The sequence below is a fragment of the Homarus americanus genome, unplaced genomic scaffold (genome assembly GCF_018991925.1).
Source record: "Homarus americanus isolate GMGI-L3 unplaced genomic scaffold, GMGI_Hamer_2.0 scaffold47967, whole genome shotgun sequence".
Classification (NCBI taxonomy): domain Eukaryota; kingdom Metazoa; phylum Arthropoda; class Malacostraca; order Decapoda; family Nephropidae; genus Homarus; species Homarus americanus.
In genome coordinates this window covers 2336158-2566009 of record NW_024731965.1, presented here as the reverse complement: position 1 = coordinate 2566009, position 229852 = coordinate 2336158, and the positions used below count along the sequence as shown (strand labels likewise).

The 229852-nt window shown below is 42.0% G+C and overlaps 8 protein-coding genes and 1 long non-coding RNA gene across 10 annotated transcripts; 6 read left to right on the top strand and 3 right to left on the bottom strand.

Annotated features, from left to right (window-relative positions):
• The first annotated feature begins 28754 nt into the window (after positions 1–28754).
• Positions 28755–43918, top strand: LOC121868134 (transmembrane protein 47-like). Its single transcript, XM_042368439.1, has 6 exons — positions 28755–29006; positions 33182–33365; positions 37424–37573; positions 40645–40707; positions 41905–42061; positions 42305–43918. Exons 1-6 carry the CDS (start codon positions 28953–28955, stop codon positions 42309–42311), a joined length of 615 nt encoding a protein of 204 aa, XP_042224373.1. The 5' UTR covers positions 28755–28952; the 3' UTR covers positions 42312–43918.
• A 5390-nt stretch (positions 43919–49308) lies between these two features.
• LOC121868133 (kinetochore-associated protein 1-like) lies at positions 49309–83983 on the top strand. The gene is made up of 30 exons (XM_042368438.1): positions 49309–49395; positions 51063–51185; positions 51355–51590; positions 52888–53001; positions 53772–53895; positions 55336–55502; positions 56354–56556; positions 57402–57567; positions 59753–59929; positions 60604–60751; positions 61510–61671; positions 62445–62665; positions 63115–63218; positions 64435–64607; positions 64734–64976; positions 65733–65939; positions 66251–66384; positions 66723–66843; positions 67317–67451; positions 67801–68132; positions 69338–69561; positions 71045–72990; positions 74764–74918; positions 76739–76921; positions 77928–78102; positions 78611–78667; positions 79489–79615; positions 80510–80691; positions 81328–81414; positions 82319–83983. Exons 2-30 carry the CDS (start codon positions 51063–51065, stop codon positions 82340–82342), a joined length of 6450 nt encoding a protein of 2149 aa, XP_042224372.1. The 5' UTR covers positions 49309–49395; the 3' UTR covers positions 82343–83983.
• Positions 83984–85226: 1243 nt separating this feature from the next.
• On the bottom strand, positions 85227–94302 carry LOC121868132 (S-methyl-5'-thioadenosine phosphorylase-like). Its single transcript, XM_042368437.1, has 8 exons — positions 94146–94302; positions 93144–93289; positions 92330–92497; positions 91132–91283; positions 89056–89159; positions 86585–86703; positions 86374–86464; positions 85227–85936 (listed from the first exon to the last, which is right to left on the bottom strand). Exons 1-8 carry the CDS (start codon positions 94158–94160, stop codon positions 85901–85903), a joined length of 831 nt encoding a protein of 276 aa, XP_042224371.1. The 5' UTR covers positions 94161–94302; the 3' UTR covers positions 85227–85900.
• A 504-nt stretch (positions 94303–94806) lies between these two features.
• LOC121868131 (tRNA (uracil(54)-C(5))-methyltransferase homolog) lies at positions 94807–109534 on the top strand. Its single transcript, XM_042368436.1, has 11 exons — positions 94807–94922; positions 98365–98563; positions 102556–102642; positions 102945–103091; positions 103521–103691; positions 104646–104887; positions 105565–105682; positions 106269–106365; positions 107174–107316; positions 108692–108770; positions 109202–109534. Exons 1-11 carry the CDS (start codon positions 94855–94857, stop codon positions 109438–109440), a joined length of 1590 nt encoding a protein of 529 aa, XP_042224370.1. The 5' UTR covers positions 94807–94854; the 3' UTR covers positions 109441–109534.
• Positions 109535–113192: 3658 nt separating this feature from the next.
• On the top strand, positions 113193–119074 carry LOC121868130 (prefoldin subunit 3-like). Its single transcript, XM_042368435.1, has 5 exons — positions 113193–113287; positions 113758–113882; positions 114679–114844; positions 116339–116451; positions 117663–119074. The coding sequence occupies exons 1-5, from the start codon at positions 113216–113218 to the stop codon at positions 117805–117807; spliced, it is 621 nt and encodes a 206-aa protein (XP_042224369.1). The 5' UTR covers positions 113193–113215; the 3' UTR covers positions 117808–119074.
• Positions 119075–120556: 1482 nt separating this feature from the next.
• LOC121868128 (gastrula zinc finger protein XlCGF8.2DB-like) lies at positions 120557–129173 on the top strand. 2 transcript variants are annotated; one of them, XM_042368431.1, is made up of 4 exons: positions 120557–120648; positions 124634–124739; positions 124989–125205; positions 126865–129173. In XM_042368431.1, exon 4 carries the CDS (start codon positions 126918–126920, stop codon positions 127614–127616), a length of 699 nt encoding a protein of 232 aa, XP_042224365.1. In that variant the 5' UTR covers positions 120557–120648; positions 124634–124739; positions 124989–125205; positions 126865–126917; the 3' UTR covers positions 127617–129173. The 2 variants fall into 2 exon arrangements, with proteins under 2 accessions (XP_042224365.1, XP_042224367.1); XM_042368433.1 differs by lacking the exon at positions 124989–125205.
• A 107-nt stretch (positions 129174–129280) lies between these two features.
• On the top strand, positions 129281–143866 carry LOC121868129. Its single transcript, XM_042368434.1, has 5 exons — positions 129281–129452; positions 132590–132721; positions 133253–133389; positions 138753–138844; positions 142539–143866. Exons 1-4 carry the CDS (start codon positions 129430–129432, stop codon positions 138800–138802), a joined length of 342 nt encoding a protein of 113 aa, XP_042224368.1. The 5' UTR covers positions 129281–129429; the 3' UTR covers positions 138803–138844; positions 142539–143866.
• Positions 143867–150761: 6895 nt separating this feature from the next.
• On the bottom strand, positions 150762–155364 carry LOC121868127. Its single transcript, XR_006089324.1, has 6 exons — positions 154261–155364; positions 153296–154003; positions 152938–153207; positions 152525–152571; positions 152186–152270; positions 150762–151805 (listed from the first exon to the last, which is right to left on the bottom strand). It is a non-coding gene; the product is annotated as an uncharacterized LOC121868127 (long non-coding RNA).
• A 7867-nt stretch (positions 155365–163231) lies between these two features.
• On the bottom strand, positions 163232–198502 carry LOC121868105 (protein split ends-like). Its single transcript, XM_042368375.1, has 16 exons — positions 197845–198502; positions 197498–197676; positions 193762–193932; positions 192846–193130; positions 191808–191980; positions 189189–189362; positions 184397–188063; positions 176321–184288; positions 174643–175182; positions 173114–173437; positions 171318–171390; positions 170385–170599; positions 169528–169773; positions 168448–168648; positions 167227–167385; positions 163232–165901 (listed from the first exon to the last, which is right to left on the bottom strand). Exons 1-16 carry the CDS (start codon positions 198377–198379, stop codon positions 165773–165775), a joined length of 15039 nt encoding a protein of 5012 aa, XP_042224309.1. The 5' UTR covers positions 198380–198502; the 3' UTR covers positions 163232–165772.
• Between the last annotated feature and the right edge of the window lie 31350 nt (positions 198503–229852).

Here is a 229852-nt window from a genome sequence, read left to right as displayed (position 1 = left end):
ACGTATAGACGTTCAATTACATGTGCGGGTATGGCGTTGTTGTGTTGGCGACAACTACCACATAAACACTGGATCATGCAGCTCGTTAACTCAGGGGTGTGGTTGTTGTGTTGTGACAGCAACCACCGCCTCGTGGCAGCTCATTAACTCAGAACTAATAGTTGTTGTATTTTGTGACAACTCTACTGGATCATACAGCTCGTTAACTCAAGGGTGTGATTTGTTTGTGTTGGCGACAACTTCTACATAAAGCAGGAAATTACATAGGTGGCCTTGGCAGAAATATCCTAAGCCCTGGTGACCAGTATTAGTGTGATCAGCTCTCACTCATTCCCTCCCTTCCCCTCCATCCCTCCCTCCTCCCGTCCCTCTAAAGAGTTTGTGTACAGAGTGGGGGGGAAGGAAGGAAGGAAGGAAGGAAAGGATGGAGAAGAAGAGGATCAAGAGGGAGAGGGATGATCAAGAGGAGAAAAGGGAGGAGAGAGGACCCCAGTGATCACACAGGTGCACCCTTCACAGGCTCTTCATTGGAAATGTAATCACGGATGCTGGCAGTGCTTTAAGAGTTCAGGCTGGCAATCCCAGGCACAACTACCGCCTGACCACCTTTGACCTGCTTTTGACACCTAGGCCTGGCTGACCTGTGACCTGGCACCCCGACCCTGACTGACCTATGGCACCCTGACTCTTTGACCAGCACCCCACCAGCCCACCCCCGACCTGCTGCAACTTCGACCTGCTTTGACCTGGCATCTGACCTGGCACTGACCTGGCACCCTGGCACACACAACACTGACCACAACACTGATCCTGGCACCTGGCACTGACCTGGCACCTCCGACACAACTTTGACCTGCTTGACCACAGCACCCTGGCTGACCACAGTGGCTGAGGGTGGGGAATGGGCGTGGGGTGGTAGAGTGTGACCGTGGTGGTGGAAGTGTGGGCGTGGTGGTCAGTGAGGCGTGGGGGTAGGGCGTGGTGGGAGAAAGGCCAAGAATAAGGTGCAGATTAGCTGATCAACAGTGCTTGTTGGCTGTGTGAGGGCTGTGGGGATTACTCTACCTGAATGCATGTGTGGAGTGACGACAGTCTAGGCATGCTCCTTTCGATCCCAAGCTGGTGAAACTATAAACGATTTTTGCTTGACAGGCTTCCTCGGTCTACTCAGTGGTGGGGACCTGGATGTTAATCGACTTAGAATCATGGTAAATAGTTGCTCAGTGCAGTTGGCGAGTTGTCGATCTTCTCGGACTATTCATACTTTCGTTACAGCTGGCGCTCGTTAACTCAGGCTGCAGTTGTAAACACTGGAATTGGCGGCTCATAACTCAGGGTGTGTGGTTGTTGTGTTTGGCGACAACTTCTGCACTAAACACTGGGTGTACGCTCGATTATCAGGGGTAATAGTTGTTGTGAACGGCGACCACTTCTCTACCTTAAAACACTATAGGTCATGCTCTGATACTCAAATTGTGGTTGTTATGACAACTTCTGATCCTGAACACGTTACTCAAGTGTATAGTTCAACACTAGGTCATGGCCAACTCGTTAACTCAGAATTATTAGTTGTTGTGTTGGTGACAGCTTCTACATATAAACACTGGAATCATGCAACAATTGTGTAGTTGTGTGTTGGCACGACAACTACTATATAAATTCCACTATGAATGAAGCCATCCTCATCTGGTAATACATTATTAGTCAATAATATGAGGAATTTATTTAGTGGTTCCTCCTTCCCTCCTACCTCCCCTTCTCCCTTCCCTCCTTCTACCACTCTCTCTTGAACATCTTCTGAATAATCAAGTTTATTCAAATTTTTAATCACACACACACACACCACTCACCACCAATTACCATACAAGTGACTGTGTGACTGTGTGTAATGATGGTGACTGTATGTGATGACTGTATGCCTGTGGATAAAGATATCGTCTTAGGAGTGACAGTGTGGTAGAATGGTGGTGGGTTCATACCTGGCATTAGAACATCCTTGACATGTGGCTGGCAGTGGCATTCTCTCAGGTGTGACTCCAAGAACCCTCCTCCCAGAATAGGAGTGCTGTGAGAGGCTGGATTGATATCAAAACTAGGGTGACCATCAAGTGTGAGGGTGGCTCCCCCCTGTGTCCTCAGGACCTTTACTACATGGACTGGCAAATGTGGGGTGTGCTTTACTTTACGAACTCTTCAGGTACACTTGTGTCGTCTACTGGACGAAGATTTATACACGAACAGGCCCACACGAGAGGGGCTAATGATCGGAGGATTGTGTGTGCGCTAAGTGGTTTGAGTCACTGGCGATACTACCCCACCACTGTACCTGTATGGTCAGCTCTCCGTCCACTTCGCTCAGGTTACGTTTTTTATTATTGTTGTAGTCCTCAGAGGTGTTCGTCGCTGCGTCAGGAACGACGTAAGTAAGGTGTTGACGTGTAATTGTCGTTCTTTGACTGGTTTGGGTATATTCATTTCATGGTATTATTTCAGATTCCTTGAGTGCGATGATGTGTGTGTGTGTGTGTGTGTGTGTGTGTCTAAGAACACTCAGGGTGGGGAGATTTGGCCAGGCTTCACTTCCGCTGTGATGAGGCAGTGGTTGAGGGTGACAGTGACTGCAGTGTAGATGTGACAGTGATCCGTCTCTTGCTATACCAAATCTCTGTCTGTCTGATCGTCAACACCGTTGTTGAAGTGGAACAGTGACTCTGACTGAAAGTAACCGTAGTGTGACTGATAACAGTAAGAAGTGACAATGAAAGTAACTGCGACACAGGTGGCTTCTCCTTCTTAGGTGTGGCCAACATCAGGTGTATGGTGTGGGAATAATACAGTTGTCAGGTGTGTGGTGTGGTATGAATATAGTGACAGGTGTGTGGCCAGTATCAGGTGATCAACATGGTGTGATGGTGAACAGACAGTTCATAGTTAAGGTGTGGCCAACATGAATTACTGACGCCATTGATGGTGTGGAAACTGGTCTGATATTGTGGTGTGAGTGTGGCCAGTGTAAAAAATTGTAAGTGTTAAGTGCGGCAAGTGACAGATTGGCCAGTGTCTAGTGTAGAGGCCAACATCAGGATTATGACATTGATAAGTGTGAAGACAAGATCAAGTGTGTCCATTAGCACATGTGGTTTCAGGTGTGGTAGTGTTATTTATTTGTACTACTTCACCGGTGTGTGTGTGTGTGTGTGTGTGTGTGTGTGTGTGTGTGTAACTCTAGATATCTGACCAATGTTACGTTTCAGCTGAAGTCACTATGTTAGTACGATGACTGTAAGTACAATAACAACCTTGAGTATAATGATCTAACCTTGATACGGTGATCTAACCCCAGTACGGTGATCTAACCCTTGAGTACGATGATCTAACATGAGTACGTGACTTACCACTTGGTGCGATCATCAACCTTAGTACGATGATCTAATCCTTGAGTACAGTGATCTAACCTTGAGTACGATGACCTAACCCTTGAGTTCGGTGATCTAACCTGGTACGGTGATCTAACCCTTGAGCCATGATGATTTAACCCGTGGTACGATGAGCAGTGATTTTGGTACGATGATCAATCGCTTGAGTGCGATGATCCTTGAGTATGATGATTTAACCCTTGAGTACGATGATCTAACCCTTGAGTGCTTGATCTAACCCCTTGAGTATGATGATTTACTTGAGTACGATGATCCTTGATTGGTACGATGACCTTATTAGTATGATGATTTAACCTTGAGTACGATGATCTAATCACATTACGATAACCCTTAGTGATGATTTAACCCCTTGAGTACGATGATCAACCCCTTGAGTACTGGCAGTCTAACCCCTTGGGTATGATTGTTGGCCTTGAGTACGATGAGTCTGTAGTACGATCATCTGACTTAGTGCGATGATCTAATCCCTTGGTACGGTGATCCTAACCCCTTGAGTATGATGATTTGTAACCCTTAGTGCGATGATCTAACCCTTGAGTACTTGTGATCTTTTAGTATGATGGTTGCTTGAGTACGTGATTTGAACGCTTGAGTACGATGGTTCTTATGAGTACAATATTAGCTGCAGTACAATGACAAGCAACAGTGTAGTGCGATGGTTAACCCATTGAGTACAATGACATCCCTTAGTACAATGACAACATGAGTGGATGTGACTTAACCTTAGTATGATGATTTAACCCATTGAGTATGATGACTATGAATATGACACTTGTAGTACATGGCACCCTTACTTAGTACAATGAACCTTATGGTCTGTGGTACTAACCCTTAGTACAATGACAACCTTAATTGTTATTGACAACCTTAAGTATGATGGTTTAACCCATTGAGTATTATGATTAACCCTTATGAATGATGACAACCCATGAATGTGGTGACGTGGGTGTGGGTGCAGGATGTTGTTGGGGCGTGATAGTGTTCTGACAGCAGGACACGGGCGGGGGGGGTGTAGGTCTCAGGTAACAGGGGCGTCATACACCACACACACTTTACAGGGTCGTGTCATTGACGTGTAGTGTGGGCGGTGCCAGGAGGTTCTCTCCACCCCTGGTGTGTGTTGTGGGTGGTGCCAGAGGGGTTGTGCCCTCCTGTGTGTGTTGTGGGTGGTGCAAGAGGGTGTCCCCACCCTAGTGTGTGTTGTGGGTGGTGCCAAGGTTGTCCCCGCCCACCTAGTGTGTGTGTGTGTTGTGGGTGGTGCCAGGAAAGGTTGTCCACACTAGTGTGTGTTGTGGGTGGTGCAGAGGACTCCCACACCTAGTGTGTTTTGTGTCGCTCTTTCATATAATGCGTCCTCTCTCACACTGCTGTAGCAGACAGGCTAGCTAGCTTTGTTATGATACAACTAGTGCCTTCAGTCAGGGCATTAAAAAGCGGTGAGATTAGATGGTGGGTGTTTGATGCGTGTGTGGTGGTGAGGTAGGCTCATGGTGATGAGGAGGTTGGTAGGAAAGAGCTCGCCATGCCCTCACTGCTGTCCTCCTCGTACCAGGTTCGAGGACAAGAGTCAGGGCACAGCCCTCAAAGCCCGCAAACACGGTCGTCGCCGCCCATCAGGCCAGGGAGAATAGCAGCTGCTTGAAGGACACCTGTGAGGGCAGACTAGTGACAGTGTCACCAACATAGCTGGCAGCCCACTGTGCGTCCTCTAGAGTGCACCGCCCGACTCGGCACTTACACCACCATCCTCCAAACAGGCCGGCCCCTCAGTGGGCAAAGTGAACCAAAGCAGTACTTGGGAGTGGATACCGCCACTACTGACATCAGCTGGTGCACAGCAGTGGCGAACGACTACAGCAGCAGCAGCAGGCCGCCCAGGGGTCACGACCCGCCTCACGTGTCTCGCACAGTGTCGCAGTCAATGTCTTCTGTCACTGATCGAAGGTCCAGGACTGACCGCCGGCGACCTGAAGACTCCCACCAGCTGTGGCAGTCAGGCAGAGTGTTGAGGTGTACGACCAGGAGGTCGTCCCCCAGGAGGTCGTCTGCCGTACACGTGGTGAGCAGTGAGGCGGTAAAACAGTGAGTGGACCACACTGTGTGTCTTCCTACCTGCCTCACCTGTCTGGTCCATCGGATGCAGCCCCAGACACCCACAGAGCCCCCAGCCCTTCAGGGGTGGCGCCAGGCCACACAGGCTCTGGACAGTGTCGCCCCTCTGAAGCACCTGCGACCCACCAGTGACCAGGTGGTGAACACTCTCTCGGCACAGGTAATACTCAGTCTGCCTGTACACCCGCTGACGCGAAGTCATCATTATAGTGCCTCAAATGCGTTATGTTGGGGCAGGGCAGGACGTGGGCTAAGGAGGCGTCACACCACCCTGAGACCTCCTCCCCATTCCACCTTGACCTTACACGCTTATCTCTCTCTCTCTCTCTCTCTCTACTATATATATATAGTGTGTTAAGTATAGTCACCTCTCTGGCTCACAGTTGTTCACTCGGCTACCTAAGCCTCGCTCTCCTCTGAACTGGGAGTGTGTGGTACTGTTATTAGGAGTGTGTGGGTGCTGTGTGTGTGTGTGGTACTGGGGGTTGCTACTGGGGAGGTTTGTGCTGAGAGAGTCTGGTACTGGGGATTGTGGTACTGTGGGGAGTGTGTGGTGCTGTGTGCTGGGGTGTGTGGTACTGTGTGCTGGGGTGTGGTGCTGGGGTGTGTGTGCTGTGCTGGGGAGGTGTGTGGTGCTGTGTGCTGGGGGGTGTGTGTGGTGCTGTGTGCTGGGGTTGTGTGGTGCTGTGCTGGGGGTGTGTGTGGTGCTGGGGGGTGTGTGGTACTGTGTGTGTCTGGGGGTGTGTGGTACTGTGTGCTGGGGGTGTGGGGGTGTGTGTGCTGGGGGTGTGTGGTGACTGTGTGCTGGGGTGTGTGGTGCTGTGTGTGTGTGTTAGGGGTGTGTGGTGCTGTGTGCTGGGGGTGTGTGGTACTGTGTGACTGGGGTGTGTGTGTGTGGTGCTGGGGGTGTGGTACTGTGTGCTGGGGTGTGTGTGCTGTGTGCTGGGGTGTGTTGCTGGGGAGGTATGGTGCTGTGTGCTGGGGAGTGTGGTGCTGGGTGTGTGGTGCTGTGTGCTGGGGTGTGTGTGCTGTGTGCTCTGGGATTGTGTGGTACTGTACTGGGGAGTGTGTGTGTGGTACTGGGGAGTGTGTGGTACTGTGTACTGGGGAGTGTGTGTACTGTGTGCTGGGGGTGTGTGGTACTGTGTACTGGGGTTTGTGTGGTACTGGTGTGCTGGGAGTGTGTGGTACTGACTGGGGTTGGATGGTACTGTGTGCTGGGGAGTGTGTGTGTGGTGCTGTGTGGGGGTTGTGTGGTGTACTGTGTGCACAGAGTGTGTGGTACTGTGTGGGGATTGTGTGGTACTGTGTGTGTACTGGGGGTGTGTGGTACTGTGTACTGGGGAGTGTGTGGTTTGCTGTGTGTGCTGGGAGTGTGTGGTACTGTGTCTGGGATTGTGTGGGTACTGTGTACTGGGAGATTGTGTGGTTCTGTGCTGGGAGTGTGGTACTGTGTGCTGCTGGGTTGTGTGGTACTGTGTGCTGGGGGTGTGGTATGTACTGGGGGTGTGTGGTACTGGGGTGTGTGTGGTACATGTGTGCTGGGGAGTGTGGTACTGTGTGCTGGGGAGTGTGGTTCTGTGGGTTGTGTGGTACTGTGTGCTGGGGTGTGTGCTGTGTACTGGGGAGTGTGGTACTGTTAATACTGGGAGTGTGTGGTACTAATGTGTAGGGAGTGTGTGGTACTGTGTACTGGGATTGTGTGTGTGTACTGGGGGTGTGTGGTACCTGTGTGAGTTGTGTGGTACTGGGGAGGTGTGTGGTACTGTGTACTGGGGAGGTGTGTGGTACTGGGGTTAGTGTGGTACTGGGATGTGTGGTACTATTAGTGCTGGGAGTGTGTGGTTCTGGGATGTGTGGTACTGGGGGGTGTGTGGTACTATATGGGAAGTGTGTGACCTAGGGAGTGTGGTTCTGAGGAGGTGTGTGGTACTATTTGCTGGGAGTGTGTGGTACTGTGTACTGGGGAAGTGTGGTTCTGAGGGGGATTGTTATTAGTACTGTGTGCTGAGGGAGGTGTGTGGTACTGTGTGGGAGGTGTGTGGTACTATGTGCTACAGAGGTGTGGTGCTGTGTACTGGGGAGTGTGTGGTACTGTGTACTAGAGTTGTGTGGTACTGTGTACTGGGGAATTGTGTGGTGCTGAGGGATTGTGTGTGGTACTGTGTGCTGGGAGTGTGTGGTACTGTGTACTGGGGAGTGTGTGGGTACTAAGGGGTGTGTGGTACTGTGTGCACTGGGGATGTGTGATGAGTGCTTGAGTGTGTACTGGGGAGTGTGTGGTTCTGGGGTGTGTGGTTGTACTGGGAAGTGTGTGGTACTGTGTACTGGGGAGTGTGTGGTACTGGGGATTGTGTGGTACTGTGTGCTGCTGGGAGTGTGGTACTGTGTACTGGGGGTGTGTGGTCTGTACTGGGAGTGTGTGGTGCTGTGTTGGGAGTGTGGTGCTGTACTGGGATTGTGTGGTACTGTGTACTGGGAGTGTGCACTGTTCTGGGGGTTGTGGTACTGTGTACTGGGGTTTGTGGTTTTTGGGGTGTTTGGTTGGGTGTGGTTTTTAGGTTGTGTTGGTGCTGTGTGCTATGGAGGTTAATGTTGTTGGTTGTGTGGTTTTTTGGGGTGTGTTTCTGTGTGCTGGGGTGTGTGTGATACTGGGGATTGTGTGGTGACTGTGGGGGGGGTTGTGTGTTGGGGTTTGTGGTTGTTGGGGTGTGTGGTTTTTTGGGGTTTGTGGGGGTGTTGGTTAGGGAGTGTGTGGTTCTAGAGGTGTGGGGGTGTTGGGGGCTTATCCGATGTGGAGGTGGGACTTTGCAGAGCTGTCAGGAGGTTGAGAGGGAGAATTCCTTGGTGCTATGCTGGAGAGAATGGGCATGTTGCACCTGGGGGAATAAATGATGTAATTAGCCTGGAGAGGTGGCCCAGTCATTGGCCAGGTGGGGAAGTGGCCTCAGATTGCATCACGTAGGTATGGCAATGTGAGCTCGTCAGGAGGAGGGAGGGAAGGTTGGAGGAGACCAGTGAGGAGGGAGGACCGGAGTGGGAGGGGGAGGAGTGGGGAGGACTCGAGTGTGGGAGGGGAGGACTGAGAAGTGAGAGAGGGACAAGTGAGGGGGAGGAGAGAAGGACCAGTGAGAGGGAGGGGACCGAGTGAGGGGGAGGGGAGAGGACCAGTGAGGGGAGGAGGTTGAGTGGGGAAGGAAGGACCAGTGGAGGGGAGGACCAGTGAGGGAGGGAGGAGCAGTGTGAGGGAGGGAGGGGAGGACCAGTGGAAGGATGGGAGGGACCAGTGAAGGTGGGACCAGTGAGAGGAGGAGGACCAGTGAGAGGAGGAGAGGGACCAGTGAGGGGAGGGGAAGGACCCTGAGAGGAAGGAGGGGAGAGGACCTGAGAGGGGGAGGAGGGAGGGACCAGTGAGAGGGAGGGAGGGAGGACAGTGAGGGAGGAGGAAGGACCAGTGAGAGGGAGGAGGAGGATGACAGGAGGGGAGGGAGGAGGGGCCAGTGAGAGGGAGGAGAGGGCCAGTGAGAGGGAGGACAGTGAGAGGGGAAGGACCAGTGAGAGGAGGGAGGGACCAGTGGGGAGGAGGGAGGGAGGACCAGTGGAGGGGAGGAGGGAGGATTCCAGTGAGAAGGACCAGTGGGGGAAGGAAGGACCAGTGAAGGGGAGGGAGGATGAGTGAGAGGAGGAGGGACAGTGAGAGGGGAGGGGAGGAAGGACCAGTGAGAGGGAGGAAGGACCAGTGAGAGGGAGGGAGGGCAGTGTGGGGAGGGAGGAGGGGACCGGTGGAGGGGGGGGAGGGAGAGGAGGAGTGAGAGGGAGGGAGGGAGGGATCAGTGAGAGGGAGGGAGGGACCAGTGTGAGGGAGGGAGGGAGAGGACCAGTGAGAGGGAGGGTGAGAGGACCAGTGAGGGGGGAGGGAAGGACCAGTGGGGGAGGGAAGGGGAGAGGAGGTGAGAGGGAGGAGGGACCAGTGAGGGGAGGGAGGAGGGATGAGTGGAGGGGGGGAGGAGGGACCAGTGTGGGGAGGGGGGGAGGACCAGTGGGGGGAGGGGGAGGCCAGGTGGGGGAGGGGGGGAGGTGGTGGAGTGAGGAGGAGAGGACCAGTGGAGAGGGAGGGAGAGGAGTGAGGGGGAGGGAAGGGGGAGGGGGGACCAGTGAGGGGGAGGGAGGGAGAGGACCAGTGAGGAGGAGAGGACTGGTGGGGGAGGGGAGGGAGGGAGAGGCCAGTGGGGGGGAGGAGAGGGGGACAGTGTGGAGGGAGGGGAGGACCAGTGGGGGGGGGGGGAGGAGAGGACCAGTGTGGGGAGGGAGGAGGAGGAGGGAGGGGGGGAGGACCAGTGGAGGAGGACCAGTGGGGAGGGAGGACCAGTGGGGGAGGGGGAGGACGTAGAGTGGAGGAGGGGGAGGACGAGTGAGAGAGGGGGGGAGGTAGAGGGAGGAGTGGAGAGGGGAGGGAGAATTAGTGGAGGGGAGGAGGGGACCAGTGGGGGGGGGGGGGCAGTGAGAGGGAAGGGGGGAGGAGGTGAGGGGGAGGAGGGAGGGACAGTGAGGGGAGGAGGAGGGGTGGATATTGTGGTTGGAGTGGGAGGGTGGAGGGAGATAGGTCAGTGAGGGAGGAGGAGAGGACCAGTGGAGGAGGAGGGTGTGAGAGGGGGTGGAGGGAGAGGACCAGTGGAGGGGGAAGGGGACCAGTGAGAGTGGGGGGAGAGTGGTGGTGTGGGGAGGAGGGGACCAGTGTGGGGAGGGAGGATGTGGAGAGGGGGACAGTGGAGGGGGGAGGAGGGAAGTGGAGGGGAGGGAGGGACCAGGGGGGGGTTATTGGTGAGGAGGGGAGAGGAGAAGTGAGAGGAGGGAGACCAGTAGAGGGAGGAGACCATGGGGGAAGGGGGGAGGGACCGTGTGAGGGAGAGGAGGGGGTAGTTAGGGGGAGGATAGGGAAGTGAGGAGGGGAGGGAGGCCGAGTGAGGGGAGGGAGGAGAGCAGTGAGGGAGGGAGGGGGAGGACCAGTGAGAGGGAGGGAGGGGAGTGAGGAGGGGAAGGAGGACCAGTGGGAGGGGGGAGGGGGAAGGGGGGAGGACCAGTGTAGGAGGAGGGAGGGAAGTGTGAGGAGGGGGAGGGACCAGGGGGGGGAGGGAGGGAGGGGAGGAGAGGGGGAAGGAGGGACCAGGTGGGGTGAAGGAGAGAGGACCAGTGGGGGAGGGAGAGGGAGGAGTGAGAGGGGAGGAGGGACCAGTGGAGGGGGGGGAGAGGACCAGGAGAGGGGGGGGGAGAGGACCAGTGTGGGAGGGAGGAGGCCAGTGGGTGGGAGGGAGGGACCAGTGGGGAAGGAGGAGGATGGAAGGAAGGAGGAGGAGGAGGAGATGGTGAGAGGGGGAAGGAGGGAGGACCAGTGGGGAGGGGAAGGAGGGAGGGAAGGAGAGGGAGGGAGAGGACCAGTGGGGAGAGGAGGTGAGGGAGTGGGGGGAGGAGCAGTGAGAGGGAGGGGGACAGTGGTGGAGGGAGGGAGAGGACCAGTGGGGGGGAGGGAGGGGGCAGTGGGGGGGGGAGGGGGTACCAGGTGGGGAGGGAGGGAGGAGTGGGAGGGGGGTGAGGGGGGAGAGAACTTGGTGGGAGGGGGGAGGGAGGGAAGTGAGGGAGGGAGGGAGGACCAGTGAGGGGAGGGAGTGGGGAGAGAGGATCGGTGGGGAGGGAGAGGGACATCCAGTGGGGAGGGAGAGTAGTACCCCCACACCTTCCTAGCACTCCCACACCTTCCTAGTACCTCCCTCACCTCTCCCAGGCACTTTCTCAATTCTCCCAGTACTTCCTCATCTCTCTCCTAGTGCCTCCGTCACCCTCTAGTACCTCCTTTTTTTGTTTTTGGCTTTTACTTTTTTGTATTTTTTACTTTTAGTGTCTGTCACCCTTCTAGTACCTCCCGCACCTCCTTGTTACCTCCCTCACCTTCTAGTACCTCCCTCACCCTCTAATTACTTTCTCACCCTCCTAGTACCTCCCCACACCTTCCTGTACCTCCTCACACTTCTAGTACCTTCCCTCACCTTCCTAGTACTCCACACCCTCCTAGTACCTCCTCCCACACCTTCCCAGTACCTCCCACACCTTCCTAGTACTTTCTCACCTCTAGTACTCTCCCTCACCCTCCTACCTCCGTCACCTCCCTCCTAGTACTTCTCCGGCTTAAACTCCCACACCTTCCTAGCACCTCCCCAGCACTCTCTCACCCTCCCAGCACTCTCCCACACCTCTCCCTAGCACTTCCACACCTTCCTCCCCCAAACACCTTCTAATGTTTATCTCTCTCCCACAGGTAGAACCCCAGGCCCTGCTGTTGATCCTCCTCCACTAGCGCCCTCTACAGTTGGGTCTTGTACCTGGAGAAGGTTGTTATGTGGGCCTTCTGACCTTGCTCACACCACCATGACTGGGGGGAAATTTGGGTTGTTGGTTGGGTTGGGTTGAGATATAGTTGACAGCATAATTAAAATTGGACTAATCAACAATCAGTGGATAAGAGCAAAGGTCGCTAAGCCAATGATATTTTTTTTTCACAAGGAGGCAACATTGACTCATTTTGGTCATTTTAATGCTGCTTGGTGATTTATCATATGTTCATTAAAGGAGTAAATGCCATCTGTCACCTGGGCCATTGTGATTATTTTTTCAATGTTGTATTACAGTGATGATGAACGCCAGCTGGATTTTTAGTTGTGTTAAATAGTTTATGTTATCATGTGTTAAATTCCGTGTTTCTTTTGTTGTCTGTGTGAGATTAAAGTCTATTGATGTTTTTTTTGCAAACATTGGGGACTTTGTAAACACTAACATTGGGGGACTCTGTACAAACCAACATCAAGGGACTCTGTAAAAACCAGCATCTAGGGCTGAATATACCAACATCAGGGATTCTGTACGTCAAAGGATTGGAGTATTTTGAAACACCAACATCAAGTGACTTGTAACACTTGGCAGTTTGGGCTTAAGCACCAACATCAGGACTTTTAAATACCAAAATCAAGGACTCTGTAAACATAAACATGGGACTCTGTTTTTGGCCAAAATCAGTGACTTCTGTAAACACCAACATCAAGGGATTTATAAGCACAAATATTTAGGTAATTGATTTTAGATTTTTATCTCGGGCACTGTGAATGGTACTATGGTTGAGGCATTAGTATTTAGGAGATTTGACCATTTAAAAGTAAATGAATGATAAGAATGTGTTCATAATTTAAAAAATGTGATGTTTTATTAATTTGATTGAGTATATTGTTGATCTTGGTTTTCAAATAATTTGAGTTTTGCATATTTTACACATTTGAAACAAGATGCTGGTTGAAAAGATGCCATTCATTAAAAATAATATGAAACTATCAGTTATAGATTGTTTCAAATACAAACATGAGTTAAATTAAAGGCCTTTGTACATGTAGATTATCAGTGGGGAAATTTGTGTTGGTGTTTTTTCTGAGGATGATGGTTGAAAGGGTGTTGGGGGTGTTTTGTTGTGTTGGGGGTTGTGTGTTGGGGGGGTGTAATTGTTTTGTGGTGATTGGGTGTTCCTCTCGAAGTGGCAAGTGATGTCATATCTGTTTGTGCGCTCTATAAAAGTATTAGTAATGTCAAAACGAATTCTATTTTTTTAAATGTTATTTTAACTCATATGACACCTACAGTGTTTGGCACATTGTGAAAATCGCTGTCTAGGACTCTGTGAAACACAAACACATCAAGTGATTTGTAAACACCAACATTGGTGATTTGTAAGATTCGACATCAAGGGACTTGTAAACACAAGTATCAAGGGACTTGTAAATACCAACATTGGGACTTGTAAATACCAATATCAAGGGATTCTGTAAACACCAGCATCAAGGACTCTGTAAACAACAACATCAGTGACTCTGTAAACACCAACATCAAGGACTTTAAACACCAACATCAAGGACTCTGTAAACACCAACATCAGTGATGTAAATACCAAAATTTAGGGACTTGTAAACACCAGCATTAGGGACTTTTTAAACACTATCATAGGGGACTAAACAAGCACCAGTATCAGTGACTTGTAAATACCAACATTTATGACTTTGTAAGCACCCAGCATTAAGGACTCTGTAAGCACAATATCTAGGGACTCAAGCACCAATCACAGGGACTGTAACCTGCTGGACTCTGTAAACACCAACATCAGTGACTTGTAAAAATACCAAAATCAAGGGATATAAAAACCAACATCAAGGATACTCATGTAAGCACAACATTGGGATTTGTAAATACTAGCATTAAGGGACTCTATGAAATACCAATATCAAGGGACTTTTATAAACAGTGTATAAATATTGAATTGGTTTACATTTTTTTGTCAGATAATCTCACTATTTCTATTACGTTCTAGTTTGTTTATATATATATATATATTTATATATATATATATATATATATATATATATATATATATATATATGTATATATTGTGTGTGTGTGTGTGTGTGTGTGTGTTATTGTGGATTGAAGCATCTGTTTTTAGGGCCCGTGGGTTGCCCCTATCTTAGCTGCTGGGGCCCGTTGACCAGTCAGCTTTATCACCTGCTGGGTTGTGTGAAGGTAGTGCAGTGAAGTGTGTCTGTTTTGGAGGTCTGGAAACTGAGGGTGGGGTGGGGGTAGGGAGGGGGGGAGAGTCGTTTCAGACAGTTAGGTCAAGATAGTGACAAATCGAGCATGAACAAACTCCATTTGCACTGGGAGAGGGAGGTGGTGGAGGGTGAAAGAGGTGCCAGAGGAAGGGAGATCTAGAAGTCACCGAGACACCTAGTGGCACTGCCACCTCTCTGCTGGAGACAGACAGAAGAAGGGTTACAGACAGACAGACAGACAGGGCAGCTAGACGACAGAGACAGTGAAGCCTGATAGCCAGTCGGTCTCATTAGGGAGGAGGGGCTACTGGCGCGTGTGGAGGTGGGACTGCGCGTGTGTGGGAGGTGGGGCTACTATGGCGCGTGTGTGGAGAGGTGGGGGCTACGGCGCGTGTGGAGGAGGGTGGGGCTACTGGCGCGTGTGGGAGGTGGGGCTACTGGCGCGGTGTGTGGAGGAGGAGGTGGGGCTGGCGTGTGTGTGTGAGGAGGGGGTGCAGGCGTGTGTGGGGGGCTACTGGCGCGTGTGGGCTGGCGTGTGGGAGGGAGGTGGGGCTGGCGTGTGGAGGTACTGGGGTGTGGAGGAGAAGGAGAGGTTCATGCTGAGGGAAAAGATTAATTGGTATTTTAGCACACCAGGACATGATTTACAACAGACACACTCACCTGACACACTCACCAGACATCAACAGACACACTCACTGACACACTAACAGACACTTACCAGACACACTCAACAGTGCTCCCCAGACTCAGACACTACTCCATATATTCACCATCAATGTGTGTGTGTGTGTTCAACAGGAGAGGGATGGTGGGGGAGAGGACCAGTGAGGAGAGGATGGTGGGGAGGAGACAGAGAGAGGGGATGAGGGGGGAGGGAGGAGGGATGAGTGGGGAGGTGGACCAGTGAGGGATGAGTGGGGAGGACTAGTGGAGGGGGATGATGGAGGGAGGACCAGTGAGGAGAGATGTGAGGGAGGACCAGTGAGAGGGATGAGTGGCGGAGGAGGACCAGGGAGGATGGGGGGGGAGGAGCCAGAGGGAGGAGGGGGGAGAGGATGGGGAGGGATGGTGGGGAGGAGGACCGGTGGGGGGATGGTGGGGGGAGAGGAGGGGAGGGGGATATGAGTGGGGAGGTGGACCAGTGAGAGGGATGGTGGGGGAGGGATTAGTGGGGAGAGGATGGGAGGAGGACCAGTGAGGATGTAGAGGAGAGGACCAGTGAGAGGATGGAGTGGGGAGGGGAGGACCAGTGGAGGGATGGAGAGGGACTGGTGAGGATGGATGGTGGGGGGAGGAGGACCAGTGGGAGGGATGGTGGAGGCCAGTGGGGAGGGATGTGTGGGGAGGGTCAGTGGGGAGGGATGGGGAGAGGCCAGTGAGGAGGATGGGGGTGGAGGAGACCAGTGGAGGGATGGTGGGGAGGTCAGTGGGGGAGGGATGAGTGGGGGGGAGGAGGACCAGTGAGGAGGGATGGTGGGGGAGGAGGAGGACTGAGTGAGGAGGGGATGGGGTGGTGGGGAGGAGGACCGGTGAGAGGAGGGATGGTGGGGGAGGGACCAGTGGAGGGATGTGTGGGGAGGGTCAGTGGGGAGGGATGGGAGGAGGACCAGTGGGGATGGGGAGGGTCAGTGAGAGGGATGAGTGGGGAGGAGGACCAGTGGGGAGGATGTGTGGGTCAGTGAGAGGGATGGAGGAGGTCAGACGTTGCTCAGCTGGCCTTATAGTGTCACCAGCCTAAGTTGTCATTCTCTGCCTGTGTGTGTGCCTGTGTGTGTGTGTGCGTGTGTGTGCCTGTGTGTGTGTGTGTGTGTGTGTGTGTGTGTGTGTGTGTGTGTGTGTGTGTCCATCCTGTCAATCTGTCTATACGTTTATCTGTCTTTTGCTCTGTCTGTCTGTCGATTTATTCTGGCGGTCAACAGGTGTGTGAGGCTTGTCACGCTGCCAGGTGTGTGGGAGACAGGTGTCTCCTGTGTCAGGTGATGTGGGGGAGACAGGTGTGGCAAGTGTCTGCCAGTCAGGGTGTGTGTAGGAGGACAGGATATGGTGGTGATGGTGTCATAGTAGGTTGGTGATGGTGTCATGGTAGGGTGGTGATGAGTGTCATGGTGGTGGTGATGGTGTCATGGTAGGGTGGTGATGGTGTGGGGTGGTGATAGTGTCATGGTAGGGGTGGTGGATGGTGTCATGGTGGGGTGGTGATGTGTCATGGTAGGGTGGTGATGTGGTGTCTGTGGTGATGTGTCATGGTAGGGGTGGTGATGGTGTCATAGTGGGGTGGTGATGGTGGTGTCATAGTGGGTGTGATGGTGTCATGGTAGGGTGGTGATGGTGTCATGGTAGGGTGGGATGGTGGTCATGGTAGGTGGTGATGGTGTCATGGTGGGGTGGTGATGTGTCATGGTGGGTGGTGAAAGTATGGTGTCATGGTAGGGGTGGTGATGGTGTCATGGTAGGGTGGTGATGGTGTCAGTAGGTGGTGATGGTGTCATGGTAGGGTTGGTGATGGTGTCATGGTAGGGTTGGTGATGGTGTCATGGTAGGGTGGTGATGTGTCTGGTAGTGGGTGGTGATGGTGTCATGGTAGGGTGTGGTGATGGTGTCATGGTAGGGGTGGTGATGGTGTCATGGTAGGTGGAATGGATGTCATGGTAGGTGTGGTGATGGTGTCATGGTAGGGGTGGTGATGTGTGTCATGGTAGGGTGGTGATGGTGTCATGGTAGAGTGATGGTGTCATGGTAGGGGTGGTGATTGTCATGGTAGGATGGTGATGGTGTCATGGGGAGGGTGGTGATGGTGTCATGTAGGGGTGGTGATGGTGTCATGGGAGGATGGTGATGTGGTGTCATGGTAGGGGTGGTGATGGTGTCATGGTAAGGTGGTGATGGTGTCATGGTGGGTTGGTGGTGTCATGGTAGGGTGGTGATGGTGTCATGGTGAGGTTGGTGATGATGGTGTCATGGTGGGGTTGGTGATGTGGTGTCATGGTAGGGTTGAGATGAAGTTGTCATGGTAGGGTGGTGATGGTGTCATGGTAGGTTGGTGGTGTGGTTGTCACGGGTGGTGGTGATGGTGTCATGTGGGTGGTGATGGTGTCATGGTCAGGGGTGATGGTGTCTGGTAGGGTGGTGATGGTGTCATGGTAGGGTTGGTGATGGTGTCATGGTAGGGTGGTGATGGTGTGTCATGGTAGGGTGGAGGTGGTGTCATGGTGAGGTGGATGTGGTGTCATGGTAGGGGTGGTGATGGTGTCTTGGTAGATGGTGATGGTCATGGTGGGGTGGTGATGATTTGTCATGGTAGGGTGGTGATGGTGTCATGGTGGGGTGGGATGGTGTCATGGTGGGGTGGTGATGGTGTCACGTAAGGGTGGTGATGGTGTCCATGGTAGGGTTGGTGATGGTGTCATGGTAGGGTTGGTGATGGTGTCATGGTAGGGTGGTGATATGTCATGGTAGGGGTGTGATGGTGTCATGGTAGGGTGGTGATGGTGTCATGGTAGGGTTGGTGATGGATCGTGGTAGGGTGGTGATGGTGTCATGGTAGGGTTGGTGATGGTGTCATGGTAGTTGGTGATGGTGTCATGGTAGGGTGGGTGATGGTGGTGTCATGGTAGGGTGGTGATGGTGTCATGGGAGTGGGAGATGGTGTCTTGGTAGTGGTGATGTAGTCTCATGGTAGGGTTGGTGATGGTGTCGGTGAGGTAGTGATGGTGTTGTCAGAGTGAATGGTGATTGTCATGGTAGGGTGGTGTGATGGTGTCATGGTAGGGGTGTTGATATGGTGTCTCATGGTAGGGGTGGTGATGTGTCATGGTAGGGGGTGGAATGGTGTCATGGTGGGTGGAGATGGTGATGTGGTGTCATGGTAGGGTGGTGATGGTGTCATGGTGGGGTGGTGATGGTGTGGTAGGGGTTGGTGATGGTGTCATGGTAGGATTGGTGATGGTGTCATGGTGGTGATGGTGTCATGGTAGGGGGTGGTGATGGTGTCACGGTGGGGTGGTGATGGTGGTAGGGGTGGTGGAGTGGTGTCATGGTAGGGTGGTGATGGTGTCATGGTGGTGGAGATGGTGTCATGGTGGGGTGGTGATGGTGGTGTGATGGTGGGGTGGTGATGGTGTCACGGTAGGGATGGTTGTCATGGTAGGGTGGTGATGGTTTGTCATGGTAGGGTGGTGATGGTGTCATGGTAGGGTGTGGTGATGGTGTCATGGTAAGGTGGTGATGGTGTCTGGTAGGAGGGTGGTGATGGTGTCATGGTAGGGTGGTGATGGTGTCATGGTAGGGTGGTGATGGTTACATGTGAGATTGGTGATGGTGTCATGTTGCGAGGTGGTGATGGTGTCATGGTAGGGTGGTGATGGTGTCATGGTAGGGGTGGAATGGTGTGTATGTCATGGCGCGTTAGTGATGATGTCATGGTGTAGTGATGTGGTGTCATGGTAGGGTTGGTTGATGGTGTCATGTGGGGTGGTGATGGTGTCATGGTAGGGTTGGTGATGGTGTCGTGTCAGGGTGGTGGTATGTCATGGAGTGGTGATGGTGTCATGGTAGGGTGGTGATGTAATTGTGATCATGGCAGGGGTGGTGATGGTGTCATGGCAGGATGGTGATGGTGTCAGTAGGAGTGGTGATGTGTAATGGTCGGTAAGTGGGTGATGGTGTCACGTGGGGGTGGTGATGGTGTCATGTGGGTGGTGATGGTGTCATGTGGTAGAGTGGTGATGGTGTCATGGCAGGGTGGTGATGGTGTCTGGGCAGGGTTGGTGATAATGTCATGGTAGGATGGTGATGGTGTCATGGTAGAGATTGGTGATGGTGTCATGGTAGGGTGGTGATGGTGTCTGGGGTATGGTGATGGGTGGTGTATGGTACCATATTGGTGATATGGTCTGGTAGGGATGGTGATGGTGTCATGTGGGTGATGTGTGTCATGGTAGGGTTGGTTGATGGTGTCATGGTAGGGTGGTGATGGTGGATGGGGTGTGTGATGGTGCTTGGTAGGTGTGATTGATGTTGTCATGGTAGGGTTGGTGATGATGCATGGTAGGGTGGTGATGGTGTCATGGTGGGGGTGATGGTGTCATGTGTTGGGGTGCATGGAGGATGGTGATGGTGGTGTCATGGTAGGGTGGTGATGTGGTGTCATTGGTAGAGATTGGTGATGGTGTCAGTGGTGGGGTGGAGATGGTGTCATGGTAGGGGTGGTGATGTGACGTGTGGTAGGTGTGGTGATGGTGTGTGGTAGGGTGTGTTTATGCTTGGTGTAGGTGTGATGATGGTTGTCATGGTAGGTGGTGATGTAATTGTCTCATGGTAGGGTGGTGATGGTGTCATAGTAGTAGAATTGGTGATGGTGTCATGGCAGTTGGTGATGGTGTTCATGGTAGGATGGTGATGGTGTCGTGGTGGTGGTGATGGTCTGTGGTAGGGTGTGGTGATGGTGTCACGGTAGGGTGGTGATGGTGTCATGGTAAGGTGGTGATGGTGTCATGGTGGTGTGGTGATGGTGTCTGGGGTGGTGATGGTGTCATGGTAGGATTGGTGATGGTTGTCATGGTGTGATGATGGTGTGTCATGGTAGGGTGGATGTGGTGTCATGGTAGGTGGTGATGGTGTCATGGTAGGGTGGTGATGAGTGTCATGGTAGAGATTGTGGATGATGGTGTCATGGTAGGGTGGGTGATGGTGTCATGGTAGGGTGGTGATTGGTGTCATGAGTAGGGTTGGTGATGGTGTCATGGTAGGGTGGTGATGGTGTCATGGTAGGGGTGGTGATGGTGTCATGGTAGGGTGGTGATGGTGTCATGGTAGGGTGGTGATGGTGTCATGGTAGGGTGGAATGGTGTCATGGTAGGTGTGGTGTCTGTAGGTGTGTGTGATGTGGTGTCATGGTAGGGTGGTGATGGTGTCTGTGTGGTAGGGTGGTGATGGTGTCATGGTAGGGGTGGTGATGGTGTCATGGTAGGGTGGTGATGGTGTCATGGTAGGGGTGTGTCGGGTGGTGATGGTGTCATGGTAGGGTGGTGATTGGTGTCATGGTGGGGTGGTGATGGTGTCATGGTAGGGTGGTGATGTGGTGTCTGGTATGGGGTGGTGATGTGATTGTCATGGTAGGGTGGTGATGTGTTGTGTGGTAGTTGGTGATGGTGTCATGGTAGATTGTCATTGTCATGGTAGGGTGGTGATGGTGTCATGGTAGAGATTGGTATGAGATGGTGTCATGGTAGGGGTTGGTGATGTTGTTGTCATGGTAGAGATTGGTGATGGTGTCATGGTAGGGTTGGTGATGGTGTCATGGTAGGTGGTGGTGTATGGTGTCATGGGTAGGGTGATGTGGTGTCATGGTAGGGGTGGTGATGGTGTCATGGTGGTATGGGTGGTGTCATGGTAGGGGGTGTTGATGGTGTCATGGTAAAGTTGGTGATGATGGTGTCATGGTGGGGTGGTGATGGTGTCTGATGAGTGGGTGATGGTGTCATGGTGGGGTGATGTGGTGTGTCATGGGGTGGTGATGGTGTGTTGGTGATGGTGTCATGGTGGGGGGGTCAGTGGAACACAAGGTTAATAAGACAGACAGACAGACAGGTAGGTTCAGACAGGTAAAGAGGTAGATTGGATGACAGACTCTGAGACAGACGCAGGGGTGGCAAACAGGTAGACAGTGGAGGCTGGCAGGGAGGGGAGGACAGGCGAAGCCAGAGGGGACCAGCAGGCAAGGGGGGCAGAGATTATCACAGGCCAGCAGACTTAATACTGTGTTGACGGGATAAGAGTGGGCAGTTAGCTAGGCATGATAACAAGGTTGTGAAGATCTGGCAGGCTGACTGGAAGACAGACTGGCAGTCAGGCAGGCAGGATAGAAGTGGTTTGGAGTGGGTCGGTGGGGCTGGTGACTGGGCAGTGGGCAGGGGTGGTGGGGCGGCTTGGGGTGGGGTGGTGTGGTGGTGCAGTGGTGCGGACGCTGTCTTGGTGAGCACGTCGCTGGCTGTGTGATGGTGGGGCCGCCGCTGTGTGTGTGTGTGTGTGTGTCGTGGACCAGACCACAGCACAACAGAGCTTTTTGTCGCAGTGAGGCCTCCTGGCCCACCGCCTCACGTCACTAGAGATGATCGGGTGTGACTAGTTCATGATGCTGTGATATAATAGTCCGTTTACCGCATTGCTGTGTCTTTAAGGCTGTGTGGTGTGCTTTTGAAGGCTGTGATGTTGCTCATCTCAGGCCATACAGAGTGTTATATATTCTCACCAAACAAATGAAAACATTGACCTATTATGAAGTGAGGTGAGGCGAGGTGGGTGTGGGAGGAGGTGGGTGTGAAATGAGGTGAGGTGGGTGTGAAGTGAGGCGAGGTGGGTGAAGGAGGGGAGGTGGGTGTGAAGTGAGGGAGGTGGGTGGGAAGGAGGCGAGGTGGGTGGGAAGGAAGTGAGGCGAGGTGGGTGTGTAAGTGATGGGAGGTGGGTGGAAGTGAGGTGATGGAAGTGAGGCGAGGGGAGGGTGGAAGGAGGCGAGGCGAGGTGGTGTGGAAGGGAGGCGAGGCGAGTGGGTGTGAAGTGAGGGGAGGCGAGGCAAGGGAGAGCTAAGAGTGGCTGATGCATTGATAAAGAATTGAAGTTGATGGTGTGATGCAGAGCAAGATTCTGAACATGTCTCGGAACTGACCAACATGTGATCTATTGTATTCTGGCGTGACCCACTGTGATTCCGGCGTGACCTACAGTGATCTCAAAACAGAACTACCTGTGAATAACCAGAATTGACCTGCCAGACCTTTGTATTAGTGCCTGGTGACATTGCAGACAAGACACAGATAAGACTCACGTCACGGTTAAGTCGTCGAATCTTCTGTGAATCTTGAATAAACCTCGGGTCATGTTATCTGATCTCTCTAGCCACCATTCGTCCTGCTGGTGACCCTTGCAAAAAAAAAAACGCTTATCTCAGCTGACTTGGTGAGTGACGATATGGTGAGTGACGATACTTGGTGAGTGACGATACGTGCTGAGTGACGATATTTGGTGAGTGGACGATATTTGGTGAGTGACGATACGTGCTGAGTGACGATATGGTGAGTGACGATACTTGGTGAGTGACGATACTTGTTGAGGACGATACTTTTGGTGAGGACGATACTTGGTGAGGCCAGGGAGGTCGAGGCAGTAATGGTGATCATAAATTGTGGGGGGTGGTGTTTATTACAACGTACGACTGGAAATGGCTTTATATGACTTGGTGCCTGCCATGGTGACCTAGGCACTATGTCGACCGGTGCCTCGTCGGTGACCTGTGGCACTGAATGACCTGGTGCTCGTCATGGTGACCTGTGGCACTATATGACCTGGCGCGCCTGCCACGGTGACCTGTGGCACTGGACCTGGTGCCTCGTCGTGGTGACCTGTGGCACCAGGCGACCCGGTGCCTGTCAGCGGTGACCTGTGGCACTTGAATGACCTGGTGCTCTCGCGTGACCTGCGGCACTGAATGACCTGGTGCCGTCATGGTGACCTGTGGCACTGAATGACCTGGTGCCTCGTCATGGTGACCTGTGGCACTTATATGACCTGGTGCCTCGTCAGGTGACCTGTGGCACTGAATGACCTGGTGCCCGCTGTGACCTGTACTGAATGACTGGTGCCTGTCTGGTGACTCAGGCACTGAATGACCTGCACAGAGACTGTGAATCATTATGAGAACAAAGGCTGGCCGTAAATATTTAAATAAGTATTGAAAGAAAGTAAGTGTGTGTGTGTGTGTGTGGGTGTGTGTGTGTGTGTGTGTGTGTGTGTGTGTGTGTGTGTGTGTGTGGGTGTTGGGTCTTGGGATATGCTGATGACGTGGGCGTGAGAGGGGTGGGTGTGAGGACGGGGGGGAGGTGAGAGTCGCAGGTAAGATAAACTGTTCTCACTCTATTCTTACCTCACACTTCTTCCTAACCTACCCTAATTTATCCTGACTGGTTGCTTGCTCCTCTTTTACCTCCTCTCCCCTCACCTCCTCCCCTTCCCTACCTGTTTCCTCCCTCACCCGCTTAATTACCTCATCCCTGTTAATTCACCCAGTCGCTGACCACACAACCGAGGATCTGAGCCATCTGACATCTATTTAACCTGTCCCACGGCCCTCACCTAGCTTCTTAGCTCCCTCACCAGGCCCCTCACCTAGCCTCACTGCCCTCATCTCCAGTCTTTACTGTACATAGAGTCCTAAGGCCCTCTTCTCCTTCTCATCCTCCCTGCTCTTCTCAACCTCTTCCTTCTGCTTCTCCTCCTGTTTCTCTTCCTCCCCTGCCTCCCATCACCCCTCCCACATTCCTCCTGCCCTCTTTCTCCCTGCCCTCCTGCCCCTCCTGTCCCTGCTCCCTTCCCCTGCCCCCTCTTGCCCCCCAGGGCATTATCATAACCTGGTCACATACCAGGCCCTCTGCCCTCGCACCTCGTCCCCACCTGGTGTTGTAGTGACTGTCTGTCCGCGCCCTCTGCCACGCCACACGCGGTGTATATTTCTCACCACCACACATGTTGCAGGTGTTATGGTGGTGCAGGTGTTATGGTGTAGCAGGTGTTAAGTGGTGGCAGGTGTTATGGTGGTGCAGGGGTTATGTGGTGCAGGTGTTGTGGTGGCAGGTGATATGGTGGTGCAGGTGCGGCGGTGGTACAGGTGTTGTTGGTGGTACAGGTGTTATGGTGGTGCAGGTGTTGTGGTGAACAGGTGTTATGGTGGTGCAGGTGTTATGGTGGTGCAGGTGTTGGTTGTGGTTTAGGTGTTGTCGGTGGTGCAGGTGTTATGGTGACAGGTGCTGGCGGTGGTGCAGGTGTTGCGCAGGCGTTGTGGTGGTGCAGGTGCTGGTGGTGGCAGGTGTAGTGGCGCAGGTGTTGCAGTGGTACAGGTGTTATGGTGGTGCAGGTGTTGGTGGTGGTGCAGGTGTTGTGGTGGTGCAGGTTATTGTGGCAGGTGTTATGGGTGCAGGTGTTTTTGGTGGTGCAGGTGTTATGGTTGGTACAGGTGTTGCGGTGGTACAGGTGTTATGGTGGTGCAGGTGTTAGTGGTGGTGCAGGTGTTGTGATAGTAGCAGGTGTTATAGTGGTGCAGGTGTTGGTGGTGGCAGGTGTTATGGTGGCACAGGTGTTATGGTGGTGCAGGTGTTATGGTGGTGCAGGCGTTATTAGTGGCGAGGTGTTATGGTGGCAGGCATTGTGGTACAGGTGTTGCGGTGGCAGGTGTTATGGTGGCGCAGGTGTTTGCGGTGGCAGGTGTTATGGTGGCGCAGGTGTTGATGGGCAGGTGTTGGCGTGGTGGTACAGGGTGTTGGCGGGTGATGGTGTTGGTGGTGGCACATGTGTTGGTGGTGGTAACAGGTGTTATGGTGGCGCAGGTGTTGGTGGTGGCACATGGTTATGGTGGTACAGGTGTTATGGTGGCTGGTGTTATGGTGGCAGGTGTTATGGTGGCGCAGGTGTTATGGTGGCACATGTGCTGGTGGTGGCAGGTGTTATGGTGGTGTTGGGTGGCAGGTGTTATTGTGGTATGTGTGCTTGTGGTGGCACAGGTGTTGTGGCGGTGGCAGGTGTTATGGTGGCACAGGTGTTATGGTTGGTGCAGGTGTTATTGTTGGTTTAGGGTGTTATGGTGGTGCAGGTGCTATGGTGGCGCATGTGTTGTTGTCGGTTACGGTGTTATGGTGGTGCAGGTGTTATGGTGGTGGTGTGTTATAAGTGGTGCAGGTGTTATGGCGGTTGCGGTGTTATGGTGGCAGGGTCTTGTGGTTTTAGGTGGCAGTCGTGCAGGTGTTATGGTGGGTACAGGTTTATGATGGCAGGTGTTATGGAAGAAAGTTATGGTGGTGCAGGTAAATAGAGTGCAGGTAAATATGGTGGCACAGGTGTTATGTTGGCGCAGGTGTTTGGTGGTGCAGGTGTTGGTGGTGGCACAGGTGTTATGATGGTGCAGGTGCTGGGGTGGTGTAGGGTGTTATGGTGGTGCAGGTGTATGGTGGTGCAGGTGTTGGCGGTGGCACAGGTGTTTATGGTGGCAGGTGTTGCGGTGGTGCAGGTGTTATGGTGGCAGGTGTTATGGTGGCAGGTGCTTGCGGTACAGGTGTTATGGTGGGTGCGTGCTGGTGGTGGTGCAGGTGTTATGGTGGCAGGTACGTGGTGAAGCAGGTGCTATGGTGGCGGGTGTTGTCGGTGGCACATGTGCTGGCGGTGGCAAGTGTTATGGTGGTGCAGGTGTTGGCGGTGGTACAGGTACATGGTGGTTGGTGTTGTGGTGGTCAGGTGTTATGGTGGTGCAGGTGTTGGGGTGGGTCAGGTGTTGCGTGGTGGCGGCGGGTTTATGTGGTGCAGGTGTTGGTGGTGGTGCAGGTAATATGGTGGTGCAGGTGCGGTGGTGGTACAGGTGTTATGGTGGCACAGGTGTTGGGGGTGGTGGCGTTATGGTGGTAATGTGTTATGGTGGAGGTGCTGGGGTGAAGTTTGGTGGTACAGGTGTTATGGTGGTGCAGGTGTTGCGGTACAGGTGTTATGGTGGTACAGGTGCTGGTGGTGGCAGGTGCTGGCGTGGCGGTGCGGCGGTGTTATGGCTGTGCAGGTGTTATGGTCAGCAGGTGTTATGGTGGCACAGGTGTTATGGGTGGTACAGGTGTTATGGTTGTGCAGGTGTTATGGTTGTGCAGGTGTTGTTGTGGTACAGGTGTTGGGTGGTGCAGGTGTTGGTGGTGGGTGGTGTGTGTGTGTGTGTGTGTGTGTGTGTGTGTGTGTGTTGGTCGGAGTGGTGGAGAGAGGGTCCTGCGTGAAGGGACATGTGGTAGTGGTGATGGTGAGGGTGGTTGCAGGATGGTGGTGATGGTGGTGGTGGTGAGGGAGTAGTGGTGATGGTGGTGGTGAAGGCAGTAGTGTGGTGGGTGGTGGTGGGTGGTGGTGACTGGGCTGAGTTAGTCGCCGTCAAGGTCACCTCTTGGTTTCACCACTGACCACCTCTCCTCAACTCTCCATCTCTTCACTGCTCTTCATCCTTCACCTTCTTCTTCCCTCCGTCATCATCGCCTTCCTGTATGTACTATTTCTCCTGGTTTTACTTCACACCGTCATTACTGTACGCCGACCATCCAAGGTGTGAGGAATGACCATTATATTCCAACCTTCAGTGGTGTGGCTCTGCTTTTGTTTATATATTCATTCAGCCAGATGTTGCTACCAAACTACGAATGCTGAATTCCTCCCTCAGTTTCTTAATATTAACCCAACCTGTGGGTGGTGGGGGGCGTGGGGTGGTGAAGGAGGTGTGTGGGTAGTGGGAGGCGTGGGGGAGGTGGGGTGAGGAGGCGTGGGTGGTGAGGGGAGGCGTGGTGGTGAAGGGAGGTGGGAGGTAGGTGGTGAGGAGGGGGGTGGGTGAAGGAGGCGTGGGGTAGAGGGAGGGTGGGGTGGTGAAGGAGGCGGGGTGAGGGGAGGTGGTGAGGGAGGCGTGTAGGTGGTAGGCGTGTAGGTGGTGAGGGAGGTGTAGGGGAGAGGGTAGGTGGTGAGGGGAGTGTAGGTGGTGAGAGGAGGTGTAGGTGGTGAGGGGTAGGCGTGGTGGTGAGGGTAGGCGTGTAGGTAGTGAGGGAGGCGTGGGGTAGTGGGAGGAGGCGGTGGGTAGTAAGGGTGGCGGGGTGGGTGCATGTTTTCCACGGTGTTTTCTGACCTCTGGTTCTTGCAGACCCCTATTTGCCACCTGCCACCTCCATCATAAGCCTCCCACCCATCTTACCTTGGCTACACACCTGTCATGCACCGCTCTCCCGGCACACCACCTGCATACTGTATTTATATCATTCACCAGCCACCAGGAGGTTGCCCAGGAGGCCATACCCAGTATACCTAGAGCCTCATAACACCTCAAGTCAACCTCCAGGTAATATGACTCACCTCAGTAAGCTTTTCTACAGGGGTGAGGGGGTAGGTGGCCATGTGTGGCACTTGGTGATGGTGGATGATGGAGGTGATGGTGGTGATGGTAGGTGATGATGATGGTGGTGATGATGGTGGGTGATGATGAGTGATGGTGGTGGTGATGGTGGTGGGTGATGGTGATGGTGGTGGTGAAGATGGTGGTGATGATGATGATGATGGTGGTGGTGGTGATGATGGTGGTGGTGATGGTGATGATGATGATAATGATAATTACATTCATCACCTCAGTTCAACTGAGCTGCACTGAAATCAGGAGGCAGCACTGTGGCAGGAGGTAGTGTTGCAGTGTGAGGTAGTGGAGGTGTGTGAGGTAGTTTGCAGTATGAGGTAGTGGCAGTATGAGGTAGTGTGGCAGTGTGAGGTAGTGTGTAGTGTGAGGTAGTGTGGCAGTGTGAGTGTAGTGGCAGTGTGAGGTAGTGTGGTGTGTGAGGTAGGGGTGGCAGTGTGAGGTAGTGGCAGTGTAGTGTGAGGTAGTGTGGGTGTAGTAGTGTGGCAGTGTGAGGTAGTGTGGGCAGTGTGAGGTAGTGTGGCAGGAGGTAGTGTGGCAGTGTGAGGTAGTGTTGCAGTGTGAGGTAGTGCTGTGGAGGTAGTGTGAGGTAGTGTGGGTATGAGGTAGTATGAGTAGTATAAGGCTGTGTGGGAGGTAGTATGAGGAGTGTATGAGGCAGCGTGGGACACTTGTTGTGTGGTTGGATGACTTTGTTTGTGGGAGGTAGCTGCACCCCATCGGGCCGCCACCACTACTACTTCACACCACTACTCCACTACCACCACAATCACCACCACCACCACCAGCACTCACCACCACCAGCATTACCACCACCAGCACTACTTCACTACCACTACTTCCACTACCACTAATCACCACCATCACCACTACCACTAATCACCACCATCACCACAACCACTGTTTCCACCAGTACCATCATCACTTCCACTACCACCACCACCAACACCACCACTACCACCACCACCACCACCACCACCACCACCACTACCACCACCAACACCACCACTACCACCACCACCACTACCAGCGATGGGGTTGGTTGGGCACCCTCTTGTATCTTGTGCAAGGCTTACTGCGAAAGGCGTTTACAGCGTCCAGCAGGGAAGCACGCGGAGTTGAAGCTTGCCTAGTCGACTCATGCATGGGTTTCATCGACAAGGTACATATGGTGACAGGGTGAGTGTGTGGGGGAGAATTCCTGATACAATGCAGATGTTTATGGCAAGACGTGGCAGGTCCCTAATGAGTCAAGTGCCAGGCCTGTCTGTAGAGGAGGATATTGGTCAGGAGGAAGGGGTGTTGGGCACTGTGGTGGGTAGGTTAGGCCACGGTGGGGGGTGGAGGGAGGCACGTACAGTAGGCATTGACAGTATAAGGGACAAACATTTTAGTTAGTCTGATGATGTGCGCGTCGGTAGTTGTGTAGCGACAAGGAGGCGTTTACAATCCTGTCTGCAGTTAGGTCAGAGGTCAACACACTGACCTATAACATGATGACTCAAGGGTATGTTGAATCCCGGTTTACCTAGCGACACTGACTGACTACTACTGACTGGTGTTGAAATATCCCACCAAAAGTTGCAACCATCCATAAATGTTGAAATTATCCAGGTAGAGATAAAATCACCCAGTGCTGGAGAGAGAGATGTCTGATGCTGACCCAAGGCGTTGACAGGTGGAGGACAGTGAACGCTTCCCTATGAGGGGATGTGTAGATCAGCGAAACACAAACACTGAGACCAACACAACCGTGTGTGTCTGTGTGAGTGTGTCTGTCTGTCTGGCTGTGTGCAACCCCCGGGATCAACCATGTGCACTTTACGACTGTGTTTGGTGCACATGATGTACAACTCTATCAATGTGGTGAGTTATTTTGTTACTACCTCTGTCTGCCTTTATGTACACACACACACACACACCGATAGATATAAGAACAGCACCATCCCATCTATTGTTAAAATAATAAACAACTCCTGATTTATTTACTGTGCAGCCCTGTAAATGTATTCAATGCATATTATATCATTATGTCTAAATCAAATGTAAGTCTGTAAATTTTCAGCCACCGGCTGCAACTCTATTAATAAACCGTTTATTATTATTATTATTATTATTATTATTATTATTATTATTATTATTATTATTATTATTACATCACACACATACTACTTTGCTGTCACTCGGAATCGGGTATGACGATCACCCAGCTATGATACAATGATATGAGTTATTAAGGATGTCACCTTCATTGGTGAGCTCTGAGGTGACTCAAGAGGCCGTTATGGGACCGACAGAGTTGTTCACACATGTTGCACATGTGGAGGGCTACATCTAGTGCGGGAGGGCCGGCGGCAGCGTCTTTCCGGCATTGCGCTTGTCTGCCTCGGTATGCAGTCCAGCCAACTCGAAAGTAATGACACCTCGTGTGGTGCTCCTCCAAGCGTTACGGTGTGGAGTGATCGTCTCCCAGGTGAGGGGGTCGATTTGGCACTTTTTCAGGTTTGTCTTAAGACTATCCTTATACCTTTTCAGTTGTCCGCCAGCGTAACGTTTGCCATTCGTTAGGTGACTGTAAAGTAGCTGCTTTGGCGGTCTACTATTGTCCATGAGGGTAACATGGCCAGTCCAGCGTAGTTATTCATGGATATTGGTAACCTTGATGCTCCTACAGTTGGTGTCAGCAAGAATATTGGCATTTGTTTTCTTGTCTTCCCAGTGAACTCGGAGGATGGATCGTAGACTACGTTGGTGAAAGTTTTCATGTGCCTTGAGGTGCCTCCTGTATGTGACCCATGTCTCGCTGCCATATAGCAGGGTGGGGAGGACCACTGCTCGATACCGTGCAGCTTTGTAGATAATTTCAGCTCCCTACAGCTGAAGACACTGGTACAGAGTCTGCCAAAGTCTTCATCTGCACATCTGATTCGATTTTGAATCTCTTCATCGATGTCTGCAGTGGTGGACAGGTGGGAGCCGAGATTAGAGAGGGTAGTACCATTAAGCTGGATGGATGGTGGAGGTGTGGTCCAGGGGCAGGCTGGAAGAGAATCTGAGTCTTACGTACATTCACATTAAGGCTGAAGTGTGCATACACATCTGCGCAGGTGTTCAGGATCTACTGTAGGTTGCACTCAGTGTGAGTGACGAGGGTGAGGTCATCTGCACACTGAAGCTCAGTAATATAAGCTGCCAATACCTTTGTTCTAGCCTGGAGTCGTCTTATGTTGAAAAGACCCTTCATCCGGTACTGGATGTCCACCCCGCCGGCTAAATTGGCACTGGCACGAGTAAGGAAGGCAGCCAAGAAAATGGGAAAGAGAGTTGGTGCCAGTACACACCCTTGTTTAACCCATGTTTGGATGGGGAAGAACTCAGACCGGGTGCCGTTGTGCAGGACACTGCCGTTCATGCCATCGTGGAGTTGCCTCACAATGGCTATAAATTTTGGTGGGCAGCCAAAATGGCTGAGGGTCCTCCAGAGGGCCATGTACAGGTCACTACGCTGTTCTCTGCACTTTTCCTGTATATGATGTGCAGCAAAGATCGTGTCAGTGGTGCCACGTGATGGTCTAACGCCACATTGAGATTCTGGGAGCAACGAACACACACACACACACACACACACACACACACACTGGGTCCCTGGGTCAGACACCCACTTTTTAGTATTAACCCGTCTAGTGCTGCTATATTTAGTGTTGCTGCCCTGTATACTGTTGGCGCTGCTCTCTTTACCACCCCTCACTCTCTCTACCTTCCCTCACTTCCTCCTTACTCACTCTTTCCTCTCACCTCCCCTCACTGTCTACCTCCCCTCACTTCCTCCTTAGTCTCTCTCTTCTCCCCTCACTCTATTCCTCTCCTCACCTCCACTCCCCTCCCCCCCTCAGTCATTACCGTCGTCATGTTATCTGATAATCTATTTCATTGTTTTGTCCTTCCGCCCGACTGTCGTCCTTCGCCCATCTGTCCATCCTTCCGTTCATACAAACATCAGAGGGCTGCAAACACACACACACACACACACACACACACACACACTCACTGTGAAGGAGTTACTACACTACGTGTCTGCTGTTCAACACCTCAGCTCACAAGATCTATGTGACCACTGTAAGCATTACTCTGTATGTTCCTTCACCTTTCTCTAATGAAGGCTTTTGTTAAACCACCAATGTATGTGATAAGTCATTTATGTCCAATGTATATTTTCAGCCATCGGGCTGCAGAACTTTTCAAAAACCGTTAATTATTATTATTATTATTATTATTACTACGTTGCTGTCACTCGGAATCGAGTATGACGATCATCCAGCTATGATACAATGATATGAATTATTAAGGATGTCACCTTCGTTGGTGAGTTTTGAGGTGACGAAAGAGGCCGATACTGTTTTTGTTTGGATCTGTGATTTTGATTGTGTTTTCGACCACAAGAGGATGACCTTACTGGGTGCGGTTGCCCAGTCGGTTGTTTTTTAGGCAGGCTATGTTTAGGGCACCTTTTCTAGCCTTCTCCCCATGTGGGGTGAGCAGAGTGGCTCCTTGAAAGGGCTGCTAAGCCGCAAACAGGACCGGATTGCACTGCTTGCTGCCTAGATTCCAGTGTATAAACGACCATCTTTTCTGTGCCGCCCATGTGCAGAGTTTGACTAGAGACCCCCGGCAGTCATCTCTGCCTGTCCCCGTCGCCATAAGACTTTTGGGGGCATAGGGGTTTTGATGATGATGAAAGATATGATGAGCTGGATGATGTGTGCGCGTGGGTTGATTCATGTGGTGAGGCAGGAGCGCAGGCTGCAACCACACATCTTGGCTCTCCCTTTTCCTGATCCAGTGGTGCAAGTGTTGCAACGGCTGGGGACAGGGAGAGTTGCAATGGACTACCGATAGTCCAGTTATTGGGTTTCGCCTGTGTAGTCTGTCCATCAGGCATTGCCATAATCCGCTGGTGTAGTCGCTGGGTTCCCATGGTGGTCACCTCTTCCGCCTATACCACCGTTGGGGTCTTGTTGGAGCTCTGTAACATGTCTGCCTGATGCGGGGCTCCCTGCCTGATGCGGGGCTCCACAATAGATTTCTCGTTCAGGGTTTACTCCCATAGCCTTATAGCTACCAAGGTTAATCCGCTAGGTAGCGGGGCAATGGTTGGTAGGCGCCAGGACGTGTCCACATGCCAGTGGGCCTATGGGCCGTCCTTCTGGGGCCCACTGCTACTCCGAGATCCCTTTCTGGTCTAGCCTGGGCCCACGAGGCACCCAGTTACCGTGTGTTGCCACGAGTAGGCCTTGATGGTGAGGAGTCTGTGTACTGGCAGGGGAAGACTTATGCCAGATGCTTCCCTGTTCGCCACGAGGGCTAGCCAGCGGCGGCAGCTGATAGCGAGAGGGAGCAAGCAGTGTCTGCGTTTCTAACGTAATGCTGCCACAGTACACGCATTACACCAACCCTGTGCACACACACACACACGATAAGGTTAGGTTAAGTTAAGTTATAAGTATGGGTAGGTTTGGTTAGGTTAGGTTAAGTTAAGTTAGGCTAGATTAAGTAAGGGTAGAGAAGGTTAGGTAAGTAACTTATTTGATAATTAAAAAAGAAAATTAACAGCATCATTAAGAGACAATTATGGCCTCTCACGCACCACATGTACAGTATGTCCAAGAAGTATCCGACCACACACTGTATGAAACATTATGGGACCTTAGATGATTAACTCTGGTGTGTAGTGTAACTTATGTAATGCAATGTGTGTTTATTTGGGCATAGTTAATATCCACAGAGCCATCATACCAACCCTCCCGGTACACAGAAACACATACTAACCCTCCCGGTACACAGAAACACATACTAACCCTCCCGGTACATCACTGGGATACTTTATTGACACACTGTACATTGTATACCTGTACAATAAGCTGGTGTGAAGGAGTAACTAAACAGGTGTCAAAAACTAATTAGGTGTAAACATGCCACATATACGCAGGTAGAGGCACTAACAGGTGTCAGATAAACTAAACATATGTTGTCTCCTTGTGCAGGTGATCGCGCTGGTGTGTGGCATCATTACCGCCTTCCTGATGGTGCTGGCACTGGCTTCCTCCGACTGGCTATTGGCGGTGGGTTGGCGTCAAGGCCTCTTCGAACACTGTGTTGAGCCCGGTGCCCCAAACCTCTCCCTTCAAATCAACGCAGAGGCGGGATGTCACACAGCGAGAGACGAGCGTAAGTGTTGGTCTCTTCCTTGTATTGTACTGTGGGAAAGGTGGTGGGAGGGTGATGACAGTGATGGGAAGAGTGACAGTGATGGTGGGAGGAGTGACAGGGGTGGTGGGAGGAAGAGTGGTAGTGGTAGGGAGTGACAGTGGTGGTGGGAGGAGTGACAGGGGTGGTGGGAGAGTGGTAGTGGTGAGAGTGACAGTGGTGGTGGGAGTGACAGGGGTGGTGGGAGAGAGTGGTTGCGGTAGGTGAGAGTGACAGTGGTGGTGGGAGGAGGTGGTTAGAACATAAGACTGAAACAGTAACTATTGGCCCATACTAGGCAGGGGCCCCGTTTACACCAACCCCTATCGCTCATATATCAACCTTTGTTTGAAGCTATCCAGCGTGTTAGAGTTAATGATGATGTTTGGTAACTTGTTCCATCATCACTACTCTATTACAAACCAATGTTTACCTATTTCACGCCAAATCTAAATTTGTCTAATTTAAAACCATTGTTGGTTGCTCCTGGTTGGATAGTTTGAGTACCTTTGTTGTATCACCTTTTTTTGCTGATTTCCATTTATACACCTCTATCATGTCGCCCTCGCTCTCGTTAGGGGTGCAAATTAAGATCTTTAACCTGTCTCTGTACTCAAGGTTCCTAATGCCTGGGATTAGTCTTGTCATTCTCCTCTGAATTCTTTCTAGGGATTCTATATTCATTCTGTAATACGGTGACCAGAACTGAACTGAACTGCGTAATCCAAGTGAGGTCTCACAAGCGCAAGATACAGTTCTAGGATAGCCTCGCTAGTCTTGTAACTAACACTCCTTTGTACAAACCCAAGTACTTTATTAGCCTTGTTTCGAGCAAATACACATTGTTTACTTGGTTTAAGATTCCTACTTATCATTACTCCTAAATTTTTCTCACAGTCTGATTTCTCTAAAACATCGTTGTTCATCTGGTTTCTCTGTTTACATCTCCTAGACTAAATACTTTACATTTGTCCACATTAAATTTCATCTGCCATTTTTCAGACCATTCGAGAATTTTTTTAGATCTTCCTGTAGTTTTGCGGAGTCCTTGTCAGATTTAATTACACGCCCTATTTTAGTGTCATCAGCAAATTTACTTATGTTGCTATCTATATCGTGTATGTATGTAATAAATAGTAATGGTCCAAGTACTGAGCCTTGGGGTACTCCGCTAGAGATGTTACCCCAGTCGGATTTAGTGCCGTTAATGCTCACTCGCTGTTTCCTGTCCTGTAACCACACCCTAATCCATTTTAGAATATCTCCTACAATGCCACGAGCCTCCACTTTTCGTATTAGTCTTTCGTGGGGGACTCTGTCGAAGGCTTTACTTAAGTCGAGGTATACCACATCATAGTCATGCCCCTCGACCACTTATTCGAAAACAGTTGAAACGATTGTTAATAGATTAGTCAGACATGAACACCCACTTGTGAAACCATGTTGGGAATTATTGATCAACTTGTGCTTCTCCAGGTGATTTCGAATAGAGTTTGAAATTATTGCTTCCAATAATTTGCCTACAATTGATAGGAGTGAGAGGGAGAGTGGTGGTGGAGGGAGAGTGAGAGTGGTGGTGGAGGGAGAGTGGTGGTGGAGGGAGAGTGAGAGTGGTGGTGGAGGGAGAGTAAGGATGGGAGAGGAGGTACACACACACACCTGGAATAATGAGGGTAAATGCTAAATAATAACAAGCATAATAAACCGGGAGATAAAATAAAAGAGGCGAGGAAAGTACGGTAGTAAAGTACTGTAGTATAGTAAGTACTGTAGTAAAGTACTGTAGTATTGTAAGTTGTGTAGTAAATTAGAGAATGAAAAAAGTAGGTGTGTTTAATGAATAAAAGATATAAACATTACAAGTGACGTCATGTGTGTCTGATTCGTCGACCAAATGATGACGAGAAGAACCCTTGGGTGAAGAGAGAGAGAGAGAGAGAGAGAGAGAGAGAGAGAGAGAGAGAGAGAGAGAGAGAGAGAGAGAGAGAGATAAGCTCTTCAGACAACCAAATGTAATTATTCCTCCGTGAAAAATGGGACAACGACATTGGAATTTCGGGACCAGAAATAGAAAAGAGTAAACGTGGAGCCATAAAATTATAAAGGAGAGAGAGAGAGAGAGAGAGAGAGAGAGAGAGAGAGAGATGGCATTGTACATGTTGGTGCCAAACCTTAACGGTGTTAGCAGTAAGTGGTGGCCTGTGCGACATTCACCAACATCTTGTGTCAGGGAGGTATGGCAGGCGTAGTGTGAGGTTGTAACTGTAAGTGGTGAGGGTGTGGCTGTTAAGGGTTTGGTGTTCTCTATTAACCTAAGAGGATAAGTCATCAAGTAAATTGCCTTCCTCCACCGCGGCCCTGGTGGTCTGAGGGGCGTCTGTGTGTCTGTGTATTTTACCTGATTGACCTCACAGCGTGCAGGGAGGGTTTTGATCCTTGTTCATCTTGTCTTCCTTAGAGAATTCCATGTACAACACATCCACTGGTGAGCCTTGGTCCACATAGTGTGTTACCGTGTCAAGGAGCTTGGGTAAATTTATCAGGCAGGATTTTCTTTTCATCAAACCGTGTTGTGATTGTTGATGACTGTTCGGTCAAGTGTTAGCATAGTATGTAATGCTTGGCTGATCGGCCTGTAGTTTTCTGATGCACTTCTCTTACCCTTGATCCAAGCCATTACTACATATGAATGTCAGTTTGATATTGAAACAGTTTATTTAGCCATAAGAACACAGATACCGAGTGGATAATAATAGCAATATTAACATGACTGAGCCAGTTGAGAACCTGAGCTGCACCTGATATATACTATACATTTATCTCAAGGAAGTATTATGGAACATTTAATATCATCTGGAATAGTACAATAGCAAGGTGGTAATAACAACACATCAGTTTGTTACCACGGTTATCACTTCGTTATTTATTTTTTATTTACATTTATATTATAAGTACTGTATATACATACTTTACAGTGGTGTTGATATACATTAATATGATAAGGGAGGGAAGCAGTACAACATGGGGTGTATTAAGGTGGAACAAGAGGACAGAGCTGTCAGTATTGTGTCTTGTCAGCAAATATATTTATTGTAATGGTAATTTCTATCTGTCTACGTGATAATTTCTGATAAAATGGTTTTGGTGGTACAATAAAAGCAACAATATAAAGGAAGCAGTGTAGTCTTTGCTGGGATGGGTGAGGGTAAGTTGTTCCACACCTTCACACCCTGATATTTTATGTAGGTCTGGGACTGAGAGGAGCGCATGGGGGGGGGGTGGTCTTAGTAGCTCTGGGTGCCTTAAGTTGTATCTCTGATTATTCCAGAACTGGAAATAATTATTGTCAAGCAAGTGATTGATAGATTTGTAAACAAAGAGGGCACAGCAGTAGGTGTTGACGTCGTCTGTAGTCATGTCTCATAGTTCGTTGTCACCCGAGTTTTTTACGGGGATTAGCGGGCACAGGTCGCTGAGCCACATGGGGCCTGGGGGGGGGGGCGGAAATACTACTAATAATAAAAAACAAAGAAATACAAAAATGAAAAAAGTATCAAAAGTGAGAAACAATATATGTATGTTGTGTTGTCAATAGTAAGAAAAACAACTGAGACCCTACAATTGTGTGTAAATGAGGCAGAAAGTCAGATCATCAACCTGGGACTTGGTTACATATGACAACCCATTATGCTTCCAATATCCTCCCAGGCGGTAGTACCTCCCTGTTTGGTAGCTGCCTACTACCCACTACACATAATATTGTCGGCTAATTTCATCTCCAAGTATTGTTTTCCTGAGCGAATTTCCTGATTGGCCACAACTAGAGCTATTTTGTACACTACATAATCCACATGATGTTTTGTGTTTCTGTAACCCTTAGTCGTCATCCATACTCCATTACCGTCACCCCTGTCCTTATTCTCCCGTCTCTCTCCCTCCTTCCCCCTCACCTCTCCCTCAGTCGCGCCTTCATCCCCTCCTCACTCTTCACAAACATCATGGCGAGCACTGCAATATATAATGTATCATTATATTTACAGCATACATCATGGCGAGTGCAGCATTGTGTGTCATCTGTCTGCTGCTCGACATCTTCGCCACCATCATGACGGGTCTCGGGCTCAGCAACAACGACCCCACCGTCAAGACTCGCTATTACCGCATCGCTGTCTGGGTCATGACTCTGGCATGTGAGTAGTTTCACCTTCACTTATACCTGGTACAGTGGCTGGTGCGTTTGTGAGATGTGGCAACTCTGGAATGCTTATCCATAGTCTGGCTACTATTGTGAAGTTCGTAAGGGTCATTCTGCTATGTAAACAAACACAGTTTTGTCGCAACATATCGAAAACACACCAGCCACTGTACCAGGTATAAGTGCAAACGACTGTACATAGATCCAAGTGTCTTAGGTTTTTCGTTAGTCTTGTGTTGTAGTATTTACCATGTTGTTATGTTACTATGTTGTACTGTTGTTATATAACATGACCTTTTTCTAAACAATTGTAGTTTTTCATTCATTTTTATTTTTGTTCAGTTAATTTTAATATTTACATTATTTATCCTTAGTGTTACAGTGAGTCAGTTTTAATGTGGCATTTCTTGCTGTAAATGGACGAGTTGACAGTCGGAATTTTTTCGTAAGATGGCAGGTCAATGGGTAAAGAAAACGCTTAAATTCACTATGTCAAAGATAAGGTTTAAGTTGCTAAAAAGTCACTGACTGTGAAAAGCGCTGTGATTGGTTGTGACGTCAATGGTTGGGGTCGAGCTTAGCTGTAGTTGACCAACCTTCTCGGCTGATGGCTCTGTAAATAAATATTATTAGATAATTAATTGTGCTTTACTGTGCAATACAGTAATGCTATTTTGAATATATAAATATTACTAAACACATGAACTAATTCATTGGCAATTAGCTGCCCATACAAGCAAATTTCATAGTATAAACTTTCCAAACAATATTGGTATTATTTTGGTTTTGGTCATTTAGGGAACCATAAGATTCTAACTAAGGGATTAAGTACTTTAAACAATAAGACACATTATCTCTACAGGTTGTCTGTCGCAAAGGTTAGCTTAACATACATCGGTAAGGGGGGGGGGAGGAGTAACTCAAAACTAGTGATTTCCCATAGAATTGAAGGTCTAAATCACTCATAACACATAGCAAACCATCAGAAAAAACAGTCTGCATGTCTTAGTACAGGGATGACCAAAACTTAAGATTTACCCAATATAGCCCATCTATCTCGAATCTAAACATCCAAATACTTATGGTAGTTGAAGTAAAGTTTTACCCATTAATTAATATAAATAATGATATACCCCAGTGGTTCATTAGTGAATCATCAAAACAATAACAACACTGTGTTGTCATGTTAACTAGCACCAGGCATTATCAAAACAAAGTCCAGACAATGTCATTACTTCTGCAGGGTAAGTGGTGACGTCATGGCGCCCCTGTTTCTAGAGTAATAAACTTATCTCTACTATTACAGCAGGACTTTAGACACATTATATATACTGTATCACTCAACGAACGTGACAGAGTGTATGTCTTGTGTTTACCCTGAACCATCAACTCGTTCATTCTCTTAAATATATCTACAGATGTGTTACAGGTGTTATGGCCACACAGGTGTTACAGGTGTTATTATGGCCACACAGACAGGCGTTACAGGTGTTATTATGGCCACAGATGTTACAGGTGTCTTTATGACAGTACAGGTGTCATTATGACAGCACAGGTGTCATCATAACAGTACAGGTGTCATCATAACAGTACAGGTGTCATCATAACAGTACAGGTGTCATCATAACAGTACAGGTGTCATCATAACAGTACAGGTGTCATCATAACAGTACAGGTGTCATCATAACAGTACAGGTGTCATCATAACAGGACAGGTGTCATCATAACAGTACAGGTGTCATCATAACAGTACAGGTGTCATCATAACAGTACAGGTGTCATCATAACAATACAGGTGTCATCATAACAGTACAGGTGTCATCATAACAGTACAGGTGTCATCATAACAATACAGGTGTCATCATAACAGTACAGGTGTCATCATAACAGTACAGGTGTCATCATAACAATAAGAGAGGTGTCATCATAGCAGTACAGGTGTCATCATAACAGCACAGGTGTCATCACAATACAGGTGTCATCATAACAATACAGGTGTCATCATAACAGTACATGTGTCATCATAACAGTACAGGTGTCATCATAGCAGTGCAGGTGTCATCATAACAATACAGGTGTCACCTGCACAGTACAGGTGTCATCAATATAACAATACAGGTGCTTACCAGCAACAATACAGGTGCTCAATACAGGTACAGGTGTCATCGTATCAATACAGGTGTCAACAACAGTACAGGTGTCATCATAACAGTACAGGTGTCATCATAACAGTACAGGTGTCATCATAACAGTACAGGTGTCATCATAACAGTACAGGTGTCATCATAACAGTACAGGTGTCATCATAACAGTACAGGTGTCATCATAACAGTACAGGTGTCATCATAACAGTACAGGTGTCATCATAACAGTACAGGTGTCATCATAACAGTACAGGTGTCATCATAACAGTACAGGTGTCATCATAACAGTACAGGTGTCATCATAACAGGACAGGTGTCATCATAACAGTACAGGTGTCATCATAACAGTACAGGTGTCATCATAACAGTACAGGTGTCATCATAACAATACAGGTGTCATCATAACAGTACAGGTGTCATCATAACAGTACAGGTGTCATCATAACAATACAGGTGTCATCATAACAGTACAGGTGTCATCATAACAGTACAGGTGTCATCATAACAGTACAGGTGTCATCATAACAGTACAGGTGTCATCATAACAGTACAGGTATCATCATAACAATACAGGTGTCATCATAACAGTACCGTTGTCATCATAACAATACCAGAGTGTCATCATAACAGTACAAATTATCATCCATAACAGTACAGGTGTCATCATAACAGTACAGGTGTCATCATCATACAATACAGGTGTCATCATAGTACAGGTGTCATCATAACAGTACAGGTGTCATCATAACAGTACAGGTGTCATCATAACAGTACAGGTGTCATCATAACAATACAGGTGTCATCATAGTACAGGTGTCATCATAACAGTACAGGTGTCATCATAACAGTACAGGTGTCATCATAACAGTACAGGTGTCATCATAACAGTACAGGTGTCACTAATTACCGACCTCTGTTACAGTGATCGCCATCTTGGTCGCCCTCATCCTGTATCCAGTCTTCTTCGCTCAGGAGCTAGAGCTTGGTAAGGTGGCTACAGTGTAGTCAGCTACAGTATAACACACTACACTACTGTACAGTACAGTACACTACAGTACACTACATTACAGTACAGTACTACACTACAGTATAGTACAGTACAATACAGTATAGTATAGTACAATATAGTATAATACAATACACTACAGTAAACTACAGTACACAACATTACACTACAGTGCAATACAATAGAGTACAGTACACTACTGTACACTACACTAAAGTACACCACACTACAGTACAGTACACTAGAGTACAATACAATAGAGTACATTACAGTACAGTATGGTACAGTACGGTACATTACAGTACAGTACACTACAGTACAGTACAGCTCAGTACAGTACAGCACTGCACATACAGTACAATACACTACAGTACGGTACACTACAATACAGTACGCTCCAGTGCAGTATGCAGTACAGCACAGTACAGGTCAGTACAGTACAGCACAGTACAGCTCAGTACAGTACAGCACAGTACAGTACAGCTCAGTACATTACAGCACCACACATACACTACAGTACAGTACACTACAGTACAGTACAGCTCAGTACAGTACAGCTCAGTACAGCACATACACTACAGTACAGTACAGCACAGTACAGCTCAGTACAGTACAGTACAGTACAGCACAGTACACCTCAGTACAGTACAGCACCTCAGTACACAGTACAGTACAGCACACCTCAGTACAGCACAGTACAGCACAGTACAGTACAGTACAGTACAGTACAGTACAGTACAGGCATTATTACTATAGTGTTAACCAAACCTTTTAGAGGAACTTTTGTTCTTTACTTTTTAAAACATCACTCAACACAGCTGACTTGATTAATTTACTGTACGTACATACTGTATTATGTAAACATTTATACCACACACACACACACACACACACACACACACCAAGAATAACATTATAAATTAGTTATTGCTCTGGTTATTTAGGTCACCACCATTGATCATGTTATAGATATATCCTACTATTGTTATATGTGCTATGTACAGTATTATCTTTTTTATAATTTACTGTACACAACATCACAAAAAATTTATAAAAACTTAGAAAACGGTTAATATTACATAAATAAATACAGGGTACAACGTTTATTTCAGTGCCGTTTGTTTTACACATGTGTACATTAGTGTTTACCTGTACTGACCCAAAAATATTTTACAGGTAACCGAACTCTGTGGGAATTTGGATGGGCCTATGGTGTTGGGTGGGGGTCAGCCATCTTCCTGTTTGGGGCTGTGGTGTTGCTACTGTGTGACCAGGAGGAAGAGGAGATCTATTACAAGGAACGGACCATCATTCATGCTGAAAATGACTCCAGGTGACCAACTTGTCTTATTTATCTTGATTATTTTGGATCACAAGAATATTAGTCCTAGTTTAATTCACCTTATCATTAAACCACCTTAAAGTTGTTGGTTTTTATGATGGTTTAAATGGGGTTCTTTTTGTAGTAATCAGAACACTGTTTAATGAGTGTGTAGATGTACTGTATATTTAATGTGTGTATTACAGAGTATATTTTTATAAGGTGGTGTTAATATTTCCCCCTCATTAATTGCAGGGCCTAAGTCGAACCTGCACTACAAATCAACATGGATCCGAGGCCTTGCAGTACAGTACTTCACACTGACAATATGAAGAACAACTCCAGCGACTCAAACTATGAGTGCCTGTTGTGCACTGACAGTATGAAATATATATATGTGGCTCTCCACGGACAGACTGTTGACGTGTGCTGCTTATTTAACTCCCAAAGGAAATATTTGGGAAGCAAATGCCAAAGTACGGTGTTAGCACCAGAGTCACGGCAGTAAGGTATCGACTCCTGGGGATAATTTACGAGTTTTCGGTCTCTCTCCCATTGTCCTCGCGTGTGATTGAGCCCGTCGTTTGCCGTTTATCCTTGAATGGAATTATACGATGAATGTCGTGGTGGTGTGGGTGTGTGACCAGTGTGTTTGTTGTATATTTTGTGTATGCCTACAGTTCCCACTCAGTCTCGACCTTTTGTGCATGTCCTTATTTCCCCGGTAAAGCCGTACATATACTGTAGTTGAAACATGTAGGAAACTTTTGCTATGCTCACGTTGGAGACGTTTTATATGAGCTGGGTCTCATTGTGAGAGTCAAAATACAGTACTCCTGCGGGCAACTTATGTGGTGGTTAAGGTTTTTCATATCATATTTCTTCCCTTGAAGCATCTGTCTTTAGGACTCGGGTGAGGTTTGTACCCACCTTAGAATAGTGGTGGCAGAGACCAGGTAACTGTACTGCTGCCTCTTGTGAAGAGAATACTGTAATGAAAATCCATTACATTTGAACAGTAAATGTTAATGGTAAATAAATACATATCTGCCAGTGTAGATCTTAATGAGTCAGTAATGTAGATCAAATTAGTTAGATAATATTGTTTATCTGGTGATAAATTGTCATATTAGGTGAGGATTGTTAATCACTAAACTTGGGTTGGTAATATTTATTAGACCACAAAAACTGCATTACTCTAACCTTAGTGTGCCTGCACCAGCCTTCCAATTTATTCAACTGGTCATTTTTAAACCTTTTTCTTTATGTTTTAGATATTTCTTATATGAAAAATGTTTTTGGATGTACAGTTGTTACTAGCATTAACCATCTTGTTTTGTTCTTTACTTTTATCACACGTGTCTTCATGGTATCTGCCGTACATACTGCTGAAGTTATATTTACTTGCATGTTCATGGCAGCCATGGCAAGTCCTCTAGCATGTTGCCAACATTTTCTCTGAGCCAGACAGGAGGGCTTCATATCACCACCCTCTTATGGGTCTCTTAAGCATGAAAATTTTACTCTTGAAATTTGTGAACTTATCTGTATGACGCAGAAGTAAGCTCTAAGTAACTCCATATACTTCACATATATCAACTTCTTGTTCATCATTACAACTAAGTTATATTGAGATCCAAAATTATATAAATTGAAAGTAACTGAAGCCCCACTTTAGCAGGAACCTTCTTTAAACTACCAACCAATATTGGTCCTGAGCCTGTACTGTATTGGTGGCTGCCAGTGTATTGTACTGTACACACTTAATCACTGGCTTAAACTCTGAGTACTATCCTATACAGCAGAGCAGCTAACTACCAGTCTCTTGTACAGCAGAGCAGCTAACTACCAGTCTCTTGTACAGCAGAGCAGCTAACTACCATTCTCTTGTAGTTACTGCACACTAATGTTGACCAAGACTTTGAGCCAAAGTTATTATGAATCTCAGACACTGGAGGTCTTGCATAATTGATCGTCTTGATAAGGAAAGAAACTTGGGTGTCAAGTAGTGACAATCATTTTTCATACATGCACAAAGTTGCTCGTGTAGTTCAATTTGTAGTTCACATTGTCAACAGTTCCCATGTACTGTACTGTAGCTAGTCAGTAACCACCCCTTTCATGTCATATTGAAAGATAAGTAATGAGAAAAATTATAAACAGCCCAAGTTTTGAGGAACTAGACACCCATTTGTGATGGAGGTCGGTCTTTATAAGCCAAGGATGATGAGGGACACCATCTGTACATTATGTTGCTCCTACTGGAGTATTTTCTAGCATAAGCTGCCACGGTAATGGTAGCAGTAGCTTTCGTATTTTATATATTTATCAGTTTGACTGCAATAATATCCTACACTCTAATGATAGTTGGTTGAATATTATTACAAAAATAGTACAGTATGGTTGGATGAGTAATGTGTGTGTGTTACTTAATGGGGGCACACCTCGGTTATTACACACACCGCCCACATGATGTTAAGAGTAGCGGTGGCTGGCAGGGTGTTGCGAACTCCTGTTCTCACCCAAGATGACCTCCCATCTGGAGATCATCTTACCTTGTCAAGTGAAATAAAGCATTAAAGAAGTTAACTTAGGCTTATAGAACTAAAGTAAATTATTAAAATTGTCTGCATTATTTTTTTTTGTAATAATAAGTTGTGTTTATAGAGGTAAAATTAAGTTCCTATTATGTCATGATCAGTTTGTTTGGTCAGTATTAATGTGTTAGGCAGCAGCGACCATGGGAGGATCAAGTTAAGACGAGGTTTGTATTTACTTGCCTAATACTACCACGTATAAGATAAAGGAATGTCTCTCCATATCATGTGTGTTCGAGGTTTTTGGTTCATCGCCATTGTAAATACCGATTCTCTTCCCTCATAGTTTTGTTTATTAATGTGCCAGTGATATTATGGTTATTCTTTCTTATAAATATGAAAGTTGTAAAGAATTTGTAAGAAATTTTATTGATTTTGCATATTTATGTAGCTGCTAATATTGCTGCTTGGTGGTCCCAAGTACTGCTGCTTGATGGTCCCAAGTTCTACTGCTTGATGGTCCCAAGTACTGCTGCTTGATGGTCCCAAGTACTGCTGCTTGATGGTCCCAAGTACTGCTGCTTGATGGTCCCAAGTACTGCTGCTTGATGGTCCCAAGTTCTACTGCTTGATGGTCCCAAGTACTGCTGCTTGATGGTCCCAAGTACTGCTGCTTGATGGTCCCAAGTACTGCTGCTTGATTCCGGTGTTGCTTGATGGTCCCAAGTGTTGCTTGATGGTCCCAAGTACTGTTGCTTGATGGTCCCAAGTACTGCCGTTTACGGGTCCCAAAATGCTTGATGGTCCCAAGTTCTGCTGCTTGATGGTCCTGTTACTGCTGCTTGATGTCCCAAGTCTGCTTGATGGTCCAAGTCTTGTCGGCGTTTCGATGGTCCTGCATTGTTGTTTACGGTCCAGCTCTGCTGCTTGATGTCCCATACTGTTGCTTGATGGTCCCAAGTACTGCTGCTTGATGGTCCCAAGTACTGCTGCTTGATGGTCCCAAGTACTGCTGCTTGATGGTCCCAAGTACTGCTGCTTGATGGTCCCAAGTACTGTTGCTTGATGGTCCCAAGTACTGCTGCTTGATGGTCCCAAGTACTGCTGCTTGATGGTCCCAAGTACTGCTGCTTGATAACCGGGCACGTCGCTGATGTCCCAAGTACTGCCGTTTGATGGCCCTGGCACTGCTGCTTGATGGTCCCAAGGTTTCATGTTACGGTCCCAAGTTCTGCCAGTTGGATGGTCCTGGGCATTGCTGCTTGATGTCTTCATACCATGCTTGATGGTCCCAAGTACTGCTGCTTGATGGTCCCAAGTACTGCTGCTTGATGGTCCCAAGTACTGCTGCTTGATGGTCCCAAGTACTGCTGCTTGATGGTCCCAAGTACTGCTGCTTGATGGTCCCAAGTACTGCTGCTTGATGGTCCCAAGTTCTGCTGCTTGATGGCCAAATTCATAATACTTCTATTATGCCAAAATATTAATAGAATCTTCAGTTATTTAATTTGAAGAAGAAAACATTTTATAAGCTGTTCTGAGTCTTGTTTCATAAAGTTAGATAAATATATAGAAGAGCCTCAGGAGTTTGTACTCAGTGAGGTGTACATTATAGGATGTAGTTGTGATTAAAATTTATTCTAAAGAGTAAGGGAAGATAAGAACTTTTACAATTATTAAGATAAAGTTATTAGTTATAATAATAGTAACATAATCATTGTGCACTCGGTAAGCCTCGAGAACTGTGCCCATAGTGTGGAGCAGAACCAGTGGACATTATCTGTTGTGCTCTGTGTTTACCTGACCATGAGGTGATGTTCACTAGACATATAACAGGTTGAACCAGCTGAGTGTTGGGTACAGTGAATGTTTCTCCAATAATTGCCCTTTAGCTGCCACTAAAAAGAACTGTAGACCTGTTGATTCAACTAGTCATGATATTGTTCTCAGCAGAGCACACAAGAGCACTGTCGTCTACTATTTACTAGGTAATATAATTTGGGTAATATCTTTTATTATCATTAAGAGCAGAATTTTTGGATGTGAGGAGCAGAGACAGTGATGACTCGCACCATCTACATTAATGCATCACTTATCAACAAAGTACTGCCAACACTTTTATTCTTACTTAGTACAGGTATAATAAAGTCTTGTTTTATCCTTTGACTTACCAACGTAATTATGTAACACAATGTTAACATTAAGAATTAAATGACAAATAAAGTACTGTATGAGGATAAAGTTGTGAGTGACAGTGCACAGTGAGTCATCCCTTGCTGCTTCTCTTCAAAACTTTACGTTGCAAAATATTTAGGTTTATTAGTTCACGTTTGACTTTTTTATTAATTTGTATCAAGAGTTGTATGTTTGGACATTACCTACCATAAGAAAGAGTGAGTAACATAGCCCGACCCTTCCTGTCCCCGAAGTGGCTCCTGAAGGAAGTATCGGCCGGTTTAGACAAGGTTAGAGAGTTGCTGTCAAAGTCGGATGCTAAAAGAGACCAAGTGTTGAATTTTTGTTGAGAATTTTACTTATAAAATGTACAGTAGTTTTGTTTTTTGTTGTTTAGAGACAAGACAACCACAGTTTGTGATTCTCTTGGTAACTAATGGGTAAGAGTGATGTGCCATAAGAGTGTCACCTCCTTCAGCATGCCAGCTTCCATTGACTAGCCTCACATGTCAGAGGTGGCAAGAAGCTAGTCCTCTCGTAGCAATAAAAACAGCTTGGCTTCACAACAATAAATAGCCAATTTGTTTTCACTCCAATAAATTGAGTTCCACCACATTGCTGGATTGTTTTAATGGTCTGTAAATTCTAGATTTTATGTAAAAATACAAAGTCTTTAATATATTATTGATATACACAATGTATTTCATTATCCTTACAAACCCTTCTTTTAACTTGCTTACCTTAACTTCTGCAGCTGTTCATCTCAGTACAGTAATTATATACAACTGCTTGCTGGTCACATACACAAGACCTGGCATAAATCTGTCAAATACTCATTAATATTCCCTTAAAAGTTACAGTAATAAAAAATGAAAATGGTCTTAAAATTTCCATACTGAATTATTGAACTCAGAGTACAATCTATGTATTATAGTAGCACCACTAGCCCGGAGTCCATACAGATATACCACTAGCCCTGAGTCCATACAGATACAGTGTTCCCTCGGTTAACGAACACAATTCGTTCCAGAAGGTCTTTGTTAACCGAAACCATTGTTTCAATGGGATTTTGGGTAATTGGTTCCAGCTCCTGGTTGATGATGATGATGGGAATTAGAAGTGGGGGTGGAGGAGAAGAGAGAAGAGAAGGCAGTGGGGTGGAAGAGAAATCACCCTATGCTTCATGCTGCCATTTCACTCAGTACTTCAGATGGGGAAGCACTTCACTCTTGAAGATCGTTACGAGGGACAGTCCGTCTAGATATCTGAACGATCTTCTTATAAGACCCAATACTGTAATTTATTTGCCTGATTTACCTTCTCGCAATGTCCCGAGAACTTCAGTTCATTGTCAACATACGCACTGCTTGTTTTATAATAAAAACACATTATTCTGACGTAGTTTTACCTTTTAATTTCGAAAATATCTATATCTTGAATAAATAAACTATCAGAAAGTACTGAAAATTATAAAATTATAAATATTTATGGCTCTGATAGAGGTAAGTGCCTAGCCTTGTATTTTCGGCAGGTCCGTCATTTAGGGGGGACCGCCCGGGGCCCCGCACGTGTGGGGGCCCCGCGAGGCCCAGCACTAGACCCAGTGACCTCGGACACATTGCCTGTTGACTGGTTAATCTGACCTGGCAGCTTACGCCACCATCGCAACCGTGACCTTACCATCCATAGCGACAGTCCCATGGGGGTTGGTGGGGCCCCGCAGTGGCTGAGTTGCCCCGGGCCCCACACCCTCCTAGGGACGGCCCTGATTTTCGGTGTTTAGCTGGTGATGGTGGTGGTGTCATAGAAATCGAATCTTTTTATAGAAAAGGTAATGTTTTATAATTTTTTTTGTTTCTCCATAAAATATATACAGTATATATTTTAAATTTGATCGGCCAAGCGGCTAACGAGCCAATCAGTGGTGAAGAGGAGAGAAGTAAAAGAAGATCCCTGAATTTCACCGTGACCTCTGAAATGACAATTATATCAGAAATGTTGTATTAATTGTAAGAAAAAGGTACAAGGAAAAAATTCTAAAGAAGATTGAATGCAGACTTTCATCAAGATGTATTAATAGTGACACTGATGAAACATACAAAACACAGACCATGTTGTCGTCGTCTCAGGTCAGAGTGCAGCTAGCGGCGGTACGATAATTATCATACATACATACAGTACATACATACATATACAGTATACATACATACATACATTTAAGATAGATTGATAGATAGATAGATAAATAGATAGATATAATGTAGTTATAGATAAATAGATAGATAGATATATAGATATACTGTAGTTATATATAGATAGCTAGCGAGATAGATAGATTGATAGATATACTGTAGTTATAGATAGATAGATGATAAATAGATATAGATAGATATACTGTAGTTATAGATAGATAGATAGATAGGTGATAAATAGATATAGATAGATAGATATATAGATAGCATAGATGTTGTGTGTACGATAGTCTCAAAGTACAACAACTAGCCATGATATGTATGATAGTTTGTGAGTGAAGCCTTACCTGCCAGAGCCTCACCCACCCACAACTTGTTGAACTTTGGCGGGAAGGAGACCAGCTCTACCTTAAGTGATATCTCATGAATATACAACAACAAGGTACTAAGAGCTATTGTACTTGTGGTTGAGTCTGAATATATTGGTTCAATAGGTTTTAATTTAACATTTATTGACAAAGGTTGGAGGACAGTTTGTTTATTGTGAGTAATTCAGTCAGGTCTTGACACTGAGGGTGGTGTCACTGTTCACTGCCACACAGGACAGAGGTTCATACACAGAGAGATGCATCATATTAGCAGTATATATAGGTCAGTGGATCACATACATTGGAGTCATATTCTAATTGAAGACTAATCAGTGTGGGCCAGCAGCAAATTTGGGATAAACAGCAAGAATGTCCTCAAGCACACCTGATTCAATGTAGTAATTACATAGTTCATGATACAATAAGCCTGGTGGCCTGAAGTCTTTGACAGTGTCACATTTAATAATATAGTGTTCAAGTGTATGCTTTAAAGGTTTATCACAAAGTTTACATGCTGAGTGTTCCGGTGTGGGTACAGCGTTACTAACTTGACAGACGTGTCTGTATCCTAGCCTAATTCTGGCCACGACTACATCACATTGTCTGGTTCTGTCCTTATGCTGGCCATACCGGTACCTCTCGTCACAAAATTTGTCATATTTACTATTGAGTATAAAGATTCACGATGATGATGATGTCACTATGGGAATATATATATATATATATATATATATATATATATATATATATATATATATATATATATATATATATATATATATATATATATATATATATTTTATTTTACTTTTGGACATAGCTCCCCCAAAAGTTATAAACAACTGAAACATTTAGTTCTCGCTCTTCTGGGTGAGGGAAAACACGAATAAGAGTCGTCTAACCTAACCAAACATAACATAATCCCTAGCTGGGGGCTCCGCCCCAGGACCACTAGTAGGCTTAGCTTAAAGTAACCTAACCTATTAATTTCCAACTAATATAAATGGGGCTCAAAAGACTCAAATAATGAGCTAAATGTTTATAACTTTTGGGGCGCCATGTCCTGAAGTACAATACCTTAGAAGTGGAAGGACCAGGGATAGGTTCAGGGTCATCGACCTCCACAGTGCGGGCGCTCAACAGACGTAGGGAGAACACGGTGATTATATAGGACTTCTATAGCTGGTTTTCTGGCACCTTCGCGGTGTAGATTAATATAACCTTTTACTTTCTATGTTTATTTTTTCGCCCCCTAGGTCCCGTTGTGGGTCGATGACCTGTGCCCGGGTGGGCTATTCCCCGTAAAAAAAAAAAAAGTTAAATAAATAAATAAATAAATAAATAAATAAATAAATAACATGAACTTGGGTTATCAGGTATCACGTGACCCGACAGTGGCGTTGAATGGTTTTCACTGAGTCACGTGATGGAGCTCACAACACAGAGTGATCACTGTCGGGTCACATGATACCTAACAACTCTCTGGATCATGTTATGTCTTTCTGTAGCATTAGGCTACATTTATGCACAATATTAGGTACCTAACTGATATAGTTTGTAGTGTATAAAATATCTACTCATGCAAATCTGTAACAATAGACTGTCATTAAGAATAAGCTTTATATTTTATAAATCATATCTCATAATATGATATAACTGCTCCTTGTCACTCTGTTTTGCTCTTTAATAACACTGTTCACTGTTGTCAATACATACAGTAGATGATCCATTTGTGTGACAGATGGTTAAGTGGGAGGCTCTGGATGCTGAGTGTGATGATGAGACGCGTCAGGCTGATGACCTTGGTTCATTAGCTTCCTTATATGAGGTGGTCAAGTTAGCTTACCTGCAGCCTAATGATGAGGTAAATCACTCACTGTTTTCTGTTAAAAATATTACTAATATGAGTTAGAAAAAGTGATAGAAAATTTGGATGAAATATTATAATTATTGAGATTTTTTTAAGATTTCATGACTAATCATATGTGTGCAAAATCATCTGGTCATGTTCTTACACCAAACTTTAATTACAGGTCATTGGGTTACCCCAGTTATATGGCAGTGCTGCCTGGGGTCATGTTGCTGTGGTACTTGACTGTACCATATTTGTTTTTGGGGAAGGATGTTCTTCTCTTATCATGCAACTGGCTTTAGATGTCCCCATAGACCTGGCACTCTGGATCCCTCAAGGGGAGTTTCTCATCTTAGGAGACAATACTGGTGGTGTCCACTGTGTCCATGTGCAGTCACAGAGAGTCTTGATCACTAAGTAAGTTCACTCATGTACTGTATGTATACCTGCATGTGTGTGGTGAGAGAGAGATACGGTTTATTATAATGTTCTTGTCACATATGTAAATAAGGTCCATGAAGTCTGCTGCATCATATTTAACCTTAGAGCTTAGATTCTGATGCTAGCTTATCTTGTCAACATGTACAGTACGTAGTTAGACTCCACCTCTAAAGGAAAAGTTCTTCTGGAAGATATGTGACTAAATTTTGTTGGCACATATTTTGGATCATTGTCTGATGGTGCACCTTAAACCTTACCATCATCATTTCAGAAATCTCTCTTGACTTGTTTGACTTTTCACCCCAGAAATAACATAACTAAATGAGAAGGTTGTTATGCAAAGACCTGTATGATCACTTTCTAAAAGGTCCCTTGAATTTAGTCAGGAATAGAATTTATGGGGAACTGTTCTTCACTGATTTGAGTATGTGTGCTCACTAAAGCATTGTTTTATGACTCATGAGAACTTGATATTAGGGGCTGGGACCAACTGAGATAATTAGATAATTAGTGACAGACCCCAAGAGTGATAGAGCCCATTGAAGGGGTTGTTATGTTTTATCTGGGCAAACAATGATGTACAACAATAACTACATGACCCATTTCCTGTTTTGTTGATCAACCAAGCAAGTTTGAAGGCATTTATATCATGAATTTTCAGCTACACCTCACAGGAAATATGTGGTTCCACCGATAATGCATTTTAAGCTATATTTATGTGTTTAACCAAGCCACACAATCCTGTGTTAGTATTTAGTGAAAGGTTATTAAAATGATGTTGCAAGCATTAAATACTGTACGGTACAGGCTAACCGATCTGATTTACCAAAAAATTATGATGTTCATCACATGGATGTCCTGCACTCTTTCTTGTTCAAAGAAGAACATGACAGCAAAAAAGGAGTCAGCAACATCAGACAGGTCACCCTCCTGGCCTGGCTGGTTCACTATACAGTACAGTACAGTGTAAGACAATAAGTGTGCTGATTATTCTGTGTGTCTTTCTATTCAAAAGTTTCTGAAATCTGTTCAATAATTATTTGAATTTCACAAAACTTAGTACATTATGGTGTGTCTGGTGCTATGGAGGCTTCACTCTTTAATTTTTACCAAGTTGAGATCTATTGTGTATAAGTCATGGCTGAGGGATATGTCATCTTCATATGATGATGACTTAACTCTATGGTATGAATGTGAAGTTGTTAGATGGGATTTTTTTAATGTTTATTGTTATAATAGATAAATGTACAATTTTATATGACTATATTTACAGACATCTGCCACTGAAGACGACTGGTGTTAGGCTCTTTGTTGGGGGAGAGTGCAGGCAGTCAGAGGATGGTATGGTGTCAGCCTCCCTGGTCACTACCCACGGTGAAGTCGTCAGGTATGACACATCAGTCTTTCTGGTGTTGTAATATATCAGGGTTTTGGAGCTATAAATTATTAGCATTATATCACTACATAAACCAGGAAAGTAAACAGCATGAATTGAGCACATTGTTCCTCACTCCAAGACTGAGGTGAAAAAAAGTATTTACGTGTTCATTATGGCTGCCACACCACCTCAAGAAGAAATAAAAAGTTTGTAGCATCTCGTGTTATTTGTACAGTAAATCTTGTCACTTATCCCTTCTCATGGTACAGTATCTTCCTGCCAAGTGAATATCTAGTAGCATGGTATGAAGGTTAATACAGTATGAATATTTAATTTATTTAGTATTTATATCTCAATCACAAACTGGGATCCAAGAGTCTGGCCCTACAACCTGTTGTCTTATTGGTCATACAGTACAGAATTACCTGACCTGGCTTTATGGACTCATAAGTTGGTGTTTAATTCTCTCAATCTTCACTTTTGAATTTTATTAACTGACAGGTAGATGTGGAGATATTTTATACAGTAATCATCCATATATAAATAGAGTACAGGAACTTGAAGTACAGTATGTAGATTATTTGTTATTTATTCTGTACTGTATTGTGGCTGTATATTTTATTTATTTATTTATTTATTATTTTTATTTTTTTTAAAGTAAATACTCATTGAAAATTAAACTCTTTCATGTATGGGGAATTTTTCTTGTCTCATTTTATTATTAATATGTTTTTTTTTGTTTTTTTTAGAAAGAAGTAATTTACTATTTTAAATTGCAGATGGGAAAACATTGATTCAGAGGCTGTGTGTGACAGTCTACGTGTGGGTGATAAAGAAAACCTGAAAGCTCTTGAGGCACAGATGACCCTTGCAGTTGATGATATTGATCTGGGCGGTTCAGAGGTACAGTATTGTGCTCCAAGTTGTCAAATTGTTTATGAAAAATATTATACAGTATTCCTGTTTAGTGAATTAAAAACTATGATTAAGTTTATGGTGTTTGCCGAGGAAGACTTGGGGTAGCGGTGGAAGACAGGCGTAGAGAGTGACGAGATGTGGTGGAAAAAGTAGAATTCTGTTTGCATACTATCCTCATACCTCCAACTTCCTTACCCATTATATAGTGAACTTCTGTCATCCAATTTGTTTCATGATATTTCTTAACAATTTACTTAACCTATTGAGTTATTAAGTTTGTTCATGTTCCATTGAATTGTTCGTGGTCTAGACTCATTCTTTGTAATAGAGTAGTGGTAATGTTGACTTATAAATGGACAGGTGTTTGTGTTTCTCTCTGTAGGGGGGTTCCTGAAGTTACTGCCACCTACAGCCTATCTTCACTCTTTAGTCTAACTTCCCAATATTCTTTTATCCCAACTGTCACCATTTCAGTTTCAAGATGTGAGTCATTAATACTGAAAGAAGCCTAATTCAGCCAATGCCCTTAATAACCAAACCAAAGCCCTCAAACACCTCTGACCCTGTTGCAGTAGTGTACAGTAGTTTAGTTATATAACACCGACGAGAGGCAGTGGTAATGGTGAGGAGGGGGTAAGTAGTTCAGCTGCTTGGATTCCAGTGGAGAACAGAAGCCTTTTGCCTTTTGGGTTTTCTTAGAAGTCAGGCTGGGGTAATTCTCCCATATCCAGGTGACACATCTCCCCTCCCCCTCATATCAATCTTGCTGATTCTTTTTTGGCTTGAGCTTGTAATCTGGGTAGAAGTTTTGTCTCCTGTGACATTCTGTGTCTAGGATATGTTTAGGTCTCTTTTTTCTAGTTTACCTTTGCTTCTCCTCTCCCTCTCAGTGTGATGGTTATAGTATGGGAGGACAGATTTATAGAATTACGTAGTCCTGATCACTCTTGTCAACTCTCGTAGTAGACTAAATTGCTTAACAAATGCATTATTAGTCTTCCAGCTCCTGGCTCAACCCTAGAATGAGGTTTCTATAGGAGTTCTTTCATTTTACATCTATCAATGCAAATGTATAGTATAGTTATATTGTGTTTGTTGAAGATAGTTTCTAGATATTTTTATATGTTACTTACCATATTCATGACAAGCGCGGTGGTCGAGTGGATACAGCACTTACCTCTTGTTCCAAGGATCAGTTGTTCGAGTCCCAGTTCACCTAGCTGTAAATGGGTACCTGAATGTACAACTTGGGGAAGCAAAGTCGGTCGAATGCAGTACCGACCATGCTGCCTCCTTGTGTACCGAAGGTTTAGTATACAGCGTGCGGTATCCATGCTGTTCCTGACTGGCAGTCATGCCTATGTGACTCACTTTCACCATTCATAAAAAAGATTTAATACTCATCAGGATTATATTTTTCCTCAGGTAACAACTGCAGAATGCATTAATGATAATTCCTGGGTCTGGTGTGGTGGCAAGTTGGGGCCAACATTGTGGATCTCTTCAAGCCTCCATGATCCTTCTCAGTCACTTACCTGGCAGTTCCCACACAACCCAGACTGCTTTCGGGTCATCCCGGTGTTTGACAGTAGGTCAGTAAATAGGTTTGTTTCATTTACCCCACCAACCTAGCCCTTAACATGTGTCCCTTCAATTTGTTTTTCTCCCTGTATCAATCTTCTAACCTTATTGGAATGGTTAATTCTACCCAAATAAGAGTTCATCTTTAAAAAAATATATATATATTGAGTCCACATAAACTACAGATAGGTATTATGAGGGTGACATCAATACAAGGCCCTCACATTTTATGATTTGCGATTAATGATCTCAAGACACCACAGGCAGCCTATGGTTTACAGTTTGTTAACCTCTATGACAACGAATCTCATCGTGTACTGTACTGTAGTGGTGAGGTGCTGCCAGTCTCTCAACTGGACCTAACACTGAGAAATGGGTCTGCAGTTAATATAGTTATGTATAATGTAAGCCTATCGAGTATGACTACTGCATATACTCACCAAAGGCTTTGGAAACTCTTTAATTTTGGTAACTAGAACAGTTATGTAATGATTAGCTTTCTCACATGCTAGCAACTAGAGCTATTAGGAAAGGGTAAGAAAAAACTATAGTTCTAGCAGCTAATGATTCACTGATTCAGAGATAAGTGCTGACCTCCAGGTGCACTTTGGGGTTTTATGGGTCAGGGAGATACAGTTCTTGATATTGCTGTTAGGGTGAGTGTGAATTTTACCTTCTGTCAGGTTCTTCTACATCTTTGTGATCATGGATAGTTTGGCGGTACAGGTATGTATTTCCTTTACTGTGAGTCACTTGATCTATTCCAGGCTATAAAATGAGATTCAAGGAGCAAATGCACCTGTACCATTTACAATAACCTTCAATGATTTTCTCCTCCATGTATGTCACCAAACTGTTGCAGATACGTCGTGACATTGGACTCTGCAGGTAAACTTACAGTGCTTTGTGGTGTAACTGGAATAACTGTGTGGGAAGTGGGGAGTGATGAGCCGCCAGTGCTGGACGTATCACTCCTCCAGGGCGATGACCATAATATCCAGCTCCTCCTCCTGCTCAGAAACCCCGACTCTGGCGGTTGTTTGCTCCGTATTGTGTCTTTTCCAGGTGAGTCGCCCGGGAGGAATTTTATGGGTAATCTGTATTTAAGTTCTTTATATTAATTTATTGACTTTTGACTAGGAATAGCAGTATATTTTACTTTCAGATGTTGTGTCAGTAGTTGTAGACAGTTATTTAAGTCTTCTCATTTGGTGCTCACTGCCCCTGTTATCACCAGTTGGGTACATCATACTGCATTCATATCTGTTGTAATCCCATACTGGTAAAGCCATTAGTAAAGACATGTACACAAACAAAAACTGTCTGCCCACCTGGATCCAATGTGTTTGGAAATGAACACAATGTACCGCACTTCTGGTTCGGTTGTCAAGAATCAGAATTGTTCGTCCGTTGCGTAATATTGTGTTAACGAGAAAAGGGACTTATTATTGTTGTTTTTCGTGTGTACATCAATCAGTTACAATATACAGTACGTATAAGATGGATTGAAATATTTTTTTATTTATTTTTCACCTCTGCAAATGGGTCTGTTATCAAAAGCAAAATACTTGCTGTTATTAAAGCTAATTATTTGTTACAGCAACATGTCACTTGGAGAAGAGCTACTTGAATTTTATACACTTGGAATTTCAGACTGAGAAAATAAGTGGGTAGAATTATGATGGTACAATACACAAGGGATAAGCAGGATTATACCAAATTTTACTCCTGGAGGCCATAAGCAGTAGGGATAAAAGTGTATAATTTCACTAAACATATCTACCTGTGATAATGAGTTTAGGGAACAACACCTGGAAACTTTTGATAATGTAAAGGAGAAAATTCTCTCTCTCTCTCTCTCTCTGTTATGAGTGTAAACTATTACTGCAGATGTGATTATTTTTTTTCAGGATTTGTGACCGTTTATGAGTTGAGTGTTAACAGGGATACAAATCTGGTAAAGATTGGAGAAGGAGCAGAGTCCATACTGTTCTTAGAGCCAGACATGAGCCCTGTGACCTGTGTTACTTCAAGCCTTAAACTTAAAAGCATAGTGGATGGTGTTCCTGAAGCAAGGTGAGTACAGCACTGTGTTGGCACCAGAAATCCTTGTTGTTACTTCTTGGTGAAGCCAGAGGGAACTGAAATTGGCCCAATCTTTGACCTACAGTTTATTCATCTCACCATAAGTAATGTGTTATGTTCAGTCATTCATGTTTAACTAAGTGTAAAGCAACTTGGTTCCCTTTCTTCCTCAAACAAGTTTTTTTATCTGAATGAAAATGATAATTAGTTAGCTGTATATTATTTTGTTTTCAGTTTTCAGACTTTTTCAGTGGCATATGAACCTAAGCTGTTGCACCGCCAGTAAAGTTATTACCAGAATCAATCAATCAAATCAATCTTTTTCATGATAACTTTTTCTACATCCATGTTGCTTTTTGTGAAGGAAGTATCCCATATACAGTACAGGAAAGCCTCCCATAACGACAACTCTACTAACGACGATTCATATTTAAGACCCTGGTTAATTTAGGACCCAATTCAATTTATGCCATAATAAGTAAATCCTGATATGTATTATAAAAAAAAAAAAACTCTCTGCACATGGAGACTGCCGGGCTTGTGAGGGTGGTCCCAGCATCACTAGTATAAACAGTCATTGCTGGTGGGCCTTTTGTCTTCACGCATCTGAACAGGAAAAGGGGATAAACATTCTCAGTTTCTTACTGCATTTTTTGCGACCCTATTCAACATGAGCAAGCGAGCGAGTGATGGTAGTGCTGGTTCAAAAGCTGAAAGAAAGTGTTTAAGCTTAGCCGAGAAACTAGATGTGTTAAAACGATATGAAAAAGTTGAGAGGTCTGTGGATATTATATAGAGCATGCAATGAATGTTATTATTTTCTGAATTGGATCCATTAACAGAACGAAGCATTAAAATTAACAGGGACATGAAAAACACATATGACCTCTTCGTAAAGATGTTTAATGAGAAAAGAAAGTAGCTGTGAAAGGTTTTTTAGACAGCTTTATTATTCAAAGGCCTAAACCATCAACTTCAGCTACACCATTAAATTCAGCATCATAAGCAGCTTCAGCAACAACTTCAGGTTCAGTAACAGTTTCAGTAACAGCTATGATATCTTTATGGAAAGCTTCAACTTCAGCCAGAGTTGAACCTGATTGACGAAATCATCTGAGTAAAAACTCGTACAATATTCATTGGCTGTCCTTATATTTTACATTAGTAAGTATTATTTAAAACATATATGAACAGTAATAAGTGTTGCTTTTATATTCTTATGTAGAGAAATGACGATGTTTTCACATGTACGCACTTACATACGATGGCGTTCCCAATCTATTTTGTTTATTCTTTACCGTTAATAGTTAGCTACTTCTATTTTTCCATTTATTAACATTACTTAACACATACATATTCATTTTTTTACATTAATTTTACTACAACAACAAAGAGGATCTTGATTATTCAGTTTCTTATGTAGAAGTAGAACCATCGTCATTTGTCACTGGTGTTGTAAACGTGAACGAAAACAATGCCGTCTCGTCTCCTCGTGTGTTTTAATATTCTACGTATTATTAATGAATTGCATTGTTCATTTCACATATATAAACATTAATTCAATCAAATACATATTCAGCAATAAACACTAATGAAGCTTTTGTACATATTCTTAAGATAAACGACATGGTTTCCTTGAGGGCACAAGTATACATTGCCGTTCCACTATCATTCACCTTTTTTCTCTTTAACATCAATGGTTACTTTTACTGTACATTAAATAACATTAATTAAAACATATACTGTATATTTTTTTACATTCATTTTACTTTTGCAACAACCAGGGTCTTATTTTCTTGTTTCAGACGGATAACTGACCTCATGGGTGTAAACACTGACAACAATAGCATCCCATCTCCTCTTGTGTGATCTTATTATTGATTTATATTATATAAGGTGTATTCATAAACAGTATTTAAAGTTATAGTTTGTATTTTTCATTAATTGTATTTTTTTAGGGGAAAAGGTCAAAAACCACACAAAAGCTATGAAATGGCCACACTGGGGAACGCACCTCATTATTATTGCTTTATTTTAATGCTAAGTAATGATTCACGACACGATGATTCACCTTACACTACCGTCGTTATTCTAGGCTTTAGTGTATTGTTAATTACTTTTGTGTAAGTACAGTAAAGGGAATACAGTATTTATATTAATTTTGTGAACGTTTCAGACTGGCCAAACTCTTGATGAAGCGCAAATTCAAGGAGGCTGAGGATTTTTGTGGCAGATTTAGGTTGAACATCCAGGACGTCCATAAGGCCCGGGCCAAGTTTTTGTGTGACATGATGAACCCCTGGATCACCTCGGCTCAAAATATGTCTGTGATTGAGATTGAAGGAAGTGGAAGGTACACGTTGTATATTATTATTATTTCTATTAAGTATGATTCAAGGAAGGAAGGGTAATGAGAGGGATGAAAAACAAGTCCTTTGAGTTAGAGCATTTGAGGAACCTTCAAGCCTAAAACCTCTACATGTAATTCTTAAGTTTTTGGAATGTCCGTGAAGCAGCTGACTGAATGAGTTTATAAAGTGAGTTTACTCCAAGATAATTATGTCAAAACTAAGATGAAAGGCTTTTGAAGAATGTTTTTACCTGAAGGGAGGAAGGTCAGTGGCCTGTGTAGGATCCTTCCATTGTTCTGATAATTTTGTCAAGGGCTATTTTGAAGCCCAGTACTGTTCTTGATAACAACTTGAGCTGGTAGACTGTAGACTGTTACTTAGGTCTACCATCCTCTGTGTGAAAAATTATTTACTTATGCTCGTTCTGCATTATAACTTCGAGTTTGTAGTCATGTCCCCTCGTGTTGTTGGTGTGTGACATCACCAAGAAATGGCCCAGGTTCACATTTTCCATCCCTCTCAGGATTCTGAATGTTTTAATGAGATCTGCCCTTGTACAATAACTGAAAGTAAATATGAATCCTAGGAAATATTGAATGGTTTACCAAGTGCAAAACAGAATCCTTATTCTGTTAATCTGTGTTCACTGTAATTACTTGATTTTTAAACTTGTCAGACAAACTGAAGAGCTGTTGGCAACACTAGGAAAGATCCAGGATTCAGAATTTGTGACTTCACTCTGCATTCAGGCTTCTTTACCTGACTTGGTTACTACGAAGATGGTTCTCAACTATGCAAAAGGACGACTTGTAAATTCAATTAAGGTATATGTGCTGCTCCTAATACCTAACTTTCACAAGCCCATGCCTTTTACAGTGGTGGGTGACCTGTACCAAACTCATACAAGGGCTCCCTATTCACCAGTTTATCTTTCTGTCTCTCTAATTACAACCAAGCATCACCTAGCAGCAGTGGCACCTTTTGACATCATATTTTTAGAGTCATTCACATATTACACTGTATCTTGAATCTTTATCCTCCTAATACAGAAGTGCTTCCCTTACCCTATCCTTCCATCTCCCGAGTTTTCACCTCTCATTCACATATCATCTGAGCTGGCTATTCTACTTTGCCTGATGCTGCTCACACTTCCCTCTACTTTATTCATATAAAACAGTACAGTACCCTCAAGGATGTCATTGCAGTTAGTACTTCTGATTTCTGCCTGACTCAGTCCATGTAACAGTGTTGAGTCAATGATTCCCAGGACAGCATTCAACAATTTTCCATTAAACTCTTATATTTTCTCTAATACTTCCCACATTAATCATCTATTTACTCTATATTAACCATTTTCAAGGTAATTTCACCCTTAACTACTGTGAATTTCCATAATGAACTTGTTGCCATATTCACCCTTTGATTCACTGGTTATATTTCTGTTGAACAAGTATTATGTGAAAATTCCATTGACATGCTAAAAGTTGTGGTCATGTGTTATGTACAGATGTATTTATGTATGTATGTCTTATAGGTACAAGCAATTCATCGTAGTTCAGGTTTATTTTGTTAACTTTTCCAGTCAGAAGAAGGTGACCAGTTGAGCAATCTGATGCAGCGAGTGAGTGAGACCACCTACCGTCTCCAGACATTTGAGAACATCTTTCCGTCCTCAGATATTCAGCACTGGCTTGTCTTCTCCTCCTCAGATATGCTGGTGGAGTTTGTTGAACACTTGGGCAGGGTAAGAATGTGAATTTTAAATGGTTTATCCCAAAATTTATTATGTAGACTGAGATATGTAAAATAAGGGGGGTTGCCATAACAGCATCGATAAGCACATATATACAGTGTAGGTAGGCAGGTAGGTTGGTGTTATGGAGGGCATCCAGCCTTAAAACTTACTTCAACCTGAGATGCCATGCTGTGAGGTAATCATGGCTAACTGATCAATGTAAGTGTGGAAAATGGCCAGAAAACAGTGATGATAATAATGATGAGTTGAAGAAAAAAAATGGCATATCGATGTCTGCTGCAGGTGAGTAGTGATTAAAATAGGAGAAACACCTGGATTAAGAGGAAGGTAAAATGAATAGTGAGAGAGTATAAAAGATTAGGACTGTACTTCACCATAAAGGAAAAGGTTGACACTAAGATGTAAAGGAAACAAGAAGTTGCATTGGAAGTGAAAGGGGTGAAAACACTTGGAGATAATGATTAAGGATATATTGTGAAAGGAAGATGGGGGAGAATATCTTGAACAAGGGTGAAAGAAATGTGGCGAGTTGAAATAGGAGGAAGAGTTGAGAGGATCTATAAGTGTATTTGGTAAAGTTCTTGGGTGAATGTATACAGTAATCATCATAGATAAAGAAGGGGAGGTGGGGAGCAGAGGAGTAGAGTATTGTTGAGACATGAAGTTGGTGGCCATTAGGAAGGTCTTCTCTGTATGGCTTCATATTAGTTACTATTAATGTTTTACAGTATAATAAAACTTTTGGTTATCATCATTGACAGGGGAACTTGGATTCTGCATCAACGTTGTGGCATCGACATCAGTACGAGTTTAGCCACCAGGTAGACCAACTGTGTGTTTCTCAGATCTTGGATGCATTTCCGCATAATGTACCTTCATCAGTACTCTGCAACTGGCTGCCAAAGAATGTGCTATCTGACTTGGTGAAGTTCTGTCCCAGCTCAATGGAGATCATTGCCACCTGGGGAGACAACAGAGTCAAGTGAGGAGTATTAAAGTATTGTTACACGTTCATTGTTTTTATCGGTGTGGTTTAGGACCCAAAATTAAGCAGTACCAGATGTGTCTTTAACTTTTAACTACAGTACTACACTATCGGTTAAAATGTGAAATATTATCTCCCTAGACACCCACCCATTCTGAAGACATACTGCACTTCCCTGGTCACCACCAAGTACTGTACCTCATGAGATAAAAGATCTTTGAAGCCCTAAGTTAGGGGTTTTAATGTTGTAGGGGATTTTTGAAGCTGAAGATTGTAGATTTGGCACAAGTAAATTGGTTTGGTAATTAAATTAATCGTCAGTTGTCTTCTCAAGCAAATATTGTAAGGTATATTTAAAAGATCTTAGAAATTAGAGAAAGATAGCCGTAAGAACTAAGTAATAAAACATGTTAGCTAATAGATTTATCTTGTGTTGTGGGTTGCAGGAGGCTGGAAGTCCTGGAGAGAAGTGCTTGGCCTTCCAATGGACTAACACTTGCCAATACCATTATATCAGTGTTAGAAAATGTGGCTGCTGACTTCCAGGCGGGTTGGTATTAATGAACATTTTTATCATTTTATTATTTATTTATTTGTTTGTTTATTTATTTATTTATTTACACTATTTAAATTTGATATAATTCCTTCACTTGTAACATTACCATCTGGGTGAAGAATTTAGATTTAATGGTAAAGAAATACAAAGTTGGTCAGCTCTGTATAGTTTGGTAAATATATACTGTATATATTTAGTAACTTTGTCGAGATCATTCATAGTTTTGTCCTTTATGAATCACCTAAAGTAGCCCATCCAAGAGCCCACCTGAAGTAACCTCTCAGCATAATCAGCCTGGAGTTGTATCGCCCTGAAATTATCATCTAGTGACTCCGGGCTGAGTAGTGAGGGCTAATCTTGTGGTGGCCCATAAAGGCTGAAATTGCCTGTGGTCTCGTTGATGTTTTCTGTCTGTCTCAACTATATCACCTAGTAAACTGAGAGCATGATACTGTCATTAACTGCTTATCTCACCTAACCTAACATAACCTAACCCACTTTAGGCTTGATGTATTAAGTATAAACAATTGTATCAGAAGTATAAGTAAATAATCTTTCCCCTCCCCAATCTCTAGCCAGAGTATGAAGATTTCCATGTGACCTAACCTAACCTAACCAAACCTTCAATAAATATGAGTTCTGGCATTCCTGTTATATATATATCGTGAATCATATACTGTACTGTACCTTAAGAGACTTAACAAAACGGAGAGGTGAATGTGTTAGAAAGATTAAACTCTAAGACAACACAGTTTTGAGTCGAGACAGAGCACTGACGAGTCCTGACTAGACCATCTTGTGCGACCAGATCAAGTGGTGTAAGATAGACTGACCATGTAGCTAAATAAAGTAACTGGAGAGGCCCGAGAATATTATGCTGGGCAGAGTAGATGAATTGGAAGACCTAGAAAAAGATGGAGTGATAATATGAAGGAAACTCTGAGAGGCATCGTGTGGGTAGCAGTGTGTCTGGCTGTGGCCTGAGAACCAACTGAGAGAGAAAGCAAAGAAGATTGTTTTCAGGCCCACAGATGTGTCATAGTGTCATTGGCTGAAATGTGTGTAAATATTGTAACCTACAGTTGGCATTGGTGATTTTGGTAGATATTGAGGTTTGCCATGTTGGCTTTATTAGAAACAAAAGAAAGTAACTAAACGTGTGACTAAGAAGTAATGTACAGTACATCTGAACCTACTTGTTCTTCATTAGGTGGCAACATTGAAGTACAGATGGCAGTGCACGTTGCTCAGTGGAAGGCTCACTCCCCATCTTCTGCTCTGTACCACCTTCGACAAACAGCTCTTGCACTTCAGGATCTGCAACTCCTAGCAAATAAATTTAGAATCAAGATAGAATTCAATCAGTATATACAGGCAAGTACTGTATCATCATGAAGAAATAGCAAATGTATACTGGTATTTGTAATGAAATAAATATAAATTTTTTTTCTTTTATTGCTAAGTATTTTTCCTCTTATCTAAAATTTTACTTACATTTTTACACAACAGGAAAACAAAGAGGCAGTTGTAGCAGCTTTACTGGACTGGTTAGTGTGTGGTGAAGAAGTCTCCCCCTTAATGGATGACTTTGTACGGTCATACTTGATACGTCATGAGCTGGATTATGATGGTACTCTGGCACGCTATGTTCTGGACACTTTGGCCTCTGCTTTCCAAGATTGGTGGGCCTGGCAAGAGGCACCATGGGAAGATAAGCTGTATGCTGTCATAAATATTATGTCTGATGCTCAGGTGCAGTACTGTTGTGTATTTTATTAATATTCATTTTTTGCTTCATAGAGCATCATTATTATACTCTCGGCTGACATGATTTGGGGGATATTTTATATTTGTCCTCCCCTAAAGATTTTGTTACTCACATTAAACAGCTAAGCTTCATACACAAGGACATAGGGTCTACCATTGTTATATTTTTGCTAAATGTTAAATTAAAGGCTTTTGAAAATGTTCATAATGGTACTCCAGTCAGGAGTGACATATGGATCCATGGTTTCTCCAGTAAACTCTTAGACCATAATAACTTGCAGGAATAAGAAGATAACACTCCCACTGTCACCAGTTGCTCAAAATTATTTAAAGGTCATTCTTTGCCTTAAGGAATGGGATTGTGATGAGTGTAGCTTAATTCTTTCTGCTGCCTATCACATCTTAGTTGACAATGTCATAGACCAGGCTCACGGGAACAACCTCCTCAAGGACACACATGTCACTTTGACTCTGTATCTGTCCAGCATTAAGTTCATTCCTCGTTAACACTCAGGTTAAATGGGATGTATTAGTTGCAGATTGCCTGTATTGGTTCCAGGATGTTTGGAATGATGGTCCCTGAGTATCCAAAGTGGTTCAAAAATATCATAAGTGGAAGATAATATTGCCAGAGTTGATATATGTTCACTTATCCCCTGATCTTGTTTATATAAAAGCTATGGTCTGGGGATATGACATACTCAAATGCCTTGCTGCTGTTTTATATATAATGTATTTCAGATTCGTGCCCAGTGTATTGTGGAGTGTGTACGTGTTGCTCCTGTACCATGGAGTGAGGGAACACATGCCATGTGTAAGCTGGGACTATCCCTCAATACCTCTCTTAGTACTCAACTTGAGGATCAGAGGCGCTTAGTAGATCTAAAGTTGGTATTACGAAGATATTCTCTCCATCTTACCAAAATTGATGATCCACGGAATTCTGTGGTTAGTTATTGCAGCTAGTTTGTTTTTTGTATCTTGTGTAAATGTGTAGTTGTCTGTAACCCTCCCCCCTCTTAAGACTATGGAGGGGGTGTATTGAGTGACTGCTGTCCTTTCATCGTAAATATTAAGTCAAGCTCCATCCAGGGGCCCTTCTGTGTGTCCATGTAACTACTGGTAAGAATCTTCTGTGTACATGATGGACCTTCACAGAGTGGCTTGATGGGAAGGAATGTGAGAAAATGCTTCAGAGATATTGTCTAAATGTTGCTATTGTTCTTCTATTTATTCATGTCCATTTTCCTGTGTTGCAGATGATGTTACAAAATATTTTATCCCATGATGAAAAGGAAGCCATGGATGATGCACTATGTGTGGTTGCAACGTACAAACATCTCTCTCGTGTTGATGCGTATTTTACCCGGGCCATTTATCTTCTGAACACGAGGTGTGTACTGGGGTTTGCTTCTGTTACATGAGGCTGTCACAGTTCAATAGGGTTTGGTAAAGTCTGGTGATGCTTTTTGTGAGAATGGGTTCAGTAGTGGCTGTAAGAGAACAATTCTTCCCTAGTGAGTTGCAAGTGTCCGACTGACTCAAAAATTAATGTGACATCTTTTTTCACATAAATATGAGGGTATTGTAATTGTTTAAGCATTTTTTGTGGGCATATAATGGAAAATTGTGAATACTAAATGTGTAAATATTTTACTTTGGTTATATACATTAATACCCATACTGTAATCAATGTTCTTATGTTAATATTAAATAATTTTTGTTTGACAGAAATGTGGAGGGAGTGAAGACGCTTCTCCACGGATTAAAGGACTCTCTACAAAAGCAGACTTGTCAGAAGTTGATTATTTACTTCACTCAAAAACTTTTATTTTCTCCAAGTGGTCAGAAGGTAAAGTGTGACTTGAGTTTCATTTTCTGAACGTTCTTTAGCCTTCTGGACCACTGTTGCTGCTGTGTGTGTTGCAGTCTTTAGATTTATACCTTTTGATATCTCTCATGTTCTTGATGTTCTAGGCACAAATTTTCTTTTAATTTAGCTGCCTCTTGGTTTACTTACAGAGTTAATGCATCACTGTACAGTATGCTTTCCAGTCATCTCCATCTGATGGCTTTGTTGGTCATCCTTGGTCAAATTACAGGTTGTGATATAAGTTTGTGGATAATTTCCTCTCCCAAAGTTTCCTGACCAACCAGGTGATGTAAGTGTGGCTCACTGGCTACAGTAGGATGTGTTGGGCCACTTTATGGACCCAGGTAACTTACAACTTCCTCTGATGATGGCCACCTTCCCTACAGCTAACTTCCACTGATGATGGCCAACAATTAAGGCTAATTTCATCTTTTTTGGGGGGTATTTTACAGGAACAGGAGTCTTATAAAGCTGTGACTGGGGGTATGGTGGCCCTTGAAAGTATCTTAAAGAAATGGCACCATAAGACTGGCACTCCATCTGATGAAGATTTTTTCACAACTATTCACAATCTTCACACCATGCAGGTAAGTCTTAGTGTATGTTACTTTTCACACTACTCTTTGGCACACCTCATTCTAAATAAAGGCTTCATCTGTTTCTTCAAATTTCTGCCATATTTCAGTCAATTCTAATGTTTGTTTTTTTCTCATTGGCCACATCATTCAGTATTTACCCCCCCACAGAGGGATGTGCATTACTTGATTGATTTTTAAGATGCTCAGTCACATGGTCATATTATATTCAAGATGGTACATTTATGGTATTTCATTTATTGAGAACAAGATCCCAGGTGTCCATTTAGTTAGTGTTGAACTCTAGGGACGAGATGGATTCTTGTACTGTCTATAAAACTTAACTATATTTCTGTTTCAGGAAAAGTATGATATTTACCCAACACTGAGGGAGCTGGAAGACAAAACCTGTTGCTATAAAATTCTTAAGGATAAAGTAAGTGATTGGTACAAGGAATATGGCCTTGTATGGGATACTGAAGAGCAAGCCATAGACACCAGAAGTTGTGACCCAGTAGTGACAGACACCAAAAGGCCTGATGTCAACAAGGAAGAGAAAGACACCAGTAGAGGGTTAAACCATATGCAGCAGCTTGCCTTCCTCTTAGATGTACCCAGAGGTGATTTATTTTCCCTCTTGGCATCATTAGCTGCTAAGAACGGTAAATTGAAAGAAGCCGTTCATGTGTGTAGGTAAGTCTGATAAATGTCCTACCGGGAGGATAGTATACTTCACTGTAGTAGCTTTGCCCCCTCAATACATAAGTATGCATGTATGTATGTATATACTGTGAGAAGCCTGGGTCCACGTAGTCATGGGGTCACTCCACACTGGCTTGGTTATAGAATAAGTTTTTAGGGTCAGGCCATTATGTAATTTACTGTGTATTCAGGAAAAGGTGTTGTTTGGATCAGGTGTTTGCATAAAAAAAATTATAAAAGATTTTGTAAATGAGAAAGAATTGTCGTTTAAAGATTTGGAAAAAGATTCATATAAAGTGGATAAAACAATTAATTGGGTGACTTTAACAATAATATAGGATACATGGGAAAATATTGAGTTATTTATAGTTTGTATGAGGTGAATAAAGTGTGTGTCAGGGTGTGTTGAGGAGAAGGATGATGGTTGTCAGTGAAAGTTGGCCTAAGGGTGGAGGAATAAGAGTACAGGAGAGGGAAGCAAGAGTACAGGAGAGGGAAGCAAGAGTACAGGAGAGGGAAGCAAGAGTACAGGAGAGGGAAGCAAGAGTACAGGAGAGGGAAGCAAGAGTACAGGAGAGGGAAGCAAGAGTACAGGAGAGGGAAGCAAGAGTACAGGAGAGGGAAGCAAATATTTTGGGTAAATAGGATGCAAAGGTTAAGAAATACAGAAATTAGATGTGTTTGGAAATTAAGGCAACGTTGGACAAAATGTTGACCAGGGTGTGTTGCTTAATGGGAGGTGAGGTGAAAGGATGTGGACAGTGTATACTTTACAAGTGGGTGGTGAGAGGGAGAGGGAAAGACCAAGAAGGGAATGGAATGATGGGTGAAGCAAGTACTAGAATGTGGAGTAGATGACTGACCAGTGAGAAACAGCACATTAGAGTGAATAAATGGAGGTTAGTGAAAAGAGAACCTGTTTTGCTTTAGACTCCAGCCAATTTGAAGCATAGAGAGAAGAGACTTGTAAGAGCTAAGAAATTTTAAACAGTTTCATCATTCTTAAAGAAATTTACAGAAGAACAAACTCAAGACCAGCACAAAGATCATGGTCACAGGGAGGTTAGTTGATGCAATATAATAAGAGAAATAAAGCCATAGACCTAGCCATGGTGAGAGGACGTGGGGTGGGGTGGGGTGGGTCAGAGTGTGTTGTACTGTACCGTTTTTTATCTGTTTATTCTTTGCTTTTACAGAGAGATCATAGCAGATCCAACTGTGTTAGATTGCACTGAAGTTGGATATGAGATAGTCAAGCTATTGGTTGAACAACTAAACATAGAATTAATAAGTCACAATGAATCTTCATCCCCGAATTCCACTGCGTTGCAAGAGAGGACTGCCAGCGTCAAGTCCCGGGCTGACCTTATCGGTGTTATTCATGAAATTGTGGGTTTAGCCTTGACATCTGCACATCCAGGTCAGTGTAATAGTTTAAGAAAATACTGTACTAGTTGAGCAGATGCAGTGCAGTACATCCTTGTGCTTCATTGGCCCATAAGAGCCCAGTAAATTATTTCTTACATATCATCCTCACTACAGTTCCACAGATCCTTGCTTTCATGTACATGTACAGTTGTGGACAAAATTCCCTGGACACTGGAAGACCATTGGGTAGAGAGGGGGGAATTTTAACATATTTTCTCAGATTTTTCTATGTATGAATTTTTTATTTTATTTTTTTCTGTTATAATTTGTGATGAAAACCAGCATTATTAGATACTGTACTGCATAAACTCATCATGTATATGGCTCACAAGCAGATGCCAAGTGTTGAGAGGATTTTGTCTACAACTGTACCTGTCTTACTACTGGTTCTGTGTGTAGAGGTAACAGTGAACAACAGAGAAAGCTTGGGGTCACAGGTGTGTACTGTGGAGGGAACTACTGTCACTCTTCAAAGGAATACAAGTATACTTTAAGGCTGGCTCGTTGACTTTAACCCTCTCACCAAATACTGTACAAGGAAGTCATTTGTAATAAATATCATATAAAATACAGTATAACATGATGAGGCTGTGCCATAAGTAGTTCCTCTCTCTCTCTCTCATTTTTATTATTTAAGTAAAATATGCAGAAGATTTACTGTAACTTCCCTCAAAATTTCTGTTTTATTCATGCTAGCTACTGTATTTCATGTTACAAGTTCTTACAGTATATGGTAATACAGTCCCGAAGTCTTAAAGTAAACATTATAGTGTTGTAATATAAGATAGTTACCGCCTTGGTACTGGTGGAAAAAGGTGGAGAATATAGGTTAAGAGTTAATGCTGTAAAGATGAAAGTTATGCTCGTTTCTAAATCCCGGCTGTGATGGTCGCTGTATGAAAGACATTATAAGAATAGTTCAAGCAAAAAGAGTATTTAATAATCTAAAAGACCTATTGAAAAGGGACATTAACTTCAATTGGAGAAAAGGGCTGCTGAAAGGTATATATGGCCCTTGTATGAGTGAGAAGCGTGGACATTTTCAGCAGAGGTTAGAGGCCTTTGATATGTGGTGCTAATGTCAGGAACACATCTCTCTAGACACCACGTTTATAATAACCTCTTTTAATAGATTAATTCCTTACCAGACACTCGGGTACACATCTTGTCTGTTATAAGAGATCTACCTGTATTTTATTTATCTTGATTAATAGATTTATGACCTTTTTTTACATGGCCAGTGCTGAAAATATAATCTCCAAAGTCACTGGGAAGGAGGTTCTCTCTTTCTCCTGATTTGTGAGATTTAGTGAACCCTTGCTGACCGGTTCATATTTTGATTGCATTGTGTTCAAATGATCCCACTATGTTTGAATTTAGACCTTCAGTCTGCTTATATACAGTACAGTATGTTGTATGTAGAACTATTGATAATATCTTGTTAATAATGCTGATGTATCTCTTTACATTCACAGACCTTCTGGAACCATTGCTGGAATTGGGAACATGGTGCCAGCTGGGCCAGACTTTATATTCTCAGTGCCATGTAGAAAGTATTTATACCAAGTCCAGTGCTGTAGAGAGTTGTAATCCCTACAGTATCTGGAAGTTCAGTCCTTTGTTCCATGATGCTAGTATGCCTATAGAAGATGGCTTAGTCACTTCATTAATGACACACTCCATGGAGGCCTGTTTGAATTCCCAGCTTCCTCAGGCTAGAACTTTGTCTCTCCCTTATCTAGGCAACGGAGAGAAGGGAGCATATTTGTTGGAGAACGGTTCTTTAAATAACAGCTTACAGGACCTCATTAGTCATCTTCGTGAACGTGGTCAGGACTTACTTGCTCTTAACTTGAGTTTGCTGCTGTTTCAGAACCACATTATATCGGGTACCCAATCACTAGTGGCAGGATGCTTACCTGACTGGCAACAGGTGTTTACTATACTGTTAAAAGTTATTGGTAGTACAAGGCCAGATGTCATTCTGGCTGTCAGCCTGCTTGTACTCCTAACTAAAAAGGATGCTTTGAAAGTACAAAATGAGCTCATTAAAAGATTTGGAATTGATTATACCCGGCTCATTTCTGTTGCTACTGTAGGAAGAGACTATTGCACATTACATAAATTAACAGAGGTCAAGGAACAATTTGATTTGTTGCTAAAGAGAGTTCTTTGGGGAAAGCGTTTGGGTGATATGAACGTGTCCTTCAAGGAAGCCTTCAAAGGAGATGTTACAGCTCTGAAAAAAGTTATGGTTGACTTTGTGTCACATTCAGAGTGTTCTTTCTCCCTGTTGTATGATTATTGTAAAGATTTCAATTTAGACGTGACTGATGCTTTACTTCTCTACCTGAGGACCACACTACAATCTTGGACGCCGGAGGTGCCCAGTGAAGAGTTTCCGTCGGGTGGAATAATTAAAGTTGAACCTCCACGTACTGTGATATCTAAGTGCCAGACTATTATTGCCGAGATTAGCAACAAGACCCTGTTGTATAAGATGCTTCAAACAAAGCTAAATTTGCTCAGTCCTTACAACTATGAACTAATTGAACTTGTAGTACAACAACTAATACTCCTTGAGCAAGATTCTCAGGAATTAAGTTTATTGAAGCGTGGATTAGATGTGATCAATTTCCTTGGAGTGTACATAAGGCAGGCTCCTCCAAGTGATTTTGAGGTGGATGAATGGGTCTCATCCCATCCTCAAAGTCTGGGACCTCCTGATATATCTAAACACCGTCTTCCTTTTCATGAGCTCTTTAGGCGAAGCAAATATCTGATGAAAATAATTGAACCAGAACTAAATGTATCGACTGTAGATACATGGCTTCAAGCTTCTCATACCTTAAAATTAAACCCAGATCAGTTGTGTCTGATAGCCACTCAGAATACTGTCTCCAAAGCTTTAGAACGAGAATCTCCTGAAAAATCAGAGGTCAGTACTGGAGCTTCAGAGTCAAACAATCTGAAAAACTCCCCATGGCAGGTGTGCAGTAGCAACAGTGCTCTGTTAACGTGTGTCCGTAGAGTGGTGAGCAAAATACAACATGGCGAATTGGCAACTGCCTGTGCCAACTGGGTCGTTAATAGACTTCCTCCGGGGGCTGATAAAGTGGAAGCGGCCGAGAAGAGTAAACTTCTGGCTAAACAGTGGCAAGAAAACAGTCCAGATCCTAAGGCAGCCGAGGCCTATTTACGCATGAGTAATCGATACGAACAGCTGGCTATCGAGCATGCGTTACATAAGCATTCTCTGGGTGAACCCCAGTACCTGGCACTAACTCGCACGCCGGTGGAACTCGTCTTTGCCCTATACCAACATCCCTCCTTGGACTCCTTAGCAACTCTTGGTACTCACACCATGCCGGACATCAATGGCTGTGTCTCGGATATCTGCAGCATTACTGACTGTAATCAAGTGAGTGATATATACAGTATTATAAACTTCTTATTTTAACTAGTGAAAATTAGCATATGACATACAGTAGTATCTCTTTATTTGTATCCCATACAATATTTCCTTCTTGTTTCCTTTTATTTAGCAGGATGGTTTTTGTACTGTCTCTTCCAGGCATTCATGTCACTGTCAAATTCTATGCACAAATCCTTATTAACCCCCCCCCCCCTTTTTTTACTCTTCTCTACTCTCTCTTCCTCCCTCTCTCCACTTTTTTACCATCACCCATTGTTCATCCAGTCTCTTCATGATAATAATAGTTGTACTGTAATAAGTATAGTAGACCTGTATTTAATCGAAGTTGAGTCCCAAGGGAGTCTATTTAAATGCACATTCACCTAAATGATGGAGAACTAGATTGAAGTTTGAAGCATTGCCAAGACGAAACATTTAGGTAAATTTTATCACTGTATACTTGACTAGTTACAGCCCTCATAAAGCAATAGTTTTGTGCTAAAAAATGATTAATTATATAAAACCTTCAGACATTTTTAATTGTAAATATCAACAATAAGGAAGTTAATCACTGTTATCACAATGGCAGGCTCATAGAAGCTTGGTTTGTCTGTTCACTGTGAGACACGATGTTTGTTGTGTACATCTGTGAATGTTGCATCAGTCACCAAGAAATGTCACAGCATGAAACACTGAAAAAACATCATCACCCTGGCAGAGGCCCGGGCAAGGGTGGTGTACCTTGTGCATTGATAAATGAAGCATCATTTGCTAAAAAAAGATATTATGATATGTATGGAGCAAAAAATATTATCACATGGGCTGAAGCTTGGGTCAGGTGAAGTGTGAGATGAGGTGTTGGGTGAAGTCCTGCACCTCCAGGATGCTGTGAGCTGTGTCCATGTGCTCTGGAGGTGGCAAGAGTCAGAAGTGGCTGGAGGAAGTTTTGGGAGCTGTTGCCGTTATTGATGGCAATGGGACCTTCTCTTTGTGAGAAAGGAAAGATGTATGTAGCCACAATGAGAAGTGATATGTTGTATGGCAGTAAAACACGGGCAGTTGTGCTGACATGAGAATAATGAGGCAGATATGAATTGTAACACTGATGGATGGGAAACTCTTCGGACCTAAGAGAGCAGCTGGGTTTTGTGTAGAGCCAGGCTAAGATGGTTTAGACATGTGGAGAGAATGGAGGAGACCAACTGGGTCGAGAGATGCATGAACTTGAATGTGGAGGGAAGGAGAGCCAGACATAAACCAAGAATGACATGGGGACAGATTATAAGAAATTACCTCAAAGATAAGAACTTGACAGAGGTTGCAAGAAACCGTGCAGCATAAAGAGCTGCCATCAGATAATCATGGCTAACCCAAGCAAGCTTGTAAAATGGCCATAAAACAATGATGATTACTGTTATATTGGGAGGGGAGATTGGTCTTCTGTGCCAAGAGTGCATATTAGTAGAGGAATTTATTTCAGTTCTTGTTCCTAAGTCATATGGTAGATAAGCTTTAAGGAAGGAGGATTCTAATTTTTCTTCATAATGTGTCAGTTGTAACAAGTATAAAAAAAAAAGGCTGATATAGATCTTTCCTTATGGGAGATTTAGAAGAAAGTGTTCACCTCGCTCTAAATCTCTCGCTTAATGTGTGGTGAGAAGCTCAATGTTAGAGGAATGAGTTGTCTATATTAAGCACCATCTTTCTCTCCTGGATTCTCTTCCTTAAAATGTGTCATAATGAATTTGTTTGTGAGACGTACTGTTATTTGGGTTGCAGGTGTTGATTCAGCTGGATTTAGTGGAGAAGTGGCTCCCACCACCAGAGGATGATCACGGACTTGGGTCAGAGGAGACAGTCACCAATTTCAAGATTGCTCTGGATCCTTCCTCAGCCATTGATGAAGACCCTGCTGATGATGCTTCACTCTCAAGGTAATAATTCAGGTGTTCACTTACCTCAACATTGATTATGAAATGAATTTTACTCTACTGTATTGTATTAATGGAAATTTGTTTACCTTTGACATCTCAAGTACAGCTTAGTTTTATAGTCCAAGTACATTAGGTAGTAGGCAGCTATCAAACAGGGAGGTACTATTGCTTGGGAAGATATTGGAAGCATAATGTGTTGTCTACTGGTAGACTCTGCTGCTATATCTGACCAAAGTTGCTGATCTGACTTTCTGCTTCATTTACACAGAATTACAGGGTCTCAATTGTTTCTCTTTCTTTGACAACACAACATAGTACAGTGGTCCCTCTGTTAAAGAACGCCTCGGTTAACAAAATTTCAGTTAACGAATTGCCTTCCATAAGAATTTTCAATTCGGTTAAAAAAAACGATTAACGAAATCCTTATGAAAATCACGTTTTGTTTTGAACATCAGCTGATAAGCTGAGGAGGTACTCAGCCAATTCAGTGATCTCTGCTATGTTTACATTCGTTTCCAATGGAGTAAACATAAAGAAAATTGTGCTCTTTAATATTTGTGCATTTTTTATACAGTATTAAAATTATTATTCATTTTAAAATTTAGCCATCTGAACTCTGTCTACATAAAGTTTTTCAACTATTTTTGGCACATATATGTAACTTTATTCATTTATTGAAACTCATTTACATGCACACACTGTCCTAAGCACAAAGCTAAACTGTACATGTAATCAGAATAATGTACAAAATTAATCACTATCTTATAAGAATTCCAGCAATGTAAATTATATTCTCCCCGGTCACTTCTATTAAACTGTATAAGCAAAAAACAAATACTCAATCTAAAGGAAATAAATAAACAAATTAATACTTCACCAGACCTTCGGCACTAACTTTCAAACATGGCACTGTCACCCCTCCCTCCCTCCCTCCCCCCCCTCCTCCCAGCGAAGGTTTCTGGTTACCGGTATACCATAGGCTTTAAATTTGTATCTTATATAAAATCACAGACTAAAGTTAGGAGAATATAATTTGCATTGCTGGAATCCTTGCAAGACAGCGAATAATTTGAATATAAACGTCATATATTTTGCACAAGAGATAAAATTAATCACCTGTATCACATTACAGTAGTGATTTAAGAGTTCTAGTGTATATGTACGTATATATATGCAGTATAGTGATTTAAGGGCGATTTAGGGGAATTTTAGGAGTGTTTCTGACTTTATGCGTCTTTGGCTTTACTTTGTATATACTTTTCTGTGAGCTGGAACCAATTACCCAATATCCCATTGAAACAATGGTTTTGGTTAACGAAATTTTCAGTTAACGAACGACCCTCTGGAACAAATTGAGTTCGTTAACCGAGGGGCCACTGTATACTGTACTGTACTGTATATTGTTTTGCTCTCTTGATCTGTTTTACTTTTTCCATTTCTGTATTTATTTATTCTTTTATGTATTCTTATGCTTATTTCATGTTTATTTCTTTAATACCATAAGACTGGAAAACACTGGGTGTAGATGGGCCAAGTGCTGGGTGGTCAGTTGATGGACGGCCGTCAGGTGGAAATTATCCACACACCTTTCAGTTATATTTTATAAATATTTTTATGTATTTTGTTATTTTTATCAATGTTTAAGTGTTTCTCTATGAAAAGTTTCTTTTAAGAAGCATGGCTGTGAGATTAACAAAATTATTTGAGGACAATGTATCGACAAAGACTACTGAATCAGTGTATCTTGAAGTGGGTACCAAGATTTTCAGAGGTTTTTCAAACTTACAACTCACCCAGACCAACATTTTTATTTTTTTAAGAGTGATATATCTTCTGCGATGCTGCCCCCAAAATGAAGCTGTGAGCTACCTTCTGAACCGAGCCCTGAGTGAGGACACAAGCTTTTCTGCCGCCTACCGTCTTAGGGCGCTGCGTTGTGTGCTAGCTATCGCTGATGAAGACACAATCCGGAAATATTGTCCCAAGGGCATTGCCTCCATAAGGTACAGTAATTATTAAAACAGAACCTGTTATTTATACTCTCTAGAATTTCTACAGGTTAATGCAGTTGCTGAAATATAGAACCAATATTCCCACACTGGTGAGGCAGAAGGATTCATGAAGTAACTTAATTACCATAATACAATAGTTCTTAAAGTGGGGGAACAAGGGGTCAGTGGGGAAAGCTGGTATTAAAGGCTTACTAAGCAGAAGGTTCACTTACACACACACACACACCTTATAATGTTCATAGCATTTTCTTGCTCAACATCTGGCAATGTGTGGGTTGAGAATTAGAACTGTAAATGGTGTACGTTTGTGTTGTTTGGTTTCATGACTAGTCAGCAGGAACTGACGCATTAATGTTCAACTAGTCTCTGGTTCTCTTGGATGCTTTAGAGCAGAGTCAGATTCCTTAGGGTTCATAGATGGCAGAGTCAATCACCATGGTGACTGAGTGCACAGTTGGATGGTTATGGGTAAATTGACCTAAAGATTAATACAGGCTGATATTGAGAGACGTATCTTAGGACTGAAGGTCTACCTGGAAGTCACTGAGTATTACAAGAGCTGCCTGGAATGGGTTCTGCTAGAAAAAGGAATTTTATGAGTAGTGGTCCTCTTATGGCTCAGGACTGAGGTAAGTAACCTGGATACCCTAAGTCTCCTCAAAGGTTTGACATGAAGGTTGCAAGAAGTGGCCTTCATCATCTGCTTATGGGTGTATTCTTTTGGCTCTGAGATTCATAAGAGGTGCAGGGATTCATTTCAGATTTCCAACCCCTGATTCAGTGATTCTGGCCATTGGAGACAACCACTGTGTTAAGTCATACACCTTTGGCCCCAGATGTACTTCTATAGCCACATCACTGTTCAAAAGAATTATGTTTATTGTAGTTCCATGACACAGTACTCACCTTAACCACAAAATGGTATTTCATGGTTCAGTCTTCTTTTGAATACTTGTCCAAAGTTCTTTCAATTTAAATTATTTTTCATTTGTTATAGGTCATACCTGCAGACCATGACATATGTGAGTCGCCTGGAAGCACTGGGCCATGCTACAAATGAGAAGCAATTCAACAGTATTGACAAGAGTTTATTAGTAGAGGGACTTTGGCGATCACAACGGCATAATCCGATGGCACTAACACTCCTCACTGACCTCTGCCATGACTACAAGGTAAAGTATTATTGATACATTTACCACTCTAACCTGAGGGTGTGGCTGGCACTGAAGATTGAAATATTGCTGGGATCCAAAATTATGACTAAACAAGTGACTGAAATGTTGCTCACATCTTCAATACATATTTCTAAGCTGGAGAGCTGCTCTAATCGCTTGATCAATCCCGGTCTCTATTTCATCTGTTTGTTAGCTCCGAAGCTTTGGCTAGTTGCAAAACACAAGTCATCCAGTCCAGTCTATGTTGTAGAATGGGGTTCAGGATCTGTCCATTTTTTCCATACTTCAGAAATAGGTCAGTTATTATTGAGAGAGTGGATGTGCGACTGAGGTTACTATACTCTGCTCCTGCTTTTCAGGTGGAGAAAGATTCAACCTGTGTAACATAAATCAAAACTAATTTACTTTTGTATTAGAAAAGATTGGTAAGAGCCATGCATAGTGTACAGGTTTGTCTTGACTACAGTGTAATATTATTTTTAGTGTCTTCACCATTTATTTTCAGGTGACCACAGCATCACTATGGGGTGCAGTTCTTACTCAGCTCACAAATTTTGTAAAGGTTAGTGTCCTGATATTTTTCTTCGTGTACAGTAAAGCCCTAACCCCCTCCCTGCAGGGTGGCCACAAGCACATATTATGTACTTTCCCATTCATTCATTTTTATCTCGGCACAAGATGTGAACCTTTTCTCTCTCTGGTTTAATATCTTACTCTCTCCATCCTTGAAAATATTAAATGGCAACTTTACAAAATCATTAAATTACTGTTTTATATTTAATTTGATCATGTCAATAATAAACTTTAGTGTACAGTACAGTATAGGTGTCTGTTAATGAGAAGATATTTTAATGCCATGATGCTTCACCTCCATCAGTTCAAGTCACCAGTACAGTATGTGAACCACTTGCTTGGCTGTTGAAATATTTGGTATTGTTCTTGTCTAACTCAGATATATGAAGTGTTATGTTGAGGATCTGGATGCCTTGGCCTTCCTATCTTTTCATTATGTCTGGATCAACCATAAAAACTACTGTTCATGAATGTGTTTTGTCTATACTGTAGTGCCAAAAATCATCTTCCCTTTTCTTATTCTTTGTTTTTTTACAAATTTAAAATAGGCATATTACATTGAGATCATATTTCATGCTTTACCTTAACACAGTAAAAGTAACAAAAAGTTCAGTTCATTACTGTATTACAATTAATATGGTATTAACTTGAATGTTCATAATGTAAAGATATAAAAAGTGGATCACTCAAAGGAAAGTGTGTATCAGTCGACCACTAAATCAAATTATGAATTTTGAACCTCCATTCCAGTGTTCGTCCTCTTTAACTTTAGTACACAGTTGGCTAATTTTATTTGTCTAATTTATTTAGTTAGGTCAGATGGATATTGCAGTACTGGAACGAGTGTTAATCCAAGTGAAGACACTGCCACATCTTTGGGTTGTTCCGGCTCTCACTACAGCATGGATCACTCTTATCAACTATCCTTTTACTAAAGGTAATGAAGATACAATGTATTAGTTTCTCTATTTTGTTATATTTTGCTAAATGTGATATATCAAGTAAAGTATTTTTTATTTCATGTTCAGTGCAGAATGATGCTTTAATATTTTTTCCACAGCTTGTACTTTCTTTTGGTGGTTCTGTTGTTTGTGATTTATCCCTCTAGACTTATGTCTTCTCCTTGACTCCAGGGGTACTCAGTACAGTACAGTATATCCCTCTGCTGCCGACTTGTGGGTTTCTTTAAATTTGTCATGATTCATCTGTATGTTATTCTTCCTTTAGGACACCCCTCCCCCCTCCTAGTTAATTCATAGTACGTACAGTGACCATGGGTGGATGCTGTTCTTCTTAATATTTTATCTTGACTTTCAAAGATTGTATTCCACCTTAGTATTTGGTGGTCACTAAGCAAGGGATATCAGCAAAGCACGGAAGGTATTGTAGTACTCCCTAATAATAATAATGACAGTTAAACGATTGACTTATTAACATCAACTTCTATATAAATGATGTGGTTCAATGTTAAATGATTTAGTGAGTAAAGAGTGAACTAAATTTGAACAAATTTCTAATCGCATTCATCGAAAATGGAAAAAAAAAATGCTATGATAAACAATAAAATTGGTACATAGCAAATGATAAAGTCCAGCAACACAAATAATAACTTTCCACACTCATACCATCCTCTGGGTGATGACACAGTTCAGTCGGGCTGTTACCAACTTACTCCAAGACGTGTGTGTGTGTGTATGTCATCACACCAAGCGGATGGAGTACTGGCCACGCAGTTACAGCCCACTGTCTCCGCACATAAACATCCATGCCCATCATTTTTATTTTATACTTATAGTTGTTAGTGATACCTTTTACTTTTGATTCTAAACAGCAAGTCACCCCATTAGTGAAAACAGCTTGGCATCATGTTTACGTAGTGTGGACTTGCTCCTACGACACTGTCCTGTTATTGTCCCTACTGCACCTCTGCTGAAGCACTGTGCCAACCTTCACCTACCCCTCCTGGCTCTGTCCATTGCTGCAGCAGACCAAGTAGAGTCTCATGACCTGCAGGTAAGTTGCTCATCTCTGCCTGTACTTTTAGATCATATACCGTATGTATTATTGAAGTAAATAATTTGTCAGCCAAAAATCTACTTCACTTTTAATTTTTATGGATTATTTATGCATTCTTATTATGAAATTTAAAAATATAGAATAAATTTCTTTAAATAATTTTTTTTAAGTAAATGACAATAAATTGGACAATCCAGCAACTGGCTGAGTGACTGTGTGCATTGTATTTTGAGTAACTAGTTTACTTGCCTTCCCATGACAGTAAGTTCGTTGTAGGAGAATGATGACACAAGGAATGCTTTTTTTTGTAGACTTGTATCATTGAGTGTTAAAGAATAATGAAGTATGTTAGTGTCCAGGTATTTGCAGAAACTAAGAATATAACCCAACTGACACAAGTACTGTTCTATGGTTTATTACAGGCTTTCCTTGGACATATGCTGTATAGTTTCAAGTTCCATTCCTCTGTTACATAAGTTTTATTCTATAGTTTACATTTGTACCAATGTGGTATTGGCAGGACTACAGTGTCACTACACGCTATGGGAAATTTATTTAGAAAATGGTACTGAACCTTTTGTTACCTCTTTAATTGTCATTTGTTTGGCCTCTATGGAAGACTTTTACTTACAGGCTTTAATTGACAAAACTCCAATTGCCACCCTTAAGAGTGACTACCAGAAACTGAAGTCCACATTTGCATTCCAGAGGAGTGTTGAGGTAAACTTATTAATCAATGTTTTAAATTGCTTTTTACACTGTAGTCTAGGATAGCAAATACAGTACTGGTAGTTCAACAGTTCAGGATATTGTCAATTACAGTATGTTGAAATACACACATGTACTGTAATGCACAATTATAAACGGTCACTTCTCAAAAATTAAAAAAAATATGAGTAGTTTACTTTCCAAAGAACTTTTCCCAGTACAGTACCTGGAAAAATTCTGGGGATGTACGATTTTTTCCAGGTTTGAAAGTCGTCATCTCATTACCCGGAAGAATTCTGCACCAATTAGTCCAGCAAATGGGGATATCACTAATAGGTTCAGGTGTTTTCAGGACAACTAAAGCCTTTTGTCTAGAAAGTGAAAACTATCGTGCTCAAATGGTAAAGTTAGTCTATAGTCTTGGGAAAAAAAAAGTATGTAAAGATGATTTAAAACTTATGGGCACAGCATAATTTACGGGATTTTTTTTTTTTTTATTCTAAATGTGTTTAATTATTTCAAAGGTCCTTAACTAATTACATGTACAGTAGCTAAAACAACTATCTGTACATACTTTGTGGGAAACAATATGAGACCATGGACGATAAATATTGGTATATGAGGGCTGTCACTAGTCACACGGAGGGCTGTCGCTAGTCACACGGAGGGCTGTCACTAGTCACACGGAGGGCTGTCACTAGTCACACGGAGGGCTGTCACTAGTCACACGTCAAATTTGGGAGCATATCGACCCCCTCCTGCACAGACAGTTGTTTTAGCTACTGTACATATTCATAGCCGAAAATGTCATGACAAGGATAATTAATATTGATGAACATAATGAAATACTAGATAATTTTTGTGAAGATTAAACCTTTAATAATTACTGTTCCTCACTCTCTTTACTGTGTTTCAGGATGTGATGGAAAGTCTTCAATAGAACTGTCAACAAATACACAGTGGTCCTAACATGATTCTTTCCATTGATCTGTAAAGGAATAATGGTTTTGTTTTGTACTTGCAATAAAAATCATTAAATCTATAAAATAATTGATATAGAACCAAGGGTGTTTTCAGGATGGCAATAATTACATAGATTTGTCCCGACTGGATAAAGTAGTGGTTATGGGGGGTCACCTACAGGTAATGTTGTATTTCTCACAAAACTCCATGCAAGAATGTCATTTGTTTAGTCATCTGGGTAATGGTGTCATATTCCCAGTGTTTATTATTTGATTTATCTCTATCCTGGACAAAGATCCCTCATGATATATATATATTGTATTACTTCTCTTTCTCTCCTCCTGTATAACACTATTTGGCAGGAACTGGGTTAGTGGTGTTACAGCATATTCAGAGCTAAATGTTAGTTGGTGATATTTTGGTCTGCCTAGTGCTTCTCCAGTCATCATAACCTGTTCAAGGAAGCTGCTCCTTACATCTGACATATCCATCAGTTAAGTGGTTTGTAGTCTTAACTTAAATAACTTGAAATTATGACATCTGGTATTTTATGTTTACTTGACTGTACTGGTCAAGTAGCATTACATAGGCATACTTATTATAATGAAAATTGTTAGGAGAAAATTTTTACTGATATATTTTTTTTTTCTTTTTAAACAGTTCAAAAGTTTCACACACAATCTTAAGTATTTAGTTATTTATTTCATATTTGGGTGAATATTTAGACTACAAGTGTCTGTAATTCCTACTTGCATTATTTGGTCTAATAAACTTGTGTTCACTAATGTTATTTGACTTGCTTTAACACTTTTGAAGAACATAGTTTGATGTATAGTATAGTGAGATATACCTGTACAGTATTAAGATTTGTCAAGAGAATTATCATTTTAAAAATGACAAAACACAATTTTTCCTCACACTGGAAATTAGAAGGTTTAATTATGTCCAAAACAACAGAAAAACTCTAAAAATCAAAATGGAAAAATTACAGGAGGCGAGTAATTGGGGTTGCAAAAGGAACTTAATTTTTCCACGAGTTATTAGGACAAATGATGACTAAAATAACCTTTACCCAGATCCTTAATTGTACTCTATGTCAGACAATGGTATACAGTAGACCCTTGCCATTCTCAGGTTTGTGATTCACGATTTCGATAATTTGCGGTTACTCGATTTTTATGATACAGAAGTCTTTCCTTAACACAATGTCTTCCAAAAATAACATGTAATTCTCACTGAATTTTGCATCCGTGCCCAAACCTTTATATATAACCGTCACATCAGGTTAAATCTCCATAAACAAGTGTTAAACACGATGAGATTATCCTTACTGTGATGGACAAAACTATTATTTATTAATATTTTGAACAGCGAGTCTTTGAAAATTGTGGACACGAGGAACAGGGGATTAAAGAGATGACCGGCAAGCACTAGACAGGTCAGAATATCATGAACTAATACAAGCTAGTGAATGTTTAATAGATACTCAATATCTATGTATGTATTTGTCCAATATGTTGACTTTGTAAGAGGACGTATTCTTCAAGTACTTTATCGTATTTTTAAAAACTATTGTATAAAATATTTTTTTTCTTGTCATTACAAACTTCATGAAGACTGTACTTGTTTCTATTAATTTTAGTTACCTTATTGTATTAATATATAATACAAGACCTATTATTTAAAATAAGTATCATTGGTTACATAATTGATAACTGAAGAAATATATTTATCAGAGATTTTGTTCAGTGTTCTCTCCTCAAATATATTACCTAAGCATTCAGTCGGTCAATTTGTTAAATATTCATAGTTCGGTAATTTTTGTAAATAGTGTTGCAGTGTGGTAAGGGAATTAAAATATGTTCTGTAGTGTTTATATAAGTTACCATAAAGAAAGTGGCTGAGTGGATACAACACTCACCACATCCTGTCCTAATGGTTATTGATGTGATCCCATATTATTTCCCAAAGTTGTAAATATAGGTACCCATTTACAGCTGGGTGAACTGGGAGTGCCTAGGAATTAAACCACTGATCGCCTTGCCCAGAGAAGTACATTAAAACTCATTTAAATTAATGGACTAATAATGGGGGAAAGAATTTCCGTTGATACCGAAAGCCCGTCAAATTGATCACATTTTCAACAACTCGCAACGAGCAGTCAAATATTAATTGCTGCTGCAGTGTTTAAATCTCTGGGTCAGTGCACTTAGTGAGCAAGTTCTTGCTCCTGCTTAGAGAAGTCTCACAGTAGCAGTAGTAGTAAGAGGAACATAGTAGTACTGTACTGTGGTAGTAAGAGGAACATAGTAGTACTGTACTGTAGTAGTAATAGGAATAAGGTTAGATAATGATGTGCTTTCAGGACCTGGATGTCATGGACAAAATGTGTGACAAATTCTGTTGAACTGCATGATTGTACATGAGAGGTGAAGGCTGTCTTGGCTGTCCTGTACGACTAAACTCCCAGTGATTCTGTCGACAGATTCATTACACGCATGCCAGGTATATTACGTAAGTTAAATCATTCATATTTTCCTTTATTGTGTTCACTTCCATGAATTAAAAAAAAAAAGCAGGTAATGCAACACTCAGTTTGGTAATAGATTTGGTACTGGCCACAAAATCAGAATTAGCAATGATGTCTCAGTTTCTGCCTCCTGCTGTCTCCCAACCACTCCAGCCAGTGTCATGCTGCCCGTCTCAATATTATCTCTATAAAAACACCCAAATAATAAATGAACGGCAGAAAAAGCATGAAATCTAAATGAAATACTCTACTCACCATTTGTGGTTGACGACGATTAATTTGCCAACACCAAATGCACCCAGACAAAATGTGATCTATTAAATCAAGGTTCTATGTTGTAACTGTCTTTATTTGGTCTAAAATAATTTTGTATGTTTAACACTAGTGATCCTTTTCTGTAAAAAAAAATTTGGCATTTATAAAGTCAAACTAATTATTATTCAACAGTTCTGGAATGGTCTCATAAAACTGTACATTGATTATATAACAGTAAAATTGCTACCTTTAATGCCTCCAAGGCCATAAAACACAAAGGGCCTTCAGGTATTTACACCAACCAACCAGCTCTTGCATGTCATCCCAGTTGCCCTCCATCCTCACAGTCTGAATCCAAGTGGTTCTCGGTCTTCCTCCTCTACTTGTTCCCTAACAGCTTCTCTTATTCTCTCAAGATGAACACAAAGAATGTGTCCCAACTACCTTATAGTCTTTCTTCAATCACTCATTTGCAATTTCCCATAAGATCTCATTTCTGACACGATCCTGCCATCTTCATAGTATTTTCTTATGTGCTTTGTTTTTAAATGCCCGAAACCGTCTGGGTATAGTTTCATTATCATACCACGATTCTCTTCCATAAACCAGAACGGACCTTACCAGTGCCATGTACAAGTTCATTTTGTTGTGGATTTTCAATCTATGTGACTTCCAAACCTTAGCCAACTTAACTGACTTTATAAACACTAATAGAGTAACACTACATAACTTGCACTTTTCAGAAACAATTTACTTTGGGATCATAATGTTCCTCTCCACACTTTCCTGTAACAGAAACATGAACATTAGTGATGTCCAGTAATTTAAACACTGGCAATAGTATTCTGCACTATAAACTGCATATCCCCTAACCTAACCAAGCCTCCAAGAAGGGATGAAAGAGAAGCCCCTGTAATAATGATAAGTCAATCTTTCATATATTAATTTAACCCAAACAAGAGAACCAATACAGTTCAGTAAATTAAAAAATGTCAGACTGAAGCCAAAACTTTAGCATGAAGTGTGTTGACTGGAGAGACAAGATTCTATAAGATCTGATCTGAGTCATGGGGAGGAAAGTTGCTTGGTTTATGTAGACGGTAATGGGTTAACTTTTCAACATTTACTAAATATTGTATAATGGAGAATGGGATAGTCAGGACACCAAGTACAGCTACTTGTATTACAAGTCACCAGACTATGGACTACAGTGTAGATCTTACCTTCAGAGCTGCTACTCTCTCAGTCCAATCTTCAGCAGCAATTTTGGCCACTGCATTCTTCAGTACCATGGTGGCCTTCTCAACATTTAATCTTAAAGAAATTGTTAAATATTATAAATATATACTGTATTGTTGGTTACTCAGTACCACAAGTCAAATTTTCATTGTTTACCGACTTTATGCAAATAAAAAAACAATGTCACACACTTACTTAAAAACTGCCATAACCTTCTCCACAGACACAGCCTCCTCTCCTTCCTTCCAGCAATCATAGTCTGTTGCCATAGCAACTGCTGCATAGCATAACCCAAGCTCTCGAGCAAGTACAACCTTTTTAACAGATAAGTAGAATATAACCTCAGTTTTAGGGAGCAAAGAGCGCTTCAATTATCAATTTAACTGGCCAGTTACCAGCACAAGCCACCCTACCTGTACATATACTACTGTTTTCACTCCATATATATTGCCTTCTCTCAACACACACACACTTCTACCCAGTCCCACCACTTGTTTACATGTCCAAACCATATGAGCAGTACAAGTTCCTAAACCAATTCCTTACTTTTCAAACTTTTCTCTTAATCATACACAGCACAATCCATGAGTCATTATTGTAAACCTCTTCTCACTCTCTCTGTCCTTAGTGTGTGTCTCATAAGTGATTCAACACAAAATGTGTGAAAGTCTTTCCAAAAGCATATAAAAAAAAAATATTTATATATCTTTTGCTGCACCAAATATAATGTAAGTAGCAAACTGAATATGAGAAGCTTTACACTTAAAAGCTTCAAATATTCTTAACCTCCTAACTGTACAAACTTGTGTCCCATGTGAGTTATCCTTATTTGTCTCAGTCACCATCAATGTTTTACAGCCAAGGGTTAGCCATAATTACCTGAAGGCAGCTAACTAATGTCATATTTTACAACCTCTCCCCATGTCATTCTTGGCCTGACACTGATGCTAATGGGCCCTCCATATAATATCTGACAAGTCCTTGGAGAGTGTAGGCTCCGAGAACAGCATGTACACCCATCAGAAAAGGTCTCACAACCCCAGGAGCCAATGGAAATCACAATGAGCAAGTATGTACAAACACAGATGGATGTGTTGGGTTAGCACCTCTTGAGTATACAGTATAGGTCTAAATCCTTTACTATGCAGTATAGGTCTAATATCCTTTACTGTACAATTTTCTGTGATTTAGACTACTGAAATAATACCGAGCCTAATATTTGCACTAAAATCAATGGTCAAGTGCTGTGCAGTACTTTAATGATAAGAGATGCATTTGTGGCATACAGTAGGAAAGGATTTTTTGAGACCTAAACAGAACAGAATATTTAAAAAGTCAATTATGCTGTGCCCGTAAGTTTTAAATCACATTTATATACATTCTTATAAATACGTGTATAGACTATCTTCACTAATAAACACATTAGTTTTCACTTTTCCCAAAAACTGTCGTTTGACGTCAAAAATAAACCTGACCTAATACTGTACTGTTCTACATTGCGTTTTGGCACTTGGGGTCATACCATAGATTCTGTACAAATTTCCTGATTAAGTGAGAACTAATGTGTTTTTATAGTAAATATATTCTATATATTTTATAATATGTATATAAAGGTGATTTAAAACTTACAGGCACAGCGTAATTGACTTTACAAATATTCTATCCTTTAATTATTTCAAAGCTCATTATTTAACACTAATTACTCAAATTTTTTAACTTTGACTTAATTGAGGCAACATAGTATGAAGTGAGAACATTTTACACATGTATAAAAAACCAACGCATTCTGAATTAACCCACATGCTCTTCTCTATGTACGACCGTGGTCATTACACTCTATATCAACCACTTTTAGTAAAACTACCTTAAAAACAAAAGTTAGTCGTACGTATTGTATTAAAAACATCACCATCACAAAACAACAATATAAATCCAGGCAAGTTTACTGTAAACTCTTTATTTCTACAGCTGTTACCCAAAACCATTCATGCAGGGAGTGGGTACAGTTTGGGCACGTTTTATACACCTGTTAGCTTCATTCCCACAAAGCAATACAGGTACCCGGCACCTCTCAATCCCTGTAGGTGCTAGATAACTGGGATTATACTGTATATTGTATTTCCACTTATCCGTCCCATAAACAGAAACAATAAGAATCTACATTTTAAGACTGCTTATCATCACACCCTGACCAACCAAGAGCAAGAAGTGTCCCGTGTTCTATAACCCAGGAAATAGCAAAGGCGTCAATGCCAATTACCGTAGAGAAGAATTTACCTATTGCTCACTGGCCTTGCTTTTAATGACATCCATATCAGAGGAACATTTTCTTTCCTTTCTCCCAAAGAACTGATAGATCCAGGTGTGCTTGGAGAAGAGAGCTGCTTCGGAAGTGATCTATTACCAAAGCCTGGGTAGGTACAGTATTAGGGAGCTCTGTACAGCATGATCTATTTACAGTAACTCAATCATAATAAAATTATCATAAAACTCTGCACCAATATTCATAATAATAAGACACAAATACAATCTTTTAAAGCTGAATCAAACCATTAATGAACCTGCCAAGATATAAACAGCAAACCATCACCTTATAGGAGATACTCAAGTCTCAACCAACACTGCCTACAGGTACAGTAAAATACTTAACTAGACACAAGACAAACCTCAGGGGCTGTAGTCATGTTGATAACATCACATCCCCACAGGCGGAACATATGACTCTCGGCTTTACTGCTAAACCTTGGACCCTCCACTGTCACTACCGTACCTAGAAGAAATAAGTTAATGGCTATTAAATACTCTTACGTTGTAGTGTATTGGATCCATGTGGTCAGGTTATCAACACTAAGTACTGAAGAAATCACCTTGCCAGAATAATGAGTGGTGATGCCTGTGTTTCTTGTGTTCTGCTTAATGGTCTCTGACATGTTTTGTTTTTTGGGTATCCTTACAATTTCTAGTCTAGTTAATACACACTCCTTGTTGGATTATAATACATGTTACATCACAAATACATTTATGTAAACAAGTAAAATTATAAAAAAAAAAGTGGAAGCATTAATGTTCAAAGCAAAAATAAATTTTCTCTTGGTTACTCAGACTCTTAACTGTGACTGTATCAAGATGGGTGCAGGAACATTACCTCACAATCCACATTCATTGATTTTGCTGCAAATGATCTTATTCCACTGCATAAAATTCCTCAGTAACAAAATCAATGAAAATTCTAATTTCAGTTGAATAGTCTTAGTGAGTATGGATACCTACAACCTCCAGCAACAAATTAGCCCCAAAAATCTTACCCTAATTTTGAAACAGCAACCATAACTCAAGATGGTAACATGGCATTGTTGCCACTCTAGTTACCATACATCCAGATTTTTCATTCCTCCTGGGAACACTTTTTATGTTCAGAAAGTTTTTTGTTTATTGTGGAGTTTTATGCGGACAACTGTCAGGAATCTGGTTAATTTGGGCTAAAGTCTAGTGACATTCCTAACCTTTGTGTCCTCACCCAACCTTACACTATGAGACTGTATAACTTCTACCTACACTGGGGAATAAGGTGACTATTTAATTTGTTCCTTTGTTTATTTCAAACTTTATATTTTATCATTTCATAGTACTGTACTCCCTCTTTATCGACGGATTTTTTATCGACGGTTTCGATTATCGACGGATTATTTAGCCGGATTTTTATTTTGGCACCAAACAGCTTCTCCCAGTCCTCTCCTTGAACAGGGCTAGAGGCTACGTGTTTTTCGAATCGTTTTCAGTTAAAAAATTATTACATCACACGTATATTTTACCTAAACTGCGCCTGAATGAATATATTCTCGGAAATAAATAGTAGTTTTGCTGAAACGTGATGTATTTCAATGTAAAATAGGATAAAATACATGTCGAAAACAAAAGACTTTACCTAAGCTTCCGATGTTCTTGAGATGTTACTCGTTTTTTTAATAGTTTTCGGTTAAAATTCTGTTATATTACAATGATATTCTATTCATACTGTGCTTGATATAATACATTCACGGAAATGTAATATTTTTGTTGAAATGACGTACGTATTAAAGTGGAAAGTGGGATCAAATCGTGACGAAAACAATGACTCACTTTCTTTCGTTCAAAAGATGTTACCGTAATCACTTTTCGAATGGTTTAGTTAAAAAACTGTTGTATTACAATAATATTCCCTCCTAATTGACTTGAATAAATACTTGAATGGAAATATACAATATTTTTGTTGAAACTACCCGCGTTTCAGTGTAAAGTGTTGTAATAATAAATGGTAAACAATTTGCCTTGGGCAGCCGGATTTTTGGACTTTTACTGTACTGTACACTGTTTTGTTTACTGTAAGGACCGATGTTCACTTCAATAAATGAAATCGTAAGTTTGCTAGTATTTTTGTCCACTTATTATATTATTATTTATACACTATTATTTAAGGTTATGCGTAAAGGAAACGCATTAATGCTTAAAGGTACATTTATTCAACATATGCTAATAATAGTTAGAAAAATTACGTAACCATCACGGTATCGACGGTTTCTTTATCGACGGCCGTTTACAGAACGTAACCCCCGTCGATAAAGAGGAGTAGTACTGTACTGTGCCTGCATGGAGATTATTTTAAACATTACTCAGGAGTTCACCAGCATACTTAACTGAACCCAACAATTAAAAATAGTTAAATTAATCTAAAAGACGTGAAGAGGCAACACAACACCACCAACCTGTTGGATGCACATCATAGCCCAGTTCCCTGCAGGATTTTTCAAGAATACTTCGTGTGTCAGTGCAGAAAGGAGTATCCATTGGCAGGTGAAAAATCCCTCGAGGATGTCCTTCCTCACCATCATAAAAAGTTTGTGCACGTTTTGTAGTCCTGTCATGATGCAAATGGTCAGTTTCAAAAAGGCTGTGCTGCACATCTTATTGACCGAAGATTCATAACATTACACAATATTGAAGGCACTAAAGTATTATTACTAAAAATTCTCATTAAATGAAATTATCAAGAATATTACCAAACTAACTGTCAATGTCTACTCTACAGCAACTAAATGGCAACACTTCTTCAGTTAAATTTGTTTTGCTCTCTCTCCTAATGTATAATCTTAAAACTTAGCCCCTAACAGAGCTAAAGCATGTTATTTTCACGTAATACAATTTTCTTGAAAATTTTACCCGTCTCCAATTCTTCTTCTCTTCTTGACCTAAACTGTACTGTATTGTATATATGTAATTTTGCTGCTGCAGATTTTTGCCTTTTTTTTTTTTTTTTTTTTTTAGAGTTCTTATGTCTGAAGCCACCCCCCGACTGTCTGGCCAAGCTCTCACAGGTACAGCCATTGAATTAACACTGTTTTCCCAAGTTACTCCATCTCTCGAGTGACTATGGACATCAACAAATTTTTTCATCAAAGAAAAGGTATGATGTTTGACCCACAGTGCAGTAAAGTATTGGTAAATCTGCAAAATTGTACATTGATCCAGAAGCCTCATCTTGTGGTGGAGCCCAAAGTTAGACAGCCCTTGTAAAGTCGTCTCCTGTCAACCATGGTTATTCTTTAATCCATTCACACCACCCTTCCCCCTGTACCACCACACCACCCTTCCCTTCCCCCTGTACCACCACACCACCCTTCCCCCTGTACCACCACCCTTTCCTTCCCTTCCTCCTGTACTACCAGCCTCTCATGATGAGGACAGTTGATACTGTTTGTTACTCATAATTTTCTTTGATTTTTTACAAGACACATTTATATTAGCTTATAACATTGTACACTAATTGAACAGTATAAGTCAACCATCTTAAGCTCAAAACATCAGTGGGTTTTTAAACACTTAGGTATATCTGTTCTAATGTATAATCACACCTTTTCACATATTTTTTGGGGTTGTGAGGAGACCTGGTGTTTGCCAACTTACCTGTCAATAAACTGGTCCAAAATGACAAAATTTCCAGGCTTAATGTGCTCTCGTAGTGAACCACAGGCAGTAGACACAATGACATGTGTGCAGCCTCTCTCCTTCAGGGCCCAAATGTTTGCTCGGTAGTTGACATTAGTTGGCATTATTGTATGTTCCCTTCCATGTCTGCAGTGAGAAAAAAATACTATAAAAATAATATAGTCAAATAGTTGCTATCTGTATAATAAGCAAATGGAGTTTTGAGAATTATAAAGTGTACATTTGAATACAAAGATAGGAAAATGATCATTCAAATGTACAAATGTCAAGTACGTCCCAGTCCGAATTACTGTATACAGGGACTGAAACCCTACCTCAAGAAAGACCTGGCATCCCTAGGAAAGGTGCAACACACAGCGACTACGATGATTCCTGAATTATTTCATCAATTATTTAAGTAGACTGAAGGCATTAGGACTACCAACCCTTCAGACAAAAGGGCAGATCTCATAGAGACATTAAAAATCTTGAAAGGGACAGAACACATGATCCTGGGCCATGATGTCACGCACCACCAACACGAGGGGACAGCTACAAGCTTTCTAAGTTATACAAAATGAAATACAGTTCTTCACACACAGGCTGGTAGACCCATGTAACAGTCTACCAGCTCAGGCTGTTATCAAGAACAGTACTGGGCTTCAAAATAACCCTTGACAAAATTATCAAGAACAGTGGAGGGATCCTACACTGGCCACTGGCGTCTTTTCCTCATCATGGCTACCTCTACTGGGTGGCCATTAGGTAAATAAGGTTAAAAGGTTAATCTTACCTGGCCAGCAAGACACATGGCACCCCATTAATCTTGCCTTCCCGTAATACATCTGAGGGCGAGCCATAAGGTGTCTGCACCTCACTCTCACTACAAGCCTCAAACAACTCTGGTTTGTTCAGACCTGATCCCCCGATGATGCCAATCTGTGAGGAGTGAAGTACACCATTACTGAAAGGGATCATCAATTATTTATTAATCATTATATGAACCAAATTAAACTACCTAACCTAACCTAAAATATTTTGTATGTTATGTTAGTTTTAGTTAAGTTAGACGACTCTTATTCGTGTTCTCCCCGATTATCGATGAGGGGGGGGGGGACTAAACCAAGCAATTTCCGGCCAAAATAAAGGTCAAATTCGTTTAAAACACCAAAATACAACCCCTAGGGACTCTTATATCCTAAGGTATAAATTTACCCTTAACATTTGTGGGTATGAAGAACAGACCTAACCTAACCTAACCTAACCTAACCTAACCTAACCTAACCTAACCTAACCTAACCTAGCTTCCTCGATATATTAAACAGAAAGAACTTACTATGATATGGAGAAATTTAAAGCATTATCTGGACTGTCCGACTGATTACCCAAATGTAGCCGCAATTAAGTCAAATGATGGTTCTACAAGCATAAATCGGGCTGTAAATCACTTATAATTATCATTTGATGTCATAAAGTCACAAAAAATTGGTAAACTTAATTTAATCTGAGTTAGGTCAGGTTAGGTTAGGTACATTCACTCGATCTATTAACTCAGATTAAATTAAGTTTCCCATTATTTTTTTTTACTTTGACACCAAATACTAGTCGAGAAGTGATTAGTAGTCCTAATTATTCATGTAATATCTATTATTTAACTTCATTACGGCTACAATTGGGTAATTAGTAGAACCATTACCAGGACATGAGGTGATACAGCCTTGTGTAGGTTAGTCCTATATATTAACCAAACTATTCCAGATAACTTTAATTATAAGAACATTTATAAAATACATACCTTGACACTACCCATGATAACAACTAGTGGTAAAGGTTAAATTACTAGTTAAGTGAGTTACAGAGTACAGCAGGTGGCCGGGTTAGAGGTTACAGAGCTCCTCTTAACAACCTGAATGGTCATTAACATTTTACCTTGTTAACTGTGACACAAATTGGCTATTAGTAACAATAGATATATTTAGTATGAAACATTGAATAATATAGGCTTTAAAATTAGGTGGATTAGTATTATATTGAATAAAAAGAGTTTAAGAAGTAGAAAATGGAATAATATTATGGGTTAATATCATAGAAAATACAGTTAAAAAGGATAACTATTATAATATATATAACTAAAATATCTGATAAAATAGCAATAAATTAATAACAGTAAAGGATTCACTGAAAGATGATGTATAATGGTGTATGGATGCTTTTAACAGTGAAAGGAACTGAATTTAAGGAGTTTTTGTATAGTAAAATATAATTACTATTAACTTAAGTATATTTCCTAATATTAAGTCCACATGGCCTCAATATGTTCATTATATTAAACAGATTTCCTGGATCCACCCCTGTAATGTTGTCTTGTGATAAGATGAAAATATTATATAATATTCCTATCAAATTATACTCATTTTTTGTAATATATTAATACTTGAGATGAATACAATATTATTTAAGGTAAATCTGTAGTTACTGAGTTGTGTAGACATAAACAAACCAACATGTTGAGAAGGCTTGGTCAATGTCCTTTTTTGTTAATTTCAAGGGGAATTAGAGGTCAAGTCTGTAGGTGAGTGTTATACTGTTATTATTACCTTCAGATAAAGAGGTGGTGGTATAGAGGTAAGGTGTGTATTCCTCACTACAGCATCTAGGGTTCTTTTTACCTGTGACTCAATAGCCTCTTCTCTCCTCAGACGGTGGCTGTGTGTGGCGGATATTTATGCCTTATAATTATATACTTGTTCCTCCTCTGTACATTCTCTACTGCTTCAATATCCTTAATGAGATATGGGCACCAAATTTGATTAGCATACTCAAGGTGTGGCCTAACCAGAGCAGTGTACAGAGCCTTGATTATATAGGTGCATCCAGATGAACAAAAGTTCTTCTAATAATGCCCACTATTTTATTAGCCTTGTTGATTTTCTCAGCTAGATGGTCAGAAAACGTCAGCTTATCATCGATGACTATATCCTTCTCTACAGTCGTCTTCTTGATCGTGGTGTACATATGATATCCCTGGTCAGCAACTTATGTTCTTCCTATCCTCATGTCCGCATATAGATATACCTCACTGTCGTGTTTAATTGCCTCAGGCAGGTCATTGATAAAAAGGACAAACAGCAGGGGGTCGAGGACAGAACCCTGAGGGACCCCACTAGTGACCTCTCTCCAGTCAAATACTTCTCCATTTACCACAACCTTCTGTTTTCTCTTAGTTAAAAAATTCCTTAACCAATCAAGATATTTTCCATCAATGCGATAACTAGATACTTTTTTTAATAGTCTTTTGTGCGGTACTCTATCAAAAGCCTTCATGAAGTCACAGTACACTATGTCCACAGCCTGACTGTCTCTGTTCCACCTGTACCTCCTACTTTTGAGGGTATTTTTGCATTAGTGCACACAACTTTCCTTCCCCAAATCTATTATCATATTCGAATAAGACGTCCAATTTTAAGATAATTTTCTTCTCTTACATTACCGTCACAAATGCGTAATAACGGAGGTAGCGCATGCCAGATATTTCTCCATTTTCTTCCATTAATCTTCTGTCATTATCGTCTACCTGACCTCCCACTCTGCGTGTTTCCTTCATAAATCGTCACGCGCATGCATTCCCGTACACGTTACATGGCTAAGCAAAAGCATTTTTTTTCATAACCAATTAAAATGATTTACGGTTTAATTCGTGGTATTTTTGGTCCAATCAGATTCGATTTTTATTCTGGATCTCATATTTTGAAATTCAAATTCATTTCCGACGATGGAAGTCCGCGATGGGTGTCACTTCAATCATATGGAGCTGATTGTGCGTTTTGGGGAATAAAACGAACAAGCAATATCATGGTGTTCTCCCGACCTCAGTAACGTGTCCTAAGTGTAAGAACGAATGTAAATATTGTCGTCAAGATCAACATATGTAGCATTGTGGTAACTCTTTCCTTATTCCCAAGACAAAGAAGAGACATTGGTACACCGTCAGTGATTACAAAGGCACATTTTTAGAAAAGTGCCATTTTCACCTGTACTAATCTCAGAATCGAACGACGAACCAGAACCAGGCCAATAAGGTAAGAAATAAGCGAGTCCATCATATGGTGAGTTAGGTTAGGTCAGGTCAGGTCAGGTCAGGTTAGGTTAGGTTAGGTTAGGTTAGGTCAGGTCAGGTTAGGTCAGGTTAGGTTAGGTTCGGTTAGGTCAGGTCAGGTTTATATGCCTGTTTTGTTTGTGTATTTTGTATTTAATTGGGCATAATTTTGGTCGAAAACGCCCCACCCAAAACTCTCGATAACTAATAAACAGGCAATTTCTGACAGAAGTTAAGGTCAAAACCAATCAAGGCCCACAAAAATACACTAGAAAAATATAGTTTTGACTTTCTAACAGTTGTGTGCTCTAAAGCAAATTTACCCTTTTGACTAGAGTAACACACTGTATTAAACATAACTTCTTTCTTATGGCACATCAAGAAACTGTAAGTCAAGTTATACAGTAGTGTAGATGAGTTGTACGCCTTAACCACCTATTGTAGAACATTTCATCAAAGAACATAAATGCTGTTTAACCTCTTGTGATCAATGGAAAATGCACGAGCAATACATTTTACACCTTATTAATTTTATGATTTCTTTAGGCTTCAGTTAATGGATGCTGTGCTTCCTACAGACATCTGAGACCATTTTGTCTTTTATCACAAGTAAATGCAAAAAGGACTTAGGTGTGTATGTTGACAATGAGCTGTAGTTCTCGGGCCATTGCGAGAAGAAGGTAAATCATGCAAATAAATTATTGGGTCTTATAAGAAGGTCGTTCACATATCTAGAGTGAAGTGCTTCCCCATCTGGAGTACTGTCACCCCGTCTGGTCCCCGAGATATGCTCGGGACTGTCAGTTGATTGAAAATGTCCAAAGGAGGGCCACCAGACTGGTGCCTGCACTTTGGCACCTCAGCTACCCTGAGAGATTAAAGCGCCCACAACTGCCTAGCTTATACTACAGATGGGCAAGGGGTGACCTAATTGAGGTGTATAAACATCTCAAGGGGCACTACTCAGTCGAGTGTCCTTAGCTGGAGCTGGCGGACGCTCGCCCCACAAGGGTCACAGCTCAAAGTTAAAGTAGTCGCAGGTCCAGAAAACTGTGAGAGGTAACTTTTTCAGAGCGAGAGTTGTGAATTCTTGGAACAATCTGCCAGAGAGTGTTGTGACGGCACCGAGTGTGAGCTCTTTCAAGACCAGACTTGACCAACACTGGAGCAGGTTCAGATACATTCAGGAGCCGGTGCATGCCCGGTACTTGCCAACAGTGCGTAACAGAGACGTGACCGATCACCCAAGCGGCTAACGACCCGATCAGTGGCGAAGAGGATGAAGGTAAAAGTAATGTAATAGGTACTAGAGAAATGAAAAAAAAAATCTTATAAATTTGTTTCAGCTACATTAAGTTAGGTTTGCCTTGGCTCGATATGGTACGGGGTCTTGATTGTACCAAAACATTTTCCAGTGTTTGTCAAGTCTGGACTGAGGAGCTCTCACTTGATATCATCACAACATAATCTGGCAGGTTATTCCATGACTTAACAACTTTTACTTGACCTTTTTTTGTACTGAAACGTAGCTTTTTTAACACGAGGCTGTGACCTCTAGCTGTGGTTAACAAAATACCAGCAAACCTCAGATATTCCATTCCATGTGTGGACTGTGCCAGAACTTGTGAGTCTGTAATTTGATAAACTTGGGTATGGAGTTCTGAAACCTAGAGAAGGTGTGATGAAACCACTTTGAGTCAATTACTCTTGTAGCTTAAGTTAATGTGGATAGCCAAAGTATATTTTCTTTACTGTACTTAACACACAAGTTTTATTGCTATACAGTGCCAGTGTTATGGATAAATTCTTCATTCTTTCCAGATGTAAAATAGGACTTCACAAGCTCAGTCCAACCTTTAAAGAAACTCTTAATAGTGTCCTTCTTGGAGTCAGCCAGGCAATATTTTTTGTTTTCCAGTGGTGCCAAACCGAGAAGAAGAAGTGTACCTCTTGAGCAGCAGATAAGTGATGAATTGAGGTTTCCATTAGTGGATGACCAGTTACAGCGGCTGGTGAAGGAGAGTAATCTAAAACAACACAAAGATGATAGACCTCAAAAGACCCGCCAGAAAGAACCTCAGAAAATTAAATCAAAGAATAATCTCAAGAAAATAAAGGTAAGTACAGTACAGTATAGGAATAAGTCACACTGGTCTATACACGGTACTTTAAGAATGTTCATATTACACCAAGAAAATTTATGCAGTAGTTATTAATTCTACAATTTCAGTAATCAAGTGCAGTCCACCCTAACAATCTGGGGTGGACTCAGGTTAAAGTGGCTCAGAGCTTCGAACATGGACAGTTTACACACTGCCTTTATTGGCTGTGAATAAAATCGTAATTTTATATCAAGGATAGAAGACTTTTTTCTTTGGAGAAGTAATGTTGTTTCTGTTTTGGCATATTCAATATGTGATACTCTGGTTTCTCAGTACAATACGCCCGGATAATTCGCTGATTTTTATTTTGCAGTTCTCTATTATTCGCTGATGACACCCTGGATGCAGCCAAGAATGTCTGCGAGTAGTTTTAAAGTTGCCAGCATTTTCGCAGCCTGGACAGGGAGCCATTCATTCTAGAGACAGTAATTTCCTTTACCTGTACAGTAAACCCTTGCCATTCGCGAGGGATAGGTTCCAAGAAATGGCAAAACCGGTAATAGCCACTTATATAATACCTTAGTGCACTAATATGCAGGTATACCTATAATGTACTGTGTAACAGAAACTTAAGTCACAATACTGTACAATACTTACATTCATATGTGGAAGTCTGGAGCTTGATGAAGTGGTGCACTGTACATAGGGAGACATCTGGTTACTGAAGCATAGGTGGATCATCACGATCACTGGTGGAAGAGGGTGAATCAGTGGTGGTTGGTGGAGAGGTGGTGGGTGACTGGGAGGAGGAGGGTGGAGCGGCAGCAGTAGCAGCTGGTTCTTTCTTAAAAAACTTGGTGATTGGTAGTTGTTTCCTCTTTGCTTTGAAGTCTTTAAACATTTCCTGATAGGAAAACAATACCTGGTTGATTCCTCTGACCATCTTAAGGCTGCATTCCATGGAAGGGTCATGGTCAACAATGAAATCATTTACCGTCTTTACCCGACGAAATAGTTCACCAAAATTTTCCAAGCTCCAACCTTCTTGTTGTAATAATGTCTTCCTGTTCATCTTCCTCGGCACTTTTTACCAACTCTTCCAAATCCTCTTCTGTAAGGTCCTCTCCATACCTATCAATCAGCTCTTCTACATCTTCAGCAGCCATGTCCACAAACCCCTCACCACCCTACTAACTGATGTGCAACACTCACAATGTCATTCACATCCTTTACTATGGACGGAAATCCCTGAAAGTTATTCACACACTCAGGCCATAAGGTGCACCAACAAGCATTCATTGTCTCTGGTTTAAGTACTCTGAATGATTCACTGATGTTGGTAATGCAGTCTGCAATGTTGTACTCCTTCCAACACGTGGGAACATCAAGACAAAAGAGCTGCGTGTATAATATGTCTTGAAGGTGCATATTAAACCCTGATCGAGAGGCTGGATAAGAACAGTGGTGTTAGTGGGTAGGAACCTGGATGGCTAAACTGCAAAATTTCTGGGTGGCCTGATGCATTATCTATTAATAATAACACCTTGAATTCCATCTTCTTGGAAGCAAAGTATTTTTCCACTTCCAGGATGAAGCATTTATGGAACCAATCCAGGAATGCTTGCACAGTTACCCATGCCTTTTTGTTTGACTGCCAAAACACTGGCAAAAGGTTCTTGTTTTTACCCTTTAAAGCCCTAAGGTTTGCTGAGCAGTAAAGCAAACTAGGCTTGATCATGTGGCCAGCCCTATTGCCACAGAAGATGAGCATCACTCTGTCCTTGGCTGCCTTGAACCCAGAGGCACGTCTCTCCTGCTTGTGTATGTAGGTTCTACCAGGCATTTTCTTCCAATATAAACCGGATTCATCAGCATTAAACACTTGCTCTGGTCTGTAGCCTTTCTCATCTATTATGTTCTTCAGCTTGGTGGTAAATGCACCTGTGGCTGTGTGGTCAGCTGATGCAGCTTCCCCAGTCAGCTTCACATTATGGAGCGAGAATCTTTTCTTAATATTCTTGAACCAACCTTTACTGCCACTAAAAGTTGGTTCAGTCACTCCACTAGCCCCTTCACCACCTGTTGACTCATAAAAATGATCAAAAAGACTTTTAGCCTTTTTAGGAATAACATTACTGTCAATCAGAACATTTTTGTGGTGATGGTGCTTTCTCAGTTTTTAAAGTGTTCTTGTCACGAACAACCTGTGTCACGTTAGCACTTGCAGGAGCACTCGCTTGAGCAGAATCACGAATTGCTTGTTCATTCTTTCTTATGTACCGCACTGTGGATTCATTCACACCAAACAACCGGCCAACCGCGGCAGCACTCATCCCCTCTTTTAACTTGTCTAATAATGAAATTTTCTTTGCCTTTTATGTTTCACTTCACTAGCATCACTAGCACTCACACTAGGAAGTCTTTTTGGGGCCATTTTCGCAAAAAAAAAAACACAGGAAAGTTTTGAGAGTATGACACAGGATGCTAAGTCACAGGTACTGGGTGGGGGCAAACAGAGCGATATGAGACGCCGCTAGCGTGTGGGGTGACTTACTGCACTGAGGGGGAAGGCTTGCATGCTAGCCACTCGAGCTACCAGTTGCTTACAGCGAATGGCAAGGGTTTACTGTATTGTAGTGATTCACGGCCATTTTGAGAACCTAACCCCCTTGAATTTGAAGGGACTACTGTACTGCACAATGTATTGGTTGATGTCCATATATTAAGATTAAACGTCTATAAATATGTTGAGGTCTGTGTAATATAACTGTTAAAAGACAAAGTTTGTTGTGAGGCAAAGTTTCAGAGTCTGTGCTGTGTGTGGACCCCATGTTATGACAGGACTGTAGTTTGAGGTTATACTGTACAGTACTGAGAGACGGAGTGTATTGTTGTGCATAAGTCTATTATACGGGAATTATTACTCTTCTCAACTGTCCACTGTAATAATTTACAGCATACGGGTTGAAGCCCGCTAATCAGGGACCCCATAGTCCGGCAGCTTCGACGGTTCAGGATGGTGTCATAGTTCACTTCTAGAGGCTGTTGCCACTAGTTTACCTTTAGATACTTATAATTTACCCCTAAATATGCCTCCTAAGAGACCAGCAAGCAGTGGAAGTGTTTGTAATGCAGCAACACATAAGCATGTGACATTAACTATTTTAGAAAAGGTGTTTATACTAAAGAAATTAGACAGTGGTACATCAGTCAGGGCTTCGATGGTTCAGAATTTTCAATCATCCAGAACCGGTGTGGTCCCAAGCCTCCCAGATTAGCGAGGTCCAGGCACTAATAGAATTTTTTATTTCCTGTAAAAATCACTATTTAATTTTCTTTTCAATTCCTAAACCTTCTCTTCCCTTCAGTATCACATCATTGTCTTCATCCTTTTTATTCTCCTCTTTGCATTTCCATTTCCTACTCTTAAGTCTTTTCACCGGTATATTTTTCCACAAGGTTCTTCTCTATATGTGTATGAGGCGCTCCGGGCGAGAAGTAGATGAGTGATGAAAGTATACAGCTCCTCCCCGACTTACAACCTACTCGACTTACGACCACCCGGACATACGACCGCCTCAGTCGTACCAAAATTTTGTCAAATTACGTATTTTCGAGTCCCAACTTCAGTGATTGTGCTGTGTACGTATTGACAAAATTTTTGTTTGTAATTCACCTTAAAATGGCTGGCAAGCTTAAAAGTGAGAGTTCTGTGGTGCTGAGAAGAAAAAGAGACACCCATTTTAGATTTTCTATGTATTATTTAAGCATTTTCGACTTACGACCATTTCGACTTACGACCATTTCGACTTACGACCTGGGTTTGGGTCCCTAACCCCGTCATAAGTCGGGGAGCAGCTGTAATAAGGCCAGGAAGAACAGTTATAAGTGAGAGGGAAGTTTGAGGCTTATAATGGTATAGTAAACACACCTCAACCCTCCTGTCAGCTGGAGCGTCTCATGTGTGTCATAAAAAAAATCATATTTTTTTTTTATTTCTGTTTCAGCCAAGAAGGAACACCCCGCTAACCAGTCCTGTCACCTGTGAAGACCAGCATCAACTCCTCGCTCAAGTGGTCACTCCCTTGTGCCAGGTACTACCGCTGTATGTGTCTTGTTCCATGGTACTGTACGTGTGTCCCTCTTGCTCTGTGGTACTGTACTTGTGTCCCTCTTGCTCCCTGGTACTGTACTTGTGTCCCTCTTGCTCCCTGGTACTGTACTTGTGTCCCTCTTGCTCCATGGTGCTATACTTGTGTCCCGCCATCATTATATACATATCCTTACATATTTTATTTATGATACTGTATATATATGTCCTCACTGTGAAGCAGAATAAGGGTTTGTTCTTGTTACATGTTTAACAATATGTAATGCCTCTTTTATAATTTTCTAGGTGCCATATTACCAGCAACTCAAGATGAAGGAACATCAAACACAGAAAGTATTGCAGGTTTTGTCCAAACGACTTACTGAAGTTCGAGCGCCGGTAGTAAGGACCGTGCGAGGGCTTCCATGTCCACTTGAACCAACCAGACCATCTGTGAGTATGACTGTTATTATCACACACAGTAAATCCTTTCAGTTTTAGAAATTGAAATCCCTTACATTACTTAAGGGTGTGGTACTGTACTCTTCTGTCACCCAACTGGAAATGGAAAGTGAAGGCAGTCATGTGCAGTGCCAGCTATGTTGCCTCCTTGTGCGCCATATAGAAGGTTTAGATTACTGTAAGCTCTATCCACACTGCCCATAAAGGGATGTCTGGCCAATAGGAACTCACTTTAACTTTCCCATACTCAGTTTGCAGTTTACTTGGTTGTTACCTCAGGACTGTGTGTATACTGTGTAGGGGACTGAAGGGACGGAATGAGGAAACCACAGGTAAATTTCAAAGATAGAAGGGAGGAGGGAAAGTGAAGAAGATTGACTGTATTTTAATGTGTATTATATGTATTTATTAATTTTACAGCCTGATTTAATCGCTTATCGCAACAAAGATGAATTTGGGATCCGCACTGGTGTAGACGGTGACCCCAAAACTGTTGGTTTCTTCGTTGGACGACCCTCAGACCCGCTGATGGTGTGTGTTCCCCCAACCTATCTCATCAACATGAAGGAAAGTCACAAGTTTATTGTTCAGGTAATTACTTTCCTATTTTGGGGTCTAATTTCTCTCTCACTTCATAATGTTAATTTGTCATCTCTTACTTGTCCCTATTGCATGAGGTGAACATTAGCAGATACTGTAATACCAATATGTGTTCTTCAGCCATCTTGTATTATGCATATTTCTTTATATGTCTTGAGTGTGTATAACCATTCACTGGTGTCATTAGTATATAAATAACTTATAAAAGCACCAGTCTTATGGTTCATTGGCAACAAAAACATCACCAGTTGAGAGTTACTGAAGTTTAGCTGCCAACTTCTTGGGTAATGTTATATGACTGACTGTTGTTGATCAGCACCAGCCTCATTATAGGTTTGAGGCAGAGGCTGTGTACAGTCTTGTGTTGACAGCACAAGTGGAGCACAAGGTCTGAGGTACATAAGCTTTTTCCTTCTTTCTCTCCCCATCCTGGCATCTCCCCTTTCTCCTCTTCCTCCCTCTTCTCGTTCTTTTTTTTATATTCCCTCCTCTCCCTTCCCTGGTCCACCCCTGTCTTCTCACCCCTCTCCCTCTTACAATTTCATCCCTCATCCTCCTTCTTCCTTCTCCTCCTCCCTCGTATGTTTCCTCTGTTGTACGCAGCTCCAACCGCCGCATCACTTTATCAACTGTTTACGGGGATGCATCACAGCAACACAAAGCCTCACTTCCATAAGTTTCTGGGATGGGATGGAAATGCGTTGAGTCACATTGATGAGTAATTTACAAAGTGGGAAGCAAATGGGGAAGAGAGATACTACTGTTGTTGTTGTTGGAAGGTGAGCGTCGTAGCAGAACACATCTTTTATAACTTTAAGAATGAATGGAGAGAGAGTCTGTATTTGAACTTGTTTTATGACCATCTTATAGTTCACCAGAAAAGGGCTTGGAAAAGATTAGATGGTTGGACATGTACTGTATAGTGAATATTTTTCTAATTTCCAGAGTTTCCAGAACTATATCCGACAGTCCGCACATGACGCCTGCCACCAGTTTGATGATGGCGGAATATGGCGAAATATTACCGTGCGGTCAACTCAAAGTGGAGATAAAATGGCCTGTGTTGTCATCCATCCACAACAGTTGCCAGCTGAAGGGATTCAAGAAGTTATGGAAGATTTAAGAAGATACTTTTTTGAAGGGGAAGGATCAGAGTGTGAACTTGACTCTCTCTACCTACAAGCATGGTGAGTACTCTACTGTACTAACTTAACCACACTATTAGTTCTTATAGGTAGAGTCTCAGCTCACTACAACTACAGTATAGTGATTAATTTTCACGATATAAATAATGTAGTGGTACAATAAGTGAGTTGAAGATGAGACTTGACCTAATAAGGCATTGCGATCATTGATTATTGTCTTTGGTAAGTGAAAACAACCCACGTTGAGACTGTTACGTGTCTGCTCATGATAAACAAACATACGGAGTGGGTGGCTTATAGTGTAGCTGGCTGGCTAAATCTGATGACTGTGTGAAAAGACCGAACATGTCATCAGGAATTACATATTGGTGAACCTCGTGGCTTTACGGCTGGATGGTTGTATAGTCCTAAGTTGTATCTTTATGTTCATTATGTATAAACAAGCAGTGATAAATTCTCTGTTAAGGTTGTGATAACATTTTCAGACCAATGTTTCTAAAATCTGTAAAAATATAAAATCTGGACAGTGTTAGATCTGAAGGGTTGGAGACATTTTATATTGTACCGTACATGTGGGATCTTGATGTTGTGTTCCCCATATCTTTAGGGTCTTGATGTTGTGTTCCCCATATCTTCAGGATCTTGATGTTGTGTTCCCCATATCTGCAGGGTTATATCATAGGTCATATTTGTTGAATAATGATACATTTTGTTTCCAGTAAACACACACGGTGCACACGAGAGCAAGCACCATTACAACTGGTTGCTGGGAAGGAACACATTACAGAAACCTGCTGTGATTTGACTTTCCAAATATCACCAGATGCATTTTTTCAAGTAAGTTCCTGAGGATAGAATGTTTATTGAATTATTAAATTGTGTAATGACATTGTAGGATTTTTTCATGGAATATGCTGTGATTACCTGATGGCAGGTCTCCATGCTGTGATTACCGGTACCTGATGGCAGGTCTCCATGCTGTGATTACCGGTACCTGATGGCAGGTCTCCATGCTGTGATTACCGGTACCTGATGGCAGGTCTCCATGCTGTGTGGTCTCTTGTCGTATCAGTAATCAGGTTCTGCTAAGGGTCTTGTCAGTGGTATGGATCCCAAAGGCTACATATCTTCCTCTTGGCCATAAATGGGATTTAATGGTAGTGAGGGTCGCACTGGATAACACCCTTCTCACATTTGTCCTGGCCGAGGCTCGAACCCTTGACATGTTGGTGAGAGTTATGTGTGTTAAAGCTGTACCACCAACATGTAGATTTATTTAACTCCCCCAAGAACAAGATGGTAGAACATGAAGGATATACTGTACAGTATAAGAACAAGTGGGATATTACATGCTTGTAATATCTTCAGTATTGTCTGGATATTTATTCTTTGACTTTTTATCTATACTGTTTGTAATTTCCAGATTAACACTAGAGGAGCCGAGGTATTGTACAGAACATTACAAGAAATAGCAGAGGTCTCTCCCATCACCACCTTACTCGACATCTGTTGTGGAACTGGTGGGTACAGTGATGTATTTTTTTTTCTTCGAAACTTTTTCCTGCCATAGTGCATGGTGGTGGTAATCAAGAACAAACACAGGCTTTTTCCTCACATGCTATTAATCTTTCACTCTAGCTGCTGTGACATCCCCTTTTAACCAGTGGATTGGCTGCACATAAACAATGTTGACATGAAAACATTGGCAAACATCATGGCACTTTAAAAAAAATGGTCCTAGAAAGCTGTTAGAGGCTTATTTCCACTACCTGTACAATACTAACTATAGTAATGTAGTTTACTTCATATTGTTTTTAAATAAGAGTGAAATTACCAAATATAAATGCACCTTTTTATTATACAGGTGCAGTAGCATGGCAACTGTCTACTAAAATATGTTGTAATACTGTTATACCATGTTTAGATCTATACTTCAGAAGGGATTTACAATGTTAGGCAGACCAGCTGAGTCAAGAGCTGCATGAGCCTAAATGTGATGCACTGATACACAAACTCTACTGACTGTCATTTGTAAAGATAGCCTCCCTGTACTGTACTGTATTTTCACAATATCTGGTGCTGTAGTTAGTTAATAAATATTCTGTAATATGCTTACAATACTTCATTACTTATATTACATCCTAGACAAGATGTAAGCATAAAAACTAGAGAAAAGAAAGGGAGTAGAAGAGAAACAAACAGCAATTCATCCAAACATATTTTTTTCCCATTTCATTGTTTAGAATCTGGTCCTGTACACAGTTGACTGTATCAAGAGGGATAAAGGAACCCAACCTCATTACCAGTATATCTGATTCTCCTTCACAGGTACTATAAGTCTCGTCATGGCACCACATGTTCGAGGAACTGTTGGCATTGATGAGATTACTGGAGCTATAGAAGATGCAAAGAAGAATGCTTATAATAACAGTATTTCAAACACAACTTTTATACAAGGCAAAGCTGAGAAGGTATGTATAGGGTCAAGAAGTATGTTAATACCATATACTGTACAGCACTCCACCTGAACTTGTTTTTTTGTTTGTATGATATTTAGCTAAATCATTTCAGTACCAAATATTTTATTATCTTGGTGTAGGAATGACATGACTTAAGGGAACTTAGAATATAAAGAAATTTTGGTCTCCTTATGTTATCCATTTAATGAACTTGTCTGTTCCCCAATTTTTTCAGAGATGAGAATGACTTATAATATTAGAGCATTTACCTGGTGCTATTTAACTATTCAAGAGGTGGAAATGCATGACTACACCAAGAGAATATTTAGTACAGTATACGGTATTAAAACTTAAAAGAGATCATTCTTATATAGATCAATTAGTTTTCATCGTACTGAGTGTTTGTAAATGCCTCAGGACCTTCAGTGTTGTGAGAAGGGGCAATTTGACCCTTCGAGAATATTTTTATTCCTCTTAAACCTAAAATGAATTAAGTTTCATGTTTATACCCTTAAGCCAAGTGGGTCTTAAATTACAAGCTTCTTGCACTCCCCACCCTTTCCTTCCCCTTCACCAGCCCTAAATAAGACAGCTCTAGTAGTACAACAATTATCCCCTAGAAGCAGGAGGTTTATTAGGGATCATATTATTTTGAACCTGAAGTTTTGAAGCGTTGTGGTGATATCTTCAGTCTGTAGTGAGGGGCAATGACTGTGGAAATTTTATACAATAGTTTTCATAAGGTGAATACAGGTGTTTTCTTGTACCATGACTTCCTGGGGGGAGGTGTTGCTATAGGGAGGCTTGAGCAAGGAGTTAGGTGTTGGAAAGTTAATAATAATAAGAGCTACTCCTATGTAATGTATCATGACCTCAGAACAGCACGGCCATAACCTGTGACAACAACAATTCTTTCAGCCAGTTGAGAAGGTTGATGACTGCATAAGCTGTTTGGTCCTTCATTCATGGTGACTATTGTAATGGAGGGTTGGAAGGATATGTTTTGGTATAGGAGGAGTGTGAAGAATCCTCCTTTCTATACAGGATTTGTCACACCTTTGTTATCAGTATCCTCTGGGGACATTGTGGGGTACAGTATCAAGGCTCCAGCTTTTGGGGGTAAAGTTTTAATTGATTGGAGTTCATCATGTGCCAGTAACCTTTTGGTGTATTTCTCTGTGTCTGTTATCTATCTGTTGAAATCATTCTAAATAAAAATTATGGTGTAATCTGTGAATGTCTTATCGAACTCTTCATTCTCAGTCCAGATTTTGATGTGAATTAGGGGCTGACTGCATTAAATTATTCTCTGTCAGGTGTTTGCTGTATAGTACAGTACGGTATGTGTTTTTAATTGCACAATGATTATTTAGTGAAATTATTGCAGATACTCCCAAAGTTAACTCAGACCTTGAGAAACTGTGCTGATGTTGTTGCTGTTGTCAACCCAGCACGAGCAGGACTCCGTGAGTAATATTTTTTTATTATTATTTTTTTAACTGTTGTACTTCTTCAGGTTAGAAAATTTACTGTAATATCTGAAATATTTTGTTATCCAAATGAACCTTTTAAGGAATAATCTTTTTTGTCTCTTTTACTTGCATAATATGTTTAGATTCTTTTGTTGTAATTGTGATAGATTGCCCCTAAATTCCATTGCTACTTTACGTATTTATACTTGCAATTATATTAATTAAACCCACATTGTTGTAATGACATTAGTGTAACACCTCTGTAGCAGCTAACTGTGTAATGGATATAGAGATAACAGAATAATAATAGCCATCACTAAATCGGTATTAATAAATTTTCTTCTCAATTTACCGAAGACCAAATATAATCGTGTCTTTCTTTTACAAAACCTGTTTCCAGTGACAACATTTTACTCTCTCTACAGATCCAAGTGTGATTCAAACTATTCGTCAGTGTGAAGCCATTAATAAATTGATTTACATAAGTTGTAAACCAGATGGCTTTGCAATGGAAAACTTTGTGAGTCTCGGGTCGACTCGGAGCACAGGCGTCAAGAAAGACCATTCTGCTCCTTTTGTTCCAAGGTATGCGGTGCCTGTGGACATGTTCCCACACACTGACCACGTAGAACTGGTTCTTTTATTTGATCGAGTAACTAATTAATTAGATTATGTTTCTGTGTACAGTATTATTGTAATATATTTATTTTTATTGAGTTACTGTATAAATATAAGAAATAAAATAAAATTATCATAAACATATTTTCGTTGACATTCCCACATGGCTAATGATATATGTGCTGTATTTACTACAGTATATGTGTGAATATGTTTAGTCCTTTCAACCCTCAGGTCTCCCATATATAAGTTTTATGGCCAGTGCCTGCAGCCTGTCACTAGTCAACTCCCTGATCTTAGTTCTGAAGCTTGGGATGTGAACCCTGGCTTAAGCTTTAGGAATCATATATTAGAACTCTTACAAGAATTAATTACGCTTCCCCACTACAACCAAGTCCAAAAAGGATTATTTAAATTAGAAAACAAATGTGTTTTGAGGACCATGTCATCAGGCAAACACCTTGAATGTCATCCAGCTAAGCCACAGTGGGGGTTTGAGATGTTAAAACCGTACAGGCCCAGTCAAAACACCTCCTTGGTGGCTGGTTCTCCTTTATTTTGAGTTCTTGTGAAGTCTTAAGAGTTATATACAGTTCTCAGTGATACAGGTTTGTGTAAGGGTTTCTCCTTTGTTTATAATGCGTTGTAAGTGTGTAATTTGCTAGCCATCTAAGTGCCATTGTTGGCCTTGGAAGTCTAGTATGACCTGCACCAAGTCCAAGAGAAATTCAATTTCACTTCTGAATAATCTTGTCCGTTTTATTAAATAGTTGTCCATTTATGAACTGACTGGGGATCTAGTCTGAGGTTTGTACAAGATATTCACATACAGTGCTGCAATAGTCTTTATTTTAGGATTTATTTGTTATTGAGAAACTACCATATTCTGTCTGTACAACATTATGCCAACACTCTTTGCCTTTTTCCACTAGTTTGTTGACCAATATTTGTAAGGCCTCTTCATTAATTACAATAAGTGGTGAAATGATAAACGAAGAAGAGACGAAATCCTACTAATAAAGTAATGAAAAGAAATAAAAAGGAAAGAATACTGTATCACAAATAAAAGACGATATGATAGGTTACTGCAGAACCATCTGCCATCCACATCAGGGCTGAGCTGCTCACAGAGACAAGAGCAACACAACAACAACAGCCAAAGGGTAAATTTAAATAACAGTATGGACTGTATTACTTGCCCATTTAGTCAACAGAAGTCATACAAGGAACAACCAGAACACTGTACAGTACAGTACATGCATCTCTTTCTGTTTACTGTATTAAAGTGTACTGTACAATACTGTAGTGTACTCCACATACCTGTACTGTAAATAGAATCAAGCACCCTCTTTAATCTGGGATTGAAGATTGATGCTATTTAGCAGTGCCAGATTTAGAAGTGTTCAGGGTGTGTGGCCAAACAGAGCACCAGGGGCAGATCCAGGAATATCAAAAGGGGGGGGGTTCCAAGAAGTTGTGGGTAGGGGAACGTGGCAAGCAGAGCGAGCCCACCCAGCCGAGGAGCGCTGTAAGCCCACCCCCCCTCCCAGAATTTTTTTTTAAATCTGACCATTATCATGGGCACTTTGAAGCCATGTGCACTTGTTATTAAGAGATATTCTGAGATCAATAGTAATTAATTTTTACTATACAAAAATGTCTTGAATACAATACTGCATTAAAGAAAAAGTTGAAATTTCTGATGAAAAGGGAGGTCCAGACCTCCAGCCCCCTCCCTGGATCTGCCCTGGGCACCCAACTTTAAATATGAGAAAGAAAATATAAAAATTAAGCTTCTTTTGGTTTATTTTTATTGTCACTGGCTAATTAGTTTTACCATAGTAGTACTGTAGCGGGCAACCTGGGGGGGAGGGGGGGTGTTGTTGCTGACTGAGAGGCTTAAGGTTGAAATAAATTTCCCATATTCTTGGCCTATGGTAGTCAATGTTTGTTTTTTAGGTGTTTTATTCTTATATCACAACAGTGTGTTACTAAAATAACTAAGTAGTTTCAGTCTCAGGGATTCCTCACTTTTGTACCTCACAGGCCTAGATCTGCCATTGTATATATATGCTTATACTGTATGGAATTTATAGAGAGATTTATATCAAGGTCATTTAAACAAAAATAAATTCCTCAGATGTTAACCACAATCCAACCCAGCAAGAAATTCTTACAGATGGTGTGTCAAATTCTTCCAAACTGTTGACTGTTCTGTGAGACGTTGAGACATGGCCAACCTTATTCTTTCATTTTGGGTCAGTATGGTACCGTGTGTGGCCCAGGATGTTGTTGTAGCACCATTGATCAGTTAAACCAATGTATGTCTTGACCACTGGCTCCAAAGTGTGACATTGAGCAATATGATAAGGATCTGGCAGTTATCCATGGTACATCATCTTGTTGACAGTAACTTTTTCTATAAATTATTGTCAATCCTTCCAGTGGTTTTAAAGTTCTGGAATGTGAGACAGACACAAGGTTGGAGTTAGTGGTGATAGATGAACAGTGCAGTACCTACCTACAGTATGTTAGTGGTGTGTTGGTGAATGTTGTCTTGGTGGACGTTATTGATCATTTGAGATGTGTTGGTGAATGTTTATGGTGTGTTAGTTTGGGTGGTATGTTGGTGCTTGGACACAACGAGGCCCTGGGTTATGATTGGTGGACACAACGAGGCTCTGGATTATGATTGGTGGACACAACGAGGCCCTGGATTATGATTGGTGGACATTACAAGGTCCTCAACTGTGATTGGCAGACAAAACAAGTTCCTGTAATTGGTGGATGCAACAAAATCCTAAGCTGTGATTTATGAACACCACATGGTCCAGGTCATTGTAAGTCTATCCTTGGCGTCTAAGAATGGCCAAAGGAAGAAAAAGTGCAACACAGAGCGACTACTGTAAGATGATTCACGATCTGTCATGCACCACCAGCACGAGGACTTGAGGGTGCATTACTTCAAGCTTGTTCATTTTTCATGTAGGACGAACATAAGGAAAGTACTTTGTCATATAGATGATAGCTATGGAACTGTCTACCAGCTCAAGCTGTGGAATCAGGCTGCAAAAACCCCTTGACAAATTTATCAAGAACAATAGAGGGATCTTATTCCTATTCAGGCTACTGGCATCCTTCCCTGAGCATGGCCTCCTCTAGTGGGTGGTGATGAGGTAAATGATGAACCAGTCAACTTGTATAACTATATGGTGAGTTTAATGAATAAATATGTTTTCTGTCTAGGATTGTCTTAATCAGTTAGGACCATCTCTCGCCCCTAACATTTAGTAGCTGTATTTCCTGTAGTGATAATTCCCTACAAAATGATGTAAGAACCTTGTCATCTCAATACAATATAATTAATACTATGTCCCAACGCCCACAGTCCACCCCTTTGTATCACCAACGCCCATGTGCACCTCTACTGTCCTCTAATATTTTGAATTTTATTTTTTCCTCCTGGTTTTTAGTAACAGAATAGTTCAAACCATTAATTTACAAATAGAAATTATCATCTATCTAATTATCGCATTAATAATAGTTTAACGCCAACATCGCCAAAATATTTATCGCCAAATATAAAAAATTCGCGAAATTGGCGCTAAAATACCATATCTATCAAACATAAATTATAGTCTCTTAAAATATATTCCCTATAACAAAACTCAATTATTTTCATTGATAAAAATTAAAATATTATATTAAACAAACATTAAAAAAATAACCTTACATATTTAAAGTTGAATTAAGGTTATATTAATGTGACTTTTCCTTAACATTAGAGGATTATTGGAACACTTCAGTAGGGTGTAAACATCATGGCCGGCGACAGTGAAAAACCTTTAGACGAGAGTAAAAGTTATATGGGCATACCAGAGGCCCAGTTTGTAGTAAGTATATAAATAAAGTATATTAACTTCTAGAGAGTAATTAGATTAACTTATAAACTGGAGGACTCAAGTGACACATGACACCAACACCATCTGTCATGAGTCATGCCTTCACTACACACCTCATGCCACATTAGAGTCTCTTTAGTTATTGTAATCTGTAATTTTATCCTTAATGTAATCAAATATAATAAGATTGAGATGAAGTTCAAGTTTATATAGATTTTATTAGGTTAGGTAACTTACTGGTACAACACTGGCCCTCTGTAAAGTTGACAATGATCATTTAAATAATTCGTAATTATTTATATTAATATGATCCAATTATTATCTCAAGTTAAACAGAAAACTGAATAACTTTCCCACGTGAAAAATACTAGAACTGAAAGCGGACTGTTGGGTTATTTAGAAACATTAAAACTAATAATGTGGACCCATTATGTGTTAAAGACCCGTGCACGTACTTACAGGAAGATGTCGACTCATTCATGAAGAAGGAAGACAACGCCAATGCACAAGAGGTTATCAAGCGCTTAGATGAGCAGCTGAACAAATACAAATTTATGGAGGTTCATCTACAGGCAAGGCGTAAAAAGTAAGTCACGTGCTGCCGTTGTTTGACTTTCTTCCTGGTGGAGTTACTGTACTACTTCTTCCTGTATATTTTAGTCGTCCATGTGACCAAAGTTCTTGCCTTGGACGGTAATATCCATCCATTACACCTCCACTTTTCATCCATAGTTATATTCCTTTTTCTCAGACAATCCCCGACTTAGTTTTTGTATGTCGATGTCTTATCCGTCAGTATCCACTCACTCTGTTCATAAGCTGTTGCCACCTATTCAAGCTTGCCTTTAATTACATGATTTTCATTTCGTCATTTCTTATGTTGTTCTGTTATGTACTGAGGCCACTGGTGATTATGATGACAATATGAAAACTAATGATAAAATATTGTAATTGTAGTAATTGTCTGGTAAGAGCATTGGGTTCCCAGCTGGTACACTCACCACTTATGCACTCTGCAGGAATTGAATAAAGGAATCAATAGGTTCTGTCAATAATGCTGCATTGTATTTCTTTATTAAAAACATTCCTACAATTTGTAACTTGGCTTCTTTGGGTAGCCTCGACTAGTAATGTGTCGGTCCCTGCCTAACGTCCCCTCACACTGGCAACTCCTACAACAGTCTGATAGTTTGGAAAGGATCATACAGTTGAAACAAGCTCTCTGTGTCCCTCTTCCCATAACAGTCTTCACTTTGTATCTTCATATATTAGTTTCACTCCAGTCACCAATTCCTACTTTAATTTCAGATATTGATTTGTTGGTGAAGAAATTAAATATTGTGTTTATCGAATGTGAGCTTAAGTTCTGTTTTGTTTTTCAGGTTGAAGTCTCAGATTCCAGACATCAAGAGTTCTCTACAAATTGTGAAAGAAATGAAAACGAGGAAGGACACGGCAGAAGTCATTGAGACGAGGTATCTCCTCTCAGACCAGGTGTACATGAAGGCAAACATTCCACCTACAGATCGCGTTTGTCTTTGGCTAGGAGTAAGTCTTATAAAATCCTTCTATACATAAGGGATAACCCATATCAGAGACCTTGTCATAGAAGAGGAACACCATGTTAGAACACATCAGTTAGATTAAGTGAATGACAGCAAGTGATGAGTCTTGTTTGTTCTTGGTTCCAGCCATCTTGTAATAGAGCAGGAAAGGGTTTGTAAGAGTCGAGGGTTTCCATCACCTATGATCTACACCACAGAGAGATAGCAATTCAGGAGTGTTATTTCTAAGATTGTGAATATTATGAATTAATTATAAGTAGTGTATAGACATCAGTTATTCCTATGCTCTGTCCTTATTACCACAAGAAAACTTCCTAGTTGGTTATTATTTAAGTTCTAAAGCTCACAGTGGCATCCTGTAGTGTTCGTAGGATTATACTAACACCAGTTGATAAGAAAATAGTTCGGTGAGACACAAATTGCCCGTCAGTATTCACACACGACCTCACTCGACCCTTTGCTGCAGAAGAGTATTTATGTGTTTTCATTGTATAACTAAGAAGTGGTGGTAAAAAGGAAGTCCAGAGGATGTGTCTGTGTGGAGGAATGCCTGTGGTTCTTTGCAAAATATCACTCAACTGCTTGGGGCATTTAAAATACATAGGGCAGTATAAAAATGGATTATCTCGGAAATACTAAGGAAAGTGTGAATGAGCTGTAGCCATCATCATCATTCTCCATAATACAGAAACAAACTGGAGAAAGAGAGTTTTCCATCTTTGGTTTGTGCTGTACAGGTACGGTATAAGAAAACAATCATACATGACAAAGAAAGAAATGGGCTTTATGGTGGGGCATAGATCTGTGGATGAGATAGCTAGAATAAGGATGATTTTTGCACCTTGATAGCCTCTTGACTTTATAATAATGGGCTATATAATGTACAGTATTGGAAGAGGATTTTAGAAGCAGTGAAGGTGTTTGATCAAGGTAGCAGGGGATGAGGGAAAACTGGGATATATGATCTTATTACAGTTGTCTTAAGTGATAGAGTTCTTGTTCATGTTGAATATAAATGGCTAGTGACCCTCTTTTGTTTTTAAATGTCTCGGTGCTCATATACATCAGGATCCTAAAGACGAAATATTTCATCATCATGGTATAAATGGCTGTTATTTGATCACACACACACGTCTTTTTTCCCATTTGATTGTTGTAATTATTTCTTGATAATGTTACAAAGTGCCCGATGACTCCGTGTTTTATCAAGTAAAGGCTGAGTATTCTTTCGTGATAGTAAGGAGAGTCAGCACTGTATATACCACAAAAGTTTATACTCTGTTATGGGAATTAGTATACAGTAGTGAATTTAAGTAGTTTACAAATGTGTTAGCTTCTTGTGAATGTCATAAAGAACTTCGTGGGAGGAATGGATCAACATCCTACCAGTTACGCTCTCAAGGGCAGCTGGGGTCAACCATTACTGACCATGAAGATACGTTTTCATACCTAATGATGGTTTAACTGATCTTGACAGGCTAATGTGATGCTGGAGTATGGTCTTGGGGATGCTGAAGGTCTTCTATCCAAAAACTTAGGCAATGCCACAAAGAATCTAAAACAAGTGGAGCATGATCTTGACTTTTTAAGGTAAGTTTCATTCTTTTCGTCTCAACTTGAAATTGTCACTACTGTAATGTTGTCCAGCCATTTGTCAGTCAGGTTCGTATAGAGCCACCAATAGTTATTTTGTAACACCTCACTCACCATATTTGGTTATATATGAAAATAGAGGACAAGAAGTATTCCTGTGAGAGTTTTCATCAAATCATCTTACAACAGGGTCACTATAACTTACTATATATTGTTTGGTATGGAGTTACCTTCCAGACAATGTTATTTATTACCTTTTGAGTTATACATGGCTACTTGTACACTTAGACAACCGATTAATGAATAAACCAGGGAATATATAGATGTATAATACACTAAAATATTATTTATTAACTGCTGATAAATTCACTGCAGTACTATTTACTAATTGCTGAAGAAAGATATGAGTGATTTTGCAGTGTTTTCAGCACTAGTGAATTGTTTAGAAAAACTGGCCCTTGAAAACAAGACCAGCTATTATTATTATTACATTATTGCTGTATTATTATTATTATAAGCATGAGAGAGAGGGGGAAGGAGGGAGCTTGGACAATCAGCTGTTTGAGCTGTGAAAACAAATGACCACAATGACTTGGGGGGTGGGGGGGTTTTCTTGTTTGGAAAGTTGATTCATTTTTTATCAACCCTCTTCCTCCTGTTCCTAGATACAGTTTCACCTCCCACACACTCTTTATCTTTATAATACTGTACAGATTTTTCTATTCATAACACAAATTCTTTTACTTACATATAACACTTTACAGTATAAAACAGTTATCTCAGTGAAAAAAGTAGTCAAAGACCAGACTTACTGTACAGTACTGCAGCCTGATTTTCAACCCAGAAAGTTTTATCTCGTATCTTTTATTGAAGATGTATTAGTGTTTTACCAACCTTGTTATGTACTTAAATACGTTAGTTATTGAAGTGTAGTAACATTATAACAAGACAAGTAGTGTTATGTCACCCCCCTCTATTGACTCACTTTTTTCAGACTTTCGCATTTTCCGGACTGGGGTGTACTGTTACCGTACCCCAATTAGTCCAGTGTATTGAGGTTGTACTGTACTGTATTCTAAAATAAATACATACATGGTTAGCTTTATTCAGCAGTAGTACAGTACAGTATAGTCGTAGCTTCATTATTGTAACAGTCTTTACTTGTAGTTCTTCATAAAGAGTTTAAAATAATTTTCCTACCTGTACAGAAACCAGTGTACCACGACTGAAGTGACAATGGCTCGTATTTACAATTGGGACGTGAAGAGGCGACGAGCAGAGAAGGCAGCAGCAGAAGATAAACCCTTGAAGGGCAGAGGCAGAGGCCGGGGGAGGGAATTCAGTTTTGAATAGTGGATTATGCTTTAACAAGTTCTGTTATCTTCGGCATTTTATTTTTCTCCTCACCTTGTTATCTGATGTAAGTCGGAATGGATCAGGGTGTGAACATGTATCAATTTAAAAAAATTGAAGCTTCAATAAATTGCTACCATACAGTTTACTTAAAGGGGGATTACCTCGCATCACCATTTAAAGTGCATAAATTACAGATGATTAACAAGGATAAGGGGGCTGTTAGTAGCTTCATCATTATTCTTAGTAATGGAAAGAAAATTTGTAGTTATTATTTCTCTGTTTTACTCAGTATGCAGGGGAATCCTGCCAAGATCTTTTAAAAGTTATGTACTGTAAGCATTGCATTCATTATTGTGTTTATGAGTTTTGGTCCAAACATTTCAGAAATAAACTTTTCTATGCGTATTCTGTTTGTCATTATTACGTTAAAAGACATTTATTTTACTTAGTGTCAATATATTGTTCACTCCTTTACGTTTTATAAAATAGACAAACTTTAGAAGTTACTGAGTTGTACAGACTAAACAACAACTACTTGTATATCTCACCAGTTGTGTTAAGTTTTGGTAGCCATGTGGCACGAGTCACATATACTGTACTGCACGCGCCATAAGTTTACTCGTGTCAGATCGAGATCAAAAGAGATACAGTAATGAGCACTCGGATATGTTCAACCCTCCTTGATCCACAACACATATTTGTGAGAATGAAACATTTTACTTTTACTCTTTTTTTTAGATATCTTGATTATCTTTGAGGTTTATCAAATGTAATTTTGTTGTTTATTTCAAATAATGTATTTGAGGTTTCAACTTCCTGTAAGGTCTCATTGTTAATAAGTTGTTACTTTACTTTTTTACATTTAAAGTCATGGTATGTAATGGTTGCCAGTTCATGTTAAAAGTAATCACAAAGCATCAGCAGTGTATATGGCCTTACTTAGTTTTAGAAATTACAGTTTTCATACTCACAGATAGCACAAAAACACTTCTTAAATAAGGAGTGTATTTTTCATCACTGTAAACCTGATACATTTTGCTTCGACTTTGCTCTATAATATTTAATGTAGTTTTAAACTTAATGCCTATGCATTACTCTTCAAAACCTAGCACTTTCTTGACAAACCAATCTAACATTGCATTACTATAACATTACTTTGAAAAACTGCCATTGTCTATGTTTAATCCCGTCACTTGAGATTAGTTGGAGAAACCTGATAAAAACACAAGTCATCCTGCTGATCTCAATAAAAATTATTATTAAATATTGTATTTTTTACCCGACGGAAGACTCGTCCTCAGTTTGGGGCAGTCGGTCAACTGCCGTAGGTGCTGTATGGTACTTGTACTTTAAACGTCAGAATAAAAAATGCTGTGTTTGGAAAAAAATGGAAGTTTAAATATAGGTACGTACAATGCAGGAAGAGCAGGCGGTATTGTGGAAAGTTCAGTGTCGGCTGTGTGTGAGAATTGAGGTGGTTCTAGACAGCTGATTACGTACTTGTAAGAACGATAGATGTGCAATATAGTGGAAGAGGAGTGAATGTGAAATGGGTGGTGAAGGAATATTGATCTTTTTATAAGTGGATGAAGAAAGTGCAACAGGTGGAAAGGGTGAGTGCATGAATTAAGGCTCTGAAGTTACTAGTTGGCAATGATCTGATGACTGCTTTATGTATGCTTCACAGGTTGGGCTGAGAGAAAGTGAAGGATGGATTGATGTGTGTAAGGGAGATGGGGAACTGGAGCACTACTGTACTGACTGATAAAGTAAGTGGTCATGGTGCACACTGTTGAGGGTTATGTATGTGTACAAGGTGGAAGGAGAATGAAGGCTCAAGTTTAGGGATGTAGTGAGCACAGTTGTATTGTAACATGTTTAAGAAGAGGGTTGACCATGGAGCAGTCAGGTGGCATAAAAAATTAAGAATGATAACTTTCTAGCGTGTTAGGTGTGTAAAGGTTATAGCAGGGGAAGAATGTGTGTGTGATGCTTAAAAAATGTAGAGAAAGGAGGGAGGTGTATGTAAGGAGAGGAGAGTAATGTGGTGTTGCAAAATGGAGTGTAAAAAGTGATAGGTAAAATAGAAGACTGTATGGAAGATGGATGGAGTGGAGTGGGTGGCAGACTAGAATGTTGCTGACTTCAACTGTTCATCAGACACAGTTAACCATGTGGTCTTAATCAGAATGGAGGAACTAGGTATTGAGATGTCCCTGGACTGTGTTAGTAAGTTATATTAACATGAGTGACATGATCAGTGCTGGAGATCAGATGGTGTTAAAGTCAGCTTGACCAAGAAATGAAAAATGAGAAAAAAAACTGAATATCTACAAAATTAACAAAAGAGAGATTAAATAAGAGCATTAGACACTGAACAAATAAAAAAGTCTTAGAGTAACAATAAAAGAACCAACGGCCAGCATTCTCATAAATAGTGTAATGATAAAAAAAATACAAAACAATTAACTAACTACCACTAAACTAATAAAATAAGAAAATACTAATAAAAATATGAAATTTAAATATAAAATGCAAATAAAACAAAGAAAAAATAGAACACATAACATACTTTATAATTCAGATCCCTTAAATCACAAAATCACACACATACATAAAATACAAAAATAAACCTAAAAATACACATTTAAAAATAGATATTAAACTAAAAATAATAAACAAAATAAATAACACTACCTCTAAACTACATACGGTACATAATTATCTGCCTGAAGCTGTCGACCAATCAGCATCGAGTATTTCCCTTGTTGTTGTGTGACCCCTAACTGTAGAATGGCTGTTATTTTTCACCATTATCCTCTAATTATGGCTCTATAGGTAAGTAATATCACTAATAAAAGTAATTATATATCTAACTTCACTTATCTAAGCATTATTATATGGGTTGGGATGATAAATAATTGACTATTAATGTTTCTTAAGGTCACGTCCATTAGGTCACCTTATTGAGGGAATTATTTATTTATAGGTAGTAATGATGGTTAGAAGTACAATTTGGAGACTTTATCTGTAGTAGATTGGATAACTGTGAGGAATTGTGTTCTTAGTAAATGTCTCTACCATTTGTTTCACTGAAAACTTCAACATCATCATTATTAATTTCTAACTAAAGCTCTTTACCTAATTCCACTATCTTGTTACTAATATTCCATTCATGCAATGTTTTGTAACCTGATCCAATGCTGTACTAATGTTCTTTGTACATGACACGTTGTACTCCTTCCAAAACTGTCTGAGCGTTTTTTTCACCTTCAGTAGCAGCGACGGCCTGAGCGAAGGTCGTGCTTAAATAATACGCTTTAAAGGCAGCAATAGCACCTTGATGACAGAGGTAGTGTTAGGTGGAATGTACACTACCTTAACATCAGGGTGCATGTCGTCCAGGTGTGGTGGGTGTCCCGGAGCATTATCCTAAATCAGTAAAACCTTGAATGGAATCCGTTGTTGCAGACTCGAGGAATGAAACAAGTCATGAACCAATCCTCAAATAGTACTAGGGTCATCCACGCTTTCTTGTTACTGCGATAAAACACCGGCAGTGTGTGCTTGCTGACATGTTTAAAAGCCCTGGGGTTCTCTGAATGATAGATCATGAAGGGCTTTAGCTTGAAGCCAGCAACATTCCCCCCGAATAGAAGTGTAATTCTGTCCTTGAATGCCTTGAATCCTGGCATTTTTTCGCCTCTTTGTGGATGTATGTCCGCTCAGGCATGCGCTGCCACAATAATCCAGTCTCATCCACATTGAATATTTGCTCAGGCAAATAATTTCCTTCCACAATCACATGATCTAACTCCTCCTTAAAAGCTTCGGCAGCACCAACATCGGCACTAGCTGCCTCTCCACTCACCTTAACATTATGTAGACTGTAGCTTTTTTTAAATCTGTTAAACCACCCATGACTTGCTGTGAAGGTTTGCTCACATTCATCTCCTGCCTGCTCCTTCAGGCTTTGGAACAGGCTTCTTGCTTTAGCCTGTATGGTTAGAAGGCTTAAGGGTACACGCTTCTGTATCTGGTCTTCTATCCATATCACCAATAATTTTTCCATATCGTGAATAGGACCTTGTCTTTTCTTTGATATTATAGTTCCCTTTATAGGTGTTGTTCCTTTCACTACTTCACGAATACGTTCCTTGTCCTTCAGAATAGTGGATATGGTCGAGTGTGAGAAACCTAGGTCGCGTGAGATTGTTGCTACAGTTTTTCCATTCTCATATTGCATTATTATCTTCATTTTCATCTCAAAAGTAATTGCCTGTCTCCTTTTCTTCTGAGCACCACCAGCACTCTCACTTGTACGCTTTCCTGTCATTATAAAGTCAATTAATACGATAACGTAAGTACACAGCGAGATCAGTATAGTATACGACAGCCAAACACCAACTAAGCGCTGTACCCACACGGTGACCCAACAAGCCACGCTCTCGCCCGGGATGGAAACGTTTCGGTATAGAAAATGCGCGCGTCATTTGAAAATATTTTTGGTCACGACTGCGGCGATCGTATGTGCGGACGGTCGTACGGTCAGAGCAGGTCGTAAGCGCGGTTGGACGAAAGTTGAGTCAGTCGTAAGTCGGGGACTACGTGTGATACCTTTATTAGTGACCATAAAGGGAAATCAATAATCAGAATAAGTTTTTCTTATGTTTATCTTTATGATTTAAAAAAATATGACCTTTTTGTCACTGATATGACCCACTAACAACAACAATGGTTTCCACAAGACGAGGAAAATTGTGGGGTAAAACACATAAAAAAACAATCAAGCATTTGGCATTTTGACCTAACCTTTGTTAATGTTAAGTGTATCCACATGATCAGCCTTGACCAATCAGGGGACGGTACTTTGTCACATGAGAGACCTGGACCAGGGTGACCAGATAAAGTATTAAATTTAGTACTTTTGTGAGTTTTCAGTTGTATTGTAATTTCTTGTTACTATGAAGGCCAGCACAGGGTCAGAAATAAAGAGAAATAACCAGAGAATTCTTTATCCAGTAACACCAGTTTAGTACAGTACCAGATACTGTACAAAGTAATTCCTTCCCAGTGTAATATTTAGCACTGGGGGGGAGGGGGCCTAACACTTGTTCTGGTCAGCCTGACAGTGATCACAACATGATATATACTGCATCACTTTTCCTGTTAAGAGTGGCTTCATTTTATCTTTCTCCAATTGTTAAATAAGATAAGCTTTTGTAAATTTAGGGCTTGCTTATCATTAGGGTAGATTAGGTCAGGTCGCCAAAGGTTTGATTGGTCGTAAAGTCCCGTCCACTTGTACAAATCATTCCTTGTGGTAGTGGGTCATGTGTCCATAAACGTACAACAGTGTCAAAGATAACCTTTTAACCTCTCGTGTACCGTGTTGCTTCCAAGCTGAAAAGTCATCTGCTGTTAACTAGATAAAATATTAAAAGTGGCAGTCCTGCAGTGAAGTCGTTAAAGCATCGTCAGAAATATAAAACTTAATTATGTTAGTAATTTCCGAGTCCTGTACGTATGTGTTCTGCTGAATCTTTACCCTAACCTAAACTAGCCAATTGTGTGATTAAATAGCCATGTGTATGACTACTTTGTCTAGTTAAACTGTAATTGATAGTCATTTTTTGATATGGTCAGTATTTTACCTTTCTATCTTATCATAATACTTTTTTGTTTTTCAGGACAACAATGAAAATCAGTCTTGAGTTTTTGTGTCATCCTCAGAGCTCTATTATACGTACCATATGTTTCCTTGTTATTGTTGTTCATACTCATACAGGGTATCCCTCACTTTATGACTGGGTTAGGTTCCTTGAAAACCATCCATTAAGTGATTATTCCTATCCCAACGTAATATAACATTGGGAAAAATAGGCTTCGCTTCACAATGACTAGATAACACCAATATTATGCCTAAAAAAATTTATTATGTCCACAAACAACAAAAAACTCTACCTAACTACTGTAAATTATTATCTAACTACCATACTATAATTTAGATCCTAACACATTAAAAGCAAATAATAAAATATTCGTATAAGCGTGAATACCTTTCATATACAGTACAGTAGTGTAGTGATCATCAGGTAATAATATAAAATTCTTAAAAGTGAATTCTCGTGTCTCGAACGTTGATAAAGTGACGGGTGCCTGTACAGTAGTTGGTTCATGTGGGTAAATAACAGACAGTTCACATGGGGGAAAGATTGATAGGTCATTGTGAAGTGCGTCTGTCACGTGTAACATAGTGTCACCGCTTGTGAATGGTTGTGTGACGGCAGTGTCTTTACAGCTAAAACTTGGGACAAAAAAAAACTTGAATATAAAAAGTGCTAGTTTGGAGGTGAAGTTTATGAAGAAAGTTATAAAGTGTATTTAAACTGGTACTATAATATGAACTGATAAGTAATGCAGGCAGGTAACACATCCTCATAGTACAGTAGCTACTAATGTTATTGAATATACAAAGTTTTAATATATGACCAAAGCTTCAGGAACGTACCGTGTCTAGTTTGTATATTACGACTAGTGACGTATTGTTTGTGCATATATGGAAGTTCGCGTGTATATGGACTGTTGATATATATATATACTGTACACGGTATATATGCCCGTTTTCTGCTCCTTCGTAACAGCAAACAATGTGACGAGAACATAACATGCCTCTTTTATTGGTGGGTATTTAAGATTAACTTGATTGTGTTTGGAGCGCCTTACCCGATATATTATTTACACACAGTACAGTTGGCATGCAGTATTCATGTCATAAGTATATAATTGTTAACTACAGCTGTATCCTTCCTCTACACTGCAGGTAGTTGCAACGATTGAGTGCAACTATATCGTCTTGTCAGTTGGTGCCGCAGGCTGAGATAGGTCACAGGTCATTAATGGACGTCATCTCTCTTGTGCAGGAAAAGGTATTGTTGTTTTGTGTTTAATTATGGTGTTTAGGGAGAGTATTTGTACTAATATCATTCTAGAACTCTACAACACTTCCATAACCTCTGCAGTACTGTCTAGTATAATGAATTAACCAGTTGAATAAGTTATCTTTAGTGTGATGACTTAACCTGTTAGTGTGTGATGATTTAACCCATTGAGTGAATATATCTTTAGTGTGATGACATAACAAGTATAGTGGATACAGTGCTCACCTCCTGTTCCAGGGGTCTGTGGTTCGATCCCAGACACTCCCAGTTCACCCAGCTGTAAATGTATACCTAAGTTTACAACTTGGGGAGGTGAATGCAGTGGAGTCCGGTACCAACTATGCTGCCTCCTTGTGTACCGAAGGCTTAGTATACGGTGCGCTGTATCCACGCTGTCCTTAAGCGGCAGTCATGCCTATGGGACCCACTTTCACATGATGAAATAACCTTTTGAGTATGATGTCTCTTAAATATAGTACAGTATTTTGTCTCCTTGTGTATCATGATTATAATGTATTAATCTGTTGAGTAAGATAACACCTTTTCTTTAAAACCCCAGAAAGCATTAAATCTTTTCATCGAGGTTTGTCTGTGCTAAAGACTGAAGATACTGTGTGTGAAGGCAGAGGTTCTGTAAGAGTGATGGGCCCTCCCTGATGGCCCTGTTGGTCCAGTGAGAGTGAGTGGTGGTGGCACTATTGAGGGTAGCACGTCACAATACTGACTGGGGACACACCTATAGAATAGGAAAAGAAATGAGATATCTCTACAAATGTGCAAGGATGGAATTTTTGAGGAGAGTCCATTGTTTTTTATTAAGGTAGTTTTTTGTGAATCAAATTAGTGCCCCGGTATGATGCCCAGCCCACAGATGACAACAGTATTCTATCTGAGAGCACACTCAGCTTACATAAATGATTGACAGGGCCTGACTCAGAACACAGGTTCAAGTTTCACTGAAGCAGTCTTGGCTAAATATCTGAAGAAACTTTTAATGGTAAGATTTGAAGCTAGGGTGATGCCAAAATCTCAATGTTGTGTGATGATGGAATGATGGTGTTGACAATTTTTTTGTTCAATTGTGCAGTTTGATACGATGAAGGAAATCAGTAAGGATACTCACCAGTCAGTCACACATGTGAAGTCCTCTTGTAGAGATGATGTGTGTTGTCTGGCATTAAAAATGGTATCTCATGAGACTGGGGAGGCGTAGTGAAGGATAATGGATGGTTGGGTCATCTGTATAAAAGGGGTCCAACGAATTACCCCAAAGTACCCAAAAGTATATTAAATCAGGGTAAAATCTTAACGAATATCTGTTATACATACACAAAACATGTCTAATAATATTTTTAGTGAAATTTGGTAAAAATAATTTGTAAGATGAAATAATAAACAGCAAAAAACTTTCAGTATTGGCGAACGCTAAATTCCAAAGAGTTCGTGAACAAGGGAGATAACTCAGATCCATCGTGATGCACTTCGCTAACCTAACCTAACCTAACGAAAAGTAAATCCTACGGCTATGTTAAATACCCCAAAGTAACAGAAACATCGGTAATTATATCTCTATTTTGGATAGGTGACTTTGGAATTTGGCGTTTTTCGCTGTTTATTATTTCATTATTTTGACTACATTTCAATGAAAACATTATTAATCATGTTTTATTCATGTAAAACATATATTTGTTAAGATTTTACCCTGATTTAATATACTTTCGGGTACTTTTGGGTAATTCATTGGACCGGTATAAAAGTGAAAAGAATTTTGTCCACAGTCCTTGTCGTGTCACCACCAAGCACCTTTTCTTGTCACATAAGGACATCTGGGAGGACCGCAACTTTTCTGCAGAAATTGCATTCTGTATAAACTATGTCAGTCTACTATAACTCTTTCACAGTACAGTACTAGCACTCAATGAAACTCTTGCCTTGGTGTTTTTCCTCTCTGGTATGACCTCAATCACTTCAAATCATCCTGTTTTAGTTATTTTAAGAAGAGGATGCCTCGGTGAATAGATTTAACGGTGACATTCTCTCCTTGCTAAAGAAGAATTTTGCAGTATTGTACTTGTGTTGGGAATATTGTCTAATGCAAAATGTTTTGTTTCAGGCACTGTGACGTAACATCTCGAGACCAAATGTCACACTAACTTGAAGTACACAATGTCTAGTGGAGAAACACAGTCCTCCTGTGAGGAATGTGGCAAGTCATTTTTTGGGAAGATTTGTCTTGAAACACACTTGCTCGTGCACAATGACATTAAAAAGTTCACTTGTGGTGAATGTGGGAAACAGTTTTCACAAAAAAGTCATCTTGAGCAGCACTACCTGGCACACAATGGTATTAAAAACTTTAGATGTGATGAATGTGGGAAACTATTTTCTCAAAAAAATCATCTCAAGACACACTCACTAGTGCACAGTAACATTAAAAACTTTAGATGTAATGAATGTGGGAAACAATTTAAACAAAAAAGTCATCTTGAGCAACACTTCCTTGTGCACAATGGTATTAAAAACTTTAAATGTGGTGAATGTGGGAAACTATTTAAACAGAAGAGTCATCTTGAGCAGCATTTCCTTGTTCACAATGGTATTAAAAAGTTTAGATGTGATGAATGTGGGAAACTATTTACACAGAAAAGTCATCTCAAGACACACTTGCTTGTGCACAGTGATGTTAAGAACTTTAAATGTGGTGTATGTGGGAAACAGTTTTCACAAAAAAGTCATCTTGAGCAGCATTTCCTTGTTCACAATGGTATTAAAAAGTTTAGATGTGATCAATGTGGGAAACCATTTACACAGAAAAGTCACCTCAAAAGACACTTGCTTGTCCACAGTGATATTAAAAAACTTTAGATGTACAGTAGTGACTGTGGGAAACATTATTGAAACAAGGTACTCCGAAGAGACAGTCTTGCCGTGTACAATGATGTTTTAAAGTTTAAATGTGGAAGCATACGGTAGTCCCCCTAGAGGTCTCTCAAGTGTCGTGTTAACCGGACCCTCGAAAAAGAACAATACAGTATTAAGTGCTTGAAAACCTTAATCATTTCTAAATTGAACTCAACTTTTTATGGGAACTATGGGTTAGGACTTTTACCTCCCATAATTTGACCTTTTTCACCAATATTGTGCCAATTTTTTGCTAAAGAATAGTGGTTCTCAGACATGCTGGTGTTACAACACTAGAGTACAGTACACATAAGCAAACTGTACCGCACATAACCTAAGGAATGATTTAATGATAGGTGTGTGTGTGTGCATCATGCTCTCCTCACGGGCTATTGTCAGCTGAGCACCCATCACCACCCTGTATCAGCTAGCCAGCATGTCAACCAATTTACAGTACATCCATTTTTATCAATCTTTTGCTATTAAAACAATAAGAATGTGTAAATTAAAATTACATGTAAAGTAACTTCCAAATAAAAGCATTCCTTAAAAGTAGGTGTAAAGTTACTTCCAAATGCAAGCATTCCTTATTAGTAGGTGTAAAGTTAACTTCCAATTACAGTACTGTACAGGCAAGCCTTATAAGTAGGATTTAAGTAACTACAAATTACAACAATTCCTTATAAGTAGGTGCAAGCATTTCTTATAAGTATGTATAATGGGACTTCCAAGTACAAGCAAGCCTTACAAGTAGGTGTTTACCTCTTCACTATGGGGAAGCAACCTTAAGATTTGATTTGGTTAATGCCTGATGATTTTATTCAGCTCAGAGGTGACCCTGTACACAATGGGTTAAGTAATTTACCTGTCATTATAAGTTATAAGCAATGGTGGACAGTAATGAAGTATTTTTACTTTATTACTTCAATAATGATTTAATACTTTGAAGTAACTTTGCTTAAATAAAGAGTACAATATTTTCTCTTTAAATTACTTGAGTAAACTCAAGTAATTTTAAGAGAAAATATTGTACAGGGTACTTTATACTTGAGTAAATTTATTATTTATACCACTGTTACCCGTTACAATCTGAAAATGAATGAACCAATCAAAATGTAGCAAAAGATATTTGGGCTTGTCTCTGCCAATCACAATACAATGCAGTCTCCCATCACTCAACACTCAGAAGTGCCACAGAGTGCTCAGTCATCACTGCCTCAGTTCAGTTTGATCTTGTGCTGTGTGTTTTGGACGATACAGAGGACACCACAGCCAAAACATATGAACAGTGGCAGATATTACACCTCCTTGGCCACAGCTAGGTACAGTACTCTACTATACTGTAAGTTTTTCAAAGCAAAGTCAAATGACAAAATATGCAGTGAAACTTCAGTGCTTGTTGTGCCAACCCGGGGATGCTGTAAATAAATTGTTACTGAAACTTAATTCTAAGTTCTGGTAGTAGTGCTCACTGTACATTTGTCATCTTTTATATAATGTAATAAATGTGTACAAGAGTTACTGAAGTCTTTTTATTACAGCCTTGTACAGTCAGAGACAACAGTTGTGTCCAGAAAATTGGCCAAAACATCTCGTGAATGGTGAGCCATTCCTTGTATCGTTGGTAAGTCTGAGAAAGAGAAGAAGTGCCAAGGAGAAGATCGGTTTAAGGAAAAATAAAACGTGACGAGAGAGGACACGTGGAAACTGATAACTAACGGAAGATGGAGTCCTCACAGGAAGAAACCTTAGTGAATGTTTATACAATACACGAGGGATGCAGATTCAAGGTAAACCTCGGTAAGTGATGTCTCGTTCAGTGATATTCCGCTTTAGCGATGGCCATGAGTGAAGACCATCTTGCTGTGTACGAGAAAAAGAATTTGCTTTAACGATGTCCAGTGGTTAGAAATATATTTTATCTAGTGCAACCTCTGGGTTGTGCTGTATAACAGTACAGGGTACAATACTCAAAGTAATCACCGTCTTACAAGGATTCCAGTAATTCAAATTATATTTTTCTATGTCAAGTCAATGACATTTTATAAGGAAATAATATTTAACCCTATGCACCACGCTTCTCTCTCTTCACTTGTCGGCCCTACCCGCACGCTGCCACACGGCCAACCTGCGCAGTACAACCCTGTGCTTGGTTCTTTTATCAATCGTAACCCTGCCATCGCATTGTTCCACGATTGTCAGTCCGCATCATACATTGTACTTACCATGTGTTTTTTTTACTTGGTGAGAGGACAGCACTAACATTTAGACTGAACTGTGTTATGGTGACTGAAATGATATTTTCTGTTTTTGTGACTAAGCTGCTTCGCCTCTGTTGTGAAAAAGAGGAGCAGTATTGGCCGCTACCATTGTTTTTGTTATCGTTTGCTCTGTTTTTGTGACTGTGAAGTGAGCAGCGTAACTTTGGAAATGTCTGGGAAGGCCAAGACAACCGTGTGTGTGTGTGAGGTGAAGCTTGACATTATTAAGAGACACAAGACTCCCCAGAGGCTGTGTGGGAGTCAGAGTGACGTCTCCACTCCACCTACAAGAGTCCTCTTAGCCTTGAAGGGGACATGTGATGATGACCAGGCTTATTCTTCATTATGTGGTGAGTGTTGTTCAATTTTTTTCTATTGATTTTATAAGTGCAGTAATATTTTTGTTGGTGATATGTGTGTGTTTGGGGACTGGCTGGGAACATATCCCATTGAGCCCCATGTTATAATGCTCCATATCTTCAATACAGTACAGTGATCCCTCGGTTAACGATTTACCTGCCATAAGACTCTTAACTTCGGTTAACGAGCAATCCCTCGATTAACGAGTTTTTTACGAGCCGACCTCAACATGTTTTCGCTTGCAATTGGCGGTCCACCAGCTGTAGTATTAGTCCGCCAATACAGTAATCAGTTTTAGGGCTTAATTTCCTTGCAAACTCAACTGCCTGTAAATTCTTTCCCAGCATTCATAAATCATACCACATACCTGGTGCTACTTCAAGCAATTGAGGTAAAGCAATGTAGGTAACCAGTAAATAAAAGGCAAATGAAAGTTCAACACAATCGCCATTTCCATACATTCTGCCGTGTCTACCAAGTGGCCCCCCAACTCTTGTGCAAAAAAATTGATATTCCTTTCATGTATTTGCCCGTATGACAATTATTTGTTGTATTTTTTTGTGCAATATGCACGTAACCGAGTAAAAATAAACAAAAAAGATACGTACGTCTATCCAAAAATACGAGTCGAAAACCGTAATGCCTCGCAGCTCGGCCCAGTAGTCCGGCGGTTCGCAACGAGTCTAACTCAGCTACCACATCGTCGGTTATGTTAATGGATGCAAATGTGAAAAAAGTCATCTGTAAATGTTTATTCATATCAGGTATTTGCAGATGCAAAAATAATACTGTAATGGTTTTAAGTAAGCAATAACATATTATTCATTCTGGAGTTGTGTTAGGTAGAACTTAGCCTACCGGAGGCAGTACCCCGGTAACTAGGGGTTCATTAGCCTACGGGAGACCGCAACTTCACATATAGGACACAGGAGAATTTTCTAGCCATTTTTCAGAAGAAGTGCACGTCGCGTGCCATAAAATACGGTAATTGTGTGCGCGTTAAGCTAAACGTGGACAATCACCAATTAAGCTTTAAAAAGCCCCCCAAAAAATTTTTGTTAGATGGGAATAGGTTTTTATAAGATGATGGGAATTCCTTTTTATATGATGAAATGGGTTCAGATTCATTTAAGTGTTTGTTCATCATCATATGTTAGGGAATTTGTTCCTAAAGTAGGTTAGGTTTTGTATGTTATTGATTAAATGTATTTTTATGATCTGCTTGTTTATGACCAGTCACAAGTTACCCACGGAAGTTACCGCTAATCGGCAGTTATCTACTCACGGAATTATTTAATAAAATTTATTTCGATTCCCGGTTTGCAAACGATTTTCCGAGATTGAAAACGAGACACATTTTGTTGAAAATATCAAGAAAAATTCTGGAGACTCTTCAAATGACTCGATTCTTGGCCCCGGAATAAATTTTTGGGGCATTTTGAGAGATTGCATCGTGCTCCAACCCATCCCCACATGCCAGGCTCGCGGGTGGCGTAGCCGTTCGGACCGCTCGGTTCATATTCTGCTGCCAACGTAGGTCGTTCTCTCGCCAATTGCTGTTTTTGCTTATAATTTGTGTTGCACAGGACTGTACATTACTGTACCAGAACAAAATCGGCCAAGAATACAGCGTACAAGCTGCGTTAAGAATGAAAAGAGTGATCACGGTTGCCTATACTATACCGTACATACAGTAAGTGGAAACACTGGAGAACCTAAGCTTTTGTCTTTATTCAAGACATCTCGAGGTCAAGAGACCCAGTCGTCCCTCGCCCAACAACGGGTAACCCGACGTCGTATCGGAAGGTCGGTAATACTAGACCGCCGACGCCCCACCCGGAAATCTCTCGTCCCCGGAAGTGCCCCGTACCAATTGTTGCGACTAATGGGGATATCACTATATATATGGTACACACACTGGTACATACTGTAGTACTGATTTTCTGTTTTCTTGTGTAAGGTATAGGTATAATTACTGTCGGCAAGGAGAAAAAATAAGTTCACATTTTCCATTCCTCTTCAAATTCAAAATTTGGACAGACTCTCTCTCGGTTACCGACGGAGCCTCGCCCACGTCGCTCTCCGGGTAGACATTTGGCGAGTATTTTCTTCACTGTACCTCTCCAGCTTGGTATTGTACAAAACATTTGTTTATAAAGACCCCAAAATTTGTGCACCGGCGTGTCGAGTCAGTTTGGCGCGTTTCTCCTTTTACGTTACCGAGATGCTCGGCTTCAGATGTTATTCTATGCATTTTCTTTGTCACATACCATGCGATATATTTTGTTCCCGTTTTATCTAAATCTGTTTTTGCAGTCGCCGTCGACGTTCTCCGGCGAGGACGAGCGTACGGTACGGCGACGAAGAGTGTGAGCAACTCCCTCGGCTGCCTCTCCTTTCTGTCATCGCCGTCACAAATAATCAACCCCTGGAGCACCAATCACTCAGGTACTCATCACTTGTTTTTTAATTTCAGAATGTAATGTTTGTATTTCCACTTATAAAAGGTGGAAAAGAACGTAGGTGTATGCAGTAGCAACTGTTACATACTGTATATTGGACTGATGATAATTTTATGTTAGTATGTTGACAATAAAGTAAGGTTAATTATAATATCCAATAATGGTGTTAGGTTGTTAATCTTGGTGTATTCTTTGTACATTTAATCAATATTTTTGTAAGATTCGGCCATCGTTGCGTATTTGTACGGTTTGTCGCCGTGTGTAGATACATAAGAACTAGTTGTTTACTTACAGTCTCATGTATAGTATACTGACATTTAATTTTCTATCAATAGACTAGTTGTGTTTACAGTACTTCCACCTTGTGTGTGGTGTCTCTTATTAATACTCCAGGACACACCTTTGGTTACTCAACACTGCTTACCAGTGCACCATACCCTATATAATGGTTGTAAATGTGTAGTGCAGTATAATTATTAGATGCAGGCATCATTCACATTACAACCTTAACCCACAGGTCAAGCTGCCTCTGGCAACGGCAGCGTGACTCGGGAGACGACCGAGTCGGAAGGTTTGTACGAGGAGCAACTTCAGAGTCTCGCTGTATCAGCGGCTTCTTGGACGACAGGTTCAGTGTGTTCCGTACAGAGATGGGTTGGTACTCACTAAATTGTATTATCTGGTTTGAAGATAATTTTTGAGAATAACCTATATGTATATACTTTCTATGGATGTTATTTTAAGGATCACTAAAACTCGGTTGGTAACTCAAACGCGTAACCGGGCACTGCGCTTACAGAGTCGGTTACTCTTGCCCTGTCCAGACCGTAGATTAACTAACCCTCGTGACGTATACGAAGACTGTTTAGTTTTATTTAAACGAGTTAATCAAGGGGGCACCGTAGTACTGGGATAGCACACTCATGGCTACTAACTCCTGAGACAAGAGTCAGGCAAGTTGGCTTATGTGTTATTTGTTGTAATTGGTGCATAACACACCCATGTTAAGCTCTTGGACTAGGTGCCTCCTTTGAGTGTGTCATACAGTACTATAAAGTAGGAAAGTGACTTTAATGATATTACTTGTTTGTTACACGCTCGTCTTAATGGGATGTATTATGTAGAGGCGTCGTCTATGTCTGTAAAGTTATTGCGGACAGTAATTTTTAATCCGTCGAGAAAGATTTAACCAAACTCGATTCAAATACGCCGTAATGACTCGACGCATTGCAGACAATATCCATCGCCCCGTATCAGACACAAAGGTGACAGAGGAAAGGAAATAAGAGTAATGTAGACTAATTTTTCGTATTTATCATCCAAGAATGCGTCTACTTACCACTATCTAATTGTTACGATTGACGTGACGTGTGTCGGTAGAGGCGCTCGTGCGTGTAAGACAACATTTAGAACCGTTAATTAGTGTTGCAATATCGGTTGGCGTTCCTCTTTATTATTGAATACGGACAAGAAATTATTGTATCGGTGGTATCATTCGTGCATTTTAGCAGAATACTACTGTACTTTATATTTTTTCCACGGGTAAAATTTACCAAATAGGGTTCGGTCATTACGGCGTCGCGACCCGTCGGAGCCGTAGCGAGCGAAATGTGTCGCATGGCGTGCCGCTCTCGCCATTACGACCGCCTCCTCCGGCCGGCACACGCACTCGGGTACGTTATTTCACAAAACCGCAACATATTAGGATAACTTTAGTAAAATGCGAGCGGAACGAACTCGGCTCTACTTCCCGGGTAGAGGGACAACATTCGACGATATCGTTAGAGGGAATATAGATGAGTAGACTCGTGAGAGAAGACCGTTTTGGGGTCATTAATGAGTTTCTAGCTCATCAAGAGATACAGTACAGGCCTGATAGTGTCTATGGGAAACACCTGGTTTGGTAACACTGCTTTGTAGTCTAAAATGATTAGTTAAAAAAAGCGTTAATGCTACACTTAAATTATTAAGAAAGTTCCCTGGCAGTGAGATGTAAGAGCAATAACAGAAGCTTTTACTGTATAGATGAATATTATAACAATTGAGGGATAGATATCTCAGTTTATTGTGTTTTAATCTTAAGAGTTATTGTTTATTTTAACCAAGATATATACAACTACTCCCCAAATCCAGGTCGTTAAGTCGAAAATGCCAAAAATAATACATAGAAAATCTATAATGAAATACAGTACAGTAAAGGAATTAATAATGAAGAATGGATAGTGTTACTGTGCACTTACCTTTAATGTAGTCAGCCGAATGCACTCGGGGGCCCCCCATAAATTTCTAATTATACATGGAGACTGCATTAAGTGGATGAAGCAGAGGAGGAGATAGGGCTGGGTGGGTCATCAATGTCACTTTCTTCAGACAGGTTAATATACAGGGGAAACTTGCTTGTTGAAGGTATTGGATCATCTTTAGGGAGTGAAGAGGCAGCACTGGGGGACTTCTTAAAATATATGTCCAATTTAGACCGCACAGTTTTCTTTTTATTGTAAATCTCCCTGTAGCAAGCAAGTGCATCTTGGACCATTCTGTCAACTTTTGCAAAACTCTCAACATTTTGATCCATGCCATCAAACATTTGCATTCCTTTATTAATTGTAGCAAATGTCTCTGCCATTTGTTTCACTGAGAAATTTTAGGGGGTGCAGGTCCTCCTTGTACATTTAAACTCGATTCTTCCTCTGTATCTTTGTGTGCTTCCAGTTCAATAAGATCCTCGTTACTGAGCTCTTCTGCTACACTTTCAACCAACTGCTCAACATGTTCACTATCAATTTCTAACTCCAGCTGTTTACCCAACTCCAATAATCTTGTTACTAATCTCAGAAATTACTTCGTCTTCATTCAATCCTCCGAAACCGTTCACATATCTTTTTGGAACTTTCTTTCGTATTCCATTCAGGCACTGACCTGCAACCTCATCCCACGCTGCAGCTATGTTCTTTATACATTTCAGTCCTTCCAAAACTCTCCGAGCATTTTCTCACCTTCAGTAGCAGCAACAGGCCGAGCGAAGGTCGTACGTAAATAATTCGCTTTGAATGCAGCAATAGCGCCTCGATCCATGGGTTGGAAGATAGAGGTAGTGTTAGGTGGAATGTAGACTACCTTAACATCAGGGTGCAGGTCGTCCAGGTGTCCCAGAGCATTATCCAAAATTAAGAAAATCTGGAATGCAATCCCTCGTTGCAGACAATACTCCTCGGCTTATGGAGTGAAACAAGTCGGGAACCAATCCCGAAACAGTACTAGGGTCACCCGTGCTTTCTTATTACTGCGATAAAACACCGGCAGTGTGTGCTTGCCGACATGTTTAAAAGCCTTTGGGTTGTCTGAATGATACATCATGAAGGGCTTTATCTTGAAACCAGCTACATTCCCCCCATAACATAAGTGGTCCTCGGCATCGTTTTCGCCTGTTTGCGGACGTACTACTATACTAGTATAGTTTTTAAGACCAAGACCCAGCAAAAAAAGGGGGGGTGACTGTACACGGGTTTCAGTCAGGTGCCGATGGGAAGGGCCAGGAGCAACTTTTAGCTTTAGACATGAAAAATATTTACCAGTTACTGCCAGTAAACAATGGAAACGTAAAATATGTTCCAATTAGTAATGAAAAGCTGTGCAATGCCTTCAGCAGATGAAGCTCACTGACTTACAATAGGCTAACTTACCTTACAACGTACTTTCGGTAGTCTACGTTGAAGTGGAACCCGACGACACCGTCATGCGAGTAAAAACTTTCACGATATTCATCGACTGTCCTTATGTTTTAGACTTTACCGCCATTGGCGAATAGAATTTTAGTTTTACATTCGTAAATATTATTTAAGACATATACTAACAGTAAATAAGTGTTGCTTTCATATTCACACGTAGAGAAATGACGACACATTCATACGTCGGCCTTATTTCTTTTCCAGTAGTGGTTAGCTACTTCTAGTGTTCCATTTATTAACATTAAATAGCATTACTTAAAGCCTACATACAGGTATTAAATTTTTTTTTAATTAAGTTCACTACAGCTACAACCAGGGTCTTATTTTGTTCAGTTTCTTACGTAGAACCGTCGCCACTCAAGTGGTTTAATAATCTAATTATTATAAATGAATTGCATTGTTCATTTCACATACAGTATATAAACATTAATTCAATGAAATATAATATTCAGTAATAAACAATAATGAATTTTTTGTACGTATTCCTAAGATAAACGACCGTTTCCTCGAGTGCGCACGTACACGTTGGGTGTAAATGCCGTCTCATCCTCTCGCGTGTTTTAATATTGTATGTATTAATGAATTATATTGTTCATTTCGCATATTTAAGATTAATTAAATCAAATACAGACATCGCCCAGTATTTTTGGTGATCGTGGGCGAGGGAGACTCCCCCAACATCTGGGACAACACTCACAGAGCAGAGGTCACGGCAGTAGTCGTTTCTGCAGAGCCCGGTCTCGTCGTGTCTGTTTGTGAGGGTAGGTAATGCTGGTGATATATCAAGTACAGTACAGTACTTCGAAGCATTTTACTATTATTTGTGTTCATCTACCACTTAGCAGTTCTCGAGGGTCTCTATGGGTCTGTAAAACCTGGAAAAGTCATAAATGTTGACAAATAAACCTGGACTTGTGTGAATTTTGCTCAACTTGAAAATATTGTTATTTTGACGGTAGTGTTACCATAAATGAATGATGTACGTACTTTACAATAGGTAAATAATTAAACTTTTAGGAACAAATTGCAGTAAATGGTAAACTCCAATAACTGAATTGTTTGTGTACCTAGAGTACAGTTCATGTTAGTGATGAAATAAGCAAATATTAGGGGTTATACCAAGTAATTTTGCAGTGAACATTGTTAGAGATGAATTGTTCTTATAATTAAGTGACTTTATTTAAGTGGATTATTGCACATAATTATCATGAGTGGCATAGGCGGACGAGAAGTGCGAGCGTTGGTTTTTTGTCGTATTAGCGGCTGTTTTGGAACGTCCCCGTCGACCCTTGCAAATCCGAGGATAAAAATACGGAGGGGCGGGTCAAGTTTTTTGCCGACGTTCTTCACCGGGGCTGACGATCGTCTCGATCACAGTCGCTGGAGTAAAATAGTCGGTGGCAAATATCGTCGTTAAATTTGTCGGTAGTATATACCATACATATTATTGAAAACTTGTAATTTTATTGTATTGTAATAAAGAACCAATTAATTCATTATTATATTCTTTGGTTCCAGTCAGCTGTTTGAAGTGGGTGGATGTTTTTTCTGTAAACTGTTTTAGGCAGGTGAATGCTTGGTACAGCAGATTTGGGGACTCGTATAGGGTAGACTTGTCATGCGGTGCACAGCTTTTTATTAGTATTATATTATGGTGAGTAGTTAGCATGTAGACTGAAGCGTTATTCAACTTTGTTTTATCAGATGTGGGGTCTGGTTTAAGGCTACTTGCAGTTGTTTCTGTGGGTATAGTCTGGAACACCGTTTGAGAAAATCTCACGGCATCGTTGTCCCGTTTTAGGGCGTGTCGTAGATGACGATATTCATCGGGTTATTATTAGGTACTCGACGTCTATTGAAAAGGGCACGCTGGAGCGTTCCAGAAGACCGAACAGCCGCTCGACCCCTTCCGTATGACGAGGGCGTACGTCGTAGCGGTAACGTGTTAAAAGTACACAAGAAATGCGATTTTGTAAATACTGTAATGGTAATTTCCTATATTCTGATCAGATGTGAGAGCTTGAACCTGTAAGTTATGTTGTTAATTTTGTTTTACACAATTGTACATACAGAAAGTGGCAAATAAATAAAATAAATAAATATTGCAACATAGTGTATAAATCTTTAAGCATTTACGAGTTCCCACCGGAAAGGTGCGTGTGCGTGCAGCAAGTGCGTCGAGGTATACAGAGAACGCACACCGATATTATAGTTAAAGTTGTCGAGGGATCTGGTACAATTTGCACGACTAACACTATATATTTTAACGTCCTTTTTTGTTTTTTCCAGTTATGGGTCGGAGTCACCTGATGAAACATCATTTTTGTGTGGACCAGTGACTCAATAGAGCCTGGCCAGGGGCACCACTTGAATTATGGCATGTATGTTTAAGACACTACTGTATTTCATAACTCTGTATTGTAATGTATTTGTGAAGTTTATACGAGTGTTTAATATTTATGTAATGGTTCTTTGAAGATTGGGAATGCCTATGAGGTCTGGCTTAGTATCTATTTGTAGGAAGTTTGTAGAGAAAATAGAAAGTTTTAAAGGGAGATCACGAAGTCGTAAATCATTTCCGAGCGGGGATCCATTGAACGTAAAGATAACGAAGGATAAATTAAAAGGCTACTCCTCCTAATAAGACTTGAGTGATGTGGGGTGTTGTTTGGTAGAGGTCAGAATGTGTAGACTGAAGAGGGAGGGATATTACAATTAATATATTGAGAGTACAGAACTTAAGTTAGCTTAGAGATATAGAAGTCAAGGTCTCGTATATCTGGCGTAGGAGTGTCTGATGCAATAGGAATAGTAGTAGTATTAAAAATGGGAGTTTAAGAATGTAGTTGTTTGTAATGGAAGATAAAGTATATGTATTTATATCATATTTTGTGTACTATATTGTAAGTAGGTGTTATTGTATGTATATTTTGGGGATATATTTCAATACAGTATAGTTTTGTTTTATGCGGTTAATTAAAGCCACGGAGGTCCGCGTATAAAGCGAAATGCGTAAATAAAATAACAACGTACGGGATTAATTGAAATAGAGACTGGACCGACCGCCAGACTATACTTTTGTTGGCTATTGTAGTAAAAATAACATCTTAATTTTATGATGGTATGCACACAATTAATATATAAGAGAAATATCAATAATATTAGGTTTTTTAACACTTACGTCCCTGCTCGTAGTTGCTTCCCTTAATTGTACCTAATATTTGTTGGTGGTCATTGTGGAAATGTAGGTGAACTCTTTTAGGAAAAAGAGAGGGCATTTATCATTCATGTTTTGTCTCTGCACATTGTAACCTTCACTTATTGGATTTTGATTATTAGGAATCCGTCAACGGCATCGGCATCATGTCCGAGGCGAGAATTGCCTCGGACCGTGTCATTTGCTGCCCCATTGATTACCGTAGTTGACACACAAATGCTACTTTATAGATGGTGAAGTCTCATCGGAGCAAAAAATAGGTCGGGTTATCCCGTAACGCGTTTTTTGGCGGCACGCATTGACCGGTCGTAAAGTTAAAATTACTGGGAGATCGGTGCGAGTGGCATTAAACTCGGGAAGTGATGTTTGAGATCAGTTCCTGTAAGATTAACAACAAGTGGCAAATGAACTCCAATATGGTAATCATTTTTTATAATTTGAACGATTCGGTCACTCGTCGAAAGTAATTGGCGAGCCGAGCATTTCCCGGCGACGGTCATCCGGGCAGAAGAGACCCAGTTCCCGGGAAAGCGGCTTTATTTTAGTTAAAAAAACACCAGAGCTCGTCATTTGCGGGAAGTACGACGTTAGATCGGTAGTTTTGAGAGGCCTACAGTGTTTGCTTTTTACCTGTTGTCAGTAAAGTAGGAATAAGAGTTGTGGTGTCCTACAGGTAATCTCGACGGATGATATCCCTCGGCGTCCGTGTTCTCGTACGTCATCGGTACGGGGGCCCCAAGTTCGCGGATTTTTACCGGGCGGATCTCGGTTATTTGCGGACGATGCCTTGGACGTACCCAAGAATGTCCGCGGGTAGTTGTAAAGTTGCGGGCATTTTCACGGCGGGGACGGGGAGCCATCCCTCGTAGAGACGGTAATTTTGTTTACCTGTAATGTATTGTAAATGTGTGTAGAGACACATAGAAGCAAATAATAATTGGAAAATCCTCTCACAAATAATGAGAAACAAAGTTATTGAAACTGTGACAGTGTGACCCTGAAATTGGTTCTCTATTACAGTACTTTATTAATAGAGCAAGGATGGAGGGTAGACTGTCACATTGAAAGTAAATTTGTTCCTGATTATTTGAGAGGATTGTTTTATGAATATTTATTTGTATGTATTGTGTGTGTGTGTGTGTCTACAGACATAAAAAATACTACAGGTAAAAGAAATAATTGTCGTTATGGCAAACACACCCATAAAGGGAATATCCATATGTTTGTATACGAGCGAAAATGTAAACCTCCTTCCCAACTCCTGTGAATTTGGGGACGGGGCCCTGTACACTTACTCATTTTATGGCAGAAAATACAGAGCTTGAGGTGTAGTGGGACAGGTTGGTTTAAAGTAATCACTGGGGGTTTGTTGTTAATCATATAAATGTTTTATATTTGTTCTGAAATGTGACAAACAGCGATTGTAATGAAATATGTAGAGTAATTATATTTTAAGGCTAATTTGAAAATATAAATATGTAAACCTGTACATATAAGCTGCATATAAATATTTTGATTCATATGAAGTTAAATGTTGAGAAAAGAAAGGCCAAAATGGGGTTTGGTCTGGCATTTGTTGTTCGTTTGTTAATGTAACGTTAAATATTACATATAAATCTCGATAACAGCCTTATTGAGTTTGAAGATACTCGTAGTTAATTTGAGATGCGTTACCGATTAGGCCCAAAAATGGTTGTGCATTAAAGGTTTTGTGGAAAGGCGTCCAACGTCTAATGGGGAAGGTGAATTTAACTGTAGGATTTTACACTTTAGATGTACTTAGCGGACCGTCGAACAGTTCGATAGCATCCCATAGGACTCGGTTGTTATTTGTATTGGGAGGAAGGGTTAGTTTTGGTCGTGAAATTTTAGGCGATGATAGCCAGGACGGCGTCGGTTCCCGTACCCTCCGCGAAGTTGCGTTATCTGCGGTGCGCGTGTTTTCTCTGTTGTCGATAATATTTTTGAGGAGTTTGCGTTGGTTGGGAATTAAGAGCATTTGTTGTATTTATGGATGGATCTATAAAATATCCTACTGAGAGTAATTGGTTGAATATGGTTTTGGTGTAGTTGTTTGGTCAGTTAAGTAGCAAATCACGTTTTATGTAATGTTTGTAAATGCAGACGTGTTTTGTTTGGCATGTCGTAAATAGTGGAGTGGCTAACCTGGGGCTATCGGTCGTACGGAGTGAAGCGCGCGTCTTTTATCGGCGGCATTTCTCCGCTTACGAAGCATAGGCGACGTCTGTCAAATAAATCATTGTCGTCGTCATTTAACGGGAAGAGCATCCTGCACTCTTTTGTTTTGGGTGCCTCCATGTGTTCATTATTGTAGAGTTTAATGTCATTCTTGGGTTGTATGTTATTTTGGCTTGGTAAAAATGTGTGTAAGTGTTTTTGTAGAATTGTTTAGTATTTGAGGTGGCAAGGAGGGTTCGCATCGGTTAGCCACAGCGTCACACGGCTATATCGTCACAGCCACTCCATCCCGACGGGTGTTGGGGTATTCTTCTCCTAGTTTAGTTTGACTTGTGTTTATTTAATTTATAGGTGATACAGTTGGTGGGTATTTATGTAGATACAGTACCATTATGACGGTAGCCGCGTGTAGCAGAATTAATTTGTGTGACATTTTATTGTGGGGGTAGTGTTGTACTGTAGTAGGTAAATTGTAGTGGTTATGCTTGTGTGTGATTTGGATGTCATTAGTTTATTGACATGTTTGTGTGTGGAGAGCGTGCAGGTACATAAAGAAAGACTGAAGCAAGATATGTTAGTTGAAGTTTGGAAGGAATTTAGTCGAATTTGTATTTGTATATAAATTGTTATATATTTTGACAGTAATTTGGTTGTTTCAGTTATGGGTGAGATTCAGCTGGCATTTAACAGTTTTTTTGGACTCGGTCCGGACGAAGATATTTCTCAACACGGGACTAAGATATTTCTGAACACTGGACGAAGATACTTCTTAACACCGGACGAAGATACTTCTGAACACCGGACGAAGATACTTCTCAACACGGGACTAAGATATTTGTGAACACCTGACGAAGTTACTTCTCAACACTGGACGAAGATAATTGTGAATCCCGGATGATGATAGATACGTTTTGAAAAGAACGTTTGTGAGCATGTAGAAGATGTGTATGTTTATTGTATTGTGACTAGTTTGTGATGCCTGTGTTATCCCAGTGGAGTTAGAATATTGTAATAATGATGTTAATTTGTTTAGCTATAGAATTGATCAAGTTTTATTTGTTTTTGGCAGTGTTAGTGTAGAGTAATTATAAAGATAACGAAAGTAATAATGTTTCTCCATACCGACGAAGTAAAGATGGAGAACGGATTTGCAAGTCGATGCGTATCGACAACGAAAATATCCGAGACGTCGCGTGCGATCACGGGGCATTTGTAACGTTTTGCCGAGAAGATTGGCATCGTAGACACGTTGCAAATAGATTGTAGCATTTTCAATTTGATTTGATTTTGAATTTTGGCATTGATATCATTATTGGGGGTTAAAATGTTTTTCAAAAGTGTAAATAATCACGGGATGGGCGAAACAGTGGAAAGTATAGGCGGCAAATTGTCGACACGGCTTCCGATCTTCCATCCGTTAGTTTTGTAGTGCGTCTCAAATTGAAAAGGACCGCGGCAGGCGCTCCGACCGTAATTGTCGGACGAAAGGGATAGCGGGCAAAAGTTGTGGGGCATTTATGTAGTAGAGTACATATAAAGGGGGGGGAGACGAGCGAATACGTGGCGTGTGGATATCCATTTGATAATTGTATATGTTATTTAGAGTGTGTGAGAGGCGAAGATTATGTAATTTGTAAATTAGTAATAGGTATACTGTAAAGTGAAGTTTATTGTATATTTAGGTGATCGGTGCACTATAGTGTAAGTAATACGTCGTCGTCGTTTGTTCCTCCTCGTGAAACATCTCCAGCATTACTTGTCGTAGCACAAACACTAGTACCGTCACCAAGATCATTATTAGGTTATACACGACAATCGGGTCCAAGTGCTGCACGTGTTTGAGTTGAAGAACCACTATTTCTAAGAGGATTTGCACCAGCACCCTATTTGAAGTTAATAATACTGTAATAATAATAATAATTAACGGTTTATTGAAAAAAGTTTGCAGCCCGAAGGCTGAAAATATACATTGGACATAAATGACTTATTACATACATTGGTGGTTTAACAAAAGCCTTTATTAGAGAAAGGTAAAGGAACATACAGTTTAATGTAGGTGTTGAACAGCAAAATTGTAGTGTAGTAACCCCCTCCCAGATGGTGTTAGGAGGAACTCACGTGGTGTAGTAGTTCCCTCAGATGGTGTTATGAGGGACCTGGCGTGGTGTAGTAATTCCCTCGCAGATGGTGTTATGAGAGTTAGTCAGTTTGTGAGGATGTGAGTGGTGTGTTAGGATGGGTTTGTTTGTGGTTTGGCGAAAATGTCATTAGAGGTACTGGCGAGCATTCAGGGGCGATAGATTAGTGTGTGAGGGGGGTGTATGTAATGTTATTGGGGTATGTGGAGTTTTGGAGGGCTGTGCAAGGAGTGTTAGGGAGGCGTTGGATGGACGAAAGGATTGTAGGGGGTTTGGGTGGGAAACTTTATGTAATGATTTGAATTGGGCATCACAGAGCGCGCTTTTGGGATACGTCGCGTTTAATATTGCATTTTTCGTATTGTAAGTTAAGTAGTGTATTCGGCCAAGGAAATGGCTGCATCATAGGTAAAGAGTTATCCGATACAATAATTGCTTTTAACCGAGACAGAGTTCGGTTTCCTCCGTCCTCCCGAAAGATTCTTAGCTCCATTGACGCTTTCCTTATTTTTCGTGCTCACTTGCAGGCTAAATGAGGCGATAGTGAAATGTTTGTGTTGAAAGGGCAAGAGCGTTAAAATTGGGAGACTCTGCGATGGCGTTTAAAGACCACAAGACGTAAGAGGAAATGCAGTACGTCGACGAGACGACGTAAACTCTGAGAAGATATTCGAATGCGATTTTGTGTGTCGAAGAGTGACATTATGAGTATTATTATCAATATATAATTTGATATATATGCTGAAGTGTTTTAAGATGATGTTATAAGACTTAGTAGATGTTGAGGAATGTGCAGATGTTTTGTGTGTTGAGCATTTTATATTGTTATTAATAATGTAACGGCAAGTAAAAGATAATACGGAGTAGGCGGCGGTTTTGTGGGTTAAGATGTGCGATTGTGCGTGTGCCAGGAATTAAAAGGAGGGAAGATTTGACGGGTATAGATTAACGAGATAGAGCGTGCAGGGTAAGCTATATCGACGGAGAAATGAGTATTTTTGGGGGTAGATATATTGTTGATGGGTTTTTTGAAAGGGGAAAATTATTAGATGGTATCTGAGGTAGTGAGTATTTTGAGATTGAGCGAAGGAAATATATTGAGGGGGGGGGGAATGAGAGATTTGGCTGGGTATTAAACGAATGCACGTGCCATTACGAAAGCGAATAAGAAAACGGGTGTAGTGGCATTATTGGAAGATGGGTGTGATAGTGAGTTTGAAAGGAGATAAATGAATATTGTGTTAAGTGGTGTGGAATGAGTTGCAGTGAAACTGGTGGAAGGAAGAATTGTCTTGATTTTGAGGACAAGTGTTGTTGAAGGTTTGGGGGAGATGATTTTAGTAGTAATTAGTTTAATGTAGGTAATTGTTGGTTAGGGCGGCTTGTGAAAAAGTGAAGGCTTAAGTAATTGGAGGATATATTTGAAAGTGTATTAGGGCGAGTTTATAAGATAGGAAAGGGTCGTCGTTAATGGGCGTGGGATTTACCATTATAGGGAGTGTATACAGTTTAGGTGTAGAGGACTGGAATAGTAAAGAAAGGTTTATAAATTTATTAGGTGGTGAATATGGAAGAAATACATTTGTGAGATGTAAATAAGGATGTATAGGAAAAGTTTGGGGGTAATGATAAGTAGAATATTTGTTTGTTTGAAAGTAGGGTAAGGAATTAGAGTTATTTAGTTGATATAAAGGCGATGTTAGTTTTGAGGGTATTGTTAAAGTAATTTGTTTGGGAAACGGGATTAGGTAGTGAGTTTTAGAGCGGGAGATTACAGAATAGAAGGTGCGAATGTATTTACGAAGATTTATAGGTATGGGGTGGGGGGGGTGAGATTTTAGCGTAGGAATCGACGTCGGCGTATCGGGAAGGAAGTAGAGTAGTGTGAATGGAATTTGATTTACATATAGGTGTGAGACAGGTAAAGATTTGGTACGAATAAGTTATTGAAGAGGAATATGTGGAAAATGGCACGCTCTCAGAAATGTGGGTTTGGCCCCTATCGTCAAAGGGCCGTATCATTAAAGTACGTCTTCCCCGGAAGAGGGCGGTCGCGTGTCAATTGGAGTTTTAAACAAAACGAGTCCCCAGGGAGACCGCAGTACGGCACATAACGGGGCGGTAAAAATAACTAATTCTAAGAAACTTAATTTATAATGTTTGAAGTAGTTCATTTTACCGACACATCACCGCGTTAAGTGCCGTACTGTTGGGACCGGTTTTGTTTAAAAGTGGGGTCGAAAGACGACGCTCCTCTGGAAGGGAAGACGTCGTTTAAGGATACGGGCTTTAGCATTTGAAGTACAATAATAGTTTGCGGCGGGGGAAGAGTACGACGACAGAAAATTCCTCCGTAATAAAGTTTGACGTATTGAAGCGAAATAAATGTCGAATATTGATAATTGTCAAGTAATAGGTAAGGTGATGATTATGAAGATATAATTGAAAGAGAAAATTTTGTGAGCATTTAGCAATTAGATGGAATATGTTGAAGACTATGATATGTTGTGGTAGTGTTGATGAGAAGATATTAGAGTGAAGTAAATATTTAGTGATGTTATGTTTGACTAGAAGTATATTGTGAGGAAGTTGTTATGTTAAAGAATAATATATGAATGTTGTTTTGTAGGAGGAATTGATAAAGTGTGTAAATGTGAAATGAAAGTGACTAGTTGATTTGAAAGGTAATGTGTATGAATAGTAGTAAGTTATTTGAGTTTGATAAATATTGTAAGATGGGGTGTATAGTAGGAAAATGTTGTCAGTATGACTATTGGAGTGAATGAAATGTATAGTTTTGAAAAGAAATACTGTAAGTTAATATTGAGTCGATTATGAAGGTACTAATGTTAGAAAGAATACTGTTTTGAAATTGAAAGTATATTGTACCGGTAAGAGTGGCGTTGGTTATTGGCGAGTGACGATTGGGGTAATTTTTTGAGTGGAAATTAACGGGAGTAAATTTGGAATAATTTTGCGAGGACAATACGTCCGTCGTCGGGAGGCGGAGTCGGATCGTGCGTCTTCACGTGTACGTCGAGACATTTTTATATATCTAGTTGACACATTTCATAACCGAATGACAGAACACACATCGAATGACAGTCTAAAATAAGTGTCGATGGTATGTCATTCTGCAATTGTTACATTGTCAAACTATACGTAGACTGTCGGTTCACGGCGGTCAATTTTGTAAGTGAAGTCGATCATTTGCGTTAGCGAGAACGAACGGTCATTTTAGATTGTCATTCGTCGTGTGTCGTGTCATTCGGTTACGAAATGCGTCGACTAGACACACGACACCGTCTCGACGTTCGTGTGAAGAGACGTCTTTCTGCGTCAATGCGCGTGGATTGCGTGCATTGATTTTGTATCGATAAATTGTATAATTTAAAGTTATGAAATCGTTTTTTGACGTGTAATATTTTGTTTAGTCAGTGTGGATGTTGAGATGTTAGTCATTTGTGGAGTTTGATATTCTGTATAGTTATGGTAAGTTGAAGTTGTGTATATGTTGAGTTTGAATGGAACGTTTATGTTAAGTTTATGTTGGGATATTATTTAAAAAGTAAAAATTTTAGTTATGCAGTGTTATTATTTGTTGTAGGTTAATGTAGAGTTATTTGTGGACTTTGAATAGTTTGTGCTTAGTTTCAAAGTTTTGTATATTTGTTTAAGTTAAGAAAGAGTTATTTGTGGAGTTGTAAATGTTTTTGATTAGTTACAAAGTGTGTTGTAAGTTAATAGTGTGTTATTTGTGGACTTGTGTTTGGAAGTGTTGTTTAAGTTAATAGTGTTATTTGTGGACTTATATTTTGTGGTTAGTCAGAAAGTGTTGTGTAAGTTAATAAAAAGTAAGTTGTGGACTTAGAACATTTTGTGCTTAGTTTGAAAGTGTTGTTTGTTTGTTAAAGTTAATAGTGTTATTTGTGGACATTGAAAATTGTGTGCTCAGTTATAAAGTGTTGTATATTTGTTGTAAGTTAATAAATGTTCAATTGTGGACTTAGATTATGTTGTGTTTAGTTACAAAGTGTTGTATATTTTTTGTAAGGTAATGAAGAGTTATTTGTGGACTTAGAATATGCTGTGCTTAGTTAGAAAGTCTTGTGTATTTGTTGCAAGTTAATAAATTTTTATGTGTGGAGTTGACTTGGAATATTTTTGGTGTTTGTTTAAAAGTGTTGTTCATTTTTCTAAGTTAATGTAGAGTTAGTTGTGGACTGTGAAAATGTTGTTGTTTGTATTGTGTATTTGTTGTAAATTACTAGAGATTCATGTATGGCCTTTGAATAATATTATGTTGTAAGTTAATTAGTTTTTTATTTGTGGACTTGGAATAATTTGTTTGGTTTGTAAGTTAATATCATCATTTGTGGACTTAGAATATTTTATGCTTGGTTTTAAAGTAAATTTTTCTAAGTTAATATAGTTGTTTGTGGATTTAAAATATTTTGTGCTTAGTTTAAGTATTGTATATTGTTTTTAAGTTAATAAAGTTATTTGTGTACTTAGAATATTTGTGTGTTGGTTTAAGTCTTGTGTATTTGTTCTAAGTTATTGTAGTCAGTTGTGGACTTAAAATAATTTTGTATTAGTTTGAAAGCTTTATTTTGTCTAAGTTAATTGAAAGTTATGTGGAGTTAAAAAACAAAAAATTTTGATGGGTTTTTTCTAAGTTAATAAAAGTCATTTGTACTTAGAATATTTTATGCTTGGTTTTAAAGTTAATTTTTGTAAGTTAATATAGTTGTTTGTGGACCAAGAATATTTTGTGCTTAGTTAGTGTTGTATATTTTGTCTAAGTTATTGTACTTAGAATATTTTATGCTTATTTTTTTTTGTTCAAGTTAATAAAGAGTTATTTGTGGACTTAGAATATTTTTGTGTTGGTTTAAGTGTTGTGTATTTTTTCTAAGTCAGTTGTGGACTTAGAATATTTATTTGGTTTGTAGGTCTTGTTTATTTTTCTAAGTTATGTAGTCAGTTGTGGACTTAGAATAATTTTTAGTTAGTTTGAAAGTTGTATTTTTTATAAGTTTATAGGAAGTCATGTGAACATAGAAAAAACACAAATTGTTTTTCTAAGTTATTAAAAGTCATTTGTAGACTTGGAATATTATACTTGGTTTGTAAGTAAATTTTTCCAAGTTAATATAGTTGTTTGTGGACTTAGAATATTTTTCATTCTTTGTGGACATATATTTTTTGATCCCTTGTGGACTTAAAAAGATTTATTGTTTGTGGACTTAGTATTTTTGTATCCTTTGTGGACTTAGTATTTTTTTTATCCTGTGGACAGAAAAATTTTTGTTTTGTGGACTTAGAAATTTTTTCAATGTTTGTGGACTATATTTGTCATCTTTTGTAGACTTATTTTTTTTTGTCCCTTGTGGACTTAGAAAAATTTCATGTTTGTGGACTTGCAAACATTTCCATTTTGTGGACTTAGAATTTTTTCAATGTTTGTGGACTTAGTAAAATTTATTATGTTTGTGGAATTAAAAAAATTTCTAAGTCCACAAAGGATAAAAAATAATGTTTTGTGGACATAAAGATATTAATGTTTTGTGGACCTAGAAATTTTTTCAATGTTTGTGGACTTACAAAAATTATTGTTTGTGGACTTATAATATTTTTCATCTTTTGTGGACTTAGAAATTTTTTCAATGTATGTGGACTTAGTAAAATTTATTATGTTTGTGGACTTAGAAATTTTTCTGTTTTGTGGACTTAGAAAACTTTGACTTAGAAATTTTTTCAATGTGTGGATTTAGTAAAATTTATTGTTTGTGGACTTGGAAATTTTTTTCATTGTTTGTAGACTGTATATTTTTCATGTATGTTGACATAGAAATAATTTCAGTAATAAAAGAAAGCATATAATCAATGTCTTTATTTTTCATAAGTTAACATACAGCCATATTGGATTTGGAAAACAAAATCATGATGTTGTAGAAAACAGGATCACATAGACAGCTGGCATCATAGAAAACGGGAGTTTTTTTGAGCCGTAGAAAATAGAGGAAAATTTCCCATTTTCTCCAAGTGAACAGAAAACGGGGATTTTTTCAAAGTTACTATCTTTTTAAGATAGGTTCTGGCCACCTCTTTATTTATTATAAGTTATTTTAGAGTGTTTATTGAACAACAAAGGTGATTTTTCAACTGAAAGAAAGTAGTTATTCCAAATTAGTTTTAAGTTAGTATTTTAATGTTTTCTTTGCAAACAAACTTTAACCATATTGTCAATATCGACAATAGGTTCAGTCATAAAGCTCTCGACACAGATATCGTGTCTATGGACTATTGTCGTGTGATAGATCGACAATGTCCGAGCTTTTGTTTGCAAACAAACATCAAAACACCAACTCACAACCAATGAGGAATAACTACTCTCTTTCAGTTGAAAAATCACCTTTGTTGCTCAATAAACACTCTCAACACCACATGTGTTCCCGTGTACCTGTAAGAAAAGGGAGAAACAAAAACACCATTAAAATTCACACAATAATACAAGTCAAATTATTCAACACATTAACTAATCTCAATGTCAATGATGCATTTCAACATCATTACTTTACTTTACATTAAATCATATTTCATTAACTAACATCAATTCTTCACACATTACCTTCATCTTCTCGTGTCGCTCCACTTCTTCTGGTGCCCAAGTCACTTGTCATCTTCTTCTACCTTATGCGTCACTCAAAATACACATCAGGCAATAAACAAAACACAAAATTCAACTCAAATACATATATTCTATACACTAAGCAATATAATACAGTACAGTACATCAAACATCAATTTCTGCTTCAAACATCATCTTCACAGGACATCTTCGCCTCAGCTCCATACACCCCGGTCACAAGTACAGCAGCTATAAATTCACAGGACATCTTCTCAGCTCCAGTCACAGGAACAACAGCTATCCCTTCACAGGACATCATCTTCTTGGCTCCACACACCTCACTCACTGGGACGACGGCTATACGTTCACAGGACATCTTCTCGGCTCCAGTCACAGGGACGGCAGATAGAAGTTCACAGGACATCTCGGCTCAATACACCCCACTCACTGGGACCACAGCTATACAATCAAAGGACATCTCGGCTCCAGTCACAGGGACGGCAGATAGAAGTTCACAGGACATCTCGGCTCAATACACCCCACTCACTGGGACCACGGCTATACAATCAAAGGACATCTCGGCTCCAGTCACAGGGACGGCAGATAGAAGTTCACAGGACATCTCGGCTCGATACACCCCAGTCACTGGGACCACGGCTATACTTTCAAAGGACATCTCGGCTCCAGTCACACAGACGACAGCTAGACATTCACGGGACATCATCTCGGCTCCTTACGGCAACTTGGCCAAAGCGACTTCGCCCCATCCCTTCAATCTGAAACCGAGAAAACACAACAATGGAGGTCAACTCGTAATGGCCTTTTCTATCAAATACATTATACCTACAAGGCGGTGCACCCGTCGGCTTCGTCGCACTCGGGAAACTCTTCGTGGTGCTCTTCTTATATTACCAGCAATATACACTTCACGGCCACACTTGTAGGTAAAGTATCATTTCCCATTGCTCAAATAATTCACCCACAAAAACACTATCTCTTGCTATGGCGCAACCGCCACGGTTATTCGTCGATGTACCACTTCCTTTCTTCGCGGCACGTCCACTTCGTAACCACCACGGTAAATGATGCCCAATACTTGTTCGTCTCCTTCCTTACTCTTACCACGAGGAACATACCCTACACCACTCGCTCCACTGAAAAAAAAAAACATATCCATAATAAACACCATTCCAAAAAGCTTCATGCATCCACTCTCCTTCACAATCAATAACTCTCTCTTATGCCTACAACAACAAATCAAACCCTTTTAGGCATGTCTACCAAAACCAAATTTCTTCCTTTTAAACCGCTACAAATGCCAACTTCTTACCAATATATACATACTCTACTACAAACCATTCACCAAGGCTAGTACCAATCATTACACAGCCTCCAGTGTGTAACAACAATACTAGCCTGCTACCAACTAACTGCTATATAATTACAATACATACCCACAACAAATTCACCTTCCCGCCCCTACACTTCCAAACCTTTCATCTTACCCAAATTCAAACAAACACTTCCTCTTTACCCTTTCGCTCCCAACTCCGTCGCCGAGTAACCACTGCCTCTTCCACCATCACTGCCGCCTACCATTCCAAAAACTCCAATCCGGCCTTAAAAACAAACAATTCAACACATTAGTTCCCACCACAACAATTCATAAACCTTTCACACCCTATATAAACAACTTACTTTAATCTTCACACTACTTACCAAAAAATAAAACAAAAACTCCCTACAACTTCTAAATCACCATCATGGTTAAAACCTTTCTTTTTACAGTACAGCAGAGGGCCAACACTTCATATTACTAGATTTGACTTTTCCTATCACCTCTTGTCAACTTTCAAATACAAAGTCAACTTACCCATCAGTAGTCCAATTAGTCAATCCCTGCAATTCCACCTCCACAACCTGAAAACACAAATTATTTCATTACCAAAAACACACTTCAACTCTATATTCTAATCCATAAACAACTTAACTCATTTCCTATTGCACCAACTACTCCTCACATGTGCTCCTACGCTCCATGGCAATATCACAGGCAGCGCCAAGTATCAACACTCAACCATCTCTAGTATAAACCACACACTTTTGCGCCCTCTCGCTAACTGCAGTCAAAGCAAGTCTCATACCCCTCAACACACAAACCCTACCATTATCACCGAGTCAATGGGTACTGCTACCCGAAAAAAACTCATATATCACTTGCCTCTTATACAAAAACTTTTCACAAACAAACTTTACCTAAAACTTTAAAATACAATAACAACTCACCTTCAAATAATACATTGCGCAATTTTACATCACCGTATCCAGTGTCGACGCACTCCTCTCCAACAATTCACCCATATTCCTCCAACGACAACATGAAAACAGAAAAACAATAGGTCAGTGTTACAAATACTCTACTCTTCACATTAAAACAAAGTATAGCTACAACTTCAATAAACAATACTTACACCTTTACGGGCTCTCATTCAGTCGAGCGTTAAAGTCCCTATCCATTATCACACACCAATCACGCCTTCTGGACTGCAACAACTCCTGTAGAAAACAATTACCACATCAATAACGACAACCAAATTCCCTCTTCATTTTCATATCAAACAGACCAGTTAACAGTGTACATTACCTTTTAGCACATGCTGCACAGGGCGACTGGTTACAACACTTGGCTCCTTTCCAACATCGCCTTCTCCCCCACCTCTGCATGGCGACCATAATTCCTCTTCGTTAGTCGATACAGTCAACACAACTCTATATTCTACTCTACCATTTTTCGATTTCTCATTACCACACTTTTTTTGGACACGGGGGCGGAGGGGCATCCCCCCTCCCCCCCCCCCTTATTCAAGTGCAAGGTCAAGGGCACAAGCGCCTACACCGCCCAACTAGGCAGCATGCCAATTTTCTGCTTGCCTAAAGGGTCATAGCATTTTTTGTCAAGGGCATACAACCCTCCAGTCTTTAAAATTTGGTCGGCTAGCTCCGACCACTTTCCCCAAATACGAATTCGCAACTTTCGATTTACAAAGGGTACCTACTTTACTGCTAGGTCAACAGGGACCGAGGGGGTCTAGGAAGTGTGTCCAACCCACTTTCCACCGGCCCGGGAATCGAACCCAAGACATCTCGCTTGCGAGGCGAGAGCGGTACCGCACTACCGCCGGCGCCCCCACTTAGGCTGTGACCCCTTGTGAGGCGGGCGTCAGTCAGCTACGGGTAGGGTTCCTCGACTAAGTAGTGCCCTTTCACAGGTTTATACACCTCACTTAAGTCTCCCCTTGCCCGTCTACTATAAACTAGGCACTTTTGGCTGCACTAGGGAACCGACACCAACCTGAAAAAAGGTCACTCGTTACCCAATTATCAAAACTTTCTCACTACATAATAAACCAAATTTATCAAAACTCATTTACATTTGCTTTAATCTACAGCCGAGGCACAAAATTCAACATTTTAAATTTAACATTACCAAACTCGAGCCACAATCATTGATTTTAATGTCAACTTTTAACCTTTCTATTGCTCTACGGCACAAGACCACAAGTCTAGTTCAATTCTCATAACTATTTTACAAACTTCAACGTCACTTACCCATCACTATTCCCCTAGTCAACCTCAAAAAATACCGGCTCCTTCCACCTCCAACAACAACCTGAAAAAAATTTATTTATTACACAACCTATAAAACTTACACTAATTCTCAATACAAATATATTACCCATGAACCACTTATCAATTTTCTTATTCCAGCTACCACTTCTCTTTAGTCAAAAACAACTACACCTTCCATTTTAAATATCATGTTGACGATTTCCTCACCGCAACTGTAGACGCGCTAGCCACCACCTACAAACTAAGGCCAGGTTCTCTTCTCTATTCCACAGTATAAGCCTTCGGTACACCTGCAATAAAAGGCATCAAGGTTCAGCTTTCAATCACTTTCTCAAAACCCATCTAACTATTTTGACGTTATATTACCTTCTATGGCAACAAATCAAATATGACTTTCCGATAGCAATCCATGTCAAATTACAATCAATTCACATATACCATAATAAACAATTTCAGAAAACAGTACTTACCACTCAACCTGAAAATTTACAACAAGCAAGTATAAATTAATGAAACAAGAGCACACACAATTAATAACACTCTAGTCTGTGTATAAAACTAACACATGAACCATAACAGACGGCACACTACCATCTTACCTCGCCTCTAACTACAACAAAATACGACCATAAACACACACAACCGAGAGTGTAGTACCATTATATAGCCTCTAGTATATAACAGCACAAACACAACACCCATTCAAAAATTCCATTCACCTAACTCTAAATTCTGGCTCTACCTCTATGCCGGTCACGTCTCTGCAAAAATCAACCTTTCCCACGCTAGTTAGCTCCAACTTAACGATCATGTCAAATCCCTATCTTTACCTCGCTAAATAAACTCTCAACATCCAGTCACTTACCTGCCCTCACCCCTCGTTTACCAATCTTCTACTATACACATCAAAACACACACCAGTATGCTTTAATACTTGGCACCCATAAATGCTGCATCTTTTTTCCTTCTCACTCATTTTCAAGATTCCATCACCATCACTTATCACTGTCCAAGCTCAAGGCACACACAAATGCTGCAGCTTTCTTTTCTTCTCACTCATTTTCAAGATTCCACCACCATCACTTATCACTGTCAAGCACCCATAAATGCTGCATCTTTTTTCCTTCTCACTCATTTTCAAGATTCCATCACCATCACTTATCACTGTCCAAGCTCAAGGCACACACAAATGCTGCAGCTTTCTTTTCTTCTCACTCATTTTCAAGATTCCACCACCATCACTTAAAACTGCATTGAAGTTCGCATCCAAACAACTTCAGGTCGAGAGAATATTTCAATAATGAACTGGTTACACAATCTTCATGAATTCACTTTCCGTCACTCATCAACAACACGATTTCTTGCAAAAAACGCAACATATTCCGCCAATTTCACAAAATACACTATTAACACTTCAACTTTTTCAAACACTTAGCACGATACACACTTAAAGGATTTTATTTCAATTAAACTACCGAGTACTTGAATTATGAACACCTTCAAAAGCTCCTTAGTTAACCACAAACACAGATCTTAAATATGTTTCACAAGCCTCAAGTCAAATACATCTATGACTTCTGTTAAAAACCACAGAAAAATATATATTTACTATACTTTTCTTTTCTTCTTCACAAACTACACTGTGTTATGTCGCTATACACGAGTTCTAACACCAGACACAAGGATAGGATTGTAACTGATCCATCCTTGCCGGTTCACCCTTTATATACCCCACCTTGCCACCGAACTTCTTCTCCGGTAATCACCGTAACAACCAAACGAGGGGATTATCCCACATAAACTGCTCTTGGGTATTTACACCATAGGGACCACACAATTTGTGATAAGCTACCAAACCAAAAAGTTATGATAGCAACTCACAGCCTACAGTGGCAGTCAATAAAGTTCCTTCAGAAATAACGACCCGAATAATCTTTACACATGACCGTAAAAGGTATATATTTATAAATTAATTAGAAAAATGTCAAAACAAAACCAAAAATTAACATCGTGGTAACATTGTATATTATCAGGTACCACATTTACTCTCCAAGGTACTTACTGTCAGGTATTGGGTGGGTGGCCGGTAATAAAGTCACAGGAAAAAAACTCACAATTAATTTATGGTGGCCGGTAATAAAGGCTAGGCTAGGTTAGGTTGACATATTAACCTTAAAAAATATGAGAATTTGATAGTTAACTTTTCTTTTTTTCCTGTGACTTTTTTTTCTGGGACTTTTTTACCTGGATTCATTGACCAAATTATACGTGTTTCACCTTTATCAGTAAATATCTCTCTAAGCAATATGACTATAAACTATACCCGATGTAATTGACTCTCCTCGGGGGGAAGTGGATTATATTCCTCCCCCCCGAGTACAAGCACCACTCACGACTCTACTTAGTTTTAATGTCTATGTTTTGTTCTTGTAACATATATGTATCTTTATAAACTCACCAGAAGGACTTAAAAGCTTTTGTTACTTTTAGTGTTTCTGCTGTGTGGTTCATTTGAAGTAAATGTTAATAACAACTCAATGGTTTTTCTCTCGTTATCAATGTACTTTCTAATCTCATTTTAGTCGTCATATTAACTTTTTTATGCTATTGTCTTTAATTTTAACACCTTTTTTATATTACAATAATACTAATATCATGTATATGTCTCTTAACAATCGTCAAGTGAGGCCAATATTGCTGTTCTAAAACATTTAATACATTCACCAAGATAAGTAAGACAGTGAATACATTTTCAGACCTCCTGTAAATACGCTTTCATAATATAGTATATTGTTCTTCACTTCTTTTAGGTCACAATAAACTTTAAATCACTTAGTCGTCATCAAACAACCATTTGCCACTTCCGGGATGACAAACCTGCCGGCGTTAAAATGATTCGCTCCGGCATGGTGTAACCTTGACGTCATAAGAAGGTAATGTTCCCATTGGCTAAAACTTACCCTTACGTATAACAAACAGCTTGTGATTGGTCACGGAATGTGGGCCGCCTGTATATAAAGCCCGGTAGACGGTCCAGAACACTAGTGCACGACGACGATACATCATTTGCTGTAGAGTTAAACCCTGCTCAATATTGTAAGTGGATTTTGAAATATTTGGTTATAAGTTGTTTGTTTGTGAATATGAAACCTTAGTTTGAACTTTCGCTTGACAAAAATGGTAAATTTTATTACTTTTTGGATATTAAGAAAACTTAACTTTTTAATTAAGTTTTGTGTTAGACCATTCCATCAGGATGAAACTACCTTAATCTTCTTGCTTTTTATTTGATCTCTAGAACGTAAGACCTATACGAGTTAACCGAGGAAGCTGCAGTGAGACCTGTACCCCATCAGATCGATTGGGAGATTCTACAAAAGGTTTCATGGGTTTCTAACTGTTGCTGGAGAACACCATCGGAAGAATTACTAGCCTATTCGAGCTCTACCGCGGTTAGTGGATTCTTTCCACAACTTGAGTAAGGAGATTCTTGTTCTCTAGTAAGTGTTAAACTACGAGCAATTTGTGTCGTCAAAAAGCTGGTTTCCAGCATCTTTGTTATTTCTTCAACCACCCCAGACTCCATTTGTGGATCGTAACCTGTGTCCAGGTGTATTCCCCGTAAAGTGCCGTGTTGTATTATATTCTGTGCAAGTAAACTCAAATGTGTACGGGTTGAGTACACATTGAATATACAATGTATGTAACCAATGAAAGTTTAATAAAATTACTCCATTTATATTTTAGGGAATAATCTAGTTCCTTGATTTAATGAATCAAAACCTTGAGTATAATAAAATCTGAAGTACGTCTGCCGTTTGTCCTGAAATACGCACTGTACTCTATGATATTAAACGCTTTCACCTCTTGGCAAATCCCGCTCTATTCGTCTTTAAATATGTTGACATTTTCACAACACAACCCAATGAATAAATGATGAAATTAATGTGCTGGTTTATGCTTTCCAGTAGGTTAAAATGCCCATTCTCGTACCCAGAATGGCCAAAAAAAAAAACGCATACTATATACTGTAGTTCGATTTTCACTGGTTTAAACTAATCTTTGTATTGTCTGATAACACCAGAAGTGGTAAAATACTCAATTCCAAACAAGATATTTGGAAATCTAACCTATGAATCCACATTTGAACTTCCATCTAAATATTGACTAGTTTTTCAATTTAACACGACCAATGTTCAGTCGAAATTTGGTTAAAATTATAGGTCTGGTCATGCAGTGAATTTAAGATTTGGAATCTGTTTGGACAATTCCAAAACCCTCTTCTTCTATTGCATTTCCGCCACAATGTATATTAGAGTATTTTAATCGAAAAATTGCCTTTTACTTGTTTAACATGGGAAAGGCTTTGAAATTGCATTAAAAAACAAATTGGGTTCAAGATGTAATGACCACGGTCGTGAACGTAAAATCGGACGATTCTTATTACGCTCAGAACACAAGATAAGAGAGCTGTGAACAAGGATATTTCCGGCAAGGTATAGTTAAGTGGGGAATGAAAGCGGAGGCTGGTTTGTGGGTTAACGTGTAGCTATGCCTTCTTTAACGAGGCGTTAGCTTTGTAGGAATTCGTGGTATAATGTTGTCTAGCACTCAGGATGGAAGGAAACTGTAATGTGGTTTTCTTGTATAAAATAAGTTATATGATAGACACTCTGGTGTTGGAGGTGCTGTGTGGTGAGGGGCTGCACTGTAGAGACATGCGGTGAGTAGCTTGTTGAAGGAGGTAGATGTGCAGGAGCTTCGTTAGAGAAGATGTTGCTTGTTGCTGGCCTCCTGGTTGAATGAATGTAACCGCTAGGAGTTTGCTGGAGGAGGTGTTGCTTGTTCAGGAAAATGGGCAGAATGAGAGTTGGTTGGTAAGGAGGCTCAGAGGACAGCTGGTGGGTCGCCATGCTCGCTGGCGGGAGGGAGGACCGCCAGGCAGGCGAGGAGAATCGAAGGGCGGGCAGGCAGCGGCGGAGGTGGTGTTGCTTGTTCAAGAAGAATGGTCAGAATGAATAGCACTGGAGAGACAGAGCTTATATACCCAGCAGCCGCTATGAGTCATGTTGGGAAAACCCGAGAAGTCGCCGGCCTTTTGGCTCGGTTGCTAGGATACGGGGGGCATTGGAATGCAGATACGCTTGGTTGCTAGGGAAGACTGTAACAGGTGGTGGCGTGGCTACGCAGTTGCAGGGGAGACGTCCACTACAATACTCCCCCTTCCCTCCAGGCGGTGTAGGAGACTTGTTGATTGTAGAGTTGCTTAGCACATGTGAGGCAGACCGGGCGGTGCATGCCTCATGTGAGACAACGGCGATGGCGTGATGAGCCGATCGCTGAAATACAACTGTCTAGATACACACTATCTGTGGGAGAAGGGAGAAAAAGGGTGTGTGGAGGCGATGAATGTTGTGCTTCCCTCACGACAGGTACAGGGTCGTCAGATGCACCTGCTGGGGTGTGTGGGGGCCTGGGTCAGGAGCAAGGGCTGCGTCAGCAGAAGCGGATTAGGGCTAGTGACATCAGCTGGGTCCACGACAGCAGCAGGGTGCAGGACATTAGCAGGGAGTACCTGAGGGAGAAAAGAGGAGTGTGGAGGCGATGGATGTTGTGTGCTTCCCTCACGGCAGGTACTGCTGGGCCGGGGTCGGCGTCTGAGGCAGGACGGGTGTGCTGGGATCGTAGGATGTGGTGCTTGGGGCAGGAAGAGGAGCCGGTGTCTGCTTGAAGACTGGGAGCATGATCAGTGTCTCCTCCATCCTGTGTGAGTGCTAATCTCCGGGAGTCACCATTGTAGGGGTATCGAGATATTAATGTTGTCTAGCACTCGGGATGGAAGGAAACTCTAATGTGGTTTTCTTGTATAATATATAAGTTATATGAAGACAGTCTGCTGCTGGAGATGCCGTGTGGTGGGGAGCTGCTCAGTAGAAGACGTTCGGTGAGTAGCGTATTGAAGGAGGTAGATGTGCAGGAGCTTCGTTAGGGAAGATGTTGCCTGTTGCTGGCCTCCTGGTTGAAATAAATGTTAACAGCGTGGAGCTTGCTGGAGGAGATGTTGCTTGTTCAGGAAGATGGGCAGAATGAGAGTTGGTTGGTGAGGAAGCTCAGAGGACAGCTGGTGGGTCGCCATGCTCGCTGGCGGGAGCGAGGACCGCCAGGCAGGCGAGGAGAAGCGGAGTTAGGCAGCCAGGCAGCGGCGGAGGAGGAGGAGGTGTTGCTTGTTCAAGAAGAATGGTCAGAATGAATCTCAATTCCAAATTTGTTGGGGATTACTGGCCTCTTCGCCGTTAGGCTATTTCGGCCGAAGCTGATTGGTTGGACTTCTTTCTTTTCTTGTTTCTTCTTTTGCTTTTCACTTTCCATTCTTCTTCTTCCTGGTCTTCTTCTGGGATATTCTCATACACGTCAATAAACGATGTTAAAGATAGTGTAATGAAATCGGGTTTCTTGATCTTGTTCTTGTCTTGCTTATTCTTGTCTTGCTTTTTCTTTTCTTGATTTTTCACCACAAGGAGGGCCTCCTTGTAGCTCAGTCTTTCTTTAGTCCGCAGCTTGGCCACCCTGCACTCCTCCCTCCACTTGGGACACTCCCGGTCGGAGGAGGAGTGAGGGCCACCACAAGCTGCGCACTTCTTCGCGGCCGCCAAGCAGTTAGCGTCAATGTGCCCGGGCGTCCCGCAGCTTGAACACACCTCCCGAGCACGACACTTCCGCGCCAGGTGGCCGTACTTCTGGCATTTGTAGCAACGAGTAGGTCTTCGCTGGTACGGTTTTACTGGGATTTTCTCCCAACCCAGCAAAACAGAGCCAGGAAGTTCCTTTGGGAAGCCAACAAGGGCAGCTGTGCTGGTCAGCTTCCTAACTATTTTGAGCTGATCTCCGATCAGCTCAGCAAGTTCTTGTTTTTCGAGATGTTCGATTTCTGTGTGGGAGATGACTCCCAAAACCAAGTTGTCCTGAAGGTAGGCTTCAACTTGGATCTCGATTCCATTGATTCTTCTTACGTTTTCCAATTGCTGGGCCTCTCCCCACTCCGCGAAGGTGACGATGAGGTCACCCCCGTGATTCCCGAGGAGTCAAAAAACTTCCTCAGGACAAGGAGGTTGAGTTCCTTGCGAGAAGGGCGCTTGACCGGAAACAGTCTAACGACCTTCGCCTGGTCGAAGGTGAACATGGTCACGCGGTACCTCGGGAGCAGGGAGAACCTACCTCGCCGAGGTTCAATTCTCAAGTGGACGATGAATCTCAATGGAGAGACAGAGCTTATATACCCAGCAGCCGCTATGAGTCGTGTTGGGAAAACCCGAGAACTCGCCGGTCTTTTGGCTCGGTTGCTAGGATACGGCGGGCATTGGAATGCGGATACGCTTGGTTGCTAGGGAAGACGGTAGCGGGTGGTGTGCAGCTACGCAGTTTGTAGGGGAGACGTCCACTACAACAGTATATAAGGTACAGTGTACAGTATAGTCTCCATTTACGCTGTCAATTGAACCCGTGGAGGTCTGCCTAAAACGAGAAACGCGTAAACGAAATGACAGAACATATGGGATTAATTGAAATAGAGACTGGGCTGACCCCCAAACTCCACTTTTTCCGACACAATACGTACGTTGTAGTAAAAATAGTATCTTAATTTTATGATGGTATGCACATAATTAATATTTAAGAGAAATATCAATAATATTAGGTTTTTTAACACTTACGTTAGTAGAAAACATGGCTGGGCACACGGGGATGGAGGGTTGGTTCCGAGGCAGAGGGCAGTAATCTGGCCCTCGCCTGTATCAATTGTATCACTATCCACCACAGAGGCTTGCAGGGCCTCTTTGTCCAACCCCTCAAAGTCCATATCCTCACTATCACCGACTTGGGCCAGCTGTGGTGGGTGGCGGGTGAAGAATTCGGTAATGTTTTGATGACTGGGCGACCTTGTGCGCTCCCTGCCCGCACCGCTTCCCGCGTATGGTCGAGCATGGACCGCGTGAATACAAAATGGAACGGCGCGTCTGGTCCTCTCCGGCCGCTTGCCGCTTAAATGATGAAATTTTCCGCATATTTCAAACATTTCATTCTGTGTCTGTCCATGCGAGATGCATAATTTAGACTAAAAAAAACTTTTTCCAGTGTAGTAATCAGAAAAATTCCAGGGATGGGAAAATTTGTCTCCATACCAGGAACCGTTCTGCGTCAAATATTCCAGCTAATGAAATATCACTTCTGTTTTCACTATATCAACCACTGGTCTCTGAACTGGTCAGTGGGTAGATGGACTAAGATGTAAAACTTTTCTTCCACTCAGTTTATATCCCAACATGTACAATACAGTACAGAAGACCAATAAATAATGTTGTTTTTGCCAATTTTAATACAGGCAACTTTATTATACTGTACGCTGATTTAGGCATCACGGATTGATTTTGACCATTTGCAGTAAACTTTGTAGGTTCCCCTCACAGAGAGAAGGACACACATACCGTATATTGTGTTCGAGTATTCGCTCGGACACAATACACGTCTCCTACGTCATTTGTTGCTATATTTGTCAGTTCGTGTTTTACGACTGTCAATTCCGATTGCAAAATGCTATTTATTGGTCTTTGTAGGCCACCACCAACTGAAAAATTGTCCCATTCAGGCCAAAAATGCTGTACCTTAGCTAGGTGAAAGACTTTAGCATTGAATCTAGGGTACACATATGTAAAACGACAAGTTTGGATGACAATCGTTGTTAGGTCTGGACAAAATGAACAGCTTGCAGCCATATTACACTATTATGGTTCTTCAAAATACAGAATTACAATTTTGGGCATACATGCGTACTGTATTGTATTTTAAGTCCCCTTTTCCCTAAATATCAAATTTTCAGAAAATATCTTAATAATCCCAACAGACAATTAGCAATAGGCACTGGAGGATATGGAGAAGGATTAATGAAACTAATTTATATATTTCATTGTGATCTTTATTGGGTTTTGAAATAATTTAAATTGGTCACTGGACTTTTCAATAAATTTTCTGACCAAAGAAGCTTCTAGAGAACTGAGGATCACAGCCTAAAAGTTTATTTAGACCTATTTACAAACGCCTCAGACACACCTCATGTCTCTTATGCAACACTTAACAAGTACACTTACATTTAAACACTTTTTCACATTTTCAAACTGTACATCAAAAATATATTTGCCACATGTTATACATAATATTAATAAAAAGTGAAAATAGAATTCCGCTAACTTCTTGAGCAAACATACAATAGAGTGAATTCTGCCGAGAAACCGAAAACAGTGCAGAAACAAGAAAGCCTTTCAACTCTAGACCAAATGGTTTGTGGTTTTCCTTTTAAAACCTATTGAAGAGTGGCGTAGCAGCGGCAGGCTAATCCGCATCAGGCGCCTTCTTATATTATGAGAATCTGTCTGACACCTTAATCGAGTGAAGAGTGTGACAGGCGAGCAAGGAACAAACAGCTGCTTTAAAGGAGGGAAGAAGAGAGATGGCCTAGTTTGCATGATCATTCTGCAAGCTTGTAGGAATCAAAAGAAAAGGAATATTCTAAAGGTTTAGTGTATTTTTTTTAGAAAAATACACATGCAACATATGCATGACAACAGTCATGGCAAACCATACATTACAAATAGAGAAAAAGCATCTAAGAGAGGCAGACACACATGTAATATAGGATGCCTTAGAGTAAGTGCTGCAGCAAGATAGCAGAAGGTTCCTGAGGGCTGTGCTGAGGAGCCAGGAAGAGGACGAGCACGAGCGAGGGAGAGACGCTAGGAGTGAGGGAGGTTAAAGACAGTGTATGCCAAGATAGTTCTTTATATTAGAGACACAAGTAAGTGGTGAGAGAGATGTATGTGTGTGTGCATCTGTTTGTAAAGAAGGAGGCAGAGCATCGCTTATGAGGGGGAGTATGCACGAGAAAGATGATATATGATGAACGAGATGACTGGTAATAAATAAATCAGGGTGACTTCATGCGTAGATCTGTACACACAATAACAATGGGCTGCACACAGCCACCCTGAGTGCAGTGTGCACACACAATCAACATTTGGGTGTACACACAGCTTCATCAGTGTTTGTGGATCAAGCTGTGTGTAGATCACCTATCATGATGGTGGTTGTGGCAGCTTCTTTAAGTACAATTCCACCAAAATGAACAGTAAAAAAGAATTACTCTACAATCAATATCAGTATATACAACTATACAGCTTGTCTAAACACCATAGGCGGCATACGGGCACCATTGGGCCCAGGGCTGGTTAGGCCACACAAAACTTTTGTGTCTTGCACAATTTACACAACACTCATACATCACTCATGTGAAGTTAGTCATGATATTGTTTATTTGGTATGTCCTTGGGTGCATGTCCTCAGAAGCAGTAGTGTAGCACAATAGACAAGGCCACAGCACCACACTTTGTGATAGTGGTGATGAACTCACATATTACAGGAACATCTGGCTGTTGCAAGCTGCACACACCAAACAGTCAAAACACAACAGTGACACAAACTTATCGCTTTCGCATTCTTCTAACACGACACCTGGTCCTGTCGAATGTTTCCTAAATGCTCGTCTTACTTTTCGATATTGTTTCGGTTTAAATTTGCTGTGAGGATCATGTTAGGACAAACACAAATTTCAGTTATCACCATCTGGAATTTACGCCACTTCCACTTTATACTACTTCCCTTCACTTCACTTTCACGACAGGTTTATGCTAATGCTTTGTACAAGTTGCCATCCACTTTCACTACACTTAATTTCTGCCAAATAGACATTTTCTTTCTTATTCTATATGCACATAATAAATTAACTCTTTTATCACATATAACGATGCTGTTCAAGTATATCTTACAGCATCCTTCTTAGTTTTAGTATACAGTACATTAGTCCATTTCACACTGTCTTTCTCGTACGTATTTACAGAGGCAAGATACTAAGTCACAATTCTTTATCAGTTTGACGAGTCATATTCAGAGTTTAATGAGTTCATTGTAGCTTTATAACTACACACAGTATGAGGAATGGAACTGGCACAGCTATTTCTATAACTGTGTAATCCATTCTCAGAGGACCATCTCACTTAACAATGATTATGATGAGTGAGGATTGTTACTTCGGTACAGTACGGTGGATTTAAAACTTTGTTATAATTTGAGGTTCAATGAACTTTAAGCATTTCTAATTTTCAGTCATTAAGCACAAAACAGATATGAAAGAGCTCAAGATGACTTTAAATTTATTGTTTAATGGTAATTAATTCTTTAATTTAATTTCTTGAGTTCTGAAAGTAGATTAACAAATCATATAGGTAATATTTAAGTCAACATCTGATTCTCTGTCTAAGTCGGGGTGTCGAGATTACCTTCGCGGTTGGACCCATAACACTGTAATCCTTTACGAAGAGCCTCATCGGCTGTTTGCACTCGATAACTATGCCTTTTAGAGTAAACTTTATGGTGGGTTTTCTTATGCTCAGCACGTAGCTATGACAACCAGGAGGTAGGAAATTTCTGCGACAAGGTGTAACAGATCAGGTGAGATTCGGGCCAAATTTTCATTGGCAAAATCACAGGGTGGGAAGATGTGGACCACGTACGCTGGCTGAAACACACGGAGAAGTGTATTAGACTAAAGATGCGAAACACTTTGTAATGAACTAATAAGAGAAAGAAAATAATTTGTTCAAAATATGTAACAGTAAAATTCCTCTCACCTCAAGGACATATACTGTACTGTATATGTTAGCAAAATCTGTTAAAAAATTTTTTTTGATGAAAACTGTCATCCTGAAACAAAGAATGGTAAAGACTACATACTGTAATTACAATTCCGTGAATGATACGTGATACATCCACGAGACTTTCACATCAACATATAAACTACAGTAATTGGCATCATCATTCTTGAAACTGAAATTTCCTCAAGTCTGAAAGAATGTAATACCTGTAGTTACGCAAAACATGCACAGAGAGATTACAAGTTATGGAATGAAAGCAAAAAAATTAAATTCACATGTAGACGACACTGTACCCTGCAACGCCCTTGCCAATACTGCACTAATAATTTCAAATATGGATACCTGTGAAGAGGCCCCATATAACTGTAAATGCTACGGAAGACAGCACAATGTCCAGCTTGACGGGAACATCCAACTACTTTCCACTTGTTCAACAGAGCTAATACTGTATATGAAACTACCCAACACCTCTGGATCCTCTCAAGGCATTTATTAATTATTTGATATGTTTTCACTTCCACCCAGGTACACCTAAACATACCCAAGACACCTGGTTAATAGTTGTCGATTAATATAAGAGTATTACATTAATGCTCTTTAATGAAACGCAATATAATTCATATCAACATACCAGCACTACATGTGAAGAGGGACACGGATGACTTCTCATGGTTTATGGGCCAGTTATTTTTTTTATCTTAATAGGAAGTGACACTATACTGTACTGCAGTAGATCTAATATACTGTATAGTCGACCTTCAACTAAAGTTCATTCCGAATTTCCTGGAGTGAAGCACGAGCACCAAGTCCCACAGTCAGTCATAATGATTGGTCTTGTTGTTATCTTTATGTAGGGAGACTTGAAACAAGAATCTGAATTTCTCTCACTCTGTCTCTCTCTCTCTCTCTCACACAATTGTTGACTTTATACTGTAACAGATATGTTCTATTACAATATTCCCTCCCATAACCAAGGCACTGAATCTGCAACCCCTGTCAATTCACAAGGGCATCAAGTAAGGAAGGATTCTCTTAAAGCATGTTATATGCCTTAATAGTAGTAGATGTGTAATATACATAAACTATTATGCTTCATTTGTAGTAGTGTTCAGTTAGTAAGCACAAACAATGCTCTCATGTAACAGGATAAAACAAGTAAAATACAGTAAAGAATAACTGGGATACCAACTTGTTGTGTTCCTGGTGCTGAAACATTGACTATCCCGGCAGCCTGCTTAACCACAAGATAATTTATTATGCCGTTACGGAGACTGTTCTGCTGCTGCATGAAGTCAAAGGAATCTCGGCCGTGTGGTAGTGCCAGCAGCATGCAATGTTCTGCTTCCATCTGTGAGACAGTTTCATATAAATGTGTCATCCTCAACATAATCATCCATCAACTATCATATATTAAGATGACCAAGTATAAAAAATACTAGACTTTCCTTATCAGTCATGTTGCTGGAGTGCTCTTACAATATATTACTATAAATGTATATAGTTAATAACTTTTTCCTTAGAGAAATGTTACTCTTTGGAAGAATATACGAAAGATGTATATAATTGGCCTCTACTGGAGGTTTATCATGATATACACTACACTACACTATACAATACACAACAGTTATTGTGACAGACTTCTGATTAAAAATACAAGACACAATCCTGAATTCCATGACAAAGGTTTTTTTGTTACAACTTAATTTCAATGTCATAGAATAAAGAATACTGTATGCTTCAGTAATTTTTTTCATGTTGTGATTCAAGATTATGACAATATTTACAAGGTCAGGAATAAAAACCAACTGTCTGTATTGCAACAATATTTCAAGGATAATTTTTTGGTGAAACAAAATGTATCATCTACAGCAGTTTGGTCAATTTGTTAACCTTTTATTTAACCTGGTCTGACCCCCCCCCCCCAAGTACAGATAAATCTTGAGGTAATTTGAAACCAGAGCCATCAAGGGTAAAGTCCATGAAGTGAGAAGGCCTTTTCTCTTATCAGTATTTCTGACACATCTGAGCTCTGAATAGGTAACCCACACGTGTACTAGTATGTGAAGAAACCCTCTTGATTAATTAAGCAGGGGAGCCCTAGGCATGTGCACCATAAAAAAAATATATATCTCCCATTCTAACTATATATTAACAGGTTCAAAAGACACAATGGACAGGGAACAGACACGGGACCATTCTTATCTCTCCCTCATGGGTTAGACATAATAATGAAAGAGGGAAAACATTGCTGAAGGGCAATATACTGTACAATTACACCAACATCATCATCAATGGAACAAATGACATTTACGTGAAACCTACTATGATTGGTGTTTTAATTGGGATAAAAAAGGATAGAGAGAGAGAGAGAAAAAAGGTAATAAAATGGACAAGACACTATGCACAGTACCTGAATCTTCCTAGCCACTCCCTCAAGCTGAGTTTGTTCAAGTCTCATTCTTTGTCCAATACGGATGGGGGAGGTGGTACCATCAGGATGTACACGTAAAGCACCGCGGGCAACCTCACTGCTGCCAGACACATACAGCATCTGCACAGCTGCGTGATCTTGCTTTAAGCCTAGCAGGCCTGCCCACGTCACATCAGACCCCTGGAAAAGCATTTAAAACAACTCAAACTTTGTTATAAAGGCACATTAAATACTCAGCTATAACACCTATAACTTCCACCTCTCCCCAAGTACACAGTTAATCATGCCAGTTTCTTTTAAACAAGATGAAAATTAAACTATGAAATCCTATTTTGCTTGTGTGTAAAGACCCAAAAATACTATGCAGTAATTTTATAATAATTAGTCTCACAATCACTAGGTTTTGACAGCATAAACAGTAAGATTTATGAGCAGATCGTGTAAAAATCTTTATAAGTGCAAGGAAACTATTTACAGTATAATATAATTATTTATACCATCATCTCATAGTAAGCTTGTTGTCAAAAGCAATTACCACAGTAAAACATATCTTTTAGAACAGTAAGAATGAATGGAGTGTGTGTGTGTTCACCCTTCATTAACTAGGAAAAGGCTTAAAAGAGTTTAAATTTGTGTGTGTGGATGTGTATGCTAACCCAGAAGACCTGTAAAATCCATCTAGTCAATATTTTAATTTTCAAAAGTACCCCCAGCAGTGCACACCATACATACAACACTAATGATCAAACGACTTAATGAAGCACAGTTACAGAAGCTCACTCTGCCTGGTACACTGACAAACCGTAGTAAGAAGGAAACTAACCAGCAGAGGAAGTCTTGGAGTTTAAGAAGATGAAGGACCACAAAATTGTTAGTCTCAATGAAAAAACAACAACTGTAACAATGTAAATCACAAAAATATGTCTATGGTATATCCTGCTCTAACAAACAAAACTTACCCTAACTTATAAACCAAGACTAACAAAGCACATTAAAATACCCGAAATCAACGAGACCAAGATTGTCAAGTAACACCCCTTTACCTGCACAGTTCCTCACCTGTTGCTGGAGTAACATCTGTAACTGCGGTGGAATCTGTGTAGTAAATTGTTGTGGAGAAATTTGTACCATTGACGGGTGGTGGACTTCAGTAGGGGGAATGGTTGGGTAGACATGGGCAGCAGCTGATGGTGACGAGATACGACTTCTAGCTTCGTGTTCGGCAGTCCCAGGAGCTCCGGGTGTGCCAGTGCGACCGGGAGGATAGTAGTAGCGGTCGTACAGTCGAGTATACACCATGGCCACCTGCAAATCCCATTGATCAACATCAATTATTATGAGATCTTGGACAAAATTTACCTGTGTTTAAAATCTATCATACTAACAGTCACTGAGCACCAACAAGGAAAGTCCCCTCAGACCTGGCTTGGCCCCGCCCAAGGGCCGTCTTGCTCTCCAAGGAAAATTTTAATTATATTCCTTTTTCATATAAATGAATTTGGATTTAGTGAGAACATCTCAATAGTATTTTTACTATGCATAATTAAACAAAATGATAAGTATTCATCTAATTTCATCATTCCCATTGCCTATCATTTATAAACTGAATAGCAGCAAGGAAGTAAGTCATATTGCTAGCAGCCACACGGTCCACACAGGACAGATGCAAATTGAAAAAATAAACGTATTGGAACGTGTTCCATCTGTTACAGCACCACCTGGTGGCACCACGGTGGAGCAGGATTTTGACCCTTACTCTTTGCATGTAATGGTGTTGCCCCTTAAGCAAAATCTGAAATGATGCCCCTGCCTCATGAACCTATAAAACATAAAAGCCTGTCATGATCTGTGTAGTAATGATATTTGCCTTAATGTGTCTAGCCACAGAATATGTTAGGTTATGTTAAAAGTTCTACCTGCGGGGAGTCGGTAGAGCGGTCGTGGTGTGGAGAGGCCAGCACATGAGGCGAAGACTGACCACGCGGAGCTAAGGTTGCGGGAGCACCGCTTGGTCTTGGAGGGAACTCGGCCGGGCCTGGAGTGCCAGTCCCAGACCTTGGTTCAAGCTTCTCCGTTTCACCCTTCTCTAACTTCATATCAAGTGGCAATGGTGTTATTATCTTTTCACCTCCTGGAGAAGAAAAATATTTAGTAGAGAACATTCTTATAACACGAGTAACTTATCATACAAGTAACAATAATAAAATATAAAAAATATAGAAATTCCAAGTCAATGCTTTATGATACTGTATAGTCTATGACAGAGTTAACAAAAGAAAGTCCATGTACAGCTATATTAAGTACTGGTACATTAGTTCCTATTGTACAGCTAAATACAGTACTATGATTAGACTCTGAACTCATTAATGCTGACGACCCTTTTACACAAAGCATCAGTCAAGTTTTCAATCTCTCCCTTCTACTGTACCAATTATCTAATACAAATATACAATATTCACTCACTCTAACCACATTAGTTCCTTCTACAATCACATAATGCTTCAGTACTCCACCTTTCCATTCATCAACTAAATCTTTCAACATAAAATTACAAATTCTATTTTCTGTCCATCACCAACTTGTCTCTCACTGTCACCTCACATGGACAGGGGTTGTATAACTTGGTCCACTACTAGAGCTACAATTACCATAACAACAGATCATCTACTACATGTAATCAACTGCCTTCAAATCACAAATGCAACTTATATACCATAAAAATTTAGTTGATTTCGAATGATCCAATTACTTTATATCCCCCATTAACAATAACACCACAGGGACACTTAAGATCATTCACATACAGAACATATAATCCCACCATTAAAACAGAGTCAATACCAACTTACCATAGATACCATAGTACTGTGAGGAGTACATGTGTGGTAGGTATGGAGGAGGTACCCCTCTCATCATCTCACCCTGCAAGATAAACGTTCACTTGTATTATAAGTTTTAAAGCAAGAGAAGACATCTAATGGTACTCAAGAGGTCATTAACATCATCATTAAATGTGTATATATAAATGTACAGGTGTGTAGGCATGTACATTATGGGGTGACAGCCATTTAGACTAGAGAAACTACATACTGCACTGGCCGTAGAACAGAAGCGATGTAGAGCCGTAGAGCAAAAAAGGAGAAGCGGACACTAGTAGCCAGGAACAGTAATGAACTGAACAACAAGGCCTACAAACCTAACACTCTTTATCTTGGGTGAAGGAGGAAAGTGTACTATACATAAACTGAGTGTGAGGGACAGAGTTAACATCAGGATGGTGTAAATGAAACAAAAGTTGTGGGGATGATATGTGCCAAGAAAGTTCCTATAACATTGAAGAAAAAATACATTACCTGAGACCAAAGATAAGAATGTTAAAGGAACATGGAAGGAGTCAGTGGTCTGTGTTGCTGCAGCTTTGGCCCCAAGACATTATCAACCCAGACACTAAAACAAACAGATGCAACACACCACAACACAACTCTAACCTACACCAAAAAAAATCCACCTTAGTCTCCTGACCCAAATACTGTACAGTACTCAAATAAACCAACACCACAGCTTCTCCATGCATAGACTCCAACCAAACAACATATAGTGAATGCACCACCAGCAACCACTCTCCTCAGAGATATATGACAGCACAGTAAAGTGAATCTTCTCACAGTGTGTCATGGTCACCACCTTTCTCTAAATCAATATTAAAATAATATCCAATTCAACCAACAACCACTAATTCACATTGCAATGCTTCAAAATGACTTCCATTAAAAACAGCTGGGAGCCACTGGCAGGGGTTAAAACATGTTAGCTCCATCAGCCTCACCTAACAACAAGAGGACACTGCTGCCATTTGGTTCACTTTGAGTAACTGAACAACCATAGTTAAGACATACACAATGACTCGGCTTTATAGTAATGAATATGTTGGCTTTTACACTGATCTTTGTCAATACTAACCGTACATGTGAACTATTTAAATGGTAACAAATGAGGTTTGTAAGTATTGTCTAGTATTTTATATGTCAAAAATTTCCACTGCCACCCACGACATAAAGAATGACAACAACCACAGCAATCTAGATGGTACAAAACTAAGTTAAATATTACAAGATCCACAAAGGTAGAAAACAGAGACAGAGACAGATACTATACCTGAGGAAAAGCCACACCTAATAACACTAAAACACTTCTTGAAAACATATTAATTAACAACTCACTTACAAGGACAGTCATATAGTACAACAATAACTAGGTAACACATTTAGTATCAACTCCGTACATCATACAGGTTCACAAGCACAATTTGTCTTTTAAGAATTGTTCAAGTTCTTCTAACATGATTCAGCTTACAACATTACCCATGCTACATCAATAAAACATACAAGCAAACTACAAGTGTTTTGTGCATTCTGTAGAGGCTTGTCACTTTAAATTATCAAGGACCTAAAGTATGAAGAATTATCATAAAATGATACCCACACATTAAAATGTCTCTAAACAAAGTAGCAACAATAACATAACCACCATTCTCTGTATCCCAAGTATGACATCACATTCATGAAACCATTAGGCTGTCACCTCAGTTATGTCAATGTAATAACAAGGAGAAGCGCAAGTGCATGGGACAGGCAAGGGCACTGACCTGCAGGGTGTGCTGGTGGGCAGGTGGGGGAGTGTGGGCAGAGGGAGGGGTGGACAATGGTGGAGAGGTAAGGTAGCGTTCCCCACCACCAACACCAGGACCACCGCCACCACCAGTGCCACCACCCCCACCACCACCACCACTAGCATTAATCTGTGATGGATGGTGGGGGTGGTGGAGAGCCACAGGCTGTTGCTGGTACTCTCCTACATCCCCTGCATGGTAGTAGTGAGCCAGTCCACCCTTGGGGGCAGCTGAGACAGAGGAGGCAGGCATGGGGGCAGCCGCACTGTGACTGTGGGCAGCAGCAGCAGCAACAGCATGCTGAAAACACCACAACCACAAGTTAGTTGGCAGAGAAGCACCACACCAACAACATGCACACCTTTTCAGCCTAATAATTAAAGCAACATTAAATTCATGCAACCATGTTAAATTCATCTGAACGTACGGTAAAGCAGAAAAGCAAAATCGGAAACATGCAAGAAACAAAAAGCAACTTATATAAAAATCTGTATTTTTGTCACACGCTTTACAGTGAATTATGAGAAGAAATATCTAACAGCCACACATTAAAAGTGACAGTAGTTACCTCAACCTAATTCCAGTACTGCACAGTTCTGTATCTTATTTATCTACAAAGTCTGATTTACTCTAAGTAGACTAAGCTGGAATTTATCAAGGAAAATTCTATTGTTGTCTCTCCACTTTAAACCCCTATATAAACTATTGTATACATTATTCTGAAATGTGTATAATTTTCTTTTCTAACTTTTAACAAAATCTTACTAACTCATAACTCATGAATCTCCAAACACATTTTCTCATAACTGTCACAAATTAATAACTCGAAAACATTAACTAACTTGCAAGACTCATAGCACTCACAAACTCATAAATATCACAACATTCATTAACTCACTTCATAACACTAACTCACTACTCAACAACCTCATAATCGTTAATCTACACTAACCTGTAGCCCTCATAACCACCACTTAACTCATAATACTTACTCATGAACCTGGAAACACACACACAACTAGTTCACTGCCATCCTCCAAACACTTATTCATTACAGACTATTTCATCACCTAATAACTTAAATGACACTCATCACTTACTGATGCATCATTCACAAACTTTTATTTACTTTCCCTCGCACATAACAAATAAAGATATCCAAATTCAAACAGTTTATCTTAAATTAAATTTGACTTTTAAATAAAATCATTTTCGTCATTATCAAATATGGTAGTTTCTTTTTCACTGTGATAAAAGCTTTAAGTGTCTGATAAAATAATGTTTTTTGGTTGGTTCAGCACAACATAATCCAACCCTTCAGAGACAATAATACTTGTATGTATAAGTTCCTTCTTCAAAACATGCTTCTGCAGCAATGTATTCTCCGGTGTGTTCCAAGGATGCATATCTATAGTCTTTTAAAGGTTATGTAAGCATGCAATACTGTAGTGATAAAGCAGGGTGATAAAGTAATGTTCGAGGTAAGATCTCCAGTCGGTACTCACCATGTCGTATCCTGGAATCGTATTGTGATGAGCGGGAGCGTGAGGCTCCGACTCGTGGGGTCGACCGGCAGGTGAAGGAGTCGACGGAGAAGAACCGGGTAATCTCGCGACGTCGACGCGTGGCGGTTCCAGGAAACGTGAGTTAGGATAGCGCGGGTGCATGTTCATGCCGATAAACTCTCCGTGAACGGCCCGCTGTTCCTCAATAAAGACTCTGTGATGACCTGCACTATCCTCAATAGCAGCCGCAGGAGCAACTCTAGCATGGGTGGTTTCGTAAGTTGCAGCTGGGGCACCGGGCACAGGACGGCCCTCCATTAAAAGGTCCGTGGGTTGTGATTGGTTGCTGGAGGTGCTAGTCTTGGGCACCACTGCAGCACGACTAACTGGCTGACTTACGCTCACTCCAGGGGTGGCTGGTAGAGACTTTGGTGGGTAATAAGCAGAAGCTGGGGCTGTCACGCTGGACTTGCGTACGTGGTTTCCTAAAGGTATGGATGCTGGCGAGGAAACCACAGCCATGGTCTTGATCTGAACAGGCTGAAATAAATAAAACATATACATACACATTAATAAGAACATTAAAACTGCAGATTTAAATTTTGAGCAATGGAAGCCGAAATCCCACGAGAACTAACCCACTAGTTAAACAGCCCTTCAAGTTTTGTTCATACAAGACCTCGAGCATAGGACTGGCGAACCCGACAAAACCAAGTGCACAGTCATTCAATTAGTATAAACATAAGACGATTCTTCCGACACAGAATGCAGAACATCACTTCCCGTTCACTGATGTAGAGAAGCAAGATGGAACCAACAAGACCCCTTCAACACTTACACCCTAAACTCTGCTACAAAAACATCTCTGCCACAGCTTCTGAATGTGTAATGTATGACCTGAACTTCTTAATATTTTCCTTTACTCACTAATTCCCTTCTCTCGGCACAAGACAACTTTTACTCGAACTCGTACTCAATAACCCAACACCTTGTAAGACTCGGCTTCTTCATCCCTTCTCTGGCAATATTACAATAGGAACTGCAGTTACCGATGAACTTAAAGACAGGTGGGAAAATATGTACCGTACTCTAAACTGGAATATAATTTAGTTACTGAATCTAAAATTTAAGAGTAAATAGTACCGCCATTTGTCTATTCTCTATCCCTGTTTTTCATTCCAATCTCAATGACCCAGTTATCTAGCCTCACACCTCCACCTAAAATCTTTCTTTAATTCATTACATTACTGTACTGCACTTACACTCCTCTCTTGCTAACCTCTACACTTACCTCATACAGTACAGTGTAAGGTTTCTTTATAACTGTGCAAGTGAAATTTTGTTTAAATTCTGGGTAAAATAAATTGATACATAAAATCTTATTAAAGAGAACGTCAGTCACTTCAGGGATAAGTTAAGAGAAGATAAATGGTCACAAGGAATGATGAGGTAAAGCGAGAACTCAAACCTCTGATAATTACACATTTACCACAGAATAGTTTGTTGCCAAGAACCTACATAACAAAGTCTAGATTAAACTCGGTTCAGGTATATATATATATATAACCAAATTATTTAGTTTTTTTTCTTAAGAGAAGTGTTTCTAACTTGACTCTGTATCAAAATCAACTTAGAAAGAAAGAACTGGTGCTCTTTATTAGTTTTGACTGTACTGTACCTTTGTTTGTGGTGGTTGTTGAGGCTGTTGTTGTTGTTGTTGCTGCTGCTGTTGATGCTGCTGCACCTGCTTTTGTTGTAACTGTTGTTGCTGGGATATCTGTGGTTGGACTGGCTGTACCTGTGTTTGTTGTTGCTGCAGCTGTACAGGCTTTTGTTTGGTTATGTAAACAGGTGCAGTTACAGCAGGTCGTGGTGCTCCTCCTAAAGCTACAACAGCGGGTATGGCATTACGAACAGGGGGTACTTGAGTTGGAGTCAAAACAGAAGGTATAGTAGGTGGTATGGCAGTAGAAATGGTAGGTACCATAGTAGGAACACTTGCTGACACTTGTGTGGGGGTTGCAAGTGGGGGGCGAACCCTCGTGACCAGTTCCACGCTAACCTCTCCAACACGACCGGCACTCATCAACGGAACACCAATATTACTGCTGTTAGCGACAGTCATTGTCACACCCGGTCGACATCTACTGGTAAGAGTTGCTGAATGAGAAGCATCAACATTGCTGGTGCTAACTACAGAACTTACACAAGGGCTTGTATTACTGTTGGTGCAAACTGATGATGAACACACAATTTGCTGTTTAGTGAGGCTGTCTGCAGTAGGTAAAGAATGTACTGTGGGAGGAATGGCTGTTTCACCACTGTCTGTAACATACTGACCCTCTTCACAGACTTTCACTCTGGTCACAACACCAGTTACTGGATCTACTAATTCTGCTTCAGACTTTCGTTCTTCTACAGATGGATTCACCGAGGTGGTTGTACTGGTTGTGACTACACTGGTCACTATTGTGGAAACACTTGTTGCTGAGGTTGTTGTTGAAGGTATGGTCTGAGGGGTGCACAAAATGGGCTTGTCAGTCTCCAACTGTGAGTCAAAGGAGCGTGGTCGGCCGCGTGGGCTCTTGCGCACAGACGATTCCTCGTCAATATCAACATCGCGCCTGACGTCAAGGTCCCGTCTGACGTCAAGATCCCGTCTGACGTCGACATCACGTCTGACGTCAACATCGCGCCTAACGTCAAGATCCCGTCTGACGTCGACATCACGTCTGACATCGACATCGCGCCTAATGTCGACATCGCGCCTGACGTCGACATCGCGCCTGACGTCGACATCGCGCCTGACGTCGACATCGCGCCTGACGTCAACATCGCGCCTGACGTCGACATCGCGCCTGACATCGAGATCGCGCCTGACGTCGAGATCCCGTCTGATGTCAAGATCCCGTCTGATGTCAAGATCCCGTCTGATGTCAAGATCCCGTCTGATGTCGACATCGCGCTGTTTACCACGTCCACGGCCACGGGTGGACAGAGCTGTAACTGTAGATGTAACGGTTGTGGGCAGCGTAACAGGTAAGGTAGTTGTTACAGGTAGAGGCTGTAAAGGAATTGTACTCTCCAACACAATAATTGATTCATTACTGTTTCCTTCTTCACCAATACCTTGTGGCTCATCATCATTAGCCTTATCGCGAAGCCGTCCCGATCTTCGAGTAATTGGTGCCATAGGACGAATGTCGTCATTTTCTACTCGACGAATTTCTTCTGGCTCCGGCTTAACTGGGCTTCTGCCCGCAACAGATCGAGGCACTTCCTTCTTTATTTTGGTTTTGGCAAGACCTAAGTTGATATCTTCATCATCAGATTCATGGAAGTCATATACATCCGGGGCTGCTGGTGTTGGCAGTGGCCGGCTGTCTTCCGCTTGATTGATGCGTCCGCCGCGACCACGGCGCCGACGTGCACTCGTTTCTTCGTGATCTACCATGTCTGGGTGACGTCGAGCACGTTTCGTACGGCTGCTTCGTCTCGGTTCTGGTAAGGTTTTGTCGGTAATTTGATTTACAGGAAGGTCTGTCTGTAGCACATCCTTCTGACTCTCACTGTTGCGAGTCTGGCGTCCTCGACCTCGACCCTTGCCACGTGTTGCAGCACCAGAGCGAGTGATAGGTAACACAGTACCAGAGGTCTCCTCTGCAACTTCGGTAGCCCGTCTACCCCCTCGTCGACCACGTCCTCGCCCCCTGCCTCGAGTCGCTACAACTGTGCGTTCTTGAACTTTTGGATCATTTTTAGTAATTTCTTCAGACAGAGGAACACTTTTTGACTCGAGAGACTTGTCTTCTACTGGGATGTCTTCATTCTGATTTTGTATCTCGGAACAAACTTGTTCTAACTTGGCTAAATCATCTTGTGGCTGAGGTGGTGTTGATGGTCTTGGAGGCATCACTTCTGACTTTGGCTTCTGTTCCACACACAACGAAGACTCTTCTGCATTTGGTTGCGAAGCTCTCTCTAAGTCGGGTTGTGTTGCCGTCTCGCTGACAATTGTCTGAAGATTAGCTAATGCACGCTCAACTGCCATTGGATTGCTGGCACTTTCAACTTTAACTGTTTCAGATGTGGTTGTTCCATCAACTGAAACCATCCCCTCAAATCCTTGTTTGGATTCCATACAAGAACTATCCTCTTCAGGCAATACAGTTTCTGTTTTTCCTTTCACATCAGTTGGTACCTGTGAACCCAAACTGCATTTTGTATCAACAGCTTTAGTGTCAGGAACTAAGGTGGACATGCTAGTGGATATTGATGCATCAACACTGAAAGGCTTCACGTCCTTACTGTCATCAGGTGTAGTTTCTTCTTTTATTGTTTTGTTTATGTTCAGTTTTGTGTCAGTAATTTCTATTGGCTCTGTAGCAGTCTTTGGCTCTGTGGCTGGGATGGGAACAGAGGGAGGAACAGGTCCAGTAACAGGAACAGGGATGTGAGTGGGAGTGGAAAAAGAAGTTGTTGTCATAATTGAAGATGTATTTGGTAAAGAAACTGGAACTGGTGTTGAGGAAGCAACAGACAATGGAGTGGGATTTGCATTTGAAGTGAGAGTAGATATAGAGGAGGAGGTGGTGGTGGTGGTGGTGGTGGATGACATACTTGTATTGAGAACTGAAGTAGTAGTAGGTAGTGAGGTGGAGGGCTGTGCAGGAGAGGGAGCCGTCAATGAAACAGATGTGTGTACAGGTGTGGTGGTCAATATAGGAGTAGAAGTATGAACTGAAGTGGTAGTGAACAATGTATTACTAGTTGAAGATGCTGTAGAGGTAGACATAGGCATTGAAGTTGGAATGGAAACTGAAGTGTTGACTGATGTTGATACAGGCAGGGAGGCTGGAATCATTTCTATAGTTGATACTGATGATGGGGGAGTTATAGAAGTAGGGGAAGATACTGAAGTGGTCACTGGGACAGAAACAGGAGTTGTTAAAGATGTTACACTAGACACTACAGAGGTTGAAGATGACAATGATGTGCAGGCAGAATTTACAGATACAGAATTTGCTATTGTTAAGGAAGGAACTGAAGATGGAAGAGTTACAGGCGAGCTGGACAATAAATTTGACATGGTGTCTGAGGAGCACTTCTGGTTACCATCTAGTTTGGGCTTGAAAGTGTTCCCTACAGCATGAGACTGAGGTGAGGAGGAGACTGTTGTGTTTACTGTATGTTTTGAACTGACTTCTAATGAGTGTGTTGTTGGGGTTGTTGTCACAGGAGTATCTGTTATAGAACATGAGCTTTTCAGAGGTTGTGAATCAGACTTTACAAGATCCAAGTTAGGTTCTTCTGAGGCTGTTGTGGGTTTTACAGGAGTTACTGTACATTTCTCTGAAACGGATGTGGGTTTTACGAGAGCTGGTGAACACTTTACAGGCAATGCTGGGTGTTTTGTAGGAAGTGAAGGTACTGCAGAGGCTGTTTTTACAGATGATGTTGTGGGCTTCACACAAGCTGTCCCAGTGCTAAGAGTATCTGCTGGCTGTGATGTCTGAGCAGGCATTTCGGGTTGGTTAACCTTTTCCGGGAGAGTTCCAGAGGGCGGACTTGCTACTGCTGTGGTGGGACTTTCAGATTTTTGTTGGTGTGTCACAACTGTCTTTTCTGCTTGTTCTACTTTCTGGTTTGTTTCATCACTATGAACTTCATCTCCTGATATGACTGGTGTTGATGAAGATTCTGTAGTACCTGATTTTTCAGCAGCACTAGACCACGAAGAGTCCCGAGTTGATACATCATTTTCTTCATCTTGAGAATGGGCATGTGCCTTCTGCTCCTCTGGAGTTAATGTGGATGAATCTAGATCATCAGTGGGGTCAGGTTGGTCTTCATCGATTTGTAATTCAGGTTCTGACTGCATAGATGCTGGACTGTCAGGTGGAACCTGTGAAAATCTTCTATCTTCAGTTTGGGGTTCATGTTCTTCCTCTTCCTCTTCCTCCTGTGGTGCCACCGGTTGGGTATCAGGTTCTTCAGGAACTTTGACAGGAGTAGACGGTGGGTTGTGCGGCGGCTGCTGTGGCCACGCGTCCTCTCTTTCCCCGGGCATTTCACACTGCAGCATTTGGGCAGCTTTTTGAGCTTCTTCAAAAGCATCCTCAGCAGCTGCAGAAGTGTCAGGAGGCATAAGTGTTTCTTCAACTGCCGGCTGTACGCCAGCATCATCACTGTACTCATCATAACATGCTAGAAGTCCTGCTACTGCATTGAGAGTCTCTTCTTGAGAAATGACAGCTCTTGAAGCTTTTCCTGAACCACTTCCACTAGTAGCTGCATTGTTATCAACAGAGGTATCTGGAGCACTAAGATTGGATGCTTCCGTTATATCCTCAAATATTGGCTCGTGTGCTGTGGAGGGTGATGAAGCCGGTACGTGGGATGTGAGAGACTGTACTGCTGACTCTGCTGCATCTGGAGGAAGAGCAGCGAGTGGATGTGGACTACGGCCTCCCTTAACTTCTGACGATTCGTTACTTTCCCTGGACTCGATAGATTGCCGAGAGTCCCGAGAAAGGGTGCGTGCGGGTGGACTCTGAAGAGGCGGTGGTTCGAGGGGACTGTGAGGTGTACAGGTATCAGAGGAGTTGCATACTGACACTGGAGGTTGGGGCATCACATGTGGACTATGTGGACTGACTGCAGTTGGCGCACCATGACCCACCATCATTTTATCCTGAGGACTAAGCATGCAAGGGGAAGATAGTTCATGTGGGCTGTGTGGGGAAGCAGTATCTATGTGCAACAAAGAGGAATGGTCAATACTGTGGCGATCGTTCTGATGTTCGGGAATGTGGTCGTCGCCGGGATGACGATGATGACGGCGACCGCGACTGCAATCTTTTTCTCTCTTCTGTCTTTTCTTTCTTTTCTTATCCTTACGAGAGTCCCGCTGCTCGCCCGGATCTTCGTCGTTGATGCGAAACGTATCTACGGTGACGCTGGTTTCGGAGTCACGATACTCGGGCTCTTCCTTTATTACTTCAGTTAACTGTCGCATATACGGCTGAGACACTTCATCAATTGTACTATTATTAGCATTGGTACTAGTACTAGCTATGTTATTGGTACTTGTGCTGCTACTACTAATACTACTTTTTCCTGATTCTGACATTGGTCTGACAACCTCTGAGGATGGAGGCGGCTCACGTCGAGATTTCTCTTTTTTCAAACTTCGTCGTTCTTCGATCCTACACTCGGGTTTAATTTTATTTTCGATCTTAATTTCACTCCTCGATTCTAACCACGAAGCATCTTGGGACGTCTGCTTAGCTCGAACGTGGCCGTGTCTCGACGCAGGCGGTATCTGCGTGTCGTCAGAGTCGGTATCGTACACTTCGCACACGGTGAGTCGAGTCGGCGCGGGAGATAGAGGTGGCGGCGCTGTAGACGTTCCCGATGAAGCAGATCCCTTTCTTCTTGACGTGGCAGAAGCGGGACAAACACACGGCAAGTTTGGGGTCGCGTCGGAGTCGTCCGATATATGACCAAATATGATCTCCATTCTCTCGTCTTTCTTAGAGGATATCTTATCTCTGGTGACTCCTCCGTCGCCCGTTCGTTTTCTCTCCCGCTGTGGCTGTAAGACGGGCTTTTCTTGTCGTACTTCAACCGCTTCGGCTTTTACTTTTGGGCGGATCGGACGAGAATCTTCCGAGGGTACGGCTGCATCGCTGTCCTCCGAAGTTGTGATAATTTCTTTACTGATACTGACGCCTTTCTTGGGTTTCTCCCGAATCCGACTCGGTTTTCGCTCTTTGTCCCGAACTTTTACTCTAGCTGCTGGTTTGGGCGGTTTAGTGTGGGACGAAACATCCGACACTTCGCTCTCCGACTCGAGTTGTCTCATCGGTTTGCTCGGTCTTTTAACGTGTGCATCGCTCTCCGTATCCGAATCAATAAAGAGATGATCGCCGAGACTTCTGACGTTGTCTCCGGATTCGGCACCGTCGGGAATACTATTTAGTCTAATAGTGGAAGGATAACTGGGAGAGTTTATGACCACTTCATCATCAGTGGTAACATCAGATACAATCATATTTTTGGCTTTATGTTTTACTTCCTTTTTACAGCCGGTTAGTGATGATAATTTCTTCTTGTCTTGCCTCAAGCACATGTCATCATCCGACTCATCCGAGGTTAGATGCGTGGGTCGGCGTTTACGAAGAGCGTCGTCGTCCGAGCTGGTCTGCCGATTGTGTATGCGCTTGTGTCCTCGACCGCTGGCGTCTTCCTCTTCGTCAGAATCCGAGATGTCGGAGTGAATGGGAGGGGTCGCTTTCTTCTCCTTCCTGGCCCGCTGGTGTTGACGATACTTCTGCATCTGCAACTGTTTTATTTCTTGCTGTCTTCTCTCTTCCTCCTGTTTCTGTTGCCGTTTTAGTCGTCTTGCCTTCACCTTATCGTACATGTCAAATTTACCGTCGTCGGCAGGAATGTCAAATATGGAGTGTTTTTTAGGAATCTCTTCCTCCTCCCCATCTTCTGCCTCCCCACCAGAGCCAGACAAACTATCACAAGAATCACTTTCTGGATCAAATATTGACTTAGTTTTATTACCATGTTTGTTTTTCTGAGTTGTGGTCATCCCTATTCTTATGTGTTGTTGGTGTGATTTATTGCTTGTGCTGTTGCGTCGGGATATCGGTGCCACTTTGGCCCGCGTCACCTCGTCTTCTGAAGTTGCTACGTCGCTGGCGGGTAACTGAGGGTCGAGGGAATCGTTGCGACCTTTAATTCGAGCTGGTTGAGGAGGATTAGTCCTAACTCTACAAGAAGTAGCTTTCAACCGTGCCTCTCCATCACTCTTGCCAGAATCGTGCTTCCTACGTCGACCATCACGCAGCCGCTCCCCTCTCCTCTCTTCCGACTCCCCGCACGCTTCGGGTTTTTCCGTTCGATGAATGGAATCTTCCGTACGAGGTATACAAGAATCGTGATTGAGTGTTATGGTATCCTCACTGCTGGAATAATGGACAGTAGTTATTTTATTCAGCTCTGGGATCTCGTCTTCGTCGGTTTCCAGGAGGCGAGTCTTACGGAGCTTGTTCTTTGAGGCGTCGTTCGCGTCGGACGCGTCGTACGATCTGTGGTGATGCCTGACCGTCGCTTCGTGCCGAGAGTCTCTTCGCTTGTCATTATGGCGATGGTCGTTGTTATGGCGACCGTCTCGTCTGCTCTCGGTTCTCTCGGCATTATCGCGATGGTTGATTCTTCCTAGTCTTTCTTTGTCTCGTTCACGGGATCTGTCATTGATGCGGATCTTCTCCTTGTCTTTCTCCCGTTCTCTGTCTTTGTCTACAGTTTTATCTCTCTCCTTCTCCAATACTTTGTCCTTTTCTGCAGCCTTTTCTCTCTCTTTTTCATTGGCCTTTTTTCTCTCCTTCTCCAGAGCTTTTTCTCTTTCCTTGTCAACGGCTTTGTCTCTTTCAATTGCCTTTTCTCGTTCCCTCTCGAGAGCCTTTTCTCTCTCCCTGTCATGAGCTTTCTCCCTTTCTCTCTCAAGGAGTTTTTCTCTATCTCTTTCAAGTGCCTTTTCTCTTTCAAGTGCTTTTTCTCTTTCTCTCTCCCTCTCAAGAGCCTTTTCTCTCTCCCTATCAGGAGCCTTTTCTCTCTCCCTCTCAAGAGCCTTTTCTCTCTCCCTCTCAAGAGCCTTTTCTCTCTCCCTCTCAAGAGCCTTTTCTCTCTCCCTCTCAAGAGCCTTTTCTCTCTCCCTCTCAAGAGCCTTTTCTCTCTCTCTTTCCTTTTCCAAACACTTCTCCTTCTCCGACACCTTTTCTCTATCCTTCTCTCGCTCTTTCTCCAGGGTCTTTTCTCTCTCCCTCTCTTTTTCTTCTTCTTTCTCACGTTCTCTATCTCTCTCCTTTTCCTTCTCTTTTTCTCGGATCCGTTCCTTCTCCGCCTCCTTGTCGTACCGCGATGATGTGGAAGAGCTCTTGAGTCTGTCCTTCGATTTCTCTTTTTTCTCTTTATGCTTCTGGTCCCGTGGTTCTGTTCTCTTGTCTTCACTGTGTCTTCTCTTCTCTCCCTCATTCTTGACTTTTTCCTCCCGAACGCTCTCTTTCCTTTCTTCTTTCTTCTCGTCTTTCTTTTCCTCGTGCTTCTCTTCTTTCTTGTCTTCCCTGCGTTCTTCTCTCTTCTCTTCTTTCTTGTCGTCCTTTCTGTCCTCACTTTTTTTCTCGCAGACTTTTTCCAGCGTACGAATTTCCGCTTTACTGTCGTGAAACTTTTCCTCTAATTTGTCTTTCTTTCTCTCTTTCTTCTCTTCCTTTTTATGACCGTCTTCCTTTTTCTCGTCTAGTTTATTCTCGTACGTTTTCCTTTTCTGTTTAGTTTCCAACAAGTCAAAAGTTCTGTTGTTGATTTTGTCGTCGTGACTTTCGTCCCTTCGACAACACCTACTCTTCTTATTATGGTCACTCTTTTTACTCTCCCGGGCATCTCGGGAGTCCCGTCGCTCTTTGCCCACCTTTTCTCTGAGAATTTTTTCCTCTTCGCCGTCGTATCTCAATCGTTTAGAATCGGGTTCGAGGGATTTTCCATCCCCCTTATAACGAGGGTCGCTGTCAACGCTACTGTGTCTTCGTTTGTGGTTATTGGTCACTTCCTTGTTATTTGTTTCACTTTTTACATTTTCTAGCTTGACATTCTCCACTTTAATTACCTCGGTCTTGTTATTTTCTGATTTAAACGGTTCCACTTTTATATTTTCTGTTTTAATAGCCTCTATCTTGAGTGGTCCTGTCTTCAGATGGGTGTTCAAGTCTTCTGCAGCAACAGACAAAACTGTTTCCTTGCATTCACTAACTTCCATCACAAACTCTTTGGTTTTAGTATCCTCTAAGCTGGGTTGATCACATTTTATTCTCTGAAGGATAGGGTCCCCTGCCTCTTCCATTGGAGGCTCTTCTTTTACTAATAATGGGAGAGCATGACTGCCACTCCTCTCAGGTACATTATGCGGTGCAGATTCTCCCGCAGCAGACCACGCAGCAGCGGGGCTGGACAACGGCTGCAGGACGCTGGTGGTAGTGGTCAGCACCGACTTGCTGCTCGACACCGACTGCGTTACCGACACTACGCCCGTAACGCGAGTGTCGGCAACGACAGTAACCACTCCACTCGATGACCCTCCCCCCGAGACCTCCCCCACATCTCCTGTGATAACTGGCAAGTCAAGACGCACTGCACGGGGCGGCAAAGGGGTGCGTCTAAGTGGCGTGGCAGCTGAGGTAGTATTGGTGGCGGTAGCAATGGAAGAGGTGGTGGTAAGGGGCGGTGCTGGGCTTACAGGTGTTACTGGAGACATGTGTGGTGGATGGGCAGGACTGACACCAGGACTGACACCGGGACTAAAGCCAGGGCTGGAGGCAGGTGGGCGTACTGCCTGGGAAACTGCAGGTCTATGCAGCGGTGACAATCCCTGAGACTTACTGACCTGCGGGACAGAAACAAACACCCTAGGAACTTGTGAAGGACTTGAAGTAATGGGTTGTTGTTGCTGTGTCTGATGACTCGATAGTCTAACACCTGGCAGGCTACTGATAGGTGTAGCAGAGGGCACAGCAGGTGGGGTAGCAGGAAGGCGTGGGACGTGCGTGTTGACCAACGGTGGACTCGGCAAGAGACTTCCAGCTCTGGTAGTACGTGAAGCTGCAGTGAATGGCTTGGGTTCGTATTTATCACCGACATTTTCCAGTCGTTTGCTATCCTCGTCAAAGACTGATCTTTTTGAAAGAAGGGATTTAACAATATCGGACGGCTGTGACCGCAGCTCCTCGAGATCGAGTATTCTTGGTAATCGTGCATTTTTATTCCCACTACCTCCAGAGCTACACCCACTATCATTCACAATTTCATTTGCATTTGATGTTAAGCTGTTTCCCACTACCCTTGATGACCCAGACCATTTTTCATACTTCTCATCTAGCGCACGTATCCGCTGTTCTAGATCAATAGAAGGACTACATGGTGAAGGCAAAGGGGATTCTTCAGAGTCTGAGGGACTGTCACGTGGACCGGGCGACAGTGGCGTGTCCATCACGGCTCCGGCCACTTCTCGGGAGTCTCCTCGTACGCCTACGTTCGCTCCACCGCTGAATGGAGGAGACCGCAAGAGACTGGCACCTTTGGGAGATGTTGATGCAGCACGCGGCGACAGATGGGCCCGAACTTGCTGTGCAAACCTTGGTAATGGCAGAGAAAGAGGGACAGTGTGGTACCGTTCTCTGTGGTGATGATGGTGATGATTATGATGGTGAGGGTGGTGGTGGTGTAAAGTGTGACGTACAGGGTCTGAGGAGTCATCTCTCTCATCACGGACGGGGGTACCAGGAGGACTGGTGTCACTATGGTCTGCAGCTGCATCACACGAGGAAGACACATGAACGGCGTCACGTCGCCAATGTACGTCGTCAACAGAGTCCGATATAGAAGGTCTGCGATAGCGTGGATCATGGAGAACTTCCTCGGTGTGACGTGGCGGCGGCGGCAAGGTTTCCCCGCTGCGTCTCACCAATCGACTGTCTCTGCGAGCGTCGTGCGGTCGTCGGAAATTTGGTATGGAATCACTACTATCGGCCAGCCGTTTTACACTCACTATCTTCTCGTAATTGACTTCATTATAACGTGGTTTCTTAGGAGGTCGTTCGGGATCGGGCGGCCGCTCGTCCCCCGATGACGACGGATCGTCAGCACTTCGGCGGTGAACGAGTCTGGGATCCTGTGGACCGCCTGCACCCCCGCTGCTGCTACTCACTACGTCCTCCCCGTCCTCGGTGTGAGATGAACGATGAAGTCGATGGGTGCCCGTCCGGTGGGGCGACTCCGGCGGTGCAGGAGGCGGACGACGTACGTCACTGACGCGTACGACGAGATCTTTGAGGTCGTTTGTACGTCTTCTGTAGTCGCGAGGATCCGGGAGGGAACGATCGTCCAGTAGCGTTACTTCGCGCGACGGCGACGCGGCTATTGGCGTTCCCGGAGATCTTGGAGCCAAACGAGAGGAAACCCCCGAATTGCCTTTTGTGGGACGTGGCGGCGGCGGTGGAGAGGCAGCACGAGACCCGGGAGGAGACTGACTGTGAAAGCTGTCGTGATCACTAGTGGAGCGTCGGGCGGTACGACGACCGCCAGTTTCACCATCCTCGTACGGCACGCGGGCCGGAGGGCTCAAACTGCTGCGATCTCTCGAATGAGCCCGCTGTGAGCCCGGCGAGGGATCGTCCCGCCGACACGCAGGACTAAAGCTGTGTCGCCTGCTGCCTCCAGCTCCACTACTACTACCACCTCCACTGCCAACTCCCTCACCATACCTCTGACTCCCAGCATACTCACGAAGTTCCCGTTCATAAGAGTCTTCATAGGATGCACCACTTCCTTGACTGAATTCATCATAACTCCTTCTGTAAAAATAAAATAGTCAATTCCACAAATAATAAATAATTTATATACACACACATATATATCAACAACAAAAATAAAACAAATAACTCGTGCCTCTCGGATTTACTTCAATAAAAAATATGATAATTTTGTCTTCTCAGTTTCAGATGGTTTGGGTGCCAGATAACCCTCCATCTACTCTAATATTTAATCATATTTTTGGTTTAAGTTACCTTATAAACTAAATGTTTCAATAGTGTTATCAAGGAGTGCCCTACACCCTGGACAACAGTATGTGTCTAACACTAAAAATTCAGACCTTGACATTAAAAAACAACACCCATGATGTGCTTTATTATTTGTGATCTAATACTGTTAACACTTACACTGATCAACTTTGCCCTCAACAGGTATGACATCTTTGGACAATATATTTTCCAGTGTGCATTAAGCTCAGGACAACTGTGTTTTTTTTTCTTCTTTGGCTTTAATATCAGAAATATTTACAATTGCCCTCCCAAAACTAAGCAGACTTTGTTCTTCATTAAATCCTGAACTACTTGTGTGATAAACCTGAAGCAATTTGGTGAGGCCGAGTCACACCGTCTTGACAACTTAATGGTACAGTACAATAAAACCCGTGAGGTGAACACACAAGCCGTGAGTCCTCTGCTAAACTGTCCACAGCATTACTAAGGTTTTCGCATCACAAGTCCAAGATGAAGACTTGTACTGTACGGTCGACAGGATACATACACTTGGTAAACAGGGTGAGGCAGACAGGCATGATACAGGGTGTTAGAAAAGTACCTCTGCACCACCAATAGTTGTTCCTTGTTATACCTACCCTGTCATACCTTGTTATACCTATACCTGTATACCTGTATACCTGTTACCCCTGTTATACCTACCCTGTCATACCTTCACTACAGTATCATAATCCCTGTTACACCTACATTGTTCTACTCACATTAAATATTGTAAATGGCTGCAGTAAATGTTGGAAGTGGAAACCATTCACCAACATTTACTGTGGGTAGAACAAGACGCATAACAATATTTCTAACTACCACAGAGACCTATCTAGCCTCCTGTACCATAACAACCACAAAGGCTTCACACATTATCTCATCCTTGTAACTCACACTGGGGGGAACTCGTCGTAGTTGTCGTATCTGCCTCGCGATCGGGTACCGGTGGAGTTGTAGGGAGCCGCTCTGTTGTTGGCCGTGGGTCTGGCGGGGAACGGGGCCCCTTCTCTTCTTGTACGTTCATATCGACTGTATCTGTTGGTCGTGCCCTCGTAGCGCCCCGGCTCCCTTTATGGGGTAAAAAAAAAGGGAGAAATGAGGAGTGAATATTATACGAACCGGTAAGGACGACCGTTGATACTCTCGATCCATACATAATGCAAATCTACCGTAAATGTAAAGAAAGCACAAGAAATTCACAATGTATATGACAATTTCTTCATCATTCTCATCATCATCATCATCATTATTATCATTTTACAGTTATTTTGCAATCTTTAGTATGAGCCAACGAGGCCCATACAGGTCATCAACCATTGTACTGGGAGGTGAATGTGTCTTTTGGGTCTAGGATATTTACATCATCGGTTCACTGTAAACCTAACCTAACCAAATTTAACCTAACCTATCTTAACTTACAGTAAGCTAATTTAACTTAACCTAACCTAATACCCTGTCACAAAACTGTTAGAGATGAAATATACATGGTCTTTATATTCAGGCCACCGTTCCTACAGCTAACTTCCACTGATAATGGCCGCACAAATCATTATATTCAGTGTAAATATATATTAAGGTTTGTAATGGCGTATAACTTTACATACTCATGCTCCATACAACACCACTAATGTTTAATGTAAGCGACTAATGTTGATAATCACGGGAATAATTTATAGGTGTTTATGTTTCCCGCAGTAAAATATTAACAGTTTATCTATGACCATGACCTCTGACCTATTGAAGGTTAATCACCGCCATATTTTCAAGTATCAACTTTTTATTTAATCCATGCGACAGCAATGTTAATTCCTGGAGTACAGTAGTTACCTGAAACTTGCTAATTTGACTATCATATGAACCATCCACACACTGTAAAGGTTCATGCAGACTGTCCCAGGTACATATAAAAGTCCTTTATCACCTCCCAAAATATGGGGACAACAAATTTTGCAGACATGACAGATATAAGTACAGAAAAATGAGAAAATTAACAGAATTCACCTTTAATGACACTGATTTACTGGAGGTCTGTTAGATACTGTCAACAAACCTTTCAATACTGTTCCTATACCATCCTCTCTCTCTCTTAACAGGACCACAATGTAGTTCTGTCAGCTGCCGTGGTCACCTTACTTAACAGTCATTATGGTAAGTTCAGGAGGGTATTAACACTACTGTACAGCCACATACACCTGTTCTGTAGCTACTGTTCTTGGCCACTGTACCTCAGCCCCTGTACTGTACTCGGCCCCTGTACCTCGGCCCCAGTACTGTACTTGGCCACACTATAGTCTCCTTTTTCATAAATGTTCAAGTCTACCAGTTAATTCATCATCAATTAACATGTGAACCTAGTATATTCACTAAACTTAAACTATACGACACCCGACACTTCACAACCGAACTTAAAACTATACGACACCCGACACAACCGAACTTAAAACTATACGACACCCGACACAACCGAACTTAAAACTATACGACACCCGACACAACCGAACTTAAAACTATACGACACCCGACACAACCGAACTTAAAACTATACGACACCTCAAGACCAAAATAATTACTAACCACACGCTAAACTAACGCTTTAAACCCCAGTGTATTACAAACTAACAGACATTATTAAGGTCAAGTTAGACGACACATTAGTACACTTAACCCAACATCACAGAGGCCAAGCTATCTACCATACTGTATATACTGAGTGGGATACCACACAGTTTGAGGTCAACCTTAACATAACTACAACAACTGTCGAACTGTTTATGAACACTTTAAGAGAATATAATTACAGCAGCTCCTCGACTTACGACGGGGTTAGGGACCCAAATCCAGGTCGTAAGTCGAAAATGCTTAAATAATACACAGAAAATCTGAAATGGGTGTCTCTTTTTCTTCTCAGCGCCACAAAACTCTCACTTTTAAGCTTGCCAGCCATTTTTAAGTGAATTACAAACGAAAATTTTGTCAGTACACAGCACAATCACTAACGTCGGGAGTCTTAAATACGTAATTCGACAAAATTTTGGTACGACTGAGGCGGTCATATGTCCAGGTGGCTGTAGGTCGAGTATGTCGTAAGTCGAGAAGTAGCTGTATCAATTAAGGCTTAGATCATACAGAATCTTGTATTTTCTTTGGATAGACAAATTCTATACGGTATTTAAATCCAGGTATAATACTGTAATGAAAACTCGACTCGTTATTCAAATTACCTGATAATACGATGGAATGTTTCCGTATAAATCAGGGAGCCTTTAGCAATAACACAGGAAGTTCTTGTCTATATTATTTAAAATGTGATGATGCCAATTGTATTTTCTTTCAAACTTTCTTATCTGCAGGATCTTATAATTACAGGGTATCTAAGATATAAACCAGTCCGGCAACCACAATGAGAGAAAGTCAGCAACAATGAGACAGAGAAAGAGAGAGAGAGAGATCACCTTAGGATGTACAGAACCAATGCAACTTTCAGGCACAAATGACAAGCAACACAAATCTTACTTTTCCAGTTCTCGTCGCTCCCAGGGCCGGTCTGTTGGCACTGGATGGCCCTGCTTCGCCAGATGTTCAAAGAAGGCAGCTTGGCATTCTCGAGAGGCAAAGTCGATCTGGATCTTTCTGCCATTCAGCATCCGTCCACGCATTTCCATGACTGCACTAGAGGCATACTTCTCCTGTACAAAAAAAATAATATAAAATAAATAAAAGGAACCCGTGAGATGATGTTTACTCAATAACCAACCTTGAAGACCTTTACTCCATGGTAACCAAAACACAACTCACACTCTCTCACAACTGCTGTAACATCCCCGTCCCCCTCCCTCCATAAACCACTAGTTGCCTCGGTCTCTTATCATTAACCTACGCTACTACTGCTGCTTCCTGGCTGTCCACTCCACCCACACAGACAGACAGACAGACTTCCAGCTCATCCTTCATCTCCAAAATCCACTTTCCCATGACTCTTCTTCCACTCCCACACACTCCTTAATATGTATTTTTTTTATTTCCTCCATTGTCTTAAACTCATTCTACTCCCAAACACACCATTTCTATCATCTTTATATACTCCTTTCTATATACCACCCCCATATTTTCATGCCGGCTACATTCCCAAACATATCTTCATTTGTTAACACATCTACAGTACTCCCAGATATTTTAACCCCTTGTGTATGGACCCTCTGAGCTGAATGAAATCGTCTACCATTAGTCAAGTGAAATATTAACAGTGGCATCTCCATAGTGAAGGATTTAAACATTTCTTCCTATTTGTTGCCACTCAAGCTAGTATTTCTTTCTCCCAGTCTCCTCTCCCTATTTGTCTTTCATAAATCTACCAAGTTGAAATCATCACCCCTTTTATGTCTCAACCTATTCCTATCTTACTCCCCCCAATTACTGTACACAAAAGTATGATGAGATAAAGAGAACTATAACGGCACAAAACATTAACTAAAGCTAGAGTCACCATAATGTACAGATCAGGATTCAGTATATCATTTACATGGCATAAGCACAGTACAGTAGAGTACTTACAATCTCGTAAAAGATGAGGGCATGTCCTTTCTCCCGGTCAATGATGGTGTTTATGACGGGACCAAAGCGTAAGAACTGCTCGTACAGCTGCTTCTCGGCCATTGTCTCGGGTACGCCGTCAATCCAGACGCAACGAGTCGGCATTGATTTACCAAACCCCAACTTAATACGATTGGTCCCGAGGTGTTCCCCGTCCATCTGCCTCATGGCTCGCACTACTGACCGGATGTCTGAATACTGGCAGAAGGCAAAAGTTGATGTATTTTGCTTCTTAATATCAATCTCCTGTAAAAGATAATCAGAGGTGAGGGAAAAAATATTTACTGTACTACACCTAAAAGGCAAATACTGTCTACACAACTTCCACTATGGTAAATAAAATGTCCATACTGGCCAATTAAGTGTCCATACTGGCCAAGTAAATGTCCATACTGGCCAAGTAAGTGTCCATACTGGCCATAATATTCTTTGTTTACTTTCACTACCAGGACCAAACTAAATAAACAAGTGTGACAACAAAAGAACAATAACACTACACTTGTTACAGACGTCAAACACAGGTCTCAAGACTCTGTCAATGTAATCACTTATGACTAACACCAAGGAAGTTACCTTATATAATTTTCATAATTCTTTACTAAACTTTTTGCTCATTTTAACTTGTGACTATCTACTGTAATGTCAAGATTCAGACGTATAAACAAATTTTAACAGTAGAACAGAGCACAGAACCAAGTGACACCAGCCTTGAGGGAGGAATCAAACCTTAACCTCATTGATTGGGAGAAATATCTTAACCATTCGACTATGACAACACTACACACAGAAAATCTCAATCTGAAGTCACGTTACATCGATAAAATAATTAGCGACGGTAGCTTAACACATCACTCAACGACCTTATGGGCAAACTTACAATTATATCACCAAATTGTTCAAAATGTTTCTTGAGGTCCTCGATGGTGACTTCCTTCTCCAAGTTGCCGATGAAGAGGGTGCGGGTGGCTCTAGGGTGGTACTCGTCCACTTCGATATCATAAGCTCTACATTCACTCTCATCCAGCTCGACTCCTTCATGAGGCGCCACCTACAACACACCAACATAATTACGATAAGTGAGAATTAAACACTGGTAGACACCTATGAACTATAACTTGTACCACAGTATCTGAATTCAACTAAATATTCCATATATCAATCACAATTATATAACCAATTTCAACTCACACGTAAAAAAGCCGTAGAAGCACAGTGCCGCGGTATCATGCTCAAGCGTTGAATTCAATAAAGCCAAAATAAAACAACAATACTGTCTCCAAAAATAACATTGTTCATTTATGGAAGGATTCAAAATACAAGGCTTATGAACGATGCAAGAAATAAATAAATCAAAATAAAAAGATCCTACGGTATACTTCAGATTGTACTGTGCTGTAAAATCTGGCTGCTCCTGCCTCCATGATAACAACACCTATATTGCCAGGCCTCCTTCTTAGTGTCACGTTCAAGTCATAGATGAGAGTTGTGTGTACAGCGAAACCTCTATTTAACGGACTATGTGGAGAGGAAAGTCCATTACATCGAGGATCTATTAGATGTGAAACCTCCATCTAATGAACTATATAGAGATGAAAGTCTTATATCTAGAGTCCGTGAGATGTGAAACCTCCATCTAATGAACTATATAGAGATGAAAGTCTTATATCTAGAGTCCGTGTGATGTGAAACCTCCATCTAATGAACTATATAGAGATGAAAGTCTTATATCTAGAGTCCGTGAGATGTGAAACCTCCATCTAATGAACTATATAGAGATGAAAGTCTTATATCTAGAGTCCGTGAGATGTGAAACCTCCATCTAATGAACTATATAGAGATGAAAGTCTTATATCTAGAGTCCGTGAGATGTGAAACCTCCATCTAATGAACTATATAGAGATGAAAGTCTTATATCTAGAGTCCGTGAGATGTGAAACCTCCATCTAATGAACTATATAGAGATGAAAGTCTTATATCTAGAGTCCGTGAGATGTGAAACCTCCATCTAATGAACTATATAGAGATGAAAGTCTTATATCTAGAGTCCGTGAGATGTGAAACCTCCATCTAATGAACTATATAGAGATGAAAGTCTTATATCTAGAGTCCGTGAGATGTGAAACCTCCATCTAATGAACTATATAGAGATGAAAGTCTTATATCTAGAGTCCGTGAGATGTGAAACCTCCATCTAATGAATTACATGAAGACAGAGAAGTACATTATATGAAGGTTTCACTGTATATACCATAGTGTAGTGTAGTGTAGTGTACCTCCAGAATGTAACATAGAGTGGTGGGAAGGGATACAGGTGAATTACTAATGAAGAGCTAGAAACACAGTGAAAGTCTACCACTCTACTGTACTGTATACCCATCACAGGTATGTCACTAATGAAGAGCTAGAAACACAGTGAAAGTCTACCACTCTACTGTACTGTATACCCATCACATTATGTCACTCCTGTGGTAGCATTCCTTCTTTACTAATGTCTGCCTCAAAGTTTTTTTTATCAATCCATCTATCTACCTACTTACTTACCCACCTACAGTATCTATCTACCTACCTATCCGTCAGTGTTTCAAGTGGTCTATGAAACATGTAAATAGTGGATGACTCTACAGTAAGTATGTGTGAGGTGGGCAGTAACTAAACACTGCCTTACACCTTTGCTAAGTCCACCACTTAATACTCAGCTCAGTTCCTATACTAAAATGTTGTGAGTCTTGTATAATCGTTTGTAGTCACCAACAAGAAGTACTAAAAGAAACAACTGCCTAACAATCTATAACTTCTATGCAGCAGGGAAAAAAATATATATACGATATTAAAAGTTTGTAAGGTTCATTGGAAAAAGACCCACAGTTGCATGGTAGTTTGTGTGTGTGTGGGGGGGTGACATGGTGTAAGTGTGTTGTACTGTACCTAGGTAAATACAAGAGGCAGAACCATATCTAAGTCTTCAGGAGGAGTTTTAACCATCAAACAAGTCTAAATAATAAACCCATGTAATCTTCTCAGCCTTGACCCACACCACCAGAATCTAGAGAGAAAATCCATTACATACACCACTGCCATTGTACAGGAATTCGTGTTGGCCATATTCTCAAATTCCCACAATCTTCCTCAGGCAGTTCCCCCCAATCCTGTAACTTATTTTCCCTACTGAATACATTAATACATATATTCTCCTTTATCTCTGAATCTCCCTTGTCTATAAGCTAAGCTAACCTAACTCTAAATGTTATTGTATGTAACAGGTAGACTTCCATGACTCCTTCAATAAACCACTTGAGTGTTTGCTACAGTCTTCAGTATATTGGGTGTGATAATTCTCAGTGATAAAAATATTTCTGGGTAAGATTCTAACTGTGTCATCCCGACGTCAGTCATGGAAATGTATAGTGTACTGTATAATAAAGCATGTAACAGTGAAAGTGAACTCTGACTAAATAAGTTCACGCCAGATGTTGTCAATGAAAGTTTTCTAAATTTCAAATGCTCTCCTCACTGTTACTGGACTAGTGCGGTCTTTTTTTTTAATTTATTTTTTCTGATGACAATGATGGGCTAAAACAGGCATGGGCAAGCTACGGTCAGTGGGCTGCATGTGGCCCAAACCCTGTCTTTGGACGGCCCACAGAGTGATTGAGACATTCTATTTAATGTGGCCCTCAGTTCAGGTAGATGCGGCCAGTTTATGATGAGTAAAGCAATATTTATTAAAAGAATAACCTTCACACACAATTCATTACTGTTTCATCATCTAAGAGTAAGTAACTACAAAAAATATAAGTGAAACAAGTATAAATAGTCAACAATAAACATTTTAACTTGTGTGAGTTTTCAGGTCAAGTTCGGCTCGGTCTGTTTGATGGATAAGCTGCTATGTGGCAGTGGGTCACTTGGGAATTAACTAAGGTCGGGTAAGTCCAAGTGGGGTCACGGGCGGTGGTCACAAGGGTCAAAGGTTAAGGTCTCTTCCTTGATGACAGACTGTCTCTCTCCACAGTACCTCATCATTCATGCCTGGCTGTCAGTTCTATTTTCTATCTATTGTATAATAAATACTGTAGATGTGTCTATGGTTTGTTTTACTGTAGTTCTCATGCACCAAGATAACGTTGACATTATGCTGGTGGCTGTCTCATAAGAAAAACGCTCTAACTGTAGGAAATATCTACGTATTTACAGACTGATTTACTCATCTGTTAAATGCCAAGAAACATTATTACTTAAAAATTTATTATGATTGATTTGTTTCATAAATGGGAAAAAGATTGTGATTGTAAACTGAAAATATATTAAGGTGGATGTGATGATAAACTGCTTCACTGTCCGTGCTAATACAATATTAACACTACTTTTGGGTTTGGTAGGATATAAAGTTTGGTGGGTTGGCCCACAGAAAAATACCTAAATCGTAATGCGGCCCATGACTGAGGAAAGGTTGCCCATGCCTGGGCTAAAACAATAAACTCTGGTCAATGTTACTGGCAGTGTCGTGTGTGATGACAATGATGGGCTAAAACAATAAACTTACTAAGTACTTCCTTACTGTTTCAGATGAGAGTCCTGGGGCAGAAGAGAGCAGGAGGTTACAACAAACTCACCTGGATTTTGACACCAAAAAAAAGTTTTTCTCGTGAGGCGTCGAGAGCCTTCTCTGCATCCTCCGGCTTCTTAAAGCAGACAACAGCAAAGCGGTCATTGCCAGTGCCCAGCAAGCGTACAGCCATTACCTTTCCATGTTTCTTGTAGTCATGGAACAATCCCTCCCGCAACGATGTTTCTGAAGTTGTATGATAGTTAAATGTTACCGAGTAGTCAAACTTTACTGGTTACGTTTGTTGGACTTTCTGCATCAATTAATCACATGAGACTTTTGAGATCATTAATGTCAATAATGTCAAATAAAAGAACAATAATTTAACAGTGTGTATAGTACCATAGGCTTTACCTGTGGACCAAGGTGGAAGATTTCTAACACAGATAGCTAGTGGTCTCTTCTCTTCTGGGGGAGAGTCGAGTCCTCCACCACCGGGAGTGAGGAGCGCTCCACTTGATATACCTCCAACACTTATTCGTCTCGGTGATGGTGATCTCGAGCTGCTGGAAGTGGATCGGCTACTGCTACTACTACTACTGCTGCTACTGCTGCTTCTACTTGTCGACCGGGATTCAGACCCAGATCTGCTAGCGGGTCCACGCCTTTTGTTCATACTGCTACTTCCGGTGTGAATCCTCGAGGGCCGGGGTGCAGCAGGACGAGGGAGGGGAGGCGGAGAAGCCGAGGCGGGTGGCACGGCTCCTCTCCGTACCACCACCTTTTCCTCCACGTAAGGGTCTTGATGAAGGTAACGATACTGGGTATTACCCCATTGGTAGTCCCCCTGATCGGGGCGTCCTCCACCATAGGGTCCTCTCGTGTAAGGCCGCAACCGACCTCTGCTCGGGAAGTCCTGTTCCCGATCATTAGGGTAGGCACGGCGCATTCCGGGAGGGCCAACTCCGGGACCGTTGTAACCAAGCCCTTCATCTCGCCTGCCTTCATAGAAATGACTAGAACGGTCATACCCACTGTGTTCCTCCGGCAGCCTGTAAAGAGAAAACCAACATCAGTATTGCTACTATATTGTATCCTGTACAGTACTGAGGTCAATAAAAAGCTCTCACATAAGTTTAAAGCAAAACAAGCAACTCATACAAAGTATAATAAACTGTATTAAGCCTCTTAAAACTAGAGGAAGCAAGCATGTCTCTTAGCTTATCAGCAAAGACAACAAGCGTTCACATTTGCATTATCTTGTGTAGTTGGCCCCGAGGACCTGCCCTTGGTGAGGCAGACATAAATCCTCTGATCATCCCAACACCAAGTGGCCAGTAACTCACAATATCATTTTATTCCCAAAAATAACACGGTCTCATCTTCCCAAAAGTGACAAGTTAAAAATAATAAATAAATAAATAAATGGGCAATAATAGTTAAGAACAGAGTAACATATTAACGTCAATATAATATTTCAAATGATTTACGTTCTATGGATTATGAAATATCAGTGTTTTAAGTATAACAGTACATCGTCTACCCAATAATTACCTCCACTACACTGATTTATGGCAACTACTCCCTGAACTACAGAATACCTACAATGATTATATCTCCTGTACTGCAACACGTCTCACACATTTTTAACCCAAACACAAATATACCGTACACATGTCACGTCCATCACCCACGCCACAATGGATTATGTAGTGCCTCTTCCCTTCATCACTGAGGTAAAACGGCCAGATGCATCTCTCTCTCTCTCTCTCTGACCTCCAAATGACCTTGATCTTCTGTAAGGTTCTGTGTCTTCTTCTGTAAGGTTCTGTGTATTCTTCTGTAAGGTTCTGTGGGTTCGATGTCTTGTGTAAGGTTCTGTGTCCTCAGGAAACGGTGTCTTCGTCTACGTAAATTTATGTCTTCAAGTTTAATGATTTATCTTACTGGTTTCATTATATTCCACTGCAAAGGTTTGTCTTGTATGTATATTAACGTATCCGACACCCACTGTGACGTTAACACACTCCGGTATAATGCTAAACCTAAACTATTAATAATAATTAATTTTTCTTGTTATGATTCACAACAACGAGACGTTTCTTAAACCATATAGTAATCAGAATACTGAGCTTCATAAACCACTAAACCAAAACCTGATTTATTGTTCATCCTTATTCATCACAATAAGATCTTCATAAACCACTAAACCAAAATTTTATTAATCGTTTTTCCTTACTCATCACAACACCACGACTTTTGTAAACCAACTAAACCCTGAATATGTTTCCGCCATCAGAGTGTGACCTGCTGTTTTTATTTTCCCCCCGAGGGTTTTACAAGTAACATTCCGCAGAAACAATCACACCCCACACAATTTTGGCTCCCAGATGAAACTCTCTTAGCCAATTCAAATTACACTTCAGATGTTGGTCTTCCGCACTACCGCATCTTTTATTAACACAACTTTCGTGATATATGATGTGAATTACCTCTTCTTAAACAATATAGTTGTCCTTTATAATAACTAGCTATAGTATTAAATAATTGTTTCATGGTATAGTATAGTGTATCCCCCCCCCCCTCTCTCTCTCTCTCCTACCACCCTACAATACCTGCTCTTACGTATGGTGCATTAGGGTGTCATATATTCTCCCTGTCTCTCCTTTTCTCTCCCTGTCTCCTTGGTAGCCAGCAGTTAGAGACAGGAAGATAGTATTGGTTAGTTCGTCCCTGTTTTTTTTTAAGTCCGTCCGTCCGTCCATTCAGGTATTTTTTTTTTTTGTTAAATGAGATAACTTGAATAAACTTGTATGGATGTTAATGAAAGTTTCGGCATAGAAGTGTAACCCAAATATTTCTACTACATAGTTGGATGGGTTAATGATTCACACTGTGTCTCTCTCTCTCAACCAACAGGAATTATACACGTTTCTTTACTGTCTTTACTTGCATTATCTCTCGTGGGAAATAAATCTTGTTTTTTTTTTACATTCGAAATAACTCACATATACAATTTCTCTCCCTTCCTCTCTTAGTCTTGCTACATTTTTACTATTATCTACAGACTTTATGTTCACTTCCCTCTAAGTCTCTACTTCCACTCCTGATATTACAATCCTCCTCCAAGTCATTCTTTTATTTTGTTTTCAATTTCTTTCTCAGTAACTCCTCCTTGCGTTGTTTTCTGATTCTGTATTTGTTTTTATTTTGGTTTTTTTCCCTCGGCCAAACGTTCAACTAATATTTTACCGACTGTGCACCTCCGCCCTGCATGGCTCTCCCATTGTTTTGCTGACCCCAAACGCTTAAAAACACTCAATCTGACACTCGATCACTAACTTTTTCCTTACTCCACCCTCAACATCATCCTTCTACTTTGCTGCTTTCCTCCGTTTTAACCCTCGCTTTTTCCTCTATTCCATTTCCTTTTTCTACATACACGTTTCAAACTTCTCCCATACATCGCTGGTTTCCGACCATTCCCGATGAGCTCACTGTACAGTTCAGCGACACTGTTCACGACCGAGTGGGGAGTGGTGTGTGGGAGTGGTGTGTGGGTGGTGTGGGTGGTGTGGGTGGGTGGGTGTGGGTGGGTGGGTGTGGGTGGGTGTGGGTGGGTGGGTGTGTGTGGGTGGGTGGGTGTGGGTGGTGTGTGGGTGGGGTGTAGAACAGGTGTAGAACAGGTGTGGAACAGGTGTGGGATGAGGAGTGCTGTAGGTCACTGGTCAACAAGGGGATATACTTTTTGGTGACAATTTATAGTCCTGACCTGACCTGACCTGACCTATACAGTATATGTCTCAGAGAAGTGAGGAGAGAGAGATAAAAGCGAGGGTAAATGACTCGTTAAGGCAAGACTAATGATAGTATAAACTGTGGTCATTAGAGGTCATGTATAAGTCACTGGGGGTGTGGTTTGGAGAAGTTAGAGAATTACAAATTACAAAGGGAACATAAATGACAGACAAAACACACACACACACACACACACACACACACACACACACACACACACACACACACACACACACACACACACACACACACACACACACCTCACACATAACGTGACACAGACACCTCCTAAACACGTCACGTTCACAACACCAACCCATCACAACACAACACAACACAACCATCTGAACACACCATAAATTATCTGTAGAGATTTAGTATCTCTGACAGCCTCCAACACTGGCACTCAGACAAACAACAACACAGATTTGGGGAACAAGAGGTGATAATGGGGGAAAGAGAGGGGGAGGGAGGAAGAGAGGAGGAGGGAGAGGGAAGAGAGGGGGAGGGAGAGGGAATAATATTATCTTTGTACACCATCATCATCATCACTACTTATAACACATCACCATAACGAGTATAGATGCTTAGGTAAAAACGTCAAGGGTGACTATAATACCTTTCAACAACTATCACCAACACCACACCTCCCCTACGTACACTAGCACACCCCCTACCACATCAACAAACTCCGTCTTACCAACTGTGTCGAATCATTTTAAAATCCCAACTTTAACAACAATAACAGCAAGAAGCAATTAGTCGGTGGCAACGAACAGAAGAAATATCTCACCTTCCCAAGTAAAGAGTGTGTGAGTGTGTGTGTGTGTGGACCGTAGGCTTGGTTAGTGAACGCCAACTCGAGGCGCACCCTGGTTGAATTATTCCTTTAGGGAGGAGGGTGAAGGGTGAGGGGGGAGGAGATCCTCCTCTCACCGTCTGCCCTCTCTCACTCTCTTAACACACGCACACATTCAGTCAACCTAACACGAAAAAATTCTCTCTCTCTGTTTATCATTCAGACACACACATTAACTCCTGGTAAACAGATCCCAACACTTACACTACTACTACTACTACTACTACTACGCCACAGAATTAGGTGTGTGTCAGTTCTCAAACACACAACAACTAGGAACTACTCCTGGACGTGTGGCTCCATCTACTGTACGACCTAACTACCTCACCAGAGCTAACTACCTCACCAGTGTTCTCTCTAGTCTAGGTAGACAACCAGTGACAAAAAAAACACTTCTAATCAAAGAAAAATCAACACAACTTAAATCAATCAAAAATCAACAACTTACTTATGATCAATCACAAATCCGACAGACATACAAACACCAGACCCAAATAAATCCACCGTAGAAGTAGAGGATTTATTAACGAACTGGATTAAAACTGAAATCCCTGCAGTTAAACGGATTACCCTCCTAATTACACCCCCCCCCCAACACACGTCAGATATGTGTACAGATAATGGCAATTACAATACATACACACACTGTATACCTGACTTTATTAAAAACCCACACACCTGTTACTCTACACACGTGAATAACAACAAGACCCCCCCCTAACAAGATGATTAGTATGCTGGTGGTGGAAACACTCGCTGACCCGACACACACTCACACCACTGTCAATGTCTTAACAGAAGAAAATATGCAGAAGAAAACACACTCACCCCTCGCTCACTCAGTCAGTCAGTCACTCACCCCTCGCTCACTCAGTCAGTCACTCACTCACTGGCTGTTGTGTACCGTACTAAAACAACATTGAACAGTGACAAGTGTAGCTACAGTTTAGTACAGTGTTACCATAGTCCCCCCGAAACCAGTGTTGCCAGAGGCTCCTCAACATGTTGGGCAGTGAAGGAACACAGGAGGAGCAGTGAATGACCCAGAAGACGAAGATGTTGTTGTTGTTGTTGTAGTGGTGGTAGCCAAATGTCAAGGTCAACAGTACTTCTCCTGTGTACAGTACTGCATCAATGACCTTTAGTACATGTGGTGGTGGTAATTACTGTTGTGGAGGTTGTTGTGGTGGTTGTAGTTATGGTAGTGGTGGTAGTTGTTATTTTTGTAGTGGTTGTTGTGGTGGTAATTGTGGTGGTTGTTGTAGAGCCTGCATAAAGTGGCAGCCACCACTCCTCTTGGGAAATCAATAACATGCAGTCCGATATACGCAGTAACCCAGCCCGGTCTCCCGCTACTCAGGTGAACACGCATTAATGAACACTCTCTCTCTCTCTCTCTCTGTTCTCTGTCTCTCTCATAGACAGACAGACAGAACCACAGATCAATATTCTCTACCCCTCCTCCTCCTGGGCACTCTTCACTAAGCGGGGGCTAAACACGAAAGGAATCACTCTACTTTATACAACAAATAAACAATTAATGTATAACGCTTTATTTTTATTATTATTATTATTAGTTTTGTTATTGTATATTATTATTGTTATGCTTGCTATTATTATTATTGTCGTTGTTTTTGTTATTATTATTAGTACTTCAGGAACCCAACACAACAGAGGTACAGTAAGTAGAGTGCTCCGTGTCTCCGTGTTTACTACAGGAGATGTTATGTATCTGTGTTTCTTGAACCATAAGTAAACAAGAATCGGGTTAACTGTGAGAATCTTTGCTGGGGGGAAGGGAAGGACTAACCTACCCAACTCAGGTGAACGTTTGAACCAGCGGTCACCTTTAAGTTCACAGTTACCGTGACAACATTGTGTGGTTTGGGCCGATGAACCACTGTTAACGTCTCCTGTACGCGCACACACACACACACACACACACACCTGTTAACGTCTCCTGTACACACACACAGTTAGTATATCCTGTACACACACACACACACTGTTAGCATATCCTGTACACACACACAAACACTAGTAACATCTCCTGTACACACACACTGCTAACGTCTACTGTACACACACACACACACGACCACCGAAGGGTCAAGACGTACCTGGCGCTCCCTCCGGAGCAGCCAGGTCAACTGTTGCTGGCCCATACCAGCCCCTCCCTGAACCCTCCTTCCCACCGGAATATCAACAAGTTCTCGCCAGAGTTACAATTTCATTTAGGAAAGGAACGGAACCAGTGTTAAACAGAGGTGAACAGTGGAGAACAGTGCTTAAGTCAGTGAACACCTCCAGTAACAGTCGTACCTGTTAACTTTCACACAGTGAGGTCCCAGGTACCAGTGATAACGGCCCGTGAGACCCAACAACAACCAGCGGTTAATCCGTCACGATAGGAAGGCCTGGGACCACACCTCCACTATATAACACCATCTGTGAGGAAATTACACCACATGTCCCTCATACACCCATGTGAGGGAATATTACACCACGTCAAGTCCTCAAAACACCATCTGGAGGGAACTACTACACCACGTGAGGTCCTCATAACACCACCTGTGAGGGAATTACTACACCACGTGAGGCCCCTCATAACACCATCTGGGCGAGGGAATTACTACACCACGCCAGTCCCTCAAAACACCATCTGAGGAACTACTACACCACGTGAGTCCTCCTAACACCATCTGGGAGGGAGTTACTACACTACGTATTTGCTGTTCAACACCTACATTAATCTGTATGTTCACCGTATGTTCCTTTACCTTTCTCTAATGAAGGCTTTTGTTAAACCACCAATGTATGTAATAGTCATTTATGTCCAATGTATATTTTCAGCCTCGCCGCAGAATTTTTTCAATAAACCGTTAATTATTATTATTATTATTATTATTATTATTATTACACACACACACACTTCCCAAGCTCACCTATGCCCCCCTGCCTGGTCTTCCTCCCTAAATGCCACACAACGTAAACACCTAGAAAACTGCAAAGAGGGCATGCAAGATTATTCTCTCCTTCCTAATCCACATATCAAGAAGCGCTCAACACACTGACCCTTTGACTCTCACTGACCATCACCACACCTCATCTGCAAATTGTAAGAAGCTTCTACACCATCCCCGACACCGCTCCTACTACCACCTGAGATACCCTGTCCGAGAATTGCTGTTCGACACCACAACCGCATCCAGCCCATACGTGCACGAACTGATCGCTATAAGAACAGCCCAGTCCCAACCATTGTAAAATTATCAATAACTCTGTAATAAACCAGTGTTCACTCCCAGTAAACACTACTCCCTACACTGTCACTATGTTGAAATGAACTGTAGTTTGAGCTGATCCCCATCTAAGTTATTATATGTCTTATTTGTGTCACTTATGTTACTTGTATATTATTTGTAATTCGTAACCCATTCCCCAAATATGTAACTGTATATTTTCAGCCTTCTGGCTAGCCTTCAATAAACCGTTAATTATTATTATTATTACACACATACATACACACACACACACACACATACACACACACACACACACACAGTTAACGTCCCTGTACACACACACACTGTTAACATCTGTACACACACACACACACTGTTAAAATCTCCTGTACACACACACACTGTTAACATCTGTACACACAAGAACACTGTTAACATCTCCTCACACACACACTGTTAACATCTCCTGTACACACACAGAACATTGTTAACATCTCCTGTACACACACACACACTGTTAACATCTCCACACACACAAAGAACACTGTTAACATCTCCTGTACACACACACACTGTTAACATCTCTGTACACACACTGTTAACATCTCCTCACAACACACACACTACACATCTCCTGTACACACACACACTGTTAACATCTCCTGTATAACACAAGAACATTGTTAACATCTCCTGTACACACACACACTGTTAACATTTCCTGTACACACACAAGAACACGTTAACATCTCCTGTACACACACACACACTGTTAACGTCTTATGAACACACACAAGAACATTGTTAACATCTCCTGTACACACACACACTGTTAACATCTGTACACACACAGCACTGTTAACATCTCCTGTACACACACAAGAACATTGTTAACATCTCCTGTACACACACACACTGTTAACATCTGTACACACACACACTGTTAACATTTCCTACACACACAAGCACTGTTAACATCTCCTGTACACACACACACTGTTAACATTTGCACACACACACTGTTAACATCTCTGCACACACACACAAGTTAACGTCTTATGAACACACACAAGAACATTGTTAACATCTCCTGTACACACACACACACTGTTACATCTCCTGTACACACACAAGAACACTGTTAGAATCTCCTGTACACACACACACTGTTAACATCTCCTGTACACACACACACTGTTAACATCTCCTGTACACACACACACTGTTAACATCTCCTGTACACACACACACACTGTTAACATCTCCTGTACACACACACACACTGTTAACATCTCCCACACACACACACACTGTTAACATCTCCTGTACACACACACACTGTTAACATCTCCTGTACACACACAAGAACACTGTTAACATCTCCTGTACACACACACACACTGTTAACGTCTTATGAACACACACAAGAACATTGTTAACATCTCTGTACACACACACTGTTAACATCTCCTGTACACACACACACTGTTAACATCTCCTGTACACACACAAAACACTGTTAGAATCTCTGTACACACACACACTGTTATCTCCTGACACACACACACTGTTAACATCTCCTGTACACACACACACACTGTTAACATCTCCTGTACACACACACACACTGTTAACATCTCTGTACACACACACACACACTGTTAACATCTCCTGTACACACACACACACACTGTTAACATCTCCTGTACACACACACACTATGTTAACATCTCCTGTACACACACAAGAACACTGTTAACATCTCCTGTACACACACACACTGTTAACGTCTTATGAACACACACAAGAACATTGTTAACATCTCCTGTACACACACACACGTTAACATCTCCTGTACACACACAAGAACACTGTTAGAATCTCCTGACACACACACACTGTTAACATCTCCTGTACACACACACACACTGTTAACATCTCCTGTACACACACACACACTGTTAACATCCCTGTACACACACACACACACGTTAACATCTCCTGTACACACACACACACACGTTAACATCCTGTACACACACACACTGTTAACATCCCCACACACACACACACTGTTAACATCTCCTGTACACACACACACACGTTAACATCTCCTGTACACACACACACACTGTTAACATCTCCTGTACACACACAGAACACTTTAACATCTCCCCACACACAATGTTAACATCTCCTGCACACACACACACACACACACACACACACACACACACACACACACACACACTGTTAACATCCTGCACACACACACACACACTGTTAACATCTCCTGTACACATAAAGAACACTGTTAACATCTCCTGCACACACACACTACATCTCCTGCACACACACACACACACACACACACACACACACACACACACACACACACACACACACACCCACACCCACACCCACACCCACACACACCCACACCACACACACACACCTGACTGAAGACTCCTATGTCACACCAGTGCCCAAGCCAACCAGCCCACAATCATAAATCAGCATGACCTATTGCAATCACCCCAATACCCAGCCTTATCTGAAAGTTTTGTGTTCGACTGACTTATGCTGATATTGCAGGAGTCGTAGACCCTCAGCATTTGGCAACATGAAAACTTCCTCCACCACTCACACGTCTTGTCAGCTTTCGATTACATATACCGCCATCTGGAGAAACGAAAAGTCTGTAGCGTCGCCTTCATTGATTTCACTTAAAGCATTCGACCTAGTCGACCACAATATAATCATCAACAAAGCTTGTGGACCTCGGGCTTTGGAGAAGTCTTTATACCACGGCTTACAGATTCTCAGTGACCGACGCCATTGTACGCTACCGAGGGCTGTGTTCCACCTTCAGTCACTCACCTGGCGTCCCCAAGGCACCAAGATGGACCACTTGCTTCCTTATGCTCATTAATGATGCCCTAAGAGAAACCCCTGCTCGCTGGAAATATGTCGACGACTCCACCATTGGGATCAGCGTCAACAATTTGCTCCAACTATATTCCGCCCTTCAGGATTTATAACAGTCTCCAAACTGGGCCACCAACAACCATATCACCATCAACCATACCAAGACCATGGTTACACATCAACCATCTGACATGGTCCCACCCCGTTCCATACTCTAGTCCCAACACACCAAAGTTAGGATTCCACGAAGCCCTCGGTCACCAAAGACAACAAACTAAACTAGAACAACAGTGAAGGTCAAGTCCTCCAGTTTCCGTCTCCACCTCCTCTGCTGACTCAAGTCCCGGAGTTCTGCACCCGAGCTCCTCAGTGTTTACTCAACATTCACTCCTGCTCACCTATGCCCCACCTGGTCTCCTCCCTAAATGCCACACAACGTATACACCTAAAAAGTGAAAAGAGGGCATGCAAGATTATTTCCTTCCCACTCCACATTTCAAGATGCGCTCAACACACTAACCCTTTCGACTCACTGACCATCACCACGACCTCATCTGCAAATTTGGTAAGAAGCTTCTGCACCGTCCTCGACACCGGCCCCTCCACCACCTGAGATCCCTAGCCCGAGAATTTCTGTTCGACACCACAACCACATCCAGCCCATACGTGCACGAACTGATCGCTATGAGAACAGTCCAGTCCCAACCATTGTAAAAATTATCAATAACTTGCAATAAACCAGTGTATTCACCCCCAGTAAATCCTACTTCTTGCACTGTCACTATGTTCAAATGCACTGTAGTTTGAGCTTTTCCCCATCTAGTTATTATATGTCTTATTTGTATCACTTATGGTACTTATATATTATTTGTAATTCGAAACCCATTCCCCCAATTATGTAACTGTATATTTTCAGCCTTCTGGCTGCCAAGGTCTTTCAATAAACCGTTAATTATTATTATTATTATTATATAATATTGTTACACACACACACACACACATTGTTAACATCTCCTGTACACACGACTTAGGTCACTTGGGGACACCACTGCCAGAGCTGAGGACCATCTACAACGCCTTTATCCTCCCCAAACTAACGTATGCGTCACCAGTCAGGTCGTCTTCTTTTAACTCCACCCAACAACGTCAGCTAGAGAGGGTACAGAAAAGGGCCTGCAGAATCATGCTCGGCGGGGACTACTCCGGCTCAATCAACGCCTTCCACCCTGGAAATGATATCCCTCAGTGACCTCCACCACCAAGCACTAGCAAGGTTTAGCAGTGGACTCCTGCACCATCCTCGTCATCGCCACCTCCTGCGACCTAGTCCCCACCCACCTTGCACAGTCCAATCACTACAACAAAATTCAGCCCATAAGAGCCCGCACCGATAGATATAAGAACAGCACCATCCCATCTGTTGTTAAAATAATAAACAACCCCCGATTTATGTACCGACAACCTTAAAATGTTCTCAACCATATCATTATGTCTAAATCAAATGTAAGTTTGTATATTTTCAGCCACCGGCTGCAGCTATATTAATACCGTTTATTATTATTACACACACTGTTAACATCTCCTGTACACACACACACATTGTTAATATATCCTGCACACACACACACACACACACACCGGAAGGGTCAAGACGTACCTGGCGCCTGTCTCGGAGCAGCCGGGTCAACTGTTATGTTGGCCCATACCAACTCCCTCCCCTGAACCCTCCTCCCCACCGGAATATCAACAAGTTCACGCCAGAAGTTACTATTTCATTTAGGAAAGAAATGGAACCAGTGTTAAACAGAGGTGAACAGTGCTTAAGTCAGTGAGAACAACTCAACAGTAACAGTGGTACCTAAGTTGACCTTTCACAGTGAGGTCCAAGGTACCCAGTGATAACGGCCCATGAGACCCAACTACCAACTATGTGTTAATCCGTCTACGATAGGAAGGCCTGGAACCACACCCACCATATAACACCATCTGTGAGGGAATTACTACACCACGTGAGGCCCCTCATAACACCATATGTGAAGGAGTTACTACACCACGTGAGGCCCCTCATAAGACCATCTGTGAGGGAATTACTACACCACGAGGCCCCTCATAACACCATCTGTGAGGAATTACTACACCACGTGAGGCCCCTCATAACACCATCTGTGAGAATTACACCACGTGAGGCCCTCATAACACCATCTGTGAGGGAATTATTCCACGTGAGGCCCTCTATAACACCATCTGTGAGGGAATTACTACACCACGTGAGGCCCTCATAACACCATCTGTGAAGGAATTACTACACCACGTGAGGCCCCTCATAACACCATCTGTGAGGGAATTACTACACCACGTGAGGCCCCTCACACCATCTGTGAGGAACTACTACACCACGTGAGGTCCCTCCTAACACCATCTGGGGAGGATTACACTACGTTTTTGCTGTTCAACACCTACATTAATCTGTATGTTCACTGTATGTCTTTACCTTTCTCTAATGAAGGCTTTTGTTAAACCACCAATGTATGTAACTAAGTCATTTATGCCCAATGTATATTTTCAGCCTTCGGGCTGCAGAACTTTTCAATAAACCGTTAATTATTATTATTATTACACACACACACACACACACACACACACACACACACACACACACTACATCCTGACCACCGAAGGTTTACCTGGCGCTCCTCCGGAGCAGCCAGGTCAACTGTTAAGGCCCATACCAACCTGAACCCTCCCCACCGGAATATCAACAAGTTCTCGCCAGAAGATACAATTTCATTTAGAAAGGAATGGAACCAGTGTAACAGAGAACAGAGGAACAGTGTCAGTGAGAACAACTCAACAGTAACAGTCTTACCCACAACTTCACACAGTGAGGTCCCAGGTACCCAGTAATAACGCCCGTGAGACCCAACAACAACCAGCGATGTGTTAATCTGTCTACGATAGGAAGGCCTGCCACACCTCACCATATAACACCATCTGTGAGGGAATTACTATACTACGTCAGTCCCCTTATAACACCATTGTGAGGGAATTACTACACCACGTGATGCCCTCATAACACCATCTGTGAGGAGTTACTACACCACGTCAAGTCCTCATAACACCATCTGTGAGGGAATTACTACACCACGAGGTCCCTCATAACACCCATCTGTGAGGGAATTACTACACTTCACGATGCCCTCATAGCACCATCTGTAAGGGAATTACTACACCACGTCAAATTCATAACACCATCTGTGAGGAATTACTACACCACTGTGAGGCCCTCATAACACCATCTGTGAGGGAATTACTACACCACGAGGCCCCTCATAACACCATCTGTGAGGAACTCATTACACCACGTGAGGTCCCTCCTAACACCATCTGGGAGGGAGTTACTACACTACGTTTTTGCTGTTCAACACTACATTAATCTGTATGTCACTGTATGTTCCTTTACCTTTCTCTAATGAAGGCTTTTGTTAAACCACCAATGTATGTACAAGTCATTTATGCCCAATGTATATTTTCAGCCTTCGCTGCAGAACTTTTCAATAAACCAATATTATTATTATTACACACACACACACACACACACACACACACACACACACACACACACACACACACACACACCGAAGGGTCAAGACGTACCTGGCGCTCCTCTCGGAGCAGCCAGGTCAACTGTTAAGTTGGCCCATACCAACCCCCTCCCCTGAACCACTTCTCCCCACCGGAGTATCAACAGGTTCTCGGCAGAAGTTACAATTTCATTTGGGAAAGGAATGGAACCAGTGTTAAACAGAGGTGAACAATGGTGAACAGTGCTTGAGTCAGTGAGAACCACTCAACAGTAAAAGTCGAATTCAAGTTTACCTTCACACAGTGAGGTCCCAGGTACCCAGTGATAACGGCCCGTGAGACCCAACAACCGGCGATGTGTTAATCCGTCTACGATATGAAGGCCTGGGGCCACACCTCACTCATATAACACCATCTGTTAGGGAATTACTACACCACGTCAAGTCCCTCATAACACCATCTGTGAGGGAATTACTACACCACGTGATGCCCTCATAACACCATCTGTGAGGGAGTTACTACACCACGTCAAGTCCCTCATGACACCATCTGTGAGGGAATTACTACACCACGTTAGGTCCCTCATAACACCATCTGTGAGGGAATTACTACACCACGTGATGCCCCTCATAACACCATCTGTGAGGGAATTACTACACCACGTCAGGCCCCTCATAACACCAGATGAGGGAATTACTACACCACGTCAGGTCCCTCATAACACCATCTGTGAGGGAATTCGTACACCACGTGATGCCCCTCATAACACCATCTGTGAGGGAGTTACTACACCACGTGAGACCCCTCGTAACACCATCTATGAGGGAACTACTACACCACGTGAGGCCCCTCATAACACCATCTGTAGAAATTACTACACCACCGTGCCCTCCCATAACACCATCTGTGAGGGGAATTACACTACACCACGTCAGGCCCCTCATAACACCATCTGTGAGGGAATTACTACACCACGTCAGGTCCCTCATAACACCATCTGTGAGGGAATTCGTACACCACGTGATGCCCCTCATAACACCATATGTGAGGGAGTTACCACACCACGTGAGGCCCCTCGTAACACCATCTATGAGGGAACTACTACACCACGTGAGGCCCCTCATAACACCATCTGTGAGGGAATTACTACACGTGAGGCCCCTCATAACACCATCTGTGAGGGAATTCGTACACCTCTTACCATCTGTGAGGGAATTACTACACGTGAGGCCTCATAACACCATCTGTGAGGGAATTGCTACACCACATCAGGTCCCTCCTAACACCATCTGTGAGAACTACTACACCACGTGAGGTCCCTCCTGACACCATCTGGGAGGAGTTACTACACTACGTGTTTGCTGTTCAACACCTACATTAATCTGAATGTTCACTGTATGTTCCTTTACCTTTCTCTAATGAAGGCTTTTGTTAAACCACCAATGTATGTAATAAGTCATTTATGTCCAATGTATATTTTCAGCCTTCGGGCTGCAGAACTTTTTCAATAAACCGTTAATTATTATTATTATTATTATTATTATTATTATTATTATTATTTATTATTATTACCATCTCATGTACACACACACAAACACTGTTAAAGTCTCTTGTACACACACACACATACACACACACACACACTGTTAGCATCTCCTGTACACACACACAAACACTGTTAACGTCTCTTGTACACATACACACACAGTTAACATCTCCGTTACATACACACACACACACACTGTTAACATCTCATGTACACACACACAAACTATTAACGTCTCTTGTACACACACACACTTAACGTCTCCTGTCAGCTAGAGAAGGTACAGAAAAGGGCCTGCAGAATCATGCTCGGCACAGAATACTCCGGCTACACCAACGCTCTGTCCACCCTGGAAATGCCATCCCTCAGTGACCCCCACCACCAAGCACTGGAAAGGTTTGGCAGTGGACTACTGCACCACCCTCGTCATCACCACCTCCTGCAGCCCCCCACCCAACTCGCGTAGTCCGCCACTACAACAACATGCAGCCCATAAGACCCGCACCGATAGATATAAGAACAGCACCATCCCATCTATTGTTAAAATAATAAACAACTCCATTTATGTACTGTACAGCCCTGTAAATGTATTCAATGCATATTATATCATTATGTCTAAATCAAATGTAAGTCTGTTATATTTTCAGCCACCGGCTGCACTCTATTAATAAACCGTTTATTATAATTATTATTATTATTATCACACACACACACACACACACACACACACACACACACAGTTAGCGCCTCCTGTACACACACTCACACTGTTAACGCCTCCTGTACACACTCACACTGTTAACATCTCCCTGTACACACACACACACACACCTGTTAACATCTCCAGTACACACACACACACACACACACACACACACACACACACACACACACACACACACACACACACACACACACACAGTTAGCGCCTCTGTACACACACTCCACACTGTTAACGCCTCCTGTACACACTCACACTGTTAACATCTCCTGTACACACACACACACACACCTGTTAACATCTCAGTACACACACACACACACACACACACACACACACACACACAGTTAGCGCCTCCTGTACACACACACACACACAGTTAGCGCCTCCTGTACACACACTCACACTGTTAACGCCTCCTGTACACACCTCACACTGTTAACATCTCCTGTACACACACACACACACACTGTTAACATCTCCAGTACACACACACACACACACATGTCCTGTACACACACACACTGTTAACATCTCCTGTACACACACACACACACACACACACACTGTTAACATCTGTACACACACACACACACACACTGTTAACGTCTCCTGTACACACACTTTAACGTGTCCTGTACACACCACACACACACACACACACACACTGTTAACGTCTCCTGTACACACACACACAGTTAACATCTCCTGTACACACACACACACACTGTTAACGTCCTGCATGCACACACACACACACACACACACACACACACACACACACACACACACACACACACACACACACAGTTAACATCTCCTGTACACACACACACACACACACACATTAACGTCTCACACACACACACACACACACACACACACACACACACACACACACACACACACAGTTAACATCTCCTGTACACACACACACACACACTGTTAACGTCTCCTGTACACACACACACACATTAACATCTCCTGTACACACACACACAGTTAACATCTCCTGTACACACACATACACCAGTCAGGTCATGCCAGAGCGTCGTTGCCATATGTGAGGCTTGGCAAATTGTGCAAACGCTTATCACATTGAGGGATATCAACTCTTTCATCACCTTCGTTCACATGGACGCGGAGGGGCGTTGCCCTCTTCTGTCAAGATGACCTACGCCCGTCACGCCTGGATGTTCAAGTCCCAGCAGATGTGGAAGCCTTATGGGCACGTGTTGTGCTACGGGCCACCACGCCACACTGCTTTTATCATATACTGTGTGGTATACCATCCACCTCGCTCACCCGAGAACACTCTTATCAATCACCTCAGAGTTCGGTACCCATGTGCCAAGATAGTATTATCCGGGGATTATAACGGAATTAACTGATATCCAGGACCAGCTGTCACTATCACAAGTTGTGAACTTCCCCACACAGTCAAAAACACGCTTGTTTTATCTTGCTTGGCAAGGGACCAGTACCAACCATCTCCTAATGCCTCTATTGGGTGTAGCACACACCCAGCTGCCACTCACTCAGGTACAGAACCTACATCAAGACCTACAGGCCGATTACTGACTGCAGTGCGTCTCTTCGGGCAGTGGATAGTTCACCATCCCTGAACTGAATTACACGCCCGTATTATTAACGCGTCTTCCGAAGAGATTGATCGTGTTTCAACCCGAGTCTTAACTAATGAGTCCTGAGGACATCGCAGTACAGTACTTAACGGGGTGTGGGTAAAATTAACTAATTCCAATAAAATTAATTTATAATATTGAAATTAGTTAATTTTACCGCCCTCACCCATTTAAATGTATTGCAGTGTCCCCAGGACACCAGATAATTCAGGTTGAATATGACTCCCTCTTCAAGGGAAGATGTTGTTTAATAATACGGGCTGGATGACGTGGACACTAAATAGATAAATTACACCAACACCACCACGGAAGCTCCCCGAGAAGTCCGTCAAATCACACCCAGCTGACTTGCCCTGGACCAAACCTGGGATAAAAGACTTTTGCAGCTGAGAGACAGCTCCTTTTATCTTAATGACCACACCGCTACAGGTCTCTTCACAACCAAGTCATCAGTGAAATACGCACTGTAAAGACATCTCACTACCCAACCAAGCTGCAACACCTGCAGCAGACCAACAACAGTCACTGGTATGGTAAGCTTAAAGAACTCTGTGGACTAAACAATAAGACACACCCTCCTTCTTTTGCCATCTCACTAATGTTGACGCAGCTGAGCAATCAAATAACCCTTTCCTACTATATGCCAGGACGCTCCCCGGCTTGACACAACCACTCTCCTGCTTACTTACCAGCCCCTTTCCTGACTTAGTAGAAGAATTTGAAGTAGCAAACGTCTGAACAAACTAAAGTTAAGCACTCCACCTCCATTGACTTACCAATGAAACTCTACAGAGTTCTCCCGGAACTAGCTAAACCCTCTGCTCCATCGTCAATGCTTCCCTCAGCCAAGCCAGATGCTGACTGGAAGACTTCATATGTGTCACCGTGCCCAAAACAACCCAATGTATAAAATAGACTGAACCCATTGCCATCACCTCAATACCCAGCCTAATCAAATTTTGTTTTGACTGGCTTTTGCTGATATTGCAGGGCCGTAAACCCTGAGCAATTTGGTAATATGAAACTTCCTCCACCAATCACTATCTTGTCAGCTTTCTCCTTCATATACCGCCATCTGGAGAAACGAAAAGTCTGTGTGTGCATTAACTAAGGCATTTGACCTAGTCGACCATAGTATAATTATCAAAAGCTATCGACCTCGGGTTTCCATATTGCTTACAGGCTTTCATGTTGACCGACGCCAAGCTGTACGCTTCAGGGCTGTCTCCACCAGTCACTCACCTGCCAGCATCAAGACACCAAGATGGGACCGCTCTGGTTCCTTATGCTCATCAAATGCCCTACCCCTGCTCGCTGAATACGTCGACGACTCCACCATTGGTTCAGTGTCAAGCTCTCCTGCCTGACTATACCGCCCTCCGGGTCTCCAAATAGGTCACCAACAACCACGTCACCATCAACCATACCAAGACCATGATTGCACATCAACCTCTCCTCCAACGTTGTCCCACCCCATTACTTTAGGTCCGACACTTCCAGGTTGTAGACTCCCGGCTCCTCGGCGTCACCGTAGACAACAAATTAAATGGAAAAACACACGTTAGTAAGTTGTCAACTCTCCAGTTTCCGTCTCCACCCTCCGCCGACTCAAGTCCCTCGAGTTCCTGCACCCGAGCTCCTCAGTGTTTACACAACATTCATACTTCCCAAGCTCACCTGCCTCCCCTACCTGGTCTTCCTTCCCTAAATGCCACACAACGTAAACACCTAGAAAAGTTCAAAGAGGCATACAAAGTTATTCTCTGCCCTTCCTACTCCACATATCAAGCATTCAACACACTGACCCTCTCGACTCTCACTGACCATCACCACGACCTCCTCTGCAAATTTGGAGGTTTCACACCATCCTCGACACCGGTCTTTACCACCTCGAAATCCCTGGTCCGCGAATGGCTGTTCGACACCACAACCGCATCCAGCCCACACGAGCACGAACTGATCACTATAAGAACAGCCCAGTCCCAACCATTGTAAAATGTATCAACAACTCGTAATCAACCATTGTATTCACTCGCCAGTCAATCTCACCTTTGTGCACTGTCACTGTTGAAATTCCCTGTAGTATGACCTTCTCCCCACCTAGTTATTATATATCATATTTGTATCACTTATGTTACTTGTATATTATTGGTCAATCAAGAGAACCATTCACCATATGGTACTGTATATTTTCAACCTTCCGCTGCCATGATCTTTCAAAACCGTTAATTATATTAACACACACACACACACAGTCAACGTCTCCTGTACACACACACACACCAACACACACAGACAACGTCTCCTGCACACACACACACACACACACACACACACACACACACACACACACACACACACACACACACACACACACAGTTAACATCTCCTGTACACACACCCACACACTCGTTAACATCTCCTGTACACACACACACACACTGAAACACTGTGCACACACACTGTTAACATCTCCCTGTACACACACACACACACACACACACACACACACACACATTCTGCACACACACACACAGTTAACATATCCTGTACACACACACACACACACACACACCGTTAACATCTCCTGTACACACACACACACTGTTACACCCCTGTACACACACACACACCTGTTAACATCTCCTGTACACACACACACACACACGTTAACATCTCCTGTACACACATACACACACACACTGTTAACATCTCCTGTACACTCACAGTTAACGTCTCTTGACACACACACTGTTAACATCTCCTGTACACACACACAGTTAACGTTAACTGCACACACACACACTGTTAATCATCTCCTGTACACACACACTCACAGTTAACGTCTGCTACACACACACACCTGTTAACATCTCCTGTACACACACACACACACACAGTTAACGTCTGCAACACACACACACTGTTACATCTCCTCACACAAACACTGTTAACGTCCCCTGTACACACACACACACACACACACACACACACACAGCACATCTCCTGTACACGCACACACACTGTTAACGTCTCCTGTACACACACACAGTTAACATCTCCTAAACACACACACTGTTAACGTCGCCTGTACGCACACACATCACACACACACACACACCGTCTCCTGTACACACACTGTTAACGTCGCCTGCACACACACACACACACAGTTAACATCTCCTAAACACACACACTGTTAACGTCACCTGTACGCACACACACAGTTAACGTCTCTTGTACACACACACACTGTTAACATCTACTGTACACACACACACCATTAACGTCTCCTGCACACACACACGCACTGTTATCGTCTCTGTACGCACAAACACTGTAAACATCTCCTGTACACACACACACACTGTTAACATCTCCTGTACACGCACACTATTAACGTCTCCTGTACACACACATCAGTACGTATCCTGTACACACACTGTTAACATCTCCTGTACACACACACACACACACACTGTCAAAATCCCCACACACACTGTTAACATCCCTGTACACACACACACACACACGTATCCTGTACACACACTGTTAACATCTCCTGTACACACACACACACACACACTGTCAAATCCCTGTACACACACACTGTTAACGTCTCCTGTACACACACTGTTAACATCTCCACACACACACACACAGTCAAAATTCCCTGACACACACTGATTAACGTCTCCTGTACGCACACACAAAGGACGTCCTGTACACACACACACACACACACACACACACACACACACACACACCATTAACGTCGCCTGTACACACACACACACACACACACACACACACACACACACACACACACACACACACACACACACACACACACGTTAGTGAAGTTGTCAAATCCCTCCAGTTTCCGTCTCCACCTCCTCCGCTGACTCAAGTCCCTCGGAGTTCCTGCACCCGAGCCTCAGTGTTTACACAACATTCATACTTCCCAAGCTCACCTATGCCTCCTATCTGGTCTTCTCTCCCTAAATGCCACACAACGTAAACACCTAGAAAGTGCAAAAGAGGCAACAAAGATTATTCTCTGTTATGTTGGCCCATACCAACCCCTCCCCTGAACCTCCTCCCCACCGGAATATCAACAATTTCACGCCAGAAGTTACTATTTCATTTAGAAAGAAATGGAACCAGTGTTAAACAGAGGTGAACAGTGGTGAACAGTGCTTAAGTCAGTGAGAACAACTCAACAGTAACAGTGGTACCTGTTGACCTTCACACAGTGAGGTCCCAGGTACCCAGTGATAACGGCCCGTGAGACCTAACTACCAGGGATGTTAATCCGTCTACGATAGGAAGGCCTGGAACCACACCTCACTCATATAACACCATCTGTGAGGGAATTACTACACCACGTGAGGCCCCTCATAACACCATCTGTGAGGGATTACTACACCACGTGAGGCCCCTCATACACCATTGTGAGTACAGTGGCCCCTCATAACACCATCTGTGAGGAATTACTACACCACGTGAGGCCCCTCATAACACCATATGTGAGGGAGTTACTACACCACGTGAGGCCCTCATAACACCATCTGTGAGGGAATTACTACACCACGTGAAGCCCCTCATAACACCATCTGTGAGGGAATTACACACCACGTGAGGCCCCTCATAACACCATCTGTGAGGGAATTACTACACACCACGTGAGGCCCCTCATAACACCATCTGTAGAATTACACCACGTGAGGCCCTACACCATCTGTGAGGTAACACCAGAGCAACACATCTGTGAGGGAACTACTACACCATGTGAGGTCCCTCCTAACACCATCTGGGAGGAGTTACTACACTACGTTTTTGCTGTTCAACACTTATTAATCTGTATGTTCACTGTATGTTCCTTCACCTTCTAATGAAGGCTTTGTTAAACCACCAATGTATGTAATAAGTCATTTATGCCCAAGATATTTTCAGCTGGGCTGCAGAACTTTTTCAAACCGTTAATTATCACACACACACACACACACACACACACACACACACACACACACACACACACACACACACACACACACACACACACACACACACACACACACACACACACACACACACACACACACACACACACACACACACACACACACACACACACACACACACACACACACACACACACACACACACACACACACACACACACACACACACACACACACACACACACACACACACACACACACACACACACACACACACACACACACACACACACACACACACACACACACACACACACACACACACACACACACACACACACACACACACACACACACACACACACACACACACACACACACACACACACACACACACACACACACACACACACACACACACACACACACACACACACACACACACACACACACACACACACACACACACACACACACACACACACACACACACACACACACACACACACACACACACACACACACACACACACACACACACACACACACACACACACACACACACACACACACACACACACACACACACACACACACACACACACACACACACACACACACACACACACACACACACCCCACATCCACAACCGCATCCAGCCCATACGTGCACGAACTGATCGCTATAAGAACAGTCCAGTCCCAACCATTGTAAAAATTATCAATAACTTGTAATAAACCAGTGTATTCACCCCAGTAAATCCTACTTCTTGCACTGTCACTATGTTGAAATGGACTGTAGTTTGAGCTTTTCCCCATCTAGTTATTATATATCTTATTTGTATCACTTATGTTATTTGTATATTATTTGGAATTCGAAACTCATTCCCCAATTATGTAACTGTATATTTTCAGCCTTCTGGCTGCCAAGCTCTTTCAATAAACCGATAATTATTATTATTTTTACACACTGTTAACATCACCTGCACACACTGTTAACGTTTCCTGTGCATACACACATGCACACAGTTAACGTCTGCTGTACATACACTCACAGTTAACGTCTCCTGTACTAACAAACTGTTAATGTCTCCTGTACCTACACTGTGACAAAGACCCACGGTCTTTACGACTGACAAATATTAACAGATGTCTACCAGTGTCAGTGGTTCTCAAAGTGCCGTCAGTGACAAACACTCATCCTGCCCACACAACAGAGATATCAACAGATGGCCACCAATCACTTACTCCCAACGCACTCTTCTGTACCATCTAAAGCGTGGGGAACGGTTATCCTGATGGCAGTGTTATCGCGCCACTCAAGTCACTGAACATATTCCACGCCGTAGCCGTAGACAAGGCCGTCATACACACAAAGCCCATTAGACCGTAACCTCCACTAGGAAACCGGAGAAACCCACCCTGACAGACTGTACCAATACACTGAAGTTCCACGGATATGGTATATGATCTCCCGCTTTACTGCTATCCAACGTCACTCTTTAGCTAACAAGTTTGACGAGCTGGCAACTATGTCAGGTCAACCGCTGCGAAATGTCAAGGTTATATGTGAGGCTTTGGCAAATTGTGCCTGAAACGCGGTCGTTGAGGGATATCAACTCTTCATCACCTCGCTCACATATAGACGCTGAGGGGGCGCGTCTTCTTCTGTCAAGATGACTCCACGCCCCGTCACGCCTCCATGGATGTTCAAGTCCCAGCAGATGTGGAAGATTATGAGTTATCGTGTTGTGCCAATGGGCCCACCCAAGGCAACACTGCTTCCATCATAATCTGTGTAAGTATACCATCCGCCTCGCCACCCACCAGACACTCCTTATCAATCATCTCATTACCACCTCAGACCACCTCAGAGTTAGGTACCCATGTGCCAAGTTAGTATTATAGGGATTTTAATGAAATTAATACCAATGATATCCGCAGGGACCAGCTAATACTATCAGCAAGTTATGACTTTCCCACACACGGTCAAAATAATTCTTTGACCTTATCTTAACTGACTTAGCGGACCAGTACCAACCACTCCCAACCAATGCCTTCCTATCGGGTGTAGCACACACTTATCAGTGCTCTGGTCCCCAGCTGCCACTCCCACTCAAGTACAGAGACCCTACATCAAGACCCCAGGCCGATTACTGACTCTGCAGTGCGCCTCTTCGGGCAGTGGATAGTTCACTATCCCTGGACTGGAAGTAATTGAAGCATGGATGACGTGGGAACCAAATGGATAAATTATACCAACACCACCACGGAAGCTCACCACCACTTTCTTTCCCCGAGAAGTCCGTCAGATCTCACCCAGCTGACTTAAGTCCTGGATCACACCGGATCAAAGGACTTATGCAAACAGAGAGACAGAGCCTTTCATCCTCACGATTCACATCCGCTACAGGTCCTTAACCGTAAGTCATCCACATGGGAAATACGCAACGCAAGAAGTCCCACTACTCCAACCAAATTGTAACACCTGAAGCAGACCAACATCAGTCAATGGTATGGTAAGCTTAAAGAACTCTGTGGACTAAACAATAAGACACTACCCCCTCCCCCTTCCTAGCCATCTCACTAATGTTGACGCAGCTGAGCAAAACAAATAACCATTTCGCTACTATATGCCACACGCCCCCTGGCTTGGACACACAACCACTCTCCCTGCTTACCTACCAGCCCCACTGACTTAGTAGAAGAACTTGAAGTAGCAAAACGCCTGACAAACTAAAAATTAAACGCTCTACCAATTCCCCATTGACTTACCAATGAAACTCTTCAAGCAGTTCTCCTTGAGCTTGCTAAACCCCCTATGCTCCATCATCAATGCTTCTTCAGTAAAGCCAGATGCCCACCCATTGGAAGACCTCTAGGTATCACCAGTGCCCAAGTCAACCAGCCCACAATCTCAACCAGCTACGACCTATTGCAATCACCCCAATACTCAGCCTAATCTGTGAAAGTTTTGTTTTCGACTGCTTTATGCTGATATTGCAGGAGTCGAGACCCTCAGCAATTTGGCAACATGAAAACTTCCTTTCCACCACCACTGTCTTGTCAGCTTTCGATTACATTATACCGCCATCTGCAGAAATGAAAAATGTCTGTAGCTGTCACCTTCTTATTGATTTCAATAAAGCATCTGACCTATCGACCATACATAATCATCAACAGCTTATTGACCTCGGCCGAGAGGAAGTCTTTGCGCCTACAGATTCCTAGTGACTGACGCCAAGCTGTACGCTACCGGCACACCTTTCAGCTCACCTGTGGCGTCCCCAAAGGCACCCAAGATGGGACCACTCTGCTTCCTTATGCTCATCAACAGTCTCAAGAGAAACCCCTGCTTGTTGAAATATGTCGACGACTCCACCCATTGGGATCAGCTAGCCAACAATTCTGCTCCCAACTATACCGCCCTTCAGGATTTATTAACAGTCTCCAAAACTGGGCCACCAACAACTATGTCGCCACCACTGCAACCATAATGTACCAAGACCATGGTTATGCACATCAACCCTCTCTCCGACATTGTCCCACCTCTTTCCATTATTTAGGTCCGAACACACTCCAGGTTGTAGATTCCAATAGCTCCTGGCGTCACCATAGACACCAAGCTAAATTGGAAAACCACGTCAGTGAAGTTGTCAAATCCTCCAGTTTGGCCCCACCTCCTCCGCCGACTCAAGTTCCTCGGAGTTCCTGCACGAGCTCCTCAGTGTATACACAACATCTGGCTTCCCAAGCTCACCGGCGCTCTCCCCCACCTGGTCTTCCCTCCAAATGCCACACACAACGTAAACACCTAGAAAAGTGCAAAAAAGAGGCATGCAAGATTATTCTCTTCCCTTCCTACCCACATATCAAGAAGCGCCAACACACTGACCCTTTCGACTCTCACTGACCATCACCACGGCCTCATCTGCAAATTTGGTAAGAAGCTTCTACACCATCCCCGACACCGGCCCCTACTACCACCTGAGATCCTTAGTCCGAGAATCATGTTCGACACCACAACCAAGATCCAGCCCATACTGCACGAATCCGACCGCTATAAGAACAGCCCAGTCCCAACCACACAAAACGGTCAATAACATGTAATAAATCAGCGTATTCACCCCAGTAAACACTGCTCCCTACACTGTCACTATGTTGAAATGAACTGTAGTTTGAGCTGATCCCCATCTAAGTTACTATATGTCTTATTTGTGTCACTTATGTCACTTGTATATTATTTGTAATTCGCTGTTAACGTCTCCTGTAAACACACATACACATTAACATCTTCTGTACACACACACACACACACACACACTGTTAACATCTCCTGTACACACACACTGTTAACATCTCCTGTACACACACTGTTATGTCTCTGTACACACACACTGTTAACGTCTCCTGTACACACACACTACACATCTCCTGTACACACACACTGTTAACGCCTCCTGTACACACACACACTGTTAACGTCTCCTATACACACACACTGTTAACGTCTCCTGTACACACACACTGTTAACGTCTCCTGTACACACACACACTGTTAACGTCTCCTGCACACACACACACACACTATTAACGTCTCCTGTACACACACACACAGTTAACGTCTCCTGCACACACACACACACACAGTTAACATCTCCTGTACACAGCACACACACTGTTAACATCTCACAACACACACAATGTTAACGTCTCCTGTACACACACACACACACCGTTAACGTCTCCTGTGTACACACACACACACTGTTAACATCTCCAAAGCACATACTGTTAACGTCGCCTGTACACACACACACACACACCTGTTAACGTCTCCTGTACACACACACACACACACTGTTAACGTCTCTGTACACACACACACACACAGTACATCTCCTGACACACACACACACTGTTAACACTTCAAACACACACACGTCTCACACACACACACTGTTAACGTCTCCTGTACACACACACTGTTAACGTCTCCTGTACACACACACTGTTAACGTCTCCTGTACACACACACTGCCCCTGTACACACACACTGTTAACGTCTCCTGACACACACACACACTCTGTTAACGTCTCTGTACACATGTTACGACAACGTCCCCTGTCACACACACACACTGTTAACGTTCCTGTACACACACACACACACACTGTTAACGTCTCCTGTACACACACACACACACTGTTAACGTCTCCCCACACACAGTTAACATATCCTGTAAATACACACACACACACCAGCACACCCCTGCACACACTGTTAACGTCTCCTGTATACACACACACACACACACACACACACACACAAACAGTTAACATCTCCTATACACACGCACACACAGTTAACATCTCCAAACACACACACTGTTAACGTCCCTGTACACACACACACACAAGTTAACGATTCCTATGTACACACACACTGTTTCTTCTGTACACACACACACTGTTGAAACACATCTGTTAACTCACGTTATACGCACACACAGTTAACGTCTCTGTACACACACACCTGTCATCTCCTGCACACACTGTTAACGTCTCCTTGTACACACACTGTTCACGTCTCCTGTACACACACACTGTTAACGTCCCTGTACACACACACACACACTGTTAACGTCTCCTGCACACACACACACACCTGTTAACGTCTCCTGTACACACACACACAGTTAACATATCCTGTAAATACACACACACACAAACAGTTAACATCTCTGTACACAGCACACACTGTTAACATCTCCTAAACACACACACTGTTAACGTCTCCTGCACACACACACACAGTTAACGATTCCTGTGTACACACACACACACACTGTTAACGTTTCTTTCACACACACACAGTTAACGTCTCCCCATCATACACACACACACACACACACACACACACAGTGTTAACGTCTCCCCAAACACACACACACACACACACACAGTTAACATATCCTGTAAATACACACACACACTGTTAACATCTCCTGTACACAAACACTGTTAACGTCTCCTGTACACACACACACACACACAGAGAACATCTCCTGTACACACGCACACACTGTTAACATCTCCCAACACACACTGTTAACGTCTCCTGTACACACACTGTTAACGTCTCCTGTACACACACACACACTGTTAACGTCTCCTGTACACACAAACACACACTGTTAACATCTCCTAAACCCACACACTGTTAACGTCGCCTGTACGCACACACAGTTAACGTCTCTTGTACGCACACACACTGTTAACGTCTCCTGTACACACACACGTTAACGTCTCCACACACACACTGTTAACGTCTCCACACACACTGTTAACGTCCCTGTACACACACACTGTTAACATCTCCTGTACACACACACTGTTAACGTCTCCTGTACACACACACACTGTTAACGTCTCCTGTACACACACACTGTTAACGTCTCCTGTACACACACACACTCTGTTAACGTTCTGTACACACACACACTGTTAACGTCTCCTGTACACACGCACACACGTGATGGCCCTCATAACACCTCCTGTGAAGGAGTTACTACACTACGTGTCTGCTGTTCAACACCTCAGCTCACAAGATTTATGTGACCACTGTAAACATTACTCTGTATGTTCACTGTATGTTCCTTTACCTTTCTCTAATGAAGGCTTTTGTTAAAACACCAATGTATGTAATAAGTCATTTATATCCAATGTATATTTTCAGCCTTCTGCTGCAAACTTTTTCAATAAACCATTAATTATAATTATTATTACACACATACACACAGACTGTTAACGTCTCACTTACACACACAAACACAGTTAAAGTCTCCTGTACACACACACTGTTATCGTCTCCTGTACACACACACACACACACACACACATACACACACACACACACACACACACACACACACACACACACACACACACACACACACACACACACACACACACACACACACACACACACACACACACACACAACACACACACACACACACACACACACACACACACACACACACACACACACTTAACGTCTCAATGGAGCAACGATACTTAGGAGTTCCCCAAGGCTCAGTACTTGGACCATTATTATTTATTATATACATAAACGACATAGATATCGGCATAGACAGCAGAATAAGTAAATTTGCTGATGAGACTAAAATAAGACGTGTTATTAAATCTGACGAGGACTCCGCAAAACTACAGGAAGATCTAAACAAATTTTTCGAATGGTCTGAAAAATGGCAATGAAATTCAACGTGGACAAATGTAAAGTACTCAGTATAGGACATGTAAACAGGGAAACCAGATACCAGATGAACAACGATGCCATTGAGAAATCCGGATGAGAGATTTAGGAGTAATGATAAGTAGGAATCTCTGCCAAGTAAACAATATCAATGTTTTTGCTCGTAACAAGGCTAATAAAGTACTTGGGTTCATACAAAGGAGTGTTAGTTACAAGACTAGAGAGGTCATCCTAAAACTGTATTTTGCTTTCGGAGAGAGCTCACCTGGATTACTAGTTCAGTTCTGGTCACCGTATTACAGAATGGATATAGAATCCTGGAAAGAATCCAGAGAAGAATGACAAGACTATCCTGGCATTAGGAACCTTGAGTACGACACAGGTTAAAGCATCTTAATTTCCGCTCACATCGAAAGACGTAGAGGAGGGCAACATGATAGAGGTGTATAAATGGAAGCAGAGGCTAAACAAAGGTGACATTACAAAGGTACTAAACTATCCAACCAGGAGCGAACTCGCAACAATGGTTTTAAATTAGACAAATTTAGATTTAGGAGCAAATTGGTCAACATTGGTTTGGAAACAGAGAGTGGATGAATGGAACAAGTTACCAACATCATCATTAACTCGAATACGCTGGATAGCTTCAAACATAGGTTGATGGATATATGAGCAATAGGGTGGGTGTAAACGGACAGCTCAGTATGGGCCAATAGGCCCCGCTGCAGTTCTCCATTCTATGTTCTTATGTACACACACATACACACATTGTTAACGTCTCATGTACACACACACACACACTGTTAACGTCTCCTGTACACACACACATACACACACTGTTAACGTCTCCTGTACACACACACACACTGTTAACGTCTCCTGTACACACACACACTGTTAACATCTCCGTACACACACACACTGTTAACGTCTCCCTGTACACACACACACACTGTTAACGTCTCCTGTACACACACACACTGTTAACGTCTCCACACACACACACACCGTTAACGTCTCCCTGTACACACACACACACACTGTTAACGTTTCCCACACACACACTGTTAACTTCTCCTGTACACACACACACTGTTAACTCTCCTGTACACACACACAAACTGTTAACGTCTCCACACACACACACTGTTAACGTCTCCTGTACACACACACACCGTTAACGTCTCCTGTACACACACACACACTGTTAACGTCTCCTGTACACACACACACAGCAGTTAACGTCTCCTGTACACACACACACACACACTGTTAACGTCTACTGTACACACACACACACACACACACTGTTAACGTCTCCTGCACACACACACACTGTTAACGTCTCCTGTACACACACACACTGTTAACGTCTCCTGTACACACACACCGTTAACGTCTCCCACACACACACACACACTGTTAACGTATCCTGTACACACACACACACAGCACATCATCTACACACACACACACTGTTAACATCTCCTGTACACACACACTGTTAACATCTCCTATACACACACACACAGTTAACATCTCATGTTCACACACACACACACACACACACACACACACACACACACACACACACACACACACACACACATAGTTAACGTTCTCCACACACTCACACACACTGTCAACATCCCACACCACACACACACACACACACACACACACACACACACACACACACACACACACACACACACACACACACACTGTTAATGTCTCCTGTACACACACACACACTGTTAACGTCTCCCTGTACACACACACACTGTTAACGTCTCCTGTACACATACACACTGTTAACGTCTCCTAGCAATATGTACTGAACGAAGTGCATACTGA

What these genes read in the sequence shown, in the direction of transcription:
- LOC121868134 (XM_042368439.1), top strand. Translation starts at nt 28,953, where the DNA reads ATGTGCACTTTACGACTGTGTTTGGTGCACATGATGTACAACTCTATC. An exon ending in TCACACAGCGAGAGACGAGC is followed by an intron (nt 33,366 to 37,423) that starts GTAAGTGTTGGT and finishes TTATATTTACAG; the next exon opens with CATACATCATGGCGAGTGCA. An exon ending in CGCTCAGGAGCTAGAGCTTG is followed by an intron (nt 40,708 to 41,904) that starts GTAAGGTGGCTA and finishes AATATTTTACAG; the next exon opens with GTAACCGAACTCTGTGGGAA.
- LOC121868133 (XM_042368438.1), top strand. Translation starts at nt 51,063, where the DNA reads ATGGTTAAGTGGGAGGCTCTGGATGCTGAGTGTGATGATGAGACGCGT. An exon ending in GAGATTGAAGGAAGTGGAAG is followed by an intron (nt 59,930 to 60,603) that starts GTACACGTTGTA and finishes TAAACTTGTCAG; the next exon opens with ACAAACTGAAGAGCTGTTGG. An exon ending in ACAATCTTCACACCATGCAG is followed by an intron (nt 67,452 to 67,800) that starts GTAAGTCTTAGT and finishes TTTCTGTTTCAG; the next exon opens with GAAAAGTATGATATTTACCC.
- LOC121868132 (XM_042368437.1), bottom strand. An exon ending in CTATGATGTGCATCCAACAG is followed by an intron (nt 89,160 to 91,131) that starts GTTGGTGGTGTT and finishes TATTTCTTCTAG; the next exon opens with GTACGGTAGTGACAGTGGAG. An exon ending in AAGGTTATGGCAGTTTTTAA is followed by an intron (nt 86,465 to 86,584) that starts GTAAGTGTGTGA and finishes AATTTCTTTAAG; the next exon opens with ATTAAATGTTGAGAAGGCCA.
- LOC121868131 (XM_042368436.1), top strand. Translation starts at nt 94,855, where the DNA reads ATGTTGAGAAGGCTTGGTCAATGTCCTTTTTTGTTAATTTCAAGGGGA. An exon ending in GTCACAAGTTTATTGTTCAG is followed by an intron (nt 103,692 to 104,645) that starts GTAATTACTTTC and finishes TCTAATTTCCAG; the next exon opens with AGTTTCCAGAACTATATCCG. An exon ending in TCTCTCTACCTACAAGCATG is followed by an intron (nt 104,888 to 105,564) that starts GTGAGTACTCTA and finishes TTTTGTTTCCAG; the next exon opens with TAAACACACACGGTGCACAC.
- LOC121868130 (XM_042368435.1), top strand. Translation starts at nt 113,216, where the DNA reads ATGGCCGGCGACAGTGAAAAACCTTTAGACGAGAGTAAAAGTTATATG. An exon ending in TACCAGAGGCCCAGTTTGTA is followed by an intron (nt 113,288 to 113,757) that starts GTAAGTATATAA and finishes ACGTACTTACAG; the next exon opens with GAAGATGTCGACTCATTCAT. An exon ending in CATGATCTTGACTTTTTAAG is followed by an intron (nt 116,452 to 117,662) that starts GTAAGTTTCATT and finishes CTACCTGTACAG; the next exon opens with AAACCAGTGTACCACGACTG.
- LOC121868128 (XM_042368433.1), top strand. Translation starts at nt 126,918, where the DNA reads ATGTCTAGTGGAGAAACACAGTCCTCCTGTGAGGAATGTGGCAAGTCA.
- LOC121868129 (XM_042368434.1), top strand. Translation starts at nt 129,430, where the DNA reads ATGCAGATTCAAGGTAAACCTCG. An exon ending in CAGATTCAAGGTAAACCTCG is followed by an intron (nt 129,453 to 132,589) that starts GTAAGTGATGTC and finishes CTGTTTTTGCAG; the next exon opens with TCGCCGTCGACGTTCTCCGG. An exon ending in TGTGTTCCGTACAGAGATGG is followed by an intron (nt 133,390 to 138,752) that starts GTTGGTACTCAC and finishes TGTTTTTTCCAG; the next exon opens with TTATGGGTCGGAGTCACCTG.
- LOC121868105 (XM_042368375.1), bottom strand. Translation starts at nt 198,379, where the DNA reads ATGCGCCGTGCCTACCCTAATGATCGGGAACAGGACTTCCCGAGCAGA. An exon ending in TTTTTGGTGTCAAAATCCAG is followed by an intron (nt 193,933 to 197,497) that starts GTGAGTTTGTTG and finishes GGTGTGTTGTAG; the next exon opens with GTGGCGCCTCATGAAGGAGT. An exon ending in CAGCACCAGGAACACAACAA is followed by an intron (nt 165,902 to 167,226) that starts GTTGGTATCCCA and finishes CGTGTGTTTCAG; the next exon opens with CCAGCGTACGTGGTCCACAT.